Genomic DNA, 226915 nt, shown 5'->3' on the forward strand with positions numbered 1-226915 from the left:
AGGTGATTAAAGAATTTTACTGTAAGTTTATCTTGACCTTTTTCACAGTAGTCATGCTGCAGGTAAGAAAGGAATAAAGATTTTGAAAACAGTGTCAAAAGGTACATCAAGTTTAATGTAAATCGGTTTGAGGGTGTTTTTTCTCTCAAAATACTGTATAAGCTGATTTCCTCATTTACCAGGAAATCCTTATTTGACCAGCTCTCAATTGTTTAAAGGAAGGAAGGTCAGATGCATTTTTAAACTTAAGAGTATTTAAAAATAACATTTGCTGTTCTTAAAGTGTCACTGAAATGCATGTATTGTGTGTTGCTTGAGGGACAGAAGTAGGTTTTTTAAAAAAGCTTATATTGTGCAGTTGTGGCCCCTCAAAAATGTTGTTGGTTTAAAATACAGTGGTTTTGGCCACATCTTCATCTGTAGTATCTTCATTCCTTGAAATTTAGTTTTTCTGGAATATTTGGGCTTATTGTTTTCCCAAAATGCTTCTGATTATGGTAAATGTTGAATTTATGTATTACTCAAAAATTACTTTTTTATTATAGATGCACCATGATTGTTGTCTAAATATGAAAATTTCCAGAATATCTTTCTTAAAGCCAGATGTTCAAAACATTTGGGGTTGTTTCAGTGAAGAAGGTAATTTGACAGTATTAGAAAAAATTTGGTGTTTCTTTGGCTTGTGTACAATGGAAACTCAGAAGCATAAAAGACAAGAAATTAAATCTATGCCTCAGGAAAAGAAAACTCATACTTGGCAGACAGTGAGGCAAGTTTCTTAAGGATTTTTGGATGATTGCAGTACTACTGCAAGAGTAGTGTGTTTCTTAGATCTTTTTGTTCACCTGTGTCATTATAGGAGTAACAGAAAGAGGCCTATGTGTTATTTTCAGGAGTTTGTTCACTTAATAGAGAACCAATTAATTTTTACAACTTGCCTGAAATACTGTTTCTCCAGTAATGATGATCTAAGCTCCACTGATTGTTGACCAGGTATGAGTCAAACAGTTGCAAATAGTGGAGTGCAAATAGTTTCCCTAAGCAAGGACAAGAGTGAATGGTTCCTCATTTTTCTTTCCAGTTGCAGAATATATGGGAGAAGGATCCGTCACTTGGGCAGGATTTATTTTATGTCTTTGTCTCAGTGAAGATAATGTCAACAAACTACAGTGTCAGTTGTGACCTTTAGATATGTAGAAATAGATGTAGAAACTGTATCTATGGGATAACTTGTGCATACTTGTGGTTAAGACCCTACGTAAGGTACTGTGATCATCTCACCCAGTTACCAAGCGCTTTGTGGCATACTGTCCCAAACATCTAGGACTCCCAGAATGTTTATGAAGTGCCACAAAATACATAATTGCTAGATCCTTAGGAGCACACCTGGTATCAGTATCTGATACGAAGGCACCAGACCCCCTCTCACAGCTCATTTCTAGCAAAAGGAGCTATCCTCCCTGATCCTCATTTTCATCTGCTTGGAGCTTTCCCTCTCCCTTATGTTTGCCCTGCTGCTTTGCCAATGAACTGGGGTGGGGAAAAAAAAATCTTATTTTTGCTCTTCTTGCTTGGTTGCTTTATTAGTCTAATTTTCAGGGTTTTCAGCTGGTTTGACCAGTTGACCAATGGTTTCAAGAAGTGCCAAGCTGACTAAGTGGAAGTTGTAGAATTGTATGGCCCAAAGGCTTAGGAATTAGGAATAAAGGGAGTAACAGTTCCTCCCTCAAGAACCTAGTCCTAGTGCTGTAGTTTCTAAATCCTTCTTTTTATGCACTTTGTGGGCTATTAGCTATTCTGGCTTGGAAGTGTTGCACTTTTCATTTTTAATGGCCTTACTTTAGGGGAAAAAAAGAAAAGTATACAAGGTAAATTCTTGCTCTCCTTTAAGAATCACAAGTGTCTGTGTACATGGACTAAATGCAACTGTAGTTGGACTGATGATTGGTGCCAAGAAGTCAAACTTAGTGTTAAGTTTTTACTATTTGTCTCACCAAAAAAAAACCCCAAAACAGAACCCAAACAACCAAAAGTAATTATTTTTCACTAAGATCTAAAAGGAAAAAGAAAATATTTTCTATCTTATTTTAAAATGCTGTGTTGCTAGGCATGACATTCAAGGTTTAATGTGTCCTTGTCCAAGGCACTTCTTTCTTCATTCACTCATTTATCACACTCATTAATTGCTTCCTGCCATCTAAAGAAAATACAGTGTTACTTAATGTATGTGCACTCTGGAATACTTTCTGATCCTTGTGAATTACTTGTAAATTGGTCTGGTGAAATTCAACAACTGGTGATGTGTAGTACAGCTGAAGAGGAACGCACTTTCTGCTTAATCTTGTTCCTCCTACCATTTTGTTCTGATTATTTTTGGTATCTTTCTTTTATCCTGTTTGCCACAAAGAGAAGGTTTCTTGACATACCAGATTCAAATCTGGTAGTCACTATAGAGTTGATCATACTGGTTGAATCGAAGACAATTTGAGAATAAGAACAGCTTCAGAAGGTTCCTGTAATCAGGGGGAGATACAATTAGCCTTTTGGACAGGCATTTCCGAAAACAAAACTATAACACTATAGTTGGAATACAATGCTGAAGGATGTAGTAGGCAAACATGAGCCAAATTTTGCAATTTTAGTTTGTCATTTTTGCATTGTCAGTAGAGAGCTGTTTGCTGAGATGTTGCCGAAAATTTGCCTTTTTTCTGCCGTCCTGTATGAGGTGATTAATGCAGTGATCAGGCTGGCACTCAACTGAAGAGATGCATTAATTTGACAATAAATTCACATGTATTCTTGCAGAGACTATTGCATAAGATTACTTTATATGATGCTAACAACAACAACAAAAAAGATACTTGCATGCAGTAAATATTTAAGATATTGCACTTTTATACATTTATTATAAAGAGGAATCACTCTCTCCCTAAAAATAAAATTCCATTTATCTCACGATGAAGTATCTGGAGTCTCTTAACAACTGTCAGTTACTTGTGCACTCAAGTGTGATTATTGTATACTAGAAGTTAATTAATCTGTTGTCACATGCTGCAGAATACTTGGTTTATTCAAATTCTGATTTTGGAAAGACGGAATTATGTTTTTTATTAGTCTCTTGGTGGCTACTTTTCCCAGCATGTTTTTAAGAGAACCCTCACAGTTACTGATAAGTTACTGATTTATTTTAGCTCAAGAAATAACCTGATATGCCATTTATTATCAAGGTTTTTCTTAAAGTGCTTTAGAACTTCACTGTTTCATCTCACTTTGCTGAAGTTAAGCAACCTGAATGCAATTGAGAGGCCAAAGGCTAGGTATAAACATAGTCCAATTTGATACTTCCCTTGCATAATAATATTTTAATGTATAAATTAATTACATTACTGTAATTGATAAAGAATAGCTGCTGATGGAGCTATTCCTTTTGAATTGCAGCGGGCTGTGGTGGTACTAAGAAGAAATCAGTTTTCCTTATCTTACATACATAATGATATTATTCAGATTCTTTACAAGATGTCGGAAGTGTTCAAATAATTTTATGACTAATACATGTAAAAACAGCTTAATTGATTTTCCCTATTTAATATGGTCTAAAAATTGTGGGAATCTCTTGTAAGAAATTATAGAAATGGTGCTACAAGTGGAAGATTTCTGTGGTTATGGATTAAATAATTCTCTTTTTATACATATTCACATTCATATATGCTGATTTTTATTTCTGCTAATACAAAACAAAAGTGACTCCACTATAGATAACAAAACATAATCCTCAATTAAAAACCAGAAGAGCAAAACATTATAGAGCTAGAAGGTAAGTACAAGGCTTAACCTAGATGATGGTGTAGAATTTAAATGAGCACAACCAATTTTCTAAGCAGAGAAAAGTTCATGCAAACTGAGAAACCATTTTTGGGCCATTTAGGTGACTGTTCACTTGTTCAAGGTTAATAGAAAAAAAAAAAGAAAAAAAAAAAAAAACTGGATTTGAGATACTTTATTAGCATCTCTCCAGGAGACTTATTTAAACATTTTGCAGTACAAAGCAATGTAGGTTAAAATTCTTTCTCCCTTACTGGGATATTCAAGAGTTGATAAATACGAACTCTGAGAACACATACATTGCAGGACACATAAATGGATGCCTCCAAATTGTGGCAGAGGGGAATAGTGTAATGTTGCAAGGCTTGGAAAGCAAACCTTACATCCCCATTTATGCAGATGAAAATTATTTTGTCAGTTTACCTGCAAAATACACATAATTATTTCATTTATCTTCTTTGTAGAAAGTTTTATGGCTCAAGTATCCTAGCATAGTGGTTTTAGTTCTAATTTAAGAGTTGTTAATTAACAACCCCTAAGTTGTTTTCATGGAAATAGGAAGGCATGGTCTTACCCTAGGCTACAAAAACAGCTTAACACCTTTCCTGAACTCTCAACCTGATTTGTTGTCTCAGAGAGCCACGAATGTGACCTATGTTTAGCACAGCAGGCAAAAAGACAGGTCTTAAACATGAAAAATTGGTGGAAGAGCAGACAAGTTCAGCTGCTGCACATTCATTTTTATGCAGTCCATACTGGCTTAGTCTTTGCTTTCAGCAATGCTATGACCAACACAGTTCAGAAGAAGGAAAATAGCCTTGTCTGCCTGGAGGTCTTTTGAATAAAATCTTGATTCCACTAATATCTATGAAACAGAAATCTGCTTCTCAGAAGAGGCTTCTTTTACAGCTAATCATCTGAAATTTCCAATTTACTTGGTAGTGGAAGATCTCTAAGTGACAGAGGTTGAAGCATTAAAAGAAAGTGTTTATTTCCATCACTTAGGCTGATAAAGCATTATTTAAAATGCTTATGGGTACATGGAAATTGCAATTCAGTGCACAGTGATCCCTTTGGCCTGCTGTGTCACCTGTGAACTCGGAGCCCTAAAGAGTGGAAGTTTTAACAGAAAGTCAGTGTGATATTTCTGTGTTCAAAGAAAGAGCAGATGTGCTGCTGCTTTAATAGAACAAAATTCTTCAACAATGGAGACACCTGTTTTCTTCCTTCTCCCTATCATAATTATATATTAAAAAACCAAACAACAACAGCAAACCACAACCAACGAAAACCTCCCAAAGGAGCTGGGTAGGCTTATGACAACCTACACACACATTCCATTCAACGGTTTCCAGCTATGTTGTTTGAGCCTCCAAGTGCCCAGTAGGTTTACAAATACAACTGCTGGCTGTAATTGAGGCTGTAATTGCATCAAGCCTGTGATGTCCGGCAGGGCTCAATACGGGGTATGAAGTATGTATGTACTATTCTGTAAGAAGATGCCTTTCTCAAGTGGCAGGAGAAGAAGTATATAATGACAGATGGCCATTAACCACATACTGAGATCTTTCGTGAGAAGAGGCAAGACACTGGAGCATGAAGCATCCACAGACCAAAGTTACTTTGGAAGGGACTTTCTTATTGCAGGAGACTTAAGCTTAGGCCAAAAATTCACTGGGAAAGCAGCAGTGTGGCATACATCATACCACTTAATAAAAATTCCTTTGAAAATATAAATTGTAAAGTCTGAGACATTTTGCCAAGACTTCAAGATATCATTAAAGAAAGCACAAGTTGAGAATATATCTGTACATATACTACCTTGCAGTAAATTCAGGAGCTGTGACATTTGGAAAATGGCATGTATAAATAATGAAATAAAGAATTCTACACTAAGCCAATTGCAGGCCACACAATTTTACTTCTTTCATCAGAGACAGACACAAATGCTTTTGAATATATTTTTCTATTTGTACGTACACATTTCTATTGGCATAGCAAGCATATCCAGGCATTTTGTGATGTCTGAGAGTGCCACAGTCTTATAGATAATGCTTACCTATGTAAAGAATTTCAGAAAGTTACTGTAAAACCATTGTAATTTCATAGTTGTTAATGAAACTACAAGTCATGTTTTGTTTGGTTTTGGTTTTCTTTGCCTTAAATTAAACAAGTTCATGTTAAAGGTGTTTTCTATAAGAGCCGAGCTTCCTTGATACTTTGTGTCCAAGTACGGCCATGGTTTTGCTGTTGCCTGAAGGGAATTAGGCTTTGTAGACCATAGTGATGATGAGGAAATCATGAATGCTGCAGCCAAGAGACCAGGACTACCTTGTGAGAGCCAGGCGCCTCTCCCGACTCTGCCTCCTTGCCCTCTCCCCAGGGGTACGAGAGGCAAGAGCGGGCCAGAAGCTCCCCGGGCGGGTGGGTCCTGTCAGCTGAGGAGGAAAGCCGGAGCTGCCCGTGCGGTGCTGCCTGCAGGGAGCGCGGCGGGCCGGGGACACCGGCGGGGCTCCGAAGGGGCCCCGAACGCCCCCTTCGCCCTCCCTGCCCCGCCGCCTCTCGCCCGGCAGCCCGCCGCTCGCTGCACCACCTGCCCCCATCTCCATCCGAGCCGTGCGGGACCGCGGCAGCCCCCGCGCGTCCCCGCATCGCCAGGAGTTCACGGGCAGCTCGTGTCCCTCGCTCACGGACACGCGCCCCGCTGCTCTGCAAAGCCACTCCCGCCCCGGGGCTGCTGTCATCATTCGTCCGCGGCTGTCTCGAGTGAAATATCCACGGCGTCCACCTGCCTGCAGGTACTGGTCTGTGACACAAGGTGATGGCAGGCCTTGGCGGTGGTGTTGGAGATGCTCGGTCATCCTCTCATCAGTCCAGGGTTGTCGTTTATTTCTCCAAATGGGAATTGTCCATCTCCTTGCAATAAGCTGGGGTCACTTAGTCGTGCTTACTTAGCCGTGACTACACAGTAGACAATATCTGCTGCCTATCTATGTACCTGTGTAGGGATGTATGCACTCTTGTGTGTATATGTATGTATGTCTCTCTTCAGAAAGTTCATACAGTTTAGAATCAGGACCATTTCGGTTGGAAAAAACCCTTAAGGTCATCAAGTCCAGCCAATGAGTCCAACTGCTGTGTTCACCACTAACCCATGCCCCTAACTGCCACATCTATTCGGCTTTTAAATTTCTCCAGGGATGGTGACTCAGCCACTTCATGGGGCAGCCTGTTCCAGTGCCTGACAACCCTTTCAGTGAAGAAGTTCTCCTAATATTCAGTCTTAAGCTCCCGCGGCACAATTTGAGATCATTTCCTCTTGTCCTGTTGCTTATTACATAGGGGAAGAGGCTGACCCCACCTCACTAACAGCCTTCTGTCAGGCAGTTGCAGAGAGTGATAAAGTCTCCCCTGAGCCTCTTCTTCTCCAGACTGAACAATCCCAATACCTAGTATTTGTTACTGGTGAGAAGGCAGAGTTCCTGGAAGTAATTTATGTGCCTGATACTTGGAAAATGCCAGTTTGGGAAAATTTTAGATGAGGTATGGAATAAAAAGCACTGTTTTACTAAGAAAAACCACAAGTTTTAAGACGTTAACAAGGTTAATAATGAAGATACAGAAACAAGATACTGCTGTGTATTCATTTTTACTCAGTAGCAAAGGGAAATAAAAGGCAGTGCAACACACAGAAAAAAAAATAGTCATAAGTCATCAGAATTCAAGGGTAGGAAGTACAAAAACTGTTAAGGGGAAGTTTAAATACCAAAGGATGAGGTAGCACTAAAAAGACAGATACTTTAAAGTACATTAGAATAATATTAGCAATGTCATAGGTTCTACTTGGTTTTACCCAAATGGTAAAATACAAGTATGAAAAAATTAGGAAGGAGGCACATATATACCTGTGTCTGGTATATGTCTGAGGGGAACATAGCAAGATGCTGTTGAGTGAATGTGATTAAATACTTTCTAATCCTTTAGTCACTAAGGATAATTGTGAAAAATATTGAGTAGAAATTAAACCAGGCCCAGATAACCTGCAGCCAAAAATTCCAGAAATTTCTTATTTAATTTAATGTAAAATTTTAATAAATTTATAACTCCCAGAGAAACACAGAAGAGTGGAACAATTGTGCTGTTGTGCTCATCTGCTATGAGATGTAGTCTAACTAATTAAACACTGCCAACAGTGAGTGCAAATTTTAAAAAATATTTGCCTGAATGTTACTGACTGCTTTATGATCAACTGAACAATAGTAATCATACTCAAGCTTCCTGTTCCAGCTCTGCCGTACTTGTGATGTGATCCAGTGGTATTGCTCTCCTACCTTCTATGTACAGTCTGTTGACCGCAGGGTGTGAAACCAGTCCATCCAAACAGACTTTTGTGGGAAGTAATGAAGTTATTTTTGGTGATGTTTAGGCTAGTAAAAAAAAAAGGTACAAAACTTCATTGTATTTACCAGCACTAGAAATATGTATTACTTCCCCAGAAAGTATTTAATCTGATATGTTTCTAAGTCCTCTGAACCCTCTGTTACTTAATGTATTTTTACCAATATTATAAAATACTTAAACCTCAGAGAAGACTGCTGCTGGGGCATCACTCTAACAGAGATGGTGGGTTTAAGCTCTCTGCAGATACAAAACCGTTTATGTAACATTAATCTTAATTAGTGGTTTTAATAATAAAAAGATGGGAATTTTTTCCTCATATCTCAGGATTGCAGACCTAGAATTAATGTGCAATAAACTCCTTTATTCCACTACACCATGAATCTTTACAAAATAAAACATTAGTAAATCTTAACATCAGCATGCACCTGTGTATTTACTTGGGATAGTTTTCCTATGTGATCAAACTTTTAGGATTTATGACAGGTCCTAGACTTATTCTCTCACTTACATGAATGATAATATGAAAAATGCTTCCTCATTTGGTCATCCTTAACATCTTTTTTACTTCTCTCAGGAGATAAGGTACACCAGCAGTTTTGGTTTGCTCTCATAATTTCTTGTTTGTTTGCAGTATTAGGATAGCAGGTAGCTTACCTTGCCAGATGAGATTAGCCTACCAGGTAATTAAATTAGCAAAATCTGGCCATGAATAAGTTTCAGACATCTGGTAGAAAGAAACCTGGGCTGCTGCTGGTTGTTTTCAAAGAATTCCTACTGCAAGGATAAGTTTTGCCTTTTGAGAATTAGACTGGTTTGTGATATTTATACAATTCATTATTCACATTCTAAGTGCTACTTAATTCATATCCTTTAACCCAGGCATTTCTGTTGAAGAGTATGTTAAATAGTGTGCACTTGGAATGTAGTTGAATCTGGGATATTTTTCACTGCACCAGTATTTGCGGTCATTGAACCTGTCAAACTAGTTTGAACCAGTCAGAAAGTTTCTCTCAGTCTATTCCTTTTAAGGAGTGCAGCTACTGTGAGTTACTGAGCAATGACATGCACAAAGTACACAAAGTGAGAAAGAAAATATAAAAATCACCCAAAGTAAAATGTTATCAAAGTGTAAAGTAGTAAAACAATAGAATAGTGAAACAAATAGAAACCAAACCCAGCACTCTAAAGAGAAAGCCACACATGGTCTTAGAGCAAAATTAAGTTTATCTTAATCTCCCCATTATGGAATGGGCATAACATTCGAGGTCTGTTTCTGTTTTAATGTCTGCGTCCTACATAACTCTGTTCCTAAGAAAAGTGGATAGAAGTCACTGCCAAATAAAAATCTGTATCCATTTTCACAGGTTTAAATGACCATGCTCTTTGAAGGCTCAGAAGAAATAAGAGATTTCTCATTTTTCAGTACTTCTTGAGTGAATGACAGCAGGATTTCTTATGGTCTGCTACCACTACTCTTGCTCATAGTAGGAATTAAAATATACAAAGCTGGAAATAGTTAGGAAAGTGTATATGTAATTCAGAAGTAAAACTGAAGTATTATTGGTATTATTTTGCCTTGAAGTCCCCTCTCCATATCAACAGTACCCAGAAAGCCACTGTGAGCCATCAAAAAAGCCCCAAGCAAACATCTGAAAATAGAAAAACTCTTTACTTCCCCACTGAACCTATATTAACACATTTTTGCTTATGTTTTTTACTAAAACATCATCTGCCCCAAGCCTGTACTCATTAACTTTTTTACTCACCAACTAATTCCACGTAAAGCTCATCATAAAATACAAGCCTATTAAACATATAAATATTTCCTCCTGCTTCCTACCTCTACTCAAAATACCACTTCTCTTCCTGCTTACTACAGAGGACTACTTCATGATCTTTTTGGTTGGTACCCTCCTGATTTAAAGATTGTGTTAATCTTCAAGGAATCATAACAACGAAGTAAACGTGATCAGCAGAAGAGACCAGTAAATTATTGTGTGTGCCTCTGCTCTTGAAGAATAACAGTAACAATATAATAAGAGAAAGCAGAAGAAGGAGGGAACTACCTGTAGCTGGTTTATGATTTCATTACAAGATATTCACTGAAAATTACTGCTTACCATACTCCATGAGGCCAAATATAAATACCAACCAGCTTAACAAAAAGGGGTGATTCACAACTTTTCCCAACTGCAAGCAAGCACAGCTTCTGAGCAAGTTTTCAGCAATATGGGCATGTGCGACTGTGAGATATTTTAGTTGTAAGGAATTTTAAATCATACCAGATTTTTTAAAATTTCAAACCTACCCCTAGAAAAACATAATTTTTTTTTCTTTTTAGCTGAAGGCAGAATTTTCACTCCTGATGGTACAGTAAAATTTTGTATTGTAATCAGCTCCCAAAAATAACTGTACTGACACAAACCATTTACATACTTCTTTGTTTTTGGCAGCCTTATCAAGGTTGTTGTGAGTCCATACACCTGAATCTCTGAAAGTGGGCATGACTCATTAATGGTGGATCAGCCAGAGGAGTTAAAAGGGAATGACCTTGATGTTCATGTCTGGTTTTGGAAATGGGTGGCTGTATTACTCTTCAGCTTCATTGTGCTGGTTTTGGTTGGAGTAGAGTTAGTTCTCTTCACAATGGCTGGTATGGGGCTGTGTTTTATATTTGTGCTGAACACAGGGTTGATAATATAGAGATGTTTTTGCTATTGCTGAGCAGAGCTTACACACAGCCAAGGCCTTTTCTGCTTTTCACACTGCCACGCTGGGGAGGAGGCTGGAAGTGCATGGGAGGCTGGGAGGAGACACATCAGGGACAAGTGGCCCAAAGTGACTGCAGGGCTATTCCAGACCGCATGCCATTATGCTCAGTGTGTAAACTCGGGGGAAGAAGGAGGAGGAGGACACTTGGAATGATGGCCTCTGTTTTCCCAAGTCACTGTTACCTGTGATGGGGCCGTGCTCTCCTGGAGATGGCTGAACACCTGCCTGACCATGGGAAGCACTGAATTAATTTCCTGTTTTCATGCACAGTTTTCACTCGCCTCTTAAACTGTCTTAATCTTAATCTTAATTTTCTAACATTTACTGTCCCAATACTCCTCCAGTCCTACTGGTGGCTGTGTGGGGCTTGGCTTCTGGCTGGGGTTAAACCATGTCATGCATTAAGAGAGATGTAGCAGAATTTTGAATTCACAAACCCCACAGGAGCTCAGCAGAAAAATATTGACAGCCTTGTGGTCTGCACAATTCTATTATTCAGCTACAGAATAACCAAACTGAATAGTGCAAACTTCTTGAAGAAAGTAGTAAGTAGGCTGGAAAGGAGGTGATCACCTTTTGTGATTGGAAGAAAGCTTAAGCATATGACATAAATGTTTTCTTCCAAGAATAAATTGACAGAGGATTGCCTACATTATACTGACTTGTTCTTAGATGAAGAAATATATGAACTAGAGGGTGTTATGTTAGGAAATATTACCTGAAAGTGTAAAAAAATTGTGTGAATATGACATTTGGGGATCTGTTTTAGTGGTGAGGTGCTGTGTTAAATGGTTGGATTTGGTTCTGTTAGAGGTCTTTTCCACCAGTTTCTATTACAGTTCTGTGAAAGTTCTTCAGCCTGTTAAAAGGTACTATGAATAAAGCTCATAAAGGTAAGACATATACAGAAAAAATAAATTTAGACCTTGATTTCTTTCCTTGGAGAGCCAAGCCTAATGTGGGAACAGAGATATTGATGTAAATTTTCAAAGTCATTAGCATAGTGGGAATTATACTGCTGTGTACATATTCCTGTTGTTTTAACAAAAAACGTATCACTTCAAACTGTATGTATGAGTCATCAGATGCTATTAAACAAGGCAAATATTTACTTGCAGAAGCAATGAGTAACATCATTCAGAAAATAACCATGTTTATATGAAACTCCATGACCTGCAGAGATTCTGACTCGTTTAAAACCTGCCATAAATACTTATATCATGAAAGCGTTCCAAAAAGTTACTATGAATAAAAACTGTGAAAATATTTAACTTTTAAGTTTTGAAACTGTCTGTCCTTTGCTACAGACTCTGCCTTCAGCCCTGATGCCCATGGGTCAAAACTTGGCAGCATGAATGATGTTCCTCACCAAATAACTAACCAGGCTTCGAACAGAAAGTTGTCAGGAAGAGTGAACAAAGCTGTAGATCAGGAACTAAGTTTAAAGAGGCTTCTCTCAATATTGGATTACAAAACTTTTTAAAGGCAAACTTATTTGAAAAAAAAAGTAACCCCCAAATACTGATCCACCTTCAGTGTCATATATCTGTTTTGCAATTGCTTTTGCCTGTTAACCATGTAGAACTCTGTCTGACTGCTCTAACCGTCTACACTGATGTCTGTTGGATTGTGTTGTGAATATTTATAATGAATAAGAATAGTCTGTTGAAACATTGTACTATAGGAGTTTTTTTAATCTGTGCTCCTGATGTCTTGAAGTATTGTGAAGTAATTTCTACTCCAGTTTGCATTTCTTCAGTGCAATGCTCTACCTTATGCAATTTAAATATTATAGTGTTTACTGTTTTCTGTTTCTCTCCTGTTTGCTTTTAAAATATGGCATGATGTACAGTGTTGTTCTGCCTTAACTGAAAACACTGCAGATGATTTTCTATATTCATTTACTGTTTTTACCAGGAAAACATGTTAGCATGAGAACAGTTCAGTTTGTTTTCAAAAACATAGGAGTGACAAGAAAAAAAGAAAAAAGCCACTAAGCTAAAGAATTTTTTTTTTTTTTATATAGGGTGAAAGCCTGTGTCTCTATTAGTTGTGATGAAAAATGACAATTGGTTTGTTTTCAGAGTGAACATCTCCATTACAATGTTTGAGACCAGGTTTAAATTTCAAACCATAATGCTTTAACTGTCAAGGCCCAGACTAAATTTGTCTACTCTCTGTGTTGCTTCACTGGTTCTTCTTGCATCCTATTCAGCTTCTTCTTAAAAAAGTTCTATTTGTTTGTTGTAGTGCAAATCCATCAGAGAAAACCTTAGACTGAGCAAAAATATTGGTATTTATTTTTAATATTCATTAGTATTTAGAAAGCTGAGAAGCTGCTGATTCAGGGAGAACAAGAAAAGAGGATAAGATCAGTCTTAATAATTGGAAGTTAAGATTAATATGAGGAGCTGGGGGGGTTTTATGTTATGTTTGTTTTCTGAATAGCCCAATTTTTTATTTTTTTTTTCTGGCAATCTATAATCTTACTGGCAGACTCCAAACTGTTTACTTCCTATCTTTTCTGATATAAAGTCTGTACTTTAGCCTCTTCTGAGCAAAACTAAATAATACTGCTAGTAAAAAAAAAAAGTTGGAGAATAATAAAAGATTTGCGTCTGTAGTCCAAACAGCTACATGAAAATTGGATGATATACAGAACTGGAGGCACAGCAGCTATGCTTTGATCCCACTCAGCCTCTAAGGCGACTGTTTTCATGTAGTCACCACTCTTTCTCTAGGTAAGATCCTGATTGATTCATCTCCCACAGCTGTGCAGGACTGGTGGTGTTTGAATTCTTCTCTTGTTCCTCTTTCAACCTGAATAACCTTTTCAAGCTCAGCAATATTGTGGCTCAATGGAACTTTTATATGAGGCATCCCTGCCTCTGAGGACAGGCTTTCAGTCAACTTCCAGATTCTCACTGTTGCACTGCTGTGTTATTTTGGGCAGTGTTTTTATCCACCCAGTTACAGAATAACAGATTCATCAGGTAGGAAGGAACCTTGGAGATTGCATCAGCTATGCCCCTGCTCAAAGAAGGGTCACCTGGAGCACTGTGTACTCAGGACTGAGTCCAGTTGAATTTTGAACATCCTCCAAAGATAAGGAAAACCTCCCAGGACAGAATGGTTGTGTATTAAATCACCTTCACATTAAATAAAAAGGTTTTTTCTTATGTGTAATTTCTTATATTCCAGTCTATGTCCATTGCCTCCTGTCCTTTCATTGGACAACACTGGAGGAGTTTAACCCTGTCTTCTTTGCACTCATTATCAGATAGTTATGCACATTGGTATTATTCATTTGTAAGCAAAAGTAAGTAGAACTATGGGAACAGTAAATTATCTTCCCTATGTTCACCAGCACATAATGCTAATATAAGGTCCAACTAATGAAGGATATCAACAAATATTTTGGAATAATAGTTTGCAAATTATGTATTTGAGCAGTGTATATCACTGGATCATAAAGAGTGGAAGACTACTTGTGGTTCAAAGGTAAATCATAAGTAATGCATGGCAGATTTTTCTTTTGTTTTAAAGTAATTTCAGTCAAGAGTCTAAGTTCTATAAAGCTGAGAGAACCTGGTTTGCTAAATTGCTCAGGAGCTCAGGTCCTCCAGAAGCAGACAGATAGGCTCCAGCCTCCATGAGACAAAGTTTTAAAAAATAAAAGGTTGTCCTGGAAAGCTTCCATTTTAATTGGGTGCTTGTTCTATTAATGTATCTATGTCTGTAATATGATACATGAAAATTTTTCTGTAGTTTTGAGTGAGTGTTGATAGATTAATGTTTAGACTAATCTTAAAGTGATCTTTTGATAGAGCTCAAAGTATGTTAACACTGAGTGCTACTGATCTGCATTTTGTCTTCAGAGTAACTTGGGTTTTTGTCTTTGTCCCATGTACCACAGGGCTTGTCCAGTTACCTCGTCTTAGGATTGTGCCAAATCCACATGCAAAAGGCTGGTGTTTGAACTCTGTGGTTTGTTTCTCATATGCAGAAATAAGTGGTATTTCCCTGGTGATGTGTGTACCAGAGGTAAGATCTCTTAAGGATATACTTCTTATTGTCAGAGCTGTTTTTTAATTCTAAGAGAAAGAAGATGCCTTTTGTGCATGCAGTTTTTACTTTCCTTACATAGTGAGGATGGCTTTTGGTTTCAAATCTGGTTTTCAGATTCCCTCCTGTCTTCATAGCTGATTTAACTAATGCATAGAATGTGAGCAGTGAAAAATGCCTGAGTGTCTTCATGACATTCTATCTTAAGTTTGGAAAGCTCTGCTCCCTGGACTTCTGGGAGGATATGACATAGAGGAACTATTTTGACAAATCTAAAGCTACTTATGGATACAAAGTGTTTGGTTGCTGCCTATTTAAAAGTTTCTTTCAAATTCTAGCTAGACTTTCTGGTGTGGAGAGATGGGGTTTTGGATTTTTTTTGGTGGTGCTGGTGGTTGTGGGTCTTTGAGTTTGTTTGCTTGTTTATTTCTATTTCTTTTTTTTGTAATCTTTTTTTACTTTTAAGTAATTTTTTTTACATAAAATTGTCATCAAAAATTGATGACATTTAACAATGACTGTGATATAGAATCATGGAACCACAGAATATTCTGAGGTGGAAAGGAGCCATCAGCCAAAGGAGAATAATTGCGTCCAACCCCTGGCCCTGTGCAAGACGCCACAAGAGTCCTCCAATGTGCCTGAGAGCATTGGCCAAATTCTTCTTGAGCTTTGTCAGGCTGGTGCTGTGACCACTGCCCTGGGGAGCTGTTCCAGTGCCCGTCACCCTCTGGGGGGAGAACCTTTTCCTAATATTCAGCCTAAACCTCCCCTGACACAGCTTCAAGCCATTCCCTCAGGTCCTGTCACTGGCCATAAAGAGTAAAAGAGTGAAAAAGAGTAAAGAGGAAGTTGCTGACTTGCAATGAGGGGTCCCCCCAGTTTCCTCCAGGCTCAACAAACCAAGTGACCTCAGCTGCTCCTCATACAGCTTCCCTCAAAGCCCTTCACTATCCTCATGGCTCTTCTTTAGATGCTTTCTAACAGTTTAATATGTTTGTTGTATTATGGCACCCAAACCTGCCCCCAGCACTGGAGGCGAGGCTGCCCCAGCTCAGAGCAGAGCAGGACAATCCCCTCCCTTGCCCAGCTGGTGATGCTGTGCCTGATGCCCCCCAGGACAGGGTTGGCCCTCCTGGCTGCCAGGGCACTGCTGGCTCATGTTCAACTTGCCGTGGACCAGGACACCCTGGTTCATTTCTGTGAGATTTCACTCCAGCCAGGCATTATCCAGCCTGTCCCCACAGCTGCAACTCCAATCTTGCCTCTATAGAATGGCCACTGTAGCTATATAAAGAACAAATTTCTCTCTTTCTGTGATATTAAACAATTACTAATATGAATTTTGCTGAAATAAATAAAAACAATGTATGAAGTTTAAATTTTAATAATGAAGGATAAATTTGAAATAAGCAAAACTGTCACAAAGTGGAGGAGCACTTCTGTACTATAACATGCAGGTTGCTCTGGCCTACCTTCCCTCTGCATTCTTGTTCCAGTCTTCCTGTATAACACTTTCAATTATGTATTGTAGCAGCTCTATCATAATCTGCATTTTCATTAAATTATTCAGTAATGTGGCATTTAGATTCTCTAATTCCTATAGGAGTTTTTTTGGGTTTTTTAAAAGATTTTCACGGTTATTTAAAAATGTAGAAGTAACAGTCAGTGTTGATGACCTCATTAGATTATTACTGATTTGGTGGGGGTTTTTACCTTCTTGATTGTTTGGTTTTTTGGTTTTTTTCCCATTGTATATGATATTTTTCTGTGTTGCAACTGCCAGCATTAGGGGACAAGCAGAGTGGTTTAGGGTTTTTTCTTTGGTTTGCTTTTCTGTCACTAAATCCATCTGTAGCTCATCCAGAAAGGAGTGAGTTTTTCCACTTCTGTTCTGGATCTCCATACAAACTGTTTCCACACCCCCACCATATTTTCTGCCTGTCACAGAAGTGGTGAGACTTGGTGGTTTGGGCTGGGTAATCTTCTTCTCCCCACTTTCTTGTTTGGTCTCAAAAGCTGGGTTATGGTGGGGACTAGGGGACATGGCTTGTGTACCCAGTGCCAGAATCTCAAGCAGCCAGCTTGAGGGAGAAGCATGTGACCTCTGTTCTGTGGGAAAAGTACATTATTTGGGGAATACTCACTGTCAGTTAATAATGAGATCTGGCATATGTGGTTGGATAGGGACAGGCGACGAGCGGAAGATCTCGGGCTGTAACGGGGAGGAAAAAGAGCAAACCCCAACCCCCTCTTAAGATAAGCTACCCCTAAAAGAAATGTAGACCCTCTACTAACATGTGCCAGTACTTTTCCACTCCAACTGCTAACCCGGGAAGTGTGGCAATATCCTGTTTGACGTAGTAGAAGACCCGAGAGTATATAAACTGAACCTTTTACTTAATAAACGTCTTTGCAACCGTCTACCATATTGGTACTCTGCGTCTGTTGCATGGCCCGACCCACTCATGAAAGTAAAGTGGAAGTCGTGCTGTATGTCTAAATACCAAAGCCTCCACTGTGGCAGAGTAACCAGACTGCGACAAGTGGTGCCGTAACCCAGGAACGATTAACTCGGAGGACGGGAACTACGCTTGGAAAAGACACAGCGGGCAGGAGTCGGCCGGTCCGATCTTCTGAGGAGGAGAAGGAAAAGGGCGGACGCCCCCAGGGACCCCGCGGACAGCATGGAATCCTTAGCGAAGGTCGTGAGTAGGATTGCAACCCACTCGGGAATTGCGTGGGACAAAAGAGATTTATTTCTTGCTATTGCAAGGTTATCGGATTTAGGCGCGATTTCACGCCCCATAGACATATTAAATTCAGAGGGGTGGGACAGATATACAGTTGCTCTGGCTGAAGATACAAAAGCCACCGGCAGCGGAAAAGTTTTAAAATCATGGGGAAAAGTTGAAAAAGTGTTGCAGAAAGCAATGGAAGAACAGGAAACTTGGAACGCTGCAAAAACGTGTCTATTCGCGGCTAAGCAGCCGGGGAGAGAGGACCGAGGGGGCGCAGGACCCTACGGAGAAGCCCAAGAAGAGAAAGGGGGGGGTTACAATGCCGCGGAAACCCCAGGGGAAATGCGGGAAGCGGACGCGTTACCCCCTTCCACAAATGCATGCATAAAAGCCCCGGAGCACACGGGAGAACCCCAAATCCCCCCGCGGGAACCCCCAGAACCGAACACCCCCGAAAAAACCGTGGTTTCCCCGATCGCTCCTCCCCGCCACGTCCAGGGTCCGAGCGGCGACATTTTGCCAGGTCCGGCGGCGGCGCCGTCCGCGCGGAGCGGCGGTTCCCCGGCGCGGTCCGAAACCGCGGTCTCTCCGGCCGCTGAGACGCGGCGCAGGCGGGCAGAGGAGCGTGCGCGGTTCGTCTGGGAGGAACTCGCGCGGCAAGCGAGAGACGCAGAGAGATTGGCCAATACCGCGGAGGGAATACACCCCCCGCCATATGGCCAATATGGTGCCGACAGTCCGGCGCGGGGGCGGGGCGCCCAATCTCCGCCACCCCCCCCGCCATGTGGCCAAGATGGCGCCGGCCACGCGGAGCGGGGGCAGAGGGGGGCACCACGTGGCGATGGAAACCCGGAAGTGCAAAACCCTGCAACTGCACATGCGTGGGGAGTCGGCGGAAATCCGGAGCCGCCGACCTACACGAAGCATGCGCGGGAGAGAAGGGGGGGGCGAACGCGCGGTCAAGACCCTTTACCAATGTCACCTACTAAGGGCGGGGGCGAGCAAAAAGGGGGAACGTGGGACTACCCCCGCGAAAGGCGCCGGCGTCACCCCCGGTCGGAAGGGGGGGGCCGGGCGCGGGAGACGGAATGGACTCAAAGCGGAGGGAACATCCGAACCCACCCGCGGAAGGCGGAACGGGGGCGGAGCCCGGCGAAACAGCATGGCAGAACAGAAGTTTATCACCAGTTCACTTCCGACACGGAAGGGAGTTACAGCTCCGCAGCTAGCTTTACAGAGAGCTCCGAGTCCGATTCGGAAACGGAGATAACAGAATTTATAAAGTTTACAGCGAAACCGAGCAAAGCTTTTAACAATGTAAGGGAACAAACTCAGTGCAAATTAACCGATTGGGGGAAAATAAAATTAGCCTGTGCCGAATGGGAACCCGCGGCTGCGATACATGCATTCCCGGTAAGGGTTACCGGTTCCAGGCTGAACCAAAGACGCGCCTACACCCCGCTGAGTACAAAAGAAGTGCGGATTGTGGTAAAAGCGGTGCAGGAAAAGGGAATTAATTCAGCCCTGGTGTCCACACTGATCGATGGTCTTTTTAGCAATGATGATATGCTGCCTTTTGATATCTCACAAATAACCCGTATGTTTTTTGATGGGGCAGGGTTGATTGTATTTCAGCAGGAGTGGTCCAACTCGTGCACAGCTGCCCTAGCTCAAGCCTCAGGGCAGGGACAGCCTCTCCATGGCTCTACCCTGTCCAGGCTGCTTGGCAAACATGACGATGTGGCCACGCCCCAAAACCAAGCCGCACACCTCACAGCAGAGGAGGTGAAAGCAACAACCAGGGCAGCTAGGGAGGCAATAAGAGCAGCCTCTCGGGTAGTGAACAAGCTCACACCATGGTCAACGATCAAACAGGGGGAAAGTGAGAGTTTTACACATTTTGTGGATCGATTACAAGCTGCTATTGATTCATCTACCCTGCCTGCAGCTGCAAGGAAACCATAGTAACAGATGCCAGGCCGTCAGGGCCTGGGTGGGACCCACAAGAACCAGACAAGTTCCTGCAGTTCACCTGGGCACCCGCAGGTTGTAAAACACCTCTCTCTGTACACGGGAATTCCTATCGGTATAGCTATAAAATCCCAAAAATTCGAAAGTGCATATACTATAACATGACAGTTTTGCAACCCAATCATCCTAGCTGGACAGTGGGTAAAACATGGACAGTGGTCCTTCAAGGGTCAAAAAAGTGGGTGAACGTGCAAATTACCAGGTTTCAACCCTCAGAACCCCGAGCGATTGGGCCCAACAAGATAATTAAAAGCACGCAGACGAGAAATATGACCTACCCTAAGGCTGCACCTACAAGTGTCAGCAGAATCCCAACTAGCGATACAAAAGTCTTTCAGATGGACAAATTAGCCAGGTCAGATCCCGATCCAATTCTTCGTATGTTAGAAGCTACCTTCCTATCCCTGAACGAATCTAACCCTAACCTAACCAATTCCTGTTGGCTTTGTTATGATGTCCAACCCCCTTTTTATGAAGGAGTTGCTTTAAACACCCCATTCAGTTACTCCGCCGCTGATGCACCCCAGCAGTGCCGATGGGACACACCTCGCAGGGGCATTACCCTAAGCCAGGTCTCAGGCCGAGGCAAGTGCTTTGGTAATGCAACCCTGGCTGAGTGAAAAGGGAATGTCTGTACCAGAGTTGTAAAGCCTAACAGAAAGAATAACAAGTGGGTAATCCCTGCTATATCTGCAATGTGGGTTTGTCAGAGGTCTGGAGTAAGTCCCTGTGTATTTCTTCCCAAGTTTGATGATTCTAACGATTTCTGTGTCCAAGTTCTGATTGTTCCTAGGGTCCTGTACCACTCAGACGAAGAAATGTAAAGCCTTCTCGAAGAATCCAACAGGCTCCACAAAAGAGAGATATTGACAGGTGTAACTATCGCAATGTTGCTCGCCTTGGGAGCAGCCGGCACAACGACAGGTGTTTCAGCCCTGGCCACACAACACCAGGGTCTGTCTCAGCTACAAATAACTATAGATGAGGACCTGCAAAGGATTGAGAAGTCCATTTCCTACTTGGAGAAGTCAGTCTCCTCGCTTTCAGAAGTGGTCCTGCAGAACAGGCGAGGACTGGACCTCCTGTTCATGCAGCAGGGAGGCCTGTGTGCTGCCTTGAAAGAGGAATGCTGCTTCTATGCAGACCACACCGGAGTCGTCAGAGACTCCATGGCAGAACTCCGAAACAGACTGGCTCAGAGACAGAAAGATAGGGAAGCTCAGCAAGGCTGGTTCGAATCCTGGTTTAACCAATCCCCATGGTTAACCACTTTAATATCCACCTTGGTAGGCCCATTGGCAATGCTACTTTTAGCTGCTACCTTCGGACCATGCCTGCTGAACAAGATAGTCTCATTTGTTAAAGCTCGCCTAGATCAGACTAACATTCTGTTCATAGGCCAACATGAGATGCTGTGAATTTAAAATTGCCAGTCACAAGATTTCCAAACTTGCCTGGCAAAAACTTACTCAGGTTTCCAAACTCCTTTTTCCCTTGTTAAATCCTAACCTTCTACCTCATTTAGTGCCTATATCTATATATATATATATATGTATAACTACCTCGTTCTTTTGTGAGAGAGGGGGGGGGAGATGTGGTTGGATAGGGACAGGCGACGAGCGGAAGATCTCGGGCTGTAACGGGGAGGAAAAAGAGCAAACCCCAACCCCCTCTTAAGATAAGCTACCCCTAAAAGGAATGTTGACCCTCTACTAACATGTGCCAGTACTTTTCCACTCCAACTGCTAACCCGGGAAGTGTGGCAATATCCTGTTTGACGTAGTAGAAGACCCGAGAGTATATAAACTGAACCTTTTACTTAATAAACGTCTTTGCAACCGTCTACCATATTGGTACTCTGCGTCTGTTGCATGGCCCGACCCACTCATGAAAGTAAAGTGGATGTCGTGCTGTATGTCTAAATACCAAAGCCTCCACTGTGGCAGAGTAACCAAACTGCGACAGGCATAAGATCCTGCTAAGTAACAAACTGGAAGAGCAGCTGGTGAGGTGCATTGAGCACTGACTGGCCAGCTGCAGAGTGTGTTGATCCGCAGCACAAAGTATAGTTGGAGGCTGGGTAACCTCCAGGGGTGTGTCAGGGGTGTGTCACAGAGGGCTTATCTGGTTTCAGTCCTGTTTAACGTTTTCTTTATGCGTGGAATCGTGGAATGATGAATCCGAGTGCTGATGACACCAAACAGTGAGGTGTGGCTGACAAACCCAAGGGTTGTGCCGCTCTCAAGACCGTGATAGGCTGAAAGAAACCTCATGCAGTGAAAGCAAACCTCAGCAAAACAAAGGAAAGTGCAAACTCTTGAGAAGGAACAGCCCTGTGTACCAGTTACTTAAGGGTTGACTTGCTGGGAAACAGCTTTGGAGAGATCCTGGTGAACAGCAAAATGAACATGAGCTGGGAATGTGCCATTGAGGCAGCAAAGGCTACTTGTACGCTGGTGCATTAGGAGGAGTGCAGCCAGTAGGTGGAAGGTGGTGGCCCTCCCCCTCTTCCATGCTGGCATGGCCACTCCTGGTGTTAACATGGGCCCAGTTATGGTCTCCCAAGCACAAATGAGGATTAATCAGAGAATTACTGAGGGAAGTTGCTCCTGAAAAGTTTTTGATTTTGCTTCAATTTAAAGCCCACCCAGGTGCAACTATCAGTTTTATAGAATACATATGCACACACACAGTGTGTGTCTGCATTGTCTATGATTTACCTTTTCTATTTTTTAATAAAATTATTAAAGAAATATTTTTAGAATTTATATTTTCAACAGTAGCAGATTCTTTGGGGGTGAAGAGAGTAGCTTTTGCTTGTTAAGCATGTGAATGTTTTACAAAGCTTCATACCACATGAGCAACACCTTAGAGGATTTGACCAGAGGTTGTAACTTTTGGTTCCAGTGCTGATTTTGCCACCACGCTTTCCTTTAAGATGTTTGGAATTACTTAGAGTAATGGAATTAAGACTAATTTGGTCCTGCACTTCTACAACATGAAAGACTGAAATGAGACATGGAATTTTAACTTTATTAAAATGTTTCTCACTAAAAAATTATGTATCAATTTTTTTCTTATTTCTAAGATTCTTATAATTTAAAGGCTTTTTTGAAGATATATTGTCATTTCCACCTATAGACTTAGTAGCAAAAAATCACTGAAGTAGCAAGTTATGTAGGTGTCAAATAAGTAATGCCAGAAGCAGACATTCAGATATATGCATAGCAATAGTAAATATGGACTTATAAATAATATTTTTAAAGTTTTTTTTCTTTTCTAGAGATTCTTTGATGGTTAGTATTAATTTGGAGCCTCTCCCTCTGTTAATTTAACTTTGGAAATGGAAAAACTCTTGTTCTGAATCATATTCCCTGTCATCAGCAGTGAAAGACTCTCCAGAATGTGCTTTTAACATGTGGAATTTTAGACTGCATGAGAGCTGTTTCCCTGGTAACCAGCGTGCAAGATGGTTCTGAATCCTACAGAATATGAATGGCGTATCTGAAATAGCTGCTGGGTTTTGGGGGGGATGCTTTTTTCTGTTTTTGTTCCTCACCTCCCTGGCCAAATTTGTTTCTTTATACATCCCTGGAAAGATAGCATTTTTATTGTTGGTTAGTAAAAAGTGACAGATAATACTTCAAAACATTGCTAGGCACAGATATAAGGAATGCTTATTGGTAAATGAACAAGAGAAATGAAAACACATTTTATTTTTGGATTACATACCTACTGGAAAACAATCACTTCTTATGAGTAGTAATTAAATGTGCTTTGGCTTTCCCCCAGCTCTTCTCACTGCCTTGTAGTAGTGGAAATGGTCATGGATTTGTTTTCATGTAACTATGTGCATTACATTGTGAAGCTAATTTCAGCATTTATTATCATACCTCCAAGAAAGTAGTTAACAGAATGGGCTCAGTAGCCCTCCAAAAGTGCTGAATTACTATAAAGATTTTCCATCCTGACAACCCTTACAAATTCCCTTTCTGCTGCTTCAGGTCTCCTTTGAAATAAACATTATGAATATTGTTGTTCTTCTTGTAATTAAAACCCTATGGTTTTCTTATAACCTTATGTACTTTCAGTAATTGAGGTTTATTTATTTGAAAGCCATTTTTGTTATATCCACATTTGCACACTAGCTCCATTTAGTTCTGCATGTCAAACTGTTCTTCCTACAGGTAAAGAAAGCTGTTTCCTTCTTTCAGTGGAAGAAGCCTGACAGCTGCAGTACAAACTATCGCACATCCTGCACTAAGGTGGTTTAGTTTTTTTAGGTGCAACAGTGAATCTCCTGATTTAAGCACTAAATGTTGCTATCTTTATTCTCCTAAATATTTCTGCCCCTTTTTTCTGTAGAGAGTCAGAAATGTAGCCTGTGGGAAGTTTAAGAGGCTTGAGGGTACTGAGTTTTGCAGAGCTGGTAAGTCACCTAAAGCTCTAAACATGATCCTCCTCAGGACCCTTTTCCAGTGGCTGTGTCTAACTGGAGAGCAGGTTATACTTACCTGTGTGGCAGTCAATATTTGGAAGCAGAGGAAAAAAATATGAATGCTTGAAGTGACTGGGAGAAGGATAATTGTATGACATTTACTGAAGTATTTGTATGACATCTTTGTCTCTGACCTGGTCAGTGGAATACATATGCCATACTGTGGGAGTAATGATTTAACATATTTTCAACAGATAATTTCTTGAAATAAAATCCACTACATGTATTCTGAGAAAATTCTTATCAGAAATGTCACAGAAGAGTAAAATATAATTTGTCTATTTGGAGGATGGCTGAGGAGGGTATGCTTTAAATTTTTTTAAGCACAAAAACATTTTTAAACTTGCTGGTAATAACAGAATCCCAAAAACCTACTGGTATATAGCCATGTTTCAAAGACTCCCATTCTCCAATTCTGCTAGAATGGACACTTTTGAGACATGATTATATATTTCTAAGTATATGATGCATCACTATTTATCTGTTCTATTATCAATACTTCCTGTGCTACCAACTTTTTGTTACCTTTTTAGCATTTTTGTTATTCCTAATTAACAACTATACTTTGTTTTCTAAAGATGCATCAGCTGAAGTCTTAAAAGGTACTTTCCAATTTATGTGACCATTTATTTTCCAGCTATTTTAATTAGAAAAATGCTCAGTTGAACTGAGTATGCTGTTCCATTCTGAATTTAAGTTATCTTTAGTTTAATGTCCCAGAAGTATGCATTTTGGCTGGCATACTCCATTTTCAAGCTCTTTTTGCAAGCCCAGCCTCTTCATAATATGCTTTAAAATTATGCTCTGTCAAGATGTGCTTCAAGAGCCTTGTTTCATTCTAGCTAATGAGCCCTGAAGAGTTTTATGGGAATGGAGTAACAAACACCACGTATTGTGGGATTTGCACAGAGACCCGGTATTCAGGGTTAATGTCAAGAGGCACAGCAAGGCACATAAGGAGTTGCTGGAAGGTATAATACAAGAAGAAGACTGTGTTCTCTAGTTAACATCAAGTGGAGAGCACAAAACTTGTAAATCATCTTGTATTTAGGGTTATGAAAGGCCATGGAGTAAAACAGGATGGCTCTAGTTTTTACCTGTGTATTTCATACCATTTTGTCAATCACTTCAATAGCCCATTATCTTTTGCTATAGGTTAATATCAAGTAGATAACTTAGATATTAATAAAATATTAATCTAACAATTCTTTTAAAATGAAATTCAATTCAGAATTGAATAAAAGGGGCAGGAGAAGTCACGTTATCAACAAGTGCTTAAAGGCTGCTATCATCAGCAGAATTTTGGGTTCTTTGATCATGGGGCAACATCTACGGCACCTGGCCTGCTGGAACCAGACAGGCTCCATCTCTCTGTTAAGGGCAGAAAGATTTTAGCTCATGAATTTGTGGAACTCATTGAGAAGGCTTTAAACTAGGTTTGAAGGGGGAAGGGGATGCAGCTGGGCTGTCTGCAAGCAGGCCCTCGGGTGATAAGCCTGAACTAGGGGTGAAATCAGCAGCCCAGCTGAAGTGCATGTGTACCAATGCACGCAGCATGGGAAACAAACAAGAAGAGCTGGAGGCTATGGTGCAGCAGCAGGGCTATGATGTAGTTGTCATCACAGACACGTGGTGGGATGACTCACATAACTGGAGCACTGCACTGGATGACTACAAGCTCTTCAGAAGAGTCAGGAAAGGGTCAAGAGGTGGAGGGTTGGCCGTTTATATTAGGGAGGCTGTTGACGCCATGGATATTGGAACTAATGAAGATGAAGTTGAATGCCTATGGGTAAGAATTAAGAAGAAAGCCAACAAGGCTGACATCCTACTGGGAGTCTGTTATTGTCCACCCAACCAGGAAGGAGAGGTGGACAACTTATTCTACAAGCAGCTGGAGAATGTTTCAGGATCATCAGCCCTTGTTCTTGTAGGTGACTTTAACCCACTAGGCATAAACCTTTCCATCTGCTGGAAAGTTAGCATAGCAGAGAAGGGGCAGTCTAGGAGATTCTTAAGAGTGTGTGTAAGAACAACTTCTTGACACAGCTGGTGAGAGACCCCGTTAGAGGAGGGACTGCACTAGACCTTCTGTTGCAAATAGAGAGGGGATTGTGGGAGATGTGGCTGTTGGAGGCCATCTGGGGCACAGTGATCATGAGATTATGGAGTTTTCAATATTTGGTGAGATAAGGAGGGGCATCGATAAAACTTATGCACTAGACATCCAGAGAGCAGATTTTGGCCTATTCAAGAGACTTATTTGTAGAGTTCCTTGGGAAGTAGCCCTCAGAAACAAAGGAATTAATGAAAGATGGGGGTGCTTCATAGCAGAAATCTTAAAGGCACAGTAACAGACTGTCCCTGTGTGCCGAAAGATGAGCCAACGAGGCAAACGACTGGCCTGGATGGACAACAAGGTTTTGAAAGAACTAAGGAAAGAAAGTGGGTGTATCACCTTTGGAAGGAGGGTCAGGTATCTCAGGAAATATTTAAAGGGGTTGGAAGAGCAGGTAGGAAAACAGAGAGGCAAAAACCCAGTTAGAAACTTAAACTGGCAAATTGTGTGAAGAACAATAAAAAAATTATTTTAATAAATTCATTAATGGCAAAAGAAAGGGTAAGAACAACCTCTTTTCTCTATTGGATGCAGGAGGGAATTAAGTACCTAAAGATGAGGAAAAAGGCAGAGGTACTGAACATTTTCTTTGCATCAGTTTTCAACAGAACGAGAGGTTGTCCTCAGGACAACTGTCCTCCTGGGTTGGTAGATGATGTCAGCAGAATACTGCTCCTGTTATCCAGGAGGAGGCAGTGAGAGAAGAGCTGAGCTGCTTGAATGGTCATAAATCTGTAGGACCAGACTGGATCCATCCCGGGATGATGAGGGAATTGGCAGATGAGTTTGTGAAGTCACTCTTCATCATTTACCAACAGTCCTGGCTCATTGTTGAGGTTCCAGATGACTGGAAGCTGGCTGTTGTGATGTCCATTCACAAAAAAGGGTGGGAAGGAGGATCCTGGTAATTATAGGCCAGTTGGCCTGAGCTCAGTACCTGGTAAGGTAATGGAGCAGTTTATACTGTCATCACGCAGCACCTACAGGATGGCCAGGGAATCAGATCCAGCCAGCATGGGTTTAGCAGGCTGACCCACCTGGTGGATGCAGGAAGGGCTGTGGATGTTGTGTACCTGGTCTTCAGCAAGGCCTTTGACACTGTCTCCCACAGCACACTCCTGGAAAAGCTGGGAGCCTAAGGCTTGGACAGGGGCACTCTTTGCTGGGTTAGGAACTGGCTGGATGGCTGAGCCCAGACAGTGGTGGTGAACAGTGCTGCATCCAGCTGGGGACAGTCACCACTGGTGTCCCTCAGGGGTCTGTGCTGAGGCCAGTTCTGTTCAATACCTTTATTGATGACATGGATGAGGGTATTGAGTCTTTCATTAGTACATTTGCAGATGACACTGAGCTGGGAGTGTGTGATGATCTGTTGGAAGGTGGGAGGGCTCTGCAGAGAGACTTGGAATGCTTGGATGGATGGGCAGAGTCTAATAAGATGTTGTTTAGTAAGTTCAAGTGTCAGGTCCTGCATTTTGGCCACAATAACGCCCTGCAGTGTTATAGGCTGGGGATGGTGTGGCTGGACAGTGCCCAGCAGGAAAGGGACCTGAGGGTTCTGGTGACAGCAGCTGAACAGGAGCCAGCAGTGTGCCCTGGTGGCCAAGAGGGCCAATGGCATCCTGGCCTGGATCAGGAATGGTGTGGGCAGCAGGAGCAGGGAGTTCATTCCTCCTCTGTACTGGGCCCTGGTGAGGCCACACCTCGAGTGCTGTGTCCAGCTCTGGGCCCTCAGTTTAGGAAGAATGTTGAGACACTTGAACATGTTCAGAGAAGGCAATGAGGCTGGTGAGGGGCTGGGAACACAAATCCTGCGAGGAATGACTGAGGGAGCTGGGGGTGTTTAGCCTGGAGAAAAGGAGACTCAGAGGTGATCTTTTCACTCTCTACAACCTCTTGAAAGGTAGCTGTAGTCAGCTGGGGGTTGGTCTCTTTCTCCAGGCAGCAACTGACAGAATGAGAGGACACAGTCTTAAGCTGTGCCAAAAGAAATGTAGGTTGGATGTTAAAAAATAATTCTTCACTTAAAGAGTGTTTGGGCACTGGAATCGTCTGCTCAGGGAGATGGTGGAGTCATTGTCCCTGGACATGTTTTAAAAAAGACTGGATGTGGCACGCCGTGCTGTGGTTTAGTTGATGAGAAGGTGTTAGGTCGTAGGTTGAACTAGATGATCTTAAAGATCCTTTCCAGCCTAGTTCATTCTGTGACTCTGTGAATTCTAACTTGCGTTATAGATGATGATCTCTTCAAGCTTGGCTGCATCTGCCTTTGGTGTTTGTGAGGCTTGGGAAAAAAAAATTTCCTTTAAAAACCGAAATTTGGGGGATGGCGGGTGTTTATTTCACAGCATTGTTACATAATTCTGACAGTCACAATGTTTTTTCTTCAATTTGAGCTAGAGGGCACTGTTGTATTGTGATAAGGCTGTTGACTTTGAGTTTTAAAAAATTTATGCCAGAAATTAAACATAGATTACACAGTATTCCTCTGAAATATAAGGGTTCCATTGGCAATGAAGAAAGTTAGTGGTGAGATATATTTTTGGATGAGTTTTTTTAAACTGAATTGTATTTGCATTGTACTTTTGTTGACTTCTGAAAGTTGACATGTCAGGACTGCCTTCCTGAAGGCCCTGGTATACAATATAACATCAGTGCTTTACTAAAACAAATTCCTCACAAACTTTGTTTGGCATGTGTTCCATCTTATACTTCTATCATGTTTCAAATTTCTTTCAAGTAAACCAATACAACACCAAAATTAAAGAAATCAAAAAGATATGTTGAAAGAACAGCTGTATTATCTTTTTTACATACAAAAGTAGGAAATTTTTCATGCTCCTTGCTTAAAAAGCTGCTTTAGTCTTCTTCTGATGATCACATTACCTAGAGAGCAGAGCTGTGCCAGCAGTGTCCTCGAGAGGGGCTGTTGAACAGCACAGGCTGGAATAAGGGACAGATTACAGCTTTGAATGGAAGGCCCCAAAGGAAGACACAAATTGCAAAAAAAGATCACGGAGCAAGAATTGATGACAGTGATAAATATTTTAGTAAAATGGAAGTGATATAAAAGTAATACATAATATATTGCACTTTCCTATGTTGCCTGGGTTTTGCTAGCGTTACTGCTAGCAGTAGGAGCCCTGTAGTTGGGTGATTGTTCATTGAAGTGATGGTATGGTCTGCTTCCATCACATACAGTATGAGGAGGTGGTCGGTCACAGTATTTTTCTGCTTTGTTACATCCGAAGATACAACGTCCTTCCTCTTTGTGTTAACATTTTCGACACCTAGTGGTACAAGGTATAAATTACAGCAGGTTTATTAATGGGAATACTATTTCACCAGCACTAACTTCTTAGTAGAAAAATTAAGAAAATAGTATAGCTTGGGCATAATGGAGTTAGTTGTTGTACTTCAAAAAAATTACTGTGAATGTTTTAAGAAATTATAACAGGTATTATTTTGCTCCTGTACCATCCTCCAGTTGGGGAAGAGAGAGAAAACGCTGTCTATGTCCCTCTTATTTTAAAGCTCTGTGGGACAGGAATGGATTCATTCAGTCGTGTCACACTGATGCTGAATAACAGGAAATATAGGGAAACTGAAAGGTATTGTGGGAAAGGGGTTGAGCAACCACAAGAAATTTTTCTGTTGAATATTACTGAAATTGGTAATGATGCCTGAAAATTTGAGAAGGATATTGTGAGAGTAGGCAGCAAAATAGCAGGAAGTGAATTGTAGATCAGTATGCAGATGGAGAATAACTATATGTTATATATATTACAACTATTAGCACATGCTCTCCCTCTCTCTTTAATTGCTTACAGTGCAGGTAAGACAGTGATGCCACTTCATGAATCTAAGTTTTCTCAGCACCTTCAGATTTGACATTTTGGTACTTCAACTATATCTCAGAAGTAAAGAGAACTGATAAAACTTCAATATGAGCCTAATGGTTTATCAAGTTTTGGAGTGTTTTCCACCCAAAAACTGAAATGACATGTTTAGAACCTATCAGTAGAGAAAAATACAGCAGAAGGTAAACATGTGTTGTCCTTTGTTGACTTTCTTGTGCCCACCATGCTTCTCTGTCATTTCCCCTCCTGTCATGGTTTATGACCAAGCAGCAACCAAGCCTCACCTAACTCACTCTGCTACAGCAGGATGAGGAAGAGAACCAGAAGGGTAACAGCTAGAAAACTTATGAGTTGAGATAAGGCTAATTTAATTGGCAAAGCAAAAACTGTGCACACAAGCAAAGTGAAACAAGAAATTAATTTACCACTTCTCATGGAGAAGCAGGTGTTCACACATACCCAGGAATGCAGGGCCCAATCAAGTGTAACAGTGACTTTGAAAGACAAGTATCATCACTTCTACTTCCCTCATCTCTGTAGGCTGACCATGATGCCATACAGTCTGGGATATCTCTTTTCTCAGCTGGGGTAACCTGTTCTGGCTGTGTCTCCTCCCAGCTCCTTGCGCATTCCCAGCCTTCTTGCTGGTGGGGTGGACTGAGGAGCAGAAAAGACCTTGCCTTGAGTAAACCCTGATCAGCTATAACTAAAACACTCCTGGGTTATCAATACTGTTTCCAGCACAAATCCATAGCTTGGACCCACAGTAGCTACTGTGAAGAAAATTAACTTCTTAGTAGCCAAAACCAGCACATCTTCTCAACAGGGAGGAGAAGAAAACATGGTGAAAAAAATTCATGGCTCAAGATAAAGACACTTACCTACTACCATTACGGGCAAAAAGGAAATGGCTTTGGGAAATTATTGCCATTCAAGTCAACACTCTGTAGGAAGCATCAAGACAGAAAAAATATGTAGAATTTATGGATTTATTCACTGAAGCACCATATTAACAAAATACAAACAATAACTTACTTTTCATTAAAAAACATAATTGCATATGGCTGATCTGAATACAAAAAATAATTATCAGGCTTCTCATTATTTAAATTCGTTTCTGTTCTTTTTTCTCATTGAGATTATGGAGAAGAGGGATAAAAACCTGCGAATTAAAAATTCTTTTATTTTTTTCAGAGAAGAACACATGATGTCAACAAAAATGTATATTTGACTTCATACATTGGAAAAATTAGGATTATTCTTTCACACATAAGAAACTATTTTGAGCCGTAAATAAGTCATTTGTAAAACATCTTCAGGTCCTCAAGAAGGCAACAGTTACAGAAGCAGCTAATATGACTGAGAATATACTTCATCTTAATTCAGATGTGCATATCTTGTTAAAAAGTTACGACAATCAAAATTTGCCCTCTCTCTTACTGAATTTCATGTTTGGGTTTGGTTTTTTGTCTTCCCATGAAAAAAAGTATGAAGCATTAGTAAACAACCAAGTTTTTCTTATTCTGAGCTCTGAGAACTGAGCTGGATGCAGTCCTGTAACACACAATTCTGCCAAAATAGGGTTCTTGATGATAGTTGTGCTGACAGTGTCTTCAGATTATAATGCAATTTTACACTTGACTGAGAGAAGCAGGATTTAGTATTGTGGTTCTTTATCAGAGGTAACAGCACTAAGTGATAAGAAGTGTTTGGGAAGACCAGCTTCAGTGGCATATAGAAAGCAAAATCACTTTTGCTTACACACAGAGAAACACCTGAGAGACACCATGAAAATCACCAGGCATTGTTAGGATAGGGTTAATAATTTTGGTTACCAGAGAAGCTGGGAATAGAGTCTCCGCTTCACTGCAACCAGGTGTTGCTTTCATTGTTTTAACCAAATCAAGTATAACTCTGCCTGGGTAATCGGGATGGGGGGAGAAGGAGAAGATTGGGACGACTTGTACGTAGAAATAAAGTAGGTCAGGTGAAACTGTACCTAATCATCATAAGACAGATGATCGAATTGTAATGATTTTTGGTAGCTGAACATCATAATTATTTCAAACTAGAATCATAAAGAAGGTATTTACAAAATTCATGCTTGGATGTATACAATAGAACAATGTAGGTTTAATGATTAACATAGAGTTATGTAACAAAATGGTATAATACAGGGCCCTTCTTGGACCGTCGTTGGAGTTGGATTTGGGTTTGTACCCTGGCTCCCAGAGCGCTTCAATAAAGCACCTCATAATCATTCTGATGGTTATGCGTTTTCCTCGCTAACATTTTGGTGACCCAGACGGGACCCTGTGAGTGCTGCTGAGGACCTCCCGTCCTGATCACGCTCCAGCCGGCACCGAGGGATTCTCGGGGAGCCCATCGAGGCGGCACACCCCGCCGCTCACAACGTCCCCTGGAGAAGAGGTAAGGTGCTTTATTCTGGTCTGGTACCTGCCTGTCAGATGCGGCGAAAGCTGCGTGTGGTTGGGCTAAGGAATTCCTGGTAATGCCTAGGCGCCGTCCGTTAGACAGGGAGAAAGCCCTGCAGGTTCGGCATTGGTGGTGTTATGTACTGTAACACATGGAGAAGCTGAAAGGGTTAAAAGTAAGGGTTATGGGCGGCAATGTCCCCATACCCACTTCTCCTTTGGGGTGCTTGGTAGCACACTGGAAAGTCGGAAAATTCGGTCAGGAATTACGGAAAGATAAATTGATTGATTATTGCAATACGTGGTGGCCTGGTTATGTTTTGCCTGATAATCAGAGGTGGCCGGAGAATGGATCTTTGGAACCGAGTCTGATAACACAACTGATGGAGTATTGCAAACAAGAGGGTAAATCGGATGAAATTCCATATGTTGATTTATTTTTCTACCTGAGGGGAAAACCACAATGGTTAACAGAGTGTAAATTGCAAGCACTGATCCTCGAAAACAATCAGTGCCTGGCTTGTGTTCAAGATAAATGCTGTGTGGAACACTTGGTTTTGGGGAAGGAGAGGAAGATGGTTTGGAAGCTGATTTACTACTAGGACCCAATGTCTCCACCAGAACCCCTCTGGTATTGAACCCCACTCCGCCTGGTCTCATTCCCCCGATTCTCTTACCCTTTCCCCACGTAATCCTACAGAATGTGCTTCTCCCCAGCGCTATCCCCCTCCCCCGCCAACGCCTGCTCAAAGATTTATCCCTCCACCGACACCTCCGCAAGGATACCCTCCCCTTCCACCCACACCCCCATCACTGGTCTCTGCCCCTGCAAACCCTCCACCCGAGTCCCCCACTGCTCCCTTCTCTGATAATAATCAGGACCTGATGATGAGACGGGGACGACGGGGAGGGGTGTACCGAGAGGACGGGGCGGAAAGTAGTGAGAGTGAGGGAGATAGGTTGGATGCCTCAATAGCCCACCGTACACGGGGAAGACTGGCTCCAGCGTGGTCTAAGACAGAAAAGGGTATATTAAAACCAGGGAAACAAAAGAGAACAATTATTGCACCGCTAAGACAAGGGGTGGTGGTGGATGGACCAGTTTTTGTTAAGGTCCCCTTTTCACCAGCTGATTTAATAATATGGAAACAATCAGCAGGAACATATCGGGACAATCCGGATAAGGTGGCTCCTGTAGTTAAGATGATAATGAAAACCCAGAACCCCAATTGGGAAGATATCCAAGTGATATTAGACACCTTGATGGATGAGACAGAGAAGGATATGGTGCTTCAGGCGGCAAAGGAAAGAGCCAAGGAGGACATACAGAATGGTTTGGTAACAGGGATGGTAGATTATAATTTTCCCTCTGAAGAACCTGGGTGGGACCCTAACGACCCATCCGGAATAGATATGATGAGGCTAAAGAGATATCAGGAGTGGATTTGTATAGGGGTACAGAAGGCAATCCCTAGAAGTATGAATTGGTCTAAGTTGTATGAAATCCGGCAGGAGAAAAAGGAATCTCCTACTGCCTTCCTAGAAAGACTTAAGGAAGCAGTCAGAAAATATACTGACCTCCAGGTAGACAGTGAGCAAGCAAAGATTCAACTCGCTCTTATTTTCCTAGGCCAATCACAAGAGGATATTAGAAGGAAATTTCAAAAACTGGAAGGTGAAGAGTTAAGAAATTTAGATAAAATGTTGGAGGTGGCTTGGAAAGTTTATAACAATTGTGAGAAGGAAGTTGCTAAGAAAAAAGAGCAGAATTTGTTGGCAGTATTACAAGGACAGGGGCAGGGACGTGGTAGGACTGGTCGGGGAGGCAATAGAGGTGGTTTTGGCAGGGGGCGGGCTGGTCTGGCTATCAATCAATGTTCCTATTGTCTAATGACAGGACACTGGAAACGAGAGTGCCCAAACCGGTTAGGCCAGAATGATCAGCCCCAGATAGACAGTGCTGAAATCATGGTTTTGTGTGAACCAAAGCCAGGATCAAAGGAACCCATGGTGACTTTACACCTAGAAGGGAAAGCAGTGACCTTTCTTGTTGACACAGGAGCAGCACATTCGGTATTGAATTATATGGAAGGACAAATTGGGAATAAGTCAACTGCAATTATTGGAGCCACAGGGAGGGAAGAAATACAGCCATTCCTGCAACCCCTGGATTTGAGCTTTGGGAATAAAGTTCTAAACACATGAATTTTTGTATTTGCCTGAGTGCCCAACTCCACTTTTAGGACGAGATTTATTAGCAGCACTTGAGGGGGTAATTACTTTTGAAAATGGTGAGTTAGTAATGAGAATACCTGAGTCCAAAACAGGAAAAATTTTAATGATAAAAGAAAAGCCAATCCCTAATATTCCTAAGGAGGTAGAGGATGCAGTGATTCCCTCTGTCTGGGAAACAGATGTACCTGGAAAATCTAAGTTAGCACAGCCAGTACATGTGGAATTAAAGGAAGGGACAAATGCTGTCCAAATCAAACAATACCCTATAAAACCAGAAGCAAGGCAGGGAATAGCAAAGACTATTGATAAATTTTTGAAATATCAAATCCTAGAAGAATGTGAATCAGAATACAATACTCCAATCTTCCCAGTAAAGAAGCCCAATAGTGAGTATAGACTTGTACAGGATTTGAGGGGCATAAATGAGATAACCAAAGATATTCATCCAGGCCAATCCTTATACATTGTTAGTATCTGTAAAGGAGATATATAAATGGTTTACTGTATTTGATCTAAAAGATGCCTTTTTCTGCATACCCCTTGACCAAGATAGTAGGAACCTATTTGCCTTTGAGTGGGAACATCCTGGAAGTGGAAGGAAGACCCAACTCACCAGGACTCGATTACCAATGGGTTTTAAAAACTCTCCGACCCTATTTGGGAGTCAGCTGGCAAAGGAGCTGGAAATCTGGACTGAAGAAGGACAGATACCAAGAAACCAGTATCTATTGCTTCAATATGTAGATGATATCCTGATTGCCACTGAAGAAAAAGCGACTTGCATAAAGGTAACAATTGAGATTTTAAATTCTTTGAGAATGGGAAGATATAAGGTATCCAGAGAAAAGGCCCAAATTGCCCAACAGACTGTTATGTATTTGGGATGCTAGATCTCCCAAGGGCAAAGAAGGCTAGGTACTAATCGTATTCAAGCTATTTGTGATATTCCAGAGCCACGAAATCTTCATGAGCTGCGAATTTTCCTTGGAATGACCGGGTGGTGTCGCCTGTGGATCATGGACTATGGACTAATCGCAAAACCTTTATATGAGGCCCAGAAGATGCAGCCGTTCGTCTGGGGCAAACCACAAAGAGAGGCCTTCCGGAAATTAAAGGAAGCATTAACAACTGCTCCTGCATTAGGGTTACTTGATCTGTCCAAAGACTTTCAGCTGTATGTACATGAGAGGCAGCGCCTGGCACTGGGAGTCCTGACCCAACGATTGGTAAGTTGGAAAAGGCCGGTGGGTTACTTTTCCAAACAACTTGACAACATAAGTGCTAGGTGGCCCTCATGTTTGCGGGCAGTGGCAGCTACTGTGCTACTGATACAAGAAGCCAGGAAGCTCACAATGAGAAGACATATTGATGTCTTCGTGCCACACATGGTAACCACGGTCCTGGAGCAGAAAGGGGGCCACTGGCTCTCTCTGAGTCGGATGATAAAATTCCAGGTAACCCTGACTGAGCAGGATGATGTGACACTAAAAACAACTAACCTTTTGAATCCAGCCTCGTTTCTAGGTACTACAGCTGAGGAAGGTCCACTGGAACATGACTGCATAGAGGTGATCGAGTATACCTATTCAGCAAGAGCAGACCTGAAAGATACTCCTCTGGAGCAACCAGAATGGGAACTCTTCACGGATGGAAGCTGCTTTGTGGAAAATGGAATGAGATACACTGGATATGCGGTAACCACAATTAACACAGTAGTGGAAGCAAAAGCATTACCACCTAACACATCTGCCCAGAGGGCAGAGCTGATTGCATTAACCAGAGCATTAGAACTGAGTGAGGGGAAAGCAGTCAACATATGGACTGACTCAAAATATGCCTTTGGAGTAGTGCATGTACACAGAGCATTATGGAAGGAGAGAGGACTACTGTCCTCCCAAGGGACACAGATTAAACATCAAGATGCAGTCCTACAACTGATAAATGCAGTACAAAAACCCGAACAAGTAGCAATCATGTACTGCAAGGCACATCAATCAGGCAATTCTAAAATTTGTGAAGGGAATCGAAGAGCAGATTGGACAGCCCGTCAGGTGGCACGGGAAGTGCAGAAAACAATGGCCTTGATTCCGTCAAAACTTAATGTCTCTCAATTCAATTTACCTCCCAAGCCAAAGTACACAAAAGAAGATGACAGACTGGCTGTCACATCTTCAGCACATCTGCTGAAGGCACAGAAGAATGCAGAAGGGTGGTATGTAACCACACAAGGGCAAATAGTGGTATCCCCCTTGGTAATGAGAGAAATCTTATAAATAAGACATAATGAGTGTCATTGGGGTGCAGAGGCATTGGTAAAATCGCTGAAGCGATATATAGTCTCGGTACAGATGCAAACAATGGCAAAATCAGTAATGCCAAAATGTGAGATTTGCTTAAAGAATAATCCAGTGGCCAGACGACAGGCATAGCTAGGAAGAATTCGAGTAGGCATAGAACCAGGAGATTATTGGCAGGTAGATTTTGCAGAATTATCAAGAACTCGAGGATATAAGTATTTGATAGTAGGGGTTGACACATTTTCTGGACGGCCAGAAGCCCTTCCCTGTCCCACCAATCAAGCAAAGGAAACAGTTAAGTGGTTACTACAAGAGATTATTCCCAGGTTCGGGGTGCCTATAGGGATATCATCAGATAGAGGCCCACATTTTATAGCCAGGGTGGCACAGGAGGTGAGTAGATTACTGGGAATCTCTTGGGACCTCCATACCCCATGGAGACCCCAGTCAAGTGGACAGGTGGAAAGGATGAACCAGACATTGAAGAGGCAGCTTAGTAAAATATGCCAAGAAGCCAAATTGCAATGGCCACAAGCATTACCAATAGCATTGCTGGGGATTCGGATAAAACCCAGGAGTGGAATGTCAGTCAGTCCCTATGAGATATAGTATGGGAAGCCATATGAATCTCCAAACCCTAATCCAAATGTACATGTTACAGGGAAACAGGATGCGTATAATTATGTTCTGTCTCTTGGGAAAACTTTAGCACAGCTCCGGGGCGCCCTCCTGTGGAACAGACCACTGAATCTTGAGAATCCGGTCCACGACATCAAACCAGGAGACGAGGTGTACCTCAAGACCTGGGATGAGGAGCCATTGAAGGAAAAGTGGACTGGTCCGCATCAAGTACTGCTAACCACCTTTATGGCTGTTAAAGCGGCTGGAGTGGAACCCTGGATACACTACACCTGAGTGAAGAAAGTCCCTCGTGGAGCTGTGTCGTGGGCTGCGCAAGCTGTAGGACCAAAAAAGCTGAAGATAAGACGTCTGTAACTGTTTTCAATGGTGTCAGTAACCATGCTCGTTTGGGGGTTAATGTTAACTTCATGTATTTTAATGTTACCATTAGGAATTACTTTGGGATATGGAATGCACAGAGGTCTACCAACTGCTCTTCATTCTAAAGTGAAGAGAGAGGTACAAACAGGAACACAGGTAATAGAAGCTCCTAATACAATCCAAGCTGAAAATGTGATGATTGGATTGATCAAAGACTTTGCCAAAATGCAAAACACCACTAGAATAACAGCCTGCCTGCCAATACCAAAGGCAGCAGGAGACCCAGTAAGTTGGGGAATCATAACATCAAAACTACCTAATATAAAAGAGAACAAAACAGTTAAATGTAAACAGGTAATAGAAAATGTGACAGGAAACCCATTAGTGTGGAAGTGTGAAGAAAAGGAGTGGAAAGGATTAGAACCCTGGGATACTGCATGGTCTGTGGGTATATTTCAGAAGTTTCAATATATGGCAAGCACTCCTTGGTGCACTAAATGGAAAAGCCCTGAAAATGAAACAGATCCAGCAATAGTAAACACTGGTACTGCTAGCAGAAAAGAAACAGCAAAAGTAAATTGGTGATAAGATTTATGACTGCACCTCTGACAAACTGGAGGTAAAACAATGGTCACCCTTGGCTGTAGCCTTGCAAATTGGTTGTGCTTGCAGAGGAATCAAACACAAACAGGGCAGAATCGCACCCAGGATCATAGTAGGATGTAGTAAGAGTACAGTCTGAAGTCCGGGGCAATTTGTATGGGCAACAAGTGATAGTGCTTGGACGACACACTTGCCAGTAGATGGGGAGGTAAAGGAAATCACTCTGGGTCTCCCCACCTTATGCCCAATCTGGAAAAGGTCCCCATTTAATGGGACCCGTGAGCTCCTGCAGATAAGAACAAAACGAGATGTCTCGAATAATCAGAATCAAGATGACACCTGGCAAGAACCCTCTAGTGGAGTAAAATTCGGGTGGGCCCTGGAATCTCTGTTTGGTCCTGTGGCAAATTATCGAAATAGGGAAATGCTGTATAAGATCACGGATCAGGTAAACAGATTAGCAAGAGTTGCACGAGAAGGATTTAGTGAACTAAATATGCAGTTACAAGCCACTACCAAAATGACTTTACAAAATCGATTTGCTTTAGATATGTTACTCCTGAAAAACACGGAGTGTGTGGATATTTAAAAGGTTGAACTGACCATTGCTGCATCCACATCCCAAATGTAACAACAAATGTAGAACATGATATTAGCCAGTTAGGACAAATAGAACATGAGGTACAAGAGGAACAAAAGGATTTAGCTACTACTTGGTTAGACAAAATTTTTAAAGGATTAGGATTGAATATTAATTCATGGGTGAAATCTATCCTTGAAAATTTAATAATTTTACTGATTCTGTTTCTAGTGATTTGGGTAGTTTATAGGATCCTAAAAGGGGAAATAAAAGGAGAACATCCTGGAACAGAACAATAATGAAGGCGCTGACAAGAGACAAGACTGCACCTTCAGCACCTCTGATCTGCACTAATGAAGCCCACATCAACCATGGATTTGAAGCTGAACATCCAGTATAGAAGATGAATGGATTGTACTGAATGAAAGCATTTACACGTAGTAGATTTAAAGTGAAATACTTTCAAAGGGGGGAATGTTAGGATAGGGTTAATAATTTTGGTTACCAGAGAAGCTGGGAATAGAGTCTCCCCTTCACTGCAACCAGGTGTTGCTTTCATTGTTTTAACCAAATCAAGTATAACTCGGCCTGGGTAATCGGGATGGGGGGAGAAGGAGAAGATTGGGACGACTTGTACGTAGAAATAAAGTAGGTCGGGTGAAACTGTACCTAATCATCACAAGATAGATGATCGAATTGTAATGATTTTTGGTAGCTGAACATCATAATTATTTCAAACTAGAATCGTAAAGAAGGTATTTACAAAATTCATGCTTGGATGTATACAATAGAACAAAGTAGGTTTAATGATTAACATGGAGTTATGTAATGGAGGTGTATAATAATGGGGCCTTCTTGGACCCTCGTTGGAGTTGGATTTGGGTTTGTACCCCGGCTCCCAGAGCTCTTCAATAAAGCACCCATAATCATTCCGATGGTTATGCGTTTTCCTCGCTAACAGCATCACTCCAGCACTTTGCAGAAGACTACTGCGTTTTGATCTTTCAATAGGTACTGAGTATAATGCAAGGTACTGTAAGTCCTGCAATTCTCATTCATTAATGGAACTTGGGCCTGTAATGAAAAACAGTTTCAACAACAGTTATGAGCAAAGCAATTGTGATTCTGCTATCATAATGTATTGCAAAAGTGTGTCCAGTGCCAATGAAGAATTCCCCATGCACGGTCCCCCTCTTTACACTGTGCCTGCCTTTTCCATAGCATGACTTGTTTTCTCTGAAATATTTGTTTTCCTGTGGCAATTTTATCAGTTTTGTTTATCTGTTTGCTTTTGTTTTTCTTGTATTCAGGTTTGTGCTTTGACCACATCACGGCCCATGAATTATCTAGCCGCTGAATATCTGTCTTTAGTGCTTCTGTAGGAGAGAACAGATTGTTCTTTGCTGAGTATCTCTTCTTTGTGAGTGTGATGTGTCTGAAAATCTGTAACTCCTATATGCGTAGAATAACAACAGGCCTTGTTAACCCTCAGAAATAAAAGTGATTTATAGAAGGTATTGAAAGAGATTTCTTACTGCTGTTTTCAGCTGTAGTTATTTCTTTCTCTCAGTAGGTGCTGAAATGAGAGGGTAAGAGGGCTTTGTTTTGTGTTGGTCTGATATTTCTTGAATGAAGTAGTTGTCTACTATAGTCATGCTTGACCTTTAACTTTGGTTGAGAAAGCAACTTTTATCTTAATTTTAGGTCGTGTGTTCTTTGGGATATTTTGTCTAGACCTGAAAATTGGAAGGTGTCATAGCACATTTTGGGTCATTTTGGGCAAAAATCCTGCAGATATTTGAGAATCTTACAGTTCATAAGGAATAGAAGGCAGCATTACAGTACCCTCTAAATGTTACAGTTCTGGAAGGGACTTTTTGGTTGGATTTTTTCCTCCTTTTTTTATTTGTGTGTGTTTGATTGTTTGTTTTCCTGTTATAACCACTCTGTAAAATTTCCTGCCAGAAGTGAACTCATTGAGGGGTTGGGGTGGAGGAATTATTATTATTATTATTCTATAGATCATATTTTTTCAGTGTCATAGAGTGGGAATTGGTAAATGGAGTGTTGGTTAAACAGCCAGCTACAGTACAGTATTTAGAGTCTGAGGATAGCACTTTTGTGCAAGAGCTGGTATTAACTACTTTTACTAATTTTTACTAGTTTTACTACTTTTATTAATTGCTTTTACAAACACTTCTTGTGATAATACAGACCACTAAAAAGCAAGCTGAAAGTTAATGGCAGCCTGACTCTTGGCTTCTTTGAGAAACAGTGCTTGAGTAACCATGACTACTTACTAATACAAGTAAATGAAAGGTGAATTATACAAGTGAGGCACAGAAAAACGAAAAGTGGTTTGATAGCGTTTGGCAGTGAGTCATTGATAAGTGAAGTAGTGAAAGCCCTTTTTCAATGTACAGGACTTTCAAAATCAACTTAAAGTCAAGTTGTAGGAAATTAAATCTCAAATATAAGTAGACAAAAAATCAGTTGATGATGGAAAAGATTCCATGCATATACATCAATCTTAAAAGAATAATTTTAAGATGTATTCTTGGTTGTTTGTTTCTGCCAGCCAGTCACATCTTATTATGTTGTAATATTATTATTAACTAACATTAATTATGTTAGTTTTTGCTGTTGCTACACATATAAAGAAGAAACAAGCTTGTAACTGGAGATGTAACAAGGATTTTAAAATACTGGTTCGACAAAACTTTCCCCTGATCTTCCAAACTAAAATATGGCTTGTATTGTGGGAAAACCACTCTTTTCCCTCTTCACTTTAGGTGACATTAGAGATTTCAGTTTACTTACATTGAAGAAAACAAAACTAAAATTCAGAACATGCACATTTAGCCAACTAGGAAGACCATTTTATACAGCTGTCTAGGATGGGGATCGTAGAAAAATAATTTAGTTCTGTTGTGGGTTGGATTGGTTTTATAATTGCACAGGTGAGATGACAGGGCATCTGGCTGCAATTAACAAATCTTTTTAGCAGTCTGAACAACTGGGTTTTTTCCTAGGGAGAAAACCAGAATACTGAAAAATGTATTTCAGATTCAATGTGTTTCCAAAATAAATTGCATCTTGAAAACACTTCTTACTTTCAGTAAATGGTAATCTAGTGTCATTTAGTCTTGCACAGTTGCCCCAGCATGAGTGTGTCATCAGAGCTAATTTTATTTTTTAAAGAAAGTACTATAATGCCAAATTAATTTCATGGGAGAGGTAAATATCTTATGTCAGAAAAAGGGAATGCAAAAAGACAAGAACAGCAACATCAGATTTGGGAAGTACACAAGGAAGCCATGTAGTGTGAACAAAAGGAAAACATATCAAAAAGGTATTGGTGGATTTCCTTGCATGCGTGCATTTGAAGCTTTGGAAAATTATATAACACAGCTATTTCTTCTCTTCATTATTTTAAACCTTAGAAGAGAAACAATTTCTTATAGCAGATGCTTTATTTTGAAGTAATCTGATGGTAATAGTTTTATTTTATGCTTTTAAAAGCATTTCTACTTGCTATTAAATTTAGCAAAAAGACACAATACTTTTAAATGGATTTTCATTTAGCTGGCATTAGTTCAGGTGATAAGGGGATGGAATTTGTGGACAGTCTAGATGTATTTTAGAAGTTTGTTTTATAGAGACTAATTCAAAGCATTCCAAAATATATTATATCCTGCTTAATAATAAACATGTTTAATTACGGGCCAATGCACAAAGTCTGGGTCTAGGCACTCCTAAACAGAGGTTTCAGCTTGGTTTTCCAAGGAAATGAGATTTATGTGAACAGATTAATTGTATCTGTTGTTGGACCTTTTGTGTGATTTCAGCTGAATTCCACAAAGAGGTTGAAGGTAAAAACCTAAAATGCTTCACTTCAGAGAATTTAATGCTGCTGGATGGTTATAGAGAAAGGAGGAAACTTCTCCAAGTAACCCAATTGCAATAAAAGTGAAGAGTCAGCAGAGGAGAGGCTCTTTTCAAAGCACCAAAAGAAGGAACAGTGTTTATTCAGTCACAAAATGTGACTGAGCATGTAGCACCATATTCTTAGAGACTTGGGCGCACAACATCAGATCTCCTGCTTCCTTCCAGGAAGGGCATAGTCTTTCTTATTCTTTTTTTGTATTATAAGTTATTATTTTGAGATAGAGCACTGGCCTCCTCCTAGAGCAAAGCAATTAGATATCCACTTTGGGAGCTTAAATTTGTGTGCTGCTTTATGTGAGCAAGTGTAAAATGCACTATAAATGAGTTAACTGGTCTGTACCTGGAAGTCAGAAAGGAAATTTCCCACTTCTTGAATGGAAACCTTCCTTGCCACACAAGCAATACGCACGTGCTCAGTTGGGACGTGTTTGTTGGTATTACAATACGTAGGACTTGTTGAGGATGTGCTGGGAATGGGGTTTTTTTCTGATTTTATGTTGATTTTGTTCAGAGGGTTTTCTTAAGACGTATTCATCAGAATGCCTTATTGTATTTTAAAATTACCAGACTCTTAATGACACTGTTTCCAATAATGCCACTGCTTGAAATGTGAAGGTTTTTTATGTCATGTCATAGCAAAATTGTGTGATTATAAAAAGTAATACTAGTCACTAATTTTTATTAAGAGACCTTTAGGAGTCTGTACAGGTTTGTAAATGCATAGACCATTTCCTTTTACTTTAAAGACTTTGAGTTTCTCTACTGTACCATGTTGTTAACAAGGCTGAGTACTGGGATCCATTTCATCTTTTTACTGCCAATACTAGAGAGGTTGTTTGTGCCTTTGTTTGCATTACTGCGTTGAATTTAAACAAATGTGACTAGCTGGGTTTAGACTTAGTTTTTACTTCTTTGGTAAATTCAGCATAATGGGCTGCTGGCAGTCCTGCTTCCTAAATAATTTCTAGACACAGGCAGATGCAAAAGCAATATTAACATGCTTTTCCTTGTTTTCTTAGCATGTAAGTTCCAACTACCCCCTTCTTTGTTTTCTAGTGGAATTGCTGAATTAATTTGTTCTCCAAAACAGGTGACTGTTGGTTAGAAATCTGCAGGTATTTCCTTACCTTGTAAAACCTCAGAGCTACCAAAAACAAAACAGAGTTTTCCTCCTAACTTACAAATTCATTCCAAGTTTTATGTCACTTTCATATTATTTTGTTGGAGGGGTAGGGCTATTTTGCTTTGTTTTGGGTGCCTTTTTGGTTCTTTTGGGCTTTCTCCTGTTCTTTTAGTAAAATCTAATGTTACATACATTTTTGTTTTGGTTCTTTTGCACTAGGGGAGATGCTTTAGCTTGCTAGAAACAGAGCTAAACTTTCAAGTTATTTCAGCTAATTTTAACTGACTTTTGGAAAAAGAGAACATAAAATAAACATAAAAACTGTAACTGTAACAATATCACAAGTGGAAGAGCAGAAAGGAGAAAAAAGTAGGTCTTAAAAAGTGTATACTTTTATGTTTTCTAGCAGAAAAGTAAAAGATGAAAGAAAGATGTGAGAAAGACTGTGCATTAGATTTTAAAGAAAGTTTCAGCTGAATTGGCTTACTTGAATATCTAAATTGAGTTGCATTTGTGATAGTGGTGATTTTTAATTTCTTACATCTCCTTGCTCTTGAGTTAGGTACATAATTCCTGTTTTTAGAAGGAACATATTTTCTCATAAAATACTGTGAAGAGCAGCTATACTTTAAACTGGGCTGTTTCTAAGAAAGGGAAATCATGGTGAATACTGAGTCAGTGGTGAAAAACTGGGGGTTTTTTACTGGTCAGTATGGCCTATCTATTCGTAAATACAAACATCTGAGCAGAGGTACACTCAAAGATCTACCAAAATCAGCTCTGAGGTACTCAGAGCTGATACTTTGTTAGAGTTTTTCAAGAAAATGTTGTATCTGTATCTCCTGGATATAGATATATATTTTTATCCTTATATAGCCTTTCATTCAAAATGTTCTGACTTTATAGTTGCTATTTCTATGTAGCATTTAACATAGCACACAAAGTTACACAAGCACACAGCACATAGTTTTGACAAGGTGTCTTGGTTTAGATAGACAGGTATCTGCCAGGGAAGACTGGAATTTCCCTTAGAATATAAAGCTCTCTCCTCCCCTTTTTCCAAATTATTATAAATTTGCAATTAAAAGGCTGTCAGCAAAGATTTTGAGAATATGTATAGCAGTTCTTTACTAGGGATATTAAAAATACAAATGTTGTAGTTCAGAAGAATAAGCAAGCAAACAAATAAACAAGAAATCCTAGAAAAACTCTGAAAGAGTCAGAAATACAACCTGACATTACATTGGTCAGGGTGTTGGAAAACAGTCCAAAAGCCCTCCTGGAGTGGCAGATGTGGTCCCGTTGGAAGCAGCGATGGTCCTTGAGCCAGGGACCCAGAGATGGGTCCAGTCTTCCTTTGGGAATCCCATGGGAACACTGGGTGTCAGGTGACACTTGTCACTCGTTTTATCAAGGTGAAAACGGTTTGGCTCCTCCTCCCTGGGTAGAGCATCTCACAATGGGATGATGTAATGTGTCATGTCATTGGTGAGCTTTAATGGTCCATTAACAGAAGATATTCCTGTGGGAGTAGTAGAAGAATGAACAGAGGTAAGCAACACTGACTCATCTGAGCAGAGATAAACAACACTGCTCCACTCGGTTTTTAACAGCTGGCTTGTTATCAGAGGAGGCAGTTACCCTGTCCCTAACAGATAAAGAAAAAATCTCCCCAACCAGGTTTGGCCACTTCTTTGTTTGAGTTAAGTACTCTTAAGTATCTAACACTTGGTCTCTTTGGTAACTTATGGGGAAAAAATTCTTTAGAGTGAAAAAGGGACAAACCTAACCCCTAACACAAGGCATTGGGGATGATTGGGAGGAAGCCCTTCAGCCAGCAATGGATTGATGGAAACGTACTCTCTTCTTACTTTGCAGTGTTACAAATATTAGTGGCATAAATAGTACATATAGATAAGATGTGATCTGATAATAAAAAAGGAAATACAGTAGTGATAGGAAAAATTGTCAATGATGCAGAGCTTGTAAGTGAAGACTCCAGACTCAGTTCTGTACTTGGAAGTGAAGGATTGCATATAAGGGCACTTACTAGAAAGATATGTACAGGTGGCGAGTATTTTCTGGCTTTTCAGAACAGATTTCAATGTTCTGCAGACCAAATATCCTTTCTTTTCCCCATGCTCTTTCCTTTATAGTAAGTGAATAATTGCATTGCTGCCTTTGTGGCTGCAAAGACATTACTTAGTGGCAATGGGAAGCTTGAAAAACAAGTCTTCTAAAGATGCAGAGGATGGAACAGAGTCCAGTTATTCTCTGAGCTGTGGCTTGAGAAGATTTGAAGTGTCAAAACTTTGCTATAGAGACTAAAATAAAGTTACTGCACAGAGAAAGCTGTGGCTAAATATATTTTTTTCATCCAACTTCTCTATCAGAACTTGATACTTCTGCATCAGAATCTGGATGGAAGCATATGCCCCAGCTCTGTTGCCTGAGTTCAGCCTGGAAAGTTCACCTCTGTAATTGTCACAACAAAATCAACCAGAATACATCTCTCAGAGACCTTGGTCAGCAGAATAAGAGAAAAGAAATTTCAGTTAGAAGGAAAGCAAAAATTGTCTTTTTTAAATGATTGATTCATCAAATGCTCTAGGAAAATAAAGTTAAAAACAGCACAAAAGTCTGTGTGTTTAGATTTAGCATGAGGAGCCAGAGGTTGAATCAATCCTGAGAGGCAGATACTTGAAAATGTGTGTCACAGCTGGAGGGTTTTGATATCTGCACACAATTGGCTGTATGAAACGCTTGCTCTCTGTGTGAATGCGATGTCGCTGCTACTGCTGACAACTTTTCCCAGTTCATTAAGTTTTCTTGTACACACTTTTCTACATAATTTGATTTTAAGATAAAACTATGTGAATACATACAAAAAAAATCTTTATTCTTAGAAGAGAAACATACTATTTCACAGACATTTACTGTAATATGCGAATAATTCCTTGCAATGGAAGATCTGAGGTTTTCAATTTAATGGAAAGTTTGATGGGGATTTCTCTAAAGGAAAACTGGCAAATTTCTATGTTGCTGCAATTAAATCTTTAGTGAACAAGAAACAAAGAAATTAACTGCGCATGAAAAGGCCAATTAGTAGCAACTCAGCCAAAATCATTTAAATCAGCATCTGCTGTCATGTTAAAAATGAAAAGGCCACTTCAGAAAGAGAACCAGCTGGAAAACTCCTCTAAGCCTGCTCTTTCCTTAGTGCTACAGCCTGTGACATATTTTATGGATTTATGATCTGTCAACAAAATTATTGTTTTAAGTGAATTTTCCACAAAGAAGAAGTGTTTTTAGTGTTAGTTTATTTCCTATCAAACACCACAGTTCCATTTCTGCACTCCTGTTTTCACCCCTGTATGTGTATTGAGATATGATGCATACTGTTCTTTTCATTAATTTGATTTAGCTAGTTTTGCAATGTGTGCAGTGACTGTAAAGACCATTATGTTGATGCTAGTCAGAAAATCTGAGTATCTTTCTTGGAAGGATGCAGAGCATTTTGTGGGGCAGAAAAGCTCTCTCTGCATTTTGTTGGGATTTTTGTTTTGTTTGAGGGGGTTTGTTTGTTTTGTTTCTTTTGATGTTTTTTGTGATGGGGTATCTTTGCATTAGTTCGGGGTTTTTTTGACATGCCTGCTTGCTGCCTAGAGGTGCCTGTGCTATAGCAGTGATCATGGTGTTATCTGTTTGCAGGGGCTGGTCTACTCTGAGTAGGTGTTGTTCTCAGTAGCTGTCAAGCAGAGCCTACAAAGGCCCTGTTTACTTGAGAAAAATATGGATTTCAGTGGCTTTGACATCTACAGCATCTATAGATCAGCAAGAATTGAGTAAATTAAGAAAAGATGGAATTTGGTGTGCAAACCCTATTCAATGTGCTCCATCAAACTGTAATGGTAGCACTCACTGGTGAATACTGGCTTTGAGGAGAATGTATGATTAACCTGTGAGGGAAAAACCTGCAGTGCTCATCACAGGAAAAAGAAGTTTCAACAAAACTTCTGTATGTTTTAAGCAAGAGAGCTTTCTTTCTGTTTCTTGATTCTTAACACCTTTACTGATAATTTGCACTGGTATAGAATACATTCTATCTGAATGCAAGATACAGTGGAGAAATCCTAAATTAATTTTTTTAATTCTTGCTTTACAATAAAAAAAAATTATTACTCAGAAGAAAACAATAGTATGTTATACAGCCATATTGACTCATTAAATTAGTGTGACATTAAAGACTATATTTCACAGTTTTCAAGTATTTATATAATGCTACTTAAAAGCTATGAGGAAAAGTGGACTAATTTGCCCCTAGGCCAGAGTGTACAACAAATTTCACTGAAGAAACAGAATAGATTAAAGGTAGGCAATTCACATCAAAGAGGAAAAAGATCACATCATAAGAGCATAGAATCACATAATAGCTCAGTTTGGAAACTGCCTTAAAGTTTAGCATCTGCTTCTGACCCCCTTTATCATGGACACTCACCCACTGTAGCAGGTTTCCCAGGGCCTATCCAACCTGGCCTTGAATGAGGATGTGAAAATCTGTAATAATACAGGCTTTCAGGAACTGGCTTCAGGTCAGATTTTATCCCTGTAAAATATTACTTTGGACAGATTTGGTAAAACAAAGTCTTATACTAGAAATTTGGAAGAAAATTAATTCTCATTTGGGAATTAAATTAGTTTTGGTAGGTTTTCTTCCACTTGGTTATATTGTTTCTTAAATAAACATGTCTGTACCTCTGAATTCCTCTCTCAGTTTTATTGTCTGTCTTAGAACAGAAGTATCTGAGTGGCAGATACATGACTGAAGGAAGTCAGTATTAGTTTACACAGAAGTTTCTGAAGCTGAGACTTAATGACAGGCACTATAGTAAAAAACAGGGTAATAGTATGTTTTATGGCTGGTATGTTTCTCTCCTGCTCTGTTATTGTATGAGTTTGTGCTGCTGCTATTTCTTCATTTCTTCTTCTATCTTTTTATTATTAAAGAAAAAAAAATTAGGCAAGTCTGAAATTTCTAATACCTTAGAAAATTTCTGTAATTTTCAAGTTTCTGAATACATTGCCTAAAAGACCTTGTGTGAAAATTCTTGGAAATTGACAAACACTCTTTTAAAACAGAAATCTGAGTGTAAGAGTCCAAAGAAAGAAGAAATGTGTGCATTGTCAAAACTTTCCTGGGAGAGGAACTCAAGCAATATTAACCATTATGGCATTATGAGTGGAAGAGAACAGCTACAAACTTCACACTCACACTACTTAGTCATCTACACTGTTGCAGTGGAAACACTCTGACCATCTTACAAGCCTTCTGCCACATATCCTGGAGGGCAGCTATCCTGCCCTCAGAATTCCACATAAACACTTGTACTAGATTTACTTGTCTGAGGTATTTCAGCACTTCAGTTATGTGCTCAAGCCATTTGCACTACAATGAGTCCAAGCTGTGCTCTGGGAAAAAAAAAAAAAAAAAAAAAAAAAACAAACAAAAAACAAACAAAAAAAAAAAAAAAAAAAAAAAAAAAAAAAAAAAAAAAAAAAAACAAAAACCACAAAACCTAACCAAAAATAGCAGCATTTATGACATGAGCTGTTGATGGCTAATGGAATGAAAGAAGACAGAGGTGGATTTCTTTACTCTGGGGGACATCCACAGGTCTCTTCCAACCTCAACCATTCTGTGACTCTGTGAACTCTACAGGGATGATGATAGACTATGGAGAGGGCAGAGTCCTTGGGGCAGTGTGGGAAGATGTAGTCTGGGGGGTAGATAGCAGAAAAAAAGGCCCATAGGAGTTCTACAGTTTAGTGAGTTTTAGAGCAGGTATCTGAGAGATCTTTTTGGTATTTGGAGGCCTGATCTTCTCTTGTGAGCCATAAGATCACGGGTCCTGTGTTAGTAAAGACCACAGCAAAGTTAGGAATATCTAGCATTGAGTTTGTTAGTCTGAAAGGGACTTGACAAAAGATTTACCAAAACACCAGTCTTTTCCCTTGCTTTCTTTTGTTTCTTTTCCTTCTACTTAAAGGCACAATTTTTCTGATGAGCAGAAGCAAAGTAATTCACAGCTACACATGCTGTGGTGTTACAAAAAGAAAATTATGTAAGTTAATTCTGCTTTGCCACTAGGAAAAGAAAATTGATTATTAGTAGAAACACTACAGTGACAAGATCCTTTGTTTTCTTCCCTGGTAAAGTATTCCAGTGGTAGGTTATTCTCATAGGAACGGGTAGAAAGTTTGCCTTGTTCTGTTTCATGCCAAGGTTCCACTTTTGATGTGTGGAAATTGTTACATATTTGCTGGCTATCTTTCACAGTGATCTGTTACTTTCCATTCTATACTTTGCATGATTACGTTACTCATGCTTTTCGTCTTTGATCCCTTAATAGTTTCAGTTCTCAGGAAGACATACTTTAGGCATGGCTCTAGTCCTTTAAATAAGATCAGTTCCAAGTTTCTTCATGGTGAAGGATGAAAAACAAGAGGCAGATTTTTCCCTATTTTCATTGGCAACACCAAGTCGAGCCTGACTCCATGCTCTTGACACTTTCCCTTCAGATATTCACAGACATTGATGAGATTCCCTCTCAGTCATCTCTGCTTGAGGCTGAACAGGCTCAGCTCCCTCAGCCTTTCCTCCCAAGAGAGATGCTCCTGTCCTCTCATCATCTTTGTCACCATCCTCTGGACCAGCAGCTCTGTGTCTCTCTGGTCCTGAGGAGCCCAGAACTGGACACAGCACTCCTGATGTTCCTCACCAGGACTGAGTAGAGGGGCAGGATCTCCCCCCTTGTCCTGCTGGCAATGCTCTTCCTGATGCACCCCAGGGCACCATTGGCCTTTTTGGCCACCAGGACACACTGCCGGCTCATGGGCAGCTTGTGTCCACCAGGAACCCCAGGTCCTTCTCCTCAGAGCTGCTTCCCAGCAGATCAGCCTGTGCTGGTGCCTGGGGTTATTCCTCCCCAAGTGCAGGAGCCTGCATTTGCCTTTGCTGAATTTCAGACCGTTCCTCTCTGCCCACCTCTCCACCCTGTCGAGCCCTTCTGAAGGGCTGCACGGCCCTCTCGGGTATTGGCCACTGCTCTCACCTTTCTATTAAAAAAAAATAAAAATCTTATCTTTTAGAAGGCATTTGTAAGGGATTTTCATTTTCAACAGGTTTTAATATTTAAGGCTGTAGAGGCAAAGGTCTGGACTGCAGGCATCAAATCTTGTATCTGCAGACTATTCATAGATTGAAAATAAAATTATGTACTCTGAAAATACTGATCAACATGGTATTCTGCTATTCAAATATGGTGCTGTTCTCATAAATGAAAAAACTTTTTGGCTTAAAATTGCACGACATTCATTTTGATTACATATGTAGCAAATTATTTTAAAAGAAAAACAGTATCATACAGTACTATGTTTGTAAATACAGTTTTTAAGCAATAACTTGTAAATAATAACCTCTATTACAAGCAAGATTTTTTTCACATTAATATATGAAACCAAAGAGATAAAGGTTACTGTATGAACTCGGAGAGCAGCATAGAAAACATTAAATGTTTAGCATAGACACATAAAAATTTGACATATATGTTCCTTGTGAATAGTTCTTTAAACATTTTTCTGGAAAGGTTTGCAGCACCAGAAGACAGGCCCTTTTCTTTCAGAGAGCTGAGTTAGAACAAAATTAGAACCCATACCTAGTATTTGCAGGGCCTTTGACAAAGCAAGGCCTTTGACATTTGCATGACAAATAAATATTCATGCACTCTCCATCTCTTGTCTCAATGTATACAGAGTGTTTGGAAATAATTGTCAACAGGAACACATCAGAACTTACAAGCTAAAATTTTGTTTTCCATTTGTTTTTTATAACTTCAAATATAAGTTATCTATAGGGTAGAGGCTAATGGGTTTTCTTACATTCCTTCTTGACATAATTCAGTACTAAACAGGGCAGGCATGTAAGACTCATCTTCTGTCTTGGCATATTGATTGTGTCAAGGCAATCCCAAGCACAAAGGTGAATTAATGGAGAGCTGCCCTGCCAAGAAGAACTTGGGAGTGCAGGTGGATGAAAGGCTGGACATGACCCAGCCATGAGCACTCACAGCCCAGAAAGCCAAACGTGTCCTGGGCTGTATCCGGAGCACTGCGGGCAGCAGGGCCAGGGAGGGGATTCTGCCCCTCTGCTCTGCTCTGCTCTGCTCCGATGAGACCCCACCTGCAGTGCTGCATCAGCTCTGGGGTCCCCAATGTAAGAAGGACTTCAGCCTGTTTACCACAGGAGCAGGAAGATGACTCAAGGCAGGGAGCAGCTCTCCTTTGAAGACCGGCTGAGACAATTGCAGTTGTTCAGCCTGGAGAAGAGAAGGCTCAAGGGTGACCTTAGAGCACTACCTAAAGAGTCCCTGAGGGAAACTGAAGAAATATTTCTGGCAATGTCATATAGTGATAGAAAAAGGAGGAATGGCTTAAAACTTTCTTTTCCTGTGAGTACTGAAAAATTGGCATATCTGGTAGCCTACATAGGCTGAAGGGGAAAGGATTCTTCCATATTTCTGACCTGTATATGTCTGAAGCCATATTTACTTGGGCTTTGAGGTATCTGTGAGGTATCTGAAGTGTGTTTAGACTGTAGTCTCTCAGGGCAGAGTCACGTTATATTTGGCAGCATTCACTTGCTGTACGACATGATATACTCTTATAATCCTACATAACGTAACATCCAAGGAATTCACTTAGCAAGGCAACCAGACAGCTGAGTAGCTTGGCACAGTGGGAAAGGATATATCCTAAAGGATATCCACTTTCAAGGATATTGCCATTAAAACCAGTCCTTATTAATGGGTGAACATCGAAAAGCTTCAAGTTCATTTTAGTTTAGACAGCAATGGCAACTAAAATAATTATGTCTACAGACACAAACTGGAAATATGGCAAAGCAGATTGTTAGATATTGTTAGATATCTGGTACTTTCTGTGCTCAAACCATTTTAGAAATTCAAGTCATTAATTACTTCACAGGGATAGAAGACTTATGATTTTAGGAAAGAAGATCAGGGAAGTTTGGAAGAACCAGTAATGCAGTATAACTGTTAACACTCAAATGTGAAATGTTAAAGATAATCTCTAAACTAAGATTTATTCTGGGGAATAATCTAGCACCTATTCAGATTATTTTCAGTTGAGGCCTAAATATTCTTGAAGATGTATTTTCACATATCTTTGTACACTGAATTAACAGTAGTATTTAATATCTGGTGTCTGAGCATTCTACTGAATGGAATATGGACACTTGCTATAGAATTTGCTGAGAAGGTTGAGATACTGAATGCCCTTCTTTGCATTAGTCTTCCCTGGTCAGCCCACAGGTATCTCTGACTTAGGAAAGCAAGGGAAAATTCTGGATGAAGGAAGGTTTCCCCTTGGTTGAACAGAATTTGGTTATAGACCGTTTAGTCAAAAAGTTAACATCCACATGCACATGGGCCTCATGAGATGCATTTACAGCTGCTGAGGGAACTCGAGGATGTCATTCCTTGGTCACTTTTAATCATTTTCCAAAGGTCATGACAGTCAGGAGAGGTGCCTGCATACTGAGTACTGGAAGAAAGCAAATATCATCCCAGTCTTCAAAACAGCCGAAAATGGGTACCCAGGAAATTATAAGACAGGCGGCCTCACCTCAGCCCCTGGGAAACTGATGGAACAGCTCATTCCAGCCTGCTTCAAAGGCCATCTTTTGAGCATGTGGACAAGATAAGGAGTGATCAGCAGGGATTCACTGAAGGGAAATCAAGCTTAACCAAACTGATCACATTCCCTGATGCAGCGAGGCTCTTCCCAGTGATGCAAAGCAACAGGACAACAGCAGAAACACAGGAAGTTCCACTTGAATATAAGGAAGAACTTCTTTACTGTACAGGTAACCGTGTACTGGAACAGCTTGCAGGTAATTATACTCATCTCTACTTGATGAAGGTGCTATACATCTTAATGCACACACTCAAAAACACTATCCATATTCCAAAACCTTCTCTGTAATTAGCCTATACACTGTATGTGCACTGTATGTGCTGCAAGAGAGGGAATCCCTGAGGGGTGGTGTGACCTGTGAAATACCTTTGAAATGGCCATCTCTATTCTAAAAAGAACACCAAAAACATTGCAGAAAGTGTTAGGTAAATGTTATGTTGTTTTAAAGTACTGGGTGATAATGAAGATGCAGCATTGTGTCATGAAAGGAATCAGCGGAACTGTATTATATTTGGATCCTTTTCTCCTGTGGTATGTTGCAAAAACTTAAGGTGCCCAGAAATTCAATTTTGTCTGGATGCTCTAAACATGGATTCTACAAGGACACAGTGTATTTCTTGTTATTTTCAAATTTGATGTTCATATGTGTCTTAAAAATGAGGCAGCATGTGATTTCATGTTGTGTGGCAGCAGATGGCAAATGATATAATGTATTTCCTTTATTCAGGTCAGGAATTCTTGTGTCAGAAGTAATGAGGACAGAAGTAAAGATCACCAGGGGTGGGCAGCTGTGTAGGGACCAACTGAGGAATCTCATTCCAGGAAAGAAATTAGTTTTCAAGAAGGGCCTATTTTATTGACACTCTTAGTTCTTCAGAGATGCAGAGACAAAACTACTGCTTTGTCTAGAGCTGTTTGAGAAGAGATAACCAATAACCTTTCTTTTTCCACGTATGATATCTTTCTATTATACTGTCCTAGTTTGGAATAAATTAGGGAAGAAGCTCTAAAAGGGGTTCCCTAAACCAAAACCTCCACCACCCCTTCCCCCCCCAGCCCTGGGTTCGGGAAGGAAAATACCTTGGAGGAAAAGTTTATAATAATAAATAACCGGAAATTAACTGGAAAAACCGGTTTATTGACAATGAAAAAAGAATACTCCCCAACACCAAAAGTGGGAAAGGAACCGCGTTACTGTCAGGAAGGGTACTCAGCTTCTCTTGCAGACCCAGGACTTCTCCAACTTCTCAGGTCAGGTCAGGTCAGGTCCGGAGCCGGTTCAAACCTTGGGGGGAGGGGGGGGCGGGGAAAGGAAGGAAGGAAAAACAAACAGAAGCAGCAGAAGCACGGGCAAGCAGCAGAGAGAGAGAGGGAGAGAGAGAAACAGCAGCAAAACCAGCAGGCCAAGCAAAGTAGCCAGGCTAGAAAACGAAGCAGAAAAGCCTGAAGCAGCAGCAGAGAGCGATAGAGAGAGACAGAGAGAGAGCCAGCAGCAAAACCAGCAGGCCCCGCCAGAGAGGGAGGGGCAGCTGCCAGACACAACAGTGTATCCAGGATATGGGCTAGGAGACAGGTCAACCCAGAACATTCCACCCCTTATCCCATATTGTGGATACACAATTAAAAGTTTCATCTCACTTACTCAGACCTTTAACACTTACACATTTCCGTCCATCTTACTTGCTCAGACCTTTGACACTTATACATTTCCTTCTGTTTAATGTCTAACTGATCTAACGCGCAGACAATGGTAGTAACATTCAGCACATATCAATCTTACCCCATATTCAGATCTCTCTGAGGTACACATCGCATTGTTCCATCTTTCTGCATTATCCACCATGTACAACTCGGTCCTCGAGCAGAGACAGCTCCACGGATGGGTTTGCCCCTCCTCGAGTCCGGGTTGATCCATACTGTCTTTCCCAACAAACCTCTAACATGGGCCACTGGGACTTTATCTCCGTCTATTATATTAAGGTGCTGGGACTGAGCAGGACCCGCTCGGTTGGTGGAACCTCGAGTGTTAACTAACCAGGTGGCTTTTGCTAAATGCTGCTCCCAGTTTTTTAAGGACCCTCCACCCAACGCCTTCAGGGTGGTTTTTAACAGCCCATTGTACCTCTCCACTTTACCCGCGGCTGGTGCATGGTAGGGGATATGATATACCCATTCAATGCCATGTTCCCTAGCCCAGGTTTTAATAAGATTATTTTTGAAATGAGTCCCATTGTCTGACTCAATTCTCTCGGGAGTGCCGTGCCTCCAAAGGACCTGCTTTTCAAGGCCCAGGATGGTGTTGCGGGCTGTAGCATGAGACACAGGATAGGTTTCCAACCATCCCGTGGTGGCTTCTACCATGGTCAGCACATGACGCTTGCCTTGGCGGGTTTGAGGCAGTGTGATGTAATCAATCTGCCAGGCCTCCCCATACTTGTACTTAGACCACCCCCACACTCCATACCAGAGAGGCTTCATCCACTTGGCTTGCTTAATGGCAGCGCATGTCTCACAGTCACTGATAACTTGAGAAATGCTGTCCATGGTTAAATCCACCCCTCGGTCTCGTGCCCACTTATAGGTGGCATCTCTGCCTTGGTGACCTGAGGCATCATGGGCCCATCGTGCTAGAAATAACTCTCCCTTGTGCTCCCAGTCAAGATCTATCTTCAACTCTGCTATCTTTGCAGCTTGATCTACCCGCTGATTATTTTGCTGCTCCTCATTAGCTCTACTCTTGGGGACATGGGCATCTACATGGCGAATCTTCACAGGTAGAGTTTCTAACCGGGCAGCGATATCTTTCCACTCTTCAGCAGCCCAAATTGGTTTCCCTCTACCCTGCCAGTTTGCCTCTTTCCATTTCTTCAGCCATCCCCACAGAGCATTGGCTACCATCCAAGAATCAGTGTATAGATAGAGCCTTGGCCACTTCTCTCTCTTTGCAATATCTAGGGCCAGTTGAATGGCTTTGAGTTCAGCAAATTGACTGGATCCACCATCTCCCTCAACGACCCCCACAACCTGTCGTGTATGGCATCATACAGCTGCCTTCCACCTCCGACCCATCCCTATGACACGGCAGGAACCGTCGGTGAATAAAGCGTAACATATTTCCTCTGCTGGCAACTGGTCGTATGGCGGAGCTTCCTCAACCCGGGTCACTGGTTCTTGTTCTTCATCTGCAACACTGAAACTTTCACCTTTGGGCCAGTTTGTAATTACTTCCAAAATTCCAGGGCGATTCAATTTCCCAACTTCAGCATGTTGTACAAGGAGGGCAAACCACTTGCTCCAGGTAGCACTGGTGGCGTGGTGGGTGGAGTGAACCTTTCCTCTAAACATCCACCCTAGCACCGGTAGTTGGGGTACCAGGAGGAGTTGTGCTTCCATACCTATAACCTCTGAGGCGGCCCGAACCCCTTCATAGGCTGCTAGAATTTCCTTTTCTGTTGGAGTATAGCTGGCTTCCGACCCTCAGTAACTTCGACTCCAAAATCCCAGTGGTCGGCCTTGAGTCTCCCCAGGCACCTTCTGCCAAAGGCTCCAGGACAGACCGTGGCTCCCGGCTGCAGAATAGAGCACGTTCTTCACGTCCGGTCCCGTCCTGACTGGACCAAGGTCTACCGTGTGAGCAATCTCCTGTTTAATCTGAGTAAAAGTGTGTTGCTGCTCAGGGCCCCACTGGAAAGTGTTTTTCTTGTGAGTTACCAGGTGGAGAGGGCTTACAATCTGACTATATTCTGGAATATGCATCCTCCAAAAACCTATGACACCTAGGAAAGCTTGTGTTTCCTTCTTGTTGGTTGGTGGAGACATCGCTGTGATCTTATTGATGACATCAGTGGGAATCTGACGCCGTCCATCTTCCCACTTAACTCCCAGGAACTGAATTCCTCTAGCAGGTCCCTTAACTTTATTCTTCTTAATAGCAAAGCCAGCTTCCGGGAGAATCCGGATGATCTTCTCTCCTTTTTCAAACACTTCAACTGCAGTGTTCCCCCACACAATGGTGCCATCAATGTACAGCAGATGTTCTGGAGCCTCACCTTCTTCCAATACAGTTTGGATCAATCCATGACAAATGGTAGGACTGTTCTTCCACCCCTGGGGCAGTCGATTCCAAGTGTACTGCACACCCCTCCAGGTGAAAGCAAACTGAGGCCTGCATTCTGCAACCAGAGGAATGGAGAAAAAGGCACTGGCGATGTCAATAGTGGCATACCACCTTGCTGCCTTGGACTCCAGCTCGTACTGGAGTTCCAGCATGTCCGGCACGGCAGCACTCAGCGGTGGAGTCACTTCATTCAATGCCCTGTAGTCCACAGTCAACCTCCATTCTCCATCCGACTTGCGCACAGGCCAAATGGGGCTGTTAAAGGGTGAGTGGGTTTTACAGACCACCCCTTGGCTCTCCAACTCACGAATCATTCTGTGGATGGGAATCACTGCATCTCGAGTTGTTTTATACTGCTGTTGATGCACTATAGAAGTGGCGACTGGCACCTGTTTATCTTCCACCTTCAGCAGTCCTACAGCCGAGAACATATACAATCCTGGGAAAGAGAGACATTTATCTTTCGAGTTGTTCCTGGTTCCATGATAAAGTCTAAATCATTTGAATTTTGTCTTCAACCACTTGTAATGCAGAACCTCTATACAGTAATTTAAGAAGCTGGTGATAGAATTCAGGAATTGATTCCTGAACTTTTGGTGTGAGTACCTGAAATAGTAATTCACGATTATTGACTGCAAAAACCCCTTTTCACAATGTGTTTTCATTCTCTACAACTGGAGAATTTTCTGTTTCCCAGAGATTGAGATATTTGGTGGTAGGACTACAGAAATAATTGAGAGGAAATTAATCTTGCAGTATCAGTGTTTACTCCTGGAGAAATCTGATATATTAATAGGTGGAAAGGTAGGTGGTTTTGAGAGAAAAGACGAAATCTAGTGAACTGGCATCAACCTGTAGAAGCTAGACACCCACATTCTTGTCCTTTTCTAAGGTTCTGTTTGTTTGTTTTTTTGGTATATGTGTTTGTGTGTATGCATGATTTCAGCTTGTTAGAGAACCTGTTTGTGGCTTTAGTAGCTCTTACTTGTATAATAACCACATATTTAAAAGCCTTTTAATGTCACTTTTGTCCCATACCAGCTTGGTTCCACTGTGAAAATGACACCAAGAAGTAAGAAATTTTATTCAAATTCTGTCCAAAAATTTAGTTTTTTCTAAGAGTTGAATTTGCTGCCTTCTCGGAAGATCATTATTTTCCATCTTAGTGCTTGCATTTTGATTAATTTTCCTTTCCTGACTCTGAATTCACTAATTGAATCTCTTCCTTAGCCTAGGAAATCTTCAAGTAGTGTGTATTACCCGTAGTCCCTCCTGTTCTCCTACTTGAAAAGTTTGCTCCACACACAGGGCTGTGCATGCAGGCTTTTGGATCTGTGAACTTTGTTACTTTCAAGGAAGGAAATCAAGGCACGGACAAACTTCCTATTCTTTGCCAGCTGCATTTTTATGTTTTGTTTCAATTTGATATGAATGTTATCTAATCACAACTTTTTTTCTCCCTGAATTTGTTTCCTTCCCTTCAGGAATCTACACATATTGTACCTTCAGAGACCTATTCATGTTTTTCCTGATTCACTATGAATCTGAAAGAATTCTATTACAGTCAGTGGTGGGATACATGTACAAACTGAGTCAGATAACACACTAATCAATTTCTCCCTGATTTGAAAACATATTTAGTGAATATTGTTACTTGGAAATATTTTTTTTTAATCATAGAATTTTTCTTCAATTTACTGTGACTAATTAAAATAAGGATTTTTTATTACTCTGTAAGGCCGGAATAATTTTAATAAGTATTGTCTGGCTTCTTAAGCAAGAAATATTCGATGATCACGCTGTGCGTGCCTGCCTTTCTCCTTTCCTTGTAGGTTTTAAACCCTAAACATGTGTCAGCCAAAGTAACAGAGGAGAGAGATGTCAAAGATAATTAAGTTCTGGCAGGTTTTGTGATAAAATTATTGCAACTGTATTGGTGAAGGAAAAAGAAGTGACAAGAAAGTATTGAACAAAAGAGGCATATTTTGTTAATTCTTATGTGCCTCGACCTATTCCTCTGATTTAACCTTTGAAAAAATTACAGGCATTTATTCATATCTTCACTAAACTTGATTGCATTTTCACATAACATACTGCAAGAAAAACAGAAGCTATGTAGAGGATTATCTGGATTAAATTCTGTAACTAAAAATTAGTCTATATTCCAGGGCTAGATAATTAGAATAATTGATCCAGGAAGACAGACAATTTGTGTTATGGATATATATTAATATGTTTTAAGGGGATGAAAATTCAGTTTAATTCTTTTTAAAAGCACTGCTAGAAACCAAAGATAGAAACATAATCCTGGTAATTTTTCATATCAGTTGACTTCACAATGGTATGTTACTGCATTGTTTACTATATATGGTTATTCCTACATTGTTATTTTTTGCTAGGTTTTGAAACAACACGGATTGAAATCTGTATTACTGCTGAAATTTGCTAGGGCAAGTCTAACTAGAATAAAAGTAGTAGAAATAAGGAATATCAGAATGTGTTTACTTTTAACATGTCTTTCTTCTGATTTTCTGGAAGCTGTTCTTACACAGCAAATCCTAAAGGAATACAAGACAAAGTTATTTCTCTAGAAAGCTTTAATACAAACAGGATATAGACATATGAAATCTCATTATCTAATATAAGTGATCAAATTCAATTAAAGATTTTGGCATCACAGATACAAATATTCCTGAATAGAACCTTCTCAAATAGTTGACATCTTCCTTACATATCACTGCTTAAAATTGCTGGAATGGGCTCAGTTGGAATCAGAGAACAGATTAGCTGGGGATATCAGAGAGGTTTGTAAAGGTAAAGACTATGGAGCAAATTCCTCAAATATTTTGGCACAGTATGAATGGTTAATATTAGTGTGAAATGGCATGTGTGCTATATTTTGACCTTTCAACAAAACATACACTTCTGCTCTGCTTATGGAAGTTGCATGCTCTTGAAAAACGATGTAGCATTACATCAATCAGATTAATAACATCTGTCAGATTTTGCATCTAGAATGGCATAACCCTGGATGTATGGACAGACTGGGAAATGAGATGCTGGAGAGCAGTGCCATGGAAAGGGACCTGGGGCTCCTGGTCCGTGGCAAGCTGAACATGACCTAGCAGTGCCCTGGCAGCCAGGAGGGCCAACCCTGTCCTGGGGGGCATCAGGCACAGCATCACCAGCTGGGCAAGGATTGTCCTGCTCTGCTCTGAGCTGGGGCAGCCTCACCTCCAGTGCTGGGGGCTGGCTTGGGTGCCAATATGAGAAAGACATTGGAGAGGGCAAAGAGGGCAACGAGGATGATGAAGGACCTTGAGGGGAAGCTGTGTGAGGAGCAGATGAGATCACTTGGTCTGTTCAGCCTGGAGGAGATTGAGGGGAGACATCTTTGCTGTAACCACTTCTTCATGAGAGGAAGAGGAGGGACAGGCACTCATCTCTTCTCTGTGGTGACCCAAGGGAATGGCCTGAAGTTGTGACAGGGAAGGTTTAGGTTGGCTGTTACGAATTCCCCCAGACAGTGGTTGGGCACTGGAGAAGACCTCCAGAGAAAAGGTCACATCACCAAGGCTGACAGAGTTGAGGAAGTGTTTGTGGAATGTCATCAGGCTTATGGTGTAACTCTTCAGGCTCTTCTTTGCAGGACCAGGACCTGGACTTCAACAATCCTTGTGGGTCCCTTCAGACTCAGGATATTCTATGATTTTATCTTCTCTCCATTTTTTTTGATAGTCTGCTAAATTTCTTACCACTGAGCTGTACTAAAGAAGGAATCATCTTTTCGAATATATAAGTAATTTAGTAGTGTTAAAATAGAATTAACTGATGTGTAGTCAGAGTTACACTCGATATCTCCACATTTCCACTACTGCAAAAACACAGTGGCAGCAGAGTAAAAACTGATCTAATGCAAGCAGAATGCCAGTGTTTGGAATTGATCAATGATAGGCAACATTGGTTTTGTGCTTTTTCAATACTATTGCATGTAGTGCTGACTAGACTAGTGCAGTGGGCTGACCTTCACTGGACACTGGGTGGCCACCAAGCCTCTCTACAGCTGAAAAAGAGAGGGAAAATCAGACAGAAATAACTTGTAAGTTGAGATAAGGCACTTTACTAAAGCAAAAGTGATGTTTGCATGCACATAAACAAAGCAAAATAAATAATTACTTTCCATTTGCCAACAGCAAGTGATGTTCCGTGTTCAGCTTCTTCCCAGGAAGTAGGGCTCAAGCATCAGTAGAGGTTAGTTATTAGTTTTATATGTGAGCGACATCATGTGGTCTGGAGAGCCCCTTTGGTCAGTTTGGGTCAGCTGGCCTGGATGTGTCCCCTCCCAGGACCATCCCCAGCCAGGTGATGGGGCAAAATGCTGGGAGACGTGGCTGATGAATTAAATTTGATTCTCATTGGAGAGTAATGTAACATGCTTTAAAGAGACTAATAGATTTTCAGTATTCAGGTGAAGTTACATAGAGGTTTTGAGTTTATTTGCCAAATGATTTTGCTACTGTCTTTATTATACATTATCAGTTCTCTTGCCAGGAATATAGGTTTTGCAGTTTTTTGTTTGGTTTGATTTCTAATGTGTTTTTTATTTTTAATGGGACTAGTATTTTCTCTGACTTCTGTGTATTCAAAGCTATTTATTTTGTAATCTGTATTCTTTTCTGTACCTGCACCATGTCATGGAAAAGTAGAGGAAGGAAGGAAGGAAGGAAGGAAGGAAGGAAGGAAGGAAGGAAGGAAGGAAGGAAGGAAGGAAGGAAGGAAGGAAGGAAGGAAGGAAGGAAGGAAGGAAGGAAGGAAGGAAGGAAGGAAGGAAGGAAGGAAGGAAGGAAGGAAGGAAGGAAGGAAGGAAGGAAGGAAGGAAGGAAGGAAGGAAGGAAGGAAGGAAGGAAGGAAGGAAGGAAGGAAGGAAGGAAGGAAGGAAGGAAGGAAGGAAGGAAGGAAGGAAGGAAGGAAGGAAGGAAGGAAGGAAGGAAGGAAGGAAGGACGGAAGGAAGGAAGGAAGGAAGGAAGGAGGGAAGGAGGAAGGAAGGAAGGAAGGAAGGAAGGAAGGAAGGAAGGAGGAAGGAAGGAAGGAAGGAGGAAGGAAGGAGGACGGAAGGAGGAAGGAAGGAAGGACGGAGGAAGGAAGGAAGGAAGGAAGGAAGGAAGGAAGGAAGGAAGGAAAGGAAAGGAAGGAAGGAAGGAGAAGGAAGGAAGAAGGGAAGGAAGGAAGGAATGAGGAAAGAAAGGAAGGAAGGAGGAAGGCAAGGAAGGAAGGAAGGAAGGAAGGAAGGAAGGAAGGAAGGCAAGGAAGGAAGGCAAGGCAAGGAAGGAAGGAAGGACGGACGGAAGGAAGGAAGGAAGGAAGGAAGGAAGGAAGGAAGGAAGGAGGAAGGAAGGAAGGACGGAAGGAAGGAAGGAAGGAAGGAACGGAAGGAAGGAGGAAAAGGAAGGAAGGAAGGGAAGGAAGGAAGGAAGGAAGGAAGGAAGGAAGGAAGGAAGGAAGGAAGGAAGGAAGGAAGGAAGGAAGGAAGGAAGGAAGGAAGGAAGGAAGGAAGGAAGGAAGGAAGGAAGGAAGGAAGGAAGGAAGGAAGGAAGGAAGGAAGGAAGGAAGGAAGGAAGGAAGGAAGGAAGGAAGGAAGGAAGGAAGGAAGGAAAGGAAGGAAGGAAGGAAGGAAAGGAAGGAAGGAAGGAAGGAAGGAAGGAAGGAAGGAAGGAAAGAAAAGAAGAAGAAAGAAGAAAGAAGAAAGAAAGAAAGAAAGAAAGAAAGAAAGAAAGAAAGAAAGAAAGAAGAAAGAAAGAGCCTGAATTCAGGCAAATTTGGCATGGATATTTAGAACATAAAATGTTATAGCATGTTAAATAAAACTCTTGCTATTATTGCTTACACTAAATTTTCAGGGAGCAGAGAGGGCAATGTTTGCAGACAACATGTTACATGTATTTCAATTAAGAGTGAATTCTAGAATTAATTTGTGACTTGTATGTCATTAACAAAAAAGTCTGCCTTGAAGTGACATTAACATGTGCTTGTGCTGTTTTTTATTTTCCCACTTTGTTTCTTGGGTTTTTTTCTAATGATTATAGATTTGTTTTGAACCCTTTCTGTTCTTTCTGTAGAGCAGCTACTGCTCATGTGTTTACAGTGTTACATATTTCCATCATGCCTCTTGGTCTAATTTCTTAGAGGTGTGTCCTGGTTTGGAGTAAATTAGGGAAGAACCTCCAAAAGGAGTCCCCTAAACCAAACCTCCACCACCCCTTCCCCCCCCCAGCCCTGGGTTCGGGAAGGAAAATACCTTGGAGGAAAGTGGAAAAACCGGTTTATTGACAAAAATACACTCCCCAACACCGAATAGTGGGAAAAGATGGGTTACTGTGATGAGGAGGGTTCTGACGCGTCTGTTGCAAGCCCCGGGTCTTCTCCAACTTCTCAGGTCAGGTCAGGTCCGGAGCCGGTTCAAACCTTGGGGGGGGGGGGAGGAGAAAGGAAGGAAGGAAAAAAAAAAACCAAACAGAAGCAGCAGGGTGGGGGGGGGGGGGGGGGGGAAGAAAAACGGCGGCAGGGGCAGCCGGAGAGCAAAGCGAAGTAAAGCGAAGCGAAGAAGGCAAAAGCAGCCGAGCTAGCTGAAGCAAGAGCTGAAACAGCCAAGCAGGAAAAAAAAGAACTGCAGGCTCCCGCCCAAGAGGGCGGGGTTCAGCTGCGAGACGTAACAACATATCCAAGATATGGGATGGATATATGGGATAGGAGGCAGCTCAACCCAGAACAAGGTGAGACTTCTAGAAAACTCCAATCTTGATGTATATTTTCAGGATATTTTAACTCCTTTCATGATGCACAGTTGGAAATGCCAAAAGATATTTTTTAAAATGTAAATTTATGTTGTTACTAGGTGTTGACAAGATTTAATAACCCTTTTCTAGACTTCATAGTTTTGAGATTTTACAGCAAAAATCCTGCAAGCCTTGTGGAACATCTTATCTCATTCAGTTATCCTTTAGAGTATTTAACAAGAGGGGGGAAAAGGGACATTGAAGTATTTTATCAGACTAGCTTAAAGAGCTATAGCTATAGCTACTGTAATAGAGCTATAGATTCAAAGTCCACCTACTTGCAATGATCCTCAAAAACCCATCAATGGGAGAGATACAACAATATAAAAAAAAGAAGAAAGTAGTGTTTAGCAGACCTGGATCTTAGATACTGGAGGAGCTCTGAATACAGATTAGGTACTTAATTTTCCAATGATTTAGAGATTTTCATTTCAGTTGCAATTATTTGTCTTGACCATGAATGCAATACAGAAATTCTGTAACTTAGCTATAACTTATAACTTATATCAAAGCTTAATAATTAATTTTATTTAAAACTAGATCTAAAACAATCAATTTCCAATTATAATCCTATTTTACACTGATATTTTGTGGCATGCCAAATTTTCTAGAAAAATAATTTATTTCAATCATTACAGTAGTCTGAAAGCTGAAACAGCTGGCATTGCACTGGCCTTACTTACAATGAATGCTTCCTGTTAGCTGTAAACCATCACACACACTCATGAACACAGCACGCAAGGACTCAGACAGAACACCTGCCTCTTGGCTAAAATGCTGATATTCCCCAGAATAAAAAACTACAGAACTCTCCTGCTGGATAGTTTGAAGGAGTTTCTGCTGCTTCTAAGGACACTTTAGAGTGTGTTTGACGTTAATCCCCTCTTCCATCAGATCCTGGCTGGATTATTTGTTGTAAGCTGTCTCCTAGTGTTATGCATACTCATTTATCTTGAGGACTGCATTTTAAGAAACAAGAAAATTCCTTTATCTTGCTTTCAAGTCATATTATCCACTATAATCCACACCAAAAGCACTTTAATAGTAATTATTAGTAACATGCCTGTTTACTGAGAATGAGGGAGATATTCCCATTATACTGTAATCACTTGATGCTTTAAGTAATTTTTCAATTTATTGTAGGACTTATCTTTTCTTTGAATTATGCCATGAAATTACCTGTCTGTGTCAACCTCCTTTTATTATATTCTGTAGAACTGATGATTAATCCTGATAGGTACATGGCACTTGGCCACATAAGGAGACTGAGGTTTGCAAATGTAGATGCTTATGAAATAATTCTTTTCACAAGACCCTGATTACAATGCTGGTTTTGCAGCTACAACTACATGAAACCCCCTTAGATGTGCAAAATTTTAGAGTGGAATGAAGCCAGAGTCAACCCCAGTCAATATGCTGTGATGTGCCTTTTCATGACTATATCCTTTAGTTTCTCTATGCAAGGATGTCTGTTCTGTGTCTTCAGAAAATTGAAGCAACTCAATTGAAGCAATTCATAATCAAAATTATTCTGCACATCTTTCCCCTGGTAAGATTGAAAATACGGAGAAACTGTATTGTCAGGACACAGGACCTTTCTAATCAGTGCTGATATAGGAGACATTTTTTGTTATTGCTGGGGGACAGGGCCATTTCTGCTTCCACACCACCACTGGCGAGGAAGTTGGGAGGCTGGAAGTAGACACAGCCAGGACAGATGGCCACAACAGACCAAAGGAGTGCTCCAAACCATAAACATCATGCACAGTATACAAACTTGAGGGGGGAAAGAAGGAAGGGGCAGTTGTTTGGAATAATGACATTTATCTTCCCAGGTCACTGTAACACAGAACCCTGTACTCCTGGGGATAGCTGAACCCCTGTCTGCCCACGGGAAGCAGAGAATTAATTCCTTGTTTTGCTTTGCTTTTCTGCATGGCTTTTGCTTTTGCTGTTAATCTGCTTTTATCTCAACCCGTAAATTTTCTAGCTTTTACCTTTCCAATTCTCTCCCCAGTCCTACTGATGGGAGAGTGAGTGAGTGGCTGTGTGGTGCACACCTCTTATGTAAATTAGATATTTCACACCATTTTGTTCACACATGCACAGACCCTTTGAGACCCTCATCTAGGAGGTGTTGGCAGAGGGGATGGAGTCTCAAGGTAGAAAAATAAGCTGGTTCAGCACAGTGCCAGCTCTGCAGGACACTCTCTTCTAATCCCAGCTGTCCTGTTACATCAGTCAGAAGGTTTGAGGAACAACAGGCTTATGCTTGGTCCTCCACAGACCCAGGAATTCACTGCTTCAGATCCAAACCAGATGTGTATGCAGCACTACCATTTGCGTCCTCAACAAGTGGTAGGGAAGAAAGCTTATTTCATTTTCACGTTGGATGTAAGTTAAAAAGTTTCGATATCTCTCAGTTATCTGGGAAAAGTGTAGGCCAACTAAACTAACTGTAACCGATTAATATTCTACCCACTAAATAATTTATTCCAATATTAAGGAAGTTTAGAGCAATTCTTTTGCTGACCACTGAAGGTATTGGCAAACACTGATATATATGCATTCAACAGTTACAGAAGACAATGCTTCCAACTACAGAATGGTTTGGCTTGGAAGAGACCTTTAAAGATCCTCTAGTCCAACATCCTACTATAGGGACACTTTCCACTAGACCAGGTTACTCAGAGCCTCATCCAACATGACCTTAAACACTTCCAGCAATAGAGCATCAACAGATTCTCTGGGCAACCTCTTCCAGTGTCTCACCACCTGCAACACAAAAAATTTATCCCTTGCGTCCAAACTAAATCTACCCACTTTCAATGTAAAACCATTGTCCCTTGTCTTTCCTCTACAGGCCCCAGTAAAGATCTGTCTCTGTTCACTGGACTCACTCCAACAAGTCTTTCTTGTACTGGGGACTCCAAAGCTGTATGGAGCATAACCAGGTGGGATCTCAAGAGATCCCTCTTAGCCTGTTGGCCACACTGGTCAGTTGGATGTAGTTGGCTTTCTGGGCTGAAAGCACAAGTTCCTGGCTAATATTTAGTTTCTCATCCACCAGTATCCCCAGAAGTCTTCTCCTCAGGGCTGCTCTCACTGGGTTTTGTCCCTCTGTCTATATTGATGTTGGAGATTGCCCCAACCCAGGTGCAGGACCTCGTACTTGGCATTATTGACACTTTAGAGGTTCAGACATCCAATAGCAGTCATTTACTTGAAAATTAAATGCATTCAAGGATTGAAACTGTTTGATTTCTCCTATGTTCTACTGTGATGCCCAGTCTCCCTGATGGGAAGATTAAAATAAGTAAGTGGAAAATGTGCTGCACTGTGTGCCAATTGCAATGAATTCTTGCAGTAGTGTCATAATTTATTTGATTAGATTATGAAAGAAGTGGTAGTGAATAAAGTGACATCACTGGAAGGACAGGTTGAGGCAGTCAAGGAATTCTGGGGAGATTCTGGAAGTCAAACTAAGATGGGGGAAACAGCTTTAAACTGAAAGAAAGTAGGTTTAGACTAGACATAAGAAAGAAATTGCTGAATAGTGTGTACAGCTCCTACCCCTGAGTCTCCAAGGCCAGACTGGAGGATGTCTGAGCAACCTGGTCTAGTGGCATGTGTTCCTGCCTGTGGTAGCCGTGTTGAAAGTAACACATCTTTAAAATCCTAAACATTTTTTACCACTCTATGAATTCAAGAATTCTACAAGAGATAGATGGAATAGCATTTCTTAGACTCCTCTAAGCAGTAATTACCATGTCTAATTACAGTGACAAGCAAGACTTAAAGAAGTTAATCATAGAATTGTTTCATTTTGAAAAAACCTTTAATATCATTGTGTCCAACCTAACACTACCAAGTCCACCACTAAACCATGTCTCAAGGTGCCACATCTGCACAGCATTCAAACACCTGCAGGGATGGTGACTCTACCACTTCCCTGGCTAGCCTGTGGTCTAAAAATATTTTCAGTTAAGAATCTTTTCCTTATATTGCATATTAATTCCCCCTGGTGCAAATTAAGGCAATTTTGTCTCATCCTGTCACTTGTTACTTGGAAGAATAGTCTGACCCCACATCACTACGGCCTCCATTCAAAGGCATGTAGAGGGCAATTAGGAAGATACCCCCTGAACCTCCTTTCCTCCAGCCTAGACAGCCCCAGCTTCCTCAGCTACTTCTCACAGGATTTGTGCTCCAGACCCTTTACCTGCTCTGTTCCCCTTCTCTGGACATGCTCGGGGTCCTTCCTGTAGTAAGTGAGGGGCCCAAAACTGAACACAGGATTCAAGGTGTGGCCTCACAGTGTTGAGTAAAGGCGACAATCCCTCTCCTGGCCCTGTCGTCCATGCTATTTCTGATAGGCCAGAATGTCACACAGAAGTACCTGTCAGTGGTATACAGCAAATTTTAAGCTGGAGAGGTGAAACTAACTAATTTTAGGCTTTCTAACCATACTGCAGCCATCCTTCCTCCCAATTCTGAGATCAACAGAGCTTGTACATAACTGAATTTCTCTTGAATAAAATAATGGAAAACAGCTGTACAAAATATATTGACAATGAGCAGGCAGGTCCGACAGTTCAGTTACATGAAATGTTTTGCATATAAAAAAGAATGAATGCATATAAGTAAGAATGAAGATAAGTTTCTCCCCCAGTTTTCAAATTATTTAATTGGTGGGGGGTAGAGGGAGGGGGAAAGGGAAGTTTTGTTCTGATAACAGGAAAATTACATTTCTGTTTCTGCCAAGCCTGAGAAGTAATAGGGTTAAATTTCAGCAAGGAATGTTTAGATTATGCATTTATGGCAAGTTTAGATTATGAATTTATGGTAAAGTTTAACTCAGAAGAGTTACACATAGGCAATCTGCTCCTCTGTGTCAAGAATTATCATTCTTGTCATATGTTTGTCTGTGTTTTCCTTAAATAACCCTACATTGAAGAAGGATGTCATTTAACAGTCTACTGTAACCTCATTTTCTAAGAAAAAATCACTATCAGTAATTAGTTTTATTCTGAATTTTATTGAATCTTTTACTGTTGCTTAGAGATGAAATCTAAACAATAGTTTGTTACATTACTGAAGAGGAGGAATTTTCTTAAGAGAAACATTTCTGAGCAAGTGGTTATACTGTTGGCATTTTTCATTCTGAAGCCCCGATGTGAGGATGTGAGGCAGCAAAGGAAGGACACATTTAAGTCCTTGCTTTTCCATGAAAGCAAAAGGGAGTGAGAAATTGCTGCATAAATAAAGGAAGGTTTGTACTACAACCATGGTGTAGGATTTGGAATACACCTTCTATCTTTTGTTCTGTTTCTCCTGGGGCTTCTACACTCGTTAGGGTTTTGGATGATCTAACGTTGACGTCTAGTGGTGGGAAGGTAGATTGCAGAGGGGAATCTTGCCCTGCTCACAAACACATTTTATCGATGCACAGGAATGTCTCCCTAAAATTCAAACCTAGCCATTAAAACCATAAGACTTGTGGAGCTGAGGAGAGTAATGTTAACAATAACTGCAGAGCCAGAGGAGAAACTAAAAGCCTGATCTTTTATATTAAAAATATTAAGGTCTGAAGCATTCTTATTTGCTGTGTTTCTCTTTACTGCGCAGTATAAACAGCATGGATGAAGAGACTGGGGATAGAGTACTGTTGGCAAACATCATAACTAGGCTGATATTTGAATTTGTTTATGCTTATTTTGGGGTAATAGCAAAGATTATTCAAACAATAGTTAAGGAGTTTTATTATTTTAGGTCAGCAACAATTAGGCTAAGGCCATACACAACTGAGTTTCTATTTAGCTGCCTCTGTGGGAACACTTTAGTGACTGCTGGTCACTACTTTGTGTTTGAGTCTGTGTGATTCATTTATGACAATGTCTTCATGTTGTTTCTGTTTGGTGTATTACCTTTGCAGTTATTTCATTGACCTTGGTCATATTGTTATGTCCTCATTAGTGCCAACCTGCCAAGATATTCTTGGAGTACTAGTGCCAACTACAGGAATTATTGAGCGTCTTTTTAATTTAGAAAATATTCCTTTTGGGTAAGAATACCTGTCAAATGATTCAGGATACAGTTGTGAAAGTAACTGCTACAGATTTCCTTCTATGGTCCTTTAGGCCTTCACATTCAATGAGTGTTGGATGTATGTATTTCCATTCCTTTTACTCTCTAGAGTTAACACAGTAACTTGAATGGTGTTTCATAACATTGCTTTAGAAGATTTACATTAAAGCAAAAATGCTTTCTAATTCAAGCAGCCCAACTACTCTGTATGCTGAATGATTATTTAATTAAGTTTGTGTTGATTTAATAAAACGTGTCTTTTAAAACATCATTTATGGAAATGGAAGGGGGATTTATATTTACTGAAGAAATATGGATTAAAAGAATTTAAAAGAATTTGTTTAAAAGTTTACTTTTTAATAGTACATTTAAAATATTGTGTTCATATTTCCCATCTGATTTTTGCCTGTGAGTTACTTTTTTACAGCTATAAGAATCAGATGTATTTAGAAGAATGTACATAGCTACATTGCTCTCCAGTTGGTATTTTCTTACTTTTTTTGATTTATCATTTACAATGATGGCTTATAAAATTTGAAAGAATATTGATATTAAAAATATCAAGTTAGGGTTTTTTAGGGTGCTAGACATTTTTATATTATTCTTTTGAGCAATGTAGTTGAAAGACTAGGGTAGGTATATTACACTTTATAGAAATAGCCCTCTGTAGCCTAGATAGGCCAAGTTTTTGGATGTTCTAATAGTGATTACAAAATATTAATTATTGGTGATTCTTGCATATCACTACCTTTTTGTTCAAATGCTTTACAATACTACATTTCTCAAAGAGCAAGGCACTTAACAAATGTTCCCAGCATTCGCTGCCATGGGAGCCAAAAGATTATCCACAGGTACCTGTGATCAACTAGGCCACAAATTCCTACAACTAACATAAATCGTTTTTGCACTTTGCATTTCCACTGCCATTAAGATTCATGGGCAGCTTTCCCTGACTTAGAGAGCAGTAAAGGTTGATCTTTAGATGATTTCCAGCCATTTTCCTACCTCCTACACTTTTTGCCCAGCTACAAACCCCTCCACTAAAGATGGCAACATAGCTAATAGCATAGTCACTTCTCCTTCACTGGGTCAACAATTCTCAGGCAAAATAATAATGACATGAAGGCAATTTTGAAAGCTGTTCTTACCATGCAAAAAGCACAGAGGTTACTGGCACTTGATCAGCTTGCCCAGCAACAATGGTGAATACAGCATGTTAGTAAAACAGCCTCATAATAGCGGTAATTAACCTCAAAAGATGTGCCGACATTCTCCTATACTTAAGTACATGAAAATGCCATTTTTTTAATATAGCAATAGTTTTTACTGTCAGCATAAAATAGCAATTTCTTTGCAGCACAGAAAAGTTCTACTGACTTTTCAGTTTGAGCGCTGCTTTTGTGTATGCCACCAGGTGATAGCTCTCACCACTCAGTCCTGGGAAAAGCACACCTTGACCTTTCCCTGCTCATAAAACATGTTTGCAGTTTCACATGTTAAACAATACAGACCCCATTTTTTTCCAGCAGTACAGAAGAAGTAGTGTCTCCAGAAGAAAAAAGAGTCTGTAATGTTTGACTCATCTGCTTTCTCTTAAATGTTGGAAAAGCAGGAGAAGCCTCTTCTCAGCAATGCTTTTATGTTTTGAAGGAAGCGAAGGACACTGACCTATAACACTGTGTCCATACTAGTGAATGGCAGTTCTCTATGCTGAGGGAACAACTAAGAACACCCTGGATGAGGTACACGACACAGAGCCACTTGCTGAATGAGGCAGTCAAGGGTGAGTGGCAGAAAGCACAGAATACAACAGCCCACCCATGTTCCAACATGTCATTTGAACCCTCCTTAAGAAGTACTGATGTCATGATAAGTCTTCAAACCTACTGTCCTAAATTAACCATTGTTGCTCAGGAAATAATTCAAAAGCATTTATTGTCATAAGATCTATAGATAAAGGAGTTTTACTTTAAAAATTCCAGTCACATGAAAAGATATGAACAGAATACTTTTCTAGGGTAGCAGATCTATTAGAAGCAAGCATATGAAATGCCCGAATGCCTGCACTGCTTGATCCATTTTTGAGCCCACTAAAACTTCCAGAAAAATACGCTTAAACTTTCAAAGGAAACCTCTAAGAGTCAAGATTTGCTGTTTATGTGACTAGGACATTTGCACCATGAGTGCAGGAGCCTGGCTTTTCTGGAGAATGAGTTTTGCAGATGGTGAGACTTTTACCATTGCAGGACCCATCAGCACAATATTGCTTTATTGTCACATTTCACAACCATCAAAAGCATACATGTAGGCACTTACCAAGACAAACTTCTGCACATAGTACTCAATCTCCTTGATGCAACAAGGAGTGAACATTCACAAAGATAAAAAAACACCTGGAGACATCCAGAAAAAGACAATTCCATTTTTTTGCCTATTAGTGTCCTACCTCATGCCTGTTCTGGCAGTCACATGTTTCAGCCTTTGATGTACCATGACAAGTTAAAAAAAAATTACATAAGACATTCTTTTACTTCTTGTTGGAGCAGACTTATAACAAATTTACTCTTCCCTTAGGGTACTACAAGAATATTTAGAATTCTTGTTTCAGATTTGCCATGAAGATGAGCAAATCGAAATTATAAAATCTTGTGTGTGTGGTCAGTGAACTTTAGATTCCTGCAGTCACAAAAGCAAAAATTGTGACCAAGATCATAGTTGCACAGATTACATAAAGCTTCATCTCCTAGGTGATGCACAGATATACTTGTATGTTCTGGGCAGAAAATTCCCAAGTCCATAGGTAAAAATAATTTTGTAAAATGCTAAAGATAACAAACAGCTAATGGCATACATACAGAATTTTTGTGATCAGAAAAAAAAAAAAGTTAAAAAATATTTGGTAAGTATTGGGTTATTCTAAGCACAAGTACAGGCTTGGTAGAGAATGCACCGAGGGCACTCCTAAACAGGTCTTGGAGGTGCTGGTGGATGAGAAGCTGGAGATGACCCAGCCAATGCACCTGCAGCCCAGAAATCCACGGTTCCTGGGCTGCATGCAAAGCAGTGTGGGTAGCAGGGCCAGGGAGGGGATTCTGTCCCTCTATTTCAGTTTCATGAGACTGCACATGGCGTGCTCTGTGGCTCTCAATAGAAGACATGGACCTGTTGGAGATGGTCCAGAGGAAGGCCAGGAAGATGGTCCTGAGGGCTGGAGCAGCTCTTTTACAAAGACAGAGTTTGGGAGATTAAGCCTGGAAAGGAAGATTCTTGGGAGATGATGTAGCAGCCTCATGTACCTAAAGGGGGCCTACAAGAAAGCTGGGGAGGAACTTATGACAAGAGCATGTAGTGACAGGACAAAGAGGGAATGGCTTCAGACTAGGAAAGTAGATTTAGATTTAGATATCAGTAGGTTTAGATTAAGATATCAGGAAGAAATTCTTTCTTGTGAGGATGGTGAATCACTGAAACAGGTTGCCCAGGGAAGTTTTGCATACCCCATCCTTGGAGCTGTTCAAGGCCAGGTTAAATGGGACTCTGAGCAACCTGGTCTAGTGGAAAGTGCCTATCCACAGCAGGGGGACTGGAACTGGGTCATCTGTAAAGTCCCTTTCAACCTGAACCATTCCATGATTCTGTCATCTGGCAACATCATTAGGTCTTCTTCAATATAGAAACAGAAGAAAAAAAAACCAAAAAGCAACAGCCAAAAAAATACCACACTCCCAGAAAAACAACTTAAAAAGGAACTTGTAGATGTTATACATGTTAATCCAGTTACTAGAAACTTGTCTTAAAATGATAAACCAAAGGCAAATTCTAAAATCTGTAATTTTGTTTTCCTGATATGGCTGCAACAGAAGTTTGAGCCTGTTTTCTTAGAGACAGGATTTGACTGACCTATGGAATTCTGAGTAATGGTATTATCTGTTAATTAAAGCAGTACATAAAGAAAGCACGTAGTAATCACATTTCAGTCAAATAAAATTCAGGTTCACTTTATTCAAGATTATGAAGGGGGAGTAGTTGGGGTGGAAACCAAGAGAGCCATGCCATGAACGCCATGCAGCTGAACAAAAATGAAGTGCAACAATCAGACTTACAAATGTTTGAGGAATTTTCTTAGAGGTAATTGTAACACTTAGCAAACTGAGAACCCAAATGACATTTCTCAAATGTATTAAGTTTACATAACAGTCATATAGAAGAGAAGCAGTTCTTCAGCATTTCAGTGAAGGCCAAGATACACTTTTAAACACCACAGTGGGCAAAACTAAATGCCTACATTTTAATTTTTATCAAGATCCCCTTTTCTAGTTGCATATACACTTTCAATAAAACTAACATGCCTATTCAGCCTTCTTGTTGAAAAAAATACGCATATTGCAATAAGGAATGAGGCACAGCAGAGTAGACATTTCACACAACCTATAGTAATCCAGAAAATTACACTATGGCACATGTCTAAATACCCTTCTCTTCAGCCTGGGGTGATACATAATTAAAGGAGACAACTGGTGTTTCCCAAGAAATGGCAAAATTCTTTCATGACTGTATGGAGAAATCTTTATTAGAAAAATAAGGTCAAAATACACAAATTACAGACTAGAAAAGGGGCCTATAGAAAATCATATTTTCATTACAAGTGGAAAACAAGTGATGTGGAAGACAAGTCCCACACTGACTTCTGGACATTTCATACCCTGTCTTAAGGCTTTCAGTTAGAAGATCAAAATATTTTATAGCCTATAAGAAAAATGCCATTCTGGGAGAATTGTTGTTTTCCAAAACACGAGCTGCTTAACCACTAATATGCACGTTTAAAATAAATCCTTCATCATTAAGAGTTAAATTGCCTTAATATTACAGAAGAGCCAGCTGAGATTTAAGAATCAGTTTGTTAGCAAAATAAATGTAAGAAATAACTAAAATAGAGGCTCTGTGGAGAGCAAATATTTAGAACCAGGTAAATGGAAAAGCTACACACAAATGGGAATGTACAAAGTACACACAAGATGCATTGTAAGTGAATTTTCAGCAGGTACTCTGTAAATGCTGGGGAAGTAGAGGAGATCACACGCTTATCAAGAACATTATGAGGCTAGTAAATGAACTATCACGCCGAAGACAGACATGACAGATGAAAAACAAGCTACAGATAAAGAATGGTACTCAGTGCATGTACAACTACTACTTATCTAAGGCAAAGTATGGAAGTTTGGCATGATATAACCTGAGTTAATACTCTTGGTATATACTTGTGTACAAAATATTGGAATAACACCATCATTATAATAGTTTTGAATCCCCTTATAATATTTTGATTCCATTTACAATTTATGGGGAAAATGGCAAGATTACCTGTATTTTGCAACCTGCTAAATGGTTACTCAACACCAATTTACTTACAGTAAATTAAATATCTGCAACTATAGGTTATACGCTAGTTGTTTTAGATTTACAATAACTGAAAAATCTGGATACTTCAAGCATCACCAGCAATGGTAGAATTCTATCTTGTAGCTACAAATATTCCAAACTATTGGTTGGAAATCATATTTTGGCAGTAGGTGCTTTCTATATGCACAATATATTCTGAAGACTTTGATAGCGGAATTTACAGAAACCTTCATATAACACTATTGCTCAATGTACTTTTTGTATCAACTGCCATAAACAGCCAATCAACAATACTATGACTACTATATCTAAGAAATAAAAAAAATTGAAGACATTCAAGCTAACAAAATGTTGCTGTCTGAGAATGAAACAAAAAAGTTTCACTGGGTAAGAAAAGTTAATAAAAGCAACTGTGACATATATTTATTGTTTAATATAAGTTCAACTTAACTAGTTACTTGCGTAGCACACAATATTGTAATTCAAGGCATTTATATTTGGTATGCAACAGTGCATTATAACCCCATAAACTCCTTCTTGATTTGCAAGACTAACTTCTATTTAAAATAATAGGCTTTTATTAATGTTTTTAGTGCAGAGTTAATTCTCCCCAATAAGCATTTTTGTAAACCGTTAAATTTTCTGTAATAATTCATAGAGGTGTTGCAACATTTCCTTGAGTAGGATATAAAAAAGTTTACATTAAAAGCAATACTGTACTGTAATTGTGATCTGGTCCATTCATTTACAAAAAGCCCTAGTATTGTCAACTAAGCAGCCACTTCTGACCTAAATTCAAATTCTCTGATCAGTATCCCCCTTTTTATATTTTGAGTTGCAACACTAGTGATTATGTTAACATTTCTTTTGACAAAGAAATTTGTATTTCAACACAGCCTCAAGTCACATCAAAACCAAAACATAGAGTAAGTACTGATTTTCACAATCAAATCGAAACTGCAATATTTGCTCCAAATGTTATCGTAAGAATTATTCCAGAGTTCAATTTCAGTATCAAAGGTTACGACAAACTCACTTCATACTGTTTATATAAAAAATTAAATCTGAAATTCTTACATTAAAAAAAATCAAGCAAACCAAGACAAAACTTGGCATATTTTTTTATCATTACATAATTTTTTTAGGCTAACATCATGTACTTTTCTGATATAGATTGTTGTGACCCCATAATAAATAATTGAATAAATTTTCCCTCCCTCCTGCTTTGCTTTTGTTGATGATATTCAAACAGTCTGCTTGAGAAAGAGGAATTAAAAGGTAGCTGTTCAGAATTCTTCATATCTCGGTGCTTCTCCATTCATTATAATTTTGGCTGATTTTCTCGTACTTCTTCTAGTTTAGAAAGGATCCACTGTGTGAAGAACAAAGTAAAAATTAGAATCACAGAGACAAGAGGAACCTCAACTGATGACAAGATGCAAAAGCAACTTAAATTAATCAGAGAATGCAATTTTTGCAAGCTGTCTCAAACCATGATGCCAGGGAACCACATCCTCATTGAAATATACACAAGACTCACTATTTTTTTTGTGAAAATTACTAGTTACACTGGTTAAAAACAAGGCAGAATTTTGACAAGGAGCTACCTAATAGTTCTGGCAGATCTGAACTGTTCCTACTATCTTGTGGTTGGATAGGGATAGGTGGCTCGGAAGATCCCGGTTGTAACGGGAAGAGCAGAGAACACTCCAACCCCCCAAAGATAAGCTATCACCACAAGAATGTAAGCCCCTACTAACATGTGCCAGTACTTTTCCATTCTCCCTTCTAACCCAGGAAATGTAGCAATACCCCTCTGACGTAGTAAAGACCCCAGAGTATATAAACTGCATGTTTGAGATAATAAAAGCTTTTGTAACCGTCCACCATACTGGCGTAAGCGTGTTACTGGGCCTGGCGGTACCAGCAGAATGTACACGCCATGCTGTCGGTTCTGAAGACCAAGCCGCCACTGTTGCAGAAAAGAAACAGCAACAAGTGGTGCCGAAAGCCCGGGAGAACCTTGGCGGACGGGATTTTCGCTTGGAAGGAGACAGCGGCAGTAGCGGCTGGTCCGATCTACTGCGGAGGAGACAGGGGGACGCCCCAAGAACCCGCGAACGGCATGGAAGCCTTAGCGAAGGTTGTAAGTCTGATGGAGGTCCACCGGGGAATACGGTGCGACCAAAGGAATTTATATCTTGCTATTGCAAGGCTTTTGGATTTGGGCACGATAAAGCGCCCCGTAGATATATTACAATCAGAGGATTGGGAGAGATATATTGCTGCTCTGGCTGAAGATACAAAAGCCACCGGCAGTGGAAAAGTTTTAAACACATGGGGAAAAGTTGAGAAAGCGTTGCAGAAAGCAATAGAAGAACAAGAAACTTGGAACGCTGCAAAAACGTGTTTATTTGCCATTACGCAGCAAAAGGGGGGGGGGCTACGGTGTCGCGGAACCCCCCGGGGACATGCGGGGAGCGGGCGCATTACACCCTTCCCCGAGTGCATGCCCGAACCCGCCGGAGCCCACAGGAGACCCCCAGACCCTCCCGCGGGAACCCCCGGATCCAAAAACTCCCACGAAACCCCCCGAAAAAACCGTGGTTTTCCTGACCGTTCCTCCCCGCCACGTCCGGGGTCCGAGTGTATCCGGCAGCGGCACCTCGCCGGGTTCAGAGGCACTCCCGCCGAGTGCGCTGGACAGTGACCCCCCGCCAGAGTCCGAGATCGCGGTTTCTCCGACCGCCGAGCCGTGGCGGCAGGCGGAGGAGTGCGTGCAGTCTTTCTGGGGAGGGCTCGCGCGGGAAGCGAGGGACGCCAAGAAAAGGGCCAGTGCTGGGGCGCAAGTGGCAACCCCACCACCGCCGCCGCCGCCATATGGCCAAGATGGCGCCAACCGTCCAGAGCGGGGGGCGGGGCGGCCGACCGCATGGCGCGGAAAACCCGGAAGCACGAACCCCCGCGAGCACAGGTGCGTGGGAGACTAGTAGAAGTCTGGACCTGCCGGTCTCCACAGCGCACGCGTGGGAGAGCGAGGCGGGGCGGATACGCAATCGGAAGCCGCTCCCAATGTCACCATACAAGGGGGAAACCCCTCCTTGGGTAAGACAGGGCGAGCCCAGGGGGTGGGAATGGGACCGCCCCCAAGAGGCGCGCTGGCGCCACCCCCGGGAGGAGGGGAGGGGCCGGACGCGGGAGGCGGAACGGGGCCGAGCCTGAAGGGAAAACCGAACCCACGCGCGGAAGGCGGAACGGGGGCGGAGCCCGACAAAAAGGCATAGCAAACCGGAAGCCTACCAACAGTCTGCTTCCGACACTGAGGGAAGCAACATCTCCGCGGCTAGTTATATAGAGAGCTCCGAGTCCGATACAGAAACGGAGATAACAGAATTTATGAGGTTTCCAGCGAAACCGAGCAAAGCTTTTAACAATGTAAGGGAACAAACTCAGTACAAACTCACTGATTGGGGCAAAATAAAGGTAGCATGCGCTGAGGGGAAACCAGCTGCTGCAATACATGCATTCCCTGTAAGAGTTACCGGTGCACGGCAGAATTTAAAGCGAACCTACACCCCGCTGAGCACAAAGGAGGTACAAGCAGTGGTGAAGGCGGTTCAGGAAAAGGGGATTAATTCAGCTGTTGTGTCCACACTGGTGGATGGTCTTTTTAGCAATGATGATATGCTACCTTTCGATATTTCACAGGTAACTCGTATGCTTTTTGACGGGGCAGGGCTGATTGTATTTCAGCAGGAATGGTCCGATCATTGCACAGCTGCACTAGCCCAAGCTTCAGGGCAGGGACAGCCTCTCCAGGGCTCTACCCTGTCCAGACTGCTAGGCAAACATGATGATGTGGCTACACCGCAAGACCAGGCAGCATGCCTCTCAGCAGAGGAAGTGAAAGCAACAACCAGAGCAGCTAGAGAGGCCATAAGAGCGGCTTCTCGGGTAGTGGACAAGTCAACACCATGGTCCACTATTAAGCAGGGGGAAAGCGAAGGCTTCACACACTTCGTAGATCGTTTGCAAGCTGCAATTGACTTGTCTACCCTGCCTGTAGCTGCAAGGCGACCTGTGGTGACTGATTGTCTGAAACAACAGTGTAACACCGTCACCAAAGACATCCTGCACTCTCTGCCAGCAGGGGCCAGCTTGGCTGACATGATCAAACATGTGGTAAAGGAAGAACAGCTAATACCTATACAGGCAGCGGTTCATACCATAACCAATGCCATAGCATCCCTGGGTGGGCACATTGTGGGTACTGGGGTTGTGAAACCATAGTAACAGATGCCAGGCCGTCAGGGCCTGGGTGGGACCCACAAGAGCCCGACAAGTTCCTACAGTTCACCTGGGCACCCGCAGGTTGCAAAACACCTCTCTTTGTACATGGAAACTCCTATCGAAACAGCTATAAAATCCCTAGATTTCGAAAATGCATATACTATAACATGACAGTCTTGCAGCCCAATCATCCTAGTTGGACAGTGGGTAAAGCATGGACAGTGGTCCTTCAAGGGTCGAAAGAGTGGGTGAATGTGCGAATTACCAGGCTCCAACCATCAGCATCCCGAGCGGTTGGACCCAACAAGGTGATTAAAAGCACGCAGACAAAGAGAAACATGACCTACCCCAAAGCCTTACCCACAAGCGTCACCAAAATCCCAACTAGCGATGCAAAAGCCTTTCAGATGGACCGTTTAGCCAGGTCAGACCCAGACCCAATCCTTCGTATGTTAGAAGCTACCTTCCTATCCCTGAACGAATCTAACCCTAACCTAACCAATTCCTGTTGGCTTTGTTATGATGTCCAACCCCCTTTCTATGAAGGAGTTGCTTTAAACACCCCATTCAGTTACTCCACAGCTGATGCACCTCACCAGTGCAGATGGGACACACCCCGCAGAGGTATTACCCTGAGTCAAGTCACAGGTCGAGGCAAATGCTTTGGTAATGCAACCCTAGCTGAGCGAAAAGGGAACGTCTGCACCAGAGTTGTAAAGCCCAGCAGAAAAAACAATAAGTGGGTGGTTCCAGCTGCGTCAGCAATGTGGGTTTGTCAAAGATCTGGAGTAAGTCCCTGTGTATTTCTTCCCAAGTTCAATCATTCTAACGACTTCTGTGTCCAAGTTCTGATTGTTCCTAGGGTCCTGTACCACTCAGACGAAGAAGTGTACAACCTTTTCGAAGAATCCAACAGACTCCACAAAAGAGAGATAATGACAAGTGTAACTATCGCAATGCTGCTCGGCCTAGGAGCAGCCGGAACGGCCACAGGTGTTTCGGCCCTAGCAACGCAACATCGAGGTCTGTCTCAGCTACAAATGACCATAGACGAGGACTTGCAGAGGATTGAGAAATCTATTTCCTACTTGGAGAAGTCAGTCTCCTCGCTCTCAGAAGTGGTCCTGCAGAACAGGCGAGGACTGGACCTCCTGTTCATGCAGCAAGGAGGCCTGTGTGCCGCCTTGAAAGAGGAATGCTGCTTCTATGCGGACCACACCGGAGTCGTCAGAGACTCCATGGCAGAACTCCGAAACAGACTGGCTCAGAGACAGAAAGATAGGGAAGCTCAGCAAGGCTGGTTCGAATCCTGGTTTAACCAATCCCCATGGTTAACCACTTTAATTTCCACTTTGGTAGGCCCATTGGCAATGCTACTTTTAGCTGCTACCTTCGGACCATGCCTGCTGAACAAGATAGTCTCATTTGTTAAAGCTCGCCTAGAACAGACTAACATTCTGTTCATAGGCCAACATGAAATGCTGTGAATTAATCAGAGAACATTGCCAGTCACAAGATTTTCCAAACTTGCCTGGCAAAAACTTACTCAGGTTTCCAAACTCCTTCTTCCCTTATTAAATCCTAACCTTCTACCTCATTTAGTGCCTATATATATATATATATGACTACCTCGTTCTTTTGTAAAAGAGGCGGGGGGAGATGTGGTTGGATAGGGACAGGCGCTCGGAAGATAGCGGTTGTAACGGGAAGAGCAGAACACTCCAACCCCCCAAAGATAAGCTATCACCACAAGAATGTGAGCTTTTACTAACATGTGCCAGTACTTTTCCATTCTCCCTTCTAACCCAGGAAGTTTAGCAAGACCCCTCTGACGTAGTGAAGACCCCAGAGTATTTAAACTGCATGTTTGAGATAATAAAGACTTTTGTAACCGTCCACCATACTGGCGTAAGCGTGTTACTGGGCCCGGCGGTACCAGCAGAATGTACACGCCGTGCTGTCGGTTCTGAAGACCAAGCCGCCACTGTTGCAGAAAAGAAACAGCAACACTATCTGTTGTGGTTAAAACTAGTCATATCAAAATGAAAATGTTAGATAGAAAATGTTTGTAACAATAGCAGCAGTACATATATCAAATGAACGGCTGGTATTTTTTAAAGGATTTTCCTCATTCTTCAAAAACATGTATTCTGAAGAACAGACCAGTAACACCTCACCCCTGCCCACCACCTGGAACAAAACCAGGAGTAGTTTACAAATATTTTGTTCTATTAAAAGGTACTATTTTAATTCATATTCTATTGTTTAGTTTTTGTTAGCATTACTGTTTAATCAATCTTTTGTCAGACTAATGTAATTCAGAATATTAAGGTAGACAAAAGTCTGGTGTTGGAATTGAATATTTTTGAAATTCAGTACTGAGTAGATTATTGCTATTTCCATGTCTGTAATGGGTATCTGGAAACACTGAATTTTAAATATACAGATTTTCATGTTAAGAGTACTTAGGTTACACCTTTTAAGTCACAATTAAAATTATAGTGGTAAATTTATTTTGACTTTACCTTAGCATCCTCTGGACTTCTAAAATTAATAATTTTTCCAAATTCTTTGGCATGGAAGACAGACTTTACTCGTTCCTAAAAAAACCCCAAAACCAAAACAGTAATTCAAAATTGAAGTGAGTTACTTCAGGCTTTAAGATTACGATGCTATTTACTACCAAGGCAGCCTATAATGGTTCAAACAGCCACGTGTATCAAGAACAGTCATTTGAGTATGTCTGCATCACATGCACATACCCTGAGAGACCATTTTTTGCATGAAAGCACAGTAGAGTGAACACTCTAGCAGTGACAGACTCCCCTTTTTACCACGGAGTCCCTGGATAAGGATCTATAAACATGTGTAGGAATGGAAGGCAGATAATGTACATGTGGTAATAAAATCCATTACTCCTCAAAGTTTTAATTTGTAATTCTCCTTCAAGTCATTACTTGAGTGGACATTCCACCAATACTGACTTGCAAGTAGTGGACTTAGATAGGCAACTTAGGCTTCAGAAAGAAAAACGTTAGGAGTCATTTGCAAAACGTAGTTTTCAACCATAGATTTCAATAAAGGGCATACTGTAGACATGTTAATGGATTCTGAAATGACTGCTGTGCAGGGGTAAAGATGGATATGTTATTCAGCATTGTCTGAAATGGCAGAAACACAAAGAATTATTTCATCCTGTAAAAGTTCACTTGCAGTCAGAAATCCAGTTTGGAGGATTCCAAACCAATATGGCTCTGCCTTTCATGCTCTCTGCAATAGAAACAAATAATCTGAGTGAAAAACTGAATGACGTTGTGGACCATCAAGACTGTCCTGACAACCAACATGTGTAATTACACATGTGAAACTTATTAAAAACAGAAACAAATCACTGGCAGACAAATCTATAGTTTGTTCAAAATTGAAAGTTAACAAAGTTCAGTTAACATACCAATAAGAATTTAAGAAGCTGCTTCTGTAAATAGTCATTGGTGGTCATCCTTCCCCTTATGTCCTTTGCCAGCTTCCCAGGGAAGGGAATTCTAAGGATTTTTTTTTTCTTTAAGGAAAAATTGCAACTAAGAGCAACATTCTTCAATTTGTATTGAGAGGGAAAAATATATGTCATTTATGGTCATTTTTGAAGACAATATAACATTATTATTTGCCCCAGAAAGCATAATAAAAGTAGTCTGCAATCTTCTGAGCCTTTTGTTGTATTGGCATTTTCCAGACTATGAATACACCATGAACTGGTGCATACAAAAAAAAAAAACCAAAACCCTACAGCTCAAGGAATAATCTCATCTGCAAAGACCAAGTCACCATGCTGCTTAAAACAGTCAGAGACTAGTTATCTGAGGAGTTCACCCATGCCAAATTTCAATTTCTTTCTCTTGAGTGCATCTCAAATACAAAGGAGATCAAGAATTCAGAGGAGAGTGAGCAAAAGCTCAAAGTTCAATTTCATAAACAGTAACACAAAAAGACAACAAAACACAGTAAGAGTAATGTACCTTGGCTTCAATGCGCAATCTTCGACCATCAACGATGAATGGTTCTTTGGTAAATTCATCGTAAGTGTATTGCCATTCACATGTCAGCTGTCCAAACGCCCCTTTTGTCACAAATAACACACCACTAGGCACCAGAAAATAAAAGTACTTTTAAAAATGAATGTAAAAAATACTTAGAAGTTATGTTACCCTTGCTCTAATGAATTAATTTGTTATTGCAAAATAGGTTTCATCTCATGATCTCTAACTATACAGCATACTTTCCATGTAAGAGTGAATTTTTCAAACTCCTTATAACATTTAAAATACTGTGTTTCACAGCAAAACTTTAATACTATTTCAAGCTGTATCTGAGAAGGATGCCTCATACTCCACTGCTAGACACTGACTGTTCCTGTATTATCCTTTCTTCCCTTCAATACACCATCGCAAGTGAATCCCTCAGTTCAGGTGATTTTAGCCTAATCCAGTTTATAACAAATCGTTCTCAGCTAAAGAAATCTTAAAATCAGTATTTCTTTCTCTTCTAAAATAGGAGAGAAATAACACTGAACACTCTCCTGCTGAACAATGATACTACTGATTATTATTATAAGCACATTAGGCCCACCTTCCCCATTAATTTGTCTACATATGTGGTGACAGTTCAGTTACTGATCAGCAATCATCAAGGCATGCACATTTTGATGACTGTTTTAAGTATGTTATTTGGAGTCAAAACTGTTTACCTTTTTGTTACCATTAACAGATCTGTACTGTTGACCATAGCGTGTGCAATGTATCTGAGTTTTGCAAATCTTCCATTTTCAATTTTCTAAAAGAGATAAAAGTTTTATAGTTTGAATACGCTAGTAATGTACTAATTTTGTGCTTAAAAGGTATTTATGCTCCAAAAATATAAATTGTAACAAAGCACAAAGCACATACTTTTAAATAAAAGGTACTTTCATAAAGTCAGAATATAACTAAGATCTGTAGAAGCTAATGTTCATAACTACCTGGTTGCTGCTAATACACCTATGCAAACAAATATTTATCCTAACCAAAACTGACAAGGAAAAATATAATTTCTCAAAAAATTTCAGGACTCAGTTTTCTACATAACTTTGGTACACACTGAACTTCTGCTGAGAGAAATCCAAATTTCTGAGACAACAAACAAAATAAAGATTCTTTTCCTACTTTATCTCATTGCCTCCAAAACATTGACTAATTAACTCTGTGAATAAATCTTTACCTAACTGTACATAAGCTCTATTATCATGTAGACAGTACAACTTAGAATAATACATTTGAGGTAATACTTAGCATTCCTCTGTATTTTTTTGTTTCCCCATGAACTTAACCATATCCTGCAATTAATATGTAGCAGAATACTTTTAATGAGCAATATATTTTAAATATTGATGATAGCATGTGGAAGCCGAATTACCTGGGACAGATCAAAGCTTAGCCCAGATACTATACATGGAGGGAAAAAAATCTGAGACCTTGGGAGGTGAGATGTTAGGAAGATGCTAATAGACTCACCCAAAATTAAGCCCTGTTGGTTCAAGATCTTAGACTTATTAGGTCAAGCTCCTGCCTTGTAACCACAATTGGACATCTGCCCCAGGTAAAACCCTATAAAATGCCAGGTTAACCATGCCCCCTGGTCTTTGGGTGCAGCCTAGGGTCTGATGATTAAAGAGTATTTCTGGGCTATCCATGGTACCTCTTCCATTTATTAGCCATACTTGACCTGGCTGAATCAGAAGAGAGGCTGCAAGGATATCACCCCCCCCAGTACCCCAACCTTAGTGACAACAGCAGATTAGTTACTTCTTAAAAGCAGAAGCCCTCTATCTCTCACATGACTTGGCAACCACTGGATTTCTGACTTTCTGAACAGTGAGTGATCAAACTAATAGTCAAATTAATATTGCTGCAGCTTGGTTGGAAATAGCAATATGACTACTTGCATGCTTCCCAGCTGTTACAACTTAGAAGCAACACCTTGTTAGAACAAACTAGTATGACTCAATAAAGTATAAACATATAACTTCAGGTATGTATGCCAAAATTTTAAAAACACCTAGATTAGTTCTTAAAACAGCTAAGAAAACAAAGCCATTTAATGTGTGTTCCCCAACACAGTAAAATGATGAAGACATTTAATTAGTGTGAAAAACTTCAAATCTGACTGCGTGGATAATTCCACTTGCCCAAACAGACTTTTCAAAATTTTTGTCTTCCCCAAAGACTCTGATTTTTTTGTGATTAAAATGCGTGAATATCTGAGCAGCAGGTTACCCTAAAGAGAGCTTTCCAAAAAGCCTTTAGAAAGTTCAAATTATTTCTTTTTCCCCAACTCCGTTAGGCTACAAAATCACAACTATTAGTCATGTGCCTACTTACTTAAGTCACTACTTGCATTTATTTCTGCAAGAGCTAGTGTCAAGAACAGGACGAATTCAGCAAAAAGAATGGCATAAGAAAAGAGGAACTAAGGGCTTGGAAAAGAAGGTGTTTTTTTAAATTTTTGGAAACTTCTTATTCAAACTTTAATGAGGTGTTGCTCTGCCCCGAAATGCTTCTCTCCCTGCCCCTTGTATTATAAGCTTGTACTTAAATAAACAACTAAAAACCTCTCTAAAAGGTAGTCCTTACAGCATTCCATTACATAACACGCTAGATGGTTAGAAGACAAAGGAGGCTATATGGACAGACTATGGACAGCATGGACAGGATACCTGACCCACAGGTCAGGCTACTGGTCTAGGTCTGTGATGTTGAAGAGATTTGTTGAAGAGCTATGATGGACTTTCATTATGGCCTAGAAAGAAAGAGGAATGGAAGAGAAGGCTGACAAGAACTTAAAGAAATAACATGTAATGAGAAGCAAGCAGAGAGGCCTTTGACAAAATTAGAAATGATACAGTGCAAAATTAAATAGTGGAGGCAAAAATTAAAATCTATGATTCCTCTGGTAATAGTTCTAAAAAATACTAGTAGTATGTGTGATACTTAAGTCACAATGTTTGATCTCCTTCTTGAACTCATCTCAGATGATGGAACAGTATGTAAAAAAATACTGAAAAGGCTCTTATTACTTAAAAAGTGGTTATAAATCTGTTCTTTCTTGATGTTCAGATGAACTTTCATCTGGACTAACAGTGTATTTCCCTATGAACTGGTTACGGTCCAAATGTGTGAATTCTCAGTGCAATCCACTATTGCTAGAAACTCCAATCTTGAATGCATCTTTCAGCTCAAATTATAATGCATCTTTGCCAAAAGCTGTAGAATTGCTAATTTCAGCAGGCTAACCTGCTATAATTACCAATTCAGTCTTCGCCACAGAAACATTTAATAGTTCTAAGCAGTTCCCAGGTGAACTTGCTAGATGTAGCTTGAATGAGTGTTAAAAAGAAAATATTTTCTTTCTGTTAAAGAAAAATAACGTGTAAATCATTCATTTTTTGCCATGCAAAATTCTCTCATCATTTATGAGTAAAAACCACTGATAATCCTTTATTACCTACTTGCTCATTTCAGTTATCCTAATGTGCAATGCCATCATACAAAATGCAAAGCAATGTGCAATATCCATGTGTTAATGTCTGTATTCAAGATTCCATTTAGCCATGCTGAACACTGAACTCTGAAATCAACCTGCTTTTATTAAAATCAAGGGGAATTTGTGGTCATGGCTGACACTTAAATCTAAGACCACAGCATGCAAGACAATAAAAATTAGGACAGCAGCTTTCTTTTCAGAATGCAAAACTCCTACTTCACAGCAAAAATACAGATTGCCTATGCTGACTGGCAGAATTATTTTAATTATTTTTTGATCTGAACACACAGGAGAATTTGTTTGAGCAGCTAAAATGGAGAAACCATACTGATCTACACTTTCATCATGATGACCACATCCAGATGTTTCGTTTCCTGCCAATATAACCAAAACTCTTGGACTCATACTATTTGAAGCACGATTACAGCATCAGCAGGGAAATGAAAGAATATTGTCTTTAAGCTCCAGACACAATCAAGTTAAAATGAAACTGAGTAATGCAAGCTTCCATGTTCCTCTGGAACAACTGGTGTTAGCTGGTTTCAGACAGCTTCCCATGAATGTTTTCTATTTGGGATTGGGCAGTGGCTATGTAATAATATCCAAATGTTGGATATTTAAGTGATAAGGATCTGGCTCTTTCCTTTAACCTAGACAGACAAGGTTTTCCAAAGAAGGACAGATCATGACATCTTGACTCAGTAAACAGAACAACAAACTAGATGGGATGCATGAATACCTGGTAAGAGTCTAGACAATGTCAAATGAAAGCGAAGTTATTTTGCACTTCATAAAGAATATAATTTTACAAAGTGAAACCTTAGTTCTAGGGTACTTCAGGATATGGATGTTTATGTTTTGATCTGAACCCAAGCTCAAGAGCAGTGAGGGAAAGACAGAAAGGATTAGCATGACATACTTTTCAACTCCTCAGATGTTCTTCCTGGCAGACCAAAGTGTGAATACTAAGGAGCAAGGGCCTACTCAAATCTCTTCAACATCCTACCTGATATGAAGCTCATGACCAAAACCAATAAAAAACTAAAGCAAAAGCTGAACGCCTCCAATATAACAGGATACGGTATTGAAGCATAGCTTTGAAGGACTTTCTTCTCTGAAGCAACATAATGGTGCAGCAACATATACAACACAGCATAAGTATCCTCAAAACCTCACACATTATATAAGCAAATTTAAAAAAACAGTAATAAAAAATTGCGCATGTTTTGAGGTTGGGTAGACATTGACACAGAACCACTGACTGCATGGCACACCTGCTAATGACTTAGCTTCAAAATTCTCTAGCAGGGCCAAGACCTTGCACATCTATTGCTTCTGGAAATCACTAGTAACAATTTCTGTATAAACAGTCTATTAAATGATCTCTGAAACTGTCTAAAGTATCCCCTGGCACTGACCTATGTCTTCAGAGCATCTTGAGAAAACCAGACCACCACGGAAGCCTGAACAAAATGTATGTACTGGATAACATGAAAGGTAAATAGCACATCCAGTTATTCACCTCAGCAAGGAAGAAATTATACAAGTCACTAAAAGAGTAAAACTGAACTCCTGGGGAAAGCTGCATTGTAAATTTGTCAACAGCACAAAATCTACCAATCTGAGACAAAAGGAGGTCACTTAGACCTGGAGTTTTCAGGTACAGTAATGGACTTCAAATTCAATTCAGCAGTTAAAAAGGGATGGGATTGGGTAATTATGAAGTCAAAAGTTTAACTGTTAAAGTGCTTTAAACTGAAGAAAAAAAAAAACTTTGAAAATATGGTCTCTTTTTTTGCTAAGTTACTTTAAATCCCTAAAGAAACTAATCTCCAAATGTTTAGGGGGCTTTGTTTTAGTTCTGGGGATTTTTTTCTATCCTGAAAGAACATGAGTTTCTGCAACTAGTTTTCACAGCTTTTTGTCCTATGACCTAAAGAGAAATTAAGTACTAATATCCCAGCTGGTAAAATTTTTTTGTTATCCCAAATTCCCATATCCAGGGATCAAACTTATTTCTTTTTCCATGTATATTCAGAGAAGCCTAGACTCAAGAAAAAAACAAGTAAAATCTTATACAAAATTACTGTATTTTCTATTAATACAAAATCTTCAAAAATAGAAAAATAGAATTATACTCCACCAAAGAGACAAAATATTCTAGGGCACATAATCGTATTTGCCAACTTCAGCTGGAAAATTTTGTTAGTTCTGTTTGGATTCTTTTTTTGTTTTAGTTAACATTCTACAACCTTTTAATCTAGCAAGTAAAAAAACAAATTATTTTCAGTTATACTGCAGTGTAATTTGAATTAGCAGTATCTGACCCAGAAATACAACCATTCAATTTTACCTACATGTTCTGCATAAATGTTTAGGATTTTAAGTTAAAAAAAAAAATTTAGGTCAATTTTTGGTCACAAAATAATGATATTTCTAAAGCTGTTTTAGAATGAAGAAGAAATATGTTTTTCTCATAAAATTCACACGCATTTTCTAGTAAGACTGGTCATCACAAAAGAAAAATAATTTTATAGGATAAAAAAATAAATTGCAGTAAAAGACTGCAAAGTAAAAAGATAATGTTAAGTAACATTATTCCAAATTTTCAAAAGCCAGTAAAGTTAATTAAATGTCACAGTAACCTCTCCATTATTTTATACCTAACAATTTCCTCAACGTTTTGATATCATATGTCTTTTTTCAGAACTGAAGAGCAAAAGTATTTCTTATGTTCTTCAAAGAAATAAGGGAGATCCATTTGTACCTGAAACATTCAAAATCCCTCCCACAATGTTTCAGGCAGTAATATACTGCAATACAGCCTTTCATCTGTTTCTGCAAGGCATCCTTCTGAGAAGACAGCATTACAAAACAAATAGCAACACATGACCTGTAGCAATCATAAGCATCAGCAATTTCAGCCACAACCATTTCCCAAATTTAGTTTGTCCCTCTTTTTCTCTGTGATATTAAAGACAAAAGGTAATTGGCCAACAGATCACCCTATACAGCAGTTTTTGAATGCACAGTGCCAGAATAACATTTTAAACATTTTTAATGGTTCTCCCCCCAAAATTTGATAAATGGGAGCCAACGGACAATGATAACATTACCTCATTAAGTATGCAAACATTTCAGAAGTTCTTATTGTTTTAGAACAATGCTGACTGTTCAGATGGTGGCAGAAGAATTAATTTGCCTCATACTTACTGGTACAGAATTATCTCTTACAAGATACCTTTAAAGTGCAATACAAAAATCTGAACTTACTAACAAACCACAAAAACAAAAAAGAGAAAATTGTAAGAGCATTTCAGTGAATACAAAATAAATATATTTTTTTAAGAAGCCAGTAACTTGTAAAGGTATTTGGTAGACTTTACAATATTAAATTGTAGTCGATCAGCGTTGACACCTTTCCCACACCCCCCATATCTAGGTAAATAAAAACCTAAATACTTCTCACATTATGTATGTTTTATTACACAGCATCTTGAAGAAGTAATTGTATTTTTTTATCTTTCTGTGGTTTTTACATGGAGTTTAGTTCTGGGGTGGAATTTAAACTTTTTTTGTTGCTATGAAAACAAAAACATTGATTTATGAAACAAATAATTTATAGTCAAAATAAAAAACAAAAGAAACTGTTATTTCATATGCTTAAGGATACTAAAAATACACAAAGTAAGTATAAAAAATATGGTAAAGCAAACAATAAATGAAAAATTAAAAGTTTATGATAATACTTCTTGAAAAATGTATGCATTTTATCTATTAAATACCTTTATAAGCCATTTAGTGTTCTTACACTATCTAGTTCCAGGAAACATGAGAAACAATGTTGGAACAGAACAGATAAATCCATTTTAGATATACTTTAGACATGTTTATTGTTAAGAAGAAAAGCAGACAAAATACTTTTGAAATAGTAATTGAATAAAACAGTCAAACAGCATTTTAACACAAATAAGGACTGTACAAATCAGTAAAGTTTTACTAAGCACATTTAAAGCAATAGTAAATAAACCCCGCTAAATGCTTATATAAATGCAAAAACATTAAACACAGCTGATAAAAATACATCTGGAAATAAGCTCTAAGTTAAGGTATTTCTTCTTTCTTCATATTCAATACTATTTTACCTAATGTCTGGTTTTCTCGGTAAGACTGCCTTTATTATATTATTTGCATGTTTGCCTAGCACTCATCACCATACAGTTTATTATCCCCACATTTTTTTTTTTCACAGTTTAAAAAGTAAGAATTTAGTATCACAAAACCCCGACTTCTCAGCGGGAATTATAGCAGCGTCATTTAAAACTTAAAGGTCAAAAGAATGTGACAGAGGCCATGTGTATCTGTTACAATCCACATTATCCTAACTGTCATCATCATCACTACTACTGTGAGCCATAGTCCACTCTTTGTAGGCCTGCCTTTTCTGAAAGCATGGTAAGGGAAGAAGAAAACAGAAGTATTAGTTAAAAAATACTAGTTTGCCTGGCAAGTTTGTTCATTAAAGCAAAATTAAAACACAGAAAACAAAGAAATTCTGAAGTGACATCCTAAGTTTAGGGCACAGTGTGGGCACACAAAACAACCTATATCCTATTTCTTTGGATCAGCATATACAATCTCTAAATCACTAAAATAAGTTTTATTCCAACCTAATCCTGTAATCTGATAAAAAGTTTCAATACAGTGACCAGAGCGGGACCAGTCACCAGACCTGTATGCAAAGAAGCATAGCAAAAGGGAAAAGGAATCTTTTTATCCATAAAAAATATTATTTTATTCAAACTCTTTCAAATAGTGGACATGCAATACACTGAGTCTCATACAAAAAAAAAAAAAATAACAGCTCTAGAACTGCAAACATTAAGAACCAAAAACATACCTAAGGGTTAAATTAGGACACCAAAGATCCTATTGCAGAATTTAATGTCAGGGGAAAAAAAAGTAAATCTCTGTTTTCTGATTTGACTGTCTACAGAAAGATCTGTCCACTCTGCTTGGAGCTTTGAAAGCATTTCTTCAAGAGTAATTATGCCTCAGAATCATCAACAGCAAAAACTGCTATGAAGCTAACAATTCTTCAGTCTTAGCTATTTACAAGTGGTGGCTCCCACCACAAAATATCTAAAGCATTTCACAAGACCACACCTTAGTGGTTTTTAAGTTGGATAATGGAAGATACTTTAGTCAGCCATGCAACACAAAAAAATTAGAATTACATGTTACATGGCAGATTTTTGTAAAGGTTTCTCAGAAAAAAACTGCAAAATACAAAAACATACAAATTCAAGAAGCAAAAGCAATGTAAAGTCAGCTCATTAGAGCTGACTGTTCACTAGCATTTGTTCTAGAAATTTTTCAATTTTTTTTAGAACAGAAAAGGAGATGTTTTAAAATTTATTTTTTTAACAAAAAGAGGATTAAGATTAGTAACAAGTTTATACTGTTCATCAGAAGTCGCTTCTAGCTACCAGAGAGTAGAGGTTAGTTAAGGCAATACTGCTTTATGACACCAGTTAGAAATCAGACAGCACAGGTTAAAGGCATCTCATTACAAAAGAGGCACAGGTATACTATTTTTTATCAAAGTTATTTTACATCACCAGTGAATGGAACAATGAACATAGCTAAAGTGCCCCCAACAGATCAATCCTGTTCTACCAGAAAATGAATGACAAACTAATGAAATGCAGGAGAAAAAGAGTGGAACTCAACATGGAACAAACAGCTGTGGCATTAATCAAAATTAGTCATAAAATGCTCTCCAAAGGCCACTTTATTCTTATTTACTTCTCCACAAAAGTTACTCTGGTATGACATTTTCATGGCACACTGTGAATCCTTCCATGTGTATTTTTTAAACTCTGTTTAAATTTATGCCATCACTAATTACTACTTTATTTGTTATGGTTGAACATTTCTAGAAAGAAGTTTTATTTCTAACAAAAGGGAAAAACAGAAACTCAGTAAGCTGACTGTGTCACAACTGAAATTATTTGCCTTTCTGAGGGGAATTTTTTGAGTCAAATTTGCTTAAATGGCAGATGAATCGTTAAAAAGTAAGTGTTGTTCAACATATACTTCCTGTGAACAGTATTCCACTTCAGAACTGTTTATTTTCTTTCAATGGCTTCAGTATGACATAAATACAAGTACTTCTAAGTGTCTTTAAAATGCTTTTTTGCATAAAATTGAGACTTAAAAGTCACTGTTTAAGCTATGTATTATAAAATTACTGAAAAAAAAGATGTGTATTTATCAACACTTTTCACAAAAAAAAGGCATAAAACTTTTCATTTTCACATATAAACCTCCTTCTTTTTTCAGAATGCTCTGTGCATAAACTTTTATAAATATGCTGATTTATTCTATGGTGTCTTCCTCAAAAGTTGCATCACAGCAGTCAAATCCCCAATGTCGTTACACACCTAAGAACTTAAATTAAACTTCTTGACTACTGAGTTACTAGATAAGAAGTGAATGGGAATTTAAGAAGTGGGAAATTCTAAAGTATTTATTTCTAAGTAAGATGAGTTTAAATGTTTGTCAAAAATTCATCTTTCATTTTCTTCACCTGTAACATTTGACTTCCAGTTCCATCTCTTAATCTGTAAGGTCTAATAACTCCATCTTCACCAAAGAAGCGAGGTGGGCGCAGGCTTATCACATCTTCTGATGAATCTGCAACCCTGAAAAGGCAAAAAACTTAAGATACTGTCAACATTTATACTCAACTATACTATTTAGCTAAGGAACTAAGTTATTTTCTATACAAATTAAATTAAAGTACTCGTACAACTATTGTTGTCTATATACGCACTTTTGCATAGTAACAAACATTATATGAAACAGCAATAGACTCAGAAATTTTTCTAAGTATCACTATTATCAAATTTGAAGGCACAGAGCATCACATGCCTGAGAATACTTCATTAGTGTCCCACTACTGCACTTCAAAACCTCAAAAGTAAAGATAACTGTACCATATAGAACTTTCACTCTGATATTTTTCTTGCATTTCTCAGCTAAAGAACTTAAACAGGAAAACAAAAAAGATTTGCATTCTTATGTAAGCAGAAGTGATCCAACTCACTAAGAACAGGGCCACTGAACAATTTAAAGTTACTAAATGCCTCTTTAAAACACTGTCTCCTCCTTCATCGCACATAACAGTGTGAGATATTCCTCAGCAATGAATTTATTAAAGACTATCACAGTATTTAAATGTAGTCTTAACGTAGTTCTGAGACTGGCATAATCTAGTGGTCTTGGAACTAATCTCATAAAGTAGCAATAATATATAAAGTAACTTTGAATGCATCTGAGAAATCCTTTTATTCCCGCTTATTTGGGGCAAAAGTTAAAAATCATCAGTTGAAGGAAGTCTGATAGCGGAGCTATTTATGTTAGCTTTTTCAGTAATGCTAGATGTAATGCTAGTAATGCTTTTTCAGCAATACCTGAGATTTGTGTCTGTGGTTTTTAAATTATATCAAGTGTGTATTTTGTTAAGGAGCCACCTCTTTATTATAGAAGTAACATAGAAATTATACAAAGACACAAGGTACTACTAGTATTACCATTGTCTCCTTTATGCCATATGATCTTTTTTAAACTTATTTTACTTACTTTTTAATACCTTGAAATGTGCTGCTAGCCATATCTATGATTCCACCAGTAGGCCTAGCTACTGCTCCCACTAAGCCTTTTCCAACACCTTTGAAAAAACCAGCTGCTCCTTCTTCCTGAGCTCCTAGAAGCATTAAAAGCAGTAAATCATTATAAACCACAGAGCTTCTCCTAAAATCTTAACAGGTTTTACTACCATTTAATTAAAAATCTTATTTGATATACAACTACGTAGTCACCACACAAAGTTAATGTAAACAATGTTTACACTATAAGTCTGCAGGAATATAAAATCTTGACAAATAGTTCTGTAACTCTGATTTAGAACATCTCATCAAATATCGAGACTTTACCATTGTGTGAACATTTAACACATCAAGACCAAACTTACCTCTTATTGGTTTTGTAACTATTCCTGTTATGCCACTGACAAAACCCTACCAAGATAAACAAAAACGACATTACAAATATGCTTCCATATAGTATTTTTCATTTTTTAACATTTTTCTTTCTACTTCATTGGTGAATAGCCTCAAAGTACCTGTGTTGAGAATATTCTAAAATTCAGTATAAGCTAATAGAATTAGAGGCACCTGCTTCAGTTTCTACCTTCTTTTCTGCCCTCTTGAATTTCTCTATAAAACTATCACTCAGTTGTAGCTATATCCTGCAAAACCAAAATTACAATTAAGAAACTAACAAAATACTAACTAAAAAGGATTGAAAACCAACAACTGTCTGGTACTCTGGTCTGCATAAAATTAATTAATTTTGTTTTCCTCCTTACAGAAACTAGTCCTTTTCCACCACGTGTGATACCCTCTCTCAGACCAGTGGGTTGTTTATTCATGGCTTCTCTCCTTTTCTGCTGGTAATCCTCATCCATAGTTATTGCAGCTACTCCTTTTGCCATAGCACCTGTGATTCTTGAGGCAGCTCCTGCTAATCCACCTATTGGAATACAAACCGAATTAAAATCCCAGTGTGACTTACAAATACTCACCTCTAATGTTTACTATTATGCAAAATACCACCATGGCGCTGAAACTTACCAACAGCTCCCCCTACCAGTGCTTTAAATCCTAGCGCCATTCCTTCTATAAATTCCTCAGGACCCTGGATGGCTCCCTGTGAGGAAAAAAAGGATGCACTCATGATGAGCTTTGAATAGTACTCATTATGTATTTTTAAATCTTACATTTTTATTGGGATTTGTATATAACAAAGAAGACAACAGGATGACACTGAGTGATAAAGTGTGAAAGCACCCCGAAAAGCTCCTGTGACAGAAAGACAGACAATTTTAGAATACGAATTAATTCCCTGACGTCCTCTTATTTTAAGGAGAATAGAAAGATTTATTTTAAGGTATGAACTGTAAGAAACGGCTTTTTGGCAGTTAAGTTAAATCGACTTCTCTGTCCTTTTTAATCACTTGAGTTTTCCAGGTATTTTCAATTCTAAGTCTAAATTTAAAACAAAAAAAGGTATCAATACAGATTTTCAGTACAATCTATATCTATCTGCTTGTAAAAGGGCAGCAGACAATTTTACCTGGTAAGGTTCATAGAAGAAAGCTTCTACTCCTTCAGACAAGCCTCTTATGAATCCAAATGGGTTACCCAACACATCAAGGCCAAGAATAAGAATATACATCTGTTTAATAGCCTAAAATGAAAATAATTATTAGTGAAAATATTTCATAAATTACACTAAAACAAAGGTAAAAAGTGTAGTATCTCAGATTAAAACAGAGAAAGAAACATGAGTTCAATATGAAAACCTCCAAATTGTGCAGAAAAGTAAAAGTAGCTCTACTAAAAAGACAAGAAAATCAGTCGGTCCTTATTATTAATGATAGGTGGATAGAAGAGGACTTATTCTTTTATGTAAAAGTATTTTTGTTGGATTCTTTCCACGGCATGACAGAACTTTAAACAGTACACAAAAGCCAAGAGGGAACCATGATACATATAGTACTAATGTCCAAGAAAATGCATAAGTATTATAACGCCAATCAGATTCTATCAGAGCTCCATCGTGTTTGCTTCCCCTATCTATTCCAGCAAGCTGTTTTGTTATCCATGCCATTTGACAAGGCAATAAAATTCTATTAATGAGTAATCACTTTGTATGCATTAATTTAGCCTTTGTGCATAGATAAAAGGATGAAAGTAGTTTTATTTAGTTTAATAGAATCAAAGTGCGCAGTAGCACTTTCAAAATATAAATTTATTGTAATATTGACATTTTCTTAATCTCACCTGTTTTGAGTAATGCCTTATAACTGCTGACTGGAGCTGCTGCGTAGTACAGAAGTGATACCTGAGCTCAAAGAATGCCAACCTAAAAAGAGAGACGAAATAAAAAGTAAATCCTTACTATTCAGAGCAAAATAAACCTTAACATATGTAACATTGGTATAATCTTGGTGAGTGATTTTTATATTCATATTTTTAACCTACTTAAAGACAATATCTTGTACATCTGTAAGGGTGGCCCCTATACTCTTCAGCAGGAGATTCAAGGACTGAAATGGTATCAATTCATTCTTTCTTTCTTCTTTGTTACTATCTTCTCCACCCGTACTGAGTGAAAAGCTCAAGTGTAACTGAAGGACAAAAAACAGGATTGGGAAATAACATGGTTAGTTGTTAGATGCACAGTATTTCTGCATTAATAATCTTTTAGATGATTTAAAAATTGAGTTAAGACATTTCCAGTCTGACTGAAACCAGTCTGACTTTGTAACAGAATACACAAATACACAATGTAGGCCAAGAAAAGCCCATTAACACTTAAAGCCAGAGTGAAGAATTTAAAATACTTTAAGAAAACAAGAAGTTGAAACTGCTTACTTATGTTTTCAGAGAAGGTCTCTGGATTCTTTTAGCTATAATTTAGATTATTAACTCATTTTTAAAACATTTAGTTTCTCTAAGTTATACCCGAAATCAAAGCATACAGAAAATGATAACACAGCATAGTGCCAAGCAAGAACGCAACATAAAAGCTTAAAAACAAATAATTACTAAGTTTTGCAGATGCCAAATAACTGCTGGAATATGCATACAAGAAAATTTCTACCTGTGCACACCTGAAATAACCAAAGTGTTTATTTCAAAGAAATCGGAACAACAATCAGGAAAATTGCTCAAATGGCTTTTGTGGCACGAAATGGTACAAATCTACCCAGCAATTTTCAAAATCAGATTAAAGGAAGTTATGCTGTTTCTGATTCTCTGAAGACCGTATCACGCAACATTCATTATGTTACAGCAGAGCCTAACTATAGCTCATTTTGGTGATACACAGCTCACCTTGCAGGATCATTGTCACTCAATCCACAACCACTAAAGACTAATCTTTACTAAAACCTCAAGCCCATTTGTTCCATCCTATTTCCGCCCTGCATTTTTTCTTGTCAAATATAATTTCCAGCATCTCATAAGATACTGCAAAGAGGTAAAACTCAAATTGTTCTTTCATCTACTTCCCATAGATAGATTGGACACTCTACCACTGTTATAGAGCCTATGAAGTCCTATCACAATTGTAATAATGTCAGCTACACACTAGTGTCATATGGTGGATGTATGTTTTTTAGCAATTACGTCTCTCCAATCCATGATACTCAGTGTGCACACAAACCAGAGCATTTTGCAAGGAGTTCTTAAATATTAAAATGAAAAAAAATTACTCATAAAGTCAGAGGAATGCAACAGTAAGTTAGTGGTAACAACAAAAATACATCCCTGGCAGGTTTTTATCAATCACCTGTTTTAATCTTTATTTCTAGTGCCTACTATCCTGCACAAGCTAAAAAATTTTCAGAGAGCAAACTCAGTCTGGAAAGTGAAAAAGGAATACCTTAATTGGAGAGATATGGAAGTATTCATACAAGCTGATTTGTGATGTATCCATTGATGACACACTCATTAGTTCTTCTTGAAGAGACTCAACATCCTTTTTGAAGAGCTGTAGCTGTAAACGCATTTGAAAAAGATATTTCTTCAAAATTTGGAGTATATAAAACTACTAGTCATTTGTCACAGATACAATACATTGACTAATACTGCTTGTACTCTCCTACGTACAAACTCCTCTCATTGCCCTGTACCATAAGGTTTAAAGCCTTCTTTGCATGTCATACAAGATTAGCATAAAGGAAGGAGTCTACCATCTGTCTTAGGCAACAGTAATTAAAAACCTCATAGCTTTGTATTATTCCCAGACACACAGAAAGTAACAATTGGTATGGACACAGAAAATAATTTTAATTTTTTAAAAAATACAAGTAGAACACAGTTACAAATCTAAAATATATTTGTCTTCAAACAACAAAAGGTTTCTACCTCTTGGTCACTTGGCACATCAGTCTGTGTAAAGAATTCACCAACTGCATACAGGAAGCCAAGATCTAATCTGAGATCCATCTCTTGAATCAGAACCTTAAAATACCTATACATGAAACAAAAAATAATTAAGGTGTTCTACAAAAACGTGTAACACTTAAAGCTTAGTATAGGGTATTTAGACTACTTATGCAACCTCTGGCAGTGCTATTGGTGGGTGTTTTTAGTGTGAGTACTGGTTTTTTTGGGGGGGGGGGGGGCGGGGTTGTGTGTCTATGTTTGTCTTTTGTTGTTGGCTTTCTTTTTTCATTTGTTTTGTATTTTTTTGAGGGAGTTGCCATTGCTCGTAAAAAGAAGGCTTCCCACTTAGGTGTAAGATAAACATATTTCCAAGTAACACCAGAATGATTTTAAACACATAGCAGCATTTAATCCTGTATATAGCACCATTATACACAGATTTTTTTTTTCTAAATAAAGATGACTAAAAATAAGGATTAAAAAGTCATCTAAAAATCCTTGCGTTAATCATCAGTTATGTGGATAATAAACGACACTGAGCTTTCATCTGTGTTAAAATGCTCTTAGTTTCCAAGATTGAGTTTGTGTTAAAATTACCTTTCCTTATGGTTGCCTCTATAATAATTTTAATTTTAAAGCTTGATTAAACATATCCAAGAGCAATAGAGATGAAACATGTCAAAATACTTACTTAATGTGAGACATTTGTGAGTGTCCTGCAGTTCTCATGACAATACTGACATCAGTAAACGGTTTTGGAGCTATGAAATTGTCAAATAAAAAGAGATCAGCACAGATTGTTATATGACATACATAACTTTGTAAGCTTTTTTATGAAAATGTCATATACATTCAGGATTTTCTTAATCTTGTACAACAGGATTACATAACGGATATGACTGGCAAACAACTAAGACAGGGAAAAGAGCAGGAACAGAAAGTAATAGGAAGACAAGGATGAAATGGAATATCAAAATGCTATTTAACTGAAAATGCACCATTTTCATTTAAAAGCAAATTAATATTGATATACTAGATTTACATAACTTCTTTAGTCATGGAATAAGATTTCCCAATTGCTGATACAAAAATGTAAACTAAACAAAGAATTCTGCAGATTCATGCACTGTAGCTTAAAACCAATCAGATTTAGAATGAACAACTGACATCCTACTAGCTTCTGAACAAAATTGCAAGCAGTATTCTTTGTCTCAATTCAGAGTCTCTTTAATATTACTTAGGTTTTCCAAGTGACTTTTGAGTGAAAAAATTAATGAAAGACTCCAGCTCATCACACACTATAGTGACATTGAGCTCTATGCTCCAAGCAATGGAGAAAGCTACTGAAAAACCATACAAAATGTATTTTGCCATCTGGAGAGTCTAAAAATGGTGCCTCACTTAATAACTTTGAGCTTAGGCACATTTCTTCTCTTACTGGTTAAGATTACTTCAGATAGGTTACTAGGTCATGCATTGCATGACACTAGAGTAGTACAGAAATAGTGGAAAACTAAAGTTGACAAGTGAATCCTCATGCCCCAAAACTCCAAATGCATGTAGCACTGAAACAGTGCAACAGATTCACTACCATTAAAATTAAGAAGACTTATCTTATGAACAGACAAGTGTTCTCATGTATTAGTCAGTATTAAAATTATTAAATTTTAGTGGTGGTCTGAACTGAAAACCTCCTTTTAAGCATATATAACTTCCATGTTATATGTTTACCAAAATCAATTAACTAATGTGCCAAAAAGTCACTCTTAAAAGGCATAATAATGACAAATAAAAGAATTTTTCTTTTTTTCTGTAGTTAACTGTTGAAATGGTTTTCTGTATATCTTCTTTGTAGAGGTAACTGCCTCCTTATTTCTATCATTCTATTATTCTGTAGTCAGAAAGCTCATGTAGACTTTAAAAAAGTGATAAATCTCATAAAAGTGATACATCTGATAGAATGGCTAACTTCAGTACAAGCAAGTTATTTTGTGTTTTTTTAAAAGGAAGGATTATGTTAAACTAGAACAAACCTGAATCCAAGGTGACGGATTTTGGAGGTTTAATAGGATAGAACACAAAGGGAAATATGGCTCCAGGAATCTGGTTTTGTATCTAGTAGGGGTAAGGACAGGACAAGGTGCAGCACATTAGCTTTTCAGTAGTGAAATATTTTAAAATCAGGACAAACTCTAGAGATACGATCATTACCTGTAGCTTTTCACCAATCCAAATGCAGAAAAAAGCCACTATTGTACTTAAAACGTATCTATTTTCAAGATCTAATAATCCAATTCTAACAATTTAGAAAACCTTTTTTAATTGGTAGTAATAAATGGTCCACAAGTCTTTCGAAGGATTTGTTTTCTAAAATCTTGAGCATAGCAAGACAAGAAAATTTCACCTCTTTTTGGTTTTTATACAGAATGCTCCAACAAAAAGCAAGTAAAATGAATGCCAAATATTTTTTTCAGAACAATTATAGCTGTCTTCCTATTTTTCCAAGAAGCACTTAAGTAGAATTTTTAAAGACTGAGAAGCACTGATGTAAAAGCCAATGATTACAATTAAATTGAAAGCATGAGAAATCAAAAAAGTTCTAGAAATGAACCCAAGTTTCCACAGAACTTGTTCTTTCAGAATAAATAGCAACTACTTTTTGACATGACTCACTTGTATCCTGTAAATTTGAATTCTGAAAGACTTCTGATGTGCAGAGGAACTGTATTCCACTTTTAAAGCTGGCAGATAATTTCTTCTGATAGGAATCTCATTTGGCTGTTCAATCCTCATATTCATTCCATTAGGAGTTAAACATACCTATTGTATCATTGAAGAAAATTTAGTATGCCAAATGTTTTAAAATCCTGCTTTATATAATATACTTTAAAATTTACATTGTTCACCAATATTGTAAACCTCAGCAGTAAAAGCTCTGCAGCTTTTAAGTTAGATGTCATAATTTTCCGTTATTTAAAGTAAAACAAATTTTGCCACAAATTTCAATAGAAATAAAACTACAAAATAGTGCATTATTTGGGGGTTACTATCATTTAACACATAGCTACCTAGATGAAAAGCTGAGCAGTGTAATGGACTACAGATCACTTATCTATACAATGTTTATTTTCCTACAGCACATTTCTAAGGAGTATCTACAATTTATCCATTGACAAAGACCTAGCTTTTGGACCATAATGTACTGCATTCCAGAATGATTTCTCAAATTTCTTTTTCAATTTTATGCGGTTGAATGAAAGCTAAATGATTCCACAAGCTATTTTAAAAATACAGGATTTCAGGCTAAAACAAACAACCCAACTAACCTCAAACTAACATATTTATTGATATAATAAATGAACTAAATACAATCTTCATTATTGTAGTTTTATGCATATTTAATACTACAACCTCCAAAAATGTTACACCTCAATTTCAAAGACAGGCACTAACAAGAGAAGTAGGAGATATCAAAAGTTTGTGGAATTTTTCCTGCATTTTTTAAATACAGAGATAAAGAAGTGGTTTCAAATGGAGTAGGTAAATCGATCATCTCAATTTTCACCATAAGTTTTATCAAAGACAGCAAAATTATATATTATCTTTTTCTTGTACATACACATAAGCAACAGAATTAGAGAACTCAGTATTACCAAAACATTTGATTCCAACTCAACAATCTTATTTTCTGAAGGACTTAGCTCACTGTAATCTCTAAACTCTTGTTCTAATTTATCAATCTGCTTAACACTCATTGGTCTCCATCTTGACTTCTTCTTGGGTTTTGTCTCCCACACCACATCAGAACTTTGAAAACAAAACAAAACAAAGAACCAAAAGAGAAGAATTAGCTCTTTGAAAACAAGTTTTCATGAACACACCTACTTTAATGTGACTTTTAATAGGTTCTAACTAGGGAATGAGAAATCACAACAAAGCTCTACTGTACCAATAGAAGTCACCCAAATCATTCACTGCCTTCTTGCTACTAAGTGGAAGCCAGTCTCTCCAATATGATGAAAAAAAAAAACAAAGTTAACAAGTCTGTGTAACTCTCCACTTTGATGAAGATGGGTATGTAGTGATACTTCATGAAGTTCCATTTTAGCAGTACTGTGATCCATTATTCTACAATCTCAATATAGTTCTCTGTTCATACTCCTGCATTAATTTTGGTTTTTAAATTTAATACAAATTGAAAAGTTCAAGTCACAACAAAATGTTCCTTCCCCTGCATCTTATTTTTTACAGCTCGTTTATTTTATTTAGTCTTTCCATTTAAAGTCAATAGGTGGTGATTTTGATAGACATGCTTCCTCTACTGATTTCATGCTGGGAGTTTTGGGTTTGTTTCTTGTTTGTTTTTTAAAAAATACTATCCTTTCTTCTGTCTCTCAGTTTTATTAATGAAAATAATCAATCAACCTTAAAGGGCATTAGACTTTTTTCCACTGGTTCTGTGAGCAGCTCTGTGCCTGATTTCACCTTTAAGTAAAACTTAAAACACAAAATAGGGCACAAACCAACACTATCAGGCAGGTAGAAGGTGCTTTCCACAAAGTACGATTTGCCAACAAATATGCAACTTTCTAGACACAGCCACCTAACCTCTTCTAGCTATATCAGTGTCTGTGTTAAGACACACCAATGGCAAAAAAAAAAAAAAAAAAAAAAAAAAAAAAAAAAAGTGCACTGAAGTTCAAAACAACAAAAAACCAAATACAAAAAAGGGTGCTATTTTGATTGCTGAGTTTTCTCCCCTTTTTTTTCTTTCCACCTTTTTTGGTTTTGGGGTTGTTGGGGTTTTTTTTGTCACTCCCCCCAAAAAAGGAAGCCAATTTCAACAGTACAGCCATCCATTTTCAAGAAGTTTCCCATCTCATCAGGGTTTGACAAGAAAACAAAACTAACTATAAGCACTGCTAGACTATGGAGGACTGCTTTCAAAGAAAAATCAATTTAGTGAAATCTTAACACTATTGTGAATCTCAGCAATTAGCTTCCACTTTTAATGGAGTGTTTCCATTGTCTAAATGTCAGAGCACAGTCTCTCAGGTGAGGGCAAGGACTGGAATTTTCTTATTAAATGTTGGATGTGATTACATGAAGACTACGTGTATGAAAAGTTCACACTTGCTTGTTTTTAAGTACAGTGCAAAGAATTAATGAAGAAAAAAAACCTCTCTATCTGTCAATCTCATAACTATGACTAAAAAGAAGTGTGTGGATTATAGCAATTACAGTCAAGTGTCCCCTGATGATTGCAAAGAGGCCCTGTCCAAATGTATAGCACACATTTCCTAAGCATTACATAATTTCTTTTCTGCTTCCCTCTGAAATGTTATAATAGGAAACCCAAGCAGTAGAGCCCTGGATCACTGTAATTAATCAACCAAAACTAAAAGGACCTACAAGGTTTTTTGCATTAAAATTTCCAATGCAGAATTCAGCTGTTTCTGTAGCAATGATAACAAAACCCACTGACACAAACTATTCACAGACCTTACTCCTTAAAACTCTATTACCACTTTTCAGACTACGTGGACAGGAAATATTTTCTGCTCAGTGCATTGAGAAGTCTGCCAGACAGAATTACAAATATATGTTTCAAAACCACATACATCTAAATAAAGTTAGCATATGGATTAGTACAAAACACAGTGAAAACATTTCTCTTGACAGCAGGAAAAAATAGTGATTAGGTTTGAATCTTACTAACTCAGACCTCTTTTTGCTCTTTCAGCACAAGCCAAAGTGAAATTCACACACTGAAAATAGCTGAAGTTAAACATTTCAGGTTGCTGCACACAAAGTAAGTTACCTTGTAATTCCAATGTAGGACACCTCTTGTTTTGTGTAATTATTAACCAATGAAATTCCAACATCTTGCAACGACAGAACAATTTCCTGTTCTGCTAGTTCTGCTTTTACACTTTCATACGTCAATTTAAATACATTCTCATCTTCAGTGATCAGGACAATACGCTGCAAACCTTCATAAAATGACATTAAATAGACGACTTTTCTGGAATCCACACTGAGTATTTCCATTTTGTCCTACAAACAAGAGAGGAAAAGTTTTTACACCTCTATTAATTATCTACATCACAAAAAAATGCTGGAGTCTTAGCGACACAACAATGGAAGACTTTTTTTTAAGGTATGGGGAAAAAAAAAAGTCAATACAAAGTCTTAAGACAGATTCTCACCACACACCCACTGAATCTTTTCAACTGAAGACTGCTTACTGGCAAAAGCTCTGGCAAACAAAGTGCTACTTTTCTGTGTTTGGAACTCATCTGCTGATCACACTGCATACACTGATGAATGGACAAATCAATACAAAATCAGACAACATTAAAAAGAGATTTTGATTAAAAACCATACCTCTTTTGGTGAAATTTCCTCAGTTCTATTTCCACATCTCCATTTTAATTTCCTAGATCCTGTTGGATCTGCCCAAGTGTACAACACTGCCTTATTTGGCTGAAGGCAGTCTTCCAATTCACTGAGGGAGCTGGAATAAAGTAATTTTAAATTCAAATGTCAATGAATATTTTGTGTCAATGACCTTTGCATTCTAGCACTTCAACAACAACATTAATTATATTTTCAAGTAATGAAAATAGAAAAAAAATAACATTATGCATAAAAACATGCAAAAAAATTTCTCAGAACAGTAATAAAAATGAAGATTTGTACTTTAAAATACATACACACACTTTAAAAATAAGGTATATACAGTAGATTTTATATACTGATTTTCTTCCCTCCTTTGTGAGCAACATTTTCAGACAGACATGTTTTAAACTCCATTCCCCCTCACACAGAGTTAAAAATTCGCAGAGTTGTCTTCAAGAGCTCTCTGAAAGGAGGCTACCCCAGGAGAGGAAGTGGAGAGATGCTGATCTCTGCTTGCTGGGATCCAGTGATTTGAACCATTCCCTCACATCCATGATGTGCCAGAGAAGGTTTAGACTGGACATTAGAAAGATTTTCTTTCAAAACACTGGAACAGGCTTTCTTGAGAGGCAGGACATGCCCCAAGCCCTTGACTTGGGCAACACTCTTAATAACATTTAACTTTTGATCAGACCTGAAGTGGTCAGGCAGTTGGACTAAATGAGCGGCCCTTCCACTTAAAATACTGTACTCTGTTCTAATTAAATTTACACTAGAGATGGCCACAAGTCATCTAAAAAGATAAAAATTACTAATCTTTACAGAGAAAGGCAGAACCAAACAATCATTTTTCAAGCAAAGAGGGAGCAAACAGAATTTGACTAGCAACCCTTCCACTTTCCAAGTAAAAACCTTTAAACAACACTGCTCTGACTGACTGAAGGCAAAAAAGAGTAGGCTGTTTGGCTTTTAAAAAGAAATAGCTCATGCATGCTGCAGGTATACACTTCTCAGCATTGTGCAGTATCTGCATACAGAGGCAAAGCATTACAAAGACATTACAGGTAGAGAACAGAGTAACTGTGTGCAGGTGCAAAAGTAAATAGCCACTCACTACAGAAAACCAGTATTTGTTAAAATTATCTTAGTTTTGTCCTGGCTTGGCAAAATTTATGTAACAACCTCTCAGCCCTTCATATCTCACATAATTGTAACTTATTCTTTCAGTTAAATCTCCTTTGTTACTTACTCTGCACAGTCAGAACCTGCAGTGTTCCAGAAAAGCACACCCTCTGCCCCACACCAGGAAAGCAGATGTCAAAAAGCCACAAAATCATATAAAAAGACACACAAAACAGCTCACTTGTGGAACTACTTAGCACTATGTAACACTGCTAAAAATTCATTTTCTTCAATTTATCAAGCAAGAGATTTTTGGGTGCTCTGACAAAATTTGACAGCCAAATTTCCAATTTCTTTAAAACAGGTTTCTTTAAAGAATGCATGCTTGCAATATAAATATACAAAATTACACTTCACAAGTCTCCATGCAAACATCCACACTAAATCTCTTTATACATACCTTTGTCCATACTCAATAATTTCCTCTTTGGTATGGTTAATCAACAGAAAGGGAGCTGCACCATCATGGTAATTAGAAAAGGTAATCACTGTAGAATGTTCAGTCAGATTAACATCCACTGCAATTCCTCCAAGCTATCAGTTGTAAAAATTACAAAGTAAGTAACAGTGTAGTGGATTTCCAGCAAAGCAAATGTAATTTAAATATTTTGAAAAACTTTTCCTCTCATCATAAGATAAAACTATCATGCAGTAAAACTAGCTGTTTTACCAAACTTTCAAAATATTTCCTTGAGCTAAATACTAGGTAGCAGGTATTACACTTAGTAATTAAAACTACGCAGAAGTTCCATACTGTGAGAAGTTTGACTGGTAGAAGAGTAACTTTCCTGATTAAAAGCATACACATTCATATCTTCAAGAACATTATACTACAAAAACCACTCACCTACTTAAAAACTATTGCTAGATGAGACTATCTGCAACATGTAAGTAAATTCAGTGGAGCCAAAGTTCCTCTTCAGAGCAACTCAGTGTTATTTTAGAACTAATACTAATACTTCCCACAAAGAATACTTGCAAAACAAGCTGTATTTTAGCTCCTGTAGAACTGCTCCCCAGAGAAACATTTAAAACAGAACACCTACTGTTTGTACACACACAAAAAAGAGAGCATGAGAATGCATTTGCATAAACAATCTTTTCCTCAACTAAAGCTTTGCAATACTGATTGCATGGGAAATTAAAGTTTTGAGAATGAAAATGAAAAAGTAATTTACGTTGTTTTGTCTAACATGTAAACATGGAAGGCAATATGCTACCTTATTGTCCAAATGCAGTAGAAGACAGTTTTCTTGCTGATCAAAATTTATCTTCTTTGGAGGGAGATCAGAATTTTCAACTCTAACAAGCAGTTTGTTGGCATCATTTTCAGGCCAAAAGGGAATGCACTAGAAAAGAAAAATCAGAAATTTCAAAGTGAGAATACAAACAGGGCATTAAATGCAATTCACACTAGCCCAAAATTTATCTACTTGTTTCTAGTCTATCAAAAGTGTATCAATTAGGATCAGAAACTCTGTTTTAAAAAAACCCAAAAGTTATTCCTTACCTGAATACAATAAATTGAAAGAAAGTCAAGAAATAATTCTGACTACAATGAAGAAAGTGAGGAGCTAAGGAGCCAAAGTGGAAACAATAAGACTTCATATTCACAAAAAGAAGTACATTTAAAATGGATGAAGTACATAAAATCCAGAGTATAAAATACCTACAACACTGAAAATGCCAAGTTTGGTAAAATAAAAAAGAAGAAACTGTTTTTCCATTAGTAGAATTTTTTCCAAAGAAGTATAAATTTCAAATCAATCTTACAGTGACAAGGAATGACAAAATAGGATATTGGCATAAATGCTACCCCAGAGTAACTTCACACAACATCAGCTACAAGCAGTCCTTTTGAAAGTGTTTAATGTATATTTAAAAGTACATACACACACATATATATGTGAGTATAATACACACAGTGTGGAGCATTAGGCTGCTAAATCAGGGAGTACGTTCTGCTACTCACATCCACAACTGAAATCATAACTATCACACATTTAAAAATCTCAAAGGTAATCTCTCTTCAATAGTTTACTTGCTAAATGGAGACAACAAGGAGATAGAGAAGACAAAAGTTCTAATTATGAAAATGAAAAGTCACTAATTAATAGAGTCCAGCCACAAGAACAAGCTATGACTAACAGTAACTCTCAGCTATCAACAGTCAGTCTTTTTAGACACACCATCTTTCCTGTATTTCAAAATGTTGACATGCAGCATCCAAAATTTTAGACCCATTTTTTCTCTCTAACATAGTTTAAGAAATGAGATGTCCATATTTAATTGCATCTGAATCCTAGAATTAATTCTTCAGTGGTGAAAGACTAGTTCACCAACTTACCATGCCACTAAGTTCCCTCTCCCATTGTTTCTCACACCACAGGAAGCAGGAAGACAAAGGAAAAAAATATAGTTAAACGGTAAGCTTGAAGGTGTTATTTACATCAACATGTAACCCATAGATAAAGGAAATTTTAATTGTGTTGTAACCTATAGTAAAATAAAGTGTGTAAGCCTCAACGTGGAATTAATTGAGCCCAGAGGAACTTCAAAGAGAATCAGTCAACAGTAACTGGAAGTACAAAATCCAAACCAAATAAGTAAAAAGGATTGGCTAAACAAGACATTACAGAATCAACTACAGAGAACTGAAATTTTTTTTTTGTAATAGACTTTAGTCACAGACTGTGTTACTTAATGATGTTTTCAAGCCTTTTACCACGCGCTTTTTAAGTACTCCACTAGATGCTATATTTATACAACCGTTTTGCTTCCACAGTGAGATCTTTAATTTATATTTAGCAGCTGTCTTATGAAGAGCCTTCAGCAATGTCTTCTTTCTCTAAGGATATTTGTTGATCAACTGTCTTGCACTATACATAATTCAAAGGACTGTCCTTAGCAAGCCACTGCACACTAAACACTGTTTAACAAACTCTATTGCAATCTTGGAAGAACAATGGATTTTCCTAGAAATAGTGATTAAAGTTTCTGATATATTTACTATTTTCCAGATAGGAAAGGTGTCTCAGAGGAGGTTAGTTCTACATAAGAATTGGTTATTTTCCTGAAAAGACAAGTTATCTGTCACTAAGAAAGAAGAGTGAATTTAAAAAATAGATCATCAGGAAAGTCTACGCTTAACATAAAATTACACAAAAAAGAATAGCAGGAGAAAGAAGCAAGCCAAAATATACATCAACATTTCAGCAAGCTGCTTAATTTTTTGAAGATCAACCTAATGTAAAAGAGTTATGTGAGAAATACTCATAAAAATCACAGGTATTAGATATAAAAAAAAATCTAGACTAGCAGAATAGCAGAGCTCCTCATCTCAGCAATAGGATCAGGTGAAAACTTGCTCCTGGAAATCATTCTGGATAAAGAACAGAGATGGAGCAAAGACAGATCAATAGAAGCTTGACACTATCTACATTTAGAAGAGATGAAAAATATACTGCATAAGGTAACAGGATTACAAAAGAACAACACTGGCAGACCAAGTTGTTGCAACATGGATTTTTAGAGATTGCCTGTCAAAGGAGAAAATATTGATACAATGTGAAAACAGGCTTTAGAAGTGGATACAGCTTCTTCTGATGACCTGTACTGCTCTATTTGTTCACCTACGATATCTAACCTTTTAAAAGTTCTTAGGAGTGATCGATCCTAAGATCATCAAGTCTTCCCTGGATACTTTATTACTGAAAGAAGACTGAGATTAATCAATATAATTATGAAACACCTAAGAAACACTGACATTTGTGGGACAAACTAGAAAATCCTGCAGGCAAATGAATAGAATAGCCAATATGGGAAAAACTAGAGATAGATGCAGAATGTATTTCAACTTTCAAAACTATTACCTTTGAGTAGTTTTTGCAGAAATTTCAAAACTTTCTGTAAATATTTTGGCTTATTTTAATAGCAAAAATATCTCAAATATAAACCACAAAGAAAGAAGTAATACCATCTGACCATATTTCCTAAGACTAAAAAATTAGATACGAAGTCGCTCATACTACTGCATATGCACTACTATAGTGATATAGTTATTTCAGACCTTTATCACTCTCTACAACTTGCCTGAAAGGAGGATGTAGCAAAGTGGGGGCTGGTCTCCAAGCATCAGGACTAAAGGAAACCGCCTCAGAGGACATTTGAAGTATTATGAGGAAAAAATTTCTTCACAAAAGGGAAGTCTGGCATAGAACAGACTGCCCAAGTTAGTGGTGGAATCACCATTACTGGAAGTGTTAAAAAAATTTGTGGCTGCAGCATTGGGGATCTATTTTTGTGGTGATTTATTTATGGTAGTGCCAGGTTCATGGTTGGACTTGATACATTATCTTAGAAATCTTTTCAAAGCCTAACAATCCTATACTTCCAGAATTCTAGAGGAAATCAACTGGGCCTTCAACCACACTCTTTCGTTAGGTTAAACTCTGTTTCAGATATTGCTCTCATCAAGGGGGAAGGTGAAGGATTTCACTCTTCACAGAAGGCACTACAGATCACTTACAACTTTAAGAAACCTCCAACACTTCCCCAAACAAGCGCTGCTTTCCCTACATGTCCTGCAGGAAGGCATGATGGCAAAAGATCCAACACACACAAAAAACATAATTGTGTGATACTGCAGTGCAAACAGCTGAAAACACACACCCAGTCTGCAACAGTCTCTGCAGCATGGACAAAAGCCCTCAACTTATTTTCACATCACTTGTCCTGAGAGCTAGGGATCCCATTCTAGGAAGTGTGCATTGAGCACTTAAAGGCAGAAGTGAGACTAGATCCAGAAGAACCATTTGGATCTCTCTGAGTTGATCCACACAAGGGAATTTCCTCCCATACCAAAGTGGCTGAATGCACATACCAGGTCAGCAGTGGTATTCTACCACATACCACTGCTGAACTGAACAGAAAGTCCAGTGCCACTGCAGAGAGATAATACAGTAATAATATAATATAGTAGAGGTCTTTTTCTCATACGATTTATGACATACGGTGACAGAATAAAAAACTCCAATTACAACGTAAAGCAGCTTTATGGTATGTCCTAATGCAACACCGAGAAATAGTAAAGGACACAGACCATTTATTGAAAAAGCATGGTAGAGTCAGGCATTGTCATGGAATACGATATATGGCTCATGTTTTCCATCAATGAGTGTTCAAACCAGGTTTTTTCCTAAGAGATACAACTTAGAATAGGTTCCATCATAAGATTACCTGTTGCAAAACAATGGGAATCCACTTTTCCTTGCCTTCTTCAGCTACTTCCAAAGTAAATTTACTTCTGTTTGAAATCATAAAAAAGGGAGTGAAGGTTACAATTCTAGTAATATTGAAACTGCTGTTGTTTATGGTGACACCAACCTGTGAACAGAAAGACATTATTTTAAGTATACTTTTTCAACCCCATTTATAACTCCTGAAAATAATGAAATTAAAAGATGGATTTAACTCACTTGATATTCCTTTTTATGACTCTTGCATTTCACAGAACCATGACTTCCAACAGTGTCCAGTGAAAACTGATCAGACAGCTCACTGTCAGTAACCCTAAGCTGCACCTGTGAAGAAGCACCCTGAATTATTTTCAATTCACAAGTCACTGACAACATTTAAAATTATAATATATAAAGTATGCATAAACATAAATGGAAAAAATACTGGTGGTTTCTATTAAAAAGTCAAGACGTAACAACTGTGAGTATCATCTCAAAATGTATTTTCTATCATGCTTAGTTATAATCCACGTGGAATAAACATGGTAAGTCTAAGACATTCCAGAGGAAGCAATCACATAAGGATACTTTAAAAACCATCATAATTAAAATTCCAAATGAAAATCAATGCACTCTTGTAATCTCATATCATTCATCCATCAGTAACATTCAGCAAGAAAAAATTCAGAAAACCCAAAGGTGAACTTAACCTTAGCATTCCATTAACCCAGAATCAATCTACCAACCACCACTGCAAGTATTAATTTTTCAAGTAGTGTTCATTGTTCAAGTACAACGGCTTTACATTTCCTACACAATTTCTACATCTTATACGGAAGAACTTTATTGACACAGTTTAAATGTAAAAGGAACTTGTTTTATTTAGAAAACACTTCTCAGTGAACAACTTCTTTCAAAGTGAGAATCTCTTCCTTAACACCCCCTTTGATAATGCAAATTTCCTATCTCAAGCACATTTCAAAACATGTTTATTTATCTCTGTTTTTAGACAGAGATATTATAGGTTTCATGCCCTTTACAGAGCATAGAATAGAGTAAATACATTTTAAAATACAAAAATACTTTCATACAACAACATAGGGGAGTACAGAGGTGTCAGGTTTGCAAATTACAATACCTTGTTATTTTGACGAAAGTTTTTAGGCTGGAAAGAAAAAAGGAGGGGCTGTTTGTAATCTGGAGGATGCTTGCGATGAATACCATCTGCTTTGTATTGCAACATTCGACCGGTTTTATTCACCATCCAGTAGGGACTGTGAATTTCTATTATCATCTGCCCAGTTGTGTAGGTCACGTGAACAGCAATATCCAGTTCAGTCTTGTCCAGCTCTGTGACACAGTGAAAGGTTGTGAAGCTGATATCAGGCAGATTGCTTTTTATATGGTACTCGCTTCTCCAGTTCTGATCAAGATAGTTAAGCAACTGCAAATCCAGTTTTGTTTGGTCCAAGACTGCATTATGAATCTGGGCTGAACATCCTTCTTGTAGAGTGTCATACTTGTTACCATTTCCCTTAAAAAGAAAAGCAGGCACCAAACAGGATCCATTTATATGAATCATACACAAAATTCACAGCAACTTTTACTTTTTAGCTAGCTTTAAAAATTAAGATACAAGCTCTTTAGGCACAACTTTAAAATACATTTTATGCTATTGAACTATATTACTAGCCTAAACATCTACCTTAAAATAACATTCTGCAAAGAAAAATTTAATGTATGGTCATAAATATTCAACAACAAAAAGCCCATCCATCACCAAATTCAACACACAAATATTCTTAAATAAAAAAATTTCCTTAACGCAGTATTTTCTTCACTAAACTAAAATTTGTAAAAGACATACAGATCTTGTTACTTCCATACATTTGATACAAGCTACAGTCTCCAGTCCTTGTAGTTATTAATTTGTGATGAAGTTTTACTATTAGACTCTACTGTTTGAGCTCAAATATTAAATATTAAGAGCATCTGAAAACAAACTCTATCCCATCTGTACTTCTATTACCCTAAGCGACATCAATAAGGAGTGGGACACAATTATACCAGATCCATAGAACGAAACATACTGTGTTGAGGAATCAATGTCTACACTGCATGTTTTAGGTAATTTACTCAACACTCTCTCTCATCTGGGACTGGAAAAAATGCCTATTAACAATCAAAGTGCAACTAATTGTTTCATTTCATCTGGAAAGAATTGGAAGTCTGGCAGTAGCCTGCAATTCAAGCCAACAGCTGGCAAAAAAGCAAGTCTGTGAGAATTTTAAAAGCATGCCACTGCTGAAAATCAGTGACTGCACGTAAAATGCTAACACATGGTCATCCACTTGAGACAGTCTTCACATTAAAACTGCACTATTTAATTAGGCTCAAGTTGCACTTGAGAAATGGAGTGACTCTCACAGGGTCCAACTTGCAGAGTTTTACTTTGCATATATATCTGAAGTATGGCTTAATAACACCACATTTCACATCTTGTGATAATATTTCAATTCTGGAAATACAGACTTATTAGACTATGTAAGACTTACGGTTACAAGGTCTGTGAACTTGCTTCACAAAGTTCATCAGAACCCTTTGTACTCCCATCAGAACCCCTTTGTCCTTATCTCTATTTCAACTAGCTTTCATATTATAAATGGGAAACATCACTCAAATTCAAGTATTATGTAATTACCTCTAGAGAATAAGTTATTTGGTAAGGAAGAAGATTGCGGAGAAGAACAGAAGGCCATAAATGAACAACATATGGAAAATCCCATTCATCTTCTGCACATAATGAAGTTGTCAATGAATCTTTTACAGGAACAATATTGATGATAAGTGAGTGGTTAGTTGACCTCACAGACTGGCATTTCCTTTGTAATAAGCTGTCAACATTTTTCATAATTTCATCAAATGTAACTCCTTCACACATATCATATTCTCCACCCACTCCGTTTTCATTGACTAGTGGTTGCAAACTCAGTACGGATCTGTAAATGAAAACATTTTGAGACATTTAACATGACTGAATGTTTCAATTATAAAAAAGTACTACGCAACAGGAAGATTCTAATATTATTTGTATTTAGGAAGATTTCTAGCAGTAGTTCATCGTCTGCCTTTATCTTGATTAAAGAAGGAATCAAATAATGGACTGGATCCCCAAATTTCGTACTATTGTAATAGTTGGGGTTTTTGTTCCTGACTGTCTAGTAGAACTTATTTGCGCAATGAATCAGAACATCACTAAATCTTATACAAATGGTTAGAAATATCAATTAATGAATCTACAGTAAAATGTAATCTAAGTAATGAAGATACAAAAGCTTTTGCTGTAAAAAAATGAGCAGAGTGTTTGGGAGAAAACAGAAGGAAGATGTCTCTGCAGCCATAAAAATTCCATGAAAGCAAACCAATCTACCTAAAACTTGGTGCCAGTTCAGCTAAAATGTACATTCAAACTCATTGCAGTTTTGTTATTAGCTTGAATGTGATAATAGCATAGCTATGCTATATGCCAAGTTTTTCCAAGTTTGATGAGTCTTTTTTTACATCTTTGATAGAGTTTAATTATATAATTTTTAATCTTTTACTTTAGAATTAAAAAAAAAATCAAAAGATGGCTTTTCTGAAAAGACAAAAAAGCTGCACTAATTCACCATACATCATCCACGAATAAGTGTACCACATCAATTACAATCACTGGGTTCCAGGAGTACCTGAGCTTAGATTTTTAAAACAGCTTAGCCAATTTAACTTGTTCATAAAAATGGATTTCAAAATACTTCCAATGCAATAATGAAATAGTACTGTTTAACTCAGACTACACACTCTGAGAAGATCCTACCCAACAATGACAGCACAGTATTATTTCAGTATTAGGTAGGCAGCAAGGGTAAACAATGTTTTTAGCATAATTGTATGGATACAATAATTAAAAATGTATAAACATATTTTATGATAAAAGAAAAATACAATAAAGTACCTGTAAGAGGAAAAGGGTATGTTGAATTCATCTGCTGGTAAAGCAGTCCCTAAGCATCTTCCTTCTTCAAAAACATTTAATGGAATTGAAAAGTGATTCCTTATCTATGTAAAATAAAAATCCAGAAATACGCATTAGAAAAAACTGTAAAAACAAAGTATTTTGAGCTAAATAAAGCAAGAATGAGAAGTCTTGTTTTTCATGTTAGCCATACACCATTCAAGGCCAGTATTTCAGAAGAACTGTCTTTAATAGAGCAAATCTTTTTAAATAATCTTTTTGTGCAGTTTAATGCTATGTTTTGTCTATGAAATAAATATATTAACAGTAAAATGTTTTTCAAGGAGAAACACAAGACTTTGAAAAACCAAAGCGGAGTAAATCTCAACTATATGGTTACTTTCCGAACAGTACATTATATTAAAAATATAATAGATACAAGGTCCAAAAATCCATATGGTGAAAGTGTAAGGGAAGTCAGAAGTTTAAGGTTAAATCATTAATGTCCATTCTGGAGCACATAATTATCTTTCTCACAAACATTCTCTTTTTATTTATTTCTGGATTAATTTAATAGCATTACTTAGCTCTTAGAAAAAAAGATTAGAAAATAATCAAACAGTAAATTTTGTTATTAATCAAGTAATAAACCACTCTGAGTGAAAAAAAAGCAACTGAAATGTAACAAGAACACTATCTCTATAAAACTGTAATATCAGATTCATCACTGTAGCTATAAACCATATCATGTTTATCAAAAATGCTACTCAATCAAAATACATATACAATCAAAGCTCTCACTTTTCAACTGACGCTGCACTAAATTTGAAAATAACATATAAATGATACAGGATGAAGAAAACAAAATAACCTTACTGAAGGATAAGTTGTGGAACCAAGTTAAGATTAAATGAAGTTGGATCACTTCATACAAAGCAAATAGTTCAAGACCAAAATTAGAGCCAGTATTAGTTAACACTACTAATGAATTAACCTGATACAAAATCTGATTGATGTCCACCCCACACCCAACCCGTCTGTCACTTTGAAAATGCTTTTTAGTCCTGAAAAATCAAACACAAAGCAAAGTTAGATGGACTTTTCAGGTATATAAAATATGTTTAAAATACGTTTTTTCAATGTTTATTTAAAGACTACAGGATCATTTTCATTCATTAAAAAATTATATGTATGGATACATAATGACCTGAATAGGGGAGCGTATAGTTATGATCTTGCTTCCTTCAACAGTGTCAATTTGACTGACAATGGACCTTTCAACACCCGATTCCTCGTGTCTCACTTTGTAAATACATCGACCCACTTTAGTCAACGGAATCTTTTCCACAGCAGAATGATTATGCGGACCTAGAATTTACAAGACGAGACATGAAACACTCAAAAGGAGCATAAAGAAAGAGCTGAAAGACAAATGTGCATTCAATAGAATTTTCTGTGTCATTCAATCCAATAATAAAAAGCCCACCTGCCAGATGAAAAAATACAATCAGCACGCTTAATACACTGCTCTTGCAATGTTACTAAGGAAACAGCAAAGATTCTTTTCTTGCCACAAGGAAAAGAGTAAATGAGTCCATCACTCAAATATTTAAGTGGGTTTTGCTACTGCAAATAAAATTAGAGCCTCACAGGAAATGTTTACAAGATGTAACAGCTTAAGGTACAAGTCCTACACTGTAAAAATAATTCAACTAATATTTCATAATGAAAAACTGTCAATTGCTACAATAAATCAATTCAGACTTTAAACAAATACACCATTAAAATAACTAAATTTTAATTTTAGCTTTAACTATGGTTTTTTAAAAATTTTTAAAAATAATCTTTGAAAGAACATCCCTCTTAAGAGCAACTTCTGTAAACACACATATACAGGACTCAATTCTAAAACAAAAATTATTTTGAGCATTTGAATTCTGCAATAACATATAATAGCAAACAAGTATCAGACTGTAATAAAGATTATACACAAATAATTTATCAGAGTAAAAAAATCTATGCTGCAAAAATTAATAAGTATTATTTATATAACTTTGGGCCATAAAGGCTAGAGCAGGATTTCAAATACCGCCAGACATCTAGAATTCAAAGAGACCCTCCTTTCACGATATGTTGTCCTCCAAAATTTATTGACCTGTACAAGAAACTGTATTATGTATGGTAAATATTTACAAAACCAGAATATATAAATTTTGGAACTTACAGATCTGTATGTAAAATCTCTTGCTACTCAGTGTTGTCATTGCTGTGAACTGGTCACTCTCATTTCTAGTTCTGACAAATTCCATATTTAAACTCTCTTTATCTTCTAAATGAAATATTTTTGCTCCAAATTCAACATTAAGGACACTAAAGGAATCACTAGGTGAGACCGTGATGGGAACGCCTAAAGAATTTATTATTACAAATGGTGCTCGGTCTTTTTTGAAGACGTCTGAAGTTTGACTAGCTGCTTCAGCAAATGCCTAGAAAGCAAAGAATCAATAAAAAACATGAACATAGTGAGTAAGACATCATTAAGAGGATCTCTGCAAATATTCATTTAGCAATTCTAACACTGCATAATTAAGAAATCTTTCTTACCGTGCCCAAGTTACTCAACATCTGCAGTCCTAATTTCGACAGTGTAATGTTGAGCTGATCTTTTGAGGAAACATTTATTACTGTTTTATATTCTGGAACTTTGTAGTTCTCTTCTTCTTCATCATCTGATTCGAACAGTGCTTTTTTAGCTTTCTTCATCTGAAAGGAGATGTTCAAAGAATTCTTATCTGACCACTCATTCTGTAGAAGAAAGTTTCACCTCATGACTCTCCCTGTCTCCCTTTCCCATTTCTTTGTCCTGTTTTGCTGTTGTTTATGTTTTTATTCTCAAATAAAAATGAAAGAGGAGAGAATAAGACAAGAGACAAATTATGTTTTCAGGAAGCCAATGAAATTCCAGTAACAGTAGCTAAACTTACGATTATTCGAAAGTAAATATATACTAACATATCCAGTAAATACTGTGTGGTAACATTCATCTTAACCTCTTGAGTAACACTGTGTACTTCCTGGTGTTAAAACAGTCCCCAAATTTAGTCTTTATGTGTTTCCAAATCAAACATCTACTTTGTTTTCATCTGGTTGAAAGAAAAAAATTTTAAAAAATTGATGCAATACATTTCTCTAGCCTTCAACACTTCTGGAAATTATGTATTCCAAACGTTGTATTTCATATCAGGGTAAGAAGACATGAGGTTTGCCTCATTATCTTCTACCTCTCTCCTGTTTTATGTCTTGTACCTTTCTGGAAAATTGTCAGGGGTATTTTTAATAGCAGTTTCTTAACTGCAGTATTTCTGTCCATAGTCTTTATCCTTCTAAGGCTATTACTGTATAAAGTTTTCAATAATGATAGTCGTAAGAAAAAGGTGGGTCTTCAATTCTGAGCAACCTCTCAGGGTAAAAACAACTTAAACAATTCTGAAAAAAGTCAGGAAACAATGAAATGAAACAGATAAGACAGAAGGAATACAAACAAAAGGCACCTCTCCATCCTTCAATAATGCCTTATCTACTTTGAGACCAGAATCTAAACTATTTCCACGAAAGATGAAAATGAAGTGGTAAGAGCACTACTCCCACAGTACTCTTTTTGCTACTCAATAGCTATCACTTTTTCCAATACAATTCCACTATGCATACTACTGCAGAACAAGAGCAGTGGCTTGCCTTTCCAAAGTCACTGAAAGCAACATTAGCATATGGCTTAACAGGACAAACTGATACAAGGCTGTTAGGATTACCTCATGCAACTAGAATAAAATTTTGCCACCTTAAAGACAGTATTTAACAGATCTGTGAGTTTTGATCTTTCCTTGTATAAAAACTGGTTTCATTTACTACTTGGGAAAAAACTCGCAGTAGTTTGATACAAATATATCCAAAACCAACAAGAAGGAACAAAATTGTTAGAGTAGTCTCAGAAATGAAAGGTGGAGAGCATTTGTTTTTTCCAAGGTATTGTAATGCAATATTTGAGTTCAGCTTTGGAAACTGTACCTTAATTTCCAAAGTCCATGGCTTGAATAAGTCCGTCTTCTCCACTTCTAGAGGTTCAAGCAAAGGTTCCCACACACCAAACATCTCATTAAAATAATGCACCTATCAAAATCCAGAAATCAGTTAGGAATTTACATAACTTAAAAAAACTGATTTACAGGTATATTAATTATTTTGGTAATCTAGAAGATTCATAATTAGATTGCACTTTCAGCTGCTACCATAAGATGAAACAAATGCATTAGAGAAATAAATGAGGCAGCTAAGTCTCTACTGCAAAGTCCCCATTCCAAATAAGTGGTAAAATTGTGCCACTTAAACTATAATTTTTGCTTAAATGTTAGGCACACTGGAATTCAAAAGCAAATAAATAGGGAAGAATCTACCTACAACAATCACTGAATTTTGTCACTAATTTCCAAATATGAGTCAGTTTGGAGTTTTTATGAAGAAAACTTGTACCACATTGCATTTTATAGAAGCAACACACTATATATTCTACTGCAATATTAACAGAAGATTATTATATACTTTTAGCCAGTTGTCATTCCGACATTTAACACTAATGCAATGGGTCTTTAGGAACTTGCAAAGAGTGTAAATGTGATGCTGCATAACACCAACTGCTATGCCATTGATTAACATTACATATAACGCACTAGATTTTCATTTTAATTATCTTAACCCCATCATTCCCATGATGCTCCTACAAAACATATCTGCAGGAGTTTAGTCATCAAATGCATGGGTTATTTTTCTTTGATTGTCTAAATAACATGTATATAGGACTTAGACAATAGGGTTTAGCATCCTAGGAAAATGTCTGTTTCTTTTCCTAAGATTCCTCACCTCTAGCTCAAGACGAGAATGTAGGTTGATTAAAGTACTCCAGTTCTTGACTTCTCCAACAAATGAGGACTTGGCTAAAAGCATTGGCACTGTTCTGTGACCAACCCCAGCTTCAAGTGTTAGAAAAACAGATTCTATGTTAATTTTCAATGACTCTCCTGTGGGAACCAGTTCAGTGTTTGGATTCTTCTCTTCATTTTCATTAGTCTCTTCAAGAAACCACATTTTCAGATTTTTTATATCTTTCTTATTCCACAAATCAGGAGGAATTTGACTAATCTCTTCCTTTGCTGTTTCTGTAGTTTGATAAAGGGCTGACGTAATAGTAATTACTGTGTTTATGATTATTGGTGAAACCTACAAACAAGAAATTGGAATAACTGGTAATGAGAATCTAGTACAGAAACAGCTAATTTCAGACACAAAAGAATAATGAGTATGCTACAATAACAAAACACTTCCATTTTCTACAGGATTCTCATTCAAACATACTTCCTTTCCACAAGGAATAGTTCAATCTTTTCAGATTTGCAACCCCCACCTTATTTCCAGATGGAAGCTTTCTAAACTACATCATTCAATGCTTTATCTGAACACTTCAAAATTTATCTCTGCACATCAGCCATTTTATAAAACACAGATTTCAGAACTGAAGCATAGTGATGAAGTTGTTCATTTTCAGTATTATTCATTTTAACATGCTCAACAGGTAGGTGACATAATGAAAAACAGGAACAATTTCCCGCTTCAGTCATTCCTGAAGCAACTTCATAGCCTGTAGAGTGGGAAGTAGAAAACTAAAAACATAATACAAGTCTACTTACTTCTACTGTTAGAGATTTAATGGTTAGATCAGCTGTCTGTGGATTAGTACCTGACTGCTTCATTTCGAAGAAGAAGTCACAAGGCTGCAACACCTATACCATAAAGCATAAACACATGTCATATAGGGAAAAAATATTATTAAAAACTTACTTTGAAATCATATGCATAAAAAGTACTGAAAGAAAACTTACCAATATTTGGTTCTTCAAAATTAAGAGAAATCTGAACACTAGTAACATGTTCAAGGAAAAAAAGAAGTATCCATAAAGATTGAAAATCAGCTGCAGTAAAAAGCATTACACTTCAGTAACTCCATTCTTACAGTAAAGTCTGCAGATGCCTTCAATGCACTGCAGCATCATGCCTCTGACTTCTGAGGAGAACCATTTTTCAGTTGCAACACAGCAACAACACACTTACAGTTTTCCTGAATAACAATAAAACTGTTTGAATCACAATCACTCAGTTCCAACTTTGTTTTGCAATCAATCCCTGAACGTTTTCACTTGCCAAAGTTTACCAAATCAGAAGTATGCTATAAACAAAACCGGTGCTGTGTTGTTAATAGAGCACTCAGATGTAATCAGACTCTACTGACACTGTACAGAGAGGAAAATTTTTACTCCAATCCCCATCTAAGATGGTCAGTCTTTCAAAAACTGTAACTTCAAACCATATGATTCTGCAATCTTTTCTGACATCTGTGTCCATATCTGAATCAGATGCCAGAGACATAGATGTACTGTGAATCAGTTAGACCATACTTTTCCCAAATGAGTGTGATCTAACACAAGGTTTTGTCCAAAGTATTTTTTTATTCTGTTGTGCCAATTACCTTCTTTTCTTCCTCTGTATTACATTCAGGAATGAAAAATAACAGATTCCTCTTTGGACCAACACACATATGAGAAATATATTAAAAAACCTCATCATTCATACTATTTTACATCCAGAGGTTAGTTTCCCTATTTGGCATCTACACATGACGCTTAGGGACATGGTTTAGGGATGACTATGGACTGGGTCGACAGTTGGACTCAATGATCTTGAAGGTCACTTTCAGTTTTGATGATTTTGTCATCAAAAGGATTAATTCATCCAGCCCAACCACTTTCTGTCTTAGGTTACAATGTAAGATTTACCCAAAAGTATGTGTTCTAATACCATCTTTGTAAGCTGTTAAGACCTCCCTCCAGGGGCTATCTTCTGTTAATGGGCCACCAACTCACTGCATGACTCAAAAATTACATCAACCCACTGTGAGATGCTCCACCCAGGGCAAGGAACTAAGGATTCATAACTGGATATAATCTGAGGTTTGGAACACCACAGGCAGCCTTATTCACTGAAATGAGGATAAGAGCTCCATAACCACCACTCGACTTTCAGAGGAAGATCAAAACCTTCTACAGGATCACGGCTTCAACAGAACCACATCTACCACTCCAACACGATTGCAGCCATCATTTAACTTGACTGTGTACCAACACTCTGACCAAGAGGGTGTCAAGGTTGTATTCAAACTCTGTCGGTGTTTCTGCATTATTGCATTTATTTAAATTTTCCTATTAAATTGTATTTCTGACTTGGGATCTCCCGCTGGTTTGCTTTCAAACTAGTTCACTTTCCCGGACTAAAATCAGATTGTTTACAGAAAACCTGGGTTCAGAGGTTTGCTGACACATGTTTTCAAGAGGAGCAGTTATGCTCCTACCTGCAAGTTACTTTTTTTTTTTTTTTTACTCTTCTCAAGAACTTTCTGCATCTTTCAAGGAAGGTACTGTTTTAAGCACTAGAACTAGCGTCCTCTGAAATTTTTTTTCTCTATAGCACAAGCGTCCTGTCAGATTCAGATCTTTTTCCTTGTTTCTACAGTCTCAGATAAAAGATTCCATCAGAAGATATTCCTGTAAGAGGGAAAACTTTGTGTAAACCCTTCCAATAGATTTCTACAAATAAAGTAACGTTTATGCCGTATTTGCCAGCTACAAAAACAGAAGTAAACAACTTTGCATTGTATTGTGGCTTTCAATGCTAGTGCATTGCTTTCTAAATGAACTAGATTAACATCTTAGTGCAATTAAAGACTGTGTATACCCAAGGAGTAAACTGAGGTGTTACAATTCTACCTGAAATTGAGATTAAAGGGAAGCCCACAGTCCTTTCTGCTTATAGCTTTGGTCTTTCCTACATCTACTTACTCCGTAAGAAAGCAGGCATTAACAGAGAGCTGAAAAGATTTGCTCTTCAAAATTGATCTGCAGTCTGAGGACATGGGTAACTGTTGTACATACAGTCAATTTGAATATTTTCTCTGATGCAACAATATCATGACAGAATTAACTGAGGAACAGCTTGCTGTAGAGGCAGAAAAGCTGTAAGAAACTCCAGGAGTCAAAGCACTTCTACCAGGTCAGTAACTAACAAGTCTGATTCTGTTGCCAAAATATAAATAGACAGCTTTAATATCTATTGATCTACGGATCTTAACATAAAGGAACTTTTGAACAGCATATAGTTAGTAAATTATTTCTTAATGTGCACCTCCCCTTTTTTTTTTCTTGTGACACTGTTATTTTCTTACATAGTTATTTAACACAAAGTTTTAGACTGACAGCACTCCAAATTTATTATACTGCATTTGACATAGCATACACTTAAAAAATTCTATTTATTTGGCTTATATGGGATATGAAGGATAATTACACATTTTACTCCTTGGGGCTCTGCACTGTGGCTTGTCATACAAAGCAAACCCCAATGCCACAAATCAAGATGACACTTTAGGCATATCAGACAAAAGACAATAAAATCAACAAAATGTTAGCCACAAAATTTTACTCATACTGTAAATATATATTACTATACTGTAGCATACATTTTAATGATGACTATTTCAGAAATTACTTGTATTTTAGTAGTATAAGTTACACAGCACCTTTTAAATACACACTGAATGGTTGCAAACTCACCGTAGTAATGTTCCCTTTTCTTTCTTCTGGTAGAAATGGGCATGCTTTCATCTGTATCTCTCTAACAGCAGCTGTCATGCTGTACCTTTCAGGGCTATTTTTAATGAAGACTTCACACTGTGTTGTAACCACCAATGCAGGAGCATCACTTCTTGTTAAATCAGCCACGAACACAATCTCTGGATTTTTAACAACAATGTTCATCTCCATCATAGATACAGGCTGCACAGATGCTTCAGAAATACAAATCACATCAGTTTAATTGTTCAAAGATTCAATTTCAACTATTTTCTTGTTGTGATTTAATGATTAATATAATTAATTATTAATAGTATTAATATTATTGATTACAATAATTATTTAATTCTTGTAACTTATGAGAGGCCTTGAATATTTAGGGGTAAGATTTAGCATAACTAGTGTTAGCAAATTTGTAGATCCCTGCAACTGACATTTCTAGGCTCTTCATTGCAGGCACAAAGCCATTTCATATCTAACTACTCTTGGGTGCAATGAAAAGGGTAACAGTATCACCACAGTTACTAACTCTGACATTAACAAATGTATCAGCTTCACTCCATACCTACACGTGCAACCTCTGATAAGAGTCCTATGAAAATGCTGGGCACATTTTCTGCTCTGTGCAGTAGCAAAGCCTCATTTTTCCACAGGGCAATAATACAGCATTACTGATGCCTAATGTAAACACTTGCAATAAAAATACACTTTCGTATAAGATCTCCTTATCTGTTGAGACTTCAATCATCAGCAAATAACCAAAACAGGCCTGGCTGAGAGGGACACAACTAGGATATTTAGGGCAGAGGAAAACAACACTGAAAAACAGGGACTTTCTTTGGCATACTAGATAAGAGCTACGTGTGGCTGGAAACATAAAGAGTACTTCCTGCTCTGATGCTCTAGTGGACAGATTTTTGATGTCAGGTACTCAAGCTGAAAGTCTGTCTTCTGATGAAATGCACATCAGTGGATAAATGAAATTGTATTTCTAAGCAGCCACATCAGGCAGGCCGATTCCACGTGTAAGCACAATATCATATGCTCCACTATTCCCATTTTATTTTACACATGCATTTTTAGGTATCATCTTTCTCAAGTAAGACAAGATTTCATTTGGAAACAAAGACTACAGGTCATTAATCTATTTCCATGATGCAAAGAAAGCAGCATCAGTGGTTACAAGCTGTTTTACACATATAAACATAGGGAATAGCATAAAATGAGTATTTAATTTTTTATACAGTATTACAATACCCAAATTAAGCTGATATTCAAATACAGATTTTAAACTATTTCTATTGTATACTGGTATATACCTTGGTCCTTTACAGGTAATGACTGTTTGAGATTTCTCTGTGCAGCAGCACTTTCGGCATTAGCCTTTAGGAATATATCCGCTACAGTAAGTAGAAACTCCATGCTCGCACAAAGGTATATCTCTTGAACAACAACATCAAGAACAGTGCCATCTCTCCCCTGTTTGTAGTTTACATCCACCATAACTTTCTTTTCAAATCCATGTTTCATTTCCACCATTCTGAAAGACAATTAAGGAGGCATTTAATGAAACAATAAAAAGCTAGCCACAAATACTGGAAAACACTCAACACTCTCATTACAGATGCAATACCTTAACAAGACCAAATTTAAACAGCAACACAGATAACTTTAGAACACGACCAATACAAATATTTGTGCAAATTTTATGTACTTTTAAAACTAAGTGGAATCCCACACACCAGTAACTAAAGGTGTTAATAATTTTAACAAGCCAAAGCATCATATTTCCTTGTTTACATTTCAAAAATACTACATTTTACTTAAGTTTGTTACTATTCATGAAACATCACCTCAGTCTTACTCAGCACTTCATTAAAGTGGAAAGTGAAATTGTTTGTTATGTATATTTATTAAACTCATATTTAAAGTTCAGTTTATTTCATTGTTTGTATCTAGCACTGGTGTCTCATAAAGATATGTGGAACAAAAGTCACATGAAACACATAAATCCCCAGTAACATGTACTTTAAGAAGCCCCACATTAAAACAACTGTGGTTTTAACAGAATACTAATAAAACTGAAACATTATGAACTCTGTCTAACTCTAATAAACAGTAAATTATATAATATTACAGACCTTGGTGTGGCCTTCTGGATTGACTGTCTTTTATCATCTAATGTACAGTTTGCTAGTTTGACTGAAGCATTCATTGAACCATCTGATAACATTTTCAGAGCAGCTGACATGAGAACTAATTTAAACTCTGCAAGCTTCAAAAGGTCATCTCTCTGATCCAAACTGTTGACCTGTTTAAATAAAACATTTGTAGATTTCATTACAGGTAATAAAAATAATATATAGATGTGATAATCAGTTAAAATAAAATTCTGTATATTTTCAATAATAATAAATAAACCCACTACTAATTCAAAAGCCAGCCACAATCAACAACCAACATATAAGAGAAATCTTTCAAAGAGCAAAGCTTTGCCCTTCTACCATCTTCCTAAAACAAGCTTACAAAAGTGAAAGACCTAAGTTTCTAAGAAATTACAAACTTTTAGTCAGAAATCTGGTGACAGTTTTTTTAAGTTGAAACCAAGATGAATATAAATTCATTCCTATGGACAAATTCAAGAGTCTTTCTCCACCATTTTGTGTGTGTCCATGTACCCATCTCTACGTGTAACTAATGAATATGTTTCATTCCTCTGCACACTTTTCTTTCCAAACTATATTTTAAATTAACATAAATTTTAATCAGATTTTTAGTCAAGTGACAGAAGATGCCATGTATTATGTGCTACCGCAGGTTATTCTATTTCCTGTAGTATCCAACAATCAATTTAGCTAAAATAGCTGTTCTCTTATTTCCATCACATTTATTATTATTGCTAGAACGTACTTTCTCTGTCATAAGTTAAGCCATACTTGTTCAGAATTTCCAGGACTCCAGGCAACCTTCAAGCTGCTCTTTGTAACCAAAATTATACTTACCTGTTTTGAATTTGGACTATACAACACTAAAGTCAGAGAGTCAAATCTGAAGTCCAGTTTTAGTGTTGTTTTTATTTTCATAGGTGAATGCAATTCCACCACAGCTGATGTCACAACAGTTACACCTTTAAGGAATCAGAAAAATGGTTAATATTAAGGAAATCACCTGAATGCAAATAAGGAAAAATCTGAAACAAAACATTCTCGCTTATGACCATAAAGACAGCAATTTCCTTTTTTCCCCCACATGTAAATCCATCCACACTTAACATGTTTTTCCGGCTTTATGTAACTACTTTTGGCAAAATCACACAATGTTTGAGAATATGAAACACTTGCCTTACATATTCTACGTGAGATTTGTACTGTCTTTAAAACACAGATGTACAACTTCCTCTTAATATTCCATGGTAATGTGTGCAACAGTGTTACAAACAATACAAACTTACTTTCATCCTTATTTGTTCATCTGCCACATTGTTGCTGGGTTTCATATTTAATAAAAGAATTCAACAAAAGATGCTTTCCTTGACTAAACTTGATTTTCTGGTGTGCTGAACAGTCAATGGACAGTGACAGGTATTGAATAGGAACAACTTTTAAGGATGTCATCATTACAACAGACAAAGAGATCTAAATCAGAGCAGCAACAAAACCAATATACACAGGAAAAAGTAAAATGGCACCATTCCAAAGTTGGAATGTTAACAAATGCAGTCAACAAACTTTTAATTGCTGTTTTTGCATTACGGCCAGGAAAACTAGACCCTTACATCACGCATCACGCTCCAAAAGTCACTACAGTTGCTCCTATTCAGTATTATTACTGACAGATACGGCTCAAACCACAATAACAAAGTAATAGATCCAGTGTCAACCAACCTCATCAGCCAAGGAGGCACATAGTGACAGCAGCAACAACAGCAGCAGTGGCTTCAGTTGTAGGGTAAAATACCTCTAAAGTGCCTGGCAGAAGGTTCCTGGAAAGGAGATTTCTCAGGGAAACCCAGGAGATCAGAGACACCTGGTATAGCCCAGAAGCTCTACTAAGTGAGGCCTTCATGGTGAGTGCCTTGCCAGAGCGACCAAGAGAGATTTAAACAACTCTAGTGAGCAGGAGCAACTTGGAGCAAAATGAAAAGCTAGGCAAACTGGATATGGCACATCAGAACGACGTGGCACAGTATTTGCTGCAGCTGCTCACATGGGCAAGGCATGTAGGTGGGCAGACCGACCTTCCCAGCTCCTGAGGAGAGCTCATCTGGTGGTTTTCACCTACCCCATGAGGATACAACAGTGATCTCCATAAAAGCCATTGCTGGTAGGAGCACAGCAATCCAAACCAAGCTTCCTCAGAAGCATGCACCTGTTCAGGTCTGTGGCTAAAGGGAGTGCTTGAGCTTGGCATTAGCATCAGAGAGCAGAAGAGACTAGACTTGTGTGCAGTGGGACCAGGTGGACGACCTGCTGAGCCTGATGGCTAACCTTAGACAGAAAGTAGAGAGGCTGAAGAGAATCAGGGGGTCTGACAGAAAAATAGACTGGTGAAAATTCCTGAGAGAAATGCAGGAGGTGCAAGCTCAGAATAAGTCAGAGGAATCCTAACATTTTCTGTCATCAGACATTAGGAGGGGATCAAAAACAAAAGAGGGAAGTGGAAACAAGTCCCGGCTGGGCTCAACCGGAGAACTGTCTCCCTTGTCTTCACAGGTAACCTTAGGAAACAGGTATGAGGCTCCAGAACCTGAGGGTGATGCAAATGATACTGAAGATGAAGGTCTACCTGAGGGGTTGCCCAGAGCAAGTCAGTCAATCAAATGCATCACAATTTCAGGTTAAGAAAGAAAGAAGAATAATTGTTACAGCTCTCTTCTGAGGGTAACTAAGGGCCCTGCATGCCAGCTCGACCCATCCCACAGCGAAGTCTGCTGCCTTCCTGGAGCTCAGGTAAGACACACTACTAGGAGACAGGATCTGGAACACAAGTTGTGTTCTCTTCTGTCTGTCAAGAAAATCATGCAGATGAACACCTTGGTAACATAATTCTGTGTTATCAGAATTTTGTGTTTGTTCATCATGGGTCAGTTTAAAGAAGACTGAGCCTTCTGGCACCAAACAGCATCCTACTGTCTCAAAGGGGAAAAAGGATTTTAGCTTAGGAGTTAGCAGAGCTTGTTGAGAGAGCTTTAAACTAGATTTGAAGGGGAACGAGAACAGCCTAGTTGACAGAGATAAGGTGTGGGAAGGGGAGAACTACAGTGACCACCAAAGCAGCAAAAGGAGGCTTAAGAGGGAATACATTTAGTGAATACAAGCATCTGAAGATGTAACCACAAGACAGACTAGGGGGCATCCCTTTGCACAATAAAATACTTCCATAATGTGCCCGTACACCAATGCACACAGTGTGGAAAACAAACAGGAGAAACGAGAAATGTGTGTGCAAAGGACTTTGACCTAGTTGCAAAGTTACAAAGATGTGGTGGGATAGCTTACAGGACTGGAATGTCCTCATGAAAGCCTATAACCTGTTTAGGAGAATCATTCTATGTGAGGAAACACCCAGAATGTATCAAGCTCTGTCTTGCAGTGGATGATGAACAAGTCAAAAGCTTATGGGTAAGGATAAAAGAGCAGACCAGTAGGGAAGACACTGTTGTGGGTGTTTGCTACAGGCTATCCAAGCAGGAGAGGGAAGTGGATGAGGCCTTCTATACACAGCACAAAGCAGCCTCAGAAACACAGACACTGGTTCTGTTGGGGGACTTTAACTACCTTGACATCTGCTGCAGAACCATCACGTGAAACACAAACAGCCCAGCAGGTTCCTGGAAAGCACTGATCACAGCATCTTGTCATGGATAGTGAAGTATCCTACAGGTAATGCTGTGCTGCTTGGCCTCACACTAACAGGCAGGGAAGGCTTTCTGGGGGATGTGAAGGCTGGGGGCAGCCTTGGCTGGGTAGTGATCATGAGACTGTGGAGTTCTCATTGGGTGAGGAGTGAACAATGCAGCAAATAAGATTGTAACCATATGGACTTCAGGAGAGAGAACTTTAGCCACTTTAGGGAATTGTCTTGAAAGAATCCATGGGAACATGCCATGCAGGAAAGAGGAGTGGATATTCAAGGATCACTTCCTCCAGGCTCAAGGACTGGCATCCCAACACAGGCAAACGAGCAAGAAATCAGGCAAAGGGGCAAGAGATCTCCACAGATGAATAAAGGGCTTCTGCTACTGCTCACACGTAAGCAGGAAATACATAGGAGACGTAAATGGGGTGAAGCTACTTCAAATGCATGTAGAGAGGTTGTCAGGGTAAGCTGAGACAATGAACTTCATCAGGACATTCATCAGGAATTAGATCCAGTCAAAGATGTCAAGGACAACAAGAAGGGCATCTCCAATAAAAAAGTAAAGCTAAGGATAACATGGGACCACTGCTAAATGAAGGAAGGACACTGGTAGCAGAGGAAGTGGAGGAATTACTGAATGTCTTCCTTCCATCAGTCTTCACTGAAAAGACCAGCCCTCAGGAATCTCTGACCCAGGAGGCCAGAGTACAGGCATGTTGGACAAAAGCCCTTCCCTTGGTCAGGGAGGATTGGGTTAGAGGACACCTGTGCAATCTTGACATGTACAAGACCATGGGCCCTGATGAGATAGATTTATGAATGCTGAGAGAGCTGACTGCACATAATCATCTTTGAAAGGCTGTGGTGGTTAGGAATGATGCCTGAGGACTGGAAGGAACCAAATGTCATCAAATAGGGCAATGAAGGAGGACCCAAGGAACTACCAGCCAGTCAGCCTCCCTTCAATCCCTGCAAAATTGATAGAGTGCCTCATTCTGGAGGCCATCTCTTCTATCCATGTGGAAGACAAAAAGGTAGTCAGCAGTAGTCAACATGGATTCACCCAAGGGGAATCAGGCTTGACCAACCTGAATGTCTTCTATAATGCAATAACTACCTGGATGGATGAGGTAAGAGTAGTGGTTATTATCTACCTGGACTCCAACAAGGCTTTCAGTAATGCCTCTCATAACATCCCCAGAGAGAAACTCAGCAAGTGTTGCCTGGATCAGTGGACAGTGAGATGGACATGGCTGAAAATTATGGATAGGAAGTTCCAAAGAGAACTTCTTTCTTGTGCAGATGACAACACACTGCCTCAGATTGCACAGAGAGGTTGTGGAGTCTCCCTCACTGGAGATAACTAAGAACTGTCTGGACACAACCCTATGCCATGAGCTCCGGGATGCCCCTGCGTGAAAAGGGAGGTAGGACCAGATGACCCGCTGTGGTTTCTTACAATATGATCCATTCCGTGATTCTGTCAGATCCTCTTGACTGATCCAGCCCCCCGATTATTACCCACTTCTGTTAGTACAGGTTGGCAATGACGACGTCGAGGAAAAAAGTCCTACAGCAATTAGAAAGGACTTCAGGATGACTGGTTGAAGGAACAGAAGCATAAGGTGGTGTTTTCCTTCAGTAGCAGGGAAGAACACTGAAATGAACAGGAGAACCCACCTGATAAACACATTGCTTGAAGGCTGGTGACATCAGTGGAATTTTCTTTTTTTGACCGTGAGGCAACTGATGTAATACCAGGACTGCTGGGGACAGATGAGGTTCATCTGTCTTAAAGGGTTTTTTTTCCCTAAACAGAATTCCTAAAAGGATTCTTGCCCATGAGTTGGCAGGGCTCATAAAGAGGGCAATCTTAATTATTCTGTGATTCTACAATATTGGTATACACAAATGAATCTGGCATCCATATTTACCTGCAATATATTGACAATAATACCTAAAAATGCAAGATGATATAATTTTAGAAAATATTACCTGCAGAATGCTGAGAAGTACCATGCATTTCACTGGAATGAGTAGCTGAAGCTTTAGATTCTGGCAAAGCTGTTGATGCACCAGAGCTTTCACCTGCATTTTCATTTAGTGTCCTTAGAATTGTGGTAATATCTTCCTGACTGAGAATTAGCTTTAAAAAAGATTGGAATGGAAGTCAGAACAACTCAGTTTGTGTAACTTTTGGCAACTAAAGCCCAAGCTTACAAATAAACAGGGAAATCAAATAAACCTCATCTGAGAATCTGTTTAGGATGCTGAACATTTTTCTCTAATTCATACAGCTCCTTACAGTAATTTCTAGAAATCAGAAGTCAGTCACACATCGTTTTCATCCACAAACTCTCCCTACCAAGTTACAATTCAGAAACTGCTATGTCAAAATGTACAGTTTGACACTTTATAGCCTTTGTATTTTTAACATTAAATTTAAATTATGTTACATTTAAATTTTAATTTACAATAATTTATGTTAAATTTAAATCACCCTAGGATGAATCCCATCTGGCCCCAAAGATCTGTGAGTGTTTATGTGGCACAGCAGGTCACTAATAATTATTCAAATAGTACAAATACAAGTAGTTCAAATGGTAAATATTCAGCACTGCTATTGAAAAACCCAATAAACCCCAACTTTTCCAATTCTTCACTGAAAGACATTGACAGGTAAAAGGCTAGAAGAGAATAAGCATTTTTAACTTGCAACAGTAATGCATAGTACAAAATCTGCCTGGAGTATCACAGATGGAATACAGAGCTTAAATTACAACAGAAATCTATTCATTTCCTTTTTCCCCTATGAAGCAACAAAATCAGTTCTAACTCTATTTCTTGAAATCAAACAATACCTTAACTACTGAGCTTGGCCTTCTATAGAGAAAAATGAATCTATTTTCCACTAATATTTTAATAGCTGCTTTCAGAAACAAGCGCTTACATTCATAGGCTTGAGTCGGCCAGATATTTCAATATCGGGAACTTCATTATACCATGCAGCAGCTAAATTCCGTTCAACAGCTACTTCCAGACTGACTGGCTGCAGCATCTGTACTTCAGTTTGCAAAGAATCTTCCTCATAGTAAGATCTGTGAAAAGAAGCAAAATACTCCCAGATTTCACATATTTCACATGCTAAAAAACACATTTCTGTCTTTTTCTCATCTTTTTAAAACAATGCTACAAAACTGCCTTTATACTACTCCAAGTAGCTCTAGTTGAAGCCTTACTCCACTAAGTAGACCTCTCTCCTTTTTAGGGAGGAGGTATCAGGCAAGTACCAGGCATGCAACACAAACTCTTGCCAGTCAGGACCTCTTACCTGCTCTCCAGTGGAGAGTAATTCCTTCTTTCTTCAAATGTATTTGAAAAGCTCCTTCCATTTCCTTTCCCTCCATGAACCCCCTGAATCAAGGACCATTTTCAAACAGTTCTTTATGTCTGTCTAACTCAGTACCTTTGCTGCTATGCATAGCTTGAAAATCCCATCAAAACAGTCTAATATAAATAGATACAGCTTGTCCCAAAGTAATGAATATTGCATAAATCTGTAGTACTACACAATTTACCCTGAACAAACATTTGCTTGTTTAAAGATGCACAGATTGCTCTTTTTCCTGAACCACACATTTTCATTGCTTTAAAAAGATATCAGTTTCCTGTTATATTCCAAGATAACAGTCTGTCAATCAACAACCATTAGCTAATTATTTAACTACTCCTTGAAGCTCTCTAACTGAAGAATCCCAAAAGGATTAAATGAAATTACAAATACTGACATTACATTACCTGTATAACTTCAGTTCACTCAATTTCACCGTCATAGAGTCAATAACAGGTGGGAGACTACACCGTGCTTTTGTTTTAGCAATAAAGAATTGGTTCTTCACGGTTATTAGACCAAGATCAGCCACTAGAACATTTGCAGACATTGCTGACTGTGGAATTATCACAACAGGTGCTTTGATATTGATGTCCAGCGCCAAACGGGAACTACGCTCTGCTAACTCCTTTACACCTGTAGCTGCTTTCTCCGCTGTTCGAACAGTTGCCTCAGTAAGAGCTTCCTTGGCAGCTTGAAAGTTATTTATAAAAGCCTAGGAAAGGAACACAGATCTCAGGAATTAATCATTAAGAATTACAGTACTTCAAAAGTACTATGAATCATAGTTATTTAAATAGCGAAACATCCTAAAATGTTATTTTTTCTATACATTTTGTCCAAATTCTTTAATAGAATAAGAAATTAATAGATTAATAATAATCTTCCCTCAAATATTATACATTATATAAATACAAAAATAAATTTCCATACTAAATACTTGGAAAATTAGATGGAAAGAGCAATGACCTTGTAACACGACTTGTAGGAATTACAATTTATTTAATCATATGAGCAGTAAAAGATTGATTTACTTAGTAGAATTTATGGAAATTCTACTGGAAAGGGCATTAATTTTCATGGTTTCTTATATTTCAGTGTTACAAATAACAAATGGTACGTATATTTAACAGTCACAGATCATCTAAGAAAAACACTACTATTAATAATAGTGAACCTTTTTGCTAACTCATCTGCTCCACAGAAACAAACATATGCAGAAGAAAGACAAAAGCCCAACCATTAATCCCAGTAAAGTTTTTACAATAAGAGCTCTTACACAAACGGACACCACCCAATATGGAACACTCATCCTTTCTTGCTCTGATAATTTCACGAGGATGCTAAGAAACAGTATCCAGAAAATTTAACTTACCAAAATAGATGAAACAAACTTGTTGACAAAAACTACTTGAATACAGCCAACAGTTAGGTAAATACGATTGTCAACAACATCCATATTTGTATATGCTATGCCATCTGTAGCATTCACATATGATACCATTCTGAAGTTGAAGACTTCTTTTCCTGTGATGTAAAGAGCCTTAAGAAGGAAAAAAAATATATCTCTACTGTAAAAACTTACATATTGGAGAAACTTCACTTCAAAACATAAGGTAGTACCTCACACCAGTACGGCCTTTTAACTTCAAGTAGCTCAACAACATATGAAAAAAAAAAAATCGAATTTTAAAAATCCATTGAAATAGCTGAAAATATTCAGTTGACATGTCAGCTTGAGTAATTTGCTTCACTAAAGTCAACAGAGTAAGAGGCACAATGAGCAGCTGAATATCACAGTTACACAAATTAATGTCAGTCGAGTAATTACTGGTTGTGGGAGCAAAATCAATCTGTCATATAGACAATGTCACTCCCAACAAATACAGTAATTATGACTGAAAAAAGTCACAATAGAAAGTAGAGTCTAAAAAATCACTTTAATTTAGCATCCATTAAAAAAAATCAACTATACATGCATATGTCTACCTTTTTATACAATGCTGTCTCATCAGAATCCACAATAATGATGTTCTTCAATTTTGCAGTTACATCAGTTGCTGCTTTCTTCATGATCACTTGGCTATCCAGACCTCGAAAACAAGACGTACAAAATTGATATACTATTACAGATACAAAGTTTTGTGCCTTTGTGATTAAAGTTTTGTTCCTACCTTCAATGTGAATTTCAGCTATTCTGTGTTTTTTCTCTCTGATAAAAATACGCAAACATGATAAATCCGCACAGATAATGAGGTCAATAACATCTTCACACTTTGATTTTTTTGATGCTGGGGAAATAAAAAATAACAGAAGTTACCACTCATCAATGATGACACTATTTTGGTATCCCTTTGAACAGCACAGCAAGCAAGAGATTAATGCTCCTCAAGTATAAAGTAATAACCATACGGCCATCAAATGCCTCAATCCATACCAGGAAAAAAATTATAAACAACAATTTATATGTCTTCTATTTACATTGACTTAGTGCCTCTGATATGTAGCAAAGATATGCCCTGACCTATATGTCAGAAAACTGCACACGGCTAAGGATACAACCCTATAAATACATATAATTCTAAGCAGAATTTCTCATATCAAACATCATTGACAGGTTTACAAAAGTAGAACATTAGTTTTATTCCTTAGTTAAGTGAAGAGAGAGGACTGAAAAGAGGAAAGAATAATAAAGAAACTTACTTAATTTTTTAAGAACATCCTTCTTCTCCTCTGTTTTTTCATGGACTGGTTCTTCCACAACTTTAGTTCCTTGTTTAGGAAGAAGATTATTCAGATAGTTCATAGCATTCAGTAGAGCTTCAGTATGCAAATGAATATCTAGAGAAGAAAAGTTCACCTAAAAGAAAAATTTTTGTTTATTCAGTATACCTCCCCTCCCAAACTGAGAAAATTATGTTAAAAATTATATCATACCTTTATTTTCTGTAGAACATTCTGACAGACAGTTTTCAGTTCTGGTCCTTTAATATCAGTCTATTTCACCAAAAGTGCACATAAAAAACAAATCAGAAGGTTGTAAATTCCATTAAAGAAAACTAATTTTCAAAACCACTACAACTTAAGATGCAAAAGTTATTCTCTTGAAGGAGCAGAAAGACTTAGCAAATATCATTCAAGATGTTAAAAACATCAGTAAGTAAAGAAAAAAAAAATCTTCAACATCTGCTGCATATTAATGTGATGTTTATAACAGGCTTACAATTGAAAAGCAAACTCTAGTCTTTCCTAACCTTTATATACTCCAGAGTGAGAAGATCATCTTCTACATTATCCAGTGTAGTAATTATGTAAACTGGCTTGTCATTATCATCTAAAACAAACGAAAAAAGAGAATATAGAAATTTACTTTTTTAAAATAAAAAAATTAAAACTTTCTTAATCTATAAACTGCCAACTAGGCTACTAGCTGTTCATTACTGTTTAATCACAAAAACTCTTTTGCAGATGAAAAATAGTTAAACATCTCTCTACAATCATCAGCATCAGAACATATTTACCAAACTACTAATAAGAGAATGAGGTCCTGATTTACTTGCCCTCAGCCCTGCATTTAACTTATGAAGCAAATCTTGCTGATTTGACAAAAGCCCTACAGAGGTTTTGAAGACAAACTTAGAGAGTTATTTGTGAATAATTCCTTGACCAGATTATAAATACTTACCAATATACTCTGGGCACAGAAGACCAACTTCACGAAGGAAAGCGCTCCCAGTCATGTCAAATGTTCTTAATTTAAGCTCAGTGCCTAAACCCAAAATATCAAGCTGGAGCACAGGCATCTCAGTATCACCAGTAAGACGGCATAATTTAATTAAGACCTGATAAAAGAACCAAAACACACACAAAAAAACAGTAAGGGATTATAAGAAGTATACAATTGGTTTATGTCTATGTGTGTATTGATAATTTAATTTTATACAGCAAATGCCTTGGAAAAAAATAAACAATTCAATAAGCAGTACTGGTTCCTGTTATTGTAAAAAAAACTTTGAACATGCATGTAGGTAATAGAAAAGTAACTAAACTATTTTTTTAAAAATTCCATACAGCACTTAGCAGTGTCCAGTACAGTCAAAACCAGATTTTCAGTCAGCACAAAATGTTTACTGCTCTCAATGGAATTTCTCTGAATTCTCCTGCTAAGAGTTAGATTGCCAAGCTGAATGTCTGGCAAGAGTATTTACTGTATCAATGCATGACAATACTGTTGTTAAATAAGTATGTAGCTGAGCTGTTGTATCTGACTTTGACAATGGAACAAATACATGTATTCTTCCTTTCTACATAATGCTGTAGAAACACCGAAAACTACTCATAATGAAGATGCTACAAATTTACATGTGTGGACAACACCATCTGGGAAAAACCAGAACAGAACAATAGTGCCTGTTACAACATAAAATATTAATGATTTTTTCCATTGACTACAGCAGTATCTGGAAAAAAGATGCCACAAGCACGTATTTAGCTAAAACAAATATGTAATGTGATTTCTGATACACAGATAAAGAAAAATCAGTGAAAAAGCAATTTGGGAAATCAAGAGGATAAATCAAAGCATTTCAGTGATGACAAGGATACAGAAGCAACTATGACCTGGAAAAAACTCTGCATTATAATTTCAGGGAAAAATGGGGAATTAATATCTCTGCAGACATGGATTTATAAACACAACAAACATGAAAAAAATTACAGTCCTGCTGTGCTGCAGGGAAATTAAGAAAAGTATTTTTACCTCAGCTACTTCAAACTTTAGCTGGAAATCTGTCATATTTTTCAAAGATTCTTGTTTGCGTAGGGTTTTTCGCCTTGTACTGACAGCTTGCTTGAGGCAATCAGATGGGACTTCAAAAAATGGCACATCTTCCACAGGACTGCTTAGTGCATCATAAAATTCTTCTTCTGATTCTAAGGATTAATGCACAATAACATTACCTATGCAATTTCCACAGCCAATATTTTACAGTATTATGACCTAGAATTTTTACATCTGCATCTATAAAAGCTTAAACATACAAGTTGTCTAGCTGACAAGTAACAACAATAAAATCTGGTTTTCTTAACCATCTCAACTCCTGCCTCCATAACTTTACACCACACCTACAGCTGCCTCCACCATGTTATCATAAACTTCAGATCTCCTTAGCTAATTCCTTCCATCAGCATTCTCTTACTTTTGGCTTCACAAAAGACCGCACAAATGATGTTTTGTCTTGTCTTTGGTATCACTTAATAGCTTAACTTGTTTGTTGGTCAGACTGCTGTTGACAGTACATCTTTGCCTCAGTATCAGGCACACTACTTGGGATTTCTCCCTGCTGTAGACCTCCCATTTCAGAGAGACTCCTAAGAACTATCAAGCCTTTAATCTAGTGTAAATTAGTGCAAAATATAACCGAGACGAATAGATTGCACTATCTTGTGAAGACTTTCTCCTTCACCTAAACCCCACAAACACTGCAGTATAAGGTAACTCTTGAAGAAATATCCCTCTAAAAAAACTCAACAAATTACACAAAGTATTTTGTAATGCTTAAAAGCAGCCCTGAGTTTTTGGAGAGTGAAGATAGAGAATTAACATAAATCAATTTAAAGGACCGTATAGCTGTATATATAATATAGATTAAAAATCAGACTTGATTCAAATCTAAATCTACCTATTACTTTCTCAAATTACTTGCTGCCATCATGCATTCTCATTTCAGCTAAATTTTTAAGAACTGAAAGACATTTCCACTCTACCTCTGGACACTTAAAGGAACTCATATAAAAACATACGAAGATGCACAAATACCTATTTTTACACATACTGCATACATGCTGAATTTAAAGCTATTAAATAGACATAATAACTTTGCTGATAGTTTTGATAGTATTTGCTAACCACAGAAATCATTAACTTGAGAAAGGAGTAGTAGTCTGGTTCTCTGTTTCTCCAGAATCAGAAGAAGCATCACAAACACGACTGACAGTGAAATAACACTGATTTATTTGATTGTTTTTCTAATGTAACTACTAGATGAAATGTTATGATCTAGCTAAGCTGTTTTGAACAGCAAGGCAGTATTGAACACAACTGCTTCTCTCACAGCCAATCCTCTGCTTTATCCAGTAGAAATCAAAGTGTTTGTTTATAAAAACACAGCAGTTTCTAATGGTCATAATTTCATCATTTAAATAAATCCACCGAAATAGGAGAGAAAATCTTCACCATAATAAAATAATTAAAACCATCATCAGAGGACTAAGTACGTGCTACAGCTAAAAAATTTCCTACTACCTCAGATTCCCTGAATAGAGATTTGCAATAATATGGACCCTGACAAAAATAAACCCACCATACCAAACACAATTTTCCTGCAATACGCTCAGAATGGGAACAACAAAAACCAGCACACAGAATTTTGTCCCTATGATAAAATACTCAAGTAGTTTGTACAGTATCAACTATAAGGTAAACAGAATATAACACTACTCAGCCCTCAAGAACTTGAAACAAAGCCCCATATTCTTGCTTACAGCAAGAAAAATAAATTAATTCAACAAACTCAAAAACTTCTCAACTTGACCAACTTCTTAAACAAGACTTTAAAATAGATTATATTACCTGACTCAGCAACTGAATGAAGATCCAAAACAGGATACGCACCTTGAGATAAATGTGGTGCTGTAAGCACAGGGGACACTATAGCCTGAAACAGGAGACACCATAAAAATTTTTCTTGTATTTATTGGTCATGCTATTGCATGCATATATGCTGCATCCAAATTTTACAACTTAGGGAAACTTCGCTTAAGTGCAAATCAATCAAGTTAAACACTTACATTACTAAAATTATAAGTGTGGGCAGAAATGAGGCCTAAAATAGGAAGAAGCAGCTATTGCACTTGCATCTAACTAGAGAGAATACACTAGGAAACACAGTGAAGAGGCTCAAGTATTCAACTTTGCAGACCAAATGATGGTCAGAAATGGCACGTTATATGAAAAATCATAGAAGACAAAACTTAGTCCCTCAAAAAGCTACAAAACAGCAACTTCAGAGAACAATAAAGATCAACGGTTCTTTACACAAGTGCCAGGTGCAGAAAAAAGAGATACACAAAACATTAGAGCAGACAGGACTGCTTTGTATTTCATAGAGTCATAGAAACATTTGGGTTAGAAAAGATCCTTCCGATCACCAGTCCAACTGTAAACCTAGTACTGCTAGACACATGGTTTAGAGGTGAACTTAAATGCCACATCTACAGGTCTTTTAAATAGCTGCAGGGAAGGTGACTCATCCACTCAGCAGCCTGGTCCAATGTTTGATAATAGTTCTGAGGAAAACTTTCCCTAATATCCCATCTAAACATCCTCTGGAGCAATCTGAGGCCATTTACTCCTGGCACTTTTTCCCTGGGAGAAAAGACCAACACCTCAGTCTTTCCTGCAGTGAGGAACCCAAAACTTAGCAGAGCTGTTGCTGATATAGGACAGGATGCCCTCGGCCTTCTTGGCCACTTGGGCACACACTGGCTCATGTTCAGCCACCTCTTAACCAGCATCTCCACCTCATTATCTGCTGGACAGCCTTCCAGCCACTCTGTCCTCAGCCTGTAGCACTGCTTGGGATTGTTGTGACCCAAGTGCAGGACCTGGCACTTTGTTTTATTGAACTGCACTGCTTCAGATGTTAGGGGGAAAAAAACAACTAGTAAAATACTGAGAAGAGGCCTCACTGCAGTCTTCATCTTTCTCACAAGAGGAAGCAAAGGGGCAGATACTGACCTCTTCTCTCTGGTAACCAGTGACAGGATCGAGGGCACAGCATGAAGGGGGGTCAGGGAGGTTTACACCAGGAAAAGGTCCCCTCCCAAGAAAGTGATTGAGCACTAGAACAGGCTCCCCAGGGAAGTGTCACAGCACTAGCATGACAGAGTTCAAGAAGCATTCAGACAGTGCTCTCAGGTCCATGGTGTGACTCCTAGGGATTGTCCTGTGCAGAGTCAGGAGTTGGACTTTGATAATCCTTGTGAGTCCTTTCCAGGTCAGGATAATCTATGATTCTGAGCCTTCAATTGTGAAATGCAGTAATGCACAACCCATAGTAACTCAAAATATGTGAAATGCCACTAAGAGAGCACTCTAGAACAGGAAACCTCCACTCCATATGGTGTCATATGTGATAGGATTAAATTCTCTTAGTAAAGGTATCCAAATGATTTATTTATCATCAAGCAAGCAGAAAGCAATCTCAGCAGTCTGAGCTTGTAAGGAATTTTCACCCACAAGTTCCACATGCATATGTATTATACGTGTGCCTTGCACACAGTATTAAAGTAAGAGAAGAACTCTGTGCCCTGTCTTCTTGAGTGTCTTTGGCTCTGGACTGCACAGTTGACAGCAGTTCTTTCCTTGCACCACCACACTTCACCCTCTCCTTATTACTGCACCTTTCAATGTTCAGGCTCAGACAATTATTCATAAAATTACAGTATCAAATCTAGACATCATGGCAACAAGAAACACTCATCTTGAACATTGTTTCCAAGGCTACATTTTTCATCTTACTCTCAAACATTCCCACACCTCTCTTGGTCTCCAGCCTAAGTAATCTGACTTTACTGAATATATTCATGTCTACAAGTAATAAATAGACAAAGTATTTAAGAGTCTTGTAACTGTGAAAGTGTCTCATCTGTAACACTTCCACATTCTAAGAAAACAAGGAGAAAAAACTGAAATTTGACCTCATAGTACCAAATCATGAAATCTAGCCTTATAGACTGAAGTGTCATCTTGGACTAAAATACTGAGCACAAAAATGTAGAAGGATCTGTTCCAAAATGTCTCCCGTTTTCACAGCTCAGTAACACTTCCTCCACTAACTCAGAATGTAAAGAAGAAAACAGTCCTCTGAAAAATGATTTAATATCCACATTTTCAGTTCAGAAATTATGTGATGCTAACAATGTTCAGAAGAATTACAGCTGTAAGGATGAAAGCATGGGAGTATACCTGCCACCATCAAAGAAAAAAGAACACCCAAATTATTAATTTAATACCAGCACTTAAAGCCTGTCAAAATCAAGTTCTGAAGTAAATGGAATTTTGAGCAGACAGGTTTAAGTGTAAATGAATTCCCATATAATGGAAATATATTTATATGTGGACACAGTCTTTCCTCACCTCATCTAGTGTGTATCACAACTAATGTACAGGTATAACTAACTACTTCAAGGTCACTTAAAATATTTCAGAGATACAGAATTCAGCTGTTACATAAGTGTAGTCAGTGTTATAAAGCACAGAACAATCATCTTATAAATGCAGATTCTATTTATGTAAAGTCCCAATATCTACCCTTAAAAAAAATTAGTCCGTGATTAGTTCCACAAAACAGCAGAGACTAAGGCAGCTTTTGGCTGAGTATATCATTAGTATATGAAGAATGAAAGAAGTCAGAATTAGCTAAAATTTTAATAGCACTACTAAAGAGATGGCAAGAACCACACGAAGAAAAAGTCTTCACTCTCCATATATTTTTAATAGGTATGCATGTCTAATTGTTGCATTTACTGTTAATAAATATTATACTAAGATAACCCACAGAAAATACCAAACTGTGGCAACAGCTTTTTAGAATAGTGCAGAATAATTTGTACAGAATGGAAAGATAATTATCAAATAATCTAAAAAAAACCCAAATACAAAGATGACCACAAGTACTGAAGAACCAAGTGCATGAGTTACTAAATAACAGATTGTTAGAAGTATTTACAAATGACAGAAAAATGGAGAGCCAAATTTTGTCTTTGACTTTTTAGATTTCACGTATATTCTAATGTTAGCACTGCTTTATATATAAAACATGGCCAGATCACAGAGACCGGTCATGTAAAAAAATAGCAACTATGAGTTTATTTCCTAATTTTGTTAAGATCAGCTCAATAGGTGAAATATATTTTTCAGGAATAATAAAAAGGAGACGAACTTCTGTTCTGAAGAAGGTATAAAACGGTGACCCAAGCCATTTTTGCCAAGGAGAGGGAGTGGTGAAAGAGCAAGAACCACTCTCCAAACGCCTAATTGTTACAAGCACAAGGAAGAATTTCCACCCCTGAGTTATGCTGTGTAATGAACTTAAAATGGGAAAAGCACTGAGGTCAGGGAAAAAAACCTGCTTTTTTTGGGAGGCAGGCATTGTTTATAAAACAAATAGCGAGTAGTTTTTGTTTTGCTTTTGAAACTATCATCTAACATCAAGTATTAACTGAACTTAAAAAATTCCAGCATTTTAATGTTTTCTTCACTACACAAAACAGCTGAACCCAAATTCCACAGCACTACAATACATGCATAAATTTGAAGGCACAATTAAACTAATCCTCAACAAAACTGAATATGTTTGTTAATCAAGATCATTATGAACTACAAATTGCCATAGTAGTAAAACTCTAAGGGGCCCTATTTTAAATCCAAACACTGGACACCTATTTCATAATTATTGGCTAAAGTTCATAATAAACTAACTACATAGCAAGAAAATTTTCTACAGCTTTAGAGAATGAGCTAACTTTTTCAAGAGGCACTACGTCAATGCTTGTTCATCACTTTCTTGTGCACCTTTCAAAACTGGAATGTTAATATCAAGAAGGTATTTTTCTGATAATTTTTAATAAAATCTCTTTCAAAAACCTTACCTCGGTCATTTTTGGAGGAGAACTGGTAGCAGGCACACTTTCTGGCTTAGGAATGCTATCAATTAGCTCCAAGATACTTGTCACCTTCTGGTCTGATATTTGAATAGAAAGTAAAGGCAACTGTCCTGACAGTTTGAACCTGTTTTGTAAAGAACCAAAGGCAAAAGTTCAACAGTTAAAACAAGCAATCTTAAAATTATTTCAAATCAAACTTCACATTATTTTTCTTCTGAAAAACACATAAGTATTCTTGGTCAGAACATTTAGAACATTCTTCATCTAACCATTACACCTGGTGTGTATATATAAATATGCATATATATATATATATATATATATATATGCAACCCTTCTGTTGCACACAGAAAAGTTATTGATGAGCAAATACCCACTTAGTAATATAATTTTTATTTCCTTTTGCTACAAAGTTTTGTGGATCAGGACTACAAATAGTACTAATAACCACTCCTGGTTAGGTTACCTAAGACATATTTTCCTTATAGTCAGAAATTGCTCCCTCTTGTTCATGCATTTAATTTAATTACTTACAATAAATCACATAACTGAGCTTTTGCACAGCCTTTTACAGAGGAGGAGGTGGAGGGCTTTTTTGCATATGAAAGTTTAGGGCTCAAAACATAAAAAAAGAATACAAAATACTTCCTAGAACTCGTGTATAGTTAAGCAGACTACAGCAGTAGTCTAAATCTTTAACAAAGGAACAAACATATAGCATTACTGGGTAAAAAAGAATAAAACAACCATCTTTAAAAATAAAAACAGTAAAACATACTTTAAGTGTATTTTAATAGGACTAGGCAAAAAAATTAAGTGGAATCCCGTCAAACATACACACTGAATTTTTAAAGACTTAAAACACAATTAAGTTTCTCATACAAGTGAGTGTAATAGAAGTAAGCACAAAATTTACTCAAAGAACATACTGTGCTTTAATTACAATTTCTAGTTAGAAGAGACAAAGAGGTCTGTTCAACAGGTAACAGGCAGCACGAGATGCTTAATGTGTTTAAGGAACAAGACAAGCTACTTCCTTCCACTTTTGATGTGCTTAACTCACATCTTAGTCTTCAAAATGACATAAAATGTAAGTCTGAAGAAGATGTGAGAACCAAAAGCTCCGTATTTTCAATCCATCTCAGCTAACATTGATACCTTGAGAGCATCTGAAAAAACAGCTTAAGGAAGCACAAAATTGTATATGTTAAACTACAACAGTAGCTAGTTTCCTTCAGTTTATGAATTTCTTCACACCCTTAAACTTACAGGATTAATTCTCAACTACTATTCTTATTCTTAACTCCAGTTCTATAAGAGAGAGATTTAGACTCTCTTTTTTTTTCCCCCTTTTGTTCTTTTATTATTACGAAGAGGGTTAAGGTAGACGTGTAACTACCAGGTTTGAAGGACCTCGCTCTCTACTGTGCTCCTCAGCTGTTGGAGAAACAATAGCAATTAAATATAAAATAGCAATTCTCACTTTTATTGCATTTAAACCTCTCTAGAAAATTTTGTGTACATTGTTAAGATAGGTTTGATGAGTGTTTGTACAACAGATAGCCCATATGGTTAGAAGGAAGGCATTCAGCTGATATAAAGCAGAAAACTGCAAATAATCTGGGCTCTCAACACTGCTCTTTAAATGAAAGCTTTTAAGGTTTGGAAAACCTCTGTATGGAGAATCAATTACACCCCATTTGCAGAGACTGAGGCACAGAGAAGCTACATGCTTCAATTGATGAGGAAATCTGTGCAGGAGCTTTCTTCAAGTTCAGTCTGGTTGTGTTTAGAGAGAAAGAAATGTTCAAATTAAAGCTGCAAATAGGTATATTCCTTCACTTTGGAATTTTTATTGTGTTTATAATGAATGCTACTATATAGGATGCTCTTAACATTGCTATCCTAATACTTTCTTCATACACCTTCAAAAACCATATGTCAGACTCTCAGACACCTCCTCCAGAAAATGGAGGAACCACATAACAACATAAAACAAATATTAAAAAAATATAAAACCTTACACAGGCCATAAAACTACAGAATTGTATTAGTGCTTCCAAATGTGAAGTAACAAAAACTGTAAGAAGCATCCTATTACCAGAAATGAAAGAAATACAGATATTCATATCCAACCAGAATTAAAGCCCATTTAACAGATTAGGAAATATGAATGGATGAAAACATGGATGAACAGTGAATGTCCTTTGATACAGTAGTGATTAACAAAATTACATAAATTAGTATTCTCCTCAAGGCACCAATATAGATATGTGCCTTTCTAAACAAAGTCAGGACAAAGACTAGTAAATTCATTATTGTTTTGAACAACAAAATCACAAGGAATTCAAATGAGTTCAATGGTCACTGAAAGATATACAGTCAAAGAATCAAAAAATAGAGATACCAAATCATCTGCTTTTCTGATGATTAAAGGTAAAACAGGGGCCACCCAAACTAAGAAACTCATTTGTAAAAACCTACTTTACAAATTACTACTTGCTACTTTAATCAACAATTCTGGTACTACATTTTGCTGTGAAATTAACATCTTTCCATGCATTTTTCTCCACAGAACTATGCTGTTCTATGCAGACAGTTCCAAATATTTATTTTAAAAACGCTGGAAAATATAAAACAGTTTACATGACAGTATACTTATAAAAACTGAACTATAAAGGAATAGATACATTTACACTAAAAATACATTTTTATATATACATAACTGATACTAAAATTTACAGTTTAGGGGATTCTTGCTGACACAAAAGCTACAGCAAACCTTTATCATTCATGCCCAATGTGATCTAGAGAAAAATTAGGTAAGAATTTTCCAGAATCAGTTTGGACACATTAATTGCCAAAACACACTTGTGGCCACGACAGTTAGGCAGGTAGTATTGCAATACTGCAACATGTGTACTCATTTAGAGAAGATGCTCCTTAATCCAGGTTTTACCTGTGTAATTTTTGAGAGACATGAATTACAAATCTACATTAAAGTTATGTCATCCTGTTATATGACCATAGAAATGAAATCTCACTTCCTAACATAAAAAGATTCCTGTGAATTGAATTCTCCTTATCTGACCTTCTTCACCAACAGAGAAAAAGTAAGGAGAGAAAACACTAAGATGTTTTATATTATCAAAATTCAGAACATGGTCTCCCAGGTTTCCAGAAGGTGGCAGCATTATACCATGGAATCACCGATAGTTATTACCAGTACTGACTATTTTCTTCTGATTGGTACAACTTCCATAACCAACAAGATTTTGCTAAACAACCCTGAAGTGCAAACTCAAGGCACTAAGAGCTGTTTCTTGGAGAAGTGACTCATAACAGGTAAAGTAACTAGAGAAATACCCCAAGTCAAAGGAGAGGGAGTATGACAGCACATCAATTTTCTAAGTATTTTTTGGTATTTACAGAAGTGACTTTTAGTCAAGATTTTTAGCTCCTTGGTATTTTCAATGAGAAATGAAATGTAGCTATTAGGAAGACTGAATTAGAAGAGGCAACAGTATCTTTAATAAAAATCTTTAAATATGTTGAACATACTACTATAACATTCTATTGCCTTTTCAGTATCTAAAAAATTATTTTAATTTATTTTCTATTTTTCTAGAAAAATGTATTTTACTTCCAAGATTTACATAGCCAAGACAAAAGTGCACAGGTATGACTAGATCCTTATTTTTTTCTCTTTTTCCCCTCAAAAAGAGTCATTTACCATAAAATTTCAAACTTGGGAAAAATGCATACCTGGGCATTCTTGCATCTGTAACAACCATAGCCCTGCTAAATTCCAGCTTCACATCCAAGGGCTGCAAGATACACTGACATGAATTTTTCAGCTTCCGAGCTTCTCGCCAGTTCTCATCTAGAAGAGCAGAGAAAACCTACTTTAAACATTTTAAGAGATTCCTTCTCAGTACACATCACAGAATTCAAGTATCTGATATTAGTATATATTGCTAAAAATTCAGGTGCCCCAATCTCTTCTACAGCTCTATCAACAGATGTATTTATACATGATCTGAACTTCAGACATACAAGACTAATTCTCCTATTCTCATCTACACAGCTACCCCATCCATGAGGTGGACTTCTAAGGACCCAATTCTTAATACGCATGGTACTGGGAGTTTAGGCTCTGGATTCTCCCATGGAACCAAAGAATTAAGAATTAAATGCTTAAGACTTCTCTGATTATGACTGACTATGTTGCTAGTTCCCAAATACTGAAGTATTTGATACCTTATTGAAGTAAATTGACTCCGATTCTTGAAAAAGTTTGATTCTCATCTTTTCTTTACCCTCAAAAAATGATCGAACCTACAACTACTTGTGGATTCTGCTTTAAATCTGCAGAAAAGGTAGTGAAGGAAAATACCATAAACAAAGTAATTACAGTTTTACATTTATTATGCAAAAAATCAAATGAGATGTATGCAATAAAAGGAAGCTATTATAAATTTGCTAACATTGGAATTGAAGTTCTAAAGGTATGTTTTAGAAATTAGTAACATTTTCATAGTACTGAATTTAGAACACTTACTTTAGAAGAAGTGCATTCCAAAAGATTCATCACTGCTTCAGCTAAAAATATTAGGCACAACAAACATCACATTATATTTAGTCATATAAAGAAAGATTACTTTCATGAATACTTACCGTGTTTGCTGTACAGTAACTGCATACTACTGAGCTGGACATCAAAACTGTCATATGCTCTTGACATTATATCTTCAATAGAGGTTTGTCCTACTTTGATTTCTGATAAATCAGAACGACTTTTGCTTCTCATCTTAAAACAAGTAAAAAAAAAAAAAAAAAAAAAAGGCATAAATCAATTTCAGAAATACTCAAAACCTCAAAGCACTAATTCTAAAAATACTTGTTCCTACCACAACTTATTCAGTCCTTACTATAGGTCACAGAGTCTTACAACTATCACAGCACAGCAAATACCTGAAATTCCTAGCCTGCACCAAAACAAAAACCAGAGTATTAGCACTACTTCTTCCTCAAAGTAACAAGTAAAAAGTGAATTAAAATATACTATATATTCTGTACATAATAATTTTCTTCAATAAATGGCTTAAACTACAAAGTACAAAGTCTCAAACACTTTGCAATCAGTAGAATAATAGTTCAGAATTTTTATATATAGAATATTATAGCATTAAACAACTCAGATACATGAAATTTATTTCTGAACCCTGTCAAATTTAGCTGCAACACATTCAGAATCAGAATCATTAGGTTGGAAGAGACCTCCAGGATCATCAAGTCCAACCCAAACCTAACCTCAACTAAACATGGCACCAAGCGCCAGACCTAGTCTTTTTTTAAACACATCCAGAGATGGTGAATCCATCACCTCCCCAGGGAGAGAGGAGAAGATGATTTGGACTGTTCATCATCAATGTTTTTCCTTTAATATCAGTCAATATGCCTTTGATTCAGCTTTGGGACATCCATAGTTCTTTGGTATTTCACGTTTGTATGTGCCCTCTCTGATGAAATGTGTCTGCTCTCATCCTTATATGTCTACTAATTTTGGACTCATATTTGCTTCTGTCAAACCCAGGTAATATTCAAAAGAACTGAAAAAGGTTTAAAAACTAGCATCTAAGACAAAGCATTTATTTTTCAGTACTGCTGGACTGTAAGTCCATTGTAACTTTTATGTTAAAAATAACTTGGAGATGCAAATTCAGAATGACTAAATTAATAATCCTATTTATCTACTGAGACAGTTTAAATTTTACATGCCGTTTTTCCTTCTGGTGCTTGATCTTTTCCAGTATACAACTGCAGGAAAAAGACTATTTGTTTTGTGTTAAGCATAGTCATTCAACAAATGACCCACCTCTCACTTAAGCATGTTACTCAAAGTGAATACAGAATTACTAATCATCCTGAGAGGAAACTGAATTTTCTCTTATGGTATTTCTAATTTCTATTATATCAGAGGAACCAATCTAGAAGTCACACTCACTACAAAAAATTCCTCATCCAGCACAGGAAAAAGATCTCACAGACACACTGAAGTCCGATTCTGACGTGTATTCTTCCATGTAATTATTCCAAGAGTAATCTTTTATGGGTCAAAAAGGAAATGGCCTATTAGATCCAGGAGGCTGTCTCAAGCCCACAAACAACTACAAAATGCCAACTCTACAAATTGCCTACACATGACCAACATTCAGAAGAGCTGAAATGAGGTGAAATTACTTGTCACCCAAGTAACTCAGATTTACAACTAGATCACATAATTTTTAGTATCTACAGAGCAATCTTCTTCATTAATTCTATTTTCTGAAGCTATCCAACACATTCTTTTTAAATGTGACCTATTGCATGGACCTGCACTTGGACTAGGGCAGCCCCTGTTACCAAAGCATGGCACCACCACAACTGATGCACCTGATCAGATCTCTGGTGGGAACATGCTGCCACCCAGGTGCCAGGCTGCAGGATTTGCCCAACTCTTATGCCAACACCAGACAGAAGCAGTGAGCACACCTGTGAGAGGGGTGCCCAGGCCAAGAATCCCTCTGCTTAGTGACATAGCTCAGGGAGAAGGGCAGCAAGTCAAGCTGATTGACAGCCATCTGAATGTGAGGCAGTGAGCACCCAGGTGACCAAAAGCACCAGTATGGCCAGCAGAACAAGGCAAGGGATTGACCCCCTGTACTTGGCACTGGTGAGGGTGCACCTTGAATACTATACTTTATTTGGGCATCCTCACAGCAACAGAGACACTGGGGTGATGGAACATGTGCAGAGGAGGGCAACAGAGCTGGGTTGGAGCACAAGTCCTGTGAGGAGTAACCAAGGGAGTTGGAATTCCTTTCCTCCTTGGAAAAAAGGAGGCAGAGCGGGGGTCTTACCTTAAAACTACCCAAAAGGAGTCTGTTGCTCTTGAAGATTTAGGTGGGGAGCTAGTTTCTTACCCCAAGAAACAAGCAACTGAACATGCAAAAACAGCCTCAAGTTGTACCAGGGATGGTTTAGAATGGATATTAGGAAAAAATTATTCATTGAAAGGGTTACCAAGCACTGGAGCAGGCTAGCAAGACATGGTTGAATCACTGTCCCCAGAGGAATTTAGAAGCCATGTAGACATGGCACTTAGGGTCATAATTTAATGGTGGACTTGGCAGTACTGGGTAAACGGCTGGACTCAAAGATCCTAAAGGTCTTTTCCAATCCAAGTTATTCTGCATTTCTGTGACCAATATAGGCTGCTGACAATGGGATTGAGAGTTGCTCTATGGAGTAGGGCCTGGGAGTGGATGAAAAGCTGGATGACACCTGGCAACATGCACTTGCAGCCCAGGAAGCCAAACATTCTGGGCTGCATCCAAAGCAGTGTGGCCAGCAGGGGATTCTGCCTCTCTACCCTGCTCCTCACCTCCTATACTACTCTATAGTACCACAGAGTACTATAATCTGTGGGAGCAGGTCCAGTGAAGGGCCAGAAAGTTGATCAGAGGGACAGAACACATCTTCTCTAAGAAGAAAGCAGAGAGAGTTGGTGTTGTTCAGCCTGAAGAAGACAAGGCTCTGGGGAGACTTTTCAGCAGCTTTCAGTATTGAAAGTGGGGCACAGAGAAAGATAATAACAGATCTACCAGGACCTGTTCTGACAAGTCAAGGGATAACACTTTAAAACTAAGAGTAGATACAGACTAGATATAAGGAATTTTAATACAATGAGAGTGGCAAGACACTCGCTTGAGTTGCCCAGAGAGGAGGTGGATGCCCACCCCGGGAACATTCAAGGTCAGGATGGAAAAGTGGCTGAGGAACCTGACCTAGTTAAAGATGTCTCTGCTCATTGCAGGGAGGTTAAACTCAATGTACTTTAAAGTTCTCTTCCAAGCCAAACCATTCTATAATTCTAACTGAAATCACATGTTCACGAAGTAATTATGTGGAAATTACATAGAAAACTAAATACCTTCAGAAAGATTTAAAGATTTGAAATAAATTTTTACTAAAAAACAGACAGCAATCTAAACAGACAGTAAGTTGCAGAATCAATCTTAACCAGAGTACAAGTGAAAAAAAAGTAAACTGCCTGTACACATGTAAGACATTTATCCTGAAGAATAGAAGTTCATCAGTAAGAAGATTGCTAATAATACGGACAAAGCCTCTTCTATTTTATTTCAAAGTCAATTTCTATTTTATAGTGATAAATTATAATTTTACATACAGCATACAAGGGAAAAGTCAAAAAGATAACTCATTATCTCAAAAATACCTCTAATTTTATCCAAATTATCTTAAAAGTTGCCAGTATGTTTACTTTTCTCATTTTAAAGTAAATTGAGAGATTAAAGGGTAAATAATAATAATATGAAAAATAGAAATACCATTTATTCATGTAAGAAAGAAGTTCACTATTTTATATAGTAAGGCAATGTAAAAAATTATTAGACATTTCCCATGTAACAGTCCAAAGTATCAAGAATAGTTTCATACTAGGGAAGGAGTATTTTCTTGCAATTCTTTTGCATTGAATAAATCCACTGAGAAGAGTTCAGTAACATCTGCCTTGACTAAAAAGCACTTTGAAATAAACACCTAATACATAAATTGCAGTAAGTCCTTTTACTTAATCCCTACCATAAAACTCAAATTAAGAAACTGTAAATCAGGGAAAAGCTGAATTATTATTTTCAGTAAATTACTGCATTGGGTAAATACATACTGTAAAACTACCAAGATCCAGAAGTAGTAAATTTGATGTATGATCATAGAATCCTTTTTGTGGAACAATAATGTATGAAGCCATGAGGTTTATTTTGAGGTCAAGAACTTTCTGGGTTTCAATAATGTACAACAAACCTGGAAAAAATAGTACATTTATTACATATAAGCAAACAAAAGTCATTCATACAGAACCTATAGTATTAAAACAAAGTGATAAAAAGAAAACAGGTCTAATTTTAAATAAACTCTGTATCCTAGATAACTAAGGTACATACGCTCTTCATATTTTTTCTAAACCATTCATTATAGACACTCTTTAAAGAAGTACTGAGTAGATGAAATGATGACAGGAAACACTGCTAACTGAAAAGTATAATCAGCAACATGACATAGGTAAACTCAAAGAAGGTTCCCACTGAGCAGAGATGAAATGAGAAGAACTGTAACTTTGAAATTACTGAGTTAACCCATTATGTTCCATAGATTCAGGAATTTAATAGCTCTAGAATTTCTTATTGGGAGTGTCCAACTACACTGGTCAAACAGCAAGTGTTTGTTGATACTGAGATACACAAGTCTACACTACTTCTGCTGACAAACACCTCGCCCTTGAGATACCAAAGATATGCAAATATACAATCTTACAAAAATTATGTTTAAAAATCATGCAATTAGTTGGGAAAATCAGACAGTCAAAAGATTTGTGATCAAATTCTGCTTTTTTGCTCAGCTGAAGAGGAATGAATGGTATTGCATCAAATTAGCTCTGGAAACTGAATTACAATGCAGCCACAACTCATGAAAAATTTACCATTTACAATAAGGCAATGATCACAGAATTGATATTGAATTATGAAGATGACAACATGACAGTCAACACATCCACTGGTATGAAAACAATTTAAATGGTTACATTATCAAAGGCTGTCCTGCCACAGGAGAGCTAGGCAAGTCAGGAAAGAACTTGATGGCAACTACATTTCAGGATTTGCAAGATGAAACAATTCGGAATAATAAAAAGAGTAAGACTTTCAGTTTGGACTGCTTAGTTGAATTTGAGTGATGTAGGTCAAGCAAAATATTTTCTTGTTTCTTTTGTTTGGGAAGAAAATGTAGTGGAATCCATAAATTGACCTCTAGTAAACCAAGCTTTTGTAATGCCTTTTAGTGCTAAAAATTGTAGCTATTCCAGTGCAGCAGGCTCATTCAACTTTGCAGTTCACAGTTCGCCTATATTTTCCAGCTATCTTCTATTGCTTCAAAGAAAAGTGTTAAGAACTCATTCTAGAGGACTGCAGGTCTGAATATATTAATTACACTAATATGTTCCCATTTTTCTTATTCTACCTTTGAGATAAGCACAGTCCCCTGCAACAGAATATTCTTCAGATCAAAAATTTTTCCCTGGCAATTCTCGAAGACTCAGACAAGATTTTACAAGTAATACAAGGATATTTTTAGACATTCCCATCAAATTTCTTGTTTCTGAGTAGAACAAGGTTTTAGGTTACTCTGGGGAACTCAGCAGTCCTGTGAGGGTACAAACAGTATTGGATATACTTCTACAGTAACAATATGCTTAAACTGTAATAAACAGAGAGCATGCTTTCATATTTCTACAAAAAAAATTGATTATGATCAACACCACTATATTTGGTGCTCATGAGCACAGAACCAAACATATTATATCTAAGCAAATTTAAAATTTCAGCTCAGAAATTAACAATGCAATACTGGATCCATATACTCAGTATTGCTCAAGAATTTTCTGAAAGACAAGCAAGCTCACCCACGTAATTCTGGTTTATCTGACATTAGTCCTTAATTAAATAGTTCACGCAGAAGAGAAACTAATAAATAAAAATATTGATGCTTGATTTTCCTCCCAGTACTATCGCGATAAAAGCAATCAATTAAATAAACATTTTGCTTGTGTTTTCTTTTTATCACTTGAGAATTCAGACTTTTTTATATTTACATTTTAATTATTAATAGGTTATAAAATTAAGAGAGGTTTAAGAAAACATCCATTGTTTAAGTTATATCTTTTAAAAATAATTAATATATGAAATCTCCCCTCAGCATCCCCTCCCATCCACAGACATAGGACACTGTGCTGGACACATCTCTTATTTAAAAAGCCTTAGACATCCTTACTGGAACAAATTAATTCCACAGATCTCAGTGGTAGTTTTCACAGTGTTCAGCATTTGCAGTCATGTCTTAAAATACAAGACCTCTAGAGATAAACAGGATGAAATGAAAACTTGTGAAATGTCTGTAAAACTGAGCAGCTGGATGGCACATAAATATAGTTTATATAACTTGAACTGAGTCAACTAAAATCAAAATCTACATTCATCAAGAAGTCAGAAAATTGAAAACACCAATACAAAGGCATAATGTCCTGAAAAACAAGAAATTTGAAAAGTATTTAGAGGCTAACTTCTATGACTAATATCTCAGAATCAGTATTTGAGGAGTATTAAATAACTAAGGCCTTTTACATATCAGATGAAGAAAACAGAAGACGTAACAAACTGTTTTAACCGAGAATGGAGTAAAAATACTGAAAGATTATCTACGGCTTTGGAGCCTATTTTACAAATAATAAGAAATAGCTCAAGTTAAAGATAGATACATACATAAAATTATTCAATACCTACAATAAACACAATGAGATTGGATAATTCAGTTTATTTAGGTGGTGTGTTAGGAAGCTGTGACTTGGATGCACAGGTCTCTACAGGGAAAGATAGTTTTAGCACTCCTATATTCTAAAATTTGTCTGAGTGTGCCATCAGAAGAGCATGCAGCACTTGCCTGTTGATGTTTTTTCACGGAATTCTTCGAGTTTCATAAGAGTTGCTGATGTCAATTGCTCTAAATGTACATCTTTTGGAGGTCTGAAGAAATCAACTAAGCTATTTACTGTCATCTGTTAAAAAAAACATGGTAAATTTACTATTAAGTCGGATTTTTGACAATTCATAGTTTATTCAAATATTTACTTACTGCATCATACACTATTTCCAGTGGTTGTGATTCTATTCTAATCCTCTGATCTGCTTTCTCATCCAAAGGATTAGTCTCAAACGTTATGCTTAAAAGTGAAGTACTCTCATCCGAATAGGCCGTTCGAGAAGACAGGAGACGGGGTGTACACTTTTCTTGAGACACACCTGTAACTTCAAGTGAGGTAATTTTTGTTTTAAACCTGTAAAGAAATGTAAGCAGTCAGTTCAGATGCAATATCCAACTGGCTAGGAATAGTTAGATGGTAAGAGTATAAAAAATTAGATGGAAAAAACCCAAAACACAAACCAGTACAATACATTTCTACCCTAATTAAAAATAGCTTTTTCTAAGGATTTAATACATACATCCATGTGGTAGCTACTTTCCATTTCATTATCTTTTGTGTCTATTAGCTGTCCCTGTCTAAATACAAAAGGACATCCAAGTTATTTCCTTCATACACTTTTCATGACCATAGGTGTCAGGGCAGGTACAAGATACAAATGGGAATTCCTTTGCATGACTGCAGTAATTAGAACGTATATTTATAGTGGGAAACAGACATACAGCAGAGAGAAAAGTGTTCTGGTACAGAGAAATGAAAGAAACAAAGATAAATACTCTCAGTACTCCAAGAGGAACTTTTTACATTTTTCTATTTTTTCCAATACATTATCTACCTCTGTAACAGATCTCAGCTGAAGATTTTTTTTCTCTCAACACTCTAAGAAAAATATTTCACTGTAAAAAATTTTTCCCTTTTCCTTAGTACAACAGCACTGATGCACAAGAGTACCAACAGGAAACACGGAAGAGAGATTTTTTTTTTAATTATGCATAAAACTAATCAAGATAATAGTATCTTAACATTATACATGGATTATACTTGTATGTCTCAAAGTAGAAGGAACAAGGTTTAAAACAGAAGGGTTGCCTTCTCCCAGAATTTTTAAGTCATAACATTTGAAATAAAATTGAAATATCTCAGTAGATGCTTTTCACTTACTACTGTGAGAGCACAAAAGGAAAAATGATCAGTTACATCTTTCTTCGACAAATCTAAAAGTGAACTGGGAACACAAGAACTTTTCAGTCATGTTAAATGCCCACAAACAAGTGGCTGCAAGACCATTTTGCTCAGGCTAAGTCTCAAAAGGAAGCTTAACAGTCACTTTTCAAAGCAATTGACAAGTTAGTAACTGGATTGTTTGCACATAACAATGAAAAAAAAAAAAAAAGAAGAGAATATCCAACTGAAAAAAAGAAAAAATAGTAGCACAAAAATCTCCTAAGATACAGAGAATTCAATCATGGAAGGTCTATCCATGATTCATCTCTTTACCCACAATATGATTCCACTCCAAACTGCACAAGACACGACACTTCAGTACCGCAAGTCTTTAAATGCCTACTAGTCATCATCATCATTTCATGAAAGGCAAAACCAGTTTAATGGAGAAAGCTCACCTTATTGCTTGTGCACCTGGTCGTTGGGTAAATACTGTACTCAAGTCAGTTAATGCAAATTCTATTAGCTTAGGAGTTTGCTTGTTTTCTCTTATTGATATTGACATGCTTAATAAGTTCACAGAGAACTTCATGGCTTCATACTAGATATGCCAGAAAAACAACAACACAGGAGTATAAAATACATTAATATACATCTTGATACAGTTTATGAAAAGATGAAAGCTATAACTAAGCTTGTAGATTCTATCATAGCTGGTGTAAAAGTCTACCAAGAGGCAGGGCTAAACTAAAGAGTAGAGTATCCTTAAAAACATGAGTCTTTGATGTCTTTACCACATTTTGTGATAAAGACCCTGTGAGGCAGAGCTAGAAAGCAGTTCATCAAATCATCCTTGGTATCTCACAGTAAGATGATTTATCAGACTATTTCCATATGGTTCAAAGTGTTTTTTCCCACTATAATCCTTGAATCATCTCTTTCTTTATATAACCACTTATTCTAATTCATCTACTACCACTCCTATTTTAGATTGCAGTACACTTCCTGATCCTTCATTAAGATTCCTTAGTGGATTTTCTTGAAAAGCTGTTGAATATTGTAAGATCATATATGAATATGCTTCAATATTTAAACCACAATACACTGCACCTATAATCTTATTCTTATTAGAGCAAGCAAAAATTTATTCTTTATTATTTTAGAATATCCAAAAGTAAGCTTTGTAACCACTACACTGAAACTGCATCTAAGAATGCTCTGTTATGCAAAAAACAGCATGCACTAACTTCATTAACAGGTATCAGAACAGCATTTAAATATAAAGACAGAGTTTCAAGTCATTTAGAAGTGATGCCCTATCATCTTTACAGATTTTTATTAGTAGATAAAGCTATCAGCTGTTTGTTATCATATAGTAAGCTATGACTTACTGATTTTGGAAGGGTTGGATCCACAGCTGTTTCACTATATCCAATGGCTGCATAAAGTTTAGCCTTCTCTTCCTGTGTCATCAGTTCTTCAAGACCTGCCACATTTCAAGAGGTTAGTTAAACTCAGTATAGGCACATGAAAATGCAAATACTGTTATACACTTTCCTGCACTTGGTAACTCTGCAATATACAGTAGATATTGTCAACATTACTGTCCTAAATTAGTAAAAGAAAACACCCTGCAGTTTAAAGCCATGTCTTGCAAACCTAAAGCATGCTTTAAATTGCTCTTACAAATTTTTTCTTACCTATTCTATTTCCTAGCTTGCTAACAACAGAAGTAGCCTTTTTGATTTACTTTCCATGTTCCATATCCTTTACTAGGTGTCCCATAAATCAAACTTGCAATGCATGAAATAGACAAATTTTAAAATGAATGCAAGTAAAATTGTTTATATTCCATTAATTTCTGCTGCATTGAATGCAGCTCAGAAGGAACTATGCAAGGAGTTGTACAATTGTACAACCTCTGTTACATGCATTTAACAATACACCAGCAAAAGAAAAGACTAAGAGGAAATGTAAACAGTAATAATTTAATAATAATGCTCCAATGCTGGGGAGCTAGGACTCTTAATAGATTCCTAGTAATGAAACAAATATCAAAAAAATGATCATACTTGAACCCTTTACTTCTTGGTTTTGTTCATTCTTTTTTTCACCTGACCAGCTCCATATCCAGCTAAACCAGCCACCAGAACTTTCATCATCTTGTTTTACTCCTGGCCTGTAGATTTTCAATCCAGCCTTAGTTGCCTTAAATTTAAAAAAATATCCAGGTAAGTAATTTTCTTCATGTTTTTTCTTTATTTTCCTAAGAAAAATCTAGACCAGGACAGCTCTAACATATCAGAACCTCATTAAAAAGCCAAATGTTGTTTTTCAGTTTCCCTCCTAGTCACTTTTTCAAGTACACAGTGCATTATTGGAGCAATTTTATTTTGCATAATAACAACCACCTTTACAAAAGAAGAGAGCATGTAAAAGATCAACAAACATTTCTTACATAGCACACTTTCTCTTTAGCTTTCATCATAAAGACCCCTCAACGTTATATGCAACAGCTTTCTACAGAATCCTTTCAAATACGTAAGTAAGCAGCAAAATAGCCATCAAGGTTCAGATTTTAAGTTAGCGCTGTATTTTTTATTTCAAGATGGATACCCAAAGCAATTTAAAAAGTATTTACTCTCATAATACAGTATTTTGTCTAGCTATTCCAGCATGTGATCCATATAGTTACAATAGTAAGTACGTCCTCCCTTCTCCTACATTCATTATTTCCACAACTAGGGGCTGCCCTATCTGATGCCAGTGTTGATTCCAATACTGGGTCTTCTTCAGACTCCTTTGGAAGCGTTGACTACATCCAAAATTAACTAGTAAAAGTTTGTTATGGGGATGGCAAACAAACATCAAGTGATCCAAGAGACAAATGTATTCTCAGAACTGTAGTGATCCCCACAAACTAATTTTCTTCATGACTAATACAATCTAAAAATATACAGTTGCAGATAAGCCCTGAATTTAAAGATACTCTAGAGAAAGTGAGACAGAGATCCCTTCTCAACATGCAACACCCGAAGATCTCTGCAACAAAACTAGGAAAAATACCTGACTATAAATCAGTACTCTGTAGGGCCTTGTCACATCTACATACCTACTGGCCAAAGGAAGGCAGGACTCACCACAAAAAGGTAAAGGCTTCTGGATTTACACCATTGATGTGCCTCAGAGATACGATGCAGAATGTCAGTTTAACAACACAAGACTTCAAAAATTTTGAACAAAGCCCTCAAAAGTCCTCTTTATAAAGGTTACCATGTCATCAACCAGATGTTACAAAATGAATAACTCAAAGAAGAAATGGACATGTCTTAGATAAAAGGACATTAAGTCAATGAAATTACAGTTTTCTGGGATACTGAGGGGCTGGTGCTGGAGAAGAAATGATGTTTAAAGCTACGACTCTTTAACATGTCCAAGGCAGAAGCAGGTACCAGAGCCCAGGGTAAGAAAGACTGCAGACAGAAGTCACTTCTACAAAGATCAAGAAAAAAATCTGTGCAGTATGGGAACTACAAAAATTTGCTAAAGAATCCTCTTGAACTTTCCCTGTCCTCCATTTACAATGGTTTAGTAATCAAAGCAGTCATAGACTTAAAGCTTAATCAGCAAGGTCAACTATTGTGACTAAAAGAGAGAACTAGCTGAAAGGTGGGTGTAGCCTGGTAGGTCAGTCTCTTCTTTCAAGTAACAAGCAACTGAACATGCAGAAACATCCTGAAGCTGCGCCAGGGAAGGTTTATATCTGCTATTAGGAAAATTTCTTCACTGAAAGGGCTGCCAAGCAAAGGAACAAGCTGCCCAGGGATGTGGTTGAGTCACCATCCCTGAAGGTATTTAAAAGGCACATAGATGATGTGCTCTGGAATATGGCTCAGTGCTAGACCTAGCAGTTCTTTGTTACTAGTTCAACTTTGTGATCTTCGCGGTTTTTTCCAACCTAAATGATTCCATGACTCTATCTTGTGTTCTTACTTAGGTAAATCATAAAAATCTGCCCGGGTTAAAAGGACAACATTTCTCAAGCTGATACAGAGATTTGATGCTTACCTCACTGAAGCTACTATCTGGTACTTCAAGCACTCATGATAAAGAAGTAAAAGTGGTCTGAGGTTTTAAAGATAAAATTCTGGCTACAAAGCTGCCTGAAAATCAGCACTGTGATCACAAACACAATTTCTGAGGAGCTTGACTTCAAGGTCTAGATGAAAGTAAGTTCTTGAAATTCAACTCTTAGGTATGTCTGTAAGAAACAGAAAAGCTTTGCAAACAGCAGGATCATTTGCTTGGCTTTACTCAGCCCATATCAAATGGAAGCTCCTTTAAAAACCTGGTGGACTTAACACTAATATTCAGGATACCAAACTAGTAGTAGATTGTCTCTTCTAAGTCCTTTGAATACTTTTTCAAAGATATCACCTGGTAACAGTAACACAGATGGGTCCTGACAGATACATGGAGACAGAAAACAACTTAGAATCACTGTGACCAGATTTTCAATACTTGGAAATATATTCAGATTATCAACTAGCTTATCTTTCAAGATGCACTTCTAACATCTTTAAATGCAAGACTTAAAGCCCAAACAACTGAAAATTCATTTTCTTGCAACCTACCTTCTAAATGTTACAGAAATGTATCTTAAAACTCAGGATTTGAAGGTAGTAAAGAATGCAATATGACATAACCTTTTCCAAGCAGCATAATCATACTAGGGAAAGGAAGACTAAAACTAAGTAGGAAATATTTCAGGATCTCCATGAACTTGCAAAAAGTTGGAGGAAAAAGGTTGACACACCATACACAAGATAAGACTATTCAAATATCAAATGACAACTAAACCTAAACCAAAACCAAACCTTCCCCCATTCCGTGAAAAGCACTCCAATTTGGACAAACTGAAGGGGAACAGTCATGAATGTTTTTTTTCTGGTTCTGTTAAAGCCTGGATAATGGTAACACAAACATCCAAATCGGATGTTATTTGGAGACAAATAGAAGGAAAACAATCACATTTATAGATTCCTCTTCAGAGTTTTGGGTTAGAAGCCCAATATCTGTGACTGGAGTAATTGCATTTATACTATATTTAATATACTTCACATACAAAAAAAAAATCATATTGCTTTCAAGCACTGCCATAAGCAGTAACTGATATTTATAAAGTTTAATTATTAATTATTGCCTTCCTTCAGATTGCAAGCTTTTTATTATGCTTATTTAGGTGTCTTGATTATTAATCGAGAAAGATCACAGATTTCAAAAAAACTATAAATATTTCACTTCAGTGTCCTAGAAAGATGCTCAGACACTATATGTAAAACTAAGCAGTACATCAACCTAGGAAAACCAAGGCTAACAAATTAAGTGTAACTGCTCAAGTCATATTATTTTACCTAATTCCACTAATCTATTACATATATTCTGTATTTGTTCTACTCTGAGTAACATTTGCAAATAGAAACCCTGAATCTCTTTTCAAAGAGGCAACATACTAGAGGTTATCACTCAATGTAACACAGTATCATGATAAAAAGTAATAAACTAATAGTCTAGGCTGTTGTAAGGGGGAGGGATCCTGCATCTGACATCTTTGGGTACAATTGTTCCAAATTTGACTTTAGTCATCCTTTGGCCGCATTTTCCACCGTAGATCTTTCCCATCAGAAGCAGAAAAGGATTTATCCCAGATGAGTCAATTTGAAGAAAGACTATATGGAGTTATTTAATTTTTGTTTAATTACAGGCTGAAAAACTAACTATGCCTTTTGATAAAAAAACATGAACAAGGAAAACTGAAAGACTGATTCAATCACCATAGCTAAAAGGTGTCTGCCTAAAATCTCTAAAACCTCACGTTTCAGTTATTCACAGACTCATTTAAATGATGCAATTTTACCTCAACTTCTGCTTGTTGCCTTGCTAGAGTGATATTAAATATATCCAAAGTCTTTTCGAATTCCTGGAAGAGAGATGAGAAATTATTTTTGACATTTTGACAATTGTTAAATTCCAAAGCTCAGTTTTACAGGAAACAAAAACATACAAGTTAATTCAATCTGAAAACTTTAACCTGGAAAAGAAAAGAACATCAGTCTAAGTTGTTCCTTCTTGGAGTTTCTAATTTAAAGAGTTACCTCTTTAAAATAGAAAGATAATGACAAAGCTGTAAGTATGGCCACTGAAATTTTTATTTTAACTTGGAAATTATTTAGGAACATTTTAACAGTTAACTTTGAACAAGTATCAAGGTGAACAATATTTAAGCTTTCAACAGAAAATTACTAACCTCCAACAATTTTAAGATTTCTTCGTTAGGTTTTTTTGACGTTATCTTTGTTTTATACATCTCTTTATAGTTCTTCACTTGCTTCCTATGATGTGAAATATGTTCCCATGACCACATTTGGAGCTTGGGTTGAACACTTACTTCAAGGATGCCATAAATAACATATTTCCACCTAAAAGCGAAGAAACATACAGCTTATCTTTCTTCTGGTATATTAAAAAGACTCCTAATGCTTTGCAGACTCCCACTAAATACAACTTCAAGTTCCCAAGAATGAAACCCCTTAACTAATATTGCACTTCTGATCAGCTAAGAAACCTAGGAATTTTACTCTTTTTCCCCACACAAAATTAGCAGACTGTTGGTTCCTAAAATTCAAAGGTAGCTGTGTACCAAAAGTACCCACAAACCTATGCATGCATGTGTGAGAATAATAAAAATATATTTGCAAGGACTATTCTGAAAAGAAATCAAATCCTTGCCATCTCTGTTGCAAAGGTTTGCCTATTTTTAAGTAATAGCTTTGTTCTTGTAATACTACCTAACTTGTAACAAGGGAGCCTTCATTTAAACAAGTCTACAATACTAAAACACTATCAGACTTAAGTTTCTAATAATGGTCTTTAAGACCACAATCACAAGTTTTCAAATATGTCCTCAACCTTGGTGTGAGGTCCTCATCAACTTCTTACAATACTAGCTTAAGAAAAAACAATAAAAACAAAAAGACTTCCTTTCAGAATGAAAGGGGGTTCTAAACTCCTTAGGTAAGAAGCAATTCCTTGGTAAATATTTCAAGTTAATAACTAGCAAATGATTTTCAAAGTCGAAGGTTGCCTACCATGTATTGGCATTGTTGTGGACTGGAACATCAGGTCTGTACTTCCTATATGGCAGATTTCGAGTCATCATATCAATAGACTCAAGAAGCTCCATAACACTGAAGTACTAGGCAAATAAATTCAAACTGAGTATTATCTTTCTGAGAACAACAGGTATCAAGCTTCTCTTTGAAGAGAAAATTAGTTACAAAGAAAAACAAGACCAGGTTAATAGATTCTATATGTACACTATAAAGTTTCAGATAGCCTTGTTACTGCAAAGTAACTTTTTTGCTACATTACATATAAGGTCAGAAAAATAGTTGGTACCTGTGGCTTATTGAATTCAACAGTTATATCCTGTAAGTTTACATCTAAATCTATTTTTGGTGATGAGAAGTCAACATCAGATCGAGGATTCATAAGGAGTTTGGCTTTAGCTGAAATTGGGCGAAATACTAAAAAACATAAATTGATTAAAAAGTACAATTAAATTATATAGGACCATAATAAATTATATATATACTTATCTTAAATAATCTGGAATAATTAGTTTTAAAATACTAGCCTTGAAAAACACAAACTGCACCAACACAGCTTAAAATAGAATACAATCTATACTCAATTTTCAGTTTACTCTGGCAACATTTATCAAACAAATTTTTGTAGAACACCACCACAAACCTTCCTGTATGCTGAATTACATACAGATGTTTCAACAAATAGTTTAAATTTGTAACAAACTATTTTTTGGCTATGATACATTTATAGTACAAGACAGTTTCAAATATAGCATTTATTTCACTATAGGAACTCCTATTTCATAAGATTTTCTTCTTGTTACAAATGCTTTCTCTTTGACAAATTATACTTACAACAATTGTTAAAACCAAACCTTCCATATTCCTAATTTCAAGCCCAAGTAAGCATGGAACAAAATCAATATGCACTCCACATAAAAGTGAGGCACATCACAAGCAAAAGCATTTAGAGCAGAAATATTTCATCTGCTCCACAGTTTGGCACTATCAGGCATTTGAAGCCATATTTAGTTCTATATCTTCATCTATTTCAGCAGTTGATCCAATAGTAAGAATTTTTATATTACTTGAGTTCGTGTTAACTAGATTTTTATCAAATATTATTTCTTTCATCTCAGCAAAAATGCTGATATATTACCTACAAAGCAAATATCCCAAATTCTCTGAAAGGTTCATACAAGTGGAAACATGCATTTTTTTGCACAAAGAAACCATGAAACTTTTAGCTACACCTCTATATGGTAGCATTTAAACTCATTTTCTCCCTGTATACAGCTTCCTAAACTTCAGTTTTTATGGTTGTTACACACATATCATGTTTGTATTTATATGAAATTTTAAGATTAGACCTCATGTTTATTACCCTGCTATCAAAGTTTTAATCAAAAGACTTGCCCCAAAAGGGACCAAATATTCATTTATCACAGAGCACCAGCATGGCCAGCATCTCTGATGACACTGCTGAATTTAAAGAGTGTAAAGCTTGAATCCTAAGCTTTACATACACCTATTTTGAACTTACTACATAAAGACTTAAACAACTTTAAGTGTTCAACACTTGTTTTCTTGCAAAAAGAATCAAAGCCAGCAATTAGCAAAGATGGGCAAGAAATCAGAAGAAGAATCAGTTGTCTGTCAGCCAACACAGAGACTCTTCTGGAGGAAGGCCACAGCATAAAACTGACAGTGCCTTTTTTAACCCCCGCTATAGTGAACTGAGGACTTTCTTGCTGCTTCCAAAGCCATTCAGACTTCTGAACATTTCCCAAACAAGTACACAGACCATGTATTTTCCATACAATGGAAAGCAAATTATCACCATGTTTGAATGAAGCCAATGTGAATTTCAGACTTAAGCAAGCAGTAGTCAAAGCAATATAACTTGCAATATTCCCATTAAAAAAAAAAAAAAAAGATAATGTTTCAAAGGTATGTGATTGTTTCCACTTCTCATGAAAAAAGATACTTTGCATAAAGCAGATGACCTCAAAAACATACTCAAATTAATCTGAAATCAGAAAACTTACACAATGCATATGTTTTTGCTAATCTTTTTAAATAAAGGAATTAATCAATTAAGAAAAAGGATCTATGTATGACATTCCATTAGAATGATATGTGACTCAAGACTCACCTTTATCAAAGTGAGTTACAGCTTTTTTACGGCTACCTATACAATACAGTATTCACTGTCAGAAAGAGAGTTACTCTTCCCAGCTTAAACTGCATTCCTTAGTAAGATTTTTGAGTAACAGTCAAAGTGACAACCTCTGAGATGCACTAGAAATTAGAATTATGAATGCATTTTACAATTAAGTAACACTTACCAAAATCATAACCGTCTGGAATAACGTTGTGGCTGGCAACTCCCTGTTTTAGGTTAACCTACACACAGAGTGGAGTTAAAAGGAAGTTGCATTTCTATTTCCACAAAAAGTTTTTAAAGTAAAAAAATGTTAGAATTTTTAAACAGTTCTCAGATAATCCCTCTGACCCAAAGTAAAATTCAAAATACTCACTGATATTTTAAACAGAACTATATGTCTATCTTTAGCTAATAAAAATCACTGCAGAGTGCTAAGATGACTATCAATTGTGTAAATTCTGTTACTGGCAGAAGACTGTTTTTTTTAAACTTTCTCAAATGGGTGTTATATTTCCATCACATAAAACCCTTAACATATACTATTTTTTCCAGAAGACACTTTCCTTTACAAACAATTCCCCCAGGAGACTGACATAAAAAGAAGTAGGCCTGAATGTGAAGCATGTTCTCTGCTTCCCAGTTTCAACTAGAAGGCTAGATGCACTATCTCGTGCTTTACTTACCAATGATTCATCACAACCACCATGGTAGAACATCTCCGATTTCACATTCCAATAAGCACAAAGGTTATCCAGTCGCACAAGCTAAAAATACAACAGAACAGATGTATTAGTATCTACAAATTTTAGATTAATAATTTGGATTTCATGAAGTTTGGATTAATAAAAATATTCAGAATGTTACTTTTGCCTATACAGTTACACATTTTATCTTACTTTCTGTAAAGAAAGTCCAATGCAGCTTGTTTTATTAGCAATTCTTTCTTTAACATACAGTTTATACTGTACCTTGTGGAACAATTTGGCAGTTTCATCATGTAAACATGGATTCCAATTCTTATCTGAGGTCTGAAACAAGAAATATAATTATACAAAAATACTCAAATACCTATAATTCACCAACATAAAACAAACTACAGAAAAAGAAAATAATGTCATCATAATTAAATGCCATGGAAAATAATGGGATACAAACTTCTGATTTAGGATGATTAAACCATTACTTGAAGTGAAAACTTGAAAAGGCTACCTGCCCCCAAAAAACTGTACATGTATGTACATTGATAGGCTGCACACAAGAACCAAAGATAGTATAAGATACTCTTTTCAGTATTGCAAACTGTTTTCCTTTACATCAGTAATATTTTTAGGCAGGCTCTTTGGACAGCGATAAACAAGGGACTGAATTATTTTATAATCCTGGAAGCAATTATTTTTAATTTGAGCCTAAAGAACATGCTTTAATGTGCTTGGAACAAGCATTCACCAAATCACCATTTCATTCAAGAAAGTAATATTTACTTAAGACTTTTTTTCTTTAATAGCAGTTACACAACAAAAACTACTGAATCAGAGCAACTCAACAAAATCAGTTCCTACTACACAGTCCTCCAGAAAAAAATCTTCATACCACTGGCAATTACTCCTCTAAACACCTTAAAGTCCAGTTTGCAGTTTAAAAAAAAATTAGCTCCATATGAAAAAAAGATGTAATCTTTCTTTCCTTTCCCACTGCTCCCTGTTACCAGATAGTAGCTACTTGTCTTGGAGTTCAAGTCAGTTTCAGTAAAATACTCTGAATGCACATCCCAAATCCAGCCCGAACACCAAAGTGTACTAGAAACCACAAAGTGCAGCAGGCAAAAGAATAAGAATTTCCTTCTAAAGATCTACTTTAATGCTAGCATTTTATCATTAATGGCACACCCACTGCCACTTATGCTGAATTTGATAAACCAAGTAGTTACGATAGTGCATTGCTGATGATCATAGATGTACTTTCCATTAGACAGCTTCCTGTTACCAGACAGCACAATACACAAAAGTACAACTTCACCTATTGGTATATATTAACATGTTTTTCAGATAAAAGGTGAGAAATAAAATTACCTGCAAACTTAAATTTTGAAGTGAAATCCCAAATGACAAGGGGTTATCACGATTTGTGATCTAACAGAACACAGAAAAAGATAAAAAAAATTATTTCATACTCTATAAGCATATATTTGGCTAAGAATTTAATTATCTTTATGTTTTGGTCCAAGCTTCTTTTCAGTATGTTTGGTTTTTTTATAAGACTACGAAAATTCCACAGCTTTACTGGTATTCTTTTAGCATAAAAAGCAACTACTAAAAATCAGATAGGTTCCCAATTTCATGTTTTAGTGCACAACTCCTTAAGCTAAGATACACAAAAGTACTTACATCATCTTCATAGCGAATATGGATGTTGGAAATTTTCAGCTGAAGATTTTTGATGACCTGAGTGACTAGTTTTTCTACAAAAGTGTCTTGTTTTTCTTCTTTTACTTTATCTATGTTAGAGGAAAACAAATCAATATATTGTTTACATTTCTGTATTTCATAAAGTTAGACAAACAATAACATAATAAATTTAGTATGATAAGTGTTTGAATGTTCTATTACATTGTACTCCATTTGTATAAAAACATGTTGCTCTGTACATTTATAGTCTCAGACTAGGAGGTTTCCCAGCTTTACTACCTGCCAAGTGAAGAATCAGGTAGTTCAAAAGTATGAACAGCACCCACGGATACTCAAAGTGAGCAAAACATATTTATTGCAAGTACCAGAAGTTGAGTTTAAAGATAAGAATTCTCATATGTCAAAGAACAGACTGAAACAAACCTTTAAGGAGCTGTATTGGTAAAAATGCTTTGGTACTGGAAACAAACTGTTTCTTATGAAAAGAGTAAAGAAAATGTCAGGCAACATATGATATAAAAGCAATATTTCAAAAGCCCAATTTATATCGTATCACATCAATGCTCAAACCTTTTTGTTTTCAGAATGCTGGTTTTGCAATACTGATTGCAATTATACCTAAAAAACCACAGCTAACAGGTTTTTAAGCAACAAGGAAAAAACAAGAATCTAGAACACTTTGACAAAGTTTGCACCTTTCTGGATTAAAATAAAGAAAGAAGCAGCATCACTTTCATTAGTTTGTCCCACTCTTACCTTGATCAGCTATCTTCTGCTTTGCTTCTTCTATTCTCTGCAATTCTCTTTGTCTTGCTTCCAAAAACTGCCTGGCTTCTTTTTCAGCATCATATTTTATGCCTAAACACATATTGTAGAAAAGTAAAATACCAAAAAAACTTAACTATTTTTTTAAGATACTGTTTCAAAAGCTGTAATTTTTACATTTTTGTAACAGTTACATAACAGCAAAAAAAAATAGGTGATGAAACGTAAGTTACTGAAAAACTTTCACACCATTATTGTCATTGCTAGAAGTATCTATTAGGACTAAAGCTCATTAAAACAGTATCAACCCAGTCCAGATAATTCTGAAATCCCACCAAACTAAAATCACTTTTTCCTATACATCAACTTACTGGCTGTGGGCACAATAAGCAAATAAACTCCATCAAGGACTGCCTCAACAGGTTGAGTATAAAGGTTTTGCCATGGAATCTGTAGGTTAAGTTGACCTACAAACACAAAAGAAAAAGGTTCAAGTATACAGTTAAATAGTAGACTGGAAAAGAAATGCAAAGACAATTGATATTAAACACAAAATCTCTCAATTATTTTACTGGACAGAAAATACCCCAGTGCACCTGAGACAAAAGATGCCTCAGTTGAGTTGTATTTTCTTACACAATATACAAACAACACGAAGTTTTTCCACAAGCAGAGCTATCAAGTCTACAGCATTTTCTCATTCCCCTAAATTACATTCCTCCTTCTAAAAAGCAATATATTCCCCCTTGAAAATCCTCTGCAGCATTCTCAAAAACACAAAAAGCACATGGACAGCTCATAAATCACCTGTCAGCCATATACTACGTTTTGTGAACACAAGGATCATGAGGTTACAATGTCTCTCCTTCTTCATCCAAGCACATATTTTAATAAAATATTAAATCAGTCACAGAAGATACATTATTCCAGGGTCAATTTAAAGGAAGTATAATGGCTTTAGACTTATTTTACTTTAAGAAACCACTAATTTTACAAGACCATCAGCTTGCAATGAGAAAACTTCTTATTTTAGCAAAAACAAGGAACGAAGGAGATGAAAAGCCACGTAAAAAGTAAAAATCAGTTGTGGGGTCTTGTTAAGACAAGAAATAAGATGCAGTCCTGCCCAACTGCTCATCTTTGCTGTGTTAGGCTATTCTCTCATTAATATTGACGTGATTAAACAAGACTCCAGTATAATTAAACTTTATCCAAAGGAGCTTCTTCAAAAAGTTTTTTTCAGAAGAGACAAACTTCAGAGTGCACGAAGTATACAAATCAATAAACATGGAAATTACTTGCTTAGGACACCTAAAGTCACTCACAAGGAAAGATAGTATGTTTAGAAATTCCTGCACGCGTACAAGATAAAATGCAACTTACTAATATGTCCTGCTTTAACTTTAAATGGCACATCCAAATGACTCTGAAAGAAAGAGGTTTAGAAAATCTAAGCTCAATTCAGCAACTTGTGAAATGTTTCAGTGCAGGAAAAGATATCATGATAACGTTAACAAATTTACCTGTCAACCACAGGAAAAAAAAATTCAGTATAATGGATAAGCAAGCATTTGGTTACCAATTTAGACTGTTATGCCACACTAGCCTAAATACATTCCAAAATCAAAGTCCTGGCTTCATGAGCTATAGAGAGAAAAAAAAAAAAAAAAAAAGGCCTTCAAGTATTGCTTTTGACCTAAGCACATCTTTTTAGCAATTGCTGAGAGTTCTCATAGAGGAAAAAAAATGCATACACTTTCCCCTCTAAACATAATCGCAAATTCATCAGATAATCTATATAGGTGCAGAGAAAGCAAATCAGTAAGCTTCCACTTAAAAGAAAGCGTATTGTAAAATAAGAAATAAAAAATGCACATTAAACCCAAAATATAGCTCAGTAGTCATTTTTGCAAGTATCATTTTTATTTCCATTAACTTACCAGTGCATTTTCTTTTATTTCCAGATTCTTCAGTGCTACAGCTCCTAAAAGAAAAGAAGCCAACAAGTAAAACTGGAATAAGCAAAGTAGAATGGTACACACTGCAAGTCCCAAAGTCTGAACCAGTGAGCTACAGAAGCCTAGAACATAAGGGACCTAAAGGTATATGTCTCAAACACCAATGGAGGACAGTAGTGGAGTCAACCAAGATTTGCTGGTAAGAACATGCCATGAGAAACAATGAGAAGTGGCAAGAAAAGGTGGCCATACAGAAGTCTTCTTGGACAAAGGTTATGTTTTGGTTCCTGAAGTAGAGCATAAGCAAAAGAATGAGGTCAAGAAGCAGGCATGGACTGTCAACCTAAGGTCCATCTAATATGGAGGGATCAAGATTTCCAGAGACCCCTAAAGTACTCTGACCCATTTCCACAAAAGTCTAGAAGAAGGAACTGCAGAAAATAACTCATATGCATACTAAACAAGCAAATTAGCTCCATGGCACAGAAACCTTAACTGCATAAATGTATCCACAACAAACCTGGGCACACACATGCCCCAAGACCCTGGATGCCCCCATCAGCTGTACTGATGCTGGAGTCAGGACTGCCAATCTTTCCTCCTTTCTTTCTCTGCACTTTAATCTCTGTCTCTCTCTCTTCTCTTTCACCCATCCCTTATCCAAGATTTACCACCATGTGTTTATACTATAAGGGACTAATTTACACTGATTTCCACACTGCGTGTATAATTTAATAATAAAACTTTGTAAGTTTTTACAGACATGCTAACTTTTGTTGTTCCTTTTTGTCAACAGATACCTAGAAATTTTGGGTGCTCTCTTACTCTTCACAGTGGAATACCCAATGGTATCTATGGTTCCCAAAACTTACTGTGGAGGAGATCCACAGCCTACATGTCATATACCCATGGGTGATAATTAAGACCATGAAAGACGATGAATCATTCTACAAAATAATGTCTGGGATTGTCTCATGGAGCTTGCATGTCCATAACAAAGAACCTAAAATTACTCAAAAGTACTCAAAGTAAAAGTAAATTTACTCAAAGTAAAAATGCTGGAAATCCCTGTCTCAATTTGACAAGGACCCATTTTGAAATAAAAAATTACCTTCTTTTTCCTCAACCATCTGTTTCCTATGCTTGTAGAAATCTAGCAACAGTAAAAGTCAGTGGAGTTTTTAGCCCTCAAAAGGTCTTGTTCTTGCCAGTTTTATTTAAAGGCTTACAAAAATTCACAGGAAGCATTTCAGTAATCTCATTTTTAAGGAGAGAAATTTAGTATACTGTGAACAAAGAAAAATTGAATTGCAAGATTAGTTTTACAATATACTTCACATCAAACACTTGCCATGACAAAAGGAATACTGGCACTAAAAAACTCATAACTTAAACATGCACATAGTCCAAAGCAATGTCTTTTGCAAAATCTAGAAGAAGAACAGAACTTCTGCGATGGTTACTTTTGAATTCGTTGTATAGCGTTAACACATGCACATGGAACAGACACCTGATACAGCTGAGCAGGGGCATAAATGAGATTCCAGAAACCAGAAGCAGATTACCTGGAAAGGAATGTAATTCAAGGTTGCAAACAAAGATTTAATTGACCCAAAAATGCTTTCCTTTCAGCATGCATGTTAGAAATAGCAAAATGTGTGGGGAAATGTAAGCTCCAACTGCAAGGATACTCTAGCAGTTATATAGTGCTAAGGGCAATAAACAACTGTTTAAAGTACCACCAATTTTGGGAAACTGGACCCAAATCTTAAATGTGCACACATTAGAAGAGTTGGCTTAAGTCGTTGGCTTAAGAACTGATATAGAAGAGCTCATCAGGTAAACTAATCCATTGATCCCATAGCACTCACAAAATACTATTATGTTTTTAATGTTTTAATTTATTCATTGCAACAATTTATAATCACTTTGCAGTAGAAGTGTATACATCTGACATGTGCTAACGTCAGCCCCTCCAGAGAAATACTACATACAGAAGGACATGTTTTGATCGCTGATGACACTGCTGTTAAGCCTTAAAATATGCACACATTGCCAGGAACAACAAAATGAGAAGAAAAAAAAAAAAAAAAAAAAGCAAAGAGAGCATTCCCAAAAGTAGTCAATAACTACTCTAAGAACTAGAATGATATAGTCTTTGTAGGCAATAATAAGGTAATAGTTTTCTATACCATTGGTTCAATACCATTCTAAATTTATTCCCTGATAAAGCTTACTCTGCAGAGACCATTTTAACACTAAAAAACCCCCCTTTTGCTTCTTCAAGAAGCTATCACTAATTGTAACAGTATTCATGGCAAGTCATTCCAATGGTATCCAGAGCAAAGGTTCAGGTTTGTAACCAAGTTACCAGGCATGAGGTGCAATTTCTGTAGGTCAGTTGAGCCATATTAAAAAAATTCACAAGGAAACTGTAAGACTACTTGACACATGAATGCAGTTTAACTGGGTTGAGTTTCTTCATTTTCACTGATGGCTATGTAAACATTCCCTCTCATTTATCAAGAGTCCAACACAAGCCACAGTTCCACAGAGGCACAGTCACTCAAGCTACAATAATCTGGCAGCCAGGATGCTTCCAAAGACAAAGTAAGGCTTATCTTAAGCATTTACAAACAATATTTTGTGATGGCAGAACTATTTCTCATTTTACCTGAGCACACCATAATAGCAGACAGTAAATACAAAATCAATAATGCTTCAAACAGGAAGACAGAAATTTCTAGATTAAATGCTGGGATTTGGAAGTGGGATACATAATTCTTCACTGTTTTGGCTTATGATTTTACAATTTAAAAGTTTAATGTTTTAGTTACAAATCACTAGAAGAAATATACATTACCAGAACTCCAGGCATCTGAATTTTAGTATAAAATTACTCAAACATGTTTACTAAAATACTACAGTTTACTTACAGAAACCCTGATATGGTCTGATAACAGCAAATGCACCATCAAAGCACACAAAAGGCTACCAAAGAGGCACTAGGTTTTATGTATTGATATAACATTTCTTTTTCCTATACTTGAGAGAGAGCCCAAGAGACTGACTAAACATTCCTGCAGTAAACAGGAAATACTTCCAAAGCCAGCACACTTGAAAAGCTTGCAACCAGCTCTGATGCTCAGGATTAGAAATGCAATTATTTGTCCATGCTAATATTCTCTTTCATTACCAAAATTCAGTCTTCACCACATGTAACCATTTGTCTTGCAATGAAATATAGATCGAAGTCCAACTACACTGAATCCTGACCATTCTGTTGAGGATAGGAGGCAAAAAAACTGAAAGTCCCCACGAACAGAAGCAGGAAAACTGGGGAACAAACCCTAGTTACACGACATAACATAGCTAGTGAATTAGTCTTGGAGTACTGACAGTAGATTGTAATCGCAATAATCAGAAAATACATGAAGATTTGATTGTCAGTTTTGCTGATGGTTGGTTGGGGGTTTTTTGGCAGAGCTGGTGTTCCCCTGTTGGGAGCAAACAGATGTTTTGATGTCAGAGATGTATCCAATGCATGCTTAAAAATTACTCAACCAAGCAACCTTAGAAACTGTATGCACAAATAGTTGGAGTTGTATAAATATCCAGGGTTAAACATGCAGGCTTACCAGCCAAAACAATGATAAAAGCCAGAACAGTTATAAATATCTATAGCAAAGTCTAAAATTTATTTAGGCTACATTATAGAAGAAATTTTTAGATTTACTAATCTCTGGACAATGTGAATAATTCAACAAAATAAAACAATTATCAAAAATCTAGAATAAATAGGTTTATAGTTTTAATTTTAGATACTCAAAATAACTTCATGAATTTGAGTGCCTGAAACAACATCTACTACCAAGGATTCAGCTTGCAAAAAGAGATCTAGTGAACTATTTCACCAAAGAGGCCTAACTGAAATTTTGTTATGGCTGTAAATAGAATATTAAGGGGGAAGAAGAAAATTCATCTACATGAAATCCCTGTAGATTTTGCCTTATAATCACCCTCTGCAGTCTTGTAAATAAAGGGGCAGGGGAAGAAAACCAGATGAGAGAAAGAAACAAAAGATCAGAAAATGCAAATACCTTAGCTAGTACCTGATCAGTACTCAACACTCCTGTTGAAATATTTTAACAAAATTTCTACTTTTTCTAACAGCATTGTCAGCTTGTGAACACCTCTGACTACTTAACACAAACAGCCGCCTTTGCTAGTCATTTCCCACTTGTGTGTGTGCTGTTAATTATTTCTGTTTAAGCATACCCTCTCGAGACAAGCTGTAAGCCTTAGAGGATCAGTGTCTGCCAAATAGCTCATCTATTGTAAAACAGGTCATCACACAGAGCAAAAACTACTAGACGTTGTGTCCCTCAAGTAAATTCAAATGACTATTACCTAAGGGGAGGAGGTTGCACCTGCTATACCTAGACAAGGCAAGGTACAAAAAAGTAGTCTTTCCCTATAATAATAGTTGTAGTCAAAAAAAAAAAAAGTGTGTGCTCACAAACATGCCAATTACCTGCCCATATCATCTTACTAACACAACTTCCCCAAAAAGAGACATCAGCTCAAATAATAGTAATAGGTAATAGTAATAGGTGTTCAAATAATAGTAAGTTGTATTAAGTAAGACACATTTGAGACATGAACTAATAAGCAAGTATGCTAAGTCTACCAAGAATTAAGCTTTTTAAACAGCAGTACCAACGGTCTGACTAAGACACTGAAAAATTATTTAGACAAAGTCAAAAGAAAATAAGAGCATCATGAACTGTCATAAAACAATTGTTTAGTCTCAACACTGGAAACCTCACTGCCACTTCACTTCTTGTCAAAGTTAACTGCATGTATCTCACGTTGCTGTACACATCTGTTCGGGTATTTTAACTTTACCAGGTCTAGAGCATTCAAAAATACCTAACTCACCTAAATACCTACCTAACCTGTTTATCTAAGCCAAATACTTGCACACTTGATAACACAGCTCAATAAAACTACCTTAGCGAACACCAAACACAAAGAGATTAAAAAAACCACTGTCCTTCCCAGCATCAGCCACCCAATAGCTTTCTCTGATGACTGCCTAACAGAGTAGTAGTCTATTACCTTGCTTCGTATTAATAGTTCCTTAGGAATATCATTTTCTCCCATTACACCTTTTTCTGAGCCTTGGCTTTTCCAGTATTGGAAAAGTATTACACGTAATATTCCAGTATTACACGTTCAAATTAGCTTTTTTACCTGTCTGGGTTGAGCTACTTTCAACTTTCTGCACTGCCTTTTATATTTCAGGTCATTCAGTTCTTGCAACATTCTCAGCCATTGAGTATTTTCAGATATCACATCTTTTTTCCATATTGAGACAGTCCACATTTTTACCATTCAATCTGAGGGGTTTTTAACAAGAAAAAAAATCACAGTATTTCTGTAATTAATAATGTGTTCATGCATTTTCTGGAGCAAGAGTCATCACACAACTTTACTACACTGATTGAATATGGAATAGTTTTAATGTTGCATTAATAAAGTAATCAATAAAGCTCTCAATTTACAGAAGCTGATTTTATGTAGATTTTATACATATATTCAGTCTACAAACATGTTGCCAGCCTTAATTTAAACAGACTAGCTCTAAAATACCACAAGGCCACAGTTTGCTCCCGACAACCTTTTAAAATAAACCACTTGGTTTTTAATCATTCAGAGGCAAAAAAATACATTTTTAAATTTAAATTTAAAATCAGTTTTAAAATCTTAAATTTAAAAAAAAATTAAAAATACATTTTTAAATTTAAGACTATATATACATACATATATACACACACGAACATACATTTATATATAAGACATAGATATATATGTGTGTGTGTGTGTGTATATATATATGTATATATATAAATATATATATATATAGCACTTGGGCAATGCTCTAGCATCCAAAAAGCAGTGGTGATTTATTACAGGGGGGAAAAAAACCTAAACAGCTTTCCTTTTCTTTTTTTGTTTTTGTTGGTTTTGTTTGTTTGTGAGGGGTGTTTGTTTGTTTTTTCTTTTAATTTGATGGATTTAGGACAATTTAATTTCAGTAGTACACGATTTATGTAAAATTTAGCAATCTTATCAAGACACACAAAGACAAACACTGTATGAAAACACATAGCTGTAACGGAAATGCTTTTAGAGCACACAGACAAGCATTAAAAACTATTAAGTGTATGCAAAATATGAAGGCAAAATAGTACTTTTTTTTTTTTAATACCTTAGTTACAAAATTTTAGTAATTAGCAAGTTCAAAAAGTTGTCCATAGACTTTAGATATACTCTTGAGTGAAAGGATCTGCTAACCAATGATGTACCCCATATAAAACCACTATTCTACTGTGGTTATTACTAATAGTTGCTGCCTTTTAGATAGAAGAACGCAATTTGTTTGTCCTTTGAGATACTTGAAATGAAAGAAATATTGCAGATGCACAAACTATTAAACACAATCTAAGTAAAAAAAAAGTATTATGCGGTAGACCAGGACAAAATTAAAACTCCACAGGTGATGCCTCACCAATGCTATACAGCAGTTCTCAGCCTCTAAGAGCAAGACATAGATAGTTCCATATACCAGTACACACTACAAACAAGTCAACAGGCTATGTAGCAAAAAAATAATTTATTGTAATACATAGGCACTAGCGAAGCAAAAAGTTTAATTTAAATAAAAACATACTAAAGCCTCTAAAATATGATAGCTTCTTGAAGACAAAATAATAAAAAAGAAAATCAAGTTTCACAGACATGAAAAAATATGACAGCTGAATATCAAAACTTCAAAGTAAAATTGAGGGGGTTTTTTTAGGTTTTGTTTGGGTTGTTTTGAGGTTTTTTTTTAGTTTTTATAAACTGAGACAATGTGCATCTAATTTGTTAATCATTGCTTCACAGAGGCATAAGCTGCCATAACTAACCATCAGCAACCTAGAGAGCTGGAAAAAGAAGCTTGAACTTTTTTGTAATTTATAAACATTGCCAAAAAATTTGCAGTGCTCCATCTTTTTCATTAAATATTCCATCTGTCTTCACTGAACAGAAAGAATAAACTATGGTAACTTCAGAACTTCAGTACACAAACCAAGCAATTAGTCCGACACAGTTTTGCTGAAAGGTGCAATTGGTCAAACCCCTCAAATAAGACTCTCCTAATCAGTAAGACATATGTGATATTAAGCCTTACTGCTATAGATCAAGGATTACTACATTGTCTCCAACAGTTACAGGTGCTCTTGCTGTGTTAAGACTCCATACATAGACCGAGCTTTACAAAGGTGCTATAAATGCCTTGACTAACTGAAGGAAAATTACTCCAGAGATGAAACTAAATAAAGATGTCATTTCAGAAAACAAGCATGGAAACTAAAATGTCCACGACGCAAAAAGCTCCAGCAGAAGCCTACAAAATATGGTTAATGTATATGAGTGCCTAGGAATGGAATTGCAGGTAGGCAAATACCTCGAGGATGTTTCACACCTACCGTATGAATGCACCTGTAAAAAACCCTGAGCCACTGTGCTTGGTTTTGCTGATGCTGCAGACACCTGGCATGTACATTCGAAAACGAGTCAGCAGTGGTCACTGCACAGGCATCTGTTCATGGTCTGTGTCTGACAGACCTTTGTTGCTGTATTCTTGTAGGTGCCTCACTAAGAGGACCTCAGGAGAGCACATTCAAACAGAACACTTAAGTGCCTTCAGAACTGGCACGTCAATTTAATTTTACAGACCACTGCTTACCTCGTCTAGCTGGGCACCGCTTCTGCACACATCTAAGACAGCATCTAGTCCTGGTTCTTTAAGGCTAAAAATAACAAATATTCCAGACCTACAGATGCCAGCGCCAAGAACAAATGGGATGTCCCTGCCGTTCGCGGAGAGGCCACTCACCCCTATAAGTACTAAAACCCTTGCACCGCCGTCAAAACCCTTGGCGTTTATGCACGGTTTATTTCCGGACTATGGAAAACGCCCGTAAGCCAGTTCAGTTTCGCATTCCTAGCGCCAGGTCAGGTTCCCGCCTCCAATCTGCCTGCCCACCAATTCCCAAACTTTCCGCGAGCACTAGAGACACCGCAGCCAGCCAGCCAAGGTCCGTCCCCAGCTGGGAGGCAGCACGCGCGGCTCCATATGGAAACACAAAACAGGAGCGGCCGTTCATGTGCCTCCCGCACTTCGCCCGGTTTCTCCTGCCCTCATTGCCCTCATTCTGCAGCTCCTCCCGCTCCGCTCCGCTCCGCGCCGCCGCCCCCCGCTGCCGCACCCGGCTGCTCCGCGGACACTCCCCCCCCCCCGAGCCAGCCCGCTCGCCCGCCCGCCTCCGCGGCTATTTTTAAGCGGCTGGGCAGGTGGAGCGGCGGCAGGGCTGTCGGGTGCGCAGGCGGCCCGGCCCGGCAGCACCCAGGGGCCGCCCCCCCGGCCTCCTCCCTTGCGCGGGCGGCAGGGCGAGCCCGGCCGGGCAGGAAGGCACGCGGCGGCAGGAGGGCAGGCAGGTGGCTCCCGCGCGGCGCGCCAGGCCCGTACCTCCCCAGATGCCCAGCTTCAGCTGGGAGCTGTCCAGATTCACCACGTAGTCGCCAAGGAAACGGTTCAGGACGTCCACGACCAGGGACTCAAACACCATCCTGGCCCCCGGCCGACGCCGCCCGGCCGCAGCAGCAGCAGCACCAGCACCAGCTCCGCCGCCCGCCGGTCCACCCCGCCCCGCGGCTCGAGGGCCGGCCCGGCCCCGCCCTCCGCTCCCGGCGGCGGGCGCGGCCAGGAAGGGGCGCGGCTTACCCGGGCTACGGCAGCCGCTGCGGGCTGCTCGCTCCGCCTGCCTCGGCGCTTTCCGGCCTAGGGGCGCTCCGCACTCGCGGTGGCTGCCCGCTCTTCTGAAGGTACGAGTTATCGCAGAATGGGTCAGGTTAGAAGGGACCACAGGGGGTCATCTAGTCCAACCTTCCTGCTCAAGCAGGGTCGTTCCGGAGCAAATTGCCCAAGATTGTTCATGAATATCGCCAGTGAGGGAGACAACAACCTCTCTGGGCAGCCTGTACCAGTGTTCTGTCACGGCACGCTGAAGAAGCTGTTCCTCATGTTCAGGTGGAGCTTCCCGTCCGTCCGTTTCTGCCCGCTGACTCTTGAGCCTGGGTCCGCCTTCTTGACACCCTCCCTTCAGAATGGACCTTCGTAAGGTCCCCCCTCAGTCAGCTCTTCTCGAGGCTGAGCAGGCCCAACTCCCGCAACCTTCCCTCAAAATGTTAGCGTAGTAAACCAAAGAACTGGAAATGCTGAGATGACAATTTTTCCAAACAATGCAAACTAACTTCAGAGGAACGTAAGCCTCAATAAGACAGTGCAATTCTTGTCTTCTGTTATCACTCTTCAGTACCACTCCTTCCCCTTCTTTGTATTACTGTAGAACATCATCCCTGATAAAAACGTACTTCTTTATTATCAAGATACTTCTTTCATAAATATAATCACGGAATGATTATATGCGGTGCTTTATTGAGGAGCTCTGGGAGTGGGGGTACAGACCCAAATCCAACTCCTACAAGGACTCAAAAAGGATACAGTCTTATACCCTTTCGTTATACAACTCTCTGTTAATCATTAAGCCTTCCATTGTTTTATTGTATACACCCAAGTATGAATTTTGGTAAATGTCTTCCCTTGTGATTCTCATGATTCTGGTTTAAGGTAATAATCACATTCAGCTACCAACAATCGTTACAATTATATAATCTGTCATATGATGATTAGGTACAGTTTCACCTAACCTGGTAAAGAATAGCTTTATTTCTAAGATATATATAGGCTTAAGTACAAATCATCCTAATCCTCCCTCTCCCCTGATTACCCAGGCAAAGTTATAATTGATTTGGTTAAAACAATAGCATGAAAGCAACATCTGGTCACAGTGGAGCTGAGATTCTATTCCCAGCTTTGCAGCCACAGAAATCATTAACCCTATACTATCAAAAAGAGAGTACTCCAATACCTTAATCATCTTTTTGCTCTCCACTGAACCCAGTAGTTTGTCCAAGGGATTTAAATGTGGCATAGCCATAAAGGTTTTTGAAATTTTTCTCCCCCCTGGCTACAAATTACTGCCTCTCTTGAGCTGTTCAAAAATTATTGAGCTATTACTGGCATAATGGCTAAAATGATTTGAATTTATCTCTCCAAAGAGCTTGACTCATGGGCTGTTTTCTGGCTTGAGTGTCAGCTGACTCATATGGAAATAACTGGGCCATGTTCACCCTGAGTGGCTGTGCTGAGGACGCCCACAGTCACAAGTTTTTTTAAGGAAACTTCCCGGTCTGACCATTCGCAAGACTGCCTGACAGTCACACTCCCCATGCCAGAGACTCACACTGCTAAGACCAAAGGCCCTTCACAGCAGGCAGCTTCAGTGAGTCGCTGAAGTGAGCAACTGGATTTCCTACACACCTCACGTTCTGCCAATGTTGCTGAACCTTTGTATTTAATATTAAAAAAATATTGTGGGAAAAGGAATGAGAAAACTGCCAGATATTATATTCCTTTTCATTCCTTTTAACAGAAATAAAAGCATACTGCCTACTGCTTCTGACCTTTCCTTTCATTATGGGATTTATAAACCTGCTTACCACAACCTGCCATACCAGCAATGACTTGCATCCACCCAATATGCAGAATAAAATATTTATGAAAGAAGTATCTTGATAATAAAAAAGTACGTTTTTATCAAGGATGATGTTCTACATTAATACAAGGAAGGGGAAAGAGTGGAACTGAAGAGTGATAACAGACTGTCTTATTGAGACTTAGGTTCCTCTGAAGTTACTTTGCATTGTTTGGAAAAATTGCCATCTCAGCATTTCCAGTTCTTTGGCTTAGCATCTTATTTCTATTGAAAAACGTCACTAATAATAAAAAAAAAAATTAAAAGAAACCCCTACAACAGCATTAGAAAGAAAATAATTGGACCAATACAACCAAAATGTGATCAGCAGCTCGTACACACCAGATGTAACTGTGTCCGTGCACTAATACACATACATAAAATATCTATGCAGCTGGTGTTCTATTAATTTCTTGCACAAAGCCAGATATATTTCTAATAAGCTATCTCTAAAGAAAAGTGTGAACACAAGGCTTTGCTTAGTGACTCAATCACATATCTTCCTATTTAGTTGTGGAAAAGCTAGATGTTGAATCTACTCCGGTGCATTTACTATTCCAAAGTTTGGCTTTGGAACTATGTGCTTTCAGGATTATCTTCTACCAGTTGTTTTCCAAAATAACTTTACTTCATAAGTCTACAGCTTCTTAGGATGTGGGAAAAAATTTCTTTGTTTTGTTCAAATATTCTGGAGAAGGCATTCTGAAGTCATAGGAGCAGGAGTGTCCTAGGTCAAGTACTATTTGTTTTGATCAAATTGATACAACTTTTATTTTGTTATTGCAAAGAAAATTTTATGGTATGATGGATTTTTTGAATTTACAAAGTGTGTGTGAATCTTCCACAGCAGCCAGCTAGGCTGGAAGCTTTCCACCTGAGAAAAACTGCTTCCTGCTGATGAACTGCTAGGCCTTGGTTAGGTGACCACTGACAAGCATGTGTTCCCTGCTAGTGACTCTTAGCTACTTAGAAATCCATAACATTTGCAGACTCATCAAGGCGCAGGGCTCCATCTTTTTCCCCTTCATTCCTCTTCATGTCCCACAGCTCACTAGCACTAGCAAGAGCAGTGTAACTTCAAGCCAAGGCTGGATCAATATCTGAGAAATAAGGAACAGAGTGCATCAAACAGTGGACAATCTCTGGGGCATCCGTCCAGTCCCATGAACCAAAGTTTGTCCCTGGCATATCCACAAAGTATGGGAACTCTGTCTACATAAATGACAATCAGAGCCACCTGGACAGCAGTTTTTCCACTTGAACTCCTGTTCAGTATATTCCTGCAGTCTCCGTTGAAATCAATTTGTAATCACTCTGCTTTTCCCATTTGTGTAACCAAAACTTCTGAAGTGCTTAATGGTACTTGACACCTGTAACAAAGCTGTTTAATGTGTGGCTGGATATTAGCAACCAAGTTTATGGGTTCACTGCTCATAGAATTTCTGCAGGCTGAGCCTGAAGGCCACAGACTTCTCTGTGACAATGAGGGATTCCATGTCAGCTTTCTGCGGCCCTCCGTGTGAAGTCTGCTAAGACTTCTACTAAAGTGACTCAGGACCTCACAGGTCTGCCAGGATGGAAGGTTATCTTCAGGGGAAGTGTTGTCCTCTGCTTCAGGACAATCACAAGCATCCTTCTCAGGCACATATTAGAATTCAGGAAAGTAGATCTGCTCATTTAAAAAAAACAATCCAGTGTAAAAGGTATTTCTTCTTGGTTTTACTATCCTCAAAACTTCTAATTTCCAGTGTCTAATGAAGTTACATAATTTTAGGCATGATTCTATGCATATTCATAAATATGAGTGTTCTTATCCTTGTTTCATCCATGTTGCAGATAGTGCTTTCAAAATGGTTTTAATTCAAAGAAGCATGAAGTGCAGTGAATAGAGCAGGATGAACTGTGAACCTCCTTGGTGTGTCCCCAAAAATCAAAAAGCCTAATCTTACAGGGCTTTCAAAATTTTTGAACTATTTCTTGGAGAATTTTAGAATATAACTGCAGTAGAACCACACACTACAGAGGTACCTTATTTCTAAATCTTTCAGAGTCACCTGATTTTGAATCTCCTTCAGAATCAGCTGAATCATGGTGGAATGTTTGCTCTACTTGCACAAACTTTTCCTCAAGACAAGGTGAAACGTTTAAGTTATACAATCCTCCAGTTACACATGCAGCAATGTAGTTACTGCTGAAATGTGTAGTAATCTTACTAAGTCAGTCGTACTGAGTGTGAATGCTTAAAGATTTTGAAACCTAAAGACGAAACCAGAATTTTTTGCCTGCTCATGCTATTCAACAAAAACTCCAAGATCTTATTATCAATAAAACACTTCAGCTAAATTTTAAAGCCAGTTCTAGCAGTTCAAGGAACAAACTAGAGAGTAAAAAGTAATTATCTCACTGTCATCATCAAAGGAGTGCATTCAGGAGTTTGGTAAAATATAAGCTTTAGAAGTCCAGTAGCCTTGGTAACACTATCACTGAGAAAATCCTGATCTTCAAGTTTTGTTCAAAATGGTAGTCTCATATGGCAGTAGACAAAACATGTATCTCTAAGCAATCTCGAATTGTTTAAAAAACATATGAAGTACCATATTTAACATTACAAATACTGTATTAATACTTTGTTCAAATATATATGATTGACATCAGATATCTGAATTTGCATTTCATTTTACCTTTGGTAAATCACTCATAAGCACTGAAAAGCAGTGTGACATAGAAAATCGGAATTGAAATACTTTGTTAGTATATGCAAAGTAATACACATGTGTCTTACCATCTGGAAATAGCATTGCAGAATAAATTTAAATCTGACACTGAGCATATTTTGTTACATGTCCTTGCTTTTTCATTTACTCATCAAAGTATGTCAGGCAACACAAGGCATTATAAATTAAGCCCTGATTTCAATCAAAACAAATTTACTCTCACAAATTATTGTTAAAAATTTATCTTGATAACGGACACCATCTACCCTTTGAGCAGATATGAAGTACAATAGATTATTTACATTTCTAATAGATATAGTTCTGCTTTATTTTGAGCAAAGATGTTAGGATGAAACCCATCAACTGATCCCAGAAGTTACAATGGAGTCTTCCCTTACTTCTTCTCATTCTAACTCACGTTTATACTATTTGTTTACATTTTGGTGGAGCTTGAATGGCTATAACATACAATACATAACTCAGTGAGCGGTGGCTGTGCCTTGGCAGCAGATATCTCACTATAGTACCAGACATAACCTTGGGATGAGGACATGCATCAGTCCAAGGAGAGTGATTTCACTACAGCTGCTGATTCAACAGCAGGACATGTTTCTTTATCTCACTTGGTTTTCAGCTGCTGGGCAGCTTATCAGCTAGAAAGTACCATCAAGTTCCTCCCTCCTCTGCAAGGGTGTCAACAGACCCTGGTCATGGTGTCCCACTCCACCCTTCTTTTAGTTCCCCGGAGACTGTACTGTGTGTGGGAGGTCAGATATGCTGGCCACATTCCATCCAGAGAATAGCAAACTCTATTTTCCCCTGTGCTTTCCAAAATAATCTTTTTAGCCCATCATCTTCCCACACAAGCGGTATTCGTGAATTTTGCAGTTTATCTATCCTTCTCAGAGTAGGCCTATATCCATGGTTTATGAGTGATGGAAGGAGAGATGTTTTTGTTTGAGGGAATTATGTAGAAGTGTTGTAAATTAAGAGCCTACAAAAAAGGACAAAAAAAATCTGAAGGGAGACTGAGACAATATGGAGAGGTCTTACAGACATATAGTTGGTTTGTTGTTGGTTTTTTTAATGAATATAAGAAAAGCTGATGTACAATGCCAAACCTATGGATTATGGTTTCAGACAGACAAAAACTTTTGACACTTCTTTAATAATAGCAGTATTTTTTTCATCAAGTTTAAAGGATTTACAGATCCTCATCTTTTTATTTTTTTATTATAACACAGCTTTGTGTACTCAACCCCAGTGTACATTCCCCCTGTGCTACACAGACAAATACCCACAACGTGCTGCTTATCCTGCTCAACATGTGGAACTTTGCCTCTGTTCATACGTGATATGTAGTTATTGAACATCTTATTTGTGTTTTAATTAAATGCTAAGCACTGGTCTTCAATGAAGCCTGCACTTCTATACTGCATTCCCACTTCTGTTGTGCTACTGAGCCTTAGTCAGGTGATACCGTTGAGCTATTGCAGCTGCACACTACTAATGCTCAATGCTGGTAGTAGCACTCGTAGTCAAATAGTATGCTAGATTTAACCTGTAAGGCTCTTGAGTCTGCTATATGCATGTTTCGATGGGGGAAAATAGGAAGGGAGGCAGGAGAGAAGGTAAGTGTGTGGTGTCAGATCTGAAGGTCAGCATATTTCTAAATATTTTTTCATCTGTTTCAAGGTTTAGCCCTGGCTTCCCGGATGGCAACTAAGCACCACCCATCTGTTCACTCACTACCCTGCAGCAGGAAGGAGAGAATCACAAGTGAGAAAACTCATGAGCTGAGATAAAGACAGCTTAATAGGTAAAGCACAAACCATGCACACAAACAAACCAAAACAAGGAATTCATTCATCTCTACATGGGCAGGCAGGTGTTGAGCCACCTCCAGGAAGGCAGAGCTCCATCACATGTAACAGTGACATGGGAAAAAAATGGTATCACTCTGAAAGTCCCCCCTTCTTCCTTCTTGCCCAACAGCATATGGACTGGAACATCACTTTGGTCAGCTGAGTTCAGTTGTCCTGGCAGTGTCCTCTCCCAGCTCTTTGTGCAACCCCAGCCCACTCACTGGTGGGATGCTGTGAGGAGCAGAAAAGGTCTTGACCCTGTGTAAGTCCTGCTTGGCAGTAAAGAAAACATCCCTGAGTTAGCAACAATGTTTCCAGCACAAATCCAAAATATAATCCTGCACTAGTTAATGTGAAGAAAATTCTATCTCAGCCAAAACCGGCATACCTAACCAGAAATATGACTCTTTATCATGAAATATGTATTGCTGGGATTGTTTTGCAGAAAAGAGTGAGAGAGTGGCAAAGCTCAAATGCTATTGAGAAGTCTTAACCATAATAGAGACTCTGGATATTGAAGTTGGCGTTTGGTTTTTTACTCATAAAATTGCAGGAGTCAGAGCAAATGAGCAATTTTGCTGGCTGTGTGAAGGACACTTTGAGTGGGAGAGCTCTCCCTGTTAAGTGACGGAGGGTGCCACCATCTGGTGGCTGTATGCAGTAGTGTTGGATTGATTAGCTTAAGCATTTTATGATAGTTTGTATTCAACAAATAGTTACAGTTAATAATAATAATTTTAAATTATTTTATTTTCCTTTTTAAATGAGGTGCACATGGAAAATGTGAATTCTCACAACACAAAGGTAGTTGCGTTTGGAGTTAGCCTTCAGTAGTTGCAGTGGAATTGGTGTTTGAAAAGCACACTTGGCAGCACAGCAATCTAGCATTTGGATGGGTGCCATCACTATGGAATTGGATAAAGACTGTGTGATTTTCCCATGTTGTTTATTCTTAGGTACCACATGTAAAAGAGAAGACAGAACTTACTGCAAAGACATTCTTGCATGTTTATCCATGTCTACAGGATAAGTAACACAATGTAGATACTGAAAATAGTTTCTAGAAGTCCTAGAGACTAATGCCACATTTGTATCACCTTTGGAAAATTCATTGATATTTTAGTCTTTGGAGAGTCCTTCAAGACAAGCCCTGCAAAACAGTTCTTCAAAGTAATATCTGAATGTGAACCATGACTACTCCTGCTGAAATGTATTGTCAGCTTAGACCTCTCTGCTCAGTCCAGAGGGACTGGAGCTACCATTGCTATATGCCTTGCATCCTGATCTTTCTGCGCTTGGAGAGTGCTTGTACTGCATGGCTCAAATGGCAAATCTAAATCCTGTAGTTCCTCTGTGTGAGGTTTTTCATAGAAAACAGGTGTATGGGCACCTGTACTCCCATGGTCTTTCAGAGACGCCTCGACAGATTAGAGGGCTGGGCAATCACCAGCTGTATGAAGTTCAGCAAGGGAAAGCACAGGATTCTGCATCTGGGATGGGGCAATCTGGGACATACAGAGAGACTGGAGAATGAGACAGCAGCCCTGCAGAAAGAGACATGGAGGTACTGTTTGACAGAAAGTTGAACATGAGCCAGCAGTGCCCTGGCAGCAAAAAAAAAACAGCCCTGTCCTGGGGTGCATCAGGCCCAGCATCACCAGCCGGGCAAGGGTGGGGATTGTCCTGCTCTGCTCTGAGCTGGGGCAGCCTCACCTCAGCCTCTGTACAGTTTTGGACACTGAAATATAACACAGAACTATTAGAGAGCATCTGAAGAAGGACCTCAAAGATGGTGAAGGACCTTGAGGGGAAGCCATATGGGGGTTGGCTGAGGTCACTTGGTCTGTTCAGCCTGGAGAAGAGGAGACAGAGGACAGACCTCACTGCAGTCTGCAACTTCCCCATGAGGGGAAGAGGAGAGGCAGACACTGATCTCTTCTCTCTGGTGACCAGTGACAGGACTCAAGGAAATGGCATGAACCTGAATCAGGGGAGGGGTGTAGGTTGGATATTAGAAAAAGGTTCTTCACCCAGAGGGTGCTTGAGCATTGGAACAGCTTCCCAGGGAAGTCGTCACAGCACTAAGACTCCCTAAGAAGTGTTTGTACAATGTTCTCAGGCACATGGTGTGATTTTTGGGGTGTCCTGCATAGGGTCAGGCGTTGGACTTGATGATCCTGATGGGTGCCTTCCAGCCCAGCATATTTTATAAATCGGTGATTGTCTGATTCTGAGTCAGCTGGCCTAGAACCTCTTTCATAATGTTGTCGCCCAGGTTTTTTATTAATCTTCTGGCCCAGATTGTACTATCTGTGTGATGCTTCCAGATTTCTGGCAAGTTGAGGTCTACCATAAGGACAAGGGCAGTTGACTTGGCAGGGTCCTTTAGTTCCTCAAAGAATAATTTTTCAGCATTATCGTCCTGGCTGAGAGGTCTGTAGCAGACTCCCACAATGACATCCATGTTATTTGTTAATCACTTGATTCTTACCCAGTGTCTCTCAGCTGCGCCACTGCCAACTGTAAACTTCATACATTCTATTATTGTCGTTACATAAAATGCTACCTCACAGCCTCTTCTGTCCTGCCTGTAGCAGGCAATAGGACACTCCTATCCCACCATAGAAGTGGGATAATAACCATAATAACCATCCAATAGGACACTCCTATCCCACCACAGAAGTAATTTATTGCAAGTACTTTTTATTTTCAAACTGAACAGGGTACATTTGAAGTCATCACCATGCTAAAAAAAATTACATGCTCATAAATTGTGGTATGTTACCATGCATGCATTTTGGATTACCAAACCATTAATTTGGTTGTATGTGCACATTAATTAATCTATTTTCCTAGAAATAAAGGTTCTAGTCCATTTGCAGGTCTAGCTTATTTATAATTAGTGGCAAGCTCTTATGTCATTGTTTTGTACTCTCATGTCTTGTGTTGTTTTGAACCTCAGAATTTAGGGCCTTGTCTCCCATTTCATGCCCATGGCCAAATCTAGTTGATTTGGGCCTTGAAAGCTGCTTTAGAATTTTTCAGATTTCCCCTTCCACTTTTCCTAATACTGCATTAAGGTTGACCTTCACTGTCCAAAAGCACACTGTGCTTTGAGTGTCAAAAGGGCGTAAGCCCAAAATGTGTTTTACTTTGTTTTGGTGGTTTTGTTGCTAAATCTAGTTTTTATACAAATTTAGATTGCCAATTCATACAATACATTAGAAAGACTATACATATGTATCGTAAATGGCATTATATAGTAAAGCATATCTGTCACTGAAAACTTACCAAATACATTATTTTTAACATCTATGCAACATAATTGCATTATCAATATTCCTAATTCTTTCATTGTTGTCAAAACCTCATGTACGTTTTTTGTAGAATTGGACCTGTGAGATATGAACGTTTTTATAACATTGGAAAGTAGATTAGTGGAGTTTAATTTTGTGTTTGTCTTAAACATGTATTTGAGTTTGGAGAGAAGTACTTTTTGTGGATTTTTAGCAAACCAGAAGATGGCAGCAAGTGTTGATTAGAATTTTGTGCCACTAAACCTCTTCACACCTTCAGAGCAAATCAATGTCCTTTGTAATGCAAACATTTGCTTTGAATGTGATGTGTAACAGAAAAGAGCTCATTTACATTTGTATCAGTACCATTATTCTTGCACAGGGAAGTAAGAGGGCTAATCCATTTCAAACAGATTTATCCATTAGAAAAGACTAGTGCTGTGAGGGGCTGTCAGTGTTCATATGCCAAAGAAATTATGTGATGATCTGTTGAATGCTTAAATACAAATCCACATGTATAGTGACATTTTTCTCTTCGTATTGTCGTCTCTGGAGCTTTTTGCAGCATGCGTTTTCAAGATAAATGCTGTTCCTGACTAGGCATATCAATGGTTGAGAGTATTAATGGTGATGGAAGATAACCTTTATGTTGATTTCAGGGTAGTGAGAACGAGGCTAATGCTTCCAGGGATCTTTCTGGGAACACTTAAAACAGAGGTCTAATTCTTCTCAGTGTATCAGCCTGTTTCTAGTTTAGCAGAGTAGATTGGATTGAACCAGCAGATAAAGATGCAGGAGGTTTAATGTTTTCTGGATTTTGAGTAACATTGCTGTATGTAATGTTAGCTTGTGGAAAGGTAGGAAGAAACACAAATTATACTCTCTGCACAATTTAATTAGCAACAGCAACTTTTTAAAAAGAATAATTTTAAATCCTTTCTGGAAATTATCTGCTGAACACACATCAAGGCTAGCTTTGAGTAGATATCTCAACAGATCTTGGTCAAGTTCAGGAGAGAAAAATGCTCCTGACTTAGTACAAATTACCATGGGTCAAAGAGGAGCCAAGAGAAAAATACTATGAACATCACACATCATTAAATAGTAGTTGTCCCATATAAGTATCCTTCAAAGTCTTTAAATTTAATTGCAGTGTAATTATTTTGATGTAAGGTGTAAGTATCATGAAAAGTGACCTGGAAGCCTCTAACAGTTTGAAAAGCCTGCTGCCTGTCTTGTCTCATCTGGGCCTTCACAAGTCTGAAGAATCTTAATCTATGTATTTTCTCCTCAGACAAACCATCCCATAACTTTGATTATGCCCACTATCTTAATTTTGGTTTTCCACTTTACCTGTTCAAGATACAGGTGAGCCATGAGCAAATAGTGGTGTACTGATGTTTATTCAGTGACTTAGTGATGTTGTCTGATACTATTTTCCTATTAAATCGTGATATTTGACTTACTTTTCTGTATCTGCTGGTAGTTCAACGGGCATACAGTGAGGGAAGGAGATGAAAGCAAAATACAGCAGTTGAACTGATAACCATACATTTTTGTACATTGCAACATCATGTTCAGGAATTAATTTCACTTCTAAATAGAACAGTTGTGAAACCTTTTGTTATTTTTCTGTTGTCTAATGGGTAGACTAGTGGGGGAAAATTTGGACAAAACTTGTGAACTCCAAGGTAAACTAAGTGACCATACCAAAATTATAGGAATAAAAAGAAAAAAGACCTTATTTGTTGGATAGGTGTCTGTAAGAAAGATTCTGTGTTAAAGTATTCAGGGGAATGTTGGTAAGAATTGTTGAAGGATCTGAATGCCATCTAGCTGGTAGAAAAATGGATTTTAAAAATAGTGGTTTGAAAAGTATAAGTATTCAAATGTCTTAAATGATAGTATCACCCATCAATATTATAAGATTGAAGAAGAATAAGGATTGTTATACCTATCTGGTATAAAAGATGGGTCATGCTGAAAATTATGTACGATTTATTTCCAAAATTAAATTCAGTAGAGGAAGTACCACAGACTTTTTAGTTGATCCTTCAAAACCTTTCTGTTTTAGAGACAAGTTATCTGATTTAGACATAAAGTCTTTTTTTTTCTGTTAGTTAATTGATTTGATCAATTGAGTCAATTGGTTTGATTCTCTGGCTCACTGTGTCATTGGTGAAACTTCTCTTGCTTCCTAATATGATAATGCTGTACAAATGATTCTAAAATAAACCCATTAACCCCAATAAACACACAGATATAAGAATATGTTCTTTAATAACACATACTGTGACCAGCACTCTTCTTGACAACATGGACAGGAGGATCAAGTCACCCTCAGGAAGTTTATTTGTTAGTCACTGTGCAGTGTGGTTGACAAACTGGAGGGAAGGAATGCTACTCAGAGCGACTGCAACAGGCTTCAGAGGTGGGCCCATACAAATCTCATGAAGTTCAACAAAGTAGTTAGTGCAATCCCAAGCACAAGTACAGTCTGAGTGAGAAATGGATAGAGGGAAGCCCTGAGAAAAAAGACTTGGGGGTGTTTGTGGACTAAAAGTTCATTGTATGCAAATTGTGTTCTGGGGTACATGAAAGGCAGCATGGCCAGTAGGATGAGGAGGGGGAGTCTGTCCCTCTGCTCTGGTGAGACCCCACCTGCAGTACTGTATCCAGCTCTCTGGTCTACAGCTCGAGAAAGACATGGATCTGCTGGAATAAGTCCCGTGGAGAACCCATTAAATTGATCACAGGGCTGGAACACCTCTCCCATGACCACAGGCTGCGAGCTGGGGTTGTTTAGTCTGGAAAAGAGAAGACTCCAGGGAGAGTTTATAGCAGTCTAAAAGTACCTAAAGAGGGCCTGCAAGAAAGTGGGAGAGGGATTCTTCAGAAGGGCATGTAATAGTAGGACAAGAGGAAATGGCTTTGAGCTGAAGGAGGTTTATGTTAGACAGTGGAAGAAGTTCTATACTTTGAGGGTGATGAGGCACTGGAAAAGGTTGTACAGAATTGCCCAGTCCCTGGCAGTGTTCAAGGCCAGATTGGGTGGGGCTCTGGTGAAAAGGGTCAATTTCTTTGAACCATGCTTCTTGTTGAGTTCACAAAATCCATTCATTTACTTGCAATATTTTCTAGTGCTGTTCAGTCAACAGGTGGAACAAGAGATAGGTAAACAAGAATGAGTGTCACGTAGTGTCGAGATTCCTAGTTCATAATGTTGATAACTGTTTGTGATTACATTTGTCTCTTTACAGCTGATATAGTTTCTGGTCTCCCTCTTTACAAATCTTTAAAATAAGAACATGTATTACTCAACAAATACTACATCTACACTAGCACTGTTGTATTTGCTTCTGAGCAACTACAAAACTGCAGAAATGAAACAAGTTAGATCTTAATTTTGAAGGCATATTTTTTTCTACTAAGAAATAAACCCTAACTCACATAATGAATTCAAATCAGTTGAAACATGAGAACATCTCAATTGATTTCCTAACTAAATGAATGATGAATTCTTATGTCTAGTTATATTTCATTGTTCTGTCTAGTCTATATTTGGTTTACCTTATCTATCATTACCAATATTACTCTCATACACAATCTTTCCTATTCCCATCCAAATGAATTTTTTAGTACACAGTGGAATATAAAGTCTCTGGAGGTATCTCTTTCGTGGTATCACAATTGCTTTTTGGATTACCTAATCGGTAGGGTGATAATGATACAGGCAAATGCACCGCATCTTCTGTTATTCAAAGACATCTATACAGAAAATGGGTTTTATCACCTGAGAATATGATACATTTGAAAATAAATTTTAAAAATGTTTTAAAATGCAGATGTTCCATTAAATGTATGCCAATGACATTGAAAGAAATTTAACATCTCCAGCTGGACTACTGGAAAAAACTGTAAAAAATTTTTGTTTTCGCAGAGTGTAACAAAGTGCCAAAAACCTAGAAGACCCCTTTGGCCAATATTAAAACTGTATTTTCTTGATACCAAGTCAATCTCAGTGAAGAGGTATACTTTAAGAAACAGTATTATTATATCTACATTCACTTTTTTGTGTGTTTTTTTTGTAGCCTGTCAGTTGCAAGAAGAAATCTCAAGTCAGCAGCCCAAATGTGTTTTAAAGCCTGATGTTATTTTTTCATCTCTCTAATAGCACTTTACATTTCAGTTGCCCACATCCTAACAAAACTTCGTTGCAAACCGGCAGTCATTCACACTTACTGTACAAAAATTCATGTCCTCACACAGCTACTGGCTACCCAAGATTTTCCTCTATCCTCTTTGTATCTTCCTCAAGTATCTTTTTTGATTTATCTTGTTGGAATTCTTCCCTAAATATTCAAGGTTTCAAAATCATGAGTGAAGTTTATAGTCTAATGATTTATTTGCAGCTTCAGTGTTGGTGTCTCCTGCCAGGCAGCTGAGTATTATACCAGTGCACAGCCTACAAATCGCAGTAACTGATCTTCAGATAGATGTGAGACCCAGTTAAAAACATCATTATTAATGCTTATGCTTTTGGAAGCAAAATTCTTCTCACTGTTTTATTTAAATAATTTCCATGTATTTTTAGTGAGGAAACAAATTTGGAAGTTTCATCTATTGATTTTATAGGGGGATCATGCTGTGATCAGACTACTGAATGACAGAGAAGTTATGCTGGTAGGAAATTCATAATGAAAATGGGCCTGATTATTTACAAATTCCTTCTTTTTCACATCACTTATTTCTCAGACTTCTCAGCACTGTTATCCTAGCATTGTTAGGCATTTGCTGGTTGTTTAATTACAAAAATTTCATAGTATGAAATAGCTGGTATTTGCTAGGTCCCTAAGCTGTCTCTGTTAGATCTTTTGTAATAATGTTTTACCTATGTTCTGTGTTTACATGCATTTTTGGCAGTTCCTGCAATCTTTTGCTCACAAAAGAATTTTGTTTTGTTCTGTATTCAGTTATGACCTCTAGTTGATGAACTTGGAAGCAATTGGTGCTGAAATACATTTGCTGGCACAGCCTTTAGACTGCAGAATGTATCCTTCCCCAGCAGTGCAGCCTTACAAATTAGAATGCAGTGATAAGCATGTAATAAATTTAACTTATAATATTTATTTAAATTTAACATAGATAATTCTTGTAACTATTACTATCCTTAATTTTAAGGATATTTATTACCCTTTCAATTTTTCCAAGTTTCAACTGAGGTGTTACTGTATAATCTAAACTGATAGAGAAAAAAAGACTATTTTACACTGGTCTATGATCTTCCATGTAGCATGCATAGCTATTTGGCTTCTGGAGTTTATGTAGCTTTTGTTTACCTGTCAAATGGTATCACCAAGAGTCAAATTGGAGCTTGTTCTGGCAACAGATAGAACTGCCTAACCATGTGGAAAGACATGATTTTTGTCTGACACAACTCGTGCCTGTCCTAAGACCTGTGACAGATAAACTTATTGTAAAGAAGTTTGAATTTCTGGTTTGTTTTTTCTTGTTTAGCTTTTTTCCTGACTTAAATTTACTGCTAAGTGCATGCAATGTTATGTATTTCCTTTGGAAGTATTTAAGTATGAGTTTATTCTGTGTGAATGCCAGCTGTTTCAGATGCAAGAATGTATTTTGTTGCATTTCCAGGAAAGAAAAAAAAAAGAAAAAAAACCAAAACCAGATCTCTGAAAAACCTGAAATTTCATGTTGAGAAATGCCTTGCAGTTTAATTTATTTGGAATTTAGAATTGCTTAAATTTGGTTTCCATAAGAAAAAAAAAGAAAGGATTTTTTTTTCCTTAATTCAAAGCAAATACCTATGTCTTCTAGTCTGAACGTAAAGACAAACCCCTACCTTCCTTCTGTGACAAGGGCCACTTAGCAGACATAACCCATTTCACAGATTAATTCTGAAATTGGCAATATGAGCCCACAATTGTCAAGAAGCAATTTTTGGATCTTAATATTCCTAATTGGAATGAGAAAATTATGATGGGTTGACCATGTAACTGTCCACCAGATATCCATGAAGCTGCTCTATCATTTGGCTTCCTCAGCTTCACAGAGGGAGAAAAATACACTGAAAGGATCATAGGATAAGATAAGAAGAGGAAGAGATACTCACCAACTACTGTCGCTGGCAAAATAGCCTCAATTAGGGGAAATCACTTTATTACCAAACACAGCAGGACATGGTAATGAGAAATAAAACAAACTCCTAAAACACATTCCACCAGCCAACCTTTCCTTCTTCACAGGCTCAACTTCATTCCTGATTTGCACTACCTTCACCCTCTCAGTGGCACAGGGTGACAAGGAATGGGGGTTGGTTGTGGACCCTCTTTGCACGCTCATCACATGCTTTCTCTGCTGCTCCTTCCTTCTCATGCTTCAACTCTGCTCCAGCATGGGGTTCTTCCCATGGCAGTCAGTCCTCCACAACCTACTCCAGCATGGGTCCTTCTCCTTGCCGGGGGCTGCAGTTCTTCACAAAGTCCTCCAGCATGTGTCCCTTCCATGTGGTGCAGTCCTTCAGGAACACACTGCTCCAGCATGGCACCCTCTACAGGGACACAAGTCCTGCCAGAAAATCTACTCCAGTGTGAGCTGTTGTCTCCATGAGACCTCAGGTCGTGCCAGGAGTGTGCTCAAGTGCATCTTCCCATGGGATCACAGCCTCCTCTGGGTATCCACCTGAGCATCACAGGCTGCAGGTGGGATCTCTGCTCCACCACAGACTTCCACAGGCTGCAGGGGCACAGTTCCCTCACCCTGGTCTTCATCACAAACTTCATGGGAATCTCAGCTCCAGTGCCTGAAGCACATCCTTCCCTTCCTTCTCCACTGACTTTGGCAGCTTCAGGGCTGTTTGTCTCACACGTCCTTGCTCATCTCTTTCAGCTGCTTTTTGTGTGCCGCATTTTTTTTCTCCCTCCTTAAATAAGTAATTTCAAAGACACTAACACTATCAGTCATGGACTCTGCCTTGGCTTGTGACAGACATGTAGCTGGCCTTGGCTCAGTTAGACATGGAGGAACATTCTAGCATCTTCACTCGTGCCTTTAGTCACCCTGCTATCAGAACCTTCCCATGCAAACCCAATAAAAAGTATTAAAAATATCTTTGGCACCCTTAGATTGAAATATGTCCAAGTCATGTTTGAGGATTACATCATTCTGGGGATTTTAAGTACTGCTACAGGACAATAAATTATAAATATATGCAAATAAATATTTGGTTGTTCAGAGTTTTATTTCAAAATATTTTGTTGATCTTTGTATATAAAATAAATATTTATAAAATAAGATATATATTTCATCCTTTTAAAACAATAATAATCATATATATGTATAAAGGATGCAGCACAAGTCTTTTGAATTAACAACCGTTTTACATATATGAAATCGAATCTAACAGTGCTTAATTGGAAACTTTGGAAATTTGCCATGTATATTAGCTAATTCCAAGTTGAACATGCGCAGTACCATTTGAATAAGTAACACATTAACAGCATTAATGACATTAATTCAGCATAGCAATTTGAGTAACTTTTAAATTTGTTTTACACAGTGAGAGGGTGAGTAAAACCTGAAGAAGACTTCAGCTGTTCATAGTTGTTTGAAGCCCATTGAGCATGAACCAGACTACTGAATAATGCAGACAAGATAATGAACTGGAGACAAATGAGCCCAGGCCAGCCCCTGCTGAGTGCCAGGAGAATATGTTTATTACGTAGATTTATTATCTTAATATCTTTTTGAAGTGACCTGCAATTTAAAGAAAAAACACAAAGTATTTATAATCGGTGTGGTTTTTATTTGTAACTGCAGGACAATGTTACAATGTTGCATCTGTAACACAGATGTGAGTAGTTGTCTGATAACGGTTTGCTAGGTTCTTTTTTCAAGTATATTAAAGTAATTAAGACTTTGAGTAGGAATCACAGTCTAATATGTGTTTGGACTAGCCGTTCAGACTGGTCATTTATTTTCAGGGAAACAAACCTACTAATTTCTGCAAAGGTTATGTTTTGAGACAGTCTTCCTTTCATAGAAAACCTTGCTTTATAAACACAGTTAATCTTATTTATTATTATTTATTTAATGTCCTACTACTATAAACTAGTTTAATTTAATACTATAAAGAAGTGCATTAAAGAGTTGCTTACTACAGGACATAAGGACTTTCATAGAGAATTATCATGTAACTCTATTCTTGATTTCTGTAAAGTATTAATGTAACTGGCTGCATTAAGGTTCATTCATTAGAGTCTGTGCTGGGTAGAAACTCCTTCGCTTCACTCTTCAAAATCACAGTGTAATTAATAGTATTATTTATTATCTTTTTTTCAGTTTCCACTTCAATGATACATTATTTGGAAAATGAAATAAAGAATTTTAAACATGTAATTGCTTGTATATATTTATATAGTTGTAAAGCATATAGTAAAGTATTGAAAAGCAAAAAGGCATTTCAGATTCAAATGCCAGTTCCATATATTTTTCATTAACTCCATAAACTACTTAATGTTCACTGCTTTATAGCATTTTCCACTAATGTTAAAACTACTTAATGTTCACTTTATAGCATTTTCAGGCAGCTCCTAGGTGTACACCATCTTCCTCTTTGGTTCCCAGAAATGTATCTTTTCCAGCAATGAGACTTTAGGCCAAATAAAGAGAATGCAGTTAAACCTCTTACTAATTAATGGTTCATCACCAAGAGATCTGGTCGTGAAGGTCTTGAATGGTCGTGAATGGATCCAGGAGATAAGTTTTCTTCACATTCCAGTGTACACTAAAATCATATTTCCATGAGCATATGGGATTAGGCCTAGGATTTGATATTGTCAGAGAAAAAGAGAAAATCTGTTGCACAACTTTTTACTTTTTTTTCGAGAAAATTATTTAAATTACACGATTTTGCAATTAAATCCTCAATTCTTCATTCTTAGGCTGAGACACAGAAATTGTAAACAAAAGACATATGCAAGGATTGCAGTAAGACTATTGCAATAAGATTTTTGCTATTAGTTTTTTCTACTGCTAGTGCTAAAAGAAGCAGGGAGTTACCTCATTCTTGGCTACACTTTCAACATCCAGTGAAACCTGAAATACTTCTGCAATGAGGTGACTACCTTAGTAGACAAAGGGAGAGCAAAGACAAAGACAAAGGTTATTTACATAAACTTTAGAGAGGCATTTGACACTATTTTGCGCAGCATCCTCATAAACAAGTTGGCAATGTATTGGCTTGTGAAGTGAACGATGGGACAGATTGGAAATGGTGAATGGCCAGGCCTAAAATACTGTGATCACTAGTGGTTTACAGTGGAGAATACTGGGGCCAGTACTGTTTCACGGGTCATCCATGGCCTGGACATTAAGACAGAGTGCACCTTTAACAAGTTTGCAGAGGAAGCAAAACTGGGACAATTAGCATAAACATCAGAGATTTTGTCATGCTGGAGAACTGTGCTGGAAATAATCTCATGATGTGCAAAAGGGAGAAAGAAAAGTTGCCTCTTGAGAGAGTTGCACCAGGACATTCTGGGGGCTGTTTGGCTGCAAAGTATCTTTGCAGAGAAGGACCTGAGGGACAGTGGACACTGCGTGGAAGATGATCAAACAGCCTCTGAAGCTGCAGCATTCCAACTGTTGTCAGCAGATTGAGGTCGTCCCTCCTCTCTAGTCAGCATTGGTGAGGTACATCTGGAGTTTTGGGCTCTCCAGTGAAGAAGAAGTACAGTGATACTGGAGTAAGCCTGGTGCAGGGTCTAGAGGTTGATGAAGGGACTGGAGCGTCTTTCATGTGAGAAGAGGCTGAGAAAGCTAGAACTGACTAAGCTGGAGACACTGGCTCAAGGACATCTTAAACACATATGTAAATGACATGTGGGAGAGAAAGAAAAAGAGGGAGCTAGGCTCCTCTTACTGCTGCTTACTGACAAAACAAAAGACAATAGGCACAAATATAAAAACATTACATTTCTTCTGAACATAAAAATATTTCTAAATTGTGAGGATGGCCAAACACCAGCGAAGTTTCCTCTGAGGGGCTGTGGAGTTTTCATCTGTGAAGATAATTCAAAACCCAGCTGTCCTCAGTCCTGGACCACAAGCTTTTGGTAACACTAGTTGAACAGTAGGTTCCAAGAGATAATCTGAATGAGTCCTTCTCTGCCCTAATGATTCTTTGAATATGGTAGTTTTTGGGAAAGGCAAGAACAATATTTTTTCCTTGCTTATGTGCAGTTTGTGTGTGTGCCACTATTTTTTGGAAAACAGAAGCTTAGCTACTAAATTCTCTGGGCAGTGTTCATATAGGTATTTATAAGAGCCTGGTTTGGTGATAGGAAGGAGGGAAGAGGAAAAGAACGAGGAAAAGGAAGATGTCTTTTTAGTTCATTCTTTGTTTATTCTGCACAAGGCCATCACCAGTTTTTATCAATATGACACACATTTCAGTTAATTAACAGTATTCAAGAAGTTCCTATGAGCCTGTTCATGCTGAACAATTAATACATCTTAATATCCAAGTGAGAAAGTGTTATTTTATCTGTCACTTAACATGTATTCATAAATAATCATGCATACAAACATATTAAATAATGGAGAAAGGTAATGAGTGATTTTCAAGTCCTGGCAACCAGCAGGATTCCATTGAAATATACTGTTTGGCCTACTTGGCCTTATTAAAACTTTAAAAGAAGGGGCAACATGCCCTTTTTAATCTGTTTCTCAATGAATAGTAGTAAATAAATGAATATGAGATTGGTGGGTATGACAAATTAATATGCACACTGACAACTTGTAAACACAGCATTGCTTAGGGAATTACTATATGAATATATACTGGCAATTATATGTTTTAAATTATTTATTTAATTTTCAAAATAATATACCACTGAAGTGGAAATTGATAAAAAAGAGACTACAAATACAATATTATATCAACTTTTTGCTGAACTTATTAAGTGGAGTGCCTCTTAATGAGGAAATTAATGAATGAAGCAGTTCATTATGGCTAAGCATTCTTTGTTGTTGTTAAGAATTTGCTGGCATAGACCTATTATAGTCAGTTTAATTATGATTAATATCTTATCTTGAATTCCATCTCCATTCAGATCTGAGAAACAAATGCAAACCCTATTACATGAGCAAAGTTCATAAAATAGGGTAAGCTGCTGATGACCTTATATTTTATTCATTTTCACATTCATATTTATCAGGTTTTATAAGAACTAATGTCAATCCTTCGATAGTTTTTAAAAATGCATTTATTCATGGTATGCTATACAATCTCTTGTTTTTCTTAGAAGCAGGATCCTATGTTCAAGATGAAATGTCTCAACGTCTTTATTACCCTTTTTCAAATGCAGTAATTACTATTCATTATCAATTTAAATAAAGATAATTTACGCTTAGGCTCTGAGATTTGCTCCAAGTAAGACTTACTAAACTGTATAATAATGTTCAGCTGTAAACAAGGTTTAATCTGTCAGTTTTGTGGGTTTTTTATCACTGTTTGTGTCCATTAATTGATGGATAGGGAGTATTTTTAATAGTTTAATAGTTTGTGTTTCTTAGGGCCTGTCGGTAATAATTGGCCCACAATTTCCAGTATTTCACCATACATGGAATCAATAAAATCTCATCCACTAATGAGTTAATAGTTCAATCTAAAATAGTTCCCATGCTGTCTTTGACTGTGTGGCACTGGTTACATTAATATTATCATTTTATTCTCTAATTTCCTTCACAAAGTACCTTAAAAAATTGTTTAGTCAGATTCTCTATCTGTAATTCCTCTTCCCTTCAAGCCTCCACCTTTCCAGAGAATTATAGATTTCAAAAGAAAGAAATTTCTTTGGCTTTCATTAAACATGAAACTGAAAAAACTGTATGGTTTTTGATAACTGAAAGAAAAATTGAGTCCACATATGAGTCATGGGCTCTAGAGAATGTAGGAAGCAAATCTGTAGTGTCCCAGCTTTAGTGCTTCCATTGCTCACTCAAAACTTTTTTTTTCTCTTGCAGAGTTTCAAAACAAATTGTTTTTCCATTCCTACAAAAATCAACATATGGAATGATTTGGAAACAAAAACCTGAAAAAATTCCACCTAGTTCTCATACATATTAATATAAGCCAATGGTAATATGAAGATAAAAACACAGTCCTCTAGAACCTTTATAAGAGCCAGACTCTTAACTTGAAGGGGAATTGGTATCTGCAACTTCTTTTTATGTAAGTTCTAATAATTCTTAAGATGTTATTGAAATAAAAATAGTGAATTGATACTGTACATTCTCTTTAACTAGAATGTCTTTTTCATATCAGTATTCGTGAATAGGGACTTGACATATCCAATTGAAAATTGCTTTATCTAAACTTACCTACCCTGGGAAAATTTTCTTAATCACAAGTATTTGTGCTATGCTTTATTGATTTTGTGATGTTCTCTTCAACACCAAAATGTTGTGAGTTCAGTTCAACTTGTCTCAGTTGTGTTTACGACCAAACCCAAAGTCCTTTGAATCATTCTCTATGGTATGGTTTTTTCCCTAAAAGTGAAAAATTTCAATTTTCCTGATCATTTGAAAACTATCTTGTTCCACTTCAGGTCCCTACTGTAACTAGAAACATGAGTATCTCATCAATGCATAAATCTCTGAAGCCAAAGTAGACTGCGAAAGATTTGAAAAATGACATTTTAATTATGACTTCCCATAGGTATTTGGGGTCATATGTTTAAAAGCATGTGATGCACACTAACATTATGTCTTTCAGCAGTCTCCACTACTGACTTCATGAGTCTGCCCTTTTGAAGAGCACCCTCTATCAAATTTATGATGTTGTCTTACTTAAAATGGGTACTAATCTAAGTCTGCTGAAGGCTTGTTTGTACTTCTGTGACTGTCCTAGCAGTGAATCCCATGGGGACAACATTAGTTTGACTAATGACTTCTGTGTTTTATTGCTGACTTTGAAACTATTTCCAGGTCTTGTCTAACTCTCACACTTGTTATTTTCAAATTTTCTTTTCTTTTCTTTTCTTTTCTTTTCTTTTCTTTTCTTTTCTTTTCTTTTCTTTTCTTTTCTTTTCTTTTCTTTTCTTTTCTTTTCTTTTCTTTCTTTTCTTTTCTTTTCTTTTCTTTTCTTTTCTTTTCTTTTCTTTTCTTTTCTTTTCCTTTCTCTTTCTTTCTTTCTTTCTTTCTTTCTTTCTTTCTTTCTTTCTTTCTTTCTTTCTTTCTTTCTTTCTTTCTTTCTTTCTTTCTTTCTTTCTTTCTTCTTTCTTTCTTTCTCCTTCCCTCTTCCACTCTTTCCCTCTTTCTTTCCCTCTTGGTCTTCCCATTATATCAAATCTCAAACCTTTCTTTGCTTACTCTTTTCCCTGTAGTATTCCCATTTGTTTCCACTTCGCCAATGCTCACAAGCACAGATATTAATTGGATTTCAACTTCCTAATTATTCATAGTCACAAGTATATCTACGTCTGAAAACTCTACCTCACCCACATTCAGGTTACCTATAAAACTCACTTTGGCAAATTTGGTTTATGGCAGTTTTAAATCAGTTTTAATTTTACAATGTTTTACATGTGTTATTCCCATTCTGATCTCTGTATATACATAACAGACTCTTCATATGAAGGCTATCTCAGGTATCCAGTTGTCAATATTCATCTTATTCATAGAATCATTTTAATGACAAAGTAACTTAACTATCTAATCACATCATCACCACTCTTCTTTTATGGAAATATGATGAACATTATGCTAAAAAGCATTTTCAAAAGATAAACAAATATCATTAGTGTATGCACCTTTATTGTGTTTGTTAAATGTATGCTCTATACTTTGTAATAAATTATATACCAACTCTAATGCCAGTCATGGACAGTTCAGAAAATATACAGTCCTAAGAGTGATTGCAAGTCAGAAAGAAATAATTTCCTGGGGTCAAATTCTCCCTTGACAACATTTACTTTAGCCACTTACAACTGTGTAAGATAGGCATGAGCTACCATCTAAATAAAGATCTCTCTTCACTTTCATTAATGACGCTGTATATCATATTTTTTCCTTAAATAAATGGTTTTTAAAGATCATGAATCAACATTCTGAAAAGTCTAAATTCCCTTACTGATATGGTACTGACCTACTGTGAAACTGGATAGAAGAGAGATAAATGAGTCTAAAAGGAGGTTCCAACAGCTACGGCAGCAGACATGAGTGTTCTTGTATTGGCAGAATTGTTGGAAATGATAATGCCCCTGTGCTCTGGTGGTATATTCATACTTGGATATAGGTGATTTTTCATGTCATAAATAAGTAGCACAAAGGGAGAAAAATATGACTGGATAACTGCAGCCTAGCTTTTCAGTCCTCACTCAAATAGGGCTACTGATTTTCTGCTTTGTATTTACTGGTATTATGACTAATCACTTCATCTCTTTATTTATCTCTGTGTATGCTGAAAGAAAAAGAGCGTGGAGCGAAACATGACAAGGTATAGGTATTTCAGTATTATTTAAGTACTCATAGGTAGGATTAGCTTCACAGAAAAATATGTATGCCTGGGTCAGGTGGCAGAATCCAGAGCTCTTGATTTAGCTGTCTGGAATCCCCACAGAAAATACTTGCTTTATAATGTAAAATAGTGTAAAACCTAACATAGCCACTGTTGACTGAGTGTCAAACTCAATTTCTTTATTCTGTGGCTGGAGGTGGTGTGCATCCTGGTTTCCAGTAGCTCCATGATACAGCATTCACTCAGGCTGCACAAGACATGGCTTGACTCCTGTTTCGGGTAAGTGAAATGTCTCTTTTTTTGTGGAATATGCTATTAATTAGCTGTCCCTTGCTACATATAGCACTAAGATGTTTCTTAGGTGACTAAAATTCTGCTGGCAAGGAATTCAGCTAGCCAGATGAAGGGACACTGCAGTTCTCCATCCTAACACTTTACATCTTTAAGGACTTTGCTCGGGTTTTTTTATGTGCATAGAAACTGTAGCCCAAACCCACTTCCCCACTGGACAAAAGATTTCCAAACTGGGTTATATGGTTGGCAACATCTCCAAGCAGCCAGGGCATGTGACAGAAAAAATCCAACCTTCTTGAGGCAAAGAAAAAAGTGATAGTTTCACCCATTGGGAGGGAAAGGAGGCAGTCTGGAGGCACTAGCAGTTCCCAGTTTTGCCGCTCTACTCAGAAGAAAATCAGCAGACAGGAAGTTTTCTGCCAGCCGCTCCTCCATTCCCTGGACTGCCATCCGTGTATGACAGAGTTCAGACCTTGGACCACTCTGAAGTGTTCCCCAGCCACTGGCAGCACAGGTATTGTTGTGCTGCAGTAAAAAATTCTGCAGAAATTCTGATCCTACTATTTGATCAAATTTTTTCATTAAATCACATAAATTACAATTAAATAAACCATATCTCTAGATACTTCATTTTATTGTTTTCTTAACATGGTGTTGGGTAGTCTAACGAACTAGTATAATGCTGATGCTAATGTTTTCCCTTACCTGCTGAGAAGGGATAGTTCTATTCCTTATTCTGAGGGGCTAGTCTACTGAAATATGGTCAATCCTTAGGCAATTGTGACTGTGTGCCAGAAATGGAGAACATAAGAGTGACTCTGCATGTAGAACTGGCAGGTCTACAGTTTTTCACCAAAACAAGAGACTGATCCTACTTCTGGTCAGTGGGACTAATGTCAATTAGAACAACAGCAGAGACATGACGTTTCTTTGGCCAGGATTAATTTATTCTGACTACGTAGGGATTTTTTTTAACCACCTGTTCCAAAACTCTTGGAATTACAGGCATAGACTGGCACAGATGAGACAATGCTCCAATATAAATTTTTACAGCTAAAATCACAGCAGAAAAAAAAATATTACAGAAAGTTATACAGCACAGAATCTATGTTATATTTAGACAGCCGTTCCTAAATTTTAGACATGCAGGTTTTTTGGGGGGGTTGGGTTGGGGCAGAGGGGTGTTGTTCGGTTGCAGGGGTGTGGGGGTTGTTTTTTTAGACTTTCCTCCTTGTTCAATATTTGTTTTATGATCATAAAAAAGGTATTTGTGGAAGTCAGTAATGTTTCTCAAGCAGCTGCAGTCAAAATCATAACCCACTAATAAAAATAAATTATACATGAGTATAATTCGTGTTAACCTCACACTAGAAAGCAGAAAAAAAAATAAAGAACATGTCTCTTGAAATAAACTTTAATAGCCATAAAAGGCACTGTAAAATGGGAAATAATGTATAATTGCATCATGGATGGAGTCTATAGATAACATTTGTGGTAGTGATATAAAATAGATGTCAAGCACTGGAGAAAACATTAGTTATATGAAAAACTAAGATTTTCTGATTTAAACCCATTAACTCTAGAGTAGGGCTTTAGTCTATATGAAGTTTAAACACATAATTAAAATAGAGTTTTGGGATTGCTGTGGTGAGAAGTCGTAGCAGGAGCAGTAGTATAAAAAAATCAGTAATTTTAATGGGTACCAATAATTTTAATTTTAATTTATGAGCTCTGTTCTCTCAAATTAATGCAAATTATAAATATGATCCATATCAGACGGTGTTTCAAAGAGAAATAAGTTTTAGCTTTGTTGTTATAAAGGACCGAACTTTGGCAGTTCATACTTTCAAAAGGCAAAGAAAAATATTTTGGAGTTATGGGAGTGACAGAAGCTTTGAGTTTTGAACGGCTTGAATTAGCAGTACTTTGCTTTGGACCAAGTGTATTTTGTGAAATGGGCACAATGCCTTAGGTAAGGCAACAAACATTATTGAAATTTTATCCTGTATATTGTATTTTGGTGAAAGTAGAAGAACAAATTGTTCTGGTTTTGGTTCATGGCAATGCTCACTATGCATAAAAATCTCTGAATCAAGAAGGTACTCAGATTTTACTTTTGGATTATCCTGTTTTTCTTCTAGTCAATCCATTCCTTTAGTGAATCCATGAAACAAAAAGACTTTTCTATTCAACTTTTATCTTGATAAGGTGTTTTATCTCATGATTCATGTTTCTGCAGTACAATTCCATTGTCCACATGCACACACATACAGTTTTGATTTTCTTAGAATATGTACAAAATTCTACTGTTTTGATGAACTTTGGCACAAAATTCGTATCTGACAAAATTCACTAGAAAATAATATGGGTAATTTCTTTGTGGATAATTGGGGGATAGTTTTTTTGTTTTGTGAAAGACTAAATTATTTGCTTTACAAGGTAAACTATGAAGAAATTAGATTTCAATCCGTCAGATTTCTATTTCATTTTTAGGTAAAGGAAAGATATTCTATTACAGAGCCATTGCTACACCAATAACTTGGTGGATATTCAGTAGAGGTGTTCGCATGTAGAATCAATTGCTATTTTTACAGCAATTGTAAATGTTTCCTTACTGCAGTTTCACGAGTAGTGTTTTGTAAATGTTGTGTATCTTTACCAGCTTAATTTTCATCAGATAGTCTTCATGCTGAAAAACATTCTTCCATACCACCTTCTCAGGATTTGTTATTTTAACTCAAGACAGTTGTTCTGGATTGAAGGCAAATACAAAATATCATTTTCATGTTTGCTCTTTGTATCATGCAGCTTACCTGATCAGTCGCTGTTAAAACAAATGATTACAAATACTCATCCTTCAAGACAAGTGAAAAGAGTAGCCTGTAACTTCAGTAGTGCCAATGGGAATATTTGACCTCTCATCTCCAATCCTGACATTGTTTAACCATATCCCACAACTAGAGAATTCCAATTATTTGTTCAGAAGAGCCATTCATAATTGCCTGGTGTAAGCCTGCCTTTAGGATGCAAAGCAGAAAACAATGAAAATGCTACTCTACTGAATTAGAACAGCAGCACTTAAATGTATAAATTAAATGGGCCTCTTTTCACAGCTTTCTCTTTCTATTCTGAGAGGCCTCAGCCTGGTGACATCAAAGACAGGATTATGTGAGAAGATAAAAACTTGATCTAATGTCCATGTTTGAAGTCATGAAAGTCCTCTTCTCTTCAAGCCAAAATAACCCTCCTTAAAGCACAATGAGCTCCAGTCCAGGTGCAGGAGGGGGGAAGGTTTCGGCAAGGCACTGAAGATATGTCAGAAAAGCCAAAGAGTTGTACATTAAACCATAATCTCCCTAAATGTGCTAAGAGATTGTATGTAGGCTTTAAAAGCTTTGTCCTGTCAATTAGTTTGTTAAGTCTTCCTTTTAATAGAAGAATGCTATTATGCATGTGGCTGAATTGGCCTTTAGTGAGAATTTAACCTGTTTCACCTACTTATAGGCAAATCTATTTCATTATATATGAGGAATCAAAAAGGGAGCGCTAAAACACAAGGTCATCTAGGAGTACACTGTGAACTTACAGTGTTGTTGTCTCTGCAGGTAATGCTCCATTTCTGATAGGGTTGATACTCTGCCTATGGATTACAGAAGGATTTAAGATGCAGGGCAAAATTATGGCCTTTTTATACTTCAAAACTTATACCTCTCTGTGAGGGAGTCTTCTTACATTCAAATATTCTCTCATGTGAAAGATGAAAATTATCTTCTCTGTTATCTTCTCTAAAAATTGAGATCAATGGAAACTTTCACCTCAAAAAAATGTACAATTTCTGTGCTTCTTAAAGAAGACTTTTGTCTTGATGTCAGCATCTCCAAAACATGTCATTAAAAGTTCTTGCTCTTATAACAGTGAAGAAACTATCATGGACTTGGACAGTCTCAGCAGGCCAAAGAAAGTGCAACTGTCCAGGTTAAAATGAAAGCTGATTGCTGTAAAATTTAATGGACATCAGATACTAATGAAAATGTTTGCCTTTCATACAATCTATGACCTTGCCATGTGGTCATCTCTTTGCCCTGCATTTTCAGCTTTTTACACATATTCACTAACAGAGGAGGTACATAGCAGGTTTTCAGTTCATAACTATGAATCAGGTGCAACAAACCACATGAAAAATAAGTAGTAGACCATATGCCCAATACTCACCACAGCCTCAATTCCAGCATGAGACAATTCACAATGGTTTTGTCATATTCAATTCTACTCCACTGTTGGGGGAAGATTTCTCAGTGGTTTATTGACCATAACTTTAAAATAATGTATCTATTATACTACTACTTTTGATTTCCTTTATGTACATGTTTCCAGACAAATGCTATGTTATCATAGAAGTATTGGAACAAATATATTTCACTTAATTTGAATTATGATGGAGAAGAGAATTCTCTTTTTCAAAAATCTGATATTTTACTGGCTTTTTATATATATAATCCATGTAGCTACATATTTTGATGACTATAATGTGGTTTAATTTCCTTCTTTTATAGTTTTATCCAGTCTCAAATGATTTCTACTGCCAACTTCGCAGCTCCCTGCCTGCTTTATTTTTTACTTTGTGAGGTCATTACCCCTTTTTCCTACTGAGTTTAAGTCACTAAATTAATCCTGCCCTTTTCATTTGTGAAAGTGTTAAGACTGGATATTCTTGTTGAATGGAAAGCTTTATTACTGCAAGATTCATGTAAAGGCTATCAGTAGCAACTTCACTGAATTAGTCCCTGACACAGAATGTTTCTTCATGACATAGGACACACAGATAAATGCTAATTCTATAGGCAGGTAGCATATTAAGTAGTTTTTACCAGCATACAAAAACCTTTTGGATGTGTTTCTTACTGTTTTGACATAACACTTCTGTGAAGTCAGTCGTACAGGTGAATATTTTCTTCCGGTCTGGCTTTCAAGCAGCACAGTGGCACTAAAGTCATTGGATAAGTACAAAGAAAGGTTTTCATTACTTGATGATGGTGGGAAGGCTCCTCATAGAATATTTTCAAGATATTAGAATGGGAGTAAGTTTAATCCTACAAGAGGCCCTTGAGGCTTCTTTTCTCATTTGCAGCTCTGGGTGGTCCAGCTGAATGCTTTGAGATCATTAGGTCCCCCTAAGCATTTTGATGACAAAGCAATTAATGGAAATTCTTAGAATGAAGGCCTGATAGAATATTTAACAAGCTCTTAGCATCCTTTACTTCTTCCATAAAACTTTCATCCCCCTCACTTTCTTGTTTTTATTGCTGCTATATATGGCACCAAGAAAATTTTGGTAAAAAATTGAGAATAAATAATTGCATAACCAAGAACAACAAGGTAGTAGTGTCTATTCTATATCTGAAAGCAGCTGCGTAAATGGGTTAGGTTCAAAGCATCAAAAATCTGACATCTATCCATGTATCCATACCTGAGGCTGGGCACTGCCATCTGCAAGCATCAGCACCTCAAGGCAGAACGAGGCATCTCTTCCAAGGAGCCAAAGCTCCCTAGCACTTGGAAAAGGGGTAATGCTAATTAGAAACCACAGAGCTCAAAGGAGTGAGAAGACCTGATTAGCTAGCTTAACTCAGTTAGAAAATGAAAATATTTGGCTCAGATAAGACTCAAAGGAAAGAGGAAATCTGTTTGAATTCAGATTGTCTCTGATGCAGTGCTGATACCTGAAGCTTATTTGCGTGAGAGTGCAAGTGGATTTTATCATTGCTTTCTTCCAAGCAGGACAGGTACCAGCAACTAGAGAAGAGGTTTGTGAACATGATGATGTATTTCATAAATCTTTGGTTGTTTCCATCCATCCATTTCTGGGAACTGAATCAGGAGAAAAGTATCAAAATGAAAGTCTGTTCCTGTGAGAGAGAAGAGGATCTTGCAGATAGGGCTTGAACCAATATTTGGGAGGTTTAGATACAGTCTCTGTCTCTGCTACTAGCTATCTAAGCAAAGTTAGGTTTTCTTTATGTTCTCTGTCTGTAAAAGATGTAAGTAGTGCCTTTTTATATTCTGCAACTCCATGTAGAATGAAAAAAATCCAACTCAATCTTGACTGGACTCCTTGATGCTCTGTGTGTCTAGTCTGAAAAAAAGTGCCTTGCTTCTCATCTGACTTGCAAGTTCTCAAGAAATAAAAATGTTGCAGTTTGATTGTTTTGTTTTGTTTTGTTGTGTTTTGTTTTGTTGTGTTTTTGGTTTGTTTTATTTTGGGGGGGGCGGGTTGAGGTTTTTTGTTTACCTTTTCTTTTGTTATGGTGGTGCTTTTCACTAAGACACTGCAATGTTTTCATCATTTGACCTGGTGGACTAGAAAGGAGAGTTCCTGTACACATAGCAACAGTATTAACAAATTCTGATATCCATAGAACAGTCTCTGAATATCTTAGCCATACTGGGTCAGAGTAATTGAATCCTTCCTTATATCCACCAAGGATGTGAATGGAAACTGCATGAATAAACTCTTTTCTTAATCTTCTATGGCTACTGGAAGAATTATCACCTGGATATTAGTGTTCTTAATAAATATTTAATGAGAAATTTTAAAATAAACTTGAAAAGTTAAAATGTCTTCAGCAGTTAAAGCAAAGATTAATTTTGTAAGTCCTCTTCAATGTGCACTTGTTCATTTTGATAAAGTCATTGAACATATCTTTCATCCTTTGAGAGACTTGTGAATCTTTCTCCACTAATAAGCCAAGTCACACACAATTCTAATTTCTTTGACATGTCATCTCTAAGTATTATTACAAAATGACCTCTCAGAATTTTGAGATTAAAATATTGCATTTCATGAAGTATTGTCAATCTTTGGAACTTTCTACGTAAATGTCCAACGTTCTTGCCTTAGATTCTCAGTGTAGTTTTCTGGTGTTTCAAATCTGGTCGTTTTCTTGTGAGAGGATTGTTGGGAAAAAAATATAAGAAAAGGAAAAAGGAGATCTGTTTAAAGAAAATTGTCTTTACTGACCTTGTAATATTTTTTGTAACAATAAATAAAAACACATATCTTATTAGGTTGTTCTCACATGTATGATGGCATTGATTTACTTCAGCCTGTGCTGGTACTGCTTTCTTGACTTGAACATTTTGTTCTTAAGTGATGCAAAAGTGCCAGGGATTTTGTTTTCCTTAAACCAATTGTGCAACAGTAAATGATGCTATAATGCTCTGAATTAAAAAGGTACACAAAAATACCAAGGCAGGGATTGTGACATCAGAATCAAAAAGTTCAGACTGTTGTTCCAAAGAGGCAATTTCGCCCAGAAGAGAGAAAAACCTTGGTAGGGTCTTGCAGCTACTGCCTTTGCAAAAATTTTAGTGTAAGAAAGATACGTCCTTAACAGCCAGTAGTGACAAGTGCCTTTCTGCCTTCTTCTGCCATGAACTAAAAGAAATGTCCACTCATCACTTTTGGGAGCTCCAAAAAACTGCTGGGACATTCAAGATACCTCTCTGAAGACAATCACTGCCACAAGTGTGGTCCCACTCCTTTTCATGGCTGTGAAAACAGGGAGCCAATTTTAATTTTCAGCAAATTAGAGAAATATGGTTGAATTTAACGGTTTTCTGTTTCCTGCCTGTGAGAAATGTATGCTTGTGATGCCTCTCAGGTACATTAGAAAAACTGAATCTATTGACAGCAGACTTAACTTCCCTATAAAAAATTCTCACCCTGAAAAAATTGTAGACCTTCAGTGACTGAACAAATGGCATAAAATCATACCATATCACAAGAAATAGAGAATTACATATTCCAGGAGAACTTAGGAGAAATTCACTGTCAAACCCGGAGAATGTAGGTTCTGGGCTTAAAATAAGACATGAAAAAAACTCACAGTAGTAAATAGATAGAGCAGTAAAATTTAAAAAGTACTGTGCAAGTAAGAAGAAATGGAGGGGAAAATAAGAGCATTGTATGTATGCTAAATATTATGAACCCGTGAGAACTTCCCGTTTTTTTCTTGACCTTCATTCATATTCCTGCATATTCAATGAGTTTTCTGCTTTTTTGTTAGTAAAGGGAATTTTTTGAGTTGCTTGTATCTGCCAAGTCTCTTCAGATACCTTTGTTACAAGACCTAAAATGCATAAGTTTATGTTACCAGTGTATAGTCAGCCTTTGTGCAAGGTTGTAGTCCTTCTCAACATACACAGATGATTTGCCAGGCACCATCATACCAAAGCTCTTTACTGAAGCTCTGTTCAGTATTCAGATTATTGCACTACCTGTATTTTCACTAGAAGTTGGTTACCAGTGGAAAACATTGAGTTTTTTCATAGTAGCTTGCATTCTATGTCTGCAGGTTTTATTAACCCCACTCTATGCTTATATTTGTTATTATTTCCTTTAGAATTCCTCAGCCTAATACATTGATGTTTGTCCATATATTTTCTCCTTATTTTTCTGGAGACTTGCACATTCAATATGCTGGTGACACAGAGACACCTTTACAAAACAGCAAATATATTGATATGCAAAATCTGCAGCAATACAACTTTGACTGCAAATTGAAACCCATGTTTTCAACATGTTTGTTTTCAACACAGTTGAAAGATGGTGAATAAATCTGGACATTTCCCATTTTTAAGAAAGCTTTTAAACAGCTATAATATAAAGATAGCAGAGGCCTAGTAAGGATCTCAATTCACATGTTATCTGTTTTACTGGTGTAACTCAACTTTGGAGATACATCATATTCATCCTGTTTTTTTCTTTATGTCTATCACAAATACTTGATGAAGCAATAAATTTATTCTCTTTCTAGGTCTTAGGCCAACAGTCCCATTCAGCTTTAAAAATTATGTACAGTAATAATCAACTAGCAATGTAGCACATTACATTCCTTTTTTTTTCTGTGTGTACCAGGAAAGCTTTTCATAATCAGTCAGTAATAATCAGTTTAAAAAGATGCAAGCACCTACCAGTTTCAACCATGTATTTTATTATGCATATGAAGTATCACAATAATTTGCATGTTTACTAATCCGTTATGGTACAAATTCATATCAGCCACAGTCAAAAGACCACATGGGAATTAAAAGCACCCTAGTTTCAAAACATAGGAGAGGATAAATCCAAATCACACATCCCACATAAAACAACAGGTTCATAAAACACAAATTGCTACTACAATTACACTAAAAATTTCTCCTACATTATTTTCAGTAAATTATAATTTTCCAGCAGCAGTTCTATGGTGCAAGCAATAGATAAAAATACATTTTCCTTCTTTCTTTATGAACTTCTATCCATAATTAATAGTTGATTGAACTTCCAGTTATTTAGACCATCCTCAGAGGAAGACCTGACCCTCACTGGGAGTTTGCTGTATATATACACAGAATTAAAATTCTATTTTTTGGTAAATTGAAGACTACTAATAAAAAATAACATCATTATTTGTGCAAGACCTCTTTGCCTAATAATTTATTCACTGGTGTTCTACCAAATACCTCCCTTTTGACAGTAAGGGGCATGATTAGTTCAGAAGGAATATCAAGTTGTTTTTACTGTTCCTAATGACTGCTTTAAAATGACACTGGCTTAAAAATTTGGGGCATCATTGGTCATCGTTGGACCATTAATATCTATTGTTCAGTAATTATTTTAACAAGCAATACATAATAAAAGCAGTCCATGTAGTGTGAACTTACAGCTTTCTCCCAGGTCTTTTGCCTTAAAAACAGATTTTTGTATCTTATTGGAAATTACTAGCTCTTCCAATGTAGATTAAGCATCCATATTAAGTCTAGAGAAATATTACAAGTTACTATAGTATATTTTGGATGTCAAATGCAGTAAAACATATCTTTTAATACTCTATGAAACTGAGTACTAGAGCTGTTTTTTCCCATTGTTAGAACTTGTTTATTTCCACCCTCAAAAAGCTGTTTCTTTTCACTGCTCCTGTAGCTAAACAAGGACATAGAGATTTAAGTAATACACTGGCACTTCTGCCAATGCCTACAACATTGCAGATGCTTCAGACATGCATGGCATTGATTTGGTACTATTACAGTACCAGAACACAGATGTCTGAGTTACTTCTCCATCTTAGTGAGCATTTAAATCTGTACCTATATGCAGCCTATTGTATCAGCTATCCTGGCATAATATAAAAAATGGGCTCAGTCTCTCATGCAGAAACTTTCTAATTGCTTAAATTGATTTCACCAGAAAAGAAACAAATTGTTCCAATCAATGCAGCACTGTCCTTGAAATAAGGAATTTGTACATTTCTGAACCATTTAGAATATTTTTCATGTAGAACATATGTGGTTAGCCTTTGGAGTTTGAATTCTTTGCAAATGCATCTCTGCATATGTCCAGTACTTCCTTATATTGAGATAGCATTAAAATATTTCTTTCATTCTGCACCCTTAGCTACAAATGGAAATCACAATCCTGATCCACTCTCTGATGAAGAACAATTGTCATAGGTGAACTCAGATGTTCATCTATCCCTGTGTCCTGTCTCCAACAGTAAACAAATAATGTACGCTCTAGAAAGAGTAGGACACAAAAAGTATATCACAATACTTTCTGAAATGTATTATAAACATAGCAAATCTGAGCAAGAGATAGTGAATTCTTGTGGATCAATTTTCAGTGATTTTACATGAATTTTCCACTTGTTCTTAAAATGCATGTAAAATTTTAACAGCCTGAACATCGTGCAACAACTAATTCAGTAGTGTGCTGTGTAAAGTATCCCATCTTCCTGTTAGCTTTGAACCTTTCTGAAGACTCACAGTTCTGGTATTAAGAGAAAGAATGATCAAATGTGCTTCAGCCTCCTTCTCCAGGTCTCTCACAGTTTTGTAAATTTATACATATATCTCTGTATATCCTTGCTTTTCATGATGAAAAGTCTTATGCTTCTGGATTGCTACATGTACAGAAGATGTACCTTAGATCATTGCCTCTGATTTTCCCTGTATCCTGAGAGTTTTAATGTACCTCAGGTATATTTCAGGTGTGAGGAACTCACAGGTCTTCCTGGTGCATTCCAGTTTCCTTTAGTTTTAAAGAGGAACATGGTATTTTCTATTATGTTCTCTGTTCTTTTGCCAATACTTTTTCTATTTTTTCAGGTAATGACTAATAAACCAACATTTTCTTAGTGCTATCTACCATAACTTTGTAAAAATCCAAACTTTAGGACCTAACATTATGTATATAAAACAAGAAAACCTGCATAGCAGTTTTCATATGTCAATAATGAATTTCACTTTCCGTTTTATTGTCCTGTAACCCAGTATGAATGTCTTTCAGCAACTCCAATCTCTTGGCCATTCTTTTTTGTTAGTCTAAATGACTTAATATTAGCAAACATTTGTCACTTTCCTGACTGTAACTCACCTTTGCATACCACATTTATGAATTTCTGGGACACCCAACACCTGTCCCTTTGGCACTCTGATTTGAAATTTTACCATTTATTCCTATCCTTACTTCCATCCTTTTGTCCATAATTTGTTTTCTCCAATGGCACTTGGACTCTGCCTTTGTAGAGACACACCCAGGCCCTGTGTTTCATCTGACAACTTCATGAGCCTTACATTTGTTGCTGTATAGCATAACTTTTTCCATGTGCCATTTTGCTGCTGACCTTTTTAGATACACAGATATGAATCTGAATCCTTTTGAGTTGAAGTAATCTTGAACTTGTTTTCTTCCAGGGTTCCGAGAAGAGTGCTCTATTAGGCTTTTCTTCACAGGCTGTGCCAGTGACCACATTGTGTAAGCAAAGAGGCTGGATCACTGATTCTTTAAACAAATTAGTTACATACATATATATGTCCAGAATAGAGGCCTGTAGGCTGTAATTTGTTGTGTTTATCATTAGATGTCTAAAATTAAACCTAGTTTGTCCATCTAAAGATGGTTAATTTAACCATATATTCATCAGAACTCCAGAAGCTGAGGTGAAATTTTACTTTTCAAAACTGAAACTATTACATATTTCCAGCACTTACAGGGAAGGCTCTATCTTAAAACAGGCTTGAAGGATAATGATTTAAAATAAAGTCTTACAATAAAGAGAAAAATCTGTTACCACAAGCAGCAGCAGCAAAATTCCAAGCAGATTTTCTGTATCAATTTTTGTCCAGAGAGACTTCAGAATTGGATCAATGCAGTCCAGAATTTCAGTTATAACTCTGATTGTCATAGTGTAGCAGGTATCACTGGAATCAGAACATATCCACTGAAACACTGCTATCATATTTAGACCATAACCTATGTTAATTCTTGGAGTCTTACTGCATTTGCTTTTCTTTCTTGATTTGAGTGCCCCATGGACTTAAAATACACAAAGCGATGCCTTGGTTGGGGATATTTTCCCATGGGTAGAAATAACAATCACGGTATTAGCTAGCCACAATAAACCAGAAGCATACTGGGGTGACATGAATGCCTTTTCTTAGCCGTCCATTCTTTGAGTAATAAATTTTACTTCTCTACTTTTGGCAGTCTGATGATATAAAGATTAAGCTTGCTTGTCCTCCTTGCATCTGTTTCTTCTGCTTACAAACATTCCACCTGCACCACTCAATAAAGACTCAGCTGCCTTTTCTGTGCAAAACACATGTGCACTTTAATTTGAAGATAAGCTGTTTCTGCATGAGGTGTGCTGGTTTACCAGATAAATCTAGTAATTGGCACAAAGGCTGTTTTCCTGTTTTATTTATCAATTGAAAAATCTTGCCCTTCACCAGTTTGCACCTGGTGCTTTTCAGCTTGGAAGGAAGGATACTATTTCATTTCTCAATCATCTGTTTTTAAGCAGCATTGGAACCGAATTTATTTATGTATTGGAATTATTGGTTCTTGGTACAAATTTGTCTAACTTCGCAAAGGATATGTTTAGAGATGAAGTACTTAAGAATAAGGAAAAATAGATGTATTAATGAGTTAGAAAATATTATTTCAATAACCAATTTTCCCTCCCCCTCTGATAATCTGAAATTAACAGACTCTAACCCCCTAAAATGTTCACTGTACAAGCTACAGAAAATATCACATTTTTACTTTAGTTCATACAAAGTGTAGGCCACTGCACTGGGAGTCACACTAAGCCACCTGGGCCAGTGACCCATGGCCTAAGCTCCCCACTCCCCAAAGCCCCCGTGGTGGGGAAAACCTGGCGCACACAGCGCCCATGTGTGCAGACTGCTGTGCACCCCGCAATTCGCTGGGTACCCCACAAATCCCCATGTACTCCGCCGTCCCGGCGCGTCCCTCTCGGCGACGGGCGAGGGCCCAACCCTCAGGCCCTTGTCGTTTTCCATCAGAGACTTCCCCCAGCGAGATAACCTCCTGCGCCGGGTGCCCTGCCTCTGTTTTCGACACACCTGCCTCGACGGCCCGGGTGCGAAAGGCGGCGAGAGCCTCCCGCTTGCTCCTCACCGCAGCAAGGACAGGCCTCCTCACACCAAATAAAAGTTTTCCCGCTATGAAATCTAGAAGGTCACTCATAATCTTAAAACTGACCAGAATAGTTTGAATAATTCCCAGGAGGATTATCTCTTCTCCTGTTCTGAATTCTCCATCCCTCTAAAGCCTTTGACTGATGTAAGAGGAAAATTCCTAAGGTTCCTTAAGATGTGCTTTGGAGTCCTACACAGCAGTTACATCAAGAGCAGTGGAATATATTTAAATACATATAGAACTAATATATAACTAGTGCTATTCATGATTTATTTGGCAGACTGCTTTTTTTATAAGCAACTTGGTTTTAGCAGTGGGAATATCGAATTGGATGTCTGCCTAAGATGGAAAACAGGAGAGTAAAAAAAAGTGAAGCACTTTTTCTTTTTCTTTGTGTTTTTTGTTTGTTTGTTTTTTAATAATTTATTTTGGCTCAGTTTATCTGGTTGCAATAATTTAGAGGCTATTCCCCTTCTAGACCGATTCACAAACCATTATACCACTATGTGTCTCATAAGCATAGCATCATTGGTAGTATTTTTTAGGAGCTAGAAATCCTATAATTTTTGAAATTAATGTGCAAATACGCCTAGAAGAGAGGCAAAAAACTGGAAATTCAACAGTTTCAGGGGAATTTCAAGTGGTCGAACAGACCCCACGAGTGTGTGTGGGGGAAAACTTTTGACAGACAGCGCTCAGGGCCAAACAAATTTCTAGCAAATTCTCTGGCACCAAGAAGGGTCAGCCTGTCACAGGATATCTTTCCCCAGGGGCGGGGACTGCGACCTGGCATCCCGGGCCAGTGTTGGTGCACCGGCATGAGGGGATAATACCAAGGAAGCAGGTGCGATCCAGCACATGTTCAAACTGGCAAAACTACAACCGCATTCAGTGGGATCGGGTTCCGAGCCAGTCCCCTCTTCTCACACCCGAGCGCCAGCCCTTGCCCGTGAGCTGCGGGCAGAGACAGCAGTGCCTCCGTAGTAGGCAATTTATCTGTAAGAGATTTCTTTCCCTTTCTTCCCCTTGTCTTGCCGCCGAGAAAACTTTTGGATACTTCTGTCAGTTTGGAGAGAGGGAGCGAAAACTTACAAGGTTTCTTAGCCGATGTGAAAGACGAGTATTTTAAATAGCAGCACCCGCAGAAGCAAATGGATGGATTGGCTTTAATGAGCATTGGTGTAACAGCAGGGCAGACAGGGTACGGCAGCAATCACTCACAAACCAGCCGGGAATCATCATCCCAGCACGTCGCTCTCTGACTTCTGGTCTCTGACTTCTGATCCCTCTGCATAGACCTCTCGTCTATTGGAAGGTTGTTCTCAGTAAAGTGCTTTTCCCGAATACATTTTAAATCATTTTCCTGTTGTCTTCCCCCACTTTCCCTCACTTCTTTCTCTCCTCGCCCTCCCGCAGGTTTTTGTGTTCACACTCACGTGGAAGAAATGCCAAGCAACACGTACAAAATAGTGGTGTTTGTGAGCGGTGAAAGGTGATGTGAAAAGCACAATCTACGAATTGCCGGGCTGTTTTTATTTTAACGAGAAACTACGGAATTCGGACACTCACACATAGTTTGAGAGGCCAAGTCACGCTTCAGTCCCTTCTAAAGTACTACAGGGTAGATTATAAAAGGGTGAAGGGGAAGCGCAAGCAATCGTTAGTTAAAGGAACCCTTCGCCGTCAGTGCCGTTGTCACTTAAATGCCCACTACTTAATCGAAATATTTTACGATTACTCTTTAAGCAGCAAGCATTACATGTCACGGGGCCCCGGGGCTCGCCAGGGTCTAAGGGAACCACTTTGCCCACCTCTTTCATAGCAAGATGTACGGGGACGATGGAGCAGAGTTTTCCTGTCTCTCGTGGAAGACAGAGAAGCAGGCTTCAGCAGGGGTTTTATCTTGCTCTCCCTATTCGCCGGCCGACTGCAGCACCTCTCCTCTCGAAGCTCGGGTTTCGTGGGGCCTCCGGGGTGACTGCCCTGGGATAGAGGCTCGGCGGGAAGCGCAGGCTGCATGGGAGAACTTCTATCTCGGTCCTTTCCTCCGGGCCAGCCCCTTCGGCCCCGGCTGTGATTTTTCACATGCCCTCCGAGCTACTAATGACATTTAACGACGATAAAAGGTCTTACCTGCAACCTGGCTCTCAAATAATCTACACGATATAAACACAGACACCAGCAGAGGTATAGTCATGAGATCGATCGCGTTTCCACACGCATGCCCTGGATCCCTCCCGTCCTGTCCCCCGGGAGCCTGGGGGCCTCTCTCTCCTGGAGCCCGTGCTGTTTAGGAGTGCACCAGGACGGAGTGGAGGGAGCTCTTGCCTTCGGGGTTGTTGCTCGCGGTCTGTTCCAGCAGAGATGCAGCAGCCGGGGAAGTGGCGGGGCAGATCTGCGAGGCGGCGACCGTCAGAGCAGGGATGGCCGAGGCAGCGGGCAATGCCGGCGCCGGCTTGATGGGCACCGGGACGGCCGGCATGGTCTGTGCCGGCGGGTGGCAGAGCGCCTTCACGGGCATGCCGAAGGGGCCGTACTCGGGAGACACGGGCACCCCGGCCACGGAGTCCATCACCCCCATGTGCGGCCACACAGAGCTCACCACGCTGCTGAGCTGGCTGGGCACCGGATAGCCCAGGTGGTGCATCACCGAGGCCAGGGGCAGCCCGCCGGCCTGCAGAACACCCTTGTAATCTCTGCCGATGATGTTTTCGATGGCGAAGGGATGCTTGAAGCCCGAGGGCTGGCCGGTCCCATAGGGCGAGAACTGCGGCAGCCTTCCCACCGCGGCGGCGGCCGCCGCTGCAGCCACGGCCGCGTCAGAGCCCGCCAGCCCCGGCACCTTGCCCGGGGGAGGCGGCGGCGGCGGGTGCGGATGGAAGTAGTGCACCATGTGCGGGGTGGGCGCCGGGGGCTTGCCAGGACCGCCGCCGCCCGCCCCGCCGCCGCCACCGCCGGGCAGGTGATGCTCGGGGCGCAGCACCTTGAAACGCTTGCGGCGGCGGAGGAAGCTGCCGTTCTCAAACATGTCCCCGCAGTCCGGGTGCAACGCCCAGAAGCTGCCTTTGCCCGGCTGGTCGGGACGCCGCGGGATCTTGATGAAGCAGTCATTGAAGGAGAGGTTGTGGCGGAGGGAGTTCTGCCAACGCTGGGTGTGCTCCCGGTAGTAAGGGAACCGCTCCATAATGAACTTGTAGATGTCGCTCAGGGGCAGCATCTTCTCGGCCGAGTGCTGGATGGCCATGGCCGTCAGGGAGATGTAAGAGTAGGGCGGCTTCTGGTCGCTGTACGAACTCTTCCCTGGCCTGGGCATCGCCGCCCTGCCACAGCACTCCCTCGGCCGCACGATCCCGCCGCTCTGGACTAGACACCTTTGAATGCCGCGTACGGCGGGCTTGGGATCCGAGGACTTCACTGCTCTGACCCGCCGCTGCCTCTACATCCTGGGCGCCACCTGCCCGGGCCACACGCGATAGCGACCGCCCGGCGGCCGGCCAGCGAGTTCTGCGCACGGCCTCCCCCCGCAGCCTCTCCCCGAGGGACGCGCTTGCCTCGCCGCCCCTCAGCTTGCCGGAGAGGCAGATGCCTCCCAGGCCGAGGGGACTCCGGGGCTACGCGGCAGAAGGAGGTGCCGGCCTCCGCTAGCGTCCCGCTTTTCTACTGGAGGCTGCTGAGTCTCCCGGGCTTCTCCCCTGCCGTCTGGCACACTCGGCTGGAGTTGATGCTCCTCAGGCACCAAGGGCTCGAGAGCATGAAATTACTTCGGACTTCTGCAGAGACAGGAAAGAAGGAAATAAAAACATCCCGCTCACCGCTCAGTCTGGTATCCGCTTAAAAGTTTGCGGCGGTGGCGGGCGCCGGGAGCCGGCGAGGAGAGGAGGCGAGTGGGGCGGCGGCCGCCGTGGCTGGTGGCGGGGCTGATGCGCTCCGGCGCAGTTTTGTAATGGTGCCCGAGCTTCGAGACCCCCGCAGTTTCTGCTCTCTTGCTATCACATGACAGCCTCCTGGGGACTTGGCGTCTCATGGAAAAGGAGCTAGAAACGGCTCCCGACTCCACTCTCACATCTCTTCATCAGGGTGAGGTGGAGCCAAGGGGCTGAGAAAACTCCGTACGAGGCAGAAGTGTGCTTTCCATAGAGCAGGGAACAGCGGCCCGAGCAGGAAATCTTCCTCCTCCCACCTCTCCCGCTCCAGCTTCCCTCCACCCCTTTCATAGTCCCACTATCCATTCTCCTTCTTGACCCCTCGCTCCCGCACAGCCCGGCTTATAGCAGAAGGCGGGAAAGCCCTCCGAAGGGACTGCACCACAGGGAGATGGAAAAAGGGGAGAGGTCTTTCCTCTTCTCCATGGCAAGTCGAGTCCAGCGCCCTGGAGATACGGCCCTCGAGTTAGCCCCGCAAGGCAGCAAGGGGGAAATACAGGCCCTTTGAAATATGTTTTTATAATTCCTGTCATTATGTTTAAGAAGCTACGCAAAGACTAGCACAAAAACAAGAGAGAGGCAAAAAACCCCTTGGCTCTCCTCTCCAAATCGTTACTGTCAATTCTTGCTACTCGCCACGTTGTGGCTCCTAGAAAACATGTAAAGAAACAGCCAGAGCATCATCTGTACGCTTAGAGACGGGCTACTTAGCGTCAGTGTTGGTTTAGACCAGCTCATTAGTAGGAATCAATGAACAGTGCAACAATTCATATCTATCCTCCAAACGTACTGCGTTATAGCAAGCAGGCTGTAGATTTGAGTGAGAAAAAAGGAAGATTGCTTGCTTAGCTGCCGCTAGAGTTGGAAGAAACTCTGCTCAACATCAGCACCTATCAGAGCACAATTATCTAGATGCTATAAGAGGCATCAGCGTTAACATTATTAGTCTGACTTTCACTGCTAAATGAATAAATAGGTTGAGAGAGCCTTACTATGTATAAAACTATATATGGAAGAGTTTTTTTCAGCCCATTTCTTCCAAGCTGTTGCTCTGGGTCAGATCCCATCGGGGTGGGTACCCCGTGGGGTATGAAGGCTGCAGCAGCGCTGGGGCAGAACCTGGCCGGCGATGCCTCCCGCGCCCCAGTTCTGCCATCGAGGGAGTTGGTTTGAACATCAAACTTGTTTGTCAGTTCCGAGTCAGGCAGTGCAGGTAGAAGTGATGAAGAGAAAGGGGCAGGGGAAGAAAAAAAAAAAAAAAAAAAAAAAAAAAAAAAAAAAAAAAGCTTTTTAATGTGTGCTTATAATCTCTGCCAGGAGGCGAAGGAAAAGACTAATTGAAAACCTACTGGCAAGTAATGTGTATTTAATAGTTTTATAGTTTTTATACTTGATCAAGGTCAGTCAAGTGAAAAGCATAATCAAAGGTAAAGAAGGAGAGAATAAGTGGCCACAATTCCGCGAAACGAAGCTTCTCCAGAAAGCCCGTGGTTTTTAAAGAAGTTTCAAATTATTGTCTAAAGAACCCGCTTTGCTCTGATAAACTAGGAGGCACGGTGGCAACAACATTAACATCGTGCATCCTGGGAAGCTAATTCCCGTATTGCCCGCATGGCGAGACCCGGTATTTCAACGTCTTTCCTGACGTGTCTGTACATTTTCCCGAAAAACATTTTATTAGTGTTTTACCACTTAATCCTCTCCTAACCATTTAAAAGCCCTGCTTCTACTCTAAAATTCTGGATCTTAAAGTCATTGTCAATGTCTTCCTCGCCTCACTAGTTAGCAACCCCGCTTTTTTCCCCCGTAGGTCATGTGTAAGAATTTAGCCTGGCCCTTTCTCACATTTCCGTCTTCATCTCCACTGCAGCCGGATTTTATTTTTCACGGGAGAACAGATGCATCCCTGGAGACCGGTGAGACCTGGAATGGGCTGTTTGCGTTTAATTCTCTCCTTTCCTTTTCCAAATGCGGCTGCTTTCGGGGGCAGTGGTAATTCGCTGTTTCCCCGGGAAGGCGTGGGGGAGGTTGGGAACGGAGGCTGAGTACCATCGTCCGGCGGGCACCGCTGCAGGAAACCTAGGACTGCAGTTCTGCCACCTGTGTCCTCTGCGCTCCCGTAGGCCTCCAAGGTAGGACTACTGGTAGATGATGGGGCGTTGGAGCCCGCGTTTGACGGGAGCCCTTCCCAAGCTATAGGAAAAGTGTTTGCATGCACGGGGCAGTGGCCAGCCAATTGGTAGGCGCGTTCATGGGGAAACATCACCGCAGGGCTGCGGTCCACCGATGTGTTTGTGAAAGCGAGACCCGTTCCTTGAAGCCTCTAAGACAGTTACTCAAAGAAACCCACCTCAAGGTATTCGGCCAGGCATCACCCAGGCCAGTTCAGAATTTCAAGAGGTAATGTTTTACTAATGATGCACTGCTGGCAGCCACACTGGGTTTACTCGAGTTGTCTCTGCATCCCTCCCGACGCGGCAACATAGTATCTCGGGCTTTTTTTCTTTAACCAGAAAAGTCACTATAAAGTTTTGTTGCTCTCGAGAAATTCTCATTGCACTCCTCAGACGCTTTCAATACTCGGGCAAAGCCCTATCCCTGGAAGATGGCCGTGGCTTAAGCGGAGGAGCAGGGTGACTATCTTCCCTTTCTTTCGCTGGCTTTGTCGGACACTACATTTTGGTATACCTGTCTTCTACTTTTGCCGCGGTCTGCCTGCCTTAGTGAAGGTTACT

The 226915-nt window shown here is 38.2% G+C and overlaps 2 protein-coding genes across 2 annotated transcripts; both read right to left on the minus strand.

Moving 5' to 3' along the window:
• Positions 1 to 75315: 75315 nt before the first annotated feature.
• VPS13A (vacuolar protein sorting 13 homolog A) lies at positions 75316 to 182100 on the minus strand. Its single transcript, XM_066339086.1, has 72 exons — positions 181939 to 182100; positions 173340 to 173383; positions 172783 to 172825; positions 171771 to 171866; positions 171391 to 171492; positions 170614 to 170723; positions 170299 to 170358; positions 169198 to 169257; positions 168913 to 168993; positions 168411 to 168468; positions 166373 to 166500; positions 166063 to 166169; positions 165222 to 165393; positions 164832 to 164894; positions 160987 to 161122; positions 160306 to 160400; positions 159373 to 159515; positions 157903 to 158104; positions 157711 to 157825; positions 154886 to 155022; positions 150832 to 150964; positions 149920 to 150037; positions 146140 to 146278; positions 142058 to 142142; positions 140186 to 140358; positions 139112 to 139268; positions 138681 to 138760; positions 138364 to 138423; positions 138130 to 138286; positions 137601 to 137717; positions 137416 to 137519; positions 136802 to 136969; positions 135834 to 136141; positions 134986 to 135133; positions 134031 to 134181; positions 129179 to 129303; positions 128318 to 128487; positions 127496 to 127716; positions 126159 to 126391; positions 123186 to 123278; positions 122362 to 122718; positions 121513 to 121614; positions 120052 to 120210; positions 119672 to 119933; positions 118655 to 118815; positions 117448 to 117551; positions 116155 to 116452; positions 114592 to 114987; positions 113694 to 113798; positions 113455 to 113601; positions 109437 to 109565; positions 108617 to 108750; positions 107020 to 107149; positions 106454 to 106689; positions 104286 to 104439; positions 103306 to 103452; positions 102666 to 102747; positions 101324 to 101393; positions 100612 to 100717; positions 100127 to 100240; positions 98722 to 98867; positions 98521 to 98602; positions 97811 to 97924; positions 97309 to 97384; positions 97044 to 97207; positions 96648 to 96693; positions 96257 to 96380; positions 95202 to 95316; positions 85779 to 85864; positions 85051 to 85174; positions 83560 to 83634; positions 75316 to 78116 (listed from the first exon to the last, which is right to left on the minus strand). The coding sequence occupies exons 1-72, from the start codon at positions 182036 to 182038 to the stop codon at positions 78066 to 78068; spliced, it is 9588 nt and encodes a 3195-aa protein (XP_066195183.1). The 5' UTR covers positions 182039 to 182100; the 3' UTR covers positions 75316 to 78065.
• Positions 182101 to 222547: 40447 nt separating this feature from the next.
• On the minus strand, positions 222548 to 223570 carry FOXB2 (forkhead box B2). The gene has a single exon (XM_066339019.1). The coding sequence runs from the start codon at positions 223568 to 223570 to the stop codon at positions 222548 to 222550; it is 1023 nt and encodes a 340-aa protein (XP_066195116.1).
• Between the last annotated feature and the right edge of the window lie 3345 nt (positions 223571 to 226915).

This window comes from Sylvia atricapilla, chromosome Z (assembly GCF_009819655.1).
Source record: "Sylvia atricapilla isolate bSylAtr1 chromosome Z, bSylAtr1.pri, whole genome shotgun sequence".
Classification (NCBI taxonomy): Eukaryota; Metazoa; Chordata; class Aves; order Passeriformes; family Sylviidae; genus Sylvia; species Sylvia atricapilla.

Excerpts from the sequence above, each read along its gene's own strand:
- VPS13A (XM_066339086.1), bottom strand. The coding sequence starts at position 182,038 with ATGGTGTTTGAGTCCCTGGTCGTGGACGTCCTGAACCGTTTCCTTGGC. Across the intron at positions 170,724-171,390 it reads GCAGAAGATAGCTGATCAAG|ATAAAGTAAAAGAAGAAAAA; the intron begins GTAAGAGTGGGA and ends CCTCTAACATAG. Across the intron at positions 122,719-123,185 it reads TTAAATCTCTAACAGTAGAA|GTTTCACCAATAATCATAAA; the intron begins GTAAGTAGACTT and ends TCTTGTTTGTAG.
- FOXB2 (XM_066339019.1), bottom strand. The coding sequence starts at position 223,570 with ATGCCCAGGCCAGGGAAGAGTTCGTACAGCGACCAGAAGCCGCCCTAC.